This window comes from Phacochoerus africanus, chromosome 2 (genome assembly GCF_016906955.1).
Source record: "Phacochoerus africanus isolate WHEZ1 chromosome 2, ROS_Pafr_v1, whole genome shotgun sequence".
In the NCBI taxonomy this organism is placed as follows: domain Eukaryota; kingdom Metazoa; phylum Chordata; class Mammalia; order Artiodactyla; family Suidae; genus Phacochoerus; species Phacochoerus africanus.
Genome location: NC_062545.1, coordinates 76,897,484 through 77,119,323, shown reverse-complemented (window position 1 = coordinate 77,119,323; position 221,840 = coordinate 76,897,484). Strand labels below are relative to the sequence as shown.

Genomic DNA, 221,840 nt, shown 5'->3' with positions numbered 1-221,840 from the left:
TTTGAAATTAAGAACCCAGCAACCTAACCAATCCTGTACATGTATTGATTGCTATATCTAAATCTAATGGGAACAACTAACCAAAAAACTACAACAGACACACACATAAAAAAGAAAAAGCAAACCAAATACAATATTAAAGACAGTCATCAAATCCCAAGAGAGAAGAACAAAAAAGAAAAGGAAGAAAAAAGATCTAAAATAAGAAATCTAAAACAATTAAGAAAATGGTAATAAGGGAGTTCTCTTGTGGCTCAGCAGGTTTAAGGATCCCATGCTGTTACTGCAGCAGCTTGAGTCACTGCCATGGTAGGCTTTGATCCAAACCCAGGAACTGTCTTGTGTCATAGGCGCAACCCAAAAAAAAAAAAATTTAGTACAAATATATTAATAATTACAATGAATGTAAAGGGATTAAATGCCCCAACCAAAAGACACAGACTAGTTGAATGGATACAAAAACACGACCCATACATATGCTATCTATAAGAGATCCACTTCAGATCCAGGGACACAAACAGCCTGAAAGTGAGGGAACAGAAGACATTCCATGCAAATAAAAATCAAAAGAAAGCTGGGGTAGCAATACTCATATCAGACAAAATAGACCTTTTTTTTTTTTTTCCTTTTTAGGGCCACACCTGCAGCATATGGAGGCTCCCAGGCTAGGGGTCCAATTGGAGCTGTTGCCGCCAGCCTGCACCAGAGCCACAGCAATGCCAGATCTGAGCCGTGTCTGCGACCTACACCACAGCTCACAGCAATGCCGGATCCTTAACCCACTGAATGAGGCCAGGGATCAAACCTGCAACCTCATGGTTCCTAGTCAGATTCATTTCCACTGTGCCAAGACAGGAGGTCTCAAAATAGACTTTAAAATAAAGACGGTTAGGAGTTCCCATCATGGCTCAGTGGAAATGAACCTGACTAGCACCATGAGGATTCGGGTTCGATCCCTGGCCTTGCTCAGTGGGTTAAGGATCCAGCGTTGCTGTGAGCTGTGGTGTAGGTTGCAGACATGGCTCGGATCTTGCATTGCTGTGGCTGTAGTGTAGGCCAGCAGCTATATATAGCTCTGATTTGACCCCTAGCCTGGGAGCCTCCATACTGCCGTGGGTGTGGCCCTAAAAAGACAAAAATAAATAAATAAAATAAAATAAAGACTGTTAAAAGAGACAAAGACTTTATACAATGATCAAAGGATCAATCCAAGAAGATATAACAATTTTAAATATATATGCACCCAACATAGGAGCACCAAAATACATAAGACAAATGCTAACAGCCATAAAAGGAAAAATTAACAGTAACACAATAGTAGTGGGGAACTTTTAACACCCCACTTACAGCAATGGACAGATCATCCAGACAGAAAATCAATAAGGAAATATAGGCCTTAAATGACACACTAGACAAAATAGACTTAATTGCTATTTATAGAACATTCGATCCAGAACAGCAGAATACATTCTTCTCAATCACATATGGAACATTCTCTAGGATAGATCACATCTTGGGCCACAAATCAAACCTCAGTCGATTTTTAAAAAGTGAAATCATATCCAGCATTTTTTCCAACCATAACACTATAAGACTGGAAATCAACTATAAGAAAAAAAAAAAAAAACCAGCAAATACCACAAATACCTGGAGGCTAAACAATATGCTACTAAACCACTAATGGATCAGTGAAGAAATTAAAGAAGAAATCAAAACATACCTAGAGACAAAGGACAATGAAAACACGATGATCCAAAACCTATGGGATGAAGCAAAACAAGTTCTAAGAGGAAAGTTTATAGCAATACAAGCTTACCTCAGGACACAAGAAAAATCTCAAACAACCTAACCTTACACCTAAAGCAACTAGAGAAAGGAGAACAAACAAAACCCAAACTTAGTAGAAGGAAAGAAATCATAAAACTGAGAGCATCTATACAAATGAAATAGAGATGCAAAAAACAATAGAAGAGGTCAATGAAACCAAAAGTTGATTCTTTGAAAAGATCAATAATATTGATAAACATTTAGCCAAACTCATCGAAAAGGGGGGGGGGGGGCTCAAATCAACAAAATTAGAAATGAAAAAGGAGAAGTTACCACAGACACCACAAAAATACAAAGGATCATGAAAGACTACTACCAGCAACCATATGCCAATGAAATGGACAACCTAAAAGAATGGAAAATTCTTCAAAAGGTACAATCATCCAAGACTAAAGAAGAAACAGAAACTATGAACAGACCAAACACAAGTACTGAAATTGAAACTGTGATTTTAAAACTTCCAAAAAACAAAAATCCAGGACTGGATGACTTCACAGGTGAATTCTATATAACTTTCAGATGAGAGTAATAGAGTTTCTATTCTACTGAAACTCTTCCAAAAAAATTGCAGACGAAGGAATATTTCAAAGTCATTCTATGAGGCCACCAACACCCCAATACGAAAACCAAAGATACCAGAAAACAAGAAAATTACAGGCCAATATCATTCATGAACATAGACACAAAAATCTTCAACAAAATATCAGCAAACCAAACCCAATATTAAAAGGATCATACAGTATGATCAAATGGAATTTATGCCAGGGATGCAAGGATTCTTCAACATTTGCAAATCAATCCGTGTGATACACCGCATTAATAAACTGAAGAATAAAGAACATATGGTCATTCCAATAGATGCAAAAAAGCTTTTGACAAATTCAACACCCAATTATGATTAAAAACTCTCCAAATGGTAAAAAGCTGAAAGCATTTCTGCTAAAATCAGGAACAAGACAAGGATGTCCACTCTCACCACTATCATTCAATATAGCTTTGGAAGTCCTGGCCCAGCAATCAGAGAAGAAAAGGAAATAAAAGGAATCCATACTGGAAAAGAAGTAAAATCATCACTGATTGCAGATGACATGGTACTCCACATAGAAAATCCTAAAAACTAGAAATCAGAAAACTACTAGAGCTCATCAATGAATTCAGTAAAGTTGCAGGATACAAAATTAATACACAGTTATCTCTCGCATTTCTATACACAACAATGAAAGATCAGAAAGAAAAATTAAGGAAATCATGCCATTTACCCTCACATCAAAAAGAATAAAATACCCTGGAAGTTTGAGGTTAGTAGATGCAAACTATTGCATTTGGAGTGGATAAGCAATGAGACTGATGTATATAGCACAGGAAACTATATCCAATCACTTGTGATGGAACATGATGGAAGATATGAGAAAAAGAATATATATGTATGTATGTATATATATATGTGTATGTATGTATAACTGGGTCACTTTACAGTAGAAACTGAAGGAACACTGTAAATCAACTATAATAAAAAATTTAAATTGAAAAATCATGCAATTTAAAAAAAGAATAAAATAACTAGGAATAAACCTACCTAAAAAGACCTATACACTAAAAGACCTATACACTAAAAACTATAACGCTGCTCAAAGAAATCAAAGATGACTCAAAGAGATGGAAAGATATACCATGTTCTTAGATTGGAAGAATCAGTAATGTTAAATTGACTATACTACCTAAGGCAGTCTACAGATTCAATGCAATCCCTATCAAATTACCAACGGTATTTTTCACAGAAGTACAACAATATTTTTTATGGCCTCACTCTGCAGTGACCCAAGTCACTGCAATCAGGTTCTTAACCTACTGTACCACAGTGGGAACTCCCTAGAACAAAAAAAATTTTAATTTGTATGGAAACACAAAAGAACACAAATAACCAAAGTAATCTTTTTTTTGTCTTTTTGTCCTTTCTAGGGCCGCACTGGCGGCACATGGAGATTCCCAGGCTAGGGGTCGAATTGGAGCTGTAGTCACTGGCCTACACTGGAGCCACAGCAATGTGGGATCTGAGTCGTGTCTGTGACCTGCACCACAGCTCCCAGCAACGCCAGATCTTTAACCCACTGAGCAAGGCCAAGGATTGAACTCACAACTTCATGGTTCCTAGTCGGATTTGTTAACTGCTGAGCCATGACGGCAACTCTTTTTTTTTTTTTTCCCAAAGAAATCTTGAAAAAGAAAAATAGAACTGGTGGAATCCAGTTCCCAGACTTCAGACTATACTACAAGAATACAGTCATCAAAACAGTATGGTACTGGCACAAAAAACAGAAATATAGATCAGTGGAACAGGAGAGAAAGCCCAGAGATGTAAACCCATGCACCTACAGTCAACTAATCTATGTAACATACAATGTAGAAAAGATAGTCTCTTCAATCAGTGGTGCTGGGAATACTGGTCAGCTACATGTACAAGAAGGAAATTAGAATATTCTCAACACCATACACAAAAATAAACTGAAAATGGATTAAAGACCTAAATTTAAGACCAGATACTATAAAACTCCTTGAGGAAAACGTAGGCAGAAAACGACCTGAAATAAATTGCAGCAATAACTTTTTTGTTGTTGTTGTCTTTTTTGCCTTTTCTAGGCCACTCCTGCGGCATATGGAGATTCCCAGGCTAGGGGTCGAATTGGAGCTGTAGCCACCGGCCTACACCAGAGCCACAGCAACGCAGGATCCAAGCCACGTCTGCGACCTACACCACAGTGCACAGCAACGCCAGATCCTCAACCCACTGAGCAAGGGCAGGGACCGAACCTGCAACCTCACGGTTCCTAGTCGGATTCGTTAACCACTGCGCCACAATGGGAACCCCAGCAATAACTTTTTTGATCCTCCTCCTAGAGAAATAAAGACAAAAACAAAAATAAACAAATGGGACATAATTAAATGTAAAAGCTTTTGCACAGCAAAGGAAACGATAAACAAAATGAAAAGACAACCCACAGAATGGGAAAAAATACTTGCAAAGGAAGCGACCAACAAGGCATTAATCTTTCAAATACACAAACAACTCATCCAGCTCAATATCAAAACAAAACAACCCATTCAAAAATGGGCAGAAGCCCTAAACAGACATTTCTCCAAAGAAGACATACAGACAAAAAAACACATGAAAAGATATTTAATATCACTAATTATTGGGGAAATACAAATCAAAACCACAGTGAGGTATCACCTCATACTGGTGAGAATGGCCATCATCAAAAAGTCTACAAATAGGAGTTCCCATTGTGGCTCAGTGGAAAGGAATTTAACTAGCATCCATGAGGATGCAGGTTCAATCCCTGGCCTTGCTCAGTGGGTTAAGGATCCAGCATTGCCGTGAGTTGTGGTGTAGGTCACAGACGCAGCTGGAATCTGGTATTGCTGTGGCTGTGGTGTAGGCTGGCAGCTACAGCTACAATTCAACCCTTAGCCTGGGAACCTCCATATGCCATGGGTGCAGCCCTAAAAAGATCAAAAAAAAAAAAAAAGTCTACAAACAATAAATTCTGGAGAGGGTCCACTCACCTCTCACTGTTGGTGGGAATGTACTTTGGCACAACCACTATGGAGGTTCCTCAAAAAACTAAAAATAGAACTATTATATGATCTGACGATTCCACTCCTGAGCATCTATCTGAAGTAAACTACAGCTCAAAAAGATGCAAGTACCCCAGTGTTCATAGCAGCACTATTTACAATAGCCAAGACAAGGAAGCAACCTAAATGTCCATCAATAGAGGAATGGATAAAGAAGATGTGGTACAACTATACAATGGAATATTTCTCAGCCATAAAAAGAATGAAATAATGCCATTTGCAGCACCATGGATGGACCTTGAGATCGTCACACTAAGTGAAGTCAGAGAGAGAAGGACAAATATCATGTATCACTTATATGTGGAATCCAATAAAAAAAAATCATACAAAAGAACTCATTTATAAAATAGAAACAGGAGTTCCCATCGTGGCACAGTGGAAACAAATCCGACTAGGAACCAAGAAGTTGCAGGTTCAATCCCTGGCCTCACTCAGTGGGTTAGGGATCTGGCATTGCCATGAGCTGTGGTGTAGGCCAGCAGCTGTAGCTCCGATTAGACCCCTAGTATGGGAACCTCCATATGCCACAGGTATGGCCCTAAAAAGCAAAAAATAAAATAAAACAGAAACAAAGTCACAAATTTCAAAATCAAACTTATGGTTACCAAAGGGGAAACCATGGCAGCAAGGGATAAATTGGGAAGATGGAACTAACACCTCCACACTACTATATACAAAATAGATATATAACAAGGACCTACTGCATAGCACAGAGAGGTCTCTTCAATGTTCTACCACAACCTATATGGGAAAAAAGAATGGATAAATCTATATATATAACTGACTCACTTTGCCATACACCTGATACTAGTACAACACTGTAAATCTACTATGCTCTAATAAAAATTTTTTAAAAAGAATTGCATATAAAACCTGAAATCATAAAAGTCCTAGAAGAATACAGGTGTTAAGCATCCTGACGTCAGGTTTAGCTATGATTTTTTTGGATTTGACAGCAAAAGCAAAGGCAACAAAAGCAAAAACAAACAAATGAGACTGTATCAAGTTTTAAAATTTCTGCACAGCAAAAGAAATCAACAAAAGGGCAATGTAGCAAATGGGAAAAAAATATTTCCAAATCATGTATCTGGTAAGGGGTTAAAATCCAAAATATATAAAGAATTCACATAACCCAACAGCAAAAAAAAAAAAAAAAAATCTGATTAAGAAATGGGCAGGAGGGAGTTCCCGTCGTGGCACAATGGTTAACGAATCCGACTAGGAACCATGAGGTTGCGGGTTCGGTCCCTGCCCTTGCTCAGTGGGTTAACGATCTGGCGTTGCCGTGAGCTGTGGTGTAGGTCGCAGACGTGGCTCGGATCCTGCGTTGCTGTGGCTCTGGCTTAGGCTGGGGGCTACAGCTCCGATTCGACCCCTAGCCTGGGAATCTCCATATGCCGTGGGAGTGGCCCAAAGAAATAGCAAAACGACAAAAAAAAAAAAAAAAAATGGGAGGAGGAACTCCCCTTGTGGCTCAGCACTAATGAACCCAATTAGTATCCATGAAAACTCAGGTTCGATCCCTGGCCTCACTCAGTGGGTTAAGAATCCAGCATTGCCATGAACTGTGATGTAGGTCGCGGATGCGGCTCGGATCCCACGTGGCTGTGCAGGCCCTAAAAATCAATAAAATAAAATAAAATAAAAGGCCCCATCCCCAAGCATTCACAGTCTGGGAAAGTGGGGTTAGGTCTTCCACATACAAACTGGGGGGGCTGGAGGGGGGGGCGGGGGATGACACAATTTAGCCCATAACAGTATCTGAGACAATAATCTAGTGCTTTGCAAACAGTACCTCATTTAAGTCCCAATGCCTACACCATCAAAGAAAACCAAGGCATAGAGGAATTAAGTAATACCACCCAGGTACTAGGCAGCAGAGGCAGAAATCGAACCCAAGCTCCCAACACACTCCTAACCACCGTACTGCACAGTGGTTTTTTTCATGGGTTCTACTGGATCCATTAAAGTTCCCCCAAGGAGAGTGAGTGAAATGGCCACTGTAGTGAGCACATAGAAAAATTCCATTCCCCAAACTGTTCTCATTTTCAGTGGGAGGTAGCAGAGGAGCCCCTCCAGTCTGCAAGTCTGTCCTGTTCTGAACCACAGTCCTTCGCCCCATCCTCCCAGCCCAAGAAGCACCTAGGAGCGGGTGGTTGGGCCCTCAGTCCACTCTCATGCCTATAGCCAAGTCCACCGAGGATGAAGTGGGTGCGTGAGGATAATGCAAGCCCCTGCTTCCTCATGAAGAGCATGGGGGACCCTTGGACATCACAGTCAGTTACACTTGAAATCTGATCCTATCTGGCCCAACGCCAAGGCTTCTCAAGGTTTATATTTATGAGGAGCCAGAAAAGGCCGAGCTTCGCTCAGAGTCCTTGGCATGAGACAAAGGTACAAGAGGATCCCTGCCCAGAATGAAGTGCACAGCTGTAAACTAGGTCACTGAAAGCAGAGACAGCAGTAGTCACGTAAGACCATCCAGAATGTCACTTATAACTGCTCCGGTAACACGAGGGAGAATGTGGACATTTTGTTTCTCTCAGCTTAAACTGCCCATTTCAAAAAACATCCTTTACTGGAGTTCCTGTTGTGGCACAGCAGAGACAAATCCAGACTAGGAACCATGAGGTTGTGGGTTCGATCCCTGGCCTCACTCAGTGGGTTAAGGATCCGATGTTGCCATGAGCCGTGGTGTAGGTCGCAGACGCGGCTCAAATCTGGCATTGCTGTGGCTGTGGTATAGGCTGGTGGCTACAGCTCTGATTCAACCCCTAGCCTGGGAACCTCCATATGCCATGGGTGCAGACCTTAAAAAAAAAAAAAAAAAATCCTTTACCAAGACTCTAGTAAAATATGAAGAGCATGGGGAGGTCACTGTATACCTGAATCATGATCCAGGTTTGCGTATTTAACCAAATTATCACCACAGTTGTTTTAAGCAAGTATAAAAATAGGCAGTCTCTCAGCTGCTGGGCTCTGTATGGAAAGAAAGCAAAGTGAGGAAATCAGTTTCTGCTTGTTGTACAATTTTGAAAATCTCCTTTCCATTCTGAAACAGAGACCTATCTGTAATCCTCTTAATTAGGGAAGTATCATTCAAGCAAAATATTAACTGAAGGAGTTTCCATTGTGGCTCAGCAGTAACGAACCCGACTGGTATACATAAGGATGTAGGTTCGATACTTGGCCTCACTCAGTGAATTAAGGATCCTGCGTTGCTGTGGCTGTGTTGTAGGCCGGCAGCTGTAGCTCTGATTTGACCCCTAGCCTGGGAAACTCCATATGCTTCGGGTGTGGCCTTTAAAAAAATAAATAAATAACTGAAACATGCAGCTAGTAATAGCTTCTTTGGTGGACTTATAAGTTTAGAAATTAGGTCAAAAACTATTTTTTTTTTTTTTTTTTTGGCCACCCTGCAGCACATGGAGTTCCTGGGCCAGGGATCAGATCTGAGGAGCAGTCACAACCTACGCCACAGCTGCGGCAACACTGGATCCTTAACCCACTGTGCTGGGGATTGAACCTACATCCAGTGCTCCCAAGACTCCGCTGATCCCCTTGTGCCACAGTGAGAACTCCATAAACCTCTGTTTTTTTGTTTTTTTTGTTTTTTTTTTTAGGGCCGCACCTGTGGCATATGGAGGTTCCCAGGCCAGGGGTCAAGTAGGAGTTACAGCTGCCGGCCGACACCACAGCCACAGCAATGCAGGATCCTAGACGAGTCTGCAACTTACACCACAGCTCACAACAACATCAGATCCTTAACCCACTGAGGGAGGCCAGGGATCAAACCCGAAACCTCGGATCTGTTTCTGCTGCACCACGACAGCAATTCCATAAACTTCTCTTAAGAAGCTGAAGAGCTAAAAATGTTAGATGTTGCCCAAGATATTAGACGGCAATTCTAAAATATCCATGTGATATGAAAATACTATTCACATTTTAGGAACCCAATATACTATCAGATACATTTTGCAGCATTCACAATGTAAAATCTAGAAACATATATAAATACATATCTATAAATATAAAAAAATATATAATTTATATATATATAATTTATAGGTATATAGAATTTTTTTTGACCACCCTATGGCAATATGGAGTTTGGGTCAGGGATCAGATCTGCGCTGCACCATAGCTCTGCGCCGCACCACAGCTCTGCCAATGCTGGTTCCTTACCCTCCTGTGCTTGGGAGGGGTTGGAACCTGTGTCCCAGGGCTCCAGATACACCAACAATCCCACTGAGCCACAGCGGGAACTCCTAGAAATATTCTTGGCTAATTTCTATACAGACACCAAACTCATGAAATGAGACATGAATCTTACATTAAACCAGTGTTAAGTATTTATTCATATCAACATTTTACTCAAACAAGCTTTTATATTGTACAAAGTCATGTAAACAGTGAGTAGGTTTAAATCCAGATGTAATAAATGTGCAAGATCATCACCCCTACTCCATTAAGCCCCCCAAATCAAAACCCATCTAGAAGGGCAACCTCCAAAAGGTCCAGTTTGGTTTCATTTGGGGCAGGATTTCAAACAGTATTGATCACCCTCTTTAACGGACCAAGCAACAGCGGAGGTAACAGGAAATAGGAAAGTGCTTCCTCTCCATTTTTCCTTCAGAGAAAGTGCAGACAATTTCATGCATCTATAAAAGGAGCATGATGTAGTAACCAAGCTATAAAATAGCCTTTAAAAACCACCATTACCATCAGAAGTTTCAGTTCTCTGCATTGATAAAAGCAGTGGTTCTCCACCTCTACTGCATGTTCCACGCTAGGGATACTTTTCAAAACATTAATACTCAGGCTCCACTTCAGACCAATTAAATTCTAACGTAGGTGAAAATGCTGGCATTAGTAGTTTTTGAACACTCCTACGCTACTGGAGCAAAGGCTTATCACTTGACCAGGGGGCAATAATACAAGCTGCAATAACATTTTTCCCTCAGGCTGTTTTTTCCCTCCTGGAGCTTATGTGGTCTGGAGGGTGTAGAAGCAAAATGTCACTTTGTCCTGCTTCAGTATGACTAAGCTCTTCTCATATCATGGTCAGGCGACACTACCCCCTACCTCGCCAAGATACCAAAATTAAGAGTCATCTCACTGGCTCCCATCTCAAAAACAATAAAACCGTGACTATTTCCCATCAGCCTGGACTCTCCAACAAAATTTTATCCCTGGTTTTTGCTATGCTGAAGTCTGAAGATGTGTCACGACCTTTGTGAATATAACGATCATGTGGAAGAGTTACTGCTTTTCCATTGTGAACAGACTAATGCAAACCTGGAAACCTTGGTAGGTCGTGTTTTTTTCCCCTTAAACACTTGTGTTTTGACTTGCTAAGCCATTTCTTCTGCTCTTGCGTTTTTCCTTTCCTAAATGCATGTCTCTGTAAAGTCACAGAAAGAGAGTGGACTTAGAACTGGGTAGTCCCCTAAGGGCAGAAAGTTCTCTGCAAGTGATAAGAAAAGGGCTGAGGAATGAGCACCTGCTCAATTAACCCACAGGTGTTTGAAGGAGTAACCCAAGACCCAGTTCAACCGTAATGTGTCCTTTGGCGGTTGGTGGTACATTCCTCTGCTGTCGCCTTTTTCAGCAGGTTTTCACTCTATCGGACTCAACTGCACTGTGCTATATAATTTTCATAAAACTGTAAATCAAAAATGACTCCAAAGATTGCATGTAAAGGTCCTGGAGATGAACAGACACAAATATACACCAAGGAAACAAGAGCTTGGCTACTATACTGATTTTTCTGGAACTGGGTTTAACCTGTTAACAGTAAGCTTTGCTAATGCTTCAACTAACAGAAAGGTTGTCAGAACAAATCTTAGTTGAAATAGGGAAACATAAGCTTGATGAAGGCCAGGACCTCACCTGTCTTGTCCTCTTATAGTTTTGGAGCTGATTATTGAACCTGATAAATGCTCAGTAGATATGTTAAATGACTGAAATGTTTAGACTTGGAAGTCTTTCTGATTCAGAGAGATCAGAGCTGTAATAATATCTCTTGCAAAGTGGGAATCCTCTTGTACCTTATGCAAGCACAAATGCTACTCTATTAGGAAAGAGCTTTTTTCCTTGATGAAAATCAAACACGTCACTACTAACTTTGTCTAATAAGCCCTTCAAAAAAAAAATCTGCAATTTGGTGTGATTTCTTTAGTGTTTGTTTGTTTTCGGTCTTTTTAGGGCCACACTCACAGCATATGGAGGTTTCCAGGCTAGGGGTCGAAATGGAGCTACAGCTGCTGGCCTAAATCAGAACCACAGCAACATGGGATCCGAATTGCTTCTTCGACCTACACCACAGCTCACATCAACACCGGATCCTTAACCCACTGAGCAAAGCCAGGGATCGAACCTTCATCCTCATGGATATCAGTCAGATTCGTTTCTGCTGAGCCACAACAGGAACTCTGATTTCTTTCCAATTTTAATTCAAAACATTAAACCAGACCATCAGGCCCAGGGCCTGACAATTTGTATCCCATTCAGGCAATTATCCACGAAGCCCAGCACCACCCCAGGTACTGAGCAAACAGGGAAACTTCCTTTTTGGTTATAACAGCTCCTGCCTCAGAGCAGTGGGGAGAGGAATGCTGAGGTGGCTACTCCCTGGATGGGGGCCCCATTCACAGGCTGACCAGCTACTAATGAGGCCACACTCTGCCCAATAAGGGCAATGACAGCTAGTCAAGTTAGCCAGACAGGCTCCTTCTGGAATCTAGACTAGAGATATGCAGAAGAAGAGCCAAAAGGAAGGAGGACTGGGGAGAAGTCCCGCAGAGAGACAGAGCTGCTCTGAGAAACAGGTGGAGAGCAGCCTGGCCCCAGCACTGGGCCCAGCTTCTGAAGGCTGCAGGACCATGCCAGGCCCTGGTTTCCCGACTGCACACCATCTGGTTCCAGGGTGGCCAGAGGGGTTTCTGTATTTATCAACAAAGGAGAACATGACACAAGACTAACCATTTAGCAGAAAACTGGGATCAAAACCCGTGATAATGATCCTCAGGAGAAGAGAGAATGTTGATCAACACTTAGTCGGCGGAGCCCAGCACAAAGTAAGCTCTCAAACACTTGCTCCATGACTGAACAAAAACTGGAAGCAGAGATAACAAAGCTTCGAGGTAGATGCCTGACACATGTGTTCATTTACTCAGTATATGCATGACACTAAGCTAATGATAATGGGCCAGAAGTCTGCTCGGAGTTTGAAGCAATACTAACAAAAGTGTGTGTTTCTCCTCTTCCTATACCTGGCTTCTTCTGGAAAACCTGGATTAGGATAATATCCAAGCTGAATAATAAAAATGAAAAATAACTCTAAAAATTTGAAAATAGAATCATTGTATGACTCAGCAATTTCACTTGTGGGACCACACCTAAAAGAATTAAAAGCAGAGGTTCAAACAGATCTTGGTACATCAATGTTCAGAGGAATATTATGCACAAAACTTCTGAAAGGTGGAAGCCAAGCAAGTATCCACCAACGGATAAATGGATAAGCAAAACATACATACAATGGAATATTCTTTATTCTTACAAAGGAAATTCTGATACATGCTACACACAGATGAACCCTGAAGACATTAAGTAAAATAAACTAGTCATAAAAGGACAAATACTGCATGAATCCATTTATATGAGGTACTTATGAGTAGTCAGATTCATAGAGACAGAAAGTAGAATGATGGTTGTCAGGGGCTGAAATGAGTGTGAAATGGGAGTTACTGTTCAATGGATTGAGAGCTTCAGTTTTGCAAGATGAAAAAGGTTCTGTGGATGATGGCAGTGACTGTGGCACAATAATGGGAATGTACTAAATGCCACTGAACTGTACACTTAAAATGGTTCAAATGATAAATGTTATGTATTTTTATCATGATTCAAAAATAATTTTTTTGTGTCTTTTTGCCTTTTCTAGGGCTGCTCCCGAGGCATATAGAGGTTCCCAGGCTGGGGGTCTTATCGGAGCTGTAGCTGCCAGCCTGCACCAGAGCCACAGCAACTCGAGATCCGAGCCATGTCTTCGACCTACACCACAGCTCATGGCAACACCAGATCCTTAACCCACTGAGCAATGCCAGGGATCAAACCCGCAACCTCATGGTTCCTAGTTGGATTCATTAACCACTGAGCCACGACAGGAACTCCCAAAAATAATTTTTTAAAAGCACCTTATTAATCTCAACAAATTGTTCAGAAACCAGAAAGCCCAATCCCTTGGGCTACTCCTGTCATCCCACAACTTCAAAACATTTCTCCAGACCATCCATTAACTAAGTTAACCAAATGCATCAAAGGCAAGCTACAATAATTTAGAGACCAGACACTAAAGGCACTCTGCAAGCAAAAATATAAGGCAAAAGGAAGCCATGAAACACTATACAAGAAATAATAGCCACAGTGCAAGAACCTAAGGGATCTTCTCTGAAAGAATTAAAAGAAATAAACAGCACAGAAACAGAGGACAGGAGAAGACATAATTAAAATAACCACAGGAAAATGTTGGAAAATAAAGAACAATTCTCTTTGACTGTAAAAATTCAGTGTTATAAAATTTTACATCATTAAAGATGAGACTATTTAAACCTAAATAAAAATCCAACTCAAGTCTGACCGAGTTCAAATGCCAACTGGTCAAAGTGCATTAAAGAAAAGAGATTAAATCTTCCTTCTGACAACCAAGGTCACCTGCCTTGGTCTGCCTCTTTTTTAGATCACCAGGTCCTTCTTAAAGGCCATAATTTATATTATGCCATTTGACAAGGTATCTACAACAACCTTTCTGACCCCAGATAATAGGTAAGTAATCTCTAGTACATGAGGAAATAAATCCTTCTTGGAGATATCCTGTGTGATTACTTGTTCGATACCCCGCTTCTCCCACGAGGTCTGTGCTATCCAGTATGGCAGCCACCAGCCAATATGGACGGTACTACATTTAGAGGTAAGTTCCACGAAGCCAGGAAAGTTCTGCTCTTTTCACTTAGCATCTCCCACAGAAACTGCCAAATAGGAGGCATTCGATAAACACGTGAAATAAATACTCAACAGCTAATGCAGTAAATGAGAGGACTGAAGAAAAGTCAGTCGTAGAAGAATATAAGAGGAGGGGGTTCATGGGGACTGCAGACCCCCAAAGATTTAGGGTCAGACTTAGAAAAGCTGAAACAAAATAAATTCCCCAAAATAGCAAAGAATTTGACACTCCTGAAAAGCGGACCCTGCTACCTAAAGTGCGCTCAGTCCGTGGGTCAATTGCACCACATCACTAGCAATGTAGAGTCTCAGCCCCTACCCCAGCCCAGCTGAATTAGAAGCTGTTATTTTAACAAGCAATTCTAATGCACATTAAAGTATAAGAAGCACTAGTCTAGCTCTCTACCCTTCCGGACTGAGCAAGTATCCCTCAGTAAATTTGCAAAAGAACACTGTACAACTGCGTGTAAATCTACAATAATCTTCATAAAGATTTCAAGGAAGAAAAGAACATTTCTAACAAACTTTGAAGCATACAGTAAGCTTTTCTGTATCCCTTCCCTATCACCTTTACCCCCACTGCATCCCCACAGTATAGAAAAATATCAAACACACAACATCTGGGGGCTCACATGTACAAATATACACACACATTGACAACACTATGAATAAAACAAGGGCACTTAACAAACACAAAAATACAGAGCATCCCAGAAGAATATACCTATTTCCATTAAGCATTTTAAGCTCTATTTTAGTAGTAACTTTTAAGTGGCAGGACTGAATGACACACAGCTACGGCAACCCCAAAGTTCTGGTTATGAGAAAGCTATCCTGATTATTCAGTAAATCTATCTGGAACATTTTCATATGTAATCACACATATTTCAGGAGTGTGTTGCGACACTCTTTTTGGTTTTGTTTTTAATAAACTACAATTCTTCAAACTAAAAACCAGTCCACCAAACATAGTATCAGTGTACTCTGAACACAAAATTCAAGTTGTTTCTGATACCTTACCTGGTAGAAGGAAAAACCTTTTTTAACCCCTTTGCCTTTTATTTAGAAATCAAAGAACTTTCTAGGCATTTAGGATTATTACTTATATTTGTCCATTATATTTTCAGGTACCTCTCTGATCTTCTACCATAATCTTTTTTTTTTTAAATACCTTCATTACTTTTCTAATAAAAACTGACTTCTAAAAAAGATTCTTCTTTAAAAAATAAGAGTATTTGAAAAATGCTCTCAAAGTGTTCTTGGACTTTACTATGAAAAATATGATTAAACGATTGCCCTCCAATAAAGCTGCACCTGAACAGGGTAAAAAGCCCAGTGGTAAGGTACATAAGGGAAAATCTCAAGAGAAACAAAAAAGAAACAAACAAAGAGCTTAACTCTGAGTTAACCACTCCAGTGCCCCGCAAACAAAGAGTCTCCCTTACCAGGTTTGCTGGCCTAGTCCATGGGGAGCCTTCTACCCCGACAACTGGCACGTTCAATGGGTTTCTATGGTCACGTTCCGTGACCGCAGAAGGTTTCCTTCCCTCAGCTCAAACGTAGCTCTCCTGCGTTTGGCAGATTCTTGAGTGCAGCTGACATGCCCTAAGGTGACCCCCCATCACACACATCTCCTGCTTCTCCCCTTGCGTTTGGGCAGAATCTGCCACTTCCTTCCAGCAGACAGAATAGGGCAAAGATGACAGGATGTCACTCTGGGGATCACACTGTTAGTAAAGACTCCAGTTTAGCAGAATCTGGTGAAACAGTCTCTTGTGGCTTGGAAGAAACAAATTGCCATGCTGTGAGAGGATCTATGAGAGAGCCCCATGGCGGGGATCTGTGCGAGGGTCTAGCGATTGAGATTGCTGCCTGCAGACAGCCAGCAAAAAACGGAGACCTCGGGCCACCACAGCGCGAAACTGAATACTGTCAAAAACCTGACAGCCCTGGGAGGGAGGCCCAAGCTCCACAAAGAAGCAGAGCTCTATCCACCAGCCTGACTGTAGCCTGTGAGACCCTGAGCCGAGAACCCAGTGAGGTTGTGCCCAAATTCCTGATTCAAGGGAACTGTGAGGTTAAAAAAAAAAGTCTGCTGTTTTAAGCTGCTAAATTTGGAGTAATCTGTCAACAATAGAAAACTTTGGAAGTTCCCATTGTGGCTCAGTAGTAACAAGCCTGATTGTATGCATGGGGATGTGGGTTCGATCTCTGGCCTTGCTCAGTGGGTTGGGGATCTGGCGTTGCTGTGAGCTGTGGTGTAGGTCGCAGATGCGGCTCTGATTAGCTCCCTGGCCCAGTAACCTCCATATGCCATGGGTGCGGCCTTAAAAAAAAAATAGGAGACTCTGGTATTGGTTACTCTTATATCAGCAATCACTTAACTAAGAACTGATTATTAGAATGAATGTTAATTCTTGGAATACTACTCAGTCTTATCCTTCCAATATGGAAATACATTATTAAACTTTAATAATGCCTATATTCTCATATGGCCATTCACATTTTGGTTTGTGGGATTCTAACACATTTTTTGTAGATCTCCAAATTTTCTGCCATGTTTTTATTACCTTCTCTCCCTGAGTTGCATTTTTACCCCTTATATGTAGATGCTGCAGGTAGAATTCTATTCTAGCAAGCCGCCCAGATGCCAAGTCGCTGCTGCCGCCTAAATTCGAACAACCTGAGAAAAAGCAGTAAACAGAGCAGAGGTAATCTCTAAGCTCTAGCTAAATGAAAAGTATGGAATAAAAAGAGTAAGAAGAATAGGATTTTTACTGTTAATTTCTCTACCAGCCCTCTCCAAAACTGTCAGGTTATTACTATGAATCAATAATGGATGGTGGTCAAGAAAGGTGCTGTATTCCACGTAAGAAAAAAGAGAGGCAAATTTATAGAAATTAGGTAAGAAAAAGCAGACCTATTGCAAAACCAGGGAGAAATTAGGTGCGATTCAGCATCAGATGTGGTAAAAAGGAGTGAACAAAACCTGTTAGCAATGCCAGTCATTTTTCGAAGGACCAGCCCACACCAGATTTGTCACATTCATGATCCCGGACTCTTAGAAGGGATCTAATCATTACTTTGGTTTGCCAGGTGTTTCAAGCTCCGGAGGAGGCATGGATGAGCAATACAAGTACTCCAATCACTAGGAAAGACCGTGTCTCACTGTAAATTAAACTAGTGGCCTGGTTTACAGTACTTGCAACATGACTCCCAAGCAAACTGGTGGTGGAGCAATCCCTGGACCAGCAAGGCTCAGACCCAGACTCTGTCCTGGAGGTAGGCAAGGACCTCAAGAGACCCCATCCAGAGCCCTACTACTAACACCAACACTCTGAAACAGCTTTTTCAATCAAACACGGCATCCCCAAATCCCACTTGAACATGATGGGGGAGAATGAGCATATAAAAATAACTTCTTTTTAAAATGTCTGTAAAAATAGTATAATCTCTATAACTGAATGAATTACTGTATTTCATTGAAACTAAGACCGGATTGTAAAATGCAACATTGTATACAGATATGGAAATGTCAATTAAGTTTTGTCACAATGTTAAAGGATCATGGATTTTAACAAATATTCTGATTTCAGAGACATTAAAAACGTGAAACAAGGTGGCATCTGAGAATCGATGAAATACAGTACTAAAAATGTGTTTCTTCAGATAATTATTCAAATCAAGTATTAAACATTGAGTCTCTTCAACTGACTTGTATTCATAATCAGTAGCACATTCTTAAAGCCACCCTTCCCCCCCCTTCTCATTTGAAATGAAGAATTGGGTGGCACTTATGTTAATTTCTAGCAGACATCTTGCAGACTTTAAAAACCATGGAGTCCTACTTTGAAAGTCTTCTTATTTTCATCACAGATCAGGAGATGAGATAAATGAGGCTTACGTAAGTTAAATGACTGAGTACAGGGCCAGAAGACTTGTAAGCAGTAGTGAGGGCTTGAAGCCAGGTTTCTAGGGCTCCGTTCCATGTTCTCTTCATAGAAATCAGAATCATGAGTCATTAGCATTCTTTGGTCCAACACTACAAACAGGGTAAAACAATTAATAAAAGAAAAAAATCTGTCCATTTTTAAGATGCTCTTCTATGACATGATTCCCTCATCTTCCCTGGCACAATACTGATGGCTGGGAATTTGTTCAACCATCCAATTCAAAGACTTAACAGTTTTGTTCTACCAGAATGGCATCCAACTTCTCAAAAACAAATGCCTTCTTTGCACGCTCTGAGGGGCGAAGGCCATAAAATATTTATTTAGCCACATGCCAAACACAGGCCTCACAACAGGATCCTGCTATAAAAAAGACCACCACTTTTTTTTATGAAAGACTCTGGAAATTACACAACGTTTCAAAATGTTTTAGTGTCTGCTATACTCGAACCTAGAAATTTTGATCCCCAACGCACACTGAAAATCTGTTACACTTTGCTCTGACTGGCCTCTTTAGAAGTGGCAATTACTCAAAGAAGTCAGACAATTATCCATCTTCTCTAAGCATTAGTCCCTTTTGTCCTGGCTTCTTGCAAGGTGATTCACAGGGGGCTTGCCACTATTCACTGGGGAGGACTCAAACATTAACACATCTGAATAGGACTGACTGGAGACTTCTGCTGTGGGCTCCATCAAAATATTTCTAGATGTCTCGACTACAGAATTTCTCATTGTATCATTCACCTCAATCACTTCAAAGTCCATTTCATTCCATTTTTCTGCATCGTCGTCTTCATTCTCTTCCTCATAGTCATTGAGCCCAGAGCTAGACAGCAAAGCTTTCTGGTCCTCACTCTTCCTGCGTTCTTTTCGCTGACGATCGAGAGGTGAGGTGGCTAACTTATACATCACAGGAAATAAAACAGCCGTGGCTACTGATGACCCCAAGCAGGTGTACAAACCACAGGCAAATCCGGGTATCTCCCTTGAAGAATTCCAATTACTGCAGGAATAGCCATCTCTCCCAGGGCAGCACCAACTACAAAAAATGCTGCCGCTTTCCCGTGGATGGTCGTGTACTGCTCAATCCAAGACACACCACTGGGAAACGTGGTTGCCATGGAGGCCCCGTACACAGAAGTTGCTATCCAGAGACAAACTGGACTCTTGTTGAAAAGCACCAGAAATAAAGATGAAGCCAGGCTGCCAGTGTTGCTCAACACAATCATGGTCCCGGGTTGCAAACATGTGGCAAAAAAGATGGCCATGCCCCTGCACGCTGCAAAGGTCCCCCAGAAGATGGAGTTCAACCCAGCTGCTTCCCTTTCTTTCATGCCAGCATGGGTGGTTGCAAAGGAGAAGACGTAAGAGCCATATGTGACCTCGGCTCCAACATAAAAAAAGAAGAAAGGAAGAGGAGACAAAGAAGGGCGTTATGATATTTAGCTCTTCGAAACCTCTGAACAGACACTTCTGCTTTTTCCTGAGTCGAGCTTTTCTTGAAAAACAGAGTGAAAAAAAAGAGAGACACTACCAAGATGTAAGTACCGATCAGAGCATAAGCCCACAGTAAATTCATGTCGGCGGGTATTCCAAATAGAGATTCTGCGTCAGCTTCAGATGACTGGTTGAGGGCAGGATGATTTAAGTCAGCCTCTGTGTGGTTCTCAGCAGACACCATCATGCCCAATGCCAATTTAGCCAGCAGTGGAGCCAAAAAGGCACCCAGGGCAAACTGAAGTGTAAGGCCTGCATATGTGGGGCTCCTTGGTCCCCCCAGATAGCCAAGATTAGGACGTTACCACCTACCAATGAAAGATGGGGAGAAGGATTTACTCATAGGAACTTAGTTTAAAACAGTTTATTATTATCAGAAAGATAGTAAGTCTATTTTACAGGGCACAAGAATTAGAACATTCTAAGTTATCAAGTGCGGCAACTAAGTCAATTCTGTGATTAAGGAATTCCCACCACTGCCAGGGAACTCTAGACACTGGGACATCACACACTCCCAAATGGGATTCTACAAGCTGGAAAACCACTACCTCCTTGAGCCACATACACCAGCCCAAGGCTTAAAAAATACAGTTCAAAAACCAAGCTTAGCACAGGGATAAGGTAGGGAATATATATATATATATTTTTTGCTTTAGGGCGGCACCCTCCGCATATGGAAGTTCCCAGGCTAGGGACTGAATCAGAGCTGTAGCTGCTGGCCCACACCATGCCACAGCAGAGTGGGATCCAAGCTACATCTTCGACCTATACCACAGCTCACAGCAACGCTGGATCCCAGACCCAATGAGGGAGGCCAGGGATGGAAACCAAGTCCTCATGGATACTAGTAGGATTGTTTCTGCTGCACCACAATGGGAACTCTATAAATATTTTAAATATATATTATCATCAGATAGCGGCCAATTTACCGAATCTTTTTGTACTTCAGTTGGTAGCCACTTGAAGAAAATTATTTATGTATATAGCAGATGCCAAACACATGTTCGGAAACTTGAACATTACAAGGTTCCCTGCGCCCATTACAGCAAACAAAGCACGAGGATACCTTCAAACAACTGCAATTACACTGCCTAGGTACCCCACAAGGTGAAAGGCAAGAAGCATCAAGTCTTGTATTTTCTTTCTTTTACATTTGCAGACAAACATACCATTCCATCCTGCAATTTCACAACAAAATTAAGCTCAAAATAAAAAATGTTTCCTCAACCTATTGAATAATGATGGATTGGGGAATAGAACAAATGTCACATGTGTCACTTAGCAGGTTTTTAAAGCTACTCAGATAACATGGAGGGGATCTCCTGAAGGACAGCAGGAGTTTTTGAGAGAAAAGATAAAAAATAAACACAATTAAAACACAGGTGTCTGGAAGTTTCCCATCGTGGCGCAGTGGTTAATGAATCCGACTAGGAACCATGAAGTTGCGGGTTCGATCCCTGGCCTTGCTCAGTGGGTTAAGGATCCGGCGTTGCCGTGAGCTGTGGTGTAGGTCACAGACGTGGCTCGGATCCCGTGTTGCTGTGGCTCTGGCGTAGGCCAGCGGCTACAGCTCCAATTAGACCCCTAGCCTGGGAACCTCCATGTGCTGTGGGAAGCGGCCCTAGAAAAGACCAAAAAGCAAAAAACGAGAAAAAAAACACACAGGTTTCTCTTAGCTCAGTAGGCTGAATGTATTTCAAATTGGATGGCTGCTTCTATGTTTCCTTGGACAAATAATGGTTCCAAACTTCACTTAACCTCTTAACCCACCAATTCCTCCCAGATTACAATGATAAAGTTCTATCCCACGATGGAAGCCTTCTCATCTGCACTGTAAGTAGCCACACGGGGGGGGGGGCCTTCCTATGGATACGGTAAATCAACATTCTCTCGAAGAACCAAATTCTCTGAACTCACTCTGGTGGCTGTTGGAAAACAGGCCCTCTACTTAGCAAGGTGGTTAGAACCAGAGGGTGGTTCTAACTGGGAGAACCCCATGTCCAACTCAGCAGGCCAGTGTCATTTTAGGGGACACTGCAAGTAACAATTTCATCTGCTCTACTTTTTCTAATAGAAATCCCTACTCCCCAGAGGTGATACTGAAAGGCTCACTCACCTGTATCCAGAATGCCCATGGAAATGCCAAAGGTGGATATCATGAAATCAGCAAACACTGCAGTCTTACAAAATGGGAACAAGATAAGACCAACTGTGGTGGCGAACATGGACACCCCTGAGAAGAAAGGTCAAAGTCAGCTATAAAAAACAGCATTTATGGGAGTTCCCATCGTGGTGCAGAGGAAATGAATCCGACTAGGAACCACAAGGTTGCAGGTTCGATCGCTGGCCTTGCTCAGTGGGTTAAGGATCTGGTATTGCCATGAGCAGTGGTGGTAGGTCGCAGACGCGGCTCGGATCTGGTGTTGCTGTGGCTGTGGTGCAGGCCGGCCAGCAGCTGTAGCTCCGATTCGACCCCTAGCCTGGGAACTTCCATACGCCGCAGGTGCAGCTCTACAAAGACAAAAGACAAAAAACAAACAAAAAAGAGTATTTATGGAAAAAGACAACATCATAAAAACTCTCAAAATTCAAAACAGGTCAAATTAAAATTGAGTAATAATGAGTAGATGACAAGTTCAGCTTCTAGTGACAGTTATTTAAAAGCTTTTATCATCTTTGTGGACTATAAAATATAAGTTATTCTAATATAAATACATTTCTAGTACTGCTAATAGCCAAACCATAAATTACACCAGAAATTTTATAGCAAAACAGCTCAAAAATTATTTACTTAAATATTTCATATTTAACAACCTAAAGAGATTTTTAGATATGAGGTAAAGAATAAAAAAGACAAAAATTAAAGGCAATTACTACAGTAGTTTGTAGTAGCAATGTATTAAATAAATTTGTTTGGGGAATAGGGAGAGAAATATAAGAATATATTCTTCCAACCCACCAAGGAAATTAGAGGGATTATTAACTTATTATCAATGATAATAAAATAGTCTCTTTACTTCCAAAGCAGTTTTATAATATGAATCCAGATTTTCTTTCAATAGGTCAACGTATTCCAAAAAAAAAAAGAGTACATTTAAAGCTTTAACATCTATTTTTGAGAATGAGGTAGAGAGGTCTGGGGTCATCACTAACACAGGGTTGGGTAGCAGGGACAAAAATTCAGGCCTTCATCATCTCACCCCCCATCCCTTCCCACCCTCATTCTCAGTCCAGGGTCTAGGCTGGGCAGGTTTAAGGAGTTCGTTCTGATCTATGGCCCCAGGAGGTCTGCCCTATACTGTGACACGCAGAGCTCTTTGGACAACTAGTATGTGATCCTGCAGGGGTGCCTAAACCTCAGTGACGGTCAAGAAGCCTAAAGATCGCTAATAGGCTCGGGGGCTAATCTAAGTTCCCAGAGTGGACTATCCCAGATTCCCAGTAACCGCCAAGAAGAAAGCAGGCACCAGGAAAACCGGACTTCCACTGAGGATGCCCAAACACTACCCCTTTAAGTTGTCAACCACTCTTAAGTCAGTGCGTTTCAAACTTTTTGTGTGTGTATCTTTTTAGGGCTGCACCTGCAGTATACGGAGATTCCCAGGCTAGGGGTTGAATCAGAGCTGCAGCTGCCAGCCTACACCACAGCCACAGCAATGCAGGATCTGAGCCGAGTCTGCCACCTACACCACAGCTCATACCAATGCCAGAACCTTAACCCATGAGCAAGGCCAGGGATCGAACCTGCATCCTCATGGATGCTAGTCAGATTCATTTCTGCTGAGCCATGAAGGGAACTCCCTGTTTCAAACTTAAAAACAGACTGTAGGTGTTCCGTGGTGGCTCAGCAGGTTAGGGATCCAGTACTATCACTGCTGTGGCATGGGTTCTATTCCTGGCCCAGGAACTCCTGCATGCGGTGGCCAAAAAAACACTCCCCCACCCCCCAAAAAAAACCCCAAACTGCAAATTCCTTGAAAGTCACAAAGAAGCTAAAATTGATGTTTACTTACCCAAAAGAAGAAAATGATGATACTGTCAAAAAGAACTCCACCAAGCACAGAGCCACCCAAGTATCCAAACGCACGGCCCACAAAAATCAGAGAAAGGCTGCTGATGTTGCGGTTCACATTTGTTGCCAAATCTTGAAACGTGGGTCCCAGTATGGCAATACTGATTCCCTAAAATTTAAAAAGACAGAGGCTTTTATTTACCATCATTAAAAAGATGTCCGGAGTTCCCTTCGTGGCTCAGTGGTTAACGAATCCGACTAAGAACCATGAGGTTGTGCGTTTGATCCCTGCCCTTGCTCAGTGGGTTAACAATCCGGCATTGCTGTCAGGTGTGGTTGTAGGTTGCAGACACGGCTCGGATCCTGAGTTGCTGTGGCTCTGGCGCCAGCAGCTACAGCTCCGATTAGACCCCTAGCCTGGGAATCTCCATATGCTGCAGGTGCGGCCCTAGAAAAGGCAAAAAAAAAAAAATGATAAAAGATGTCTATCTACAGAGTAGCTTTTTTCAATATTAAGTAGGAAGGAGAAGGGGAGTTCCCACTGTGGAGCAGTGGGTTATGGATCCAGTATTGCCACAACTGTGGCTCTGATTCAATCCCTGGCACCAGAACTACTTCCATATACCACAGATGAGGCCATTAAAAAGAAGAAGAAGAAGAAGGAGGAGAGAGGAGTTCCTTTCATGGTTAAGTGGTTAAGGAACCCAATTGGGATCCATGAGGATTCAGGTTCCATCCCTGGCCTCAATCAGTTAAGGATCCAATGTTGCCATGAGCTGTGGTGTAGGTCGAAGATGTACCTCGGATTCCACGTTGCTGTGGTGTAAGCCAGCAGCTACAGCTCCAATTCTACCCCGAGCCTGGGAACCTACATATGCTGTGCAGGTGTGGCCCTAAAATAGCAAAAAAGAAAAGAAAAAGGAAGGAGGGGGATTTCAATGTAATGTAGAAGATTAAGTTCCACAATCGGGATAAATCACCATGCTTTCACCATGACAACAGTAGTACTACTAAAGCTGTAGATCCTATTTCTGGTGTGCCAAATCCTATTGTTTTTCTAGCTCTAAATTTTTAAAAAATTCTTTAATTCTTTTGACTTTATGGTCCAATGCTGTTTCCTTTTCGAACAATACTGTAAAAGACTACAGTATTTTGTATTTAGTAAAATGTAGCATTAACATTTTTTGAAATAGTTTTGTAGTCTGAAATATACTGCATGCATGCATAACACAAAAATTTTGATGTTAAAAATTTAAGCTATCAAACCATCAAAAGATGACCCCCATTTTCTGATGACCTTAAAACAGCAACATTTCTGGATGTACATGGGGTTCTTTCCTCTGAATTACACATACAAAACACCAGAGAAACAATTTGGTTCTAAATCTACACGTTTCTTCAAAGACTATCCAGGCCTCAGGTGTAGTCTATAAGGCTTTTTAAAAGAGTATTACACCTGTATGCAATGACGTTAAACATTTTACTCAGTCGATGTGATATTAGCCTTTTTTTCTTTTATTTTTAAGGGCCGCACCCTGCAGCATATGGAGGTTCCCAGGCTAGGGGTCTAATCAGAGCTGTAGCCATTGGCCTACACCACAGCCACAGCAACGCAGGATCTGAGCCGTGTCTGCAATCTACACCACAGCCCACCGCAAAAGCCGGATCCTTAAACCCTTGAGCAAGGCCAGGGATCGAACCCGAAACCTTATGGTTCCTAGTCAGATTCATTTCCCCTGTGTCACGACGAGAACTCCGAATATCAGAATTAGGGGTTACATCTGGCTTTTATAGGAAATTCGTTGCACCCACGCACACACAGAAAATGTTTCCAATTGGCCTACATTTCAAGACTAAGTGATTCTAGTTGCATGCTTTGCTGTATTCCCCCCCCCCCACCGCCCCCCCACAGCGGGCGCAGTCCTCAACTAAAGGCTGGCAGGGAGTGAAGGCTGAGTCCAGCTCTACTCAAATTAGTACCCGCCTGTAAAGCAGTTAACAGGACCTGGCACAGCGTCTGCAATGACTTTTCTTCAAATACAAACACTCTAAGAATCAAGTGTGGCTTAGAAAAAGGTACTATGTGACCAGGAGAGATGCTGCTCAGAGGACTCACCCCTCCCCAACTACCCAGGATATCAATATTTAGGACAGATGACCAAGGGAGGTTTCTGGGAGGTAAAAAGGTAATCGCGGGGTGGCCAAGGGGTTTGGCAAAAGACGCTTCTAGTCTTGCAATTCGTTCTAAGAAAAACACTGAAGGATCTGCAAATTTGTTTTAGGTAAAAATTGTAGGCAGGATAAGAGACGGCATTCCTGGCTCAACCACTTAACCAGCCGTATGGTCCGAAAAAGTCACTTTCCCGGGCCTGTTTCCCCAGGCTGCAAAAATAAGGGTTCAATTTGGTCAGCCGAGATGGAGGCAAAAGGAAAAGCAACTTTGTGAAATAATTTGGGGGTTGGTTTGGTGCGGGAGGGTTGAGGGCAGCGAATATAGACCAGCAACCCCTTTTGCATTGCCCCTAATCCCACGGAGGAGAGGTAGAAAGGTTTGCTGGAGTTGGAAAATATATTACGAAAATCGATTTCACACTTGACAATAAACCTCTATAATTCTGTGCCCATTTTTCAGATTCCAAAACTGAGGCTCGGGTAGATTAATGCACCCAAGGTCAAACAGTCTGCAAACGGCCAAGACACCGGCTCGGAAGGTCGCGTTCTCTGCAGGACACCTGCTCACGCTTCAGCCCGGGAAGGTTCCAGCCCCCGCTCTCACCAGCCCCAGGAAGGCAGCACACAAGAGGACGGTGATGAACCAGCGCAGCATGCTCCCGGCCCGGTCGCTCCGCCGGGAGCCCACCACCGCCTCCTGCTCATTCTCCGCCGCGGCCTCGGCTTGGAGGAGCCGCTGCCCAGCAGCCGGGGCCCCGGCCCCATGGGGTTCCAGTTCCAGCTCCAGTGTGGCTGTTCGTGAGCAGCGATCTTGCTGCCGCCCGGCTTCTCAGCGGAGCCTCGGGAACTCCGAGCCCTGTCCCAATCCGGCGCCTCCAGACCCAGCGGTCTGGGTTGGCGTCACCTCCCCGGGGGCGGCCCCAGTTAGGGCCCTGGCGTCCAGCTTCGGAACGCGCTGGGTGTCACAGGCTGCGGACTCAAGCTCTCTCTTGCGCAGGACGCTTGCGCAGGTCACGTGGCGAAATGTGGCCTCTAGCCAGCCGCGGCCTCACAGCAAACCGGAAGTTGATAGGGTTGCCCTGGAGACCGGACACAGCGCTCAGGGTTCAGCGTCTCTCTTGGCTGAGCCCGCAGAGGCCCTGCAGGCGGGCGCCCCGAGGCGGAGCGAGCTACAGCTGCAGCCTGGGACCAGAAGAATCAGGAGGTACAATACGGCCAAGCCGTTAGGAGGAAATAGGGGCCAAGAAATTCTAGTTTTGTCTTCGCGCCGGCTCTCCGGGGTCTCCTGGGAGTAGAGGGAATCCCAGGTCTGTCCCTTGTACGACTTTCTAAAATTGCTGCCCCAGTTCCTTTGAGATTTGTCGTTTATTAATTTGTCGTTTATCTGTCACCCCTCAACATTTGTTGAACCACGTATGTAAGCTTTCACGTGTATTATCTCAGTTGATCCTCACTCTAAATTACATGTTATCCTGGTGTTACAGATAGGACAATTGAGTCATAGAAAGTAGCAATTTGCCCAAGGTCAATCAGCGAATCTGTGGTTGTGCATAAACAGTGTTAACAGTAGCTCAGGATAGAAATTTGGAACCAAAATTGCAGTCACAAGCACACTCTCGCCCCAGTCCCTACAAATATTTCCATTGTTGTAAGGAAGTAGGGGCAGAGCTTCAATTTGCAGAATCCCTGAATAAGGTTATGCCAACGGAGAAGCTACAGCTTTGTCTTAGGTATTCTACCCCCAGCGTTTTGCTCTTTGACCAAATAGACCACAGCCTCACAATATGTAAATATTTTTCTTTATCATCTATCCAAAATGTTATTTTCCACCTGATTACTCAGCCTTTCATCCACTTAGGCTCCCAGATTATACACACCTGTGTCTCATCATCATTTCCCTTGCAAACCCATTTCTCCAGCCCCATCCATTTGGGCATTAAGCCCTTCCCAATTTACCTCAGAAAGCACAGATAGTATGATTTAAGAGAACCTGTCTTAGTGTTTCAGAGTCAGGGACTATCTCTTTGAGAAAAATTTAATGTGGTGGAGACAAAAGGTATATATGTATAGTAAAGAGAATAGAAGGTGATATGGAAGAAGCAGATTAGGTTCAAATTATTTAGGGCTTTATATGCCATACTAAGGAGTTTGAACTTGAGCAACACACTCTTACTGACATACGAATTTAATAAAACCAAAAATATGTTGTAGGAGTATCAAGCTTCACAGTATTTTATCTTTATGACCTAAAACTGAGCTTGTCATTTTCCTCAATAAATCTGTTCCTACTCTGTGACATTGCATGCTGGTACCACCATCCACCCACACATTTATGTGAGGAATCTGAGATCCTAACTTGATGCCTCCTTCTTTCTCTCTCTTCAGTTTATCACCAAGTCCTGCCTATTTTACTTCTACAGCTGTTTCTAAATTCAGGCCTCTATACCTATCATCACAGAGTGCTATTAAAACTTGGTCATCTCACCAACACTGTTGCCCCAACTTGTTTTTTCCCTCTAGTCTTCTGTTCTCCAAATTCATCTTTCTCCTTTAAGTATATAACTGAAATGAAAATCTGCTACATAAAAGGCTTCAACTCCTCCTAAAGAATAAAATCCAACTTTATCCACCCCACCCATCTCTCTAGCTTCACCTCTTCCTGTCTCCATCTCATTCTTTACATTCTAACAACATCAAAATCGCTACTAGTTCTTAACACATCACAGGTTGTTCCTCACTTCCTTACCTTTGATCATACTGCCCCTTCTGCCTAAAATGCCTCCTTTCTCTTCCACTGCTGTGACAGAGGCTGCTAGCTATTCTTCGGAATCCGTTTGCCCTTTTTTCTTAATAAAGTTCTAACCAGGACATGGCTGCCCAGCTTCACTGCATCTCCCAGCTGAGTGTGCAGTTTAGAGATGCCAATAGAAGGTGAGCAGAAAAGCCAGGGGCCTTAAGACAATTGATGTCTGTCTTTCCTCCATGCCATCTTTTTTCTTCCTCACCTGGATCCTGCGCGTGGCTGGACAGAGTTTCAACCTTAGAGATGATGACAAAGCCTCAGGGCACTGAAGACCCATAAAATGGAAGGAGCCTGGGTCCCTGAATGATAAAAGAAACAAGCTATGCACCTGTCAACCTGGTCTCCTCTGTGACTATTACATGAGAGAAAAATCTCTTTGTTTTTAAATCAGTGAATTTTTGTTACAGTATCCTAGTCCCCCCTAATAGTACATGCCTTATTCCTGTCTATCTTTTCAGTAATCCTACATATTTCGGAGTTTCCGTCGCGGCTCAGTGGTTAATGAATCAGACAAGTATCCATGAGGATCCGGATTCAATCCCTGGCCTTGCTCAGTGGGTTAAGGATCCAGTGTTGCTGTGAGCTGTGGTGTAGGTCACAGACACAGCTGGGATCTGGCATTGCTGTGCCTGTGGTGTAAGCTGGCAGCTACAGATCTGATTGGACCCCTAGCCTGGGGACCTCCATATGCCACAGGCACGGCCCTAAAAAGAAAAAGAAAAAAAAAAAAGAATTTAGGAGGAAAAAAAACCTTTTATATTCACCTATCCTTTTGTTGTTCTTCCTTTGTTCCTGACCATCCAGGTTTCCCTCTGGTATCTGTTTCCTTCATCCTAAAGAACTACTTTCAACATCTCTTTAGGGCAGATCTGCCGGCAGAAGCCTTCTAGGTTTTCCTTCATCTGAGGTTTTCCTTCACCTTCACACCTGAAAATATTTTCACTGGATATGGGCTTGGTGTGGTGGTTCATTTCCCTCTAGCTACTTTCAAAAATTTTTTCTTGGGGTTCCCATCGTGGCTCAGTGGTTAACGAATCTGACTAGCAACCATAGGTTGCGGGTTCGATCTCCGGCCTTGCTCAGTGGGTTAAGCATCTGGCGTTGCCGTGAGCTATGGTGTAGGTTGCAGATGCAGCTCGGATATGGCATTGCTGTGGCTGTGGTGAAGGCCGGTGGCTACAGCTCCGATTGGACCCCTAGCCTGGGAACCTCCATAGGCCTAGGGAGTGGCCCAAGAAATGGCAAAAAAGACAAAAAAAAAATATTTTTTTTTCTTCATCTTTGGTTTTCAGTGGTTTGAGTTTCATGTTTCTCTTTTTAGGCATGGTTTTCTTTGAATTTAATTGTTGGTGTTCATCAAGCTTCTGGAATCTGTAACTATGTCTTTTACGAAACCTGGGAGGTTTTCACACACTACTTTTTCAAATGGTTTTTCTGCCTCAATCTCTTTCTGGGACTCTAATGACTTGTATGTTAGACCTTTTGATATCATTGCAAAAGTCCTTGATGCTCATATGTTATATATTTTTTCCAATGTTTTTCCCCTTCTCATCTTTCTGTTGATTTATCTGTCTTCAAGTGCACTGCCTCTTTCTTTCCTCATCTCCCCATTCTGCTGTTGCACCCAGCCACTGAATTTGTTTTTTGTTTTGTTTAATTTTTATTTTTTTATTACTCAAATGAATTTATCACATCTGTAGTTGTATAATGATCATAACAATCTGATTTCACGGATTTCCATCCCACAGCCCAAGCACATACCTCCACCCCCCAAACTGTCTCCTCCAGAGACCCTAAGTTTTTCAATGTCTGTGAGTCAGCATCTGTTCTGCAAAGAAGTTCAGTCTGTCCTTTTTTTCAGATTCCACATGTCAGTGAAAGCATTTGATGTTGGTCTCATTGCATGGCTGACTTCACTTAGCGTGATAGTTTCTAGGTCCATCCATGTTGCAAAAAAATGCCGGTATTTCGTTCTTTTTAATGGCTGAGTAATATTCCATTGTGTATATGTACCACATCTTCTTGATCCACTCCTCTGTCAATGGACATTTAGGTTTTTTCCATATTTTGGCTGTTGTAAATAGTGCTACATGAATTTGTTTATTTCAGATATTGTACATTTCAGTTCAAATTTTCCACTTGTTTCTTTTTCATAGTTTCTTTTGAAAACATCTCTCTTGACATTTATCTTTACCTCTTGGAGCATATAATAGCTGTTTTAAAGTCTGTCTGAAAATTCCAACATCTGTGTTATCTCAGGGTTGGTGTCTCTTGCTTGTCAGTTCCTTTGGGATTTTGGTCACATTTTCCTGCTTCTTTGTTGAAAGGTAATTTTCTAATGTATCCTGGGCTTTGTGACAGTTACATTGTGCAGACTCTGGGTCTGTTAAAATCCTTCTCTGGAGAATGTTTAAGCAGACAATCAACCTGGTTAATTTCAGGCTGCAAATTTCTTTCTTTTTGTCTTTTTAGGGCCACACTGGTGGCATATGGAGGTTCCCAGGCTAGGGGTCAAATCAGAGCTGTAGCCACTGGCCTACGCCACAGCCACAGCAAATGCCAGATCTGAGCCATGTCTGTGACCTACACCATAGCTCACAGCAATGCTGGATCCTTAATCCACTGAGCAAGGCCAGGGATCCAACCAGCAACCTCCTGGTTCCTAGTCAGGTTTGTTACTACTGAACCATGACAGGAACACCCAGGCTGCAAATTTCTTATCCCCTCTGTGGATCATGGTTCCAAACAGTTCAGTTGTCAAACCTGGCGCTGTGCTGCTCAGGCCAGTCCTGAATACGCACCACTCAGGGCTTCATTTGAGACTTGGACAATGGTTTACCTCTTAGATCTGTCGTCAAAGCCATTGCTATGTTGCTTTGGGTATCTCACACTTGCCGGGGTAAACCCAAGGCTCATGTGGTTCATACATAAAATTTTATGGATCACCTTCTCTAACTCTTCCCTACCTCTCCTCCCCACTCACTTTTCAACAGCCAGTGTCTCCATTTCTCAGTTCCTTGGACCAGGAAGATGGGGTTTCTGGCAGAGTTTTGGTTACCCTCGACACCAAACAGTTCCCAAAGGGGCCTCTCCGCAGGACACAGCTGCAGGAAAGAGGGAGGGGAGGAAGCCAGGAAACTCATTGCCTTGCAGGTTTCTTTTTCTAAGCTTCGATTCCCCTCCTTTGTTTACTATTCCGAGTCCTTAGTACTTGCTCTTTGTTATTTTGTCATGAGTTTTTGGTTGTAATCAGTGGGAGAGATGGGCTGGAGTGGGTTTGATGCTAAAGCTGAACCAGGTCTCTTCCTACCTTTTAAGAGTCAGCTGAGTTGTTACTTCCTCTAGGAAGCCTCGTCTGACTCTGTCTTGAGACTGTTTTAGTTTCCCTGCTTTGTGCATAATTCTGATGGGCCACCTGCTACTTCATGTAGAATTTTCCAATTTATATGTCATCTTCCCGTTCATTCTGAGAGTGCCTCAAGGAAGGTACTGTGTCCTATTTATCCTTTAGCAAAGTGCCTGGCACACATTGGGTCTTTAGTAAATGTTTGTTGAAAGTAGTAGACTTTGCCTAAATACTCTAACCAAAAACCTGAATTCTTATGTAGCTATGCTACTCCTAATTTTTTCCTACATTCTAGCTTGTGTCACAGTTACTTCAGCACTTATCTTTTGTCCCCTAGTAGATTGTAAACTCCATGAGATGGAAACTGTGGATCTTATGTTCCTGTCTCCCTTGTAGCATTGTATTATATACTTAATAAATATTGTATAATTGATTGGCCAACAGGGAACTTCTCTATAGCACAGAGAACCCTACCCAATATTTTGTGATAATCTATGGGGGAGAAGAATCTGAAAGATATTGGGTGTGTGTATGGTATAACTGAAATCACTTTGTTGTACAGCAGAAATTATCACAACATTATAGGTCAACTATACTTGAGTAAAACTTCTTTTAAAAATGAAAAAAATGTTACATAATTGAATTGAGATTCAGTAAACTAATTCTAAAGTTAAACATTTTAATTCACTCTGATTAAACCTCAAAAAATTTTTTTCTCTAGATGAAAAGAAATCTGCTTTCTAATTCTCCCCATTTCATTCCTGAAAGCAGCATGATACTTTCCCCCACTTGCCTCCAGAGGTCACTCAACACCTTTTTTAAAAAGGATGAGTAACACCGCATTGCTTCATGCAGGCTTCTCTTTAGACCATTATTGAGAGTAAATTTTTTTTTTTTTTTCGTGAGACGATTCCAAAGAAATAAAATACATTTGTCAGAGTGTGATAAATCCTCTAAAAAAAAAAAAGTAGAAAAGGGGGATAAGAGTGACGGAAGGGGGTTATCTTAAGGTAGTGTTGGTGGAGGCTCTGTGAGTGATATTTGAATAGTACCCTAACTGAAGTGAGGGAGCTGCCCTGCAGGAAGAACAGGCCAGAGAGGAGGGTAGGTACGAGGGTCTGATAGCAGGCGTGAGCTTGGCTTGTTGGAGAAATTAAAAGGCCAGAGTGGCTAGAGCAGCATGCATGAATGAAGGGAAAGTTGATAGAAACCTGAGAGATCAAGCAGAGTTCTTGATTGTATATGCCTTGTGCTGAGGGCTTTCTGGGTTATGTTGGAAGATGACACTAGCCAAGGGCAGGATGAGGAGGAGAGAACACGCATATAAGTAGGGGCTGATTCCATTAGGTCAGATTCGTGTAGGTAGTGAGAGTGGTCAGATCTGGGAAATATATTGCATTGCTGTGGATGTGGTGTAGGCTGGAAGCTGTAGCTCCGATTAGACCCCTAGCCTGGGAACCTCCATATGCTGCAGGTGCAGCCCTAAAAAGCAAAAAAAAAAAAAAAAAATTTTCCCATTATAATTTATTACAAGATATTGAATATAGTTCCCTGTGCTATACAGTAAATCCTGTTGTTTATTCAGTGTATGGTGGTATGTATCTGTTAATCCCAGACTCCCAGTTTATGCCCCCTCCCCTTCCTTAGACCATTTTTAAAGCGTGCTATTCATTTTTTTCCACTATTGAGTTGGAGGAGTTCCTTATATATTTAGGGGATTAACTCTTTATGGTTTGCAAATATTTTCTCCCATTCCAAAAATACCTTTTCACTCTGTTGTTTCCTTTGATGTGCAAAAGCTTTTTAGTTTGATGTAGTTCCACTCATTATTTTTGTTCTTGTTGCCTGCACTTTTGGTGTCATATCCATGAGGTAATTGGCAAGACCAGTGTCATGAAGCTTACCACATTTTGCAATCATTTGTGCTATTCTGGAAGAAACAATAAAACCATCTTTCTGATGAGGAAACATTTGTTAAAACATTCCAGTAAATAGTAAGACAGTTTTCAAACTCCTCATAAGAATGCTATTATCTTTCCCAACTTTTCACCATGTTTCTTGTAAAGTGGTTGCTTAATCTTGGTGGTTTCATTGCTTCATTAGAGAAAAACATGTTAACAAAATGGGCATATGGTAACTGTTCAGTTGTGGGCAAAGATATAAAAGCCAACTTCAAGTATTCAACTGCAAATTTATACTTTTTTTATAATTAATGAAATAGGGACTAAATAGTCTATTTATATAGATCAAATCACTGGGAATGCCATACTACAAATACAGACTGTGACTACTCAGACACCATGAGCAGCATTGCCTTTGATGATTTTCCAAAATTGAGACCCACTCTTGGTACAGTTCTAACTAAAACAAAATTCAGTCTTCCCTTGAGCCACATGATAATTTATGCTCTTGGAAAATATGATGTTCATTAGAACTGTGGGGGAAAAAAATGTATGTATTGGCGTTCCTGTTGAGGCACAGAGGAAATGAATCCTACTAGGCACCATGAGATTTCGGGTTTGATCCCTGGCCTCGCTCAGTGGGTTAAGGATCTGGCCTTGCCATGAGCTGTGGGGTAGGTCACAGACACGGCTCAGATCCTGTGTTGCTGTGGCTGTGCTGTAGGCTGGCAGCTGTAGCTTTGATTCAACCCTTAGCCTGGAAACCTCCATATGCTGCAGGTGCAGCCCCCCCCCCCAAAAAAGTCTTTTTTACTTAATGAATATTTAGCAGGACATTCTAAAGTCAGACAGTGTGTGGGACCAAACCACACCTTGTAGAATGTCTAGCATCTCTGAGCCTTGCCCATTAAATGCTAGTGGCAACTCCTGGTTACTGTGACACTTTCACAGGTTTCCAAAGTGCCACCTGTGTACAATAAGACTTTGATTGAAAACCACTCATGTAAAATGTCTCCCTCAAATTTTGGCAAGTAGTACTCTCTCTAATGGCCTAGGGCAGCAGAGGAGACTGACATTTCACTTGTGTGCTGTAAGGATTCTAGATAAAGGTATTCTTTTCCAAGATGCTTCATAATAAAAGTTCAAATGTGGTAAGAAATTCAGAGGTACTGCCTTTGTTCTGAAGCCCCAAAGCTTTTAAGAATGTATAGGCATACAATGATAAAGCATGGTCATTGTCAGGTGGCAGAGCCACCCTTACCATGAAAGTTGCTTGCTGTCTAGTATCTGAAGAAACTAGTCTTTGTTTACATACTGTGATAATGTCACCTGGGACAGATTCCTTGAAAGAAATGCCATCCTCCTCCAAGCTCATGACAGCCATCCTCAGCTGCGCCATAACAAGGTTCAAATCTCTACATGATTCAGAAGGACAGGTACATACTCTGATGCAGGAGGAAATAGCTTTTACACCAAAAGATTGCTGTACTTCATTAATATATATTAGCAGAAACCTGATGAGTGTGTGGGTATTAGAGCAAGGAGAGAAGAGTATAATATTAAATCCTGCTTAATTCATTGATATGGGTACACTTTATTGGATATTATGGATTCAGAGGGTTAGATCATGCAGTTGGAGTTGGCTGTAACAGCTTACTTGGTTGGGTGACTAAATTTGGAGTCATTGGTGGTCTGCAGTTAATGAGGCTGAGATGCTAGAGCTTTCTTGGCATGATGTAGAGGAGGGAATCCAAAGATTGGCCTCAGTCTTCTCCCATAGCCAGCTTCACTCCCCAAAGATTTTGGAGCAATGCCTACAAGATCCCAGAGGAAAGAAAGCAGGAGCCAAACTCTCTTTGAGGTATAGAGGCAAATAGTGGAAACATGAAAGAACACAGGGGATATTATTTTCTCCACCCTGTTTGAGAAATCTCTTAGAAGATTCAGCCAACCAAGAGACGAGAACAACTGCAAAGGGATTGGCAATGACTATTGACATGAAATGTAAGACTGAGAGAAATGTGGCGATTATGGTGACAGAACAGAATGTAAGCGTTTTTAGCCCTGATAATGTAGAAGTTATATCACCAACAAAAAGTGGGAAGCAAAGGGGGGAGAAGGATAAATGTATACTGATTTCTTCATCCTCAATAACTAGGGTCAGTGCTAAAAGCTAATAAGCTTTTAAGCTAAAGCTAATAAATAAGTGGTAGAGTTATAAGCATTCTATTGAACAATACAGAGGTAAGCACGTAGACATTACCTACTAAAATCAGGTGATGGATCGGGTTCCGTGGTGTCTCACCAGGTTAAGGAACCAGCGTTGTCACTGCTGTGACTTGGGTTGCTGCTGTGGTGTGGGTTCAATCCCTGGCCTGGGAATTTCCACATGCCATGGCCACAGCCAAAAAAGAAAGAAAGAAAAATAGATAAAGATTAAGAATAGATAATACCCAAAGAGTAAGTGCAATGGCTGAGAAGCTTAGGAAAAAAAGTATTTACCCTAATGAGTTATAAAAATGCAAATGTAGGCAAATATTGTATGATTCCACTGAAGCATCTAGCATCGTCAGATTCATAGAGACAGAAAGTAGAATGGTGGTTATCAGGAACTAAGGGGCGGGAGAAATGGGGAAATAGTATTTAATGGGTACAGAGTTTCAGTCTGGGATGATGGAAACATTGAGGAGCTGGATGGTGGTGATGGTTGTACAACAGTGTGAACATACTTGATGCCACAGTACACTTAAAAATGATTCAGGGAGTTCCTGTCGTGGCGCAGGGGAAATGAATCTGACTAGGAACCATGAGGTTTCGGGTTCGATCCCTGGCCTCACTCGGTGGGTTAAGGAGCTGGCATTGCCATGAGCTGTGGTGTAGGTTGTAGACGCAGCTCGGATCCCGCGTCACTGTGGCTGTGGTGTAGGCCAGTGGCAACAGCTCCGATTAGACCTCTAGCCTAGGAACCTCCATATGCCGCAGGTGTGGCTCTAAAAAAAGACAAAAGACAAAAAAAAAAAAGATTCAAATGGTAAATTTTATGTTATATATATTTTACTCCAATTGGAAAAAACAAAATTTCAAACTTAAAATGAGAGGTTTTTTTTAACGTATAAGTTTTTCGGTTTTTAGAATTTAAAAATTAATAATATTGGATTTCCCATTGTGGCTCATGGGTTAAGGACCTGACATTGTCTCTGTGAAGATGCAGGTTCGATCCCTGACCTTGATCAGTGGGTTAAGGATCCAGTGTTGCCACAAGCTGCAGCATAGGTGGCAGATGCGGCTGGGATCCTGAGTTGCTGTGGCTGTGATGTAGGCCTCAGTTGTACCTTTAATTCACCCCCTGGCCTGGGAACTTCCATATGCTGCAAGTGTGGCTATAAAAAAACACAACACAACAACAACAACAAGCCCTAGTGTTATAAAGGTGTAGAGAAAATGTGATCACACAATTTGGTAAAACATAGTCAAAAAGTACTTGTCCTTCTACCTAGAAATCCCAGTACTAGGAATCCAGACTAAAGGAAATAAAGATAAACACAAAACTGTAGCTATTAGATTGTACATAGCAATAGTGTTTATCACTGGGGAATGTGAAACTCTCTAGATAGCTGATAATAGAGCAAATTAATGATTCACCTGTTTCATAGCATAACTGTACACCCATCCCAAAAAAAGATGTATAACTATATGATGTATTATATTATTATAAGTGGTAAACTTCTATTATTGTGCCTTCTCAGAAACCATCCACCCCTTTTTAGGCAACAGAATCCGAGTTTTCTTAGAAGGGACCACCCTTTATCCTCGTATTCCAAGAAGTGGGTTGACCATTGGCTAACTTCAGGTGGCATGAGGCTGAGGCCTGGTTGAACCAGCCTCTCCTATCCCCCAGCCCCACTAATGGGTTTAGAGATGGGCACCTGACCTGGGTTGGACCAATACGTTTCAATCGCAGAATTTGTCCAAAATGTTGGGAAAGAGAAGGTTTTGTTTTTGTTTTTGTTTTCTGCTGAAAGGATAACTTAGAGTTGTTGCCTGCCTGAACTAAGCCTATAGAAAAATAAGTAGAGTCAGGTAAGGACACAGATCCTGATGTGATCATTTGACCCTAGATCCTATTTCAGACTGTACCTGAACTTTGCACCCTTTGGCGTAAAAGCCAGTCTGATTTTGTCTTTGATCACCTAACAGTAACAACACAGAGTCAGGATGAATGTAACATGGAAAGATGTTTACAAGTATCAAGTGAAAAAAAGTATGCTTCAAAATAGTATGTGTATTTCCTCACTTGTATAGAATATTTTCATGGGTATAATCTTAGGGACACATTCTATAATGATAAAGGCGGTTATCTATGAATGAAAGGGTTATGAGTGGGTTTTCTTCTTCTTTAATGTCTCAAGACAAGCTTTCCTCCTCCTGTAAAATTAAAAGCTACTGTAGGATCTCAACAAGTGTCCCCTTCAGCTCCTTTTGGCTAGCATTATATTTTAGATATAAAATTTAGACAAGGGGCTTCTCCTAGCTGACTATCTATCATCTGAGGCCCTACTGTTGGAGGTGACCACTGAGGTACCTTCATTGCTGCTGGATGTCATTGCTTCTAGACCCTATCAGTGGATGGAGGTCAGAGACACAGATGAGAACACACATACATCCACATACACCTACATATATATGCATGTGCCTACACACACATCACATTTTCCAATTCCAGCCTTCCACCTTTCTGTATATGTACCTCTCTTACCCGTCAAGGGAAATCTGGCTCTTATTTTCTTCAATCTCTTATCTGCTCAAGCCCAGTATATAGAATCAAATCCCCCAGTTCTGTGGGCCTTCCCCTGGGCCCTGGAGCAGCCGTGCCAGCCAAGCTCTCCCAAGTCCTGATCTAGATACTGCTGTGTCACTCTGGCTGCCCTGGCCGAGTTCCCTGGTGAGGTGTTCCTAGCTGGAGAAAGGCAGTACACTGATGTTGAGAAGTTTGGAAACCATGATTTATTCAACAAATAATTACTGAGAGCCTTCTCTGTGCCAGGCACCTTTTCTTTTTTTCAGCAGGTGGGGAATAGTGAGAAGCGGGAAAAAATCCTGGATATATTTGGAAGTTGAGCTAGGAGGATTTGATGACAGACCCAGAAGTGGGTATCAAAGAAGAGAGTTAAGGGTAACTCCAAGGTTCTTCCTCTGAACAACTAGAAAAATGAAGTTGCCATTTACTGAAATGAGAAGAGCTGCAGAAGATGCAAGTTTAGGAGGATATTTCAGGAGCTCGTTTTTGACGGGTTACGTTGGGAGCTTCTTTTTGATCATCCAGTTAGAGGTTTTGGGTTGGCAGTTAGGTAAGAGTGAGCCCATACTGTCACCCGCCATCGGCATCGAGGTGGTAATTCACATCATGAGACAGGTTGAGATCACCTGGGCAGGGACCATAGAGAAGGAGTTCTGAAACTAAGCCACGATGTACCCCCAGTGTTGAGAGGTTTGTGAGCAGGACCCAGCAAAGTTGACTGAGGAGTGGCTAGAAATAGGAGGAAAGCCAGGAAGGCGTGTTAGACTGGAAGGCTGATTCAGAGATCAGAAACTGAGTCACTGGAACATGTGCCACCAGTGGGTCACTCAAATAAAATGACTGAAAAGTGACTGATTTTGTGACAGGAAGGTCAGTAATAACCTTGAGAAGGGCAGCTTCTGTGGAGTGGTAGGGCGAAATCCTGATGGAGATTCAAAAGATAAAATTGGAGAGAGTAGAAATTTTTTAAGAAAAAAAAAATTTTTTTTTGGTCTTTTGTAAATGAATGGAAAGAAATGCAGTAGCTGCAGGGGGTGTGTGGATTTAAAAGAGGTCTTTTGGAGTGCTCTTTTGGTGCCATGGGTTAGGGATCCGGTGTTGTCACTGCTGTGGCTTGGGTGGCTGCTATGGTGGGGTTTAAATCCCTGGCCCGGGAACTGCCACATGCCTCCTGGGCATGGCCAAAAATAAATAAAAGAGGCCTTTATTCCCTCAAGATGGGAAAAAGAGGAGTTCCCGCTGTGGCTCAGCGGAAATGAAATCGGGCTAGCATCCTCGCTCAGTGGGTTAAGGATCTGGCATTGCCGTGAGCTGTGGTGTAGGTCACAGATGTGGCTTGGATCCTGTGTTGCTGTGGCTGTGGTGTGGGCTGGCAGCTGTAGTTCTGATTCGACCCCTAGGCTGGGAACCTCTGTATGCCGTGGGTGTGGCCCTCAAAAAAAAAAAAAAAAGGTGGGAGAAAGAATAGCATATATATGTTAATGGAAATGATCCAAAGAGAGGGAAAAATTGATGATACGAGAGAGAAGCCACAGTTGAGGAAGGAAGCAGGAGATGTTAAGTTTAGGAGTGGGAGAGATGCAGGAGCAACTAGCGAACCGAACATTCAGAGTTGATTGGAGTTTTTCTGACCCCAGGGTTAAGGGTTAGGGAATGAAGTAAAGATTGAGGGGATCTGACAGGTTGAGAGAGAATGGGGATTGGGAAGAGATGGAGGTGGCAATGGGAAGATCATCTCCAAGTTGAAAAGCAGGCCAAGGGAAATAAGGGCCTAAGGGGATGAGTGATAAGCTATGATAAGAGAGCAGAATGTTGGTATTAAGATTTCAGAGATGAGCAATTTCCAGAGATGACAAGATTCCAAGTATCATCATTCAGTCTGAGTGGAAATAAAGTTGCTCCGCACGAACACTGAACATTGGGCCAAAAGCCATTTGCTGGAGTAGCTGATGGATGTGTGTAAAGTGAGGGGAGGCCCACAAGTGACTGAGCTGAGGGCAGGTAAAAGGTGGTAGGGCTGCATGGGTGAGCATGGCAGCAGAGGACCCAATTATGTTGGACACCACTATGGGTAGTGAGCTTCCTGTTTCTGGAAGGTTCAAGAAAACACTGGTGAGGAGTTCCTGTCATGACGCAGCAGAAATGAATCCAACCAGGAACCATGAGGTTTCAGGTTCGATCCCTGGCCTTGCTCAGTCGGTTAAAGATCTGGTGTTGCCGTGAGCTGTGGTGTAGGTCGCGGATGTGGCTTGGATCCTGCAATGCTGTGACTGTGGTGCAGGCCAGCAGCTGTAGCACTGATATGACTCTTAGCCTGAACCTCCATATGCTGCGAGTGTGGCCCTAAAAAGCAAAAAACAAAAACAAAAACAAAAAACCTTTGGTGACTCTTGAGTAGAGGATTTAAAAAAAAAACTTTCTCTAAGATTTTAAGTTCATCTATAGGAGACTCTGAGAACTTTAAACCCTATACATCTGATACTATGATAATTATTTGATTAAACCTCTATAAAATTGAGGTTTTTCTTTATGCATTAGAATTCTATTTTTTTCTATAAAAATTTTCTTGAGAGTGAATTTTATCCTGCTTAGGATCAGTAACAATTTGTCATATCCATTCCCTCTCATTTCCCTTAAATAGGTACCAGATGTATAGGCCCTCCAACGGCCCGTACATCTGGTACCTATTTGCAGACATATAAATAATTAATAGATTAAATGACATATCGCACATTTCATGTTCAGTGTATAAAATCTCTTGAGCATCAGTCAGCATCAATAGTGATTTGCTTTTAGTTAGGTCTCATCAAATAATAAACACCCTCTGACTGCAGTCAGTTTTTCTCCAAATTGGTAATCCACAATAGCAAGGGATTTTTAAAAAATTCCAGCCTAGCTCTTGAACAAATTCTAAAATTGTCAGTGAGTAGGAGTCAGTACTAGCTGAATTTAATATGTCTAATCAGTGTAAGTAAAAGAAGCAATAATATAAGTCAACGGCAAAAGAGTGCCAAACATTTTTGGACTATCCAGTTCTTTTGGTTTATTGCTATTCATGTTCCTCTCCCCAGTGAAATAACAATGCCCAAACACACACTTGAAAGACACATATGAAGCTTTAAAGGAAACAGCTTATTTCTCTTTTATTCAACACAGACTGTTTCCTTCACTTTAGTAATTTTACCTTGCTTCCTCTCTCCAGGGAATTCCATAAATACAATCACAAAGCCTTATAGAAATTTGCTAAAAATTTTTATTGTATTTACTGAGAATATCACGTTCCACAGTAAAATGATCTTATCCTCCAAGTAATTACAAAGTTCTTTGAATTAAAAAGATTTTGGTTAGCTATATTAAACCGCATATTATTTAAAAATCAGCTATAAATTATACTCTTTAAAAAGAAACAAAATTTTTAAGAAGGCAAGTAATAAAATATTGCATACTGATGAAACCCAGCATAATTATGTCACATAGTGATCTATATTTAACAACTACTGTGCCCAAAATGGCATCCTGTGTAGGTAGATCGAGAAGCAGTCACACTGTGATGTGCAGCGTGCTCTTGGAATAATTTGGTTTTGATGTCTAAGATAAACATGCTTTTCTAACTTTGAAAATATGCAAAATAATTTAAAAGTTGCTTTTCAGATAAACATTAAAATACAAGAAGCTGATATGAAAAATACAGGAGATACTTAAAATATCCAAGCTCTCTCTCGATAATATTGCAGGGTTCAGTTTGTCCTAGCTATAACCATCAGGCTAAAATAAACTTGTAGGAGAACAAAATGCCAAAATGCAAGCTGATCAACCACTGTGCAATGCCTTTATAATCTTACCATTTCTCAAACCATGATATTTTAACAGTTACATGAGAAATTGTTACCAAAGGGATATTTAATTTTACTTTCTATAACTTCTAACAAGTCCCATTCTCCCTTCCACATACAAGTCATGTTAACAGTGGGATGGAATTATCATTAATTAACAGAGAACCCCGTGTACTCTAGTAGATTCTAAATGTATGGATTTCCTAATTAGGAAAACCATAGTGTGTATTGTTTTCCTAATTTTTTTTTTTGTCTTTTTGCAATTTCTTGGGCCGCTCCCGCGGCATATGGAGGTTCCCCGGCTAGGGGTCAAATCGGAGCTGTAGCCACCGGCCTACGCCAGAGCCACAGCAACGCAGGATACGAGCCGCTCTGCAACCTACACCACAGCTCACGGAAACTCCGGATCGTTAACCCACTGAGCAGGGGCAGGGACTGAACCTGCAACCTCATGGTTCCTAGTCGGATTGGTTAACCACTGCACTACGACGGGAACTCCTGTTTTCCTAATTTATAAAGTCCTTATCAAATAGTGTTAAGGCAAAGTCTACAGAGACAGCCAAGTTAAATAAAAACCTGTGGTCCCTACTTCTTGTGCATCTTACTCACAGGTAGGGACTCAAGAGACCCACATGGAATTTGGGTTGAGCTTTAGGTGGGTGTTAGAGTCAGCCACAACCATGATGCTGAGAGCCCTTGATAATGGTAGTTCTGAGATGTGCTGACACTGACCTAAATGTAGTCCTTACTTATTTAACTTTTTGTGTTAAATCTGAAAGGTGAGCAATGATACTTTCAGGGTCCATTTTTTAAAAAAAATGTAACTCCTTATCCAGGTTCTAAGATTGATGGCTCCCCAAACTCCAATCCAAGTCTGAAGAATAGCTTAAAGTATCTATTTAAACAGGCTCAAATAGAAAGCTAGTTTGTGTATATATATTTATGTAAATATAAAATATACATAACATCTTTTCACATACCCTCAGAGTTACAGAATACTTTGAATAGCTAACTTGGTGCTAGAAACATTGATGGACTTTTTCTTTAAAGTCATTCCTTTGGGGGAATGCGTTCATCAAGTTTTCATTTGGTGATCTTTTTAAGTTTCACACTGCAACACCTTATGTACTGACACAAATTAGATACCTCTAAGTAGATAACTGAATTCAATAATTTGCTTTATGGAAGATTTTCTCCCTCAGATGTATGTACAAAAGGCAACATGCATTAAACTACTAGATCTACAGATTTCCTGTTGTGTTATAGATATCAAAGAAAAAATAGTTTTGCAAGGAATGTGAAATTTAGCTAGCACCAATTTTGGTCTAACCTTTCTCTGTAGGGGGAAAAAAAAAAAAAAAAGGCATCAGTCTGTTCACAGCCTGGGGTCAAAATACAACACTCTGATAACAAACCCTGGGTCCCTAAAATAATATTCCAATATAGGGTGAATTATGGAAGATAAGTTGACCCATTACTTTCTAGCATATTGGAACATACTATAGAAAATTGCATTTAGGGAAAATCACAATAAAAACAAAGGTTTATATGTTTACACACACATTTAACAAACTGACTCTTCTAACAACTGACAGATACTGAAAAGTATTATTCAGTGAAGAATAAATGTCATATATCAGAGGCTCCAAAATAGCATCACAGATATAATTTGATTTCTAAATGTTATTTTATATTGATAGTGACATCAACGCACATGCTTAGTGACATTCAACTTCAAAATACTCTTATTAAATCACCCTTAGGGAAAGGCTAGAAACATCTCAGAATAGACTGGGAATTTGTGGATTAACTCCTACATTACTGCCACACTTAACAACAGCATTTTCAAACACTCTAGCAAGACAGAAATTCACTGCCACAGTCCCTGTTCCATTAGGGAAAGGGTGCCTGTTACAGGAGTTGAACATGTAAGCTGTAAGGTTAAGGCACATGCAGACAATCTATTGTCAGTGATCATCCATCTTCCTGCTAAAGAATATACAAATGAAACAAGACCTCATCATCTAACTGCCAGGGTGATTTGAAAAGCCACTGGTGAAGCATATTAGTGAGTGTTCATTATTGTATATAGATGATAAATGTCTTCACAATTTTCCTTTTTCAGATCGTAGGCCACACATTAATTACATTAACTCTAATATTCCATCTTTGTTGCTTTCAAATCCATCTATCAGAACAAAGTACCAGGAGTTCCCGTTGTGGCGCAATGGTTAACGAATCCAACTAGGAACCATGAGGTTTCGGGTTCGATCCCTGGCCTTGCTCAGTGGGTTAAGGATCCGGCATTGCCGTGAGCTGTGGTGTATGTCGCGGATGTGGCTTGGATTCTGTGTTGCTGTGGCTGTGGTGTAGGCCAGTGGCTACAGCTCTGATTCGACCCCTAGCCTGGGAACCTCCATATGCCGCGGGAGCAGCCCTAAAAAAGGCAAAAAGGCAAAAAAAAAAAAAGAACAAAGTACCAAAGAATGGTTCCTGATATTTTGACCCCCTTAGCTTGTACTCCCCTTGTCTTTTAATCCCAGAAACACCGTTAATTCACTTGCGATTAAGCAAGAATGATTAACCTGGGCTTTTAGTTGGACACTGAAAGCCAGGTAGGTGGACTGCCGTGATCAAGTGAGCATCATGATCAAGCACTTAGAAAGGTTTTATTTCATTCTCAATATCTTTTCACGATACTAATAAAAAAATGGGAATCCTGTTTTATAAATGAGGTATTCTCCTCTATTATTTTATAGCGGTCAAAAAAAGTACCATAGCGGATTTTGTTGAATGTGTAGAGGCCAAGATGATTAATGTTTACTTTCAAAATATTCATAATTTTTGTTATTTTATTTTTGCCTTTTTTTTGGTCACACCCTCTGCATATGGAAGTTCCCAGCCTAGGGGTCAAATTAGAGCTACAGCTGCCGGCCTACACCACAGTCACAGCAACGCAGGATCCGAGCTGAATCTGGGACCGTCACCACAGCTCAGGGCAATACCGGATCGTTAACCCACTGAGGGAGGCCAGGGATTGAACCTGCATCCTTATGGATACTAGTTGGGTTCCTAACCTGCTGAGCCACAATGGGAACTTCATTAATAATTTATAAAAGGACAAGATAAACTGCTACGTCCCAAGTTTTGAGTGATTCAGAGATGTGGCAATGAATTATTTCATGGGTCTCTATTTGTCTGAGGAGTCAATAAAATCCATATGTGTGGTAGTTCAATAATTATAAGTTGTGTGCAGGTTTCACATTTAGCTGTGGGCATTTGGCCCTTTATTCTTGAAAACTGTAACCTATCACCTATAGAGTATTTATAAAATAAAGCATTAGTCTCTCTGCCAACAAATAAAGCAATAACCATGGCTCTGACTACCACATTACAGTGAACCCGGGAGCTGTGTGTTGCCTTTCTCCACCATGTAATTCTTTGCTCCTTAATGTTTATGCCGGCAACAACGATGTTTTCAGAGTTAGAAATTTTCCAAAGAGTTTTAAATACTTATTTAAATTACTCACATATTTAAAAATTGGAGCTAACTGGCTTTTACTTTCCACTTGTATCTCTAGACTCTGGGAAGTTACATACCATCTGCCATAAAGTATAATCCAGCCTAAGGCAGGTTCATTAGGAACCGCACCCCAGAGGCCCTCTGCATTCCAAAGCCTTCTCCAGGGTGTGCGCTCAGGACTAAGATTGAGCAAAACTCGAATGGAATAGGAAAACCAAAGTAAAAAAAAGAAAAATGCTCTCTGAAAATCCTTACACTAAGAACCGGACGGTCTCTTCTCTCTCAAAGCATTTACCTTAAACATTTAAATGAAATTTTAGATGTTAGCACAAAAGATGACATTTATATGAAACTTATTCCCCTCCCCCAATTTTAGGCACATAAGTAAAACTTTTTTTCTGTGTACCTTTAGAACTCCTAAGTTGAAAGCTGAGAGCAAACCATTCTCCAGGTTACACAAAATGGGATGGGGCTCCATCCTCTGAAACCACAGGGACCAGTAAGTAGTGCAGCTAAGCAACCAGAGGAACGAAGCAAGGATGTTAAGGACATAAAAACTCTCTAGAAGGTTTTGGAAGGACGTGGGGAAGTAACGGGGAAAAGAATGATAAAGACAATAGGAAAAGAGTAAGAAAAAAGAGGCATATGAAAGGGTATGAACGTGCACCACCAGAGGTCCTCAGAGCCACCCCTGCCATAGGTTGCCTACCCCGTATCTCGCATCACATTTTCTATTCGGTCTTCTATTGACTTAACATCAGAGTCATCTGGATGTGAGACAGCTTACAAATAACAGTGGCACAAAATAAAAGGTTAAGTGCAATTAAAAGGATTAGATTACCAGAAGTAAGCATATGTTTACCTTACAACTAAGTGTACATTGACTTTAAAAGTGTAGGAAGTTGAAGCTAATAGTATTAAAGGTTTTTCCATACTTGGGCAGAGCCCACGGGATCGACTGCGAACATGTATTAGCAGATAGCATATGTTCATGGAACGCAAATGAAGTCTTATTTCTGTTTATGAATTGAATTTGAAGCCTAATAGAAGCATTATACAATTTTCTGTGGAAATTACAAGTCTTATGGCAGAGCTATAAAGTATTGATGATTTATGAAGATTTATAAATTTTGAATATAGTATCAGTCATCTGGGTAGTTTATTGTTACTGAAATGGATGCATCCCAACAATATCCACTGCAATAAAAATATAACCAAGATGTTTCTGGAAAATCCCTGAGCATCTGTTCCAATAGTATCCAGTGCAGACTTTCTAGAAAGAGGAATAATTGCTCCTCTTCTTATGTTGGACTCAATGGCCAAACCTTTGGAGAATTTGATGAGTCCTATCAGAATTAGGATGATGAGATAAGAAAGCAGAATTCTCTGTTCTTTTCCTCTCAAAAAAATGTCTTCAATTGAATTAAAAAATGTAGGCCCATCAGGTCACTTAACTGCAATAATAATACTCTGTTCAGAAATTAGAAAGGGTTTACTTTGAAAGATTTGAGTAATACTTCTTGGTCTAAAACCTTTGTGAATGTTAGTTTTTTTGTATTTTCATCATTTGTACATTTTAGACTTTTAGAACTTGTACCACACATATTACTAAATATGCATTTTATGGGATTTAGCTTTGTACTTTTAAACCTTATATTATTATAGCACAGCCCTCTCCATAAGTCTATTTTAGTGAAGCTTTTTCAGTGCTATAGATCCTATTTCTTTCCATTAGACTGAAAACTGCATATATGTAGTATTATACAGAACACAATATTCTGAGATCTTTGTTTTATTATAAATACTTGTCACATTGCTCTTTTATGATGGGAAAATAACAAGGCAAGATCAAGTCTGAGTTTCATATTACTACTTTTTTTCCCCTCTAAAATCTGCCGCATTTTGAAAGAAAAAACATTTTGGAGGTCTTTACAGAATAAATTTTCTACTTTAGATCCAATTCCTCTGTAAAATTGGGGGGGGGGAGTGGAGAGTGAGAAGTTTGTGCTGAAACTGTAGAAGAAAATATAATAGCAGGTTTGATAATTGCTCTTAATTGTATATTCGTGCTAATCGCAAAAGCACTAATAATAATGAGGAAATAATGTTTTGTATAACTGGGCACGAATAAGTGAAGAAACTGATATCACATTATCATTTCTAAATCATTTTGTAGAAGCTTAAAATAAGAACATGAAAAGGCAGTATGATCAAAATGTATTTCTTTTTTAATGCAACAGAACTTAAAAAAAAAAAAAAACCACATTATCCAAGTCCCCTGAATATGAAATGTGGAAGTAATAAGTTGCACCTGTGTATATGGCAGAATAGGTTGCTGAATGTCTTCACCATCAAAATTATTTAATGAGTTCCCTGGTGGCCTAGTAGCAGCATTATCACTGCTGTGGTGCAGGTTCTGTCCCTGGCCCGGGAACTTCCTCCTGCCATTGGGGTGGGGGTGGAAATGCCTATTACAAATAAATTCCACATTTAGCATTTATATTTTGAACCTTTGAGGTTGTAGATAGCAAAGCTGATGCTGAAAGGAAAAGTTCTAGGTTTTCAGGCTGTTGGTTAACAGCCTCGTTTCCCTCTCCCTCTGCTTGCCCCCTCCCCCATCAACAGCTAGGAATCCATATGCTTTCCAGGCGTCTCTGTCCTCAGCCAGAGACAAGAAATGGAAGGACCCTGCTTTTCACAAAGGATCAAAGCTGAAATGAAAAGCAGGGAGACAACAGGTTACAGTTCTCTCTCTCTCGTACAGAGAATTTAGAAAAAGACAACATTTTTCTGAGGTAAACAAGCTACATTTGAGGAAGATTTGTTATACATCTATATTTAGGGTTTAAATATGCTTTGCATATATAGGCTGCACCCACAGCACATGGAGGTTCCCAGGCTAGGGGTCTAAATAGAGCTGAAGTCACCAGCCTATGCCACAGCCACAGCCTCGTCTGTGACCTACACCACAGCTCAAGGCAACGCCGGATCCTTAACCCACTGGGCGAGGCCAGGGATCGACCCCATGTCCTCATGGATGCTAGTCGGTTCGCTAACCACTGAGCCATGACAGGAACTCCAGCTTTGCATATTATTAACTTTTAAAGGCCTAAATAAGAAATAAAAATGTACTAGAATATAATTTGAGGGATGAGGGAAATGTTCATTTTGTTTTTTAGATGAGTATGGGTCATGGCATGACTTCAGTTTTAATTAAATCTTAAAACTCTAAGAGCTTTTGTACATTTGTCTTTGCATAAATAGGAAAAAATACAGGGAATGTTAGTGGCGGGGGACACACTAGGATAAATACATACAAGTAAGCTTTTGCCATGAAGTTTTGAAAATGCAGGAATTGTTTAGCTTTATACATGCTTTTAACCTTTTAAAACCCATTAATTTCATAAACCAATTAGAGTAATTCTTTCAGAAATTGATGTTTTCATCTAGAGCCATCACCATGAATGTGCCTGATCTCATCAGAAATAGATATTTTCTTCAGAGATGGTTTTTTCTTTTTCCCATTTGTGCCTAAAACTGCAACTTGGTAACATGTTTGGTAAGACTTTGTTTGTTTGTTTGTTTATTGTCTTTTTGCCTTTTCTAGGGCCGCTCCCTCGGCATATGGAGGTTCCCAGGCTAGGGGTCAAATTGGAGCTGTAGCCACCAGCCTACGCCAGAGCCACAGCAACTCAGGATCTGAGCCACGTCTGCGACCTACACCACAGCTCATGGCAACGCTGGATCCTTAACCCACTGAGCAAGGCCAGGGATCAAACCCACAATCTCATGGTTCCTACTCGGATTCGCTAACCACTGAGCCACGACAGGAACTCCCAAGACTTTGTTTAAATATCAGGTCCTAGCGCAACGAATTCAGAAGTCAGAAAAATTCTAAGTTAAAATTGCCAGACTATCTTTTAATTATTCTGTTTTACTTTATTGTTATAATTTAAACAAATTCAGAAATTTGGGGTGTTTCTGGTTACTTGAATAGAACACACTGCAAACCTGAAGGGGAAAAATTGTCACTGGGAGAAATGTCTGGTTTCTGACCTGATCTGCCCTTACAAACAGGATCCTGTTCATCTGCACATACTGATTCTGAATACACTGTTAGCACCTGTTCCAGGAAGGTCTCTTGACACTGGAGCAAGATGGAATAACTTAATAATTCCATAGCTTATTTAACATAGCAGTTTTAACATAGACTTGAGACGGAAGTAGATCTGCTATTATCTAGAATCCAAGCTTAAGAAGTTTCCAAATAGCAGAAGAAATTAAAACAAACACCAAAAATAAAAACACCATGTGAGATAACAAACAATATCCCCAGCCCTAATTGAACCACAACCCTTTTAATATAGCTTGAGGTATTTTAAATATTTGTACAAGCTAAATAGCGTTCACAGTTTCCAAAGTTGCTTTTACTGAGATAGCTTATATTCTTGCAATATTTGACTTTGAGACGTGTTTTCTTGTCCATGAAAACTGAGTCTCTGCCCTCAGACTCACGGAAATATGGGACAGCTATTCAGTAGCAGAAAATGGTTCTTGTAGTGAATAAGGGTTCCAGTTCCCAATTATTGTGCTATTCCTAGGATGTGATTAAAAAAATAAGAAATTTGCCATTCATATAAAAGGAAAACTTGCTTAAACTTCTGAAAGCAAGTCCAGTCTGGTGGAGGTATATAAGTCATTAAATAACAGAGTCAGATTCTTTCTTAAAGATTCCAGATGAGCTTGACAGCAGAGAATTCTGGTTCTCCAACATTTTCTCCATCTTTTCTTCTCCAGCGGTTTTACTGATCTCTCTTTGCTTCTTACTATGGATCCAAGGGATAAAACAAAGGACAACACCTCCAATAATGGGAGGGATCCCAGCGAGGTAGAATGCCACATCATAGGAGCCCAACTTGTCACGGAGTAACCCTGGGAAGGGAAAAAACTGTCACCAAGAGAGAACAAGTATGGCCCTTAGGGTTCTCACATTAGTCACACCGATGGCCTCACGGCAACCTAGTAACTTCATCTCAGCAGGACTAGTTCAAATATCTCAGCAGACTTTTTTTTTTTTTTTTTTGCCATTTCTTGGGCCACTCCCAAGGCATATGGAGGTTCTCAGGCTAGGGGTCGAATCGGAGCTGTAGCGGCTGACCTACACCACAGCCACGGCCACATTGGATCCAAGTCCCATCTGCGACCTACACCACAGCTCCCAGCAATGCTGGATCCTTAACCCACTAAGCAAGGCCAGGGATCGAATCCGAAACCTCATGGTTCCTAGTCAGATTCATTAACCACTGAGCCACGACGGGAACTCCTCAGCAGACATTTTTAAGGAAATGGGTCTGAAATATAAACCTTTTCTTGATATGAGGAAGAAAACAATGTCATTTCTTTCTTCTTGTTCTAAGTCTCTGACAGGCCTCTGGGCTTTCCTCCTAAGATATTACATGGAAAAAATATTTGCAACCAAACTTTGGCTTTCTCAGAACCCTTCAGAGGCCACCTGAGCTATTCTGACACATGGCCAAAGGCTCTACTTCAGCTGAAGGTGGATGGGACCACCAAGCTCAGACTTTTCTCAGACTTCAGAAGGTCTACATCAAATCTTTCTTGGGCCTGTTTATGAAATAACATGAAACTATTTAAAATTGGAACCCAGAGACGGGATTAAAATGGCAGAATAGAAGGACTGGAGCTCAACTTCTCTCCTAAAAACAACAAAATTCACAACTAAAGACTGAGCACTCTTCACCCAAATGGACCGGAAACCCATACCCTACTCCAGAAGAAAAAGAGGAGGCCACATCAAGAGGTAGGAGGGGTGATTTCGTGATATAAACAACTCCATACCTCCCGGGTGGGAAGCTCCACAGACTGAAAACTAACTGGCTCACAGAGACTCACCTACAGGAGTGAGAGTTCTGAGCCCCACATCAAACCCTCACATGCTGGGATCTGTCACGGGGAGAAAGAGCCCCTGGAGCATCTGGCATTGAAGGCCAGTGGGGCTTGTGCACAGGAGCTCCACTGGACTGGGGGAAACAGAGACCCCATTCTTAAAAGGGGCACACAGACTTTCACGTGCACTAGGTCCCAGGGCAGAGTGAGGTCTCCACAGGAACCTAGGTCAAACCTGACTGCAGTTCTTGGAGGATATCATGGGAAAACAGGGGTGAATGTGGTTTGTTGTGAGGGAAGGACATTGAAGGCAAAGCTCTCGGGAATATTCAGCAGCAGTGCCTTTCTCTGGAGGTGGCCATTTTGGGAAAATCTGGCCCCACCCGTCAGTCAGTGCTGAGAAGCCCCAGGGCAAACAACCCAGGAGGGATCACAGCCCCGCCCCTCAGTAAACAGGCTACTTAAAGACCCCTCAGGCACACAGCAGCCTCTAATCCCATCCAGAGACTAAGCCCCACCCACCAGAGGGATTAGAATTGGCTTCACCTACCAGTGGGCAGGCATCAGCCCCTCCCATCAGGAAGCCTACAGCAAGCCCCTCATACAGACTTCAGCCACAAGGGTGGCAGACACCAGAAGTAAGAGAGGCTACAACTCTATTATCTATAAAAAGGTCACCACATCAAAAACCTATAAAAATGAAAAGACAGAGAACTATAACTCTGATGAGGGAGAAAGGAAAAACCCCAGAAAGTCAGCTATGTGATGAGGAGATTCTCAACCTCCAGGAAAAAGACTTTAGACTGTCGATGCTGAAGATGATGCAAGACATTGGAAAGAAACTGGAGACAAAGATGGATAACTTACAGGAAACACTAACCAAAGAGATACAAGATATAAAACTTAAGAAGAGATGCAAAATACAATAACTGAAATAAAAAACTCAGCTAACAGCAGAATACAGGAGGCAGAAGAACGAGTAAGCGAGGTGGAGGACAGATTAGAAGAAATTACAGATGCAGAACAGAAAAGAGAAGAAAGATTGAAAAAAAATGAAGAGAGTCTCAGGGAACTCTGGGACAATGTTAAATGCACCAACGTCCGTATTATAGGGGTGCCAGAAGGAGGAGAGAGAGAGAAGGGGACAGAAAAAATATTCCAAGAGATAATAGCCGAAAATTTCCCTAACATGGGAAAGGAACCACTCACTCAAATCCAGGAGGCACAATGAGTACCATATAAAATAAACCCAAGGAGGAACACACCGAGACACATAATAATCCAGCTGACCAAAATTAAAGACAAAGAGAAAATCTTGAAAGCAGCTAGGGAAAAGAAACAAGTAACATACAAGGGAACCCCAATAAGGTTATTGAAAGATTTTTCAGCGGAAACTCTGCAGTCCAGAAGGGAGTGGCATGATATACTTAACGTGATGAAAGGAAAAAACCTCTAACCAAGAATACTTTACCCAGCAAGGCTCTCATTCAGATTTGAAGGAGAAATAAAAACCTTCTCAGATAAGCAAAAGCTGAGAGAATTCAGCAACAATAAACCAGCCTTACAACAAATACTAAAGGAACTTCTCTAGGCAGGAAAGAAAAGATCAGCAACAGGAAACAAAAATTCCACAAATGACAAGGCTCACCAGTAAAGGTATATATACAGTAAAGATATGAAATCATCTATGCGCAATTATACCATCAAAATCAGAAATCATGAGAAGAGGTGAGTACAAATGCAGGACACTAGAGATGAACTTGCAATTAAGAGAACAACAACTTAAAACAATCTCATATACATATAGACTCTTACATCAAAACTTCAGAATAACTGCAAGCCAAAAATCTACAATTGATACACAAACAAGGAATCTCTGGAGAAGAAATATATCTCATAGTAAATAAGTGCATAATCCACCATGAAGGGGGTCATTTGACATCATTCTTGGAATGCTGAAGTCTTCTTAGATCTGATTCTGATTTCCTCTCCATCAAAGAACTTATGATAATTATAATTAAATAATGCCACTGTACAATTAAATAATACAGTTCTACAATTGTATTATTAATAACCATTTCTATCCATGGTACAATGTAAAGTCTATAATGTCTTGTTTATCACATCACCTAGAATGGTGTAATGCCTTTATTGAAGAATCAATGAGATGGAACAAATTGTGAGGACATATTTATATAGTTACACTGTTTTTTAACCAACTTATGCATTGTATATTTTACTTATTTTCAGAGGGTGTATTATTTTTGTTATGCTTACCAGTTGTTATTCTTTTTACTATGCTATATAAAATACTTAATGGTATATAAGGCTTTCTTCTTTATAAATTTTAGTTGCATAATATAACAATTTAATATAATGCTAATTTTTAAAGAAAAATTGAAATGTAATAGATAAAACTAAGTAGTAAAGATGAAAGCCATAAAATTGGGATAAAGTATAGAATAAATTTCCTATTTGTCTCAGCATATTTTCCATTCCACTTCTCCAGTGGGAGTCACTTAATCTGTTTCTTAAGATCCACAATATAATAATCTGTGTGAATGTAATTGTGTGTAAATGTATGTATTTTATTCTGTAAAAAAATAAAAATAGAAATACTCCAGGTAGGTCGGCGGCTACAGCTCCGATTCGACCCCTAGCCTGGGAACCTCCATATGCCATGGGTGTGGCCCTAGAAAAGGTCAAAAAAGGAGGGGAAAAAAAAAAAAGACCTTAGGTTTTATTTGGTCTGCTTAGTCATGGCTCTGCTTGCTTGATTCATAACTAGGTTCCCAACTGGCAAAGTTGCAGATGTGTGCGATTCTGAATGTGAGAATGAACTGAAATGAGCCTCTCACATACCAGACACAGATAATAGTACATACATTTAAATTTTATAATTTTATCAAATCTTACGATAATTTACAGTGGTACCCAATTAATACTGAACATGAAACATCTTTGTACTATCGTTCAGAAGATTTTTTTTTTTTTTTTTGCTTTTTTAGGGCTGCACCCATGGCATATGGAGGTTCCCAGGCTAGGGGTCCAATCAGAGCTACAGCTGCCAGCCTACACCACAGCCACAGCAATGCCAGATCCTTAACCCCACTGAGTTAGGCCAGGGATCAAACCCTCAACCTCATGGTCTAAAGTAAAAAAAAAGAAAAATTGGAACCCAAAACATGAAAAATTCCTCTTTTATTCTTGGTCTGTCTGTCAGATTCACTTCTAGAAACAAACACCGTTCCTATGAAGTGCTGCTTGTAATCTGCTGGAGACTTGGAAACCTTGACAAACTAAGCAAGTTAGATGCAAAAATACTGTAGGTAATATGTGACACGGGGGAGAGGTGGGAAACTGGATGGTTCTACACGGACGGAGACTATCATCTTTAGAACTTAGGTTGGAGTTCCCGTCGTGGCTCAGTGGTTAACGAATCCGACTAGGAACCATGAGGTTGCGGGTTCGATCCCTGGCCTTGCTCAGTGGGTTAAGAATCTGGTGTTGCTGTGAGCTGTGATGTAGGTTGATCCACTGTGCCACAATGGGAACTCTCCTCATTCAGAAGATTTTTAAAGCTGAAATTCACGTAACATAAAATTCACCATTTTAGTGGCATTTTGCATATTCACAGTGTTGTACAACTACTGCCTTGATTTAGTTCCAAAATATTTTTATCACACCAGAAGGAAATTCTATACATATTATGCAGTTACTCCCTAATCCCCCTTCCCTCCACCGCACTGGCAACCATCAGTCTGTTCTCTGTCTCTTTGGATTTACCTATTCTGAATATGAGTCCATTTATGTGACCTTTTGTATTTGACTTATTTGACTTAGCATAATATTTGAAGTGCATCTACCTGGTAGCATGTATTAGTACAGTACTTGATTCCTTTTTATAGCTGATTAATACTCCATTGTATGGATATTTTGTTTATCCATTTATCTCCTGATGGATATTTGGGTGGTTCCTACCCTTATTTTTCATTATTTCTCAGAGGGATATGATCTCTTACACAAAGCATACACATTTAAAAACCTTTCAGAAAGAATCTTCACCTCTTCTAAAAAAGAAATCACATTCCTATTCCTTGAAAAGACATACTAAGTATATACAGGAACTATGAAAACTAAAGTACAGAAGCAAACTGCTCCACATTTTGTTGCGTATTTTACCAATAAGGATAAGAAGGGCTCCTCAGCAAAGTTTTCCAATGTGCCATCCACAGCTGGTCTTACTATGTTATAGATATGGCATATACAAAAGCAAGAGACTTGAGTAACCAATACACTGTAATATGTTTAACATATAAGTGAGACCTAAGGGAGAAAATGCTATAATTTAATATAATTTACCTGCAATGGGTGGGCCCACAGTCATGGGTATAGACATGAATCCGAGCAGAAATCCAATGGCTTGGGAGACATCCTGGGCACCAACTAACTCGAAGGCAATGGGCGCCATAATGGAAATGAAGCATCCATCGAAGAGACCCATGATGAGACAGACAGCAATGAGGGCCCCAAAGATGCTGCACAGCGGAATCATCATGGACATCAGACCAATGAAAAAAAAGGAGAGGACCTAGGACAGACACCAAAATGTCACCTCAGCTCTCTGGAAAAGGGAGCAGTGTCAGGATTACTGAGTGACATCCTTAGGACTTTTAAGTGGTTACCGGTTAGTCACCTCACCCACCCAGTTCACTCTGATTTTATATGCATAATCAACTCCCATAATCATCTCCTGTGACTTTCTTACACTTCGTCAGTATTTGCATTAAGGAACAAGAGGAAAGTCTATTTCTATATACTTTGTATATACTTTCTAGGCCGTAAGCTCTTTGAGGTCAGAATGTGTACAAAAGTCATCTTGGGACTACAGTATAAGGCTTAAGGATCTTGTACCTTGTCAGTGCTCAATAAGTATTTGCTCTTTGATTAACAGCTCTTTGAAATCAGCTCAAATGCACTCATCAAATATATGATTTACTTTTTGTTTTTTTTTAAAACATTTGATTTAAAACTTTTACCTCTGAAACTGTATGCACTTATCATTACTAGTCCTTTGCACAATGAAAATATGCCACCCAGATTTGTCCTTCACATAACAGAGCTTCCAGTTTGGGGAATACGGTGGTATAAGTTTTAGATATTTAGGAGTTTCCATGGTGGTGCAGTGGAAACCAACCTGACTAGTATCCATGAGGCTGTAGGTTCAATCCCTGGCCTCGCTCAGTGAGTTAAAGGATCCGGCATTGCCGTCAGCAGTGGTGTGGGTAGCAGACACGGCTCGGATCCCGAGTTGCTGTGGCTGTGGTGCAGGCTGGCAGCTGCAGCTCTGATTAGACCCCTAGTCTGAGAAGTTCCATATTCCATGGGTGCAGCCCTAAAGAAAATTAAAAAAAAAAAAAAAAAACCTGTTAAATTTTTAAAACAAGCATTATTGTTAGTTATTTAAAAGCAAAATTTCTTGTTTTTCCTTTAAGAATTGTATTTATAGAAATTTACACATTTATTCTTTAGCATTTCTCAGAAAATAGCTAGCCATTTTTACCTTATTTGTAGCTGTAACAGTGAGAAAGGCTGCTTTTTCCCAGCAGGTGAGATTATCTGGGATGTAGATATATTGGGAGGTGCGGGGGCCAAGCCGGCGAGGACATGCCTGTCTCCCACACAGGGACCCTCCAGCCACACGGAGCACAGGCTTACTGGCACATTGCACACAGGGGCTCCCCACTCCCCCAAATACCTGCTCATCTATAGATACTGGGCCCCAGTTTGAAAGGTGAATAAATTTGGTATTACATACAATCTTTTTCCTCCGAACACAGTAGCTCTGGTTAGATTTAAAGAAGGGATTCAAAGGTTCCTAATTCTCTTCTAGGCTCTGCCACTGACATTGGCATAGACTGGTGAAGTCTTGCTTGCTTTTGTTTCTTAAAAACATCCATACAAGGAGACATCTTTTGTCAATGTTATAGGCTCTACAGGAATAACCTCCTGCTTGAATTAGTTTATGTACCCAAGAATGAAAAAAAAAATATTTTTTTCCTATTACCTTTCCCATTTCTGTCATAAAGAGAGTGTTTTTGGAGAAATGTCAGTGGGTATTTTGCTCAGGAAAACATACGGCTGCAGAGGATAAATGAACTGCACCTGAATAAGCAGAAGGCACTTTCAGAGGCAGACGCACAACGGGCCACAGTTAGAATCAAGTGTTGCTCCTGTAAATATATTCAATATAAAGTTTCCAGATTTTCGGAGCTTCTGGCTAGGAACCCAGTAGCTGGCAGCAGAGGCCTGCAGGCCGGTCCATCACACTAAAGGGAAGTGTTGAGGCCACAGCCAAGTGGTTGGCTTCTTCTAAAGCACACCCATCCATTGCAAATGCTTCACAGGGAGTCTGTTCTGCTTGCCCCACTGTTTCTGCTGGAGGAGGAACTGGCCCCAGTGCCACAGCCTCAGTGAGAATAATCATTTCCTTATTCAGGCCAGGGAGTTGCTAAATATTTGGATACCATTTTGGAAATGCTTATGTTTGGTAAACCTCTATCCCAAAGTATCTTCAGAAAAACATAAAATGCTCAAATGAACAACAACAAAAAAGGAACAAAACGACCCCCCCCCAAAAAAAAACTGGGGAACACATAGCAGTTCTTTCCACTTCAATCAGAAGAGAAGCTTACATAGGAAGATAGATCTCAAAGTTTTTTGTTTTTTTTTTTAAGGACTGTACTTGTGACACATAGAAGTTCCCAGGCTAGGGGACAAATCAGAGCCACAACCACCAGCCTACACCACAGCCACAGCAATGCCAGATCCAAGCTGTGTCCACAGCTCATGGCAACACTGGATCCCCAACCCACTGAGTGGGCCAGGGATTGAACCTGAGTCCTCATGGATACTTGCTGGGTTTGTTACTGCTGAGCCACGATGGGAATTCCTGAAAGGAAGTAATTTTTCTAAATTATAAAAAAATTGTCTTAATTACAAAAGTTATTCAGGAATACATTCTTGAAAAAGTTCAAATCTTAGAAAAATAAACACAGTAATATCTTAGAAAAATGTAGGCAGTGATATATGAAAGTCTTCTTCCTTCAAGCCCCTCCACTCTCAACCCTGCCCACATTCCTTGTCAAGGATAACCTCTCAACAATTTGATGATCCTCCCAGACCATTCCTGTGCACACACGTTATTGGTTTGTCTACTCTATGTCCAGAGATGTGGTGTCCACACTTCAGTAGCTCCATGGCACAGAGAAATCTGACACAACGGGGAAGTGATCTAAATCCAGAATTTTCAATTCTTTCACTAGAGTTACAACTTCCTCACCTTTGAAAAACACTCTCACACTTTTGAAACAGTTACATATTAAAGACACAAATCTGCAGTAATTTAATGGTGACTAGAAAGACAGGCCTTTGAAGTTAAGAAAGATGGTTCAAAAGATACCAGGACACACCTTTCCTCTTCCAAGAAAGTACCCCGGAACCTCTTTGAAGATTTTCTTTAACTATTTTTTTTCTGTATAATATGGTTCAGTCATCTCCTCCCTCAGCACTTAGAATTGTTAGACTGAAAATACCAGGAACAGGACTTTGATAGATGTTTAAATACAGAACTCTTAAGCAAAAGTGTAAGATATATTTGTGACCTATAAACAAAGATGTCCAAACTAGGATAAGCAAAATTGCCTTACTCGAGACCTGATCCAGGATCTGCTTCAGTTAAAACATCATCTAAGCAAGGATTTATTTGTGATCCGCTCTAGTGGCACTTTACACAAGCTGTCACCATGCATCATCACACAGCTCTCTGTCCAATCTGGAGACCAGTCATATCTCAGCCCAGAGCCTGCGCTTTTCTGCTCTGCCGCCTCCCAAACCCAAGGTGACTGTGCTCCAGAGAAGGCCATGTGGCAGGTTGTGAAGTGTGTTCTGGGCCTGGCTGCTACTCAAAACCCAGTGTCACAGGGACTGGAGGGGATGAGAACTACCAAGACCCCACACGGCTGAGCTGTAACTGATGAAAGCAGGGGAGAGGCTTGTCTGAGGAGACACATGCCAATGAAGACCAGGCAAAGAAGGTGCGTTCCAACCCTTAAATGCTGGGCCAAAGGGCGGACGCCCACGCAGGGCGAGAAGGAGAGAAAAGGAATAAGCATGCAGGCAGCACTGGAGCTGGTCGAAGTGGAGAAGACAGAGCCGAGAATCAGAAACCTCACTGGGAGTTCCCGTGGTGGCTCAGCGGTTAACAAACCCAACTAGCATCAATGAGGACTCGGGTTCGATCCCTGACCTTGCTCAGTGGGTTAAGGATCCGGCGTTGCCGTGAGCTGTGGTGTAGGCCGCAGACTCAGCTCGGATCCCGTGTTGCCGTGACCATGGCGTAGATGGCGGCTACAGCTCCAATTGGACCCCTAGCCTGGGAACCTCCATATGTTGAGGGTGTGGCCCTAAAAGGACAAAGAAAAAAAAAACCTCACTGAAGTCTGATAGGGCAGCAGGAAAGAGGACAGGGCCATGGGGAGTGATGTGGAGGCGGGAGCCCAGCTGCCTATGGGGCGTGGCCTGTACTGGCTCCTGTGCTACCATGTCACAGCATGGAGCCGGCGCTGGCTCCCCGCAGCACAGGACACACTGGAGGCCTCTCTGGTCTGCAGGTGTCTCGCCTGTGACTCAGCATGTGCTGCCATATGTGCACCACACATGGTTGAAAAAAACCAGAGACAACCTAAAAGAAGCCAGGTTGTGGCGAGCCTTCCATCCCAAATGAAATTCCTGACTCCTAACTCACTGCTGTGTAACCACTAACCAGACGTGGGACGAGTTAGCAAAGGCTACATTTCTTCTTTAATTACATGAAACACTAACATATATGCCCCCAAAATGTTGTAAATGGCCTGACTACCCCACCTTTAGGGGGGAACTCGCTAGAGTTGTTTTGGAGTACAGTGTTGATTATAAATGTACCAGGACTTCATCTATCGTAGCCCCGTAGTCTGGGCCTCCATCATCTCTAACCTGGACACACTGATCTCCTAACTGGGCGCGCTCCCTGCTTACACTTTTGCTTCCCTCCCAGTAATCCATCCTCCACACGCAGAGCAGCCCCTGTGACTTTAAGATATAAAATCACTTCATTCTCCAACAAGACGTACTACACTTAAAGGGAAAACCCTTCATCTTGGATGTCAAGGCCCTGTTTAATGTGGCCCCTCCTCCTGCTGAGCCGTGCTCCCTCCAGCCTGGTCCAGGCCACTCTCCCTGTCTTCTCGAGTCCCCAGACACGCCCGGTTTTTTTCCCATGTCAAGTCTGGCTCCAGGAACTCAGGGACCATGTCTGTCTTGTTAGTATCACCCCACCAGCATCTAGGATGGTGCCTGGGGCACAGGAGGCACTCAATTTTGTGTGTGTGTGTGTCTTTTTAGGCCTGCAACCGAGGCACATGGAGGTTCCTAGGCTAGGGGTTGAATGGGAGCTGCATCACAGCCAGATCCAAGCTGCATCTGTGACCTACATCACAGTTCACAGCAACACCAAATCCTTAACCTACTGAGTGAGGCCAGAGATAGAATCGAGTTCTCATGGGATACTAGTTGGATTCATGAGCACTGAGCCACCTTGGGAATTCCAGAATTTTTTTAGTAAATCAAAGGAAACCAGAAGTCTGTAATACAACAGTTGTCCATTAGAAGGCGACCTTGATACTTGAGCCATGTTCACTAAATGTTGGACAGGGATATTCACAGTTAGGTATTAATAAAAGGGGGGGAGTTCCTGTCCTGGCGCAGTGGTTAACGAATCCGACTAGGAACCATGAGGTTGCGGGTTCGGTCCCTGGCCTTGCTCAGTGGGTTAAGGGTCTGGCGTTGCCGTGAGCTGTGGTGTAGGTCGCAGACGCGGCTCGGATCCCGCGTTGCTATGGCTCTGGTGTAGGCCAATGGCTACAGCTCTGATTCGACCCCTAGCCTGGGAACCTCCATATGCCGCGGGAGCGGCCCAAGAAATAGCAAAAAAAAAAAAAAAAAAGACAAAAAAAAAAGGGGGGGAATGATCATCGCACTCTAACTACTTTAAAAAGTGGCATTCTACCAGCTGTCTGAATTTCCTTCCAGCTGTGTGATGACAGGATTCTTCCTGTGGCTGACTCCCGGCCTGGACATAAACACAGGCACCCACAGTGAGGCAGCCTCTCTGATCCTCAGCATTCTCATCCCTAAGTGGAAGCAGCGCTGGTCCCCTCCTCAAAGGGCTGGACAGGAAGTAAAGGAGATGATGTATGTGGGGCACTTCGTTCCCTGTCCAGCATGCGGAGGGGTGGCTGTTACTTCAAATCAATCAGTGGCAATTTATCTGTAATCAATACCTCTTCCAATCTTTGTCTTGCGCCCAAGTCCCACCTTTCCTCCGAGGCCCTGCTCACATACCGCCTCTCATCTCTACAGTGAGCCGATGTGCCCTCCCCAGCCCCAAGTTCCCCTTTGGCTCCCTTTTACCTCCTTTCACAGCCAGGCTCTTGGACAAAGTTGCCTACATTTCCACTTAATCAGCTGGTCATGATCAGTCTTTTGCACCTGCCACCCCACTGAAACTTCTCTATCTTAAATCCAGTGAAAACCTTTCCATCTTTAACGGGACTGCCTTCGCACTACTGACCCTACTGACTACTCCTGCCCCCAGAACCACCACGTGCCCCGCTTTTTCCGATCAGTTTGGCCACGCCCTTCACGTCTCCCTTCCACCCTCTCCAGTCACCCCACACAAGCCCATGAATCCCACAGTCCCACAGATCTCTTAGCCACACTCTTTCATGAGCTCCATCCAAACTCAGCTTGGCTTCCCCACAAGCACTGCAAACTTAAAATGACAAAAACGAACTCATCATCTCCCTCTAAGTTACTGAATTATGGATCTTGATAAACGGCAAAACCCTCCACGGCTTCCTGAGTCACAAATCTCAGGCCCAGCTTAGGTGGCGCCACTGAATTCGCATTCCCTGTACCCATATTTTACTCTCTGTTTGATCCCAACATCTCTGCTCTGGTTCTTCCTGCCTACACTGTTTCAATCTTTTTCTTTACCTCCACATTCTTTTAGAATAAGAGATTTATTGAAATGTAATTTCAAATGCCATAGAATTCACCCATTTAAAGTGAACAATTCACAGTGGGGTTTAGTGCATTAATAAGGTTGTATAAACTTCACTACTGTCTAGTTTTATTTTTATTTTATTTTATTTATTTATTTTGTTTTTTTAGGACCACGCTCACGGCATATGGAAGTTCCCAGGCCAGGGGTCGAATCAGAGCTGTAGCTGCCGGCCTACACCACAGCCACAGCAACGTGGGATCCGAGCCAAGTCTACGACCTATACCCCAGCTCATGGCAACACCGGATCCTTAACCAACTGAGCAAGGTCAGGGATCAAACCCGCAACCTCATCGTTCCTAGTTGGATTCATTAACCACTGAGCCACAACAGGAACTCCTGAACTTTATAAAATATAATTCATGTCCTCTCACTCCCTTGCTTGAAATCCCTAATGGCTCCTGGTAGATCTCAGGACAGGCCTCAGCCTCTTTCATGTTCATAAAAGCCCTTCCGACTTGACCCCTGCCTAACCCCCAGCAGTCATTCTGCTATTCTCTCCTTAGTCCATTCAAACATTCCGCTTCCTGGACATAACAGACCATGTCACACTTCCATCTCTTTGCCATGTGGTTTCCTCCCTTTTTTTTTTTTTTTTTTTCGGTTTTTAGGGCCACCCCTGAGGCATATGGAGGTTCCCAGGCTAGAGGGTCAAATTGGAGCTACAGCTACTGGCCTACGCCAGAGCCACAGCAAGGTGGGATCCGACGCTCGTCTGTGACCTATAGCACAGCTCATGGCAATGCTGGTTCCTTAACCCACTGAGCAAGGCCAAGGATCAAACCTGTGTCCTCATGGATCCTAGTCAGGTTCATTGACAGCTGAGCCATGAAGGGAACTCCCACACCCTTCCCTACTTTTCCTAGCCATTTAAATCTATTTAACTATATTACTCGCCTCTTAATACTCCACCAACCCAGGAAGGCTGCTCAGACCTTTCCTGGGCTATGTTTCTCTGGCCCCCACCTAGCCGACCCAGTACGCCTCTGTGCTGCAGCACCACTTTGTCTGTCTTCCCGGGAGACCACTGGCTACTGAGCGCACAGACCAGGTTTCACCTGTAGCATCCAGCACAGTATCTGGCATGGAGGAGTCACTGAAATCTTTGTCAAGTGAATGTTAATATGATCTTGGAATAGCACGCCCTGCCACACCCAGAAGGCGATCTGCAGTAAAGAAACTCAAAAGACACCCCCCGCCCCCCAGATTTCATAAGGTATTGCAAAAGGCACATGACTATGAGAACTATGCCAAAAATAAACCATTCTTAGAAAAAGCAATGGGCAAAAAACATTTTGGTTGGGTGGATTTCCATGACAAAACATGGAAGATTGTAGTCTGTTCGCCAGTTTCTCATGTTGAAAACCCAACACTCATAACTAATTATGCCCTTGAAAAACTGCTTGTAAAAATAGCTAGGTTCTAGAAAATTCTCATTTTTACCGAAGAATTTAAGCAAATGAGTAAATATAGTGAGCCATTAGGTGACAAGGAAAAATGTCCTGGGGGTGGGGGGAAAGGCTTATTAAGCAAGTACCTGTAGATAAACTTTCTTCACGCCAGGCACGTAATCAGCAATCCGGCCGAAAAGCAGCCGTCCGACTCCGGAAGTGATACCAATGCACATGAGAACCACCTCTTTATTCTTCTCATCTTGAAACCTGTCATTCATATGTTTCATCTGCAGACCAGAGAGAAAGAAGCCACAGTGAACCTGGCAGGAAAACCTGATGAGCTTTGAAGCTTTCTGCAAATGCCTTGGGGTCTTGACCATGTTATGGACCCTTACCCACCTCCAAGTTCAAATATTTCTAAAATTTTTCCTGTGATAACTTCTCATGAGAACACATGAAGAAAAGATAACATGGTTTACCTTGTATAAATAAGATTTTTTTTTTTTTTGTCACATCCAGGACACACACAAGTTCCCAGGTCAGGGACTGAACCTGTGCCATAGCAGTGACAAGGCTGGATCCTTAACCCGCTGAGCCACCAGAGAACTCCATGAAATAAGAAGTTTTATAAGAGGGTTATTAAAAATTGCAAATAAATGGTAAACAGCACACCCTTTATTGGTTACCACTGGCCATAAGCTAAAGGAAGAAAAGAGACCTCTGGACACATCATGCTGCTGCCTTGTCCTCCCTCAAGGTCACCCAGGGACCCAGCCCACCATCTGCTCCCCTGAAAGGCAATTTAAGGCTCAATTCTGGGGTTTCATCTCTTCTAGGAGGACCTGAATCAAACTGAAATAAGTTATACTGGAGCTTCCAGGATAAATATATAAAGTTCTCTACCTGTGGGTTTGACTGTGTGGCATTAGAACAGATAAAAATAGAGTAGGTTTAACACAGTGGTTTTTAAAGAAAGGCCTCTAGAGTGTCCATCTTGGCACAGCAGAAACAAATCCGACTAGGAACCATGAGGTTGCGGGTTCGATCCCTGGCCTTGCTCAGTGGGTTAAGGATCCAGCATTGCCGTAAGCTGTGGTGTAGGTCACAGACACAGCTCAGATCCTGCATTGCTGTGGCTCTGGCATAGGCCAGCAGCTACAGCTCTGATTAGACCCCTAGCCTGGGAACCTCCATATGCCTCAAGTGCAGCCCTATAAAGACAAAAAAATAAAAATAAAAAAATAAAGGCCTCTGGAGAGACTGTTTAAGTCCTGGTTCCATCCCTTATTAGCCTTGTAACCTCGGGTAAGTTCTTAACCTCTAGGGCCTCAGCTTCCTTGTCTGTAGAATGGAGACAGTACTTTAAGAGGTTGCTTGTGAGGATTAAAATACCTATGCAAAGGAGTTCCCGTCGTGGCACAGTGGTTAACAAATCCGACTAGGAACCATGAGGTTGCGGGTTCAATCCCTGGCCTTGCTCAATGGGTTAAGGATCTGGTGTTGCCGTGAGCTGTGGTGTAGGTCGCAGATGCGGCTCAGCTCTTGTGTTGCTGTGGCTCTGGTGTAGGCCGGCGGCTACAGCTCCGATTTGACCTCTAGACCAGGGATCTCCATATGCCATAGGAGAGGCCCTAGAAAAGGCAAAAAGAGACCAAAAAAAAAAAATCTATGCAAAGAACTTAGGGCCTGACACACAGTTAATAGTGATAAAATGTTAATATAGTCATTTTTTTAAAAAAGGACCTTTCCTCTCAATTTACTGTCTACTTAGAGCAGTGACTGCAAATTCACAACCTGACAATGTTTTAAAAGGAGTGACTAGCAGGTGTTACAATGGGTGACAAAACCCTAGGATCAGCACCCCATAACAAAAACTTTGCTCCCACTTTCCACCCCTTGCTCATTGAGCCCCTGTCCGCGCTCACAGCAAGGACAGAACATGTCTGTACTCCCACTGCTTTCTCTGAAATCACACAGTTGTTTCAAACAATCAGACTCACTGTTCTACCCTGAACATCAGCCTGAATTCTGAAAGCCTGCAAAGCACATTTCCCAGAAGGCTCAGTGGTCCAGATGGTTTGCATGTGGCACTTGGAGCCTTTCTAGGTATCATCTCCTTAAAAGACCTCCATTTCACATTTTTTTTGGGGGGGGGTTCTTTTTAGGGCCTCACTCATGGCACATGGAAGTTCACAGGGTAGGGGGTGAATTGGAGCTGTAGCTGTCGGCTTATACCACAGCCACAGCAACGCCAGATCCAAGCCACATCTGCAACCTGCACCACAGCTCACGGCAACAATGGATCCTTAATCCACTTAGCGAGGTCAGGGATCAAACCTGTGTGCTCATGGATACTAGTCAGGTTTGTTACCACTAAGCCATAACAGGTACTCCTCTGTTTTGCATTTTTTAAGCCTACCTGGATATACCAACACCATCATATCTGTCTTTTCCTTTTCAAAACCAGCTCACTGTTCTCCCTAACTTCTGAATTTTCACACTGGTCCAGAATAATTCTCCTTCTTATAGCTTCAGTCTCATCAATCCCTTATTCATCAGTTGCCCATGGACTACATTTATACCCCTTAGTTTGATATTAAAAACCTTCCATATTGGAGTTCCCCCCAGTGGCTTAGCAGGTTAAGGATCTGGTGTTGTCACTGCTGTGGCTCTGGTTACTGCTTTGGTGCGGGTTTGATCCCTGGCTGGGGAACATCCATGTGCCATGGGTACTGCCCTCCCCCACCCTCAAAAGCCCTCTATAATCTGTCAGTAATCTATCTCTGTAACTTTATTACCCACCAGTCCTGGACTCAGAAAACTCAAATGTCTAGAGGACTCAGGCAAACAGCATAAAAGAGTGAAACATACATGGAACTAGAGACTCTCATACTAAGTGAATTAAGTCAGAAAGAGAAAGACAAATAACCATATGATATCACTTATATCTGGAAACTAATGTACAGCACAAATGAACCTTTCCACAGAAAAGAAGCTCACGGACTTGGAGAACAGACTTGTGGTTGCCAAGGGGGAGGAGGAGGGAGTGGGATGGACTGGGCGTTTGGGGTCAGTAGATGCAAACTATTGCATTTGGAATGGATAAGCAATGAGATCCTGCTGTATAGCACAGGGAACTACATCTAGTCACTTGTGATAGAACATGATGGAGGATAATGTGAGAAAAAGAATATGTGTGTATGACTGGGTCACTTTGCTGTACAGTAGAAATTGACAGAACACTGCAAACCAATCATAGTGGAAAAAATAAAACTCATATTAAAAAAAAAAGTGAAACAGACACGCTGGAGAGGGAGAGCATACACTCAGTCGACCACTACCATACAGGACCATCAGTGGCTTTCTGGTTTTTTTTTTGTTTGTTTTTTGCCTGCACCGATGGCATATGAAAGTTCTGGGGCCAGGGATCGAACACTTGCCACAGCAGCACCCCAAACCACTGCGCCACAAGGGAACTCCCTAGGACTGCTGTGCTGCCAAATCAACTTTACAGCCACCTTTTATTTTAAAGAGAAGTCAGAAACCTGGATTTCTGTGTGGAAATGCTGGCATCTAACTAAAACTCACAACACTGCATGACCAACCCCATGCATGCCAAACACAACAGGTCTACAAACTGCATTAGGCCAGCTTTGATCTCAGCCCTAATCCCATCTGGCCCAGCAGGAAGGGCTTACTTATGGTGTTGCTTAAACTTTACATCTGATAGCTTCTCGTCGACACATTTCTGCTGCCTCTTTTACTGACTTTTAAAGACTCTGCTTAAGCCCCACCTTTTCCATAGAGCTTTCTTGATTACCTGACCCTTCCATCCCTGTCCTTGTTACTGCCCCAGTTTTCGTTGGCACCTTAAGTTTTGAGTGTTCCTGCACAAACTTTCTGGCATCTAACTACACATAAGCAGACTCGTCTATGTGACCCAGACATCCCTACCAGCCTGTCCCAGATGCGCACCGAAGCCAGCATGCCCCCTGCTGCACCCACCTGCCCTCACAAGCTGCCTCCCTCCACTCCAGTTAACACGCCTGGTGGCCCAACTCCCCAGGTAGAAACTGGACAACCATCCTAGATGAGCCCGCCCTCCTGATCCAGCATCACCACTAAATTCGGATTATTTTACCTCTGGATCTCTCAGCCACACCTCCTGTGGTCCATGTTCCCTACAGTGTTTTACTTTGGGTTATCACTCCTTACCTGGACCATTACAATAGCCTTTAACACGCTTTCTTGAGTTCCCGTTGTGGCACAGTGGAAACGATGCAACTAGGATCCATGAGGATGAGGGTTCAATCCCTGCCTTCACTCAGTGGGTCGGGGATCTGGTGTTGCTGTGGCTGTGGTGTAGGCCTGCGGCAGTAGCTCTGACTTCACCCCTAGCCTGAGAACTTCCATATACTGCAGGTGCAGCCCTTAAAAGCAAAAAAAAAAAAGGCAAAAACGAACAAAGAAACAAAAAACCTTCCTGCTAGAACTCCCACTCCCAAATCTCTAGTCTGTATTCTCAGAGATCACCAGATCAAGTTCAACATTAAAAACAAATGCTCTGCTTAAGATCCTTTTATGGCCCCACAGCCTTCAGGGTGAAGCTCAAGCTCCTAGTTTGACCAATAAGTCCTCCCTGCTATGCCTCTGATCCTCTGTCCAGCTGCTGCCTCACCTGGCACATTACATTTGTGGGTTGTTGTTTTTTTTTTTTTAACTTTTAAAAACATGGCTACAAGACATGGTCTAAGATTCACTTGTGGCTCAAAGATAAAACAGCTATTGATAAAAGTTACCTCAGGAGTTCCCATTGTGGCTCAGTGGTTAACGAATCCGACTAGGAACTATGAGGTTGCAGGTTCGATCCCTGGCCTCGCTCAGTGGGTTAACGATCCAGCGTTGCCGTGAGCTGTGGTGTAGGTCGCAGACGAGGCTTGGATCTGGCGTTGCTGTGGCTCTGGCGTAGGCCAGCAGCTACAGCTCCGATTCAACCCCTAGCCTGGGAACCTCCATATGCCAAGGAAAGAGGCCCTAGAAAAAAGACAAAAAGACAAAAAAAAAAAAAGTTACCTCAAACTGCCTAATTCTTCTAGGTCCTTATCAGAGATGGATTCCAGTTCAATTCTGAAGAAAACGAATAACCTGATAGAAGGCAGGTGAGATGTATTTGTGTGTGTTCATCAACTTTATTTGGAATTTGAGTCCAGACTCTAATTATCAATCCATTCAGGAAACACCGAAAGGATCTAGTATAACTTTTAAAGAGACATTTTTTTTTTTCTTCCTTTTTAGGGCTGCACCTGCAGCATATGGAAATTCCCAGGCTAGGAGTCGAATCTGAACCGTAGCTGCCAGTCTACACCACAGCCACAGCAACACTGAATCCTAGCCACATCGGTGACTTACACCAAAGCTCACAGCAACGCTGGATCCTTAACCCACTGAGTGAGACTGGGAATCAAACCCATGTCCTCGTGGTTACTAGTCGGATTCATTTATGGGGTGGCACAATGGGAACTCCCCTTAAGAAGCATTCTTTAGTATTCAAAAGAGACTGAGTTTACCAGTCATTCTTTTGATAAAACTAAAAACACCCACCTGCCAAACTGCTGTTCTCCTTTCTTAGTGGTTTCTTTTTTCCCCTGCTTTCCTTTTTTTTTTTTTCCTGCTTTTTAGGGCCACACCCTAAAAAGGTTCCCAGGCTAGGGGTCGACTCGGAGCTGTAGATGCCAGCCTACACCACAGCCACAGCAACTCGGGATCTGTGACCTACACCACAGTGCATGGCAACAGTGGATCCTTAACCGACTGAGCAAGGCTAGGGATTGAACCCACATCCTCATGGATACTAGTTGGGTTTGTTACCACTGAGCCACATAGGAACTCCATCCCCTGCTCTACCTTTTTCTTTTGGGCGCACTCATGGCATGTAAAAGTTCCCAGGCCAGAGGTCAACCCCGAGACAAAGCAGTGACCTGAGCTGCTGCAGTGACAACACCAGATCCTTAACCTGCTGCACCGACAAGAGAACTCCTACCCCTGCTCTAGTTCGTAATCCTTAAAAGAAGTAATAAGGTGAAATGTTTTCAGTCTTTTGAAATAAAGAAAATTTGGTAAATTCAAATTATGCTTAAGTGGAAACTTAGTTCTTCAGCTATGAGAAGCATTATTTCATTGAATTTTGTTACTCTTGTCATGGTTGTTTAAATGAAGTGTGAACTTCAAGCTTCTAATACCTATTTCCCCACCCTCATCCAAAATTTGCAAAATAAAAACGTCGTGGGGGTTTTTGTTTTTGTCAGGAAGTGAGGGTATCTGGGGGACTAGAGAACAGAATCTGGAGGTGCTGCGTCCCTGGGCCTGAGAGACCCTTCCTCATGGAGGGGAGTGGTACTCAGGAGAGCTGGTGTGCTCTACGGGCAGCCTGGGCCTCCCATGATTGCTACCAACTAGTTCACAAATCTCTGCCCATACCTCATCCTCTGGAGCTTGGCACACATTTCAGTTTAGCAGAAGGCATGAATATTGGGTGAAACTGCTATTTCCAACAGAGTCACATGCATGTTGAAAAGATGTTTCCATATTTAATCTAACTTATTTAAACCAAGACAAAGCTCCATCAGAAGAAACTATCTACACAGGGGATAACATCTTGTCCAGTAAATGTTTAAAGTAAACTTTATCCAGGAGTTCCCATTGTGGCTCAGCGGGTTAAGAACCTGACCCATTTTCCTGAGGATGCATGTTTGATCCCTGGCCTCAATAAGTGGGTTAAGGATCCAGCATTGCCATGAGTTGCGGCATAAGTCGCAGACAAGGCTCGGATCCTGCGTTGTTGCTGTGGCTGTAGTGCAGGCTGGCAGCTGCAGCTCCAACTGGACCCCTAGCCTGGGAACGTCCGTATGCCGCAGGTGTGGCCCTAAAAATAAATAAATAAATAAATAAACTTTATCCAGATATGTAGGAATTAGTCTTTCATTTCTATTCTCAAACATCTATTTACTCCAGGGCTGCACACCTCTCAGGGATTGCCAGACTCTGCTGACTGACAGCTTGAAACTTCTGCCATCATTCAAACAACAACTCTCGCTAACCACAGAAGTCACTTTTGGATTGTGCGACACCCCTATTATTGTTTCGTTATCCAGAGATAACCAAGAACTTTGATCCCACAATATCTGCCCCTTCTTTATCCATGAGTGAAAAAGAAGGAAAAGAGACAAACAAGTTCATGGTTAACTCCCTTTCCTCCTAAGTACCTCCATTTTAATAAGTGCTGAGACAGCCTCTCTGTGGATGGCGTGCTGCTGACCAGCCAACTGAACGGGGAAGTTCTCCCCTCACCAGAGCCCTGAGGCAGATCCGCTTTTGAGAGGTCAGAGGTGGCAGCCTGAGAAAGTGACCGCCTCACTGGACTGGCCTCAGCACCAGCTTCTCCCCCCTGCACCTCTTCCCCACCGCAGAGCTGCAGGGCCAGACACTGAGACACAAGTATTCTCTTCCACTGAGGACCTAGGCCACGTCCTCTGGCTGAGTCAGCCATGAAGAGAGCTCCACGGGCAGCCACAGGACAAGACCAGCTCCAGCACAGCTGATGTGAGTGCACTAGAAACTCAAGCTTCTCTTCGACAGATGGTTTCACAATAGAAGATGGCCCAACAGATGGGAACCCCAAGCCCCTTTACTTACAAAAGCCCCAGAAATCCAGTGATGTAGGCATCTGCAAAACAAGGAGGCCACTGGTCCAGAAGTCCCATTATTACCTTAGAAAATGGTACTGTTGGAGTTCCTGTCATGGCTCAGCAATTAACAAACCCTGCTAGTATCCATGAGGACACGGGTTCAATCCCTGGCTTCTCTCAGTGGGTTAAAGGATCTGGCGTTGCCGTGAGCTGTGGTGTAGGTCGCAAATGCGGCTCAGATCCTATGTTGCTGTGGCTGTGGTGTAGGCCAGAGCTGTAGTTCCGATTAGACCCCTGGCCTGGAAACCTCCATATGCCACCAGTGCAGCCCTAAAAAAACAAAAAAACAAAAAAAGACAGAAAGAAAGACAGAAAGGAAGACAGAAAGGAAGGAAGGAAGGAAGGAAGAAAGAAAAAAGAAAAGAAAAGAGAAAAGAAAAAACCGTACTGTTTTCTAAGATTGTGTTATCTGGCTCTGCCATGACTGACGGCCACCAGCCTTACTGTCCTCCCTTGACCTTTTTAAGGGGATGGGTGGTTTCTGTTTAATGCCTTTTATGTAATATGCATGTAATCGTTTACATAAAAATACGATAAAACTTTGGTACATACAAGTTAAACTATATATCTTTGGGAAAGAGTAGTTAAGAGAGGAGAAAAAACCATAGGAAACATAAAACAGAGGTAACTAGCTTTATTTCTGACACTGGACTTGCAGTAACAGCTGAATGACTCAAGTATCAAGTGCTAACAAAGGCAGTATTTTAGCAATACCAGGAGAGCAGGGTCAAACCAGGCCCAACAGAGCAATGGGACCAAGAGAACGACAACTGCCTTTGCAGAAACCAAGAAGAAGAGCCCTAATACCACTATTTATCACCCAGGTTGTTGCAGTTACTGTGCCCTTTGGGAGATAAAGAGATTCCAGGCACAGAGTCATCATCTGTCCTGGTCTGTGAGCATTTGATTCCCTGACGCTCTGCCCTTCTCTTGAGATCCACACCACCAAGCTGAAGAGGGTGGACCACAGGTGGTCATGGGCACCCCTTTTGTCTCTAAGAGAATAAACTCTTGCTGGGGATAGGGGACCTGTATCATTTATGATTCCATGGTACACCCCCAAATGGGGTTCTGGCACTTAGGAGGACCTCTGCAGCTTCCCACCTACATACAGGGATGCTGGGCTCACAGCTCTTACTCGCGGCTCACTCTTGAGATGAGCAGTTTCAGTTGGGTGCCTTTTATCTGCATGCAGTTTAGAGTAATTTCTAAGAATACATCCTTTCACCATCCGAAAAGCTACTCTCTAACTCTAAAAGACCATTTGACTTAAAGCTACATGTATAAAGGTAAACACAAAGAAAAGAGCCTGGCCCCTTTAAAAATCAGATGTACATTTGCAAGGGAGTAGGAGGCCTGCGAGAGTGGTTAATGGATAATCTCAGATTTGGTTGCAAATCAAAACTTTACACTACCCTTTGACTTCAAAGGAAGATGAACAGCAATCTTCTGCATGGAATGACGGTTTGGTTTGGGTTCTTTTTCCTGCCTGTTTTCCCTATCTTCTGTTTTTGCTAAGAAAACAAAAGGAAATGAGACCAGTAGGGCATTCCCTGAGGACTTTTTTTACAGGGGCACCTCACACCAGCAAGCCCAGCAAGGTGACTGCAGATAGCAGAAAACCAAGTCCATAGAGTTGGCTACATACAATTAAACCCTTTCACATCTTAATATTGAAATAGAGCTGTATGGGCATTAGGATAATCATTGATTAGGCCAGCCTCAACTATGAACTGATCGACTATCCTTTGAAATACAACAGCTCTCAAATGTCCTTGAAAACATGGAATTTCCTTGCCTGCCAACATTTTGAAGGACTACCGTCTTGGCAGCCAAGTGTCCTTTTACTAATAAGATATTAGTCGTGACTAAACCTGTGGTGCAGGTACCCCTGCCGCCAAGGCAGCTGACCCAGTGGAGAGCAGACCTTTGGCCTGGCAGGACTCTAGGAGGCATGGGTAGTTGGCTTCTGTTTGCTTTTTGAAACAGCCAGTCTTTCCATGTCATTAAGACAGGTTTCCATGGTGCCAGAAATCACACATGGCATTAAGACACATGGAAGTCAGGACTGAGAAAAAAGAGGGACGAGCATACAGGAAGATCTATTTAACAGCCACCAAGGGGTAGAAAGAGAAGAGTTTGGAAGGAAGGAAGATGGCTGATGGTTTGAAAATCTTGGTCTGATTTTGAAAACATTTTCTTTTTTTTCTTTCTTTTCCCACTGTACAGCAAGGGGATCAAGTTATCCTTACATGTATACATTACAATTACATTTTTTTTCCCCATGAAAACATTTTCTAACTCTAAAAATTCTTTAAATCCTTTATTATTTTTCTTTTTGCTTCAAAAGTAATTTTCCTTAGATTAAAAAAATAAACGAAAAGGTCCATCTCTGACACGGCATTATTTAGAGCTGATAAAAATTTTAGCAAAATGTTTTAGAGGAACGATCAGTCAAAACCACTATAGATTTAGATGTCAGGTCAAATAATCCTGAATTTCAGAAATTCAGATAGACTTCATCTTAGAACAGAAAATAAGCCACTAGGATTTTTTAGGTAACTTAAATTTTCTTTTCTTTTCTTTTCTTTTTTTAGGGCCCCAACCACAGCATATCGAGTCTGCAACCTACACCACAGCTCACGGCAATGCCACATCCTTAACCCACTGAGCAAGGCCAGGGATCCTCATGGATACTAGTCAGATTTGTAATGGCTGAGCCACGATGGGAACTCCCTGTTGGTTTATTTAAATTTTTATTCACTCCACCTCAACCCAAGTTTGATTCTGAACAGTTTCTTTCTTGGAGTATCATTCTTGGCACACCAGGTTCACCACTCTCTCAGACCCTTGGTTCCTGGCTGGTCTGGATGAACCCAATGGGCTGGAAAGTGTTAAGATAGTAGCTATATGTGAAGGAGGAAAACTGCCTCTACTCTGGTCAGGATGCTGGTGGGGAGCTGGGCCATGACCCACAGCTTGGCTCCATGACGGACTGACTAACCCTCAGTGGAGCCCTCTGAAGACACTCAGTGGTGACGCATGGACTCCTGGTTCTGTGGCATCATGCGTCTCCATGTTTGCATTTGTTTAAAAAAAAAAAAAAAGCACGGGGTGGGGTGGGGGGATATGCTCTTTTAAACTTACTCCTAGATTTATCTGGTGATAAAAATCACCGATCAGCTAAACACAGATGCAGAGAGACAGGTGTGGTTTATGGAGTTTCTAATCAAGAGTTCAACTGTATGAATTTGGAAAAGTAGTCCAAAATGAGCAAATGCACCCAACAAAGGGCTAGTTCGATTGAGGTTAAATTTTATAAGTTTAAGAGAGTCTTAAAATAAGAAGGGGTAATTTCAGAAAGTATTTACATCACTAGGATTCTGGGTAATTTTATAACTTTATTTAATGACCCTGGCTAGAATGCTAATAAGCCATATATTCTGTAAATTACCAAAACTTAAACAGTTCTGTTTCTTCTTGAGCAAAGAAAGATGTGTAGACTCTTGGTAATTTATGTGAATGAAGATTAAAAATTGTTATGATTAGGCCCAGATCAGTTTTCCTTCCACTGTTATCATTCCACATACTTCTGAGATTGTCTACCCCAATTTTTTACCCTTTCTTAAGAATAAAAATTTTCAGAATTGAGGGGTAGTGATTAACATTATTTTATTTATTTATTTATTTATTTTGGCTTTTTAGGGCCACACCTGTGGCATATGAAAATTCCCAGGCTAGATGTCAAATCAGAGCTGTAGCCACTGGCCTACACCACAGCCACAGCAACGTCGGATCCTTAACCCACTGAGCGAGGCCAGGGATTGAACCCACGTCCTCATGGATACTAGTCAGGGTTCATTACCTCAAAGCCACAATGGGAACTCCTTAACATTACTTTAAACATGTTCGGTCCTATCTTGTGTGTGATCTTAAAATGTTCAGGAAGAAAAGGACCACACCCTGCAGGAGGATAGATAAGAAAATACAAAGCCTGAGTGGCCTGGATTGAGAGAGCTGGCAGAGCAGAGAGAAAAACATCTAATGGACTGAAAATTGAAAAGTCTACCCATACATAGTAGGGGGAGAGTCTCTGGAGTCAAATTAAGCTCTGCCTCGGAGTCTAAGAGCTTAGGGCTTCAGTTTCTGGGTTTCAAGCCCAATATTGCACACTGGTTCACAATGTGAACAGTACCACTCCTTGGGGGTGTTTTAGGAATCTGTGAAGGCTATTTTTATCTTTCTGATAGAGTTGTGCTCAAGCATTACCTTTTTGCCACAGTTCAGTGGCATTAAGTACTTTCACCTTCTTGTGCAATCAGCATCACCTATCCATCTTTAGAACTTTTTAATTTTCTTGGCGTTCCCATCGCGGCTCAGTGGTTAACAAATCCGACTAGGAACCGTGAGTTTGCAGGGTTGATCCCTCGCCTCACTCAGTGGGTTAAGGATCCGGTGTTGCTGTGAGCTGTGGTGTTTGGTCACAGACATAGCTCGGATCCCACGTGGTTGTGGCTAGCAGCTACAGCTCGGATTTGACCTCTAGCCTGGGAACCTCCACATGCCACAGGTGTGGCCTAAAAAGGAAAAAAAAAAATTTTTTTTTTTCATTTTCTTAAACTGAAGTTCTGTACCCATTAAATAACAACTACTCTAGATACCTCATCTGAATGGAATCATACAGTATGTGATCTTTTGTGACTGGCTTGTTTCATTTCTCATAGTGTCTTCAAGGTTTATCCATGTCATCGCATGTATCAAGCATTACCTTTTAAAATACACATTATTTTATTTGAAATTACCTTTTATTTCTCCTTATGATATACGGCATTATTGATTTTTCTTTTTTTTTATAAACTATGTGTATAGTTAGGTTTTATGAACTAGGGATTTTGTCTCAGGAGAGAAAACAAGGCTCTGGTTTGACACATTGCTCTAGATATGGGACATATCTAAGGTTGCTGCTAAGGGGAACATAATACAGAGCTTAGAAAGCACCTCAAAGGAAGTGTCAGGAGGGGGACCCCAGGGCTGGACAGTCCCAACAGGACTCATAGTGGCCCTGAGAGCTGATGGACAGGAGCCAGGAGACACTAGCAGGGAACTGTGAAAAGTCTCTGAGACAGCCTCAGTGCTTTGGAGGAAGAAGTGTATAAATGAAAACCATGTATCCACAGAAGCAGATACAATGAAGCAGGGACAGGAATACTTGATTTATGCTGAGGCTATTCTGATGCTTCATAACTTAAATAATCATGTGGCAACAGTTAAAATTCCAGATGTGTGCATGAGTCAAGAGGGGCGGGGCATCTGCTGGCTACTTGTTGAGCTATGGTCCCCTCAGGCACCTCATTTTCCTGGAAGCAGCTTGGGAGATATAACAATGCCTAAGAGGTGTTATTTCACCTCAGCACTGCTGACTACGTACCTCTTGCCTCCCAGTTTCCATATCTTTAAATCACTCCACATTGAAACTAGTCCAGATAAGCATATTTTTACTTCTATTATTTAAGTGTTAAACCACACCCTGACACAGAGAAAAGTCTCAAAACCAACAAATTCCTTTCCCTGTAGAACAGAGCTAAAACTGTTCTCACCTGCTGGGGTTATATATGGACGATCAAAGAAAAAAGAATTTGAAGAAGAACATACAGGACCATTAGAATGAAAAGTGGCCATAGAGTAGGGCGATTAGAAAACCTGGTATTCGAGCAATTCATCCAACTCATGAGCTCAACCTGCAACTGGGCAAAAAGTATTTGAGTGCCAAGCGCATGCCAGGTACTGGGAATGGAACAATGACAAGGAGGCTGTGTCCCTACTCTTGTCTAGTCTACCTTACCTGTTTCTTCTTTATCATTTCCCGAGGTGTTAGGACACTTCCCACACAAACCTCCCCAATGTATTTTGTAGATAAATCCACAGTCTTCACCAGCCGTTCCCATACTTACATTGAACTCATCATACAATATAAGGGCCCTAACAAAAGTATGCCTCTGCTGCTTTTTTTTTTCTTTTTTTTCTTTTTTTTTCTTTTTTTTTGTCTTTTTGCCTTTTTTCTAGGGCCGCTCCCATGGCATATGGAGATTCCTAAGCTAGGGGTCTAATTGGAGCTGTAGCCACTGAGCGAGGCCAGGGATTGAACCCACAACCTCATGGTTCCTAGTTGGATTCGTTAACCACTGCACCACGATGGGAACTCCTGCTGCTTTTCAACTAAAGTTAAAATCAGATATTCTTAAATACTTGTGGAGTTCTTTCTCCCCCACAAATTTTAACTCTTTCAGTAGTCTGGGGCCTACATGCTAGGGATGATTTTAATGCCTGAATAAACCATGCATCATTTATAAAAACTACTGTTGAAATATTTGTAAATACTTACGTTTGGCTAAATAAATATAATTTGGAACACAGGACAAACTTACTCTAACCTTCCTAAAAACAGCAGCTCTGTTTAGTTTATTTGTAACGACTGGTTTCCTAGATTTCTTACATATTCATTATGTATTGTCTTCCTATCATGTTCCTATGCTAGTGCATTACAATTTGAGAGAAAAAAATACTCGAAAATAAAAAAAACCCCAACTAGTCTGTTTTGATGCAAGTGTTCTGCAGATATTTAACTTCACCATTAATGAGTCACAAGTAGCCAGAAAAGTAAAGATCCTTATTCATCAAGTAGGAGAATGCTGGTGAACACTGCCTAAGGCACAAAACTGATAAATGGGTGAATTTTCACTAACCTGAGTAGTCAAATTGCAGCAGATGTTGAGATCTGCAGGGAAATAAATGCAAGGTTAGCAAAGCAAGAAAAGCATAGACACCATTAAAAAAAAAATCTGAAAAAAAAGTGGGGCTAAAGTGACAGAGAGATGTCTGCTCACTCACATAATACGCACACAAGAATGAGGAACTGTAGTGTTCTAGGGAAGATATAAGTAGTGAGTGGAAAATCTGGAGAAAAAGCACTGCTCGGGTCCTATGCAAGAATTTTAAATTTCCAACATGCAGATTTTAATATAATACATTAGATAAAAATGAGTCGGATTAAAAAAAATCGTCAGCTGTTGGCTGGTCTTAAAAATAGAGATTAGAGAAATTCCATGTCATAGGTTTCTTGAGGGCACTAGGGAACAATCTCCTTTTCGTATCTTCCAAAACCTAATGCTGCCGCCCCTCACCCAGAGAAGACACCTACTGTCACCTTCTCAAAGAAGCTGCCCCTGACTCTCCAAACTGAAGTTACAGCCCATTTTATTTTCCATCTCATTTTATTTCCTTCAAAGCCAATTATCACTATTTGAAAACTACCTTGTGTATTTATGTGTTTACTTATTTATTGAACTCCAGGAGAGCAGAGATTACATCTGTTCTCACCACTGCATCCCCACAACTAAAAGGCACCCAACAGGTGCTCAGTGACTATCTGTCAGGTATTCACTTGAATGCTTGAGTCTGCACGACGTGAATCTGTCTGACTGAGCTATAATCAGAGGAAGTCGAGTACATGTGAGATAATATAACAGTGACAGAATGGAGGACCCATTCTAGTTCTAGTACAATCCCTGCCACCATCAGAGCAAAATAAAACCTCTCTGATGGTTCAGGTTCTCATCTCTGGGTGGGAGAGAAACCAGTCTCAGTGCTGCTTTCCTCACAAAGGCTGCCGTGGGAGTTGAATCAGAAAATCTACGTATGAAGTAAACACCTTCATATTCTTTCTGGAAGTTTGCTGGGATGGGAATGAATGAATGAAATGAAATGGAAATAAAGGAACAAATAAAACATTTCCAGACCCAATAACAAGAAGAAAATGTAGGGGTGTGCATGTGTGGATATAACCAGCACACAGTGAATCTCAATGATTAATTCTCTTTTTTTTTTAAATGCATAGCTTGAATTTATTATTATTTTTTGCCTTTTCTAGGACCGCTCCCGTGGCATATGGAGGTTCCCAAGCTAGGGGTCTAATCAGAGCTATAGCCACCGGCCTACGCCAGAGCCACAGCAACAGCAGATCTGAGCCAAATCTGTGATCTACACCATAGCTCATGGCAACGCCGGATCCTTAACCCACTGAGCGAGGTCAGGGATCAAACCTGCAACCTCATGGTTCCTAGTCGGATTTGTTTCTGCTGAGCCACGAGGGGAACTCAATGGTTAATTCTGATATTAAAATGAATATACCACACAAATACTCTTATGTCAAAGACTATTATAAGCCTATTTTTGAATGAAAAACAAAAAAAATTACTTAAATAGGAAATCTTGATGAAAAAATATGATTACTTTTTATTTGGCAAAGCACCAAAACACTCTGCATGGCTAATGTCAAAGTAACAACAAAGATAATCAGAACAAGCCAAAATCAAGAACCAAAAGAAGAAAGGGAGTGGGGGGGGGAGGGGAAAAAACTGAAATCTTAGCCCCTAATATTTAGCCTCTGGTGTTTAGCCTCCAGGCTAGAAACAAAACTAAAATGTTGACTCTGCCTCTTTTATCTGCGATAGTGCCAAGAAGACTAAGATAGGGCAACTCTTCAGATCCTACAACTGCTTTGGAAACGGCTCTTTAAATGTTTCTAAAACTCTGCAACCATCATGCCCAAGGCTGAGGATACATAATGGGCCCCCAGGTGTTTCTCTGGCCAGAACTTTACAAGGAACAGAGATAAACACAACAGGAGAGGTCAGCTCAGCAGCCCAGTAACCTCTGCGTTACATGGACTCTGCCATGAGCCCTGAATGCTCAGGGCTCTGCCACCCAACAGCCATAGTCCTGAGCTCCAAATACACCTGTGAAAGACAACAAAGCCAGCACACCTGTCACTGGCAACTCTGAAGAACTGGACTGTTTGAAGTGGTGAAGCAACCTCCAGCCAGACTGGGAAATGAACCCTATAAACTGATTAGTTTTCTGCTGGGTGAGACCATTTCATTCCTCTAAGAATTCTTTATCTATTACATACACATTTACGTTTTATTTTACTTATTTATTTTTCCTGGTTTGGCTGTCCTGGGGCATGTGGAGTTCCCGGGCCAGGGATCAGATCTGAGCTACAGCTGCAACCAAAGCAACTCTGGATTCTTAACCCGCTGTGTCAGGGCAGGGATCAAACCTGCATCCCAGCGCTCCCAAGACCCCTCCAATCCCATTGTGCCACAGTAGGAACTCCCACATTTACATTGGAGGAGGTTGTATGATAAGCATCGATTCATTTTTCATGGATATCCCTGCATGTTATGTCAGGTTCTGCCACTTTTATAACCATGTGACTAAGCAACTGAACCTTTCTGTTCCTTTACTAATCTTAAAAAAAAAAAAAATGACCTGTAAAATCCCTTCAACTCTTAAATTACCGTTATACTTTTTTTTTTTTTGTCTTTTTGCCTTTTTCTAGGGCCACTCCTGCGGCATTTGGAGGTTCCCAGGCTAGGGGTCGAATTGGAGCTGTAGCTGCCAGCCTATGCCAGAGCCACAGCAACCCAGGATCCGAGCCGTGTCTGTGACCTACACCACAGCTCACGGCAACGCCGGATCGTTAACCCACTGAGCAAGGGCAGGGACCGAACCCGCAACCTCATGGTTCCTAGTCGGATTCGATAACCACTGCGCCATGACAGGAACTCCCTGTTATACTTTTTTTGTGAACATTTAAATATTTTACTTCAAAGTCACAATCTTAAGAAGACCAGGCTCAGGCCCCAGCTGTGCACCAGGCACCAGCCTTGCAACTCTGAGCAAGCTGTTCTAACAACCCAAGTCTGGTCCCTCCTGCTAAACAGAAACACTGATTCTGCCCGTCTCATAGGGCGGCCCTGAACCACTAATGAGAGAGAATATTTGTGGGAGCTCCTTATAAACTAAATTAGTTAATCCAAATGTGGGAAATCAATAAATACTATGTCTGTTTAAAACAAACTTGTAGTTGAAAACAAACCCTTGTATAGCTGTAAGGACTGGACATACAGATCCTCAAATCATACTCTGAAGCCTGAGCGCTGCTGCTGTTCTGGCCATGTGCCTCTGAGAGTAAATAAGCTCAATCTGACGTGGATGCAGATGCAGCTGGGTTGCATAACTGCACACCGTGTTTGTAATTCTGCCTCCAAATGGTAGGCACCACCTACCATTAAATGAGCGTTTCTCCAATTTGTTACAAGGGAATATAACCTTTCTAATTACAAGTGAGCTGCCAACAGGTGGAGGGGTGAAAAGGCTATAGAGATTAGCGACAGCAAGGGGGAACGCAAAGGGCAAACAAGCAGTGGCGTGGACATGTGGGGGTTAATACACAAGCAATGTGCAGCCCTCAAGCTGTCTGTGCAGCGAAAGACTCCTTCCCAGAGCATGACCTCATAGAAGGCATTTCCCCCGTTGCTCAGTAGTCCTCAGGGTTAGTGTCTGCGAGGGCTTTTCCACAGAGATGTCCCAGAACTTAGAGATAAGAGTAAACCAGCAGAAACGTGCTCTCGATGGATCAGACAATTCTCTCCACCCACCAAAGTCAGCTGGCAGGTGTGGGGTAAAAGCCAAGTATTGGCTCACAAAGGAAGAGTCTGCAAATTAAGCTATTTCTATGTATGTATGTATGTATGTATGTATGTATGTGTTTGCTTTTTAGGGCTGAACCTGCAGCATAGGGAGGTTCCCAGGCTAGGGGTCGAATTGGAGCTGCAGCTGCTGGCCTACGTCACAGCCACAGCAAATTGGGATCCAACCCATGTCTTCAACTTATGCCACAGCTCATGGCAACACCGGATCCTTAACCACCATCCTTAACACCGATTGAGGCCAGGGATCGAACCCAAACCTCATGGTTCCTAGTCAGATTCATTTCCACTGCACCACAACAGGAACTCCTCTCTCCTGTTAATGTATACATTTCATCAGGTCTTTTAACTGTCTCATGTTTTATTTGTTATATACTTTTGAGTAATCGCAAAATTTAACTGCAATGTGGATTTTTGTTTCCTTTCCATCAATTCCTTGGATTAAAATCAAATTAAAGTTTGTCCAAGTTTGAGAAACCTAAATTTAGCTAATAAGGGTCCTATCATGATTTCTGTATCAACTAGAAAGTCCATTGTTTTGATAGAGGATTAATAGAAATAGGAAGCTTAGGGAGTTCCCATTGTGGCTTAGCAGGTTAAGTGAGCTGTGGTGTAGGTGGCAGACATGGCTCAGATCTGGCATTGCTGTGGCTGTGGTGGAGGCTGGCAGCTACAGCTCCCATTCGACCCCTAGCCTGGGAACCTCCATATGCTGCAGGTGTGGCCCTAAAAAGACAAAAGACAAAAAAACAAACAAACAAAAAACCCAAGAGAGAAAGAGCTTCAGAGAACAAACTAGTGGTTACCAGTGGGGACAGGGAGGAGGGATGGGGCAAAATAGAGAGAAGAGCATTTATTTATGTATAAAATAAATAAGCTACAAGGATATATTATACAGCACAGGGAATATAGCCAGTATTTTATAATGACTTTAAATGTAGTATAATCTGTAAAAACCTTAAATCACTATGTTGTACACCTGAAACTAATATAATATTGTAAATCAACTATGTTGCAATTTAAAAAAAAAGAAAAACATTACAGATACAGCTGGGAGGTGGGGGGAAGAACCCAGGAGAGAAGGAACCGCTTTTCGGTACACAAACTCTTCAGGGTCTTCTGAGGACACTTAATGATCTACCTAAATTTAGAGTTTATATGTAAATTCAGAGAGTTTACATGTGACTCTAAAATTTAAGCCATTAGTTTTTTTTCCGTTTTCCTAAAATAGTCCTTATATTATTATTTTAATCCAGTGTAAGATAGCTCATGCTATAAATTAATACATTTTTCCATTTTTCCTTCTGCTATGCTTAATTCTCACTGTAGGAAACAAAACGGAACATAAAACTCTATTCCATGTTCTACTTGTCGTGGCTGTGAAAAGCAGTTCAGTTGGGTCATACTCACAATGCACTAGGGACAAAGGAGGCGATCTGGGGGCTGGAAGCAAGGTTCTGTGACACCCTGTCACTCCATCAGCCTGATTCCTCTCCGTGGCTGTGCAGCACCCTCTGAGTGCTGCAATGGTCCAGCACTGCCTGTCCTTAGTTCTGAGGGAACAGAGGGGAAACCCATCCAGGGAAGAAAACTTTGGTCCAGGCCCAGTGTGGCTGACAGCAGGCAGCACTTCACCTTGGAAGTGACCCAAAGAAGGCAGAACAAACTTTTATAAAAAGAGTAGGAGAGGAGTTCCCGTTGTGGCACAGTGGTTAACGAATCCGACTAAGAACGAGTGGCCTTGCTCAGTGGGGTAACGATCCGGCATTGCCGTGAGCTGTGGTGTAGGTCTCGCAGACGCGGCTCGGATCCCGAGTTGCTGTGGCTCTGATGTAGGCCAGTGGCTACAGCTCCGATTCGACCCCTAGCCTGGGAATCTCCACATGCCTCAGAAGTGGCCCTAGAAATGGCAAAAAGACCAAAAAAAAAAAAAAAAGAATAGGAGAGGGAGTCCCCGTGGTGGCTCAGTGGTTAACGAATCCGACTAGGAACCATGAGATTGCCGTTGGATTCCTGGCCTCACTCAGTGGGTTAAGGATCCGGTGTTGCCATGAGCTGCGGTGTAGGTTGCAGATGCAGCTGGGATCTGGCGTTGCTGTGGCTGTGATGTAGGCCGGTGGCTCCAGCTCCGATTAGACCCCTAGCCTGGGAACCTCCATATGCGCAGGTATGGTCCTAAAGAGCAAAAAACCCAAAACAGCCATGCAGAGGACATATTAATAGGATTCGGGGACCAGGGTGATCTTGTGTAATGACCACTAGAGGGCTTTATTTTTACCTCAGCTTTTTAGAATGAGTTTTGTTTTGAAAGCTATAAATTATGTTTTACAGTATGCACTGAAGAAACCATACGGCATCCTCTATAAAAACCAATTGACGATTTCTTTTACTTTGCTCATTAAATTATAATTGCTCCATTATAAAAGTAACCGGAGTTCCCGACATGGCACAGTGGAAACGAATCTGACTAGGAACCATGAGGTTGCGGGTTCGATCCCCCCGGCCTCGCTCAGTGGGTTAAGGATCCGGTGTTGCCGTGAGCTGTAGTGTAGGTTGCAGATGAGGCTCAGATCCCACATTGCTATGGCTGTGGTGTAGGCCGGCAGCTGCAACTCCGATTCGACCCCTAGCCTGGGAACCTCCATATACCACAGGTGCAGCCCTAAAAAGACAATTCCCATTGCAGCTCAATGGGTTACAAACGGGAACTCCCCAGAAACACAACATAGTTTTCCTCCTACCTCTCCATCACTCCTTCTTAGTTTCTTTTCTGGTTCCTTTTTCACCTGCACCCTGAATATCAGTGTGTCCTAGGGCTTGCCCCTTGGTATTTTTCTCTAATCCTTCCAGCTGATGGCTTCATTAAGTTTCATGAGTTCAGATATCATATCTATGCCGGGGGCTCAAAATTGGTATTTCTAGCCCAGACCTCCTTCCTGAATTCTCCACCAAACTTTTATAGCCAACTGTGTACTTAATATCTCCACTTGGGTGACTGCTAGATGTTTCAGATTTAACACGTCCAGCCCTCGAGTTCTGATCTTCACCCCTTGTCTCCAAAACCTGCTCTGCCCTCATCCATCCTTATCCCAGGAGAAGACAGTTCCATCAGGCCCAAGACCTTGCAGCTGTCCTTTGGCTCATCTTTCTTTCCCACCACACTCCTGATCCAAGCCAGAAATCCTGGTGGTTCTCCTCTCAACGTGCATCCACGATCTGTCCACCTCTCATCCTCATTACTACACCTCAGACCCAGCTGCTGTCACCCTTAGCCTATATCACAGCCACAGCTCCTACCTGGTCTCCCCCGCCTCCTTCCCTACAGTCTGTTCTCTCCAAGCCACAGGTGAGTCCCTCTGCTCAAAATCCTTCAGTGGCTCCCCACTGCTCTGAGAGTAAAAACTAACATCCTGGGAGTTCCCGTGGTGGCTCAGCAGAAACAAATCCGACTAGCATCCATGAGGAGGCAGGTTCGATCCCTGGCCTCACTCAGTGGGTCAGGGATCCAGCGTTGCTGTGAGCTGTGGTGTAGGTTGAAGACTTGGCTCAGATTCCGCGTTGCTGTGGCTGTGGTGTAGGCCAGCAGCTGCAGCTCCAATTCAACCCCTAGCTGGGGAACCTCCATATCCAGAGGGTGCAGCCCTAAAAAAAACAAAAAACTAATGTCCTTGTAGTGGCCTACAAGGTCCTCCAGGGCCTGTCTGTCTCCTATTTCTCTGATCTCATCCTCTGAGCCAGGCCCCCTTGCTCACTGCTCTCACCACCCTGGCCTCTGTGCTGTTCCCTTTATTTATTTATTTTTATTTTATAGTTGATTTACCATGTTGTGTCAATTTCTGCTGTACATCAAAGTGACCCAGTCATACACATATAGACATTCTTCCTCTTAACGATATCCTCTATCATGTTCTATCACCATGCTGTCACCTTTAAATGAGGCTCCTCTGACAACCTGGGTAAAGCTCCCATCTCCCCTCCACAGCACTCCCAAACCCCCTCACACTGCGATTTCTTTTTCCACACACGTGCTACCTTCTAACATGTTCATAATTTACTCGAAATGATCACCGTTTGTACACTCTGCTAGGATATAAACCTCATGAGGCTAATCAGCCTTCTCTGTCTTGTTCAGTGCATGACCCCAAACACCTAGCTCAGTGCCTAAAGTGCAGTGGCTGCTCAAATACGTGTCCAATGACTACATATCTTATGGTTAAGTCCAAAGTGACACTCTAGAAGCAGTATTCATTTTCTCATCATTTTGATCTTTAAAATTCTCTCCTTTGATACCAGAATGATGTTTCACATGTTATACCTATGGATGCATTGGTATTCATATCTACTCAGAACTGAACAAATAAGATTAAACTCAGCACACCTTAGACGAATGCTATTTGTTGGTGGAGAAAAGAGTTGACGTGTCTTGCTTTTGCTCCATAGCTTTATATGCATGTTGAAATGGAAACTTTATACATGGAGGGAATTTCTATGTCTCTTTCACTGTCGTAAGTGTATGGAAGGAGGAAGGAATGATGACTCTTGGTGGCCACCTCCATTAACAGGGAAAGCTAGACAGCTGGTGTCTGCTCCACTGTGTAGCAACTGAAAATCTCAAAGAGTGTTGGGTGGTGTGTGTGAGAAAAGGAGGAGGGTGAAGGAGCCAGGGCCTGACCTCAGGACCACATCAGTTAGATGACAGATGCATCTGACTGACAAGTGACAACCATGATGCAACTCTTCTCCGGGGCATAAAATGTTTCCTTCTCAGTATTAGAGGATGATGACTTAGTTTCCATTGCTTTCACGTCTCTCTACCACTACTCGCCTTGAAAAGCAACTCCTGTGTTCTCTGACTCAGGTAGGAACATAAGGCAGTCAAGTTTTAATAATAATAATATAACATAATATAATAATAAAATAATATAGTATTATTATTATTTTGTCTTTTTAGGGCCACACCCATGGCATTTGGAAATTCCCAGGCTAGGGGTCAAATCAGAGCCTATCCCACCGCCACAGCAATGCGGGATCTGAGCCGTGTCTTCAACCTACACTACAGCTCACGGCAACGCAGGATCCTTAACCCACTGAGCGAGGCCAGGGATCGAACCCATGTCCTCATGGATACTAGTCAGGTTGTTACCGCTGAACCATGATAGGAACTCCAACTTTTAATTTTTAAGCTTTGACCCACATAGTTCTCTGTCAGGGAGAAGATGACTGACTCATGTCTTGAAATCTGCACTCTATGTGTTTATGAGCCCATTTTATGAGCTCCTTTTCAAAAAACTTGGCAAAATGTAAAAGTGTCAGTCTCATAGCAGACAGTAATTGTTCTCAAAAGAAATGCTGACCTGGTAGAAAGATCCCATTTATCTGATACACCATCATTAGAGACACCATCATTTACCTGCTGACAGGGCAATTAAGGGGACACCAAGTCCAGTTGGGAACAAACAAGCTGTATTTTTAAACTAGATATGAGAATTTCCCCTCCCCTCTGCCCCTCCCTTTCTAGAAATGAAGTTTTGAGACAACAAACCAATAAATGGAGAATGTAATACTCAGAAGATAGCTTATGGCTTTGACTAATGCTCCTTCCAAGAGTTCCTGCTATGTTGCAATGGGATCGGTGGCATTTGGGGAGTGCTGGGACACAGGTTCGACCCCTGGCCCGGCACAATGGATTAAGGATCCAGCTTTGCCGCAGCTGTGGCTTAGGTCACAACTATGGCTCAGATCTGATCTCTGGCCCCAGAACTCCATATGCCTTGGAGTGGCCAAGAAAGGAAAAAAAAAAAAGGCTCTTTCCAAGGGCTCTGATGTGTCAGTATTGGAATGTAGCTGTTAGATCTCACTGGCCAGGGCCCCTCTGTCCATGCTGTCATAGTAGAATTATTGCCCAAAGCCAGGGATCAGGGCCCTGAGCCATGCAGATAGGAACAGCAGACATGCTTTCATCTCTTTATGACCTCCTAAGGGGAGATTCAGGTAACATCTGTGAAGAATCTGTCATGTGCCAAGCGTTTCCACAAAATGTCACATAGCCACCACCAGGCTAAGTGTAATAAGTGTAATAAATAACTATACTTGCAGCAAAGGAAATGACTCTGCTAAGGAAGCTATGCTTGGTCCACATCACTCACTGAGTTTGCTCTGAGCTGCGATTTGAGCTTAGGTCCCAAACTCCAAACTTGTAAATTTTTTTTTTTTTTCAGGGCCACACTTACAGCATATGGAGGTTCCCAGGCTAGGGGTCAAATCAGAGCTACAGCTGTCGCCCTACGCCACAGCCATAGCAGTGCAGGATCCAAGCCGAATCTGCGACCTACACCATAGCTCACGGCAATGCCAGATCCTTACCCACTGAGTGAGGCCAGGGATCAAACCCTCAACCTCATGGTTCCTAGTCAGATTCTTTTCCTCTGTGCCATGATGGGAACTCCCATGCTCTTCTAATTATAAGTGATTAGGCCTACTATAAGTGATTAGTGACTACTTCTAGAAAACAATATGATTCTTCATTTTAAAAGTCAACTTGTAAAAGAAAATTTACAAAGTTGAGAATGAAAATGCCTCAAAGCATACATACCCTCTCTCAAATCATCACATATAGTCTAATATAGTCTAACCAACAAGATCTCAGGATTTTTAACATAACCATGAGAGTACTTCACTGTGTTTCTGAATCCTCAGAGGAGACCTAGATAGATAAATTAGTTCCCTAGTTGATTAAGGATCCAGTTTTAACAACAAATCTTATGCTTAAGAACCAACTCCAATCCTGTGACGCTTTACTAACCACTTTTCCAAGTGGATATCATTTTGTCCTTTGGCCCTTCCATAGCCCTCACTGAAACCAGTCAATTTGCAATCACGTTGTCTTAAATAACTCTCATTTTTACGCCAGAACTGGATAGATGCCTTACATATATTTTCTCTAATCCTTACAACTCTACAAAATTGGATTTATCCCTATTTTATAGATGTGGAAACTGATGTTGGAGTGGTTACCCAAGGGTTAGGTCACACAACTAGTAAGGGACAAAACCAGCATTTAAACCCAGCTGTTTTACTTCAGAGCCTGTAGCTCCACCCACTATGCAGTACAGCTTCTGCACAGCAGCGCTCGCTCTGCTCTAACAATCACGTTGCTGCGTCCTGTGACCCTGGGTGCGCTTTTAACCCTCTCAGTGCCTCTGCTGTTTTATTTCACCATGGTTACTGCTTTATGGTAAAAATTTAAAAAGCTAATGTGGCCGAGCCTCCTTGCCTGCCTGCTTGCATCTCTCACAAGTGTCCTATCTTATCTATCTCTTGCCTATCACTTTGTCTCTTGCCGAATTCCATCTGCGTGGCGGCGTGAAGAACCTGAACCTCAGCGAGTCCAGAAACCGGGTTTGCATCGCCAGCTTCTATCTGTTATTCCCTTTTTTTTTTTTTTGATATTATCTTTTAAAACGTCAAGGCTATATGTATGCTGTGAGGGACCATGACATGTCTGCACATATAAAGTCACATCCAGAGGATTTTCCTGAAAAAGATAAGAAAATTTATGGTGAAATTCTTGAAGAGTTCCATCGAGTGCACTGAAATCTCCAAAAGGCTTGCTCTGGTTTCACTGATGCTGCTTATTTCTGAATTTTGTGGAACTGTTTCTATGATTATCTGAAGTTTATGTTAATATATATGTTAATGCCTTGTGATTAAAATGGTCTTCATGAGCAAAAAAAAAAAAAAAAAAGATAATGTATATCACGGTCCTTGTACTATAATGGTTTATATTATTACCTGCACTGGATTTTATGCTCCTTCAGGGCACGTTCTTATGCCTTATATGCAGCTTCCTTTCAGCACCCATTAAAGGGTTTAACAGCAATTAAAGCTACCAGTCTTTGGAAAGATTTGAGACACCTTTTCCCCTCTGAGGGGGAAAGTGGTGTCCTGTTCCATGCAGCTTGGATTAAGCATCCATAATCCAAACCTCGACTTACAACCCAGTGACAAACTCAGGGTACCTGTCACACATGAGATTTAAACAGACTGCGTGGCATTTAACCCTGGTATCTCCCCTCCAGCATGGCTTTAATGCCCTAACAGTTTGAAAGAGAGAAAACCCCAAATGAAAAATATCAATACATTGTGTAAGAAAAACATGCCTGGAAGAAGGGAGTGCAGAAGAAGGACTCGTTTGTTTTTGAGTTAACAGAGACCTCATTGTTCTGTAAACTGTCTGATTTACAGCTTCCCGATGACAGCAGGAAATACAACACTGTCTAAACTCATTCCTCACGATAAAATTTCCTCTACATCAAGAAAAAGACCAACAACACATTCATTAAGTTTCCTTAGGCATCCACACTGCCCCCTAGGTAAGATGGATGTATCTGATGGCACGTCCAGGGAAGGGTCCCATTATGGTCCAGAGTAAGACGGGTGCTGGATCTGCACCAGGAAAGCAGAGTGGAAGGGACCCAAGCCCTGCTCTGCGTTACATGCTTCTCGGGAAGCCACTTCATCTCTTTGTTAACAATGGATCTGTTTTCCGGTCTTTAAAACCCAGGGGACAGCATTATTTATTTTGCCTACTTCACAGGTTTACTGTGAAGGTAAACTGAAATAATATATGTGAAATTAATGTATAGATTATATTACAAGACATAACCAGATAATTACCTACCCCTTGTCCTTTGGTAAATGTCAAGATATTAGCAAAGCTGAGATACTGATTTCTTGGCATGTGTTCGCCTTATAATAACAAAGAGGACTTAACATCTATAGAAGCTATGGAAGAGATAACCGGTAAAATTGATCTTTCTACAATGGAACTATATACATATATATATTTATTATTATTATTATTATTATTTTGTCTTTTTGCCATTTCTTGGGCTGCTCCTGTGGCATATACAGGCTAGGGGGTCCAATCGGAGCTATAGCCACCGGCCTACGCCACAGCCACAGCAACGTGGGGATCCGAGCCGCGTCTGCAACCTACACCACAGCTCATGGCAATGCCAGATCCCTAACCCACTGAGCAAGGCCAGGGATTGAACCCACAACCTCATGGTTCCTAATCGGATTCGTTAACCACTGAGCCATGATGGGAACTTCGGAACTATATATATATATATATTTTTTTTTTTTTTAAAGCTTCAGATGGTTCAGCTATGCCTTCCAAAAAGTGTGAAAATGAACTTTCAGATGAAGATGTAGCCAGCGACTGCCTAGGTGACAGGCGCCACATAATGGGTCCTTTTACCTCAGTCTCTGCAAACGCCACATGGCTCAGAGGACTAAAAACTAGTCCTCTCTCTGTCTCCCCATTGGTCATCCCAGCCCCTTCCTCAATGCCTCTGGCAGAACGAAAATAAGGAGACACGAGAAATCAAAATTACCTTGGACCAGGACACGCCTACCATCACTCTTTGGGTTTCCTTGACCCAAGTGCAGGAACTCACAAAGGACTGATGATGGAGGTGACTCACTGACCCCTTGAGCCCAGTAATTCCTTGACCTATACTGACAACCTGCACCAGAACTTTAAGGAAAAAATGGCACAAATGTCCAGAAGTAGAGAGAAAGTCTCCAGATCACACACATAGTACACATACAAAAGAAAAAGTTATCCTCATGCCATTTGTGTTTATCATTTATCAACTATGTTTTTTTTTCTTTTTTCTTTTTTTTTGTCTATTTAGTGCCGCATCCACAGCATATGGAGGTTCCCAGGCTAGGGATCCAATCAGAGCTATAGCTGCCAGCCACACCACAGCCACAGCATCGCCAGATCTGAGCCTCATCTGCAACCTACACCACAGCTCACAGCAATGCTGGATCCTTGACCCACTGAGCGAGGCCAGGGATCGAACCCGAGTCGGCATGGATACTAGTCGGGTTCGTCAACTACTGAGCCATGACGGGAACTCCCATTTATCAACTATGTTGAACTGTAAACACATTTTCAGTCACAACAGTGAGAAAAAAGGAAGAAACATAACATGCACTTTTGAGCAAATTTTGCCAGAGGCAAATGCTTCAGATACCACTTCCTCTTGTTTCATTATGAAGAGGCTAAAATTTGCCTTGCATTAGAAATAAACAATATAAAAGTGCTTGAGCACTTGAAATCCTAACTTCCACTGAAACCCTTGCTCTCTCCCCTCATGAACTTGTTAACATTTCTCAAATACTCCTCCGAATAGAATTCCCATTTTCTCAGAAGTGTCCCACAAGCAGATACCATACTTCTGGGTGTCAAAGCCACTGGCTTTTATTATTTACCTAATTTTTGCACCCTTTGGTTGAAAAATTATTTATTTATGTTGACAAAATCATTGCACCATCTTTGTCCCTAATTATGATTGTAAGCTAATTAAAGAAAAAGTGACCTATCAAGTTTTTTGTATTGATGATATTTGTCCCGACATTTTAGGCTTTTTTTTTTTCTGTCTTTTTAGGGCCACACCAGCAGCATATGGAGGTTCCCAGGCTAGAGGCTGAATTGGAGCTGTAGCCGCCAGCCTACCCCACAGCCACAGCAACGTGGGATCTGAGCCTTGTCTGCGACCTACACCACAGCTCACAGCAACGCCAGATCCTTAACCCATTGAGCGAGGCCAGGGATCAGACCTGCATTCTCACAGGTATTGGTCAGGTTCATACCCCTGAGCCACAGCAGGAACTCCCTAGTCTTCCTTTAAAAAAAAAAAAAAAAATTGTTTCTGTTGGTGCAGGTTTAGCAATTTTTTAAATACCGAAGCACACTGTGAAACATATTCTCTGTTTAACAATCTGATGGATATGCTGACTTTGTCTTAGGAGATCTTGAATTTCAGGAGTCCCTAAATCACAACCAGGATAATGTTTAAGGCCAGCCTCAACGTCATCTTTCTTGCTCTTCTGAGAAGTTTTTCTGTGGGAACAACAGTATCCATTCCCAGCAAAGCCAGAGAAGCATACTCACCAAGTGAACGTAAGGCACGAAATATCCAAAAAGAGCAAGTGGTATTCCTATTGCCCACACGGCATATGCTGTCACCCTGAAGATGGCAAAGTTGAAAATTTTTTTTGGAGGGCTGAACTTTCTCCTGGAAAAGAGGGCAGCTCTGTTTCCTCCTTTGGTTCCCTCTTTTTCTTTGGTGCTGGAAGCCAGAGGTCGGTAGGTAAAGCCAGCCAGAAAGAGAACAAACATGAAGACGCAGAGGGCCCTCAGTGTGTGGAAGAGCCCCATGCTGTCAGTCAGGACCCGTAAAAGGAAAGGCAGCAAAATTGTGAAGATGCTGCTGCCAGCGGTGACGATGCCATTCACGAGCCCAAGGCGCTTCTTGAAATAGTGGCCCAGGATGACCAACGAAGGCTGGTAGGCAAAGGAGCAGCCGCAGGCAAATATAATGCCATAGGTAAGGTACAGAGGCTCTATGGAGCTGTGGAAAGATGGAAAGATGAAAGCAGCTTTTGTTACTTCTGTCACGTGCTTCATAGAATTTAAAACCTTAGAGCAAAAGTGGGCTTCAGTTAATCAACATATTTTCTACAAATAAAAAGTAACCAGGAGTTCCCATCGTGGCTCAGTGGTTAACGAATCCGACTAGGAACGATGACGTTTCGGGTTCGATTTCCTGGCCTCGCTCAGTGGGTTAAGGATCCAGCGTTGCATTGAGCTGTTGTGTAGGTCGTAGACTCGGCTCAGATCTGGTGTTGCTGTGGCTGTGGGTAGGCTGGTGCTACAGCTCTGATTCAACCCCTAACCTGGGAACCTCCATATGCTGCGGGTGCAGCCCTAGAAAAGACAAAAAAAAAAAAAAGTAACCAAAAACAGAAGTGAAAATCTTAATAAATCAAGACTACAACACTAGGAGTTCCTGTTGTGGCACAGCAGAAAAAAATGCGACTAGTATCCATGAGAATGCGGGTTCGATCCCTGGCCTTGCTCAGTGGGTTAAGGATCTGGCATTGCTGTGAGCTGTGTGGTGTAGGTGGCAGTGAGGCTCGGATCCCTCATTGCTGTGGCTGTGGTGTAGGCCAGCAGCTACAGCTCCAATTCAACCCCTAGCCTGAGAACTTCCATTTCCTGCAGGTGCAGCCCTAAAAAGCAAAAACAAATAAACAAAAAAAACCCCTAATGTTTTCATTTAATCTGAACGGGTAATTTTAAAAATGCCTCGAGTATGTGAAAAATGACTGTTAACGTCATTTGTGATTTGACTTCTCCTTCTCTTTCTGGGAACTTCAGGTGACCCACGCAGCACTGCGTAAAAACTGCTACGCACTCCACAATCCAGAAATAAAGGACGATGCCAAGCAGGGCCCCAGTAACTCTGGCAGCGATTAAACTAACAAATCAAAAACCTAGTCTCCGTAAGAAAAATTTCTAAAAATTACAATTTAACCATGAAAATCCATTAGTTGATGGAGTTTCCCCAGGCACTTACTAAGCAATCTAATCAAAGAAAAGGCTTCACTTGATGTTTTCTCCCCAAGGTTATGTTAGGACCGTTTGTGCAGAGGAGCGGTTGTGTCGCATTTTGCTGGCCTAAGGGCTGGACAACCTTCGCCCTGTACTGCACTGCTCTCGGTGTTGTGCAAGATAACGAGAGAAATCATATTCTGATTGCAGGAAGACTAAATGAAAGGCGTTCACGGGGGATCCGGCTGGGAAGCTTTAGGGCCATGTAGGTCTCGAAAGAATAATCAAGGATTAAGAACTCTATCCTTTAATCAAGCAATGACACACGTCTCATGAAAGTAAAGGAACATAGCATTACATTCTTTGACACAAAGCAAGGAGTAAAAACTAAAGGTTTTTTTCTTTTAAAAAGTTCAATTCAAAGGACTATTTACCAGTAGTAAAGGCAAGCTATTTATTAGAAACTAAGATAAAGTTGGTTAATAATTAAATTTTGGACAATAATTCTAGCCTAGCAGTATGCTGAGGTAATCACAAGGAACTCGAGAATCTAATAAAATTGAGCATGCCGACAATCCTCTCTCTCTGAGATGCCCTCCCTCCTCTCTTACTCCATAGGTAGCACCATCTTCAAATGGCTCTTGAGTCACTCCCAGATTCTCCCAGACTACCCTTGTCTCACTCTCATCACCCTTTATTGACTCTCCACTCTTTATTCAATAAACATATTTAACAGCCACTATGTTCCAGGTACGTAGTGGAAAAAAATATTAAAAATGTGGTTATGCCCTATTTCTAGTCTGCTTAGTGAAGCAAGACATCCATCCCCGGATAAGCAATAAGGTCCTGCTGTGTAGCACAAGGAACTCTATCTAGTCACTTGTGACGGAACATGATGGAGAATAATGTGAGAAAGAGAAAGTGTATATGCATGATTGGGTCACTTTGAAGTACAGCAGAAATTGACGGAACACTGTAAATCAACTATAATAGAAAAATAAAAATCTTGAAAAATAGAACAAAAAATAAATAAACAAAATTTAAAAAATAAAGTTTAGGAGTTCCCATCATGGCTCAGTGGTTAATGAACCCAACTAGTATTCATGAGGACTCGGGTTTGGTCCCTGGACTCGACCAGTGGGTTGAGGGTCCAGCATTGCTGTGAGCTGTGGTGTGGATCTTGGCCGCAGCTCAGATCCTGCGTTGCTGTGGCTGTGGTGTAGGCTGGCAGCTACAGCTCCGATTCGCACCCCCAGCCTGGGAACCTCCATATGGCATGAGTGCAGCTGTAAAAAGATAAAGAATTACTTAATTAATTAATTAAAAAAACAAAGTTTAGCTGATGAGTAAAAAAAAAGACCTCTACCCCCAAACAGTAAGAATATAGAGCAAAATATAAATATTACTAATACTTCATTCATTCTGCATCCATTCTTCCACAAAAGTAATTTTTCTAGATAATTGCAACTTACTGAAGGTGCTAATATATTTTTAGTTAACAATTTTTATTTTATTTTATTTTTATTTTTTTGTCTTTTAGGGCCACATCCTCGACATATGGAGGTTCCCAGGCTAGGGGTCAAATCGGAGCTACAGCTGCGGGCCTACATCACAGCCATAGCAATGCGGGATCCGAGCCTTGTCTGCGAACTACACCACGGCTCATGGCAATGCCAGATCCTTAACCCACTGAGTAAGGCCAGGGATCGAACCTGCGTCCTCATGGATACTAATCAGATTCGTTTCCACTGAGCCACAATGGGAACTCCCCTTTAGTTAATAATTTTTAAAGGAAAAATCTAAATACATTTACACCTAAATACATTTCTCTACCTTCTTCAAAGAGGATATTAAAAATAGTATTCACAGCACGGTATCACCATGAACATCAGTATCTATACAATTATACCACATTATTATAAAGCTGTCAGTTGGAAAACCAGAGAACCACAGGCGTAAATTGAAGACATTCTTTTGTATACCATTTAAATCCTGAGTTCTGGCTAAGATGAGCCTTTTGTCTCTCCTACAGAGTAAAGTACATAACCTTTGTAGTGGCATTTTCACTGCTGTTGGAAGCATTTTCACTTCTAAATTTTCGCCTTACTAACAGATGGTTCAAATTGTTAAAGTTTGACAACTGAAAAAGCATAGCGTAAATCAGTAAGATACCAATTACGTGCGCAAAAAAAGGATTCAAAGAAGAAACACTGATGTGATTCAGGGTTGCTAAAAAAGGTTTTCCTGAGAAGGCAGAACTTGAACTAGAGCAAAAGCGGGTTGGTCTACTGCTCAACACTTGGAGTTTATACACATGTCCCCTTGCTCTTGGGTGTTGCCCTTAAAGTTTGGTAACTCTTGATCACTGGGTGAAATAATGAATAGAAAATATGAGAACACTGCATGTAATAAGGTTAAGATGTACATACTGCTTGCTATACATGAAATAGATAACAAACAAGGACCTACTGTATAGCACAGAGAACTCTATTCAACCATATTCTGTAATAACCTGAATGGTAAGAGAATCTGAAAAACAATGAATATAAGTATATGTACAAACTGAGTCACTTTGCTGCACACCTGAAACTAACACAACATTGTAAAACAACTGTTTTCCAATGAAACTAAAAAAAGAAAAAAGGTAAAGATGGCTTCAAGACATTGTGTTTTAGGAGTTCCTACTGTGGTGCAATGGGTTAAGAACCCAACTGCAGCAGCTCAGATCAGAGCAGAAGTGCAGGTTTGATCCCCGGATGACACAGTGGGTTAAGGAGCCAGTATTGCTGCAGCTGTGGCTTGGACTCAATCCCTGGCCTGGGAACTTCCATATTCCTTAGATGTGGCTATTAAAAAGAGACACTTTGTTTTAGTTAGGGGAAGCAGGGGAAGGGAGCAAGAGAGAGAGAGAACTGGGTCATAATGTAAAATACATTTCATAATTTTTATTTCTCAATGGTCAAAAAGTTTAAGAAACACTGCTTGCTGTAAGTGGGTTTGTGTGTATGTGTTTGTCTGCCAAATCAGGTAATAAGTTACATTGGTTTTCTCTCTCTCAGTTCTCCCTCCACCAAAGCCTGGGTGTTAATAAGTTCAGCAAGCACTAAGGCCACTGGTACCTGGTGGCTTCCAGACCCAAACAGGTATCTGATGAGGCAGTGGTAACACCATGTTCTACTAGTGATAAAGAAGAACTAAAAGTAAATGACCTCACAGAATTACCTAAGCAGTATCTTTTACAAACAAAGCTGTTTCCTGTTTCTTTAAAAAAACAACCTAGGAGTTTCCATCGTGGTTCAGCAGCTTAAGGACCTGACCTTGTCTCTGTGAGGATGTTGGTTCAATCCCTGGCCTCACTCAGTGGGTTAAGGATCCAGTGCTGCTGTAAACTGCAGTGTAGGTTACAGATTAAGCTCGGATCTAGTGTCGCCATGGCTGTGGCACAGGCCGTAGCTGCAGCTCCAATTCCACCCCTGACCTGGGAATGTCCATATGCTACAGGTATGGCCATAAAAAGAAAGGGAAACAATAAATACAAAATAAAAGTATAAAAAAATACAGAAATTGATACAATGTTGTAAATCAACTGTAATTAGGCACTTTAAAGGTGGAATATTTATTTTCTAACAAGAAATAAAAATAATTATTTAGAATCCATATAAAATTTCTAAATTAGGTGAAAGAAAGTCTTATTGTGTATGTGTATGGATGGGGGGGAGTAAAATTAGTAAACCAAGGATTTTGTTGATTAAATCTTGAATATTTAAAAATAGAGTAAGAATTCTAAGTTTGATTTTTTCTTTCTAATGACCCCAATATCACGCTTTCAAGGAGAGAACAAAAAAAGCTACAGGAGGGATAGAGACAGGAATGAGATAAACTACTAGAGACAGATCGGAAATCATCTTAAGGGTTTTGTTGTTAATCACCTCCTATTAGCCAGAGCTACCTATTAAACTAGTATTTCTCTAACTGGGGATTATTCTGACAATAAAAGGGGATGTACTGGTAGAACTGGAGCTGGAGGGAGAGGTTCCTCCTATAGCAGAGTGCCTGCCAGCCCTTTACAGTTAGTTCCTCTGCAGCACACTACAGCTTTTAACGGACACATGGAAAGTATACTGACAGGAAGTTTTAAGCTGTATTTGAACGCTTCGTTTTATCATGATCTTTTTAAATTTCAACATGAGCTTTTTTTTTTTTTGTCACACTCAGGCCATATGGAAGTTCCTGGACCAGGGATTGAATTCAAGCCACAGCTGTGGCAATGCTAAAACCTTAACCCACTGTGCCGGGGCAGAAATCAAACCTACACAGCCAGAGACAATGCCAGGATCCTTAACCCAGTGCGCCACAGTGGTCCAAATACAGCAGCTTGGGTTGTGAGGTATGGGTTCCATCCCTGGCTTGGTGCAGTGGGTTAAAGTTGTCAGCATTGGGGCAGCTGTAGTGTAGGTCACAGCTGTGGCTCAGATTCGACCCCTGGCCCAGGAACTTTGATATGGTGTGGGTGGGGACATAATTTTTTTTTTTTTTTGGTCTTATTAGGGCTGCACTCGCATCATATGAAAGTTCCCAGGCCAGGGGTCTAATCAGAGCTGCAGATCCTGGCCTGTTCCACAGCCACAGCAATGCAGGATCTGAGCTGCATCTCGACCTACACCACAGCTCACAGCAATGCCAGATCCTTAACCTGATGGGCAAGGCCAGGGATCGAACCCAAGTCCTCATGGATACTAGTTGAGTTTGTTACCACTGAGCCATGACGGGAACCCCATAATTTTTTTTTTTAATTAAAAAAGAAAGAATTCTCTACCTGGGTTGAAACAAATAGCAAAGTCTGGATCTTGTTAATAGAAATATTTCATACCAAGCCTATGAACAACAGCTTCAAAATACTACTTCTCATACTCTTTGGGCCTCAGACAGAGCTGATCTTAAACTCAGACCATTGCTTTAGGCAACTTATTGTTATAACTCGAGTTAAGATTTTTCTGTGAATGGAAAAAACAACAGGAGAAACATTTTTTCTTGGCATCAGGGAACATGTGTATCCTGACTGACATTTAACTCTTAGGCTTTGTAAGCAAAAACATTCAAATTCACAAGCTCTGATTTGTTGCTGTGGACAACAGTGCACAAGGGCTATGGCTTAACATTTAAGCAGCAAAAAGGAGGATTTTCCCTTGTAAACAGCAAAGTTTCCAAAAGGAAATCTTTATTTTATTTGTATTTTTTGTCTTTTTAGGGCCACACCCACAGCCTATAGAGGTTCCCAGGCTAGGGGTCAAATTGGAGCTGCAGCTGCTGGCCTACACCACAGCCACAGCAACGCCGAATCCTTAACCCACTGAGCGAGGCCAGGGACTGAACCTAAGTCCTCGTGGATCCCAGTCAGGTTCGTTAACCACTGAGCCACAGCGGGAACTCCTCCAAAAGGAAATTTTTAAGGCATCTAACAGTTTTTGAAAAGTTACAAGGAGAAACCAAGTCCTTACCTTACAAAAGAACTTGACATGAGTCCAACAAATCCAACAGCAGCACCCACGACAGCTGTTTTCCGACAACCAACATGTCTGTGAAGACGCTGACTATTGGGCAGCAAAAGAAAATCATCCCCATGGAGAGGGAATTTACCCAAGCTGTAAAGAGAGAACAAAAGGGACATTATGACAAGTAAGTTCTATTTGTTCTTATCCTGTAGGATACAATACATAGTTAGAAAAGTATTGATGAATGGGGGTAAGTCAAACTAAATAACAGATGTGACTCATGGATCAAAGGATTGGCCAATACTATTTATAATTAGCAAAGGAAGTATTTGTGTTTAATCAAACTATTGAAAAGTTTGTACTTTTTTCTTTTCTTTTTTGTCTTTTCTAGGGCTGCACCCATGGCATACGGAGGTTCCGAGGCTAGGGGTCGAATCAGACCTGTTGCTGCCGGTCTACGCCACAGCCACGGCAACGCCAGATCCTTAACCCACTGAGCGAGGCCAGGGATCAAATCCGCAACCTCATGGTCTCTAGTCGGGTTTGTTAACCACTGAGCCACGGCGGGAACTCCAAAAAGTTTGTATTCTTAAATAAACATTCTCCCGTTGACCTAAACACTATTAATCTCTAGCCTTGTATCTATGGTTTTAAGCAACTTCTAATCTATGAAGAGAAATTTATTAAAAAAAAAAAATGATACATGGAGTTCCTGTCATGGCTCTGCGGAAACAAACCCGACTAGTATCTATGAGGATGCAGGTTCAATCCCTGGCCTCACTCAGCGGGTTAAGGATCCAGTGTTGGCGTGAGCTGCAGTGTTGGTCGAAGACAAGGCAAGGATCCTGCATTGCTGTGGCTGTGGTGTAGGCCAGTGCCTGCAGCTCTGATTCAACCCCTAGCCTGGGAACTTCCAAATGCTGTGGGTGCAGCCCTGAGGAAAAAAAAAAAAAAAAGATTCATTAGGAACACATGCCTAATCCAAAGAAATGATCAAAGTCCAAAGGAATGAAGATGACTGAAGTCAAGACAATGGGGAACTCTTGAGGAAGGAAAAGGAATATAGCCATTTGAATCCAGCAGTTATGAACTGAACATCCTGCCTTGAGTCTGTGCTTTTGTTAAGGGAATCAAGTCATATACAGGTAGTCTATTTGTTGACCTGGAAAATAGTTATTGCATATTCACTTTATAAAACCACTCAGCCCTCAGTCTAAATGAATCTGACTGGCATCCATGAGGACGCAAGTTCGATTCTTGGCCTCGTTCACTGGGTTAAGGATCCAGCATTGCTGTGAGCTGTGCACCACTCAGATTTGGAGCTGCTGTGGTTGTGGTGTAGGCCGGCGATTATAGCTCCAATTAGACCCCTAGCCTGGGAACCTCCACATGCTGTGGATGCAGCCCTAAAAAGACTAAAAAAAAAAAAAAAAAAAACCCAAAAAAACAAAAAGTATACATGCATTTTATCTTTTACAATAAAAAAGATTTAAGAATTGTAAGTCATAATTTCCCATTCTAATTCTGTAGATCGAAACAAACAAGAGGAAAGCAAAAAAGAAAAACATACCAAGTACAAATGATCACAAATTTATGCCAAAGAAAGGACTGATCTTACAGGATATCAAGTCTGTAAATTCTTAAAACATACAATAAACTACTGGGGCCCAAGTGAACATGAGCTATAACACAAAGAGATCAGGGTCCAAATCCCCCAGCTTTGTAACTACAATAGATCCTTCAGCAAGTAGGATACATCCTTCGTCAAGTCACTTCCACTGTTTCCCCTTCTTGAAAGAGGACCAAATACATACCTTTCCAGGATCACTAAGGATTAGAAAAGATATATCTAAACATCAGTATAGAAGGTTACGGGAGCTCTTTCACAGTTTTTTTGGGTTTTTTGTTTTTTGTTTTGTTTGTTTTGTTTTTTTTGCTTTTTAGGGCCTTGCCCACGGCATGTAGAGGTTCCCAGCTAGGTGTCTAATTGGAGCTACAGCCACAGCAACTGGGGATCCGAGCCACGTCTGTGATCTACACCACAGTTCACAGCAACGCTGGATCCTTAACCCACTGAGTGAGGCCAGGGATCAAACCCGCAACTTCATGGTTCCTAGTTGGATTCATTTCCGCTGTGCCACAATGGGAACTCCTCAGCAAGTAGGATACAACAAGTTGTCTTATAAAAAGAAACAGGTGATCTCGAGCACCCCATCCATCTTTGACAGGCTATTAGTCCATTACTCTATCTCCTGGCTGTACCCAGGCCATATGGAAGTTCCCAGGCCAGGGATCAAACCCAAGTCAGAGCTGCAACCTATACCACAGCTGTGGCAACGCCAGATCCTTTCAACCTACTACACCAGGCTGGGGCTAGAACACGCCACCACAGAGACAACAATGGATCTTTAACCTGCTGTACTACAGCGTGAACTCCTACCTTTTTTTTTTTTTTTTGGTCTTTTTAGGGCCACATCCACAGCATATGGAGGTTAATTTCCACTGAGCCATAAGGGGAACTCCAACCATTTCTTAATAATGAGATCCAAATGGAAATTTACCAGACTAACAATTTCACTTAATTCTTTCCCTAACAATTCCACTTAATTCTTTCCCTTCTTACATTTTAAACTGTATATTTTAATCAGCCATAATTATCTTTCTTTTCTTCCCTTTCCAATAGGAGACTGTGATCTTAAAACAAAACACAATAAAAAAGACTGTACAAAACAATGGGTCTGCTCAGGGAGAAGTAAGAATTCTTTAGTCTAAGTTATATAAAAATGCCACTGATTTATAACAATTTAATCTTATTCAAAAAACCTGAGTCATCTATCATGTTTACGAACAATGTTAACAATCTAGGCAGACTTGAAGAGCATCCTAACCTTTATTTTTTGGATAAAGGCACTTTTACAATTGAGTGAAATGCCAATTCTAAATAGGAGACCAATTTAAGAAATTCAAGAGTATATATTTATATTGCATGTAACACTCACATAAATCAAGGCACTTTAAAGAATCAGAACAAATCTTTCTGCTTTACGGTAGGCGTTGGTCCACTGCAATACCAAATGTGAAAATGTTTAGAGGAGAATTTTACATCCACTGAACAAGCACTAACTGCAGGATACAATCAAATACAACTTTACTTTTTTTTCTTTGTCCTTTTTAGGGCTGCGTGCGTGGCATCTGGAGGTTCCCAGGCTGGGGGGCAAATTGGAGCTACAGCTGCTGGCCTATACCACAACCATGGCCAACGCCAGATTCGAGCCATGTCCGCCACCTACACCACAGCTCACAGCAATGCCAGATCCTTAACCCACTGAGCGAGGCCCGGGATCGAACCTGCATCCTCATGAATACGAGTCGGATTTGTTTCCACGGAGCCATGACGGGAACTCCAAATACAACTGTATTTCTGTCTCAATTATCTTCTCAAAATGTATGGGGAGAAAATGTTCCCTTGCCTCTGGACCACTTCAGCAGGCCCACACAACTCTTCTGGTCTGGTCAGTGCTAAATAACAGAAAGGCCTACAGTCACTCTTAGGTTACAGACCAATCTTCTTCCGCAACCCCAACTGGAAAGAGAGGAAGATCAGCTGCGTCTCTTTTCCACAACCTTTCCTACCATCCTCAGCTGTCATCTTCTCCAAAGTGAGCATGAGACAGAGAGGTCCTGGGAGGAGGAAGGTGAGGAGATTTAATTTAAGAGGTTCTGCCAACAGGCCTGTCTGAAGCAGACCCTTGTTCCCCAAGGCATTTCTGTGTCTTCGATGTTTCACCTCAGAGGTCCTTCTGGCTGTAGCTCCAGTGACATAAACAGTTCATTCTCCTCCCAGCTGGCTGGCTGTCACTTAAAGGACTCACTGTTGTAGCCTCATTGCCCTTCCAGGAGGTTTATTTGGACAGGAATCCAAACGGCTCCAGGCTGCCCTTCTCCAGTGCTGGGCCTGCCTCTGCTGTGCAGGAAATAATTCAGATTTCCTTTGCCCTCACAAACGCTGGAGTGTAGGCCAATTCCAGCACAGCCCACCTCCTGCTGTGGGATCCATGGGCCACCTACACTTCTCTCCTTGTTGAGGTTTCTCAGGGGATTCAGACCTCAGCCCTCTGTCCCCCTCATGAAGGGAATTCTTTAAAATCTCTAAGTAATTCCTCTAAAGCTCCTCTCACTAGATATTGAGAGAGTGTGGACCCCCACTTTTCCCATGAAGCCGCCGTACCATTTTACAAAGGAATCCTCACACAATGTTCCTCCTCGACCCATGAGTATCCTTCTTAGGGGTTTTAGAGCCTCTAACTGGTTCTTGAACGTGAAATATAGCACTTTTTTTTTTTTATGGCCACGCCTACGGCACATGGAAGTTTCTAGGCCAGGGATCCAATTGGAGCTGCAGCCACTGGCCTACGTCACAGCCACAGCAACGAGGGATCCAAGCTGCATCTGTGACCTACACCACAGTTCACAGTAACACCGGATCCTTAACCCACTGGTCGAGGCCAGGGATCAAACCCGCATCCTCATAGAAACTACTGAAGTTCGTTACTGCTGAGCCACAATGGCAAGCCCATAGTTTTTTATAACATGGCATTTTAAACATGGCATGACAAAGCATCCAAGGCACTATAGGTTATGATATATACCATAAAAAAAAAATAGACTGTTGTTCCCTTTCACCCCTTCCATGATTGACATGATTATTATTAATAACAGAAACAGAAACAAAGCCATAGTCACTATATGCAACATTTTAAAAAATGCAAACTAGCCCTAATCTCTCTATGTAATTCAATCAATCAAAGGAAGAAGTAAAACTATCACTATTTGCAGATGACATGATACTATACCTAGAGAATCCTAAAGACTCTACCAGAAAACTGTTAGAGCTCATCCATGAATTTGGCAAAGTCGCAGGATACAAAATTAATACACAGAAATTGATGGCATTTCTATACACTGAAAGATCAGAAGGAGAAACTGGGGAAGCAATCCCATCCACCATCACATCCAAAAAAATAAAATACCTAGGAGTAAACCTACCTAAAGAGACAAAAGACTTGTACTCTGAAAACAATACGCTGATGAAAGAAATCAAAGAGGACACAAATAGATCGAAAGACATACCATGCTCTTGGATTGGAAGAGTTATATTATCAAAATGACCATACTACCTAAGGCAATCTACAGATTCAATGCAATTCCTATCAAAGTACCAAGGACATTTTTCACAGAACGTGAACAAAACATTTTAAAGTTTGTTTGGAAGCATAAAAGACCCAGAATAGCCAAAGACATCCTGAAAAAGGAAAATGGAGCTGGAGGAATCAGGCCCCCTGACTTCAGACTACACTACAAAGCAACAATCATCAAAGCCGTATGGTACTGGCACAAAGACAGAAATATAGATCAGTGGAACAGGATAGAAAGCCCAGAACTAAACCCATGCACCTACAGCCAACTAATCTATGACAAAGGAGGCAAGGATATACAATGGAGAACAGACAGCCTGTTCAATAAGTGGTGCTGGGAAAACTGGACAGCCACATGGAAAAGAATGAAATTAGAACACTCCCTAACACCATACACAAAAATAAACTCAAAATGATTAAAGACCTAGATATAAGGCCAGACACTATAAAACTCTTAGAGAAAAACATAGGCCAAACACTCTCTGACATAAACGACAGCAATATCTTCTCAGATCCACCTCTTAGAGTACTGACAATAAAAACAAAAATAAACAAATGGGACCTAATCAAACTGAAAAGTTTCTGCCCAGCAAAGGAAACCCTAAACAAAATGAAAAGACAACCCACAGAATGGGAGAAAATCTTTGGAAATGAAGTGACTGACAAGGGATTCATCTCCAAAATTTATAAACACCTTCTACAGCTCTATACCAAAACAAACAAACAAACAAACAACCCCATCAAAAAATGGGCAGAAGAACTAAACAGACAGTTCTCCAAAGAAGACATACAGATGGCCAAAAAAACACATGAAAAGATGTTCAACATCATTCATTATTAGAGAAATGTAAATCAAAACCACTCTGAGATACCCCCTTACACCAGCCAGAATGGCCACCATCAAAAAGTCTACAAACAGTAAGTGCTTGAGAGGGTGTGGAGAAAAAGAACCCTATTATACTGTTGGTGGGATTGTACATTGGTGCAACCACTGTGGAAAACAGTATGGAGATGCCTCAGAAAACTAAACATAGAACTACCATTTGATCCAGCAATCCCACTCCTGGGCATCTATCCAGAGAAAACCATGACTCACCAAGACACATGTACTCCGATGTTCACTGCAGCACTATTTTCAATAGCCAAGACATGGAAACAACCTAAATGTCCATCAACAGAGGAGTGGATCCAGAAGATGTGGTACATATACACCATGCAATATTACTCAGCCATTAAAAGGAATGAAATACCAGCATTTTTCGCAACATGGATGGACCTAGAAATTATCATGCTAAGTGAAGTCAGCCATACAATGAGACACCAACATCAAATGCTTTCACTGACATGTGGAATCTGAGAAAAGGACAGACTGAACTCCTTTGCAGAACAGATGCTGACTCACAGAGATTTTGAAAAACTTATGGTCTCCAGAGGAGACAGTTTGGGGGGTGGGGGGATGTGCTTGGGTTGTGGGATGGAAATCCTGTGAAATTGGATTGGGATGATCATTGTACAACTACAGGTGTGATAAATTCATTGAGTTAAAAAAAAATGCAAACTAGCCCTAACCTCTCTATGTAATTCAATTAATCACCCATACAGGATTTCCTATTACGGGGGAAAGTAAATCTTTTTCAGTGGAAGAGTTACAATTTACTTACTTATTTATTTTTAGGGTTGCACCTGCAGCATGTGGAAGTTCCCAGGCTAGGGGTGAAATCAGAGCTGCAGCTGCTGGCCTACACCACAGCCACAGCAATGCTGGATCTGAGCTGCATCTGTGACCTGTACCATAGCTCACAGCAAGGTCAGATCCCTAACCCACTGAGCAGTGCCAAGGATCAAACCTGCATTCTCATGGGTAGTAGTCAGGTTCATTACCACTGAGCGGCAACAGAGCTCCCTTGGTTGGGAAATCTTTAGTAAAAAATAAGAAGCTGGAGTTCCCAGGTGGTTCAGGGGGTTAAGGATCTAGCATTGTCACTATTGTAGCTCAGGTCACTGATGTAGTGTAAGTTCAATCCCTGGCCTTAGAAACTTCCACATACCATAGACACTGCCAAAGTATAAATAAAATAAAATAAAATAAAATTCACCAATTTTAAAAAACAACAGGGGAGTTTCAATTGTGGCTCGGCAAGTTAAGAACCCGACATAGTCTCTGTAAGGATGTGGGTTCAATCCCTGGTCTTGCTCAACAGGTTAAGGGTCCAGTATTGCCACAAGCTGCAGTGTAGGTCAAAGATGTGGTTCAGATCTGGCGTTGCTGTGGCTGTAACGGAGGCCTACAGCTGCAGCTTAGATTTAAACCCCTAGCCCAGAAATTTCCATATGCCACAGGTGCAGCCATTAAAAATAATAATAATAAATGAATAAATAAATCAGTAAGTAACAAGAAGCTTTCCAATTTCTCCATCCAGACTCCCTTTGTTTCCATACTGAGAACAAATCCTCAGTGCCCAGAATATGACCAAAGGAGAATGCAAATCATTCGGAGGAAAATCTTTTTTTTTTTTTTTTTTGCTTTTTTTGGGCCACACCAGTGACATATGGAGGTTCCCAGGCTAGGGGTTGAATCCGAGCTACAGCTGCCAGCCTATACCACACCACAGCAATGTGGGATCTGAGCTGCATCTGTGACCTACACCACAGTTCACGGCAACACTGGATTCTTAACCAGCTGAGCGAGGACAGGGATTGAACCCCAACCTCATGGTTCCCAGTTGGATTCATTTCTGCTGTGCCACAATGGGAACTCCAAGTTTAATATTCTTAAAGATTTTCCTGCATATTAAGAAAAACAAAGGTATTATAATAATGCAGATGTAAATTAAATGACTGAAAGGACAAAGTGTTTACAGTTGAAAACACTCAAAGGGAAGAGTTCTATAATTAAACATTTATAAGTACTCTTGTGCCCTGTTTTAATAGCTCTAACTCCCACTTCCACTTGATCTTGGCCTCTTTTAAGACAGCTTTGCTCTATAACATCTGAACATTCATCTGACAACCCTCAAATAAAATGAAACAATATATCAAAACTGAGATTAAAATGCAAAATATTATTTAACAAAGTCTCAATGACTTTTGGAGCATGGAGTTGCCTGGCGACTACACAAAAATTCAGGAATGAATAGATTGAACCTGACCATTTTACTGCCACCTAAAGGTTACCTTGGTAGTTATATTTCATTGGGGGGGTTTTAAATTTATTTGCTATTAACTTTTGTTAGTGGCATCAGAATGGTCAAGAAAACACTACTACAAATAATAATTATATAACTGGGGGGTAGGGGGCTTTTTTAAACACATTGGAAAACAAAACAAAACAAAAAACGCACAGAAACTGGAGGAGAGTTTATGCTTGAGGAGCTGAAACTGAAACAAGAATTACAAGTTTGTAGGTTTTCTTGAGAATCAACAAAATATGTAGGTGCTAGGAAGACTAGTAAGGGGCCAGCCCAAAGAAAAGCAGTAGCTGGATAAAAAGAGAAACAGGATATCAATATTTATTGACTCTGAATGGGCTCAGATGTTGATTTTGGAAGACAAAGGCTACAAAATGTCTACTATAAATGTTAGAAGTACTAAAGGATAATGTTTTCAAAGAATTAAAATATGGTCTTATTGAGTGAACAGATAGAGAATCTCAACAGTGAAGTGTAAACTAGAAGAAAATGGAACGGGAGTTCCCGTCGTGGCGCAGTGGTTAACGAATCCGACTAGGAACCATGAGGTTGCGGGTTCGGTCCCTGCCCTTGCTCAGTGGGTTAATGATCTGGCGTTGCCGTGAGCTGTGGTGTAGGTTGCAGACGCGGCTCGGATCCCGCGTTGCTGTGGCTCTGGCGTAGGCCGGTGGCTACAGCTCCGATTCAACCCCTAGCCTGGGAACCTCCATATGCCGCGGAGTGGCCCAAGAAATAGCAACAACAACAACAACAAAAAAAGACAAAAGACAAAAAAAAAAGAAAATGGAACGTCTAGGAGTGAAAAGTACAACTGAAAAAGTGCATTCGGTAGGCTTGCTAGCAACTTGTAAATAAAGCAAGAATCCAAGAACGTGAAGACAGAAAGTACCCAATCTAAGAAAAGAGAGAGAAATAATACTAAACACAAATGAACACAGTCTTAGAGATCTGTAGGACAAAAATAAAGAGGCCCAACACAAATATAATTGAAGTCCTAGAAAAGGGAGAAAGAAAAAGGAGCAGAAAGATATATGAATTATGCCTCCTTCCACCAAAAATCACAAATTTGGTGAAAAGCATTAACTTATAAATCTAAGAGGCTCAAAGAAACACCAGCAGTATAAATTATAAGCATACCATTCCTAAGCACATTATGATTAAACTTCCAAATACCAAAGATAAAGAGAAAATTTTGAAAGCATCCTGAGAAAGATGACATATCCAAGCAGAACAATATCATTATCACCTAGCTTCTCATAAGAAATAATGGAGGACAGACATTGGAACTGGAGCTGTCATACTAAAGAGCTGACAAGAAAATAAATTATAACCATGAATTCTATAACCAGCTAAACTGCCTTCAAAAAATAAAGGCAAAATAAAGATTTTTTCAGATAATAAAAACTGAGAGACTTTTGTCACTTGGAAATTTCCACTACAAGAAATCTTAAAGAAAGCTCTATAGACCGAAGGGAAATGATACCAGCTAGCCACTTGGGTCCAAGAAAGGACTGACACATACAAACACACACACACACACACACACACGTTGTTTTCTCATAATTTCTCTCTCTCTCTTTTTTTTTTTTTTTTGGTCTTTTTGCCTTTCCTAGGGCCGCTCCTGTGGCATGTGGAGGTTCCCAGGTTAGGGGGTCTAATCGGAGCTGTAGCCACCAGCCTACACCAGAGCCACAGCAATGCAGGATCCAAGCTGCGTCTGCGACCTACATCACAAGCTCATGGCAACGCCAGATCTCTAACCCACTGAGCAAGGCCAGGGATCGAACGTGCAACCTCATGGTTCCTAGTCGGATTCCTTAACCACTGTGCCACAATGGGAACTCCTCTCTCTCTTTTTTTTTTAATGGCCACACCCACAGCATATGGAAGTTTCCGGGCCAGGGAGTGAATCAGAGCCACAGCTGTGACCTACACCACAGCTGTTGCAATGCTGGATCCTTAAACCACTGTGCTGGGTTAAGAATCAAACACATGCCTCCACAGCAACCTGAGCTGCTGGATTCTTTACCTACTTTGCCACAGTGGGAACTCCTCTCATAATTTCTTCACAAGACATATGACCATTTTTAAATAGCAAAAACTATAACACTGTATATAGATTTATTGTATATATAATAATGATCTAACATTTAGATGGAGGTAAATAAAAACACACTGTCACAATATTCCTATATTTTATCAGAAGCAATTCCATATCAGTGTAAAGTACATGGAGACAGCTTAAAGATGCATGTTGTAATCCCTGCAGAAAGCACTAAAAAAAAAAAAAAAAAATGAGAGATATAGCTTGAAAGCCGAGAGAAATTAAAATTACTAAAAATTACTTTAAAAAAAGAAAGAGGAGAGAAATACGCAAGGAATGAAATTTGATCCCCACCTTATACCATATTTTTAAATTACCTCAAAATGGATCATAAAACTGAAATGTGAAATTGAAAAGTATAAAACTTTTAGAAAACACCAAAGAAAATCTTTGTGACCTTGGGTTAGGCAAAGATTTATTTTTTTATTTTTATTTTTTATTTATTTGTTTATTTTTATCTTTTTAGGCCCATACCCATGGCATATGGAGGTTCCCAGGCTAGGGATCGAATCAGAGCTGTAGCCGCTGGCCTACATCACAGCCACAGCAATGCTAGATCTAAGCCATGTCTTCAACTTGTACCACAGGTCACAGCAATGCTGGATCCTTAACTCAAGGAGCAACATCAGGGATTGAACCTGTGTCCTCATGGATACCAGTCAGATTAGTTTCTGCTGAGCCATGATAGGAACTCCAGGCAAAGATTACTTAGATACATCAAAAACATAATCCACGAGTTCCAGTCATGGCTCAGTGGTTAACGAATCCAACTAGGAACCATGAGGTTGAGGTTTGAGCCTTGGCCTCACTCAGTAGGTTAAGGATCCTGCATTGCGGTGAGATGTGGTGTACGGTCACAGATGCGGCTCAGATCCCGTGTTGCTGTGGCTGTGGTGTAGACTGGTGGCTATAGCTCCAATTAGACCCAGCCTGGAACCTCCAAATGCCTCAGGTGTGGCCCCAGAAAAGACAAAAAACAAAACAAAACAAAACAAACCAACCAATAATCCATAAGAAAAAACTTATTAACTTTATCAAAACCAAGAAAACACTGTTAAGACAATGAAAAATCAAGCCACAAATGGAAAGATGCCAAATTATATAACTTATTTTAAAAAACCCATAACCAGATTATATAAAGAATAGAGTTGCCATATGATCCTGCAATTCCACTCCTGGACATATATCTGGAAAATATGAAAACTCTAATTTGAAAAGATACCTGCATCCCAATGTTCATTGCACCAGTATTCACAACAGCCAAGACATGGAAGCCACCTAAGTGCCCATCAACAGATGAATGGATAAAGAAGATGTGGTATGTGTATATATATATATATATATATATATATATATATATATATATACACAATGGAGTATTACTCAGCCATTAAAAGAATGAAATGATGCCATTTGCAGCAACATGGATGGAACCAGAGATTATCATACTAAATGAAGTAAGTCAGACAAAGACAAATATCATATGATATCACTTACATGTGGAATCTAAAATGTGATACAAATGAACTTATTTACAAAACAGAAACAGACTCACAGGATGTAGAGAACAGACTTGCCGTACTTGCAGAGGGGAGGGATGGAGTGGGAGTTTAGGGTTAGCAGATGCAAAATATTACATATAAAATGGATAAACAACAAGGTCCTACTGTATAGCTCAGGGAATTATATTCAATATCCCATAATAACCATAATAGAAAAGAATATGAAAAAGTGTATATGTGTGTATATATGAATCGCTTTGCTGTACATCAGAAATGAATACAATATTGTAAATCAATACTTCAATAGAAAAATAAACAGAAATAAGTGAAAGAGAATAAGAAAAGATATACAAAACTAAGAGTTGGTTCTTTGGAATGATAAAATGACAAACCTTCAGCTAGCTAACCAGAAAAAAAAAAAAAAAAAAAGACAGGACTCAAATGAATAAAATTGTAAGTGTACAAGTGGAGCGTGGTGTCTATAGTTACCAGGACTATATTATGTACTTGAAAGTTGCTAAGATCCTAGAATGCTCACCACAAAAATAAAACTGTAACTACATGAGATGACAGATATTTTAACTAACCTATCTGTGGTAATCATTTTATACTATGTATGCATATAAAATAAACATATTGTACACCTTAAAAAAAAGTCCACCAGGCACCCACAGCCAGGTACCATGCTTGATATTGATGAAAAGCTACCCCTCCATGGAAAAGCTCACCACTTTCACTAAATTAAAATAAAATCTATAAACCTCAATCAAGATGACACAGAGAATTCACACTCTGTTCCAAACAAAAATTAACAATACACTTAGGGGAGTTCCTGTTGTGGCTCATTGGAAACAAATTCCACTGGTATCTGTGAGGACACAGGTTCGATCCCTGGCCTTGCTCAGTGTTGCTGCGAGCTGTGATGTAAGTGGAAGACGCAGCTCAGAATCCCACTTTGCTATGACTGTGGTGTAGGCCGGCAGCTGTAGCTCCAATTCGACCCCTAGCCTGGGAACATCAATATGCCACTAGCGTGGCCCTAAAAAGCAAAAACAAACAAAACAAACAAAAAACAAAACAAAAAAAAACCCTCCCCTACACTTGGATTTTTTTTTAAAGAACAGGACACTTTTTTTCTTTCTTTCTTTCTTTTTTTTTTGTCTTTTTGCCTTTTCCTGCGGCATAAGGAGGGTCCCAGGTTAGGGGTCCAATCAGAGCTGTAGCTGCTGGCCTACGCCAGGGCCACAGCAACTCAGGATCCGAGCCGCATCTGCAACCTAGACCACAGCGTGACGCCGGATCGTTAACCCACTGAGCAAGGGCAGGGATCGAACCCGCAACCTCATGGTTCCTAGTCAGATTCGTTAACCACTGAGCCATGACGGGAACTCCGAAAAGGTCACATTTTTTTAAAAGACCTAGCCATGAGCCACAGACTAGCTGCCGAAAGGGATGGGCTAGTGGGTTGAGCCTGCCTTCCAGGGTCCAGAAAAGGATAGCCAAGCTCACTGACTGAGGCCAGAGAGGGAATCCCCACCCCCACTCCCACCTCTCACCCGACACCCTGTGACAGGAGGTGAGAGATGAGAACTTAGTGATTCCTATACACATTAAAGATGTGGTACCCTACAAGCCTTTAGGGCAGGAGGAGGATACAGACTCAGCCTCATGACCAGGCCTGGAAACAAGGTCCCCACTGGCTCCCAGGATGAGTCTGTAAGATTTTCAGAGTTACTGTAGAACAAGAAACTTAAAAGGCCCAATTCTAACCTAAGAATTCAGGGACTCAGGTGGAAGTATAAACTGTTAGGTAGAGAGGATTAAAAAAGTTTAGATTCAAAACAAAACAATATACCTCCCACTCAGAATGATTCTGCAAACCCAAATTCTAAAAAACTGAAGCCAACCCAATGCTAAGAAAGACAGCCAGCAAAATCACCAATTAGCAAATACAGTCACTCCAGATGAAATGAATCCTGGAGACCAGTCTGACCACCACTCCAAAATGACTGTTAGAACTTTCAAGGAAAAAAACAAAGGAGTAATTTCCACTTAAGAAACTAATAAATAATGACACAAAAAAAGCATTAAAAAGAAATCCCTGGCCTTGCTCAGTGGGTTAAGGATCCGGCGTTGCCATGAGCTGTGGTGTAGGTTGCAGACACGGCTCGGATCCCCGCGTTGCTGTGGCTGTGGCTGTTGTGGCATAGGCCGGTGACTATAGCTCCAATTTGACTCCTAGTCTGGGAACCTCCAGATGCCTAGGGAGCAGGCCAAGAAATGGCAAAAAGACAAAAAATAAATAAATAAAAAAATAAAAATAAAAATAAATCCTGGATATGAAAAAATAGTCATTGAAATTTAAAAATTCAATAATGGAAAAAAAATTTATTCCAGATTACAAAGCTAAATATGAAAAAAAATTAAGGATTTTAAAATAAAAGAGCACACTGTGACCTCATGATAGGAGAATACTTCAAGGGATTTCTCTCATGGCACAGCAGGTTAAGGATCTGGTTTTGTCAGTGCTGTGGCATGGGTTCAGTCCTTGGCCCAGGAATTTCTGCATGCTATGGGTGCAGCCAAAAAAGGTTAAGTACTTCCAGACGTAAGCACAAATCATGAAGGAAAATATGGATAAAATCTGACCTCACTAATATTTCCAAATCCTATGCAACAAAGACACAAGAAACAAACCAAAAAGAGTTGAGTCACAGAATGGGAGATAATTGCAGTACACATCAACAGTAAATTATAATCATCTTGCATTTATAAAGAGAGCCAATAAATCAATAAGAAACTGATAGCCCAGAAAAAAATGGGCAAGGGAGTTCCCATTGTGGTGCAGCAGAAATGAATCTGACAAGTATCCAGGAGGATGCAAGTTCGATCCCTGGTCTCTCTCAGTTGGTCAGGGATCTGGCATTGCTGTGAACTGTGGCATAGGTCGCAGATGCAACTCGGTTCCCAAGTTGCTGTGGCTGTGGTATAGGCCGGCAGCTGTAGCTCAGATTTGACCCCTATCCTGGGAACTCCCATATGCCGTGGGTGTGGCCCTAAAAAGGAAAAAAAGGGGGGGGAGGGGCAAAAGAGTTGGAAGGAAATATACAAAAGAGAAAAATCAACGGCCAAGTAACATTTACAAAAACGCTCATTAGCAATCAGAAAAATGCAAATTAGAAGAATAATAAATCACCCTTTAATTTGACAAAAATTAAGACACTTGACCAAGTTTTAGTGAGACTGTTGGAAAATAAGAACTCATGTATACCAATGTAAAGTGAAACAGCCATTGTGAACAGCTATTTGGCAATATCTAGAAAAGCCAAAGATGTGCATACCTGAATTCCAGCAACATGCACTCCAGGGAAACTTCACACATGGGCACAAAGAGGCATGATTAAGAATGTTCACCAAAGCATTTTTTTAAGAATAAAAAAATGGAAAGAACCTAAATGACCATCAACATTAGAACAAATAAAACACTATGACTGAAGTTCCCGTCGTGGCACAGCAGAAACGAATCCCACTAGGAACCACGAGGTTGCGGGTTCAATCCCTGGCCTTGCTCAAGTGGGTTAAGTGGGTTAAGTGTTGCTGTGAGCTGCTACATACGTTACAGATGCAGCTCAGATCTGGTGTTGCTGTGTCTGTGGTGTAGGCCAGCAGCTGCAGCTCCAATATGACCCCTAGCCTGGAAACTTCCATATGCCACAAGTGCAGCCCTAAAAAGCCAAAAACAAAAGAAAACAAAACAGAGAGAGACAGTATTTCAGCAAAACTGAAATCTTCAAATCTCATAGGTTCCACCATTCTGGAATTAAAGCTTCTCTTCACATTATAATTATTAATAGCTCTTTTCAAACATCAAAGAAAAATACAACAGAAAACTCTATTATTCCCCCGCCCTGTGTCTATATACTGATAACACTTCATGATGCTTACAGATGAGAAAGGCAGCTCTGGGGCTAACAATTCACAAATGCTGGCAGTTAGGACCACAGGTCAACGATATAAGGCATAGAGTGCCTTAAAAAAAAACTATAGGGAGTTTGAGGTTATACTCTATGGTTTCACTGATACTGACTGCCTGACCAACTTGTTTCTACAATTCTCGGAAACCCCATTCTCAGATAAAAACACCCGTAAGATCAAAACTTGAGACTTTCCCGGAGTTCCCGTTGTGGCTCAGAAAGTAATGAACCTGACTAGTATCCATAAGGATGGGGGTTTGATCCCTAGCATTGCTCAGGGGGTTAAGGATCCTGCATCACTGTGACTGATGTAGGCTAGCAGTTGCAGCTCCGATTCGACCCCTAGCCTGGGACTTCCATGTGCTGTCAGGGGCGGCCCTAAAAGACCAAAAAAACAAAACAAACAAACAAAAAAAAACCAACCAAACAAAAAAAATTTTTTTGAGACTTTCCTGCTTTTCTAAAAATTACTTTTATTTTGGAATAGTTAGATTTATAGAAAAATTGTGAGGACAGTACTGAATGCCCACATACTCCACATCGTTTCCTTATTATTAACAGCTTACATTAGCATAGTACATTTGTCACAAGTAATGAAGCAGTATTGGTACATTACTCAACCTATACTAAAGTCTGCACTTGATTCAGATTTACTCAGTTTTAACCTCATGTCCTTCTTCTTCTTCTTCTTCTTTTTTCTTTTTTTTTTTTTTTTTAGGGCCCCACCCTCAGCATATGGAGGTTCCCAAGCTAGGGGTCTATTCAAAGCTACAGCTGCCGGCCTACATCACAGCCACAGCAATTCAGGATCCGAGCAGTGTCTGGGACCTACACCACAGGTCATGGCAACACCTGATCCTTAACTCACTTTGAACAAAGCCAGGGATGGAACCTGCAACCTCATGGTTCCTAGTCAGATTTGTTTCCACTGCGCCACGATGGCAACTCCTAACCTCATGTCCTTTTTCTGTCCCAGGATCCCATCAAGGATACCACGGTTTTTGTTTTGTTTTGTTTTTTGTCTCTTTTTTTTTTTTTGCCTTTTCTAGGGCTGCTCCTGCGGCATATGGCGGTTCCCAGGCTAGGGATCCAATTGGAGCTACAGCTGCCAGCCTACACCACAGCCACAGCAATGCAGGATTTGAGCCGAGTCTGCAACCTACACCACAGCTCATGGCAACCCCGGATCCTTAACCCACTGAGCAAGGCCAGGGATGGAACCCGCAACTTCATGGTTCCTAGACGGATTCGTTAACCACTGAGCCACGACAGGAACTCCAAGGATACCACCTTACATCTAAGTCATCATGGCTCCTTAGGCTCCTCCTGACCCTGACAGTTTGTCAGATTTTCCTTGTCTTCTTGACCTGGACAGTATTGAGGGGTACTGATCAGGTATTTTGTAAAACATTCCTCAGTTGGGATTTGTCTGAGGTTTATCTCATGAATAGTTTTTTGGAAGTTAGACCACAGAAGTAAAGGGCCATTTCATCACATCATACCAAGAGTCCAGAGCATCAACATGATTTATCAATTTTGACATGAACCTCGATCACTTGGCTGAGGTAGTATCTATCAGGTTTCCCCACTGCAAAGGTCACCTTCTATTCTGCCCCCACCCCTTTTTTTAATGGCTGCACCCACAGCATATGGACATTCCCAGGCCAGGGATCAAATCTCAGCCTTATCTGTGACCTACACCACAGCTGTGGCAATGCCAGATCCTTAACCTGCTGCACCGGGCTTAGGATCGAACCCTCACCACCACAGAGGCAATGCTGGATCATATCCACTGCACCACCACAGCAACACCTATTCCCCTTTTCCATACTGCGTTCTCACAAGGCACCACCACGAGGCCCCATGTAAGGATTAGGGAATTACACTCTACTTCTTTGGGCAAAGTGTCTACCTGCATAAATTAGTCGGAATTCTGCATGGAAGATTTGTCTACTCTCCTGAATTTACTTATTCAATTATTTAGTGGTATCAATATGGACTCACCAATACTTATTTTATACTTGGATTTATAATCCGATACTACTTTATTTATGTGGTTGGCCACTGGGAGCTCTTTCAGTTGGTTCCCATCACCTTTGACATACCCCATAGAAGAGGGTATTCTATGGATTTTTGTGAGGTTTAATTATTATTATTTTTTTTTTGAGCACTTCCTCCTGACTTTCTAGTATTATAAGGTGATCCAGGCTCATCCTGTATATCTTCTGCCCCAGTCCTAGAACCAGTCATTCCTCTAAAGAGCCCTGGCTCCTTTTATCAGATAATGGTGTTAGAAACCAAGATCTGGGTACTAGATGTGCTTGTTGCTACAGAGGTGGTGTTACTTCCAGGCCTGCTTTGCGGACAGAGCTGGAAATGCATGTATGTAACCTAACCCATGTATTTACTTACACATAGCTATAAATATGCTCTTTTTTTTTTTTTTTTTTTTTTAAGGGGCTGCACCTGCAACATATGAACGTTCCCTGGCTAGCGGTCAAATCAGAGCTGCAGCTGCCAGCTCACGCCACAGCCACAGCAATGCCATATCCTTAACCCACAGAATAGGACCAGGGATCAAACCCATGTTCTTATGGATACTAGTCAGGTTCATTACCACTGAGCCACAATGGGAACTCCTATAAGTATTTTCTATATGTAACTATCCATATTTATATTAAACTAAACATGAATTCATACTCCAACTCCAATCCATTATCACATGAATCGTTCTAAACTTCTCCCTTGCTTGTCTCTATCTTCCTTTCCTACATTGAAAAATCTAAGAGTCTCCTACTTTTCACCTCAGAAAAGTTACACGAGTAAAAGGAGAAGTGAACTTATGCTGAGAAAGGAAATTACTTCTCCAAATAAGTAAATTTTCCTGTCTTGTTCATAGTATCAAGACTTTATAGGGAGTTCCCATCGTGGCTCAGCAGAAAAGAATCTGACTAGCATCCATGAGGACACAGGTTTGATCCCTGGCCTCGATCAGTTGGTTAAGGATCCAGTGTTACCATAAGCTGTGCTGTAGGTCGCAGACTCGGCTTGGATCCTGCATTGCTGTGGCTGTGGTGTAGGCCAGCAGCTGTAGCTCCGATTCAACCCCCAGCCTGGGAATCTCCATATGCTGCAGGTGTGGCCCTAAAAAGACAAAAAAAAATAAAAGATTTTCTAATAAAGAACTTTAAAAACAATACTGTTCACCTAGATGTAAAGTGAACTAAAGCTTCTCTTTCCAGTATTTTCCAGGTCATGGCAATACATTGAAGATAATAACACTTGCACAGCCTACCGAAGCAAGACGGACAAGGCTGCTCAGGGCTGGAGGCACTGGCTCAGGGCCCTGGGACTCTGGAGTGCTGAGTGGGGACCAATAGAGACACTCGCCGGTAACAATTCATCTCGCCTGGGAAGCACTGAGCTCAATCAAGTACAATAGCTCTAACCCCACAGAGTTTTCTGGAGTTGCATATATACACTACTCTTAAAATATAAAAAGTAACATAATGTCTGAAGTTAAAACAAAACAAAACAAAATCACAGTACATTATACCCATATCAACTGCTGGGTCTCTAGGGTTCACCTTTAATCAACAGCTCTAAGAAGTTCAAAGCAGGAATTCCCATTGTGGCGCAGTGGTTAACGAATCCGACTAGAAACCATGAGGTTGCGGGTTCAGTCCCTGCCCTTGCTCAGTGGGTTAAGGATCCGGCGTTGCTGTGAGCTGTGGTGTAGGTCGCAGACAGGCTCAGATCCTGAGTTGCTGTGGCTCTGGTGGAGGCTGGAGACTACAGCTCCGATTCGACCCCTAGCCTGGGAACCTCCATATGCAGAGGGTGCAGTCCTAGAAAAGGCAAAAAGACAAAAAAAAAGAAAGAAATTCAAAGCAGTGTAGTTACAGTCTTGAGTTTGGTGGATTTTTTTATTTCACCCCTAACTTATATTCACAATTCTGGCCTCTATTACGAAGTTCCTCACTCTGTATTTATTAAAAAGTATACCAAGAGTAAAGAACACTTTCTAATCTTACCACTGTTCAAAGTGGATTATCAAACCGCCTGGCCCACATCCACAAGGCAGTGTGCTAGTCACAGGCCAAATGATGAGGCTTCTCAGGTGTCCTGAGAGGATGCCAAACTGAAAGTCTGCTGGTTTGATCTCTAAAGGAGATTAATCCAGTGTGATTCAACAATAAAATACCCACAGTACAGGTCCTAAACTACCACACGACTCTTATCAAAAGACCTATTAAAAGTGGAGTTCTCATTGTGGGCTCAGTGGTAACAGACTCAACGAGTATCCATGAGGATGCAGGTTCAATCCCTGGCCTCGCTCAGCGGGTTAAGGATCTGGCATTGCTGTGAGCTGTGGTTTTGGTCGAAGGCTCAGCTCTTAGCCAGCATTGCTGTGGCTGTGGTGTAGGCCAGCAACTACAGCTCTGATTCGACCCCTAGCCTGAGAACTTCCATGCGCTACAGGTGCGGCCCTTAAAAGCAAAAAAAAAAACAAAAAACAAACAAACAAACAAAAAGCAATGCATGTGAAGAAGCTGGGAAAATGGAACAGTGCACCCTCCACAACGTTATCTTGGACTAGGCCGGCCCTGGAAGCTGTGAGCTTAGATCAGACCACACTGACCTCAGTATAACTGCTCTCAGAGTTGTCTCTTGAAGTCACAGCCTAGGCTTTCATCAGAAGGAAAATGCCTGATGAAATCCGTTACTGCACCTCCTGTAAGGGTAATGGCAACATGCTTTCAATATTCAGGGCCTCCTAGAAAGTTAAGAGGAAACGCTGGCTTCCTTGAGTGCTAGGTTATCGCTCTCTTCTCTAACCACCTCCACCTTGCTTCTCTTTTCCTTTTGGTTGCCAGGAAGCTCAGAGTCAAATTTGTCATTGCATGATAACAACAAAGGCCCTGCGGTTTATTTTCCTCCTGGTCTCACCCACAAAACATATTTTCAACAGTTCCTGATTTCTTATTTTCTGTTCCTACCTTGCCACTTTATTTGTGTAGTGTTTTATACTTCTGAAAACCACCTCAAATCCTTTGCAGAATGTGGTAGTATAAATTAATATACATATAATCCTCTTTTACTATGGTGGTTTAAACTTTGCAGTAATAACAAGATGAATGGCTTATAATGGGAAACTTAATTAAGAGGAAGTTTTTTTTTTTTCACTAAATTCATACATAAGATATTGAAAATATTCTCAGAGATCCCATTGTGGCACAGCAGAAATGAATCCGACTAGTAACCATGAGGTTGCCAGTTCAATCCCTGGCCTTGCTCAGTGGGTTAAGGATCCGGCGTTGCCATGAGCTGTGGTATAGGTCACAGGCACAGCTTGGACCCTGTATTGCTGTGGTTGTGGCATAGACCAGTAGCTACAGCTCCTATTCAACCACTAGCCTGGGAATCTCTATATGCTGCTAGTGTGGCCCTAAAAAAAGCATTTAAAAAAAAAAAGATATTGAAACTTGCAAGGAAATAAGCTGTTTTCCACCTGACCATCATTTTCTTTTTCTTTTTTGTCTTTTTAGCGCCACACCTGCAGCATATGGAGATTCCCAGGCAAGGGGTTGAGTCTGAGCTGAAGCTGCTGGCCCATGCCACAGCCACAGCAACACCAGATTTGAGCCGCATCTTTGACCTACACCACAGATCACAGCCACGCCAGATCTTTAACCCACTAAGCGAGGCCAGGGATGGAACCTGTGTCCTCATGGATGCTAGTCAGGTTCGTTTCCACTAAGCCATGATGGGAAAGCCTGACCATCATTTTCTAATAAGACTCTATGACATAAATTCTGGATTATCGAGAAAAATACTTTCCTAACTAAATCCCCTTCAAGCATCCATTTTTCCTACACCCATTTCTGTGTTACCTCTTCTGTCTCACAGTGAACTTTTGCCTCTCTTTTTTTAATGGCCACACCTACGGCATATGGAAATTCCCCAGGTGAGGGGTCGAAATCACAGCTGCAGCTGCCGGCCTATACCACAGCCACAACAATGCCCGATCGGAGCTACATCTGTGACCTATGCTGCAGTTTACAGCAACACCAGATCCTTAACCCACTGAATGAGGCCAGGGATCGAACCTGCATCCTCAAAGACACTGTGTCAGATTCTTAACCCGCCAAGCCAGTACAGGAACTCCCTTGTCTCTTTTCTTAATTACAGGAACCATTTGAGTAGTGGCTATACCAAGAATTAAAATCCTAACTAATAAGGGTCAGTAGGAACACTAAAAATACATTCAGAGCAAAAAACTAGGGGACCAAAAAAAACAGGAAGAACAGTTGACATGTTGGTTGGCAAAAAGAAAAAAGAAAAACCTTAAAGCAACAAAATCAAATTTAACAGAGAAAAAATAAAACATTTTACATGTAGAGCCCAGGAAATTAAATGGACAAATACGAGTGGGAAATATAGCTTTATTCATGCAATAAATATGTACTGAGTCATAGACTTTTCTGAGCACTGGGGATCTCAAGTCCCTAATCTCAAGAAGTTCATAATCAAGAGAGTCAGACAAGGAGAGAACAGTATACAGTGTGACAACTGGCCCTGGTGTGAAATGTGTGCATGATAGGACCACTGAAGGGGGGGTACCCACCCCAGAGGGGGCAGGGAAAGAAAGATCTACTCTTTCCTCAGGGCTAACACCCAAACTATCTTGGAGGGTGAACAGGCCTTAATCAGGCAGGGACTGGAGGATTGGGGGAGGATGCAGAAGCATTCACATAGAAGGGAAAAGCCAAGTTAACATCTATAAGTGGTTGTCTAAGGGTACAGCCAGAATCACTGCACAGCCTTGCCTGCCAAATACAGGCTTTATCCTTTATATGTAAAGGAGTCATCGCTGGGTTTCAACCTGGGAACCACGTGATCAGACGGTATTTTAGAAACCTCACACTGCCAAGCTTGGCGAGTGGGCTCTTCCTAGGGGAGACTGGGAGGGAGGCATAAGGAAGGCTGCTCTGAGTGACAAATGGCCATGATCTGATCTCAGAAGCAGTAGGGTATCCGAAGGGACAGATCGAAGAGATTTGAGTCACAGAATCAACAGAACTTATGATTCTTTAGACATAAAGAGATGAAGAGAGTGGCAGTAAGGTTGACTCTTAAGAGAGTGACTAGGTGATAAAGTGGAGAGTGGCAGAGGCAGAGTCTAAGAATTAAGAAAAGGAAGGGGCTTGGCGAGTGGGGACAGGGGAAGATCTAGGGGGAAGATTCTGAAAATGAATAGATATGTATGTACAAATAACTGAATCCCTGGGCTGTACACCTGAAAACGACATCAACCATGCCTCAATAAACCAAAACAATTTCGAAGGTGAAGATGATGAGTTTGTTTCAAAATACCAGCAACTTATTCAATAGACTTGAATGTAAGGTAAGTTTCTTTTTCCCAAAGTACTCCTCAGGAAAGAAGGACTTGCTTTGTATTAAATTCTCTTTCAAAGGTTTCCATCTCATGGGGTGCTTTTTCAATTGCTAAATTTTGAATACTTATGGCCAGGGAAAACAAATAAGCCCCATCAACTGTTGCTGGTTTTTGATGCTACAGTTTTGATGGATGAAACTGGTTAAAAAGGAATAAAGAAATTTAACACAGTTATAAATTTGCCTGGGATAATACTTCATACATGCATGTTTAGATGTTACAAATTTCAAGAAGCAACATAGTGAGTAAACAGAGATGACAACTGTGTCCCCATACAACAAAAACATCTGTCCTAACATTGCTGGTAGAGACCTTCCCCAAGGAACCTTTTTTTGTTGTTGTTAGGGCTACACCTGCGGCATATGGAAGTTCCCAGGCTAGGTGTCGAATCCAAGCTGCAGCTGCCAACCTTTGCTGCAGCCACAGCAACGTGGGATCCAAGCCGCATGTGCCACCTACACCACAGCTCATGGCAACACGGCAGGATCCTTAACCCACTGAGCGGGGCCAGGGATTGAACCTGTGTCCTCATGGATACTAGGACATTTCCCCTGTTCATTTCCGCTGAGCCACAAAGGGAACTCTGCAAGGAACTCTGTCTTTATTCCCTAGTTTCCATTTAGCGACTTCCCAGGGGGTCAGCTCAAGGCCTGTGTCTACTTCTCAGTGCCTATTCCTAGCAAAGCCGACTATCTGCCTGGTGCCTTTGGCAGAAGGAACTGATCATGCTCAGTCAGCCCCCTTCTGGGCCTCTCCTCAGGAGGTCCAAATTCTCTGCTCATCCATGATACAGCTTCCAGGGCACAGCCTGCAGGAGAGATACACAACCGACCAAATCACTTGTAAATGCCTCACCAGCCCCACCCTTTACATGCAAAGGGAGCTACTAGATGGCCATAGATCATAATGACTTAGGATGATGAGGGCTGAACTGTATTTCAGACTCACTATGTGCCAAACACTCTGGATGCTTCATACTTAAGTTGTTTAATATCCACAGCAATCCTGTGAGGTAGGTTATTCTTGAGGAAATTAAGGAAGCAAGGTTAAAAGTTAAAAAAAAAAAAAGAAAAAAAAACAACTCTCAAAATCACACAAGTCTAGCGGGTAGTTCTGATGTTGGAATTCAAGCCCATCGTCCTCACTCTTAGCCACTATGCTATACTATCTTTGAAATGATTTAATCAAAACCTGTACTACCACCTACACTGAAAGGACGAGAAAAAGGAAGTTCCCATGTGGCAGAGCAGGTCAAGGAGCCAGCATTGCTGCAGCTGTGGCACAGGTGGCAACTGTAGCTCTTGTTCAACCTCTGGCCTGGGAACTTCCACCAGGCCATGGGTGCAGGAAAAAAAAACTAGAAGAAGAAGAAAAAGGATGAGAAAAGGGGGAGTATATAAGAGTTAAATCTTCATCTGCCATTGAAGGAAGTCTACAGATAAGTTTGAAAATTCAAAATACAGCTATACAGGAGTTCCTGTGTGGCTCAGCGATAACAAACCCAAGCAGTAGCTATGAGGATGCAGGTTAGATCCCTGGATTTGCTCAGTGGGTTAACTATCCGGTGTTGCCATGAGCTGTGGTGTAGGTCGTAGATGTGGCTCAGATCCTGCATTGCTGTGACTGTGGTGTAGGCTGGCAGCTGCAGCTCTGATTCGACCCCTAGCCTAGGAACCTCCATATGCAGCCGGTACACCCCTAAAAAGCAGGAAACAATACAAACAAAAACAAAACACAGCCATATAGGCGTTATGCTCAGAAATATGAAGATAATCTAAGAAACAGCTAAAAGAGTTGAAAGCAGGTGCCTCTGGAGCAGGATGTCCAGGGTGAGGGGGAACGCTACTTGCTAAATAAGCCTTATAGAAATTAGATCTTTTATACTATATACATATCTAACTTTATTAACCATAAAGATTAATTTTAGAAAGAAAACTGATACCACTTTGTTAGAATTAATCAGGTCATATGCCAATTCCCTGCTTTTAAAAATTCACGTGACCCCATTATGATGAAGTAATTTCATAAAACCCTAAGCTGAAAACAAACCATTGGGAATAGGAGAGTTGTGATGGTGATGTGGCCTGACTCAGGATTTGAGAATTCTGACCCAAGCTCCTAGAAACAGACTGGACCTGTAGGTCAGATATCAAAGAGAAAAGCAGATTTCCTAGCCGCAGTTGGAACACAGTTTTTCTTGAACAGGGAGCAGAATGGTGGGTAGTAAAAAGCAGCCTTTCGGTTATAACTAGTTTTGTCTAAGCTAGAAACTAGTTCCATTACTAACCTGCCAGAACATCTAACCTTGGAGCATAAAGACAACTATCCTTAACAAGGGAAATATCTGTGATGTGAAGGGAAAACAGAGGGTTAAAGAAATAGTGAGAGAGGAGTTCCCGTTGTGACTCAGGGATTAACGAATCCAACTAGGAACCATGAGGTTGCAGGTTCAATCCCTGGCCCTGCTCAGTGCGTTAAGGATCCGGCGTTGCCACGAGCTGTGGTGTAGGTCGCAGATGTGGCTCGGATCCCGTGATGCTGTGGCTGTGGTGTAGGCAGGCAGCTATAGCTCTGATTAGACCCCTAGCCTGGGAACCTCCATATGCCGTGGGAGCAGCCCTAGAAATGGCAAAAAGACAAAAAAAAAAAAAAGAAAGAAAAGAAAGAAAAGAAAAGAAATAGTGAGGGAGCAAAAACCAGGGAAGACAGGTCCTGACTATGAACAGGCTGCTTAGCCAAGCAATGTCTCAGCTCTGATGAGGAAGGTGGTATCAGGCCAGCACAAGTAGAGGAAGACAATTATTTTTTAAAAAAGGAGTTCCCATTGTGGCTCAGTGGTTAACGAACCCAACAAGTATCCATGAGGACGTGGATTCAATTCCTGGCCTTGCTCAGTGGGTTAAGGATCTGGTGTTGCCGTCAGCTGTGGTGTAGGTCACAGATCCCAAGTTGCTGTGTGGCTGTGGCGTAGGCCAGCAGCTGCAGCTCTGATTCAGTCCCTAGCCTGGGAACTTCCTTATGCTGCCAATGTGGCCCTAAAAAGCAAAAAAAAAAAATCATAAAGCTTTATGTTGCTATTTACTACGGAACCACAGCCAGAGTTGTTTTAAAAAGTAAAGAGAACTATTACATTTGCAGAGCTCAGAGTAATAAGGTCATTCTAAACAGCTACAGTCAGAGTTTCCATTGTGGCTCAGTGGTAATGAATCTGGCCAGTGTCCACGAGGTTGAGGGTTCCATTGCTGGCCTTGCTCAGTGGGTTAAGGATCCAGTGCTGCCGTGAGCTGTGGTGTAGGTCACAGACACAGCTTGGATCCCATGTGGCTGTGGTGTAGGTCAGCAGCTGTAGCTCAGATTCCACCCTTAGCCTGGGAACCTCCATACGCTGCAGGTACAGCCCTAAAAAACAAAGAAACAAAGAAACAGCTACAGTCCCTTCAAGAGGGAAGAATGAACTGCCTAATCCACTCAAAGGGGCTTATCTGAGTACAAGCAATTTAAGTAGACCTAGGATAAACTCCAAGGCAAAATTTCCAGCTAATCTCAAATCATCAACCCTTCTGCAGCCCAACACAGAACTCTGTATACATTTCCTATAGTTTTATGTTAAGTAACATTTATTAAGTGCTTATGAAGTTACGGTCATCGCTTAAGTGCTTTATATGCATTACCCATGAGCTCCTTGGAACAACCATAACTGAAGTACTCTTATTATCCTTGTACGGTGGAGGAAAGAAACTGAGGCAAAGAGTGGTTAAACAGTTTGCCCAAAGCTCAGAGAGAGAGTGGAGGGAGGGAACCCAACAGTGCTTCCCCACGCCACACTCCCCACCAAGAGCAGCCAGCTACTTTAAGAGCCATAGCAAAGCTTCAGAGACACCCTGGAGCACCTGCTTGTAAAACCATCACGTACAGGGAGTTCCTGTCGTAGCTCAGTGATTAACAAACCCAATTAGCATCTGCGAGGATGCAGGTTCAATCCCTGGCCTCGCTCAGTGGGTTGCTGTGAGCTGTGGTATAGGTCACAGACGCGGCTCGGATCCCGCATTGCTGTGGTTCTGACGCAAGCCAGCGACTACAGCTCTGATTCAACCCCTAGCCTGGGAACCTCCATATGCTGTGGGTGCGACTCTAAAAAGACAAAAAAGAAAAAGAAAAAGAAAACTATCACATACAAACCAAGTCTTGATTAGCTAAGAAAGCATCAACCCACACAGACAGAAAGCTCTCTCAGTAAATCAAATCCTTCTTGCCCTGTCCTAAGTACCAACTGGACAAAGATGCTGTGATAACAGGATTCCCAGCCACAATAATTCTCCCACAGTTACTTACTATCAAAGAATAGGATATTCAGACGTAGTATTTAAACCACCAAAATAACCATCAACTATATACAGGCTGGTTGTCTCATTTACATTCCTCCCTGACAGTAGAGGCTGGCCCCAGATCATCTTTTACATAAAAGGATTTATTAAGACAAGCTGAGTTGATGAATGACTGAGGGGAAAAAAAAAAAAAAACATTAAAAGAAAGATAGAAGAAAGGATACCAAAAACCATTCATCCTTTGCTCTGTACTACTATGTTCTAGCAATTCTGATCTTGCCCATAGCATGAAAGGTAAGAAAGATTTGTCTTCACTAAATTAAAATTATCTGCACCATTCTTCAGTGATTTCAATTTAATCTCAAAATCAAATTTAAATAACAGGCATCTATTGAAAGCCTAACAGTGAAGAGGTAGACCCATGGCCCGGTAAGGCCCGAAATGGTGCAATGTGATCAGCAGCGCTCCCCAGAGCCACACGAGAGGACCCCTGCCCTGCCCCTCTACAGATCACAGACACACACTCTCACGGGACTCCTATCAAATGCCATGTGGACTCTTGGCACTGACTCAATGAGACTTGAGACTCCACACACTTGGCCTTGTTCAGGCCTCAGAGAAGCACATCTCCACACCTGTTGTCCTATGTCCATAAAACAAAAGGGGATTTCATCTAAAAGTCATGAAGCTGTGGCTGTGTCACTGCTGAAGTCAGACTCTGGCAGCACAGAGCACTGAGCGCGTGCAGAAGACTTAAATAGTGAAAGATCTTAGATAAGAGAAAAGCAAAATCTAAGACCGCATGAATGCAATGAATTCTTATATAAAGAGGCATTACTTCTAAGTAGTGCTGAGTGTTCATTTCTTGTAGTTCTGGTGGTACTATGAAGCATGACAGCCACCCATTACTCTTTTTTTTTGTCTTTTTGCGTTTTTTAGGGTCACACTGCGGCATATGGAGGTTCCCAGGCCAGAGGTCTAATCGGAGCTGTAGCCGCTGGCCTACACCAGAGCCACAGCAACTCGGGATCCGAGCCGAGTCTGTGACCTACACCACACTCACGGCAACGCCGGATCCTTAACCCACTGAGCGAGGCCAGGGATCAAACCCCCAACCTTGTGGTTCCTAGTCAGATTCGTTAACCACTGTGCCACGATGGGAACTCCCACCCATTATTCTTAAATACATACACACGGTGGTGAATCTAATATGAGTGACACAGGATGTGACACTGACAGTTTCTGTTAGAAATTAATAGACACGATGGAGTTCCCGTCGTGGCGCAGTGGTTAACGAATCCGACTAGGAACCATGAGGTTGCGGGTTCGGTCCCTGCCCTTGCTCAGTGGGTTAACGATCCGGCGTTGCCGTGAGCTGTGGTGTAGGTTGCAGACTCGGCTCGGATCCTGCGTTGCTGTGGCTCTGGCCTAGGCCGGTGGCTACAGCTCCGATTCAACCCCTAGCCTGGGAACCTCCATATGCTGTGGGAGCGGCCCAAGAAATAGCAACAACAACAACAACAAAAACAAAAAAAAAAAAAAAGAAAAGAAATTAATAGACATGAATGCTAGAGCAGTTTTGACTTTATAAAACTATTTAATAAGACTTTAATAGATTTCAAAAATAAATTTAGTTATTCATAGCCTACATTTTAAAATTAAAATTCTTGATTTATATTCTGTATTTTGCCTTTCAATTTTTTCCTCATGTTAACTATTTTAATGAGACACAATTCATATACCATAAAATTTGATTTTTTAAAATATAAAAGTCAGTGGTGCTTAGTACAGTCACAAAGTTGTGCGACCATCACCATTATCTAGTTACAGACCATTTTCCTCATCCCAAACAGAAACACTGTGCCCATTAGGAACCACTCTCATTCCTTCTTTCCCACAGCCCCTGGCAGCCACTAATCTACTTTTTGTCTTTACAGTAAATGTGCTTCTTTCTTCTTTCTTTCTTTTTTTTTCCTAGGGCCACACCCATGGCATATGGAAGTTCCCAGGCTAGGGCTTGAATTGGAGCCTCAGCCTCCTCCTACACCATGGCCATGGCCACACCAGATCCAAGTCACATCTGCAACCTACACTGCAGCTTGAGGCAACGCCAGATCGTCAACCCACTGAGTGAGGCCAGGGATTGAAACCACACCCTCATGGATGCTCGTCAGGTTCTTAACCCACTGAGCCACAACAGGAACTCCCTATGCTTTCATTTTTGTCCAGCTTCTTTCAGTTAGTATAATGTTTTCATAGTTCATCCAATTTGTAGCATGTGATAGTACTTTGTTCCTTTTCGTGGCTGAGCAATATTCCACTTGTGAATATACCACATTTTATTTATCCATCCATTCACTCACAGACATCTAGTTTGCTTCCACTTTTTAGTTATTACTAATAATGCTACTATGAATGCCCATGTACAAGATTCTGCAGGCACATATCTTTTTAATTCTCTTGGGTAAAACTGCTGGCCACTTTTTGAGGAATCACCAGATTGTTTTCCCAAGTGGCTGCACCATTTTACATTCTCACCAGTAATGTATGAAGGTTCTACCTTTTCCACATTCTTGCCATCATTTGACATTCTTCATTCTTTTTTATTATATCCTCTCTTTTACAACTATCTTCCTGAGAGTAAAATGGTATTTCACTGGATTTCTTTATATATTTTTTTCTTATATTTCTTTCTTTCTTTCTTTTCTGGCTGTGCCCATGGCATGCAGAAGTTCCCAGGCCAAGGATCGAACCTGCGCCACAGCAGTGACAACACTAAATCCTCAATCTGCTGAGCTACCAGGGAACTCCTCATTGGATTTCTATTTGCATGTCTCTAATGACTACTGATGTTGAGCATCTTTTCACATGCTCATTGGCTGGCTGTACATCTTTTTTTGAGAAATGTGTATTGAAATCCTTCGCCCATTTCTAAATTGTGTACTTGTCTTTTCATTGCTGCATTATGAGAGTTCTTTATAAATTCTGGATACTAGTCCTTTAAGATACATGATTTGCAAAAAGTTTTCTCCCATTCTGTGGGTTCTCTTTCCTTTCTTCATAGTATCCTTTGAAACACAAAAGTTTTTAATTTTGATGAAGCTCAATTTATCTCTTCTATTGTTGCTTGTGCTTCTGATGTCATATCTAAGAAATCATTGCCTAATTCAAGGTCACGAAGATCTATGCCTATGCTTTCTCCTGAGAGCTTTATAGTTTTAGCTCTTATATTTAAGTCCTTATCTATTTTGAATTAATCTGTACATATGGTGTGAGAGTCCAACTTCATTCTTCATGTGGCTATCCATGTATCACAATGCTATTACTTAAAAAGACTATCCTTTCCCCCCACTTAATTGTTTTGGCTTGCTTTTTCATCTTAATAATTTCTAATATTTAGGGAGTTCCCGTCGTGGCGCAGTGGTTAACGAATCTGACTAGGAACCATGAGGTTGCGGGTTCGGTCCCTGCCCTTGCTCAGTGGGTTAACGATCCGGCGTTGCCATGAGCTGTGGTGTAGGTTGCTGATGAGGCTCGGATCCCAAGTTGCTGTGGCTCTGACGTAGGCCAGCAGCTACAGCTCTGATTAGACCCCTAGCCTGGGAACCTCCATGTGCTGCAGGAGTGGCCCTAGAAAAGGCAAAAAGACAAAAAAAAATTTCTAATATTTAGAATAAAAATCAGGCGTTCCCTGGTGGCCTAGCAGTTAAAGGATCCAGTGTTGTCATTGCTGTGGCTTGGGTTTGATCCATGGCCTGGGAACTTTAGTATGTTGCAGATGCAGCAAAAAAAAAAAAAAATACACATGTACAGAAATAAAAATCATAACATTTTGAAAATAAAATTTTCATTTTTTAAATAGTTTTACAGACATAATTGTTATGCAGTTAAGCTCACATAAGTACTCAATGAAAAACTCTGGCCTATGTATACACTCATGTAACCACTGCCACAACCAAGTCAGTATTTCTGTCACTCCAAAAGTTTCTTCAGGCCCCACTGTAATTCCTCCCTCCTGTCACTTCCCAGACAACTACTGATTCACCTTCTGTCCCTATAGATTTGTTTGCATATTTTAGGCTTTTCACAAATGGAATGATACAATACCTATTTTGGTTTTTACTTTTACATGTACTTTTATTTACATCTTTGTAGAAAAGTATTCAAATACTGTGGTTTGAAAACGAGTACATTATTTTTTAATCCTTAAATCATTACAAGACTGAATCTTGTCACAACTATACCAAGATATCCTGATTATTAGTAACACAGTGATTTTGCTGAAATAAAAGTAAATAATTAATTTTTGAATACATGTCTTTATTTTACTTTACTACTCATCCAGACTTCACAAGCCTATCCAAAGAATATTAAGTAGAGTTCCCGCTGTGGCACAATGGGATCGGCAGCATCTCTGTAGCACCAGGACACAGGTTCGATCCCCAGCCTGGTACAGTGCGTTAAAGGATCTGGCAATGCCGCAGCTGTGGTGTAGGTCGCAACTGTGGCCTGGGAACTCCATAGCCCCAGGATGGCCAAAAAAGAAAAATAATAATAATATGAATATTAAGTGAAAGAATAATTTAATTCAGTCATCTCTGATATTTTGCTAACTTTCAATTATTTAAAGCCATAACATTACATATTTCCTAATTTTGTTGCTATGAAGGTTATCAAGGTAGATAGCATGTTTTAACAATTGTGTGTGTGTGTGTGTGTGTGTGTGTGTGTGTGTGTGGTTTTTTAGGGCCACACTCTCAGCATATGGAAGTTCCCAGGACAGGGATCAAATCAGAGCTGCAGCTGCCGGCCTACACCACAGCCACAGCAAACACCAGATCCGAGCCGCATCTGTGACCTACACTGCAGCTCAGGGTAATGCTGGATCCTTAACCCACTAAGTGAGGCCAGGGATCAAACCCACATCCACACAGATACTAGTCAGGTTCATTACCGCTGAGCCACAGTGGGAACTCCTCCATTTGTACTTTAGAAGCTGGCTGGGCTGGCAACATTCTGTTTCTTCACAAAAGTTCTTATAATTATACTTCAAACTATAAGGTAAGTTTCCAAAGTTTTCTGTACATGGGTTCTATTTCACAGTAAAAGATGGAGGAAAGGAAACAGAAAAAGCATCTCGGAAGGTCACAACAGGTGACCCTGATGTACACTCTACATCTTCCAACTAAACTTGGTATAAAGAATGGGTCAAGTGGAGTCAGTACACTCACTGTAGTTATATATGAATTCAACTTTTGGAGGATTTGAGTCAAACATACAACTCTCCAGGACTGTCACTCCCTGAGGCAACCAGGGACCTTCTCTACAGATCGTCTCCAGCACTGTCAGAAGAGCTGGGAGGGAACCAAAGGAAAAGAACATCCAAGCAGGAGCCGGCAGGCCAGGCACAGAGCCAAGGGATTTCCTCATATGTACGTCATTTAATCCTGCAGCAATTCTGCCAGATAGCAAGGATGGGCCCCACCTCCCTGATAGTAAAGCTAAGGCTCACAAAGATTAAGTAATTCTGCAGAAGGCCATTGAGCTAGTTAACAGAGTGCGCTCGTTCAAGGTCAGCTTCAGCAACAATGGAAAAGACCTAGGAATTGGAAAAACTAAGCATCCAGATGAATAAGACACTAAGGCTGGGTTCTCTTCTCAGCAACTTGACATCACACACTTCGCCTGAAATGCACCCCTGCTGTCGTTTACCCTGTTTATTTATTCATTCCAACTCTTACTGGGTAATACAATTTTCTGAATTCTTCAAGTCTTCTACAGTGTTAGTATATTACTTCCATAATTGGAATTAAAAAAGTATTTGTTTCACTTTATGCTTACATAATGTGTACCACATGCCAGGCACAGTTCTGAGTGTTTTTTAAATGTTAACTCATTTAATCTTCACAACAACCCTATGAGGATGGTATTATTAGGATTCTCCTTTTACCTAAGGAATCCAAGGCACAGAGAGGTGAAGCCATTTGCCCAAGACTGTAGAGCTAGTAAATAACCCAGCCAGGATTCAAACACGAGCATTTGGATCGTGCTCTTAACTGCTATACATTGCTACCTGTCTATTAAAGAACAGATTATCCTGGAAAAGCAAAATAAAATAAAACAAAGCAAACAAATAAAAAAGATGAGCCTGGTGGGACAAAGCTCCTCTATTATCCTAGGGGACTCAGAACAGAGATGGGCAGGTGGGAGCATGGATGATGGGTAAATGGTACTCAATTCTGGGGCCTGGGGAGTGGGACCACTCACACAGAATGTTAACCTGGTCAAGAACAGCAGCAAACACCAGTGGCCTCTCTGCCTGGTAAGGCAGCAGCCTCCCTGAGGGCAGATGCAATGCCTACCAGATCACCAGGCAGCTCTATACACACACAATGGGGTGCCTGGTGCTGAGAGTCCTTCAACTGGAGTGCCCAAAAAAAGGTAGAGGCCACCCAAAAAAGAACAACTTAGGGAAAGATGCTTCTTTCCAGGCACTATTCCTACGTCAACGCAAAGGAAACGCCATACTTTAGTGACAGGCTCGGTGAAGACTGTCACATTAAGAAGTTTCCACAGTACACAAGAAAGCCTCTACGAACTGAACTCGAAGACCTGCTTCCCCAGAAATCTCACTGTGCTGACTCCGCATTTCATTTACAACGCAATCCTGCTGAACTACAGACATGCTCCAGTACCAATGTTTGTCTCACGTGTTTGTCAAGCCCAGAGTAGGGAAACAGGTCTTACAGCATACAAAAAAGGGCTTTAAAGCAAACTACAGAGTTCCTGTTGTGGCTCAGTGGGTTAACAACCTGACTAGTATCCCTGAGGATGTGGGCTGATCCCTGGCCTCACTCAGGGGGTCCAGGATCCAGCACTGCTGAAAGCTGTGGCAAAGGTCGCAGATGCGGCTGAGATCTGGCGTGGCTGTGGCTGTGGCTGTGGCTATGGCTGTGGTGAAGGCCTGCAGCTGCAGCTCTGCTTGCACCCCTGGCTCAGGAACTTCTATAGGCCCTGGGTGAAGCCCTGAAAGGACAAAAAAAAAAAAAAAAGTAAACTACATATTCTGCTGCAGTGTGATGGCCTGAACTTAAGATAAAACCTGATTCTTTTTTTTTTTTTTTGTCTTTTTTAAGGCTGCACTAGCAGCATATGGAGGATCCCAGGCTAGGGGTCTAATAAGAGCTATTGTTGCTGGCCTATGCCATAGCCACAGCCACGCCAGATCCAAGCCACATCTACGACCTATAGCACAGCTCACAGCAACTCCAGATCCTTAACCCACTGGGCGGTGCCAGGGATCAAACCCGCAACCTCATGGTTCCTAGTCGGATTTGTTTCCACTGAGCCACGACGGGAACTCCAAAACCTGATTCTTGAAGTCTAGTTTATGCCAATTATTTTCCCTTAACAAATGGAATTCAATGTGCCAAAGCCAAAAAAAAAGTAAAATTCAAAGGAATTATGAAGAGAAGGAGGAAACAAGTGCCTCCATCAAACATCTCAGGTCTTCTGCAAACAGGTTTAACAGGATTTTTACTTTGTCTCCCCCCCCCCCCCCCCCCCCGCCTTTCACTTACCTATTGTGACATCCAGAAGCCCAAGAGAAAAAGGGCAATCTGGATGGGGAGCTGTTAGTAAACATCCTGAATATGGGATTCCATCCTCAGGGTGTGTGGATTTACATCATGGGAGGACCTGAGTGCCAGATGGCTGGCTAGTCTATAGTTACATAAATTGGAAATTTATTTTATTTTTTTAAAGTATGCTTTTTTTTTTTTTTTTTTGGCTTTTTGCCTTTTCTAGGACCGATCCTGTGGCATACGGAGGTTCCCAGGCTAGGGGTCTAATTGGAGCTGTAGCCGCCAGCCTACGCCACAGCCATGGCAACTTAGGATCCAAGCTGCATCTGCGACCTACACCACAGCTCATGGCAACGCCGGATCCTTAACCCACTGAGCAAGGGCAGGGATCGAACCTGTAACCTCATGGTTCCTAGTCAGATTCGTTAACCACTGAGCCACGACAGGATCTCCCACAAATTGGAAATTTAAAAACCACTTTGAATCAAACCAAATTTAAATACAGAGTAACAGCTTTATCACTAAAATATTATTTATCAAGTATGTACTTTGTTCTTCCACTCTGATAAAACTGATTTTATAAACAATAACTATGAAAGCCACAGAAAAGAGCAAAACATTGATAATTATGGCAAACTCTATGATGCCATAATTACTAAAGCTTTACCCGCAGTTAAAGCACCATATCAGGTAGGGATTGTTTTTCCTCTTTTCCAACACTAAACTCAACCACACTTGTTCGTTTCACATGGTTCCAAACTGTTGTATTTTTCCACTTCCCTCTGGCTTTCTTGGAAGCCTGACAGGCAGCATGGAAAGATGAAGACTTTCCAAGGTCCGAACACACAGCTGCTCCTTCCAAGGCCAGCTCTAAAACTGACGTGGCCACCTGGTAGGCATCGCCCCATTCAATTATTAACGCCTTGTAGCCTTTCCTATTCCACTCTTCCTTTTCACGGAAGAGGCTTACTGCTTAACTTAAAAACCTGTTATAATGTTAAATGAAAAATGAATACTCTGTACAAATTATGCACAAATAAACACAAGAACTGGAAGTGAAGGTTAAAAGAAAAAAAAAAAGCAGTTTATTTGCTTGAGTAAAGAGTTCTCTTGGAGTTCCTGTTGTGGCAAAGGGGAGACAAATCAGACTGGGAACCATGAGGTTGTGGGTTCGATCCCTGGCCTCGCTCAGTGGGTTAAAAACAACGGCGTGGCTGTGAGTTGTGGTGTAGGTCAAAGACGTGGCTCAGATGTGGCGTTGCTGAGGCTGCGGTGTAGGCCAGCTGCTGTAGCTTCGATTAGACCCCGTGGCCTGGGAACCTCCATATGCCGCGGGTGCGGCCCCAAAAAGACAAAAAAGTTTCCTTGATTCTTTTTTTTTTTTTCCTTAATGGCCGCACCTACGGCATATGGAGGTCCCCAGATCAGGAATTGAATCAGCGCCTCCGCAGCTGCCTGGGCTGCTGCAGTCGGATTCTTAACCCACTGTGCCACAGCAGGAACTCTGATTTTTCTGCTACTACTTACTACAACTACTACTACATTGTGCAATAAAAAGCCACTAAGGAGTAATAATCACAATTTGTCATTGGTTAAGCCCCCTTTCTATAAGGAACCATACATCTTTTGAAGAAAGAGGTGTTAGTTCTCTCCTCAATAAATAGTCTTGGAGTTCCCGTCGTGGCGCAGTGGAAGCGAATCCTATCAGGAACCATGAGGTTGCGGGTTTTATCCCTGGCCTCCCTCAGTGGGTTAAGGATCCGGCGTTGCCGTGAGCTGTGGTGTAGGTCACAGATGCGGCTCAGATCTGAGGTTGCTGTGGCTCTGGCGTAGGTGGGCAGGTGTAGCTTCGATTAGACCCCTAGCCTGGGAAACCGGCCGCAGGTACGACCCTAAAAAGACAAAAAGACAAAAATAAATAGTCTTTTTTTTTTTTTGTCTTTTTAGGGCATATGGAGATTCCCAGAGTAGGGGTATAATCGGAGCTACAGCTGCCCACCTATGCCGGAGCCACAGCAACACCAGATCCGAGCCGAGTCTGAGACCCACACCACAGCTCACAGCAACACCCAATCCTTAACCCACTGAGCGAGGCCAGGGATGGAACCTGCAACCTCACGGTTCCTAGTTGGATTCATTTCCACTGGGCCATGATGGCAATTCCAACAAATAGCGTTTCTTTTTTTTTTTAGGGCCGCACCCACGGCATATGGAGATTCCCAGGCTGGGGATCAAATCAGAGCTGTAGCCGATGGCCTACACCAGAACCATAGCAACACGGGATCCGAGCCTCGTCTGCAACCTACACCATAGGTCCCAATGACACAGGATCCTTAACCCACTGAGCAAGGCCAGGGATTGAACCCACATTCTCATGGATCCTAGTCAGATTCGTTTGTTTGTTTTGTTTTTTGTCTTTTTGCCTTTTCTAGGGCCCTGCCCACAACATATGGAGGTTTCCATATAGGTCCCAGCAACGCCAGACCCTTAACCCACTGAGCAAGGCCAGGGATCGAACCCGCAACCTCATGATTCCTAGTCGGATTCGTTAACCACCGTGCCACAACGGGAACTCCTCGCTCACTGTGTTAAGGATCTGGTGTCACTGTGAGCTGTGGTGTAGGTCACAGACGCAGCTCGGATCCTGTGTTGCTGTGGTGTAGGCCGGCGGCTGCAGCTCAGATCAGACCCCTAGCCTGGGAATGTCCATGTGTCTTGGGTGTACCCCTAAAATGAAAAATATATATATATTTACTTTATTAATAAAATTTAAGATATTTTGATAAAATACTTCTCTAACTATATTTCATCTTCCCAGCATAGCAGTACTAAAATTAAAGTATGACTTTTTTTTTGGCTTTTTAGGGCCACACTCGTGGCTTATGGAGGTTCTCAGGCTATAGGTCAAATCGGAGCTATAGCCACTGGCCTACGCCACAGCCACAGCAACACCAGATCCTTAACCCACTGAGCCAGGGATCGAACCTGAGTCCTCATGGATGCTAGTCGGGTTTGTTAACTGCTGAGCCATGAATGGAACTCCTAAAGTATGACTATTTTCAATGAACTGTGCTATTTAGCCCTTATGAAAACAACCCCCCCAAAAGTGAATTCCCTTACCAAGTTTATGATTAATCTCTCTATCCAAAAGTTTATTCCCTTTCTTGTCCCCTCTAACCTCGATCCTATGTTAAATGAACATTAATCAACCAGAGTCAGAAGACTAAGACTGCTGTTGCTGGTAACATCGCTAATGTACTAAAACTGCTGCTGCAGACACCGTCCTTAACATACGAACTCAACTTGTCTTTCCAGGGCAAGATGAGCTCAAAGTCTTCTGAGCCATGGACCACCTGGCCAGAGAATCGTAAACCATGACTCCCGAATCCATGACTGAGAAATGTCACAGAAATGTCACAAGATGATGATTAACCCCGGCTTCTTTGTTCTTCCTCTTTAAAACATCCGTAATTCAAAGACCAAGATGAAGTAGACCTGAGGCTGGTCTCCTACCCCCTTGCTTGGCGCCCTGCAAGTAAACCCTCACTCTGCTGCAGACGCCGGCTGTTGGAGGTTGGCTTTCTGCACCTCGGGCACGTGAGGCCTGGCTCTGTTGCACCTATGATTCAAAGTCTTACTAATTTACAGTGAGGAAAATTTCCAGATACTGCACCATGAACTGAATTTGAACTCTGACAGTTATTAATGGATGAAATTGCAGAGGTAGGAAGGAAAGACAAACAGTTGATAAGCAGAATTTAGAAACATTTGTTTTTCCTATAGAAAGTCTGTAAAGAACATTTTCTACTTTGTGTTTTCAGAAATCTATTTTTGTATCATACTAAAGATCACAATAAAAATTATCATTCTGCCACTCTCCTCAATAACGTAAGCCAGGATAAAGTTTTAGGGATTCGGCAAAGGAGAAGCACTCTATTGGGGAAAATGAAAAATCTTTAAAGGTTTTCTTTCAAACTCTAAGTACAAAAGTCTATTTCTCAGCCATCAACCAACCCTGAATAAGCAGATAAAAGGCCCTAGTTGTTGAAAGCACAGGGTCCTGTGTATTTCTACAGTCAATCCCATCACCCAAAGTGTACTTACTTCCTGGCAACGAGGAAGCCCACAGCCAATCAGGAACCCCTCCACCTTACATGTGAAGATGAGCTCACGCTGCATCTAGAACAATTCTCTCTTGGGACCTCAGAGTGTTTGGTTTGCTCTAATGCTTCCTCACAATGTGTCCTGGACTAGGGCACGGGAGCCCCGGCTCTTTCTCACCTCTGACCGGCTAACTTTCCTGCTTTGTCTCATGCAGTCCTGACCCCCAACTCTGGGTCTTCTTGGGGACTGAAAAGGAAAAAGGAGGGGGGCGTGTGGGATTTAAGCCTGATGGTAACACAACACACAACACAAATGGTACTGCTCCTTTTCTGATGAATGAATACTGGCTCCTCCTTCAGAAGTGAGGGGTCACAAGTATGAGCGGAGGGTCACACAACTTAGGATGAAGAAGGACAAAAACAAACCCAGCAGCCCAGGAAACCATCTCGCATGAGGCATTCCAATTCAGACTCCTACATGCCCCTTAGATCTGCATCAAAATATTTAGGAACTTGTACTGGTTTTTAGTCTACTGGAACACAACAGAACCAAAGATACTGCTGCCTCCTGATTCTGGGATTCAGTGAACCAAACAACAGGGCCAATGAGTCCCATTCATTGGTACTCCCCTCATTTACTCCTCACTACATTAGGCACAGAGGAGCTCCCATTGTGGTGCAGCAGAAACAAATCCTGCATGAAGACACAAGTTCCATCCCTGACCCCCACTCAGTGGGTTAAGGATCCAGCCTTGCTGTGAGCTGTGGTGTGGGTCGCAGACATGGCTTGGATCCCACGTTGCTGTGGCTGTGGTGTAGGCCGGCAGCTGTTGCTCTGATTTGACCCCTAGCCTGGGAACTTCCATATGCCACCGGTGTGGCCCCCACAAAAATAAAGAAATAAAGAAGCAAAGAAATAAATAAATTTGGTACCAAGCAAAGGAGGCTGACGTCAGACATAGTCCTTCTCCAGAGGGAGCCGCAGTCTCAGAGCTACACTACCACATACCTGAACATGGACATGAATTACACAAGAGAATAAATAATTGATCCAGGGGCTGAAAGGGAAAGGATTCTTTTACACCGTCGTAATCTGAAGAGACTTCCTTGCAAGCATTAAAACATCCTGGGCCTTTACATTGGGATTATCAGGCACAGTTGTTCATGTAAGAATTATATCTGACAGAGAAGGCAGAGGATGTAAGGAGAAGAAATAAAAATCCAGAAGCCAAGTTATTATGGAACCCGGCGGTGATCAGCCTGCTAGGATGATGACAGGTGGGAAGAATGGGCTGATGGTAAAAACACACACATGGGGAGTAACAGGATCCAACTCACACCAGCTCCAAGATCATGCTGATCCTTTAGCCTAGTCTGCTTCTATGCAACGTGTGAGTGAAAAGCAAATGTGAAAACATTATGCCACGAACAGGTGAGGCAATGTTTATTTTCCAAATGAAATGATTCTCAGTAACGACGAACTGGTTGTAAATAAAATACCAACAGCAATATCTAGTTACTATGCTTAGCTCCCCTCTCCCAGGAGATGGGCAATGGTCAGCAACTGAGAGGGTGAACTCCAGCCCAGCGAACAGCACTCACTTCTCTCCAGGGAAGCAGGAAGCAGAAGCTGTGCTGAGTGTGCTAAGAACTTGATAAGAACCAGGCAACGAGAGAGCCCTCACCGCAACCAGGTGCTAAGTCTGCATGTTAGAGGTGCACCTGAAGGATCGATCTCAAACACACCCTGGAAGCTTTAAAGAGCACAGTGAGATAAAAGGCCAGAGTTCCTCCCCAGTTAGTCCAAAAAGCATTAGCTTCTCTTGCCTGGAAAATCCATGACCCAGTCCAGCCAGAATCAGAACTGCTTTCTGATAGTTTGCATGTTGGGTTCCCTCTTTAAAATCCCAAAGCATCACCTTGGTCACAACCAAGGTGACCAAGGGGCAGAGTCAAGTCCAGATTCAGAACATACAAGAGCAAGACACAGGAGGCTGTCACGGGTGAGAATGAATGAATGAATGAATGAAGGGCCATATCTATTGAGGGTGAGAGACTCAAACCTCCACAAGGGCAAGCCATGGTCAAAACGCCAGAGTCAGAAACCAGAAAGCACAGGGACAGGAAAGAAACTCAGTTTGGAGCAGAAATTACTCCTGGCATTATATGCTCATATAAAAACCACATGCTTAGTGCAGTAAAGACGTGTTCTGGCAGAATTTACTGTGTATGGGGGGAATACAGTAAATTTAGAGGGATTATTCTTCTAAAAGCTCCCAAGTCCATTTTATCACTCATAAGATTTCATGCATGTTTGTATGATCCAAGATGAAGACAGCTTACTTTTCCATTTGAAGCGAATCAACAGACACCATTGACACTGCCGTCACAGTAAAGAAAAAATTTTTTACCTATCAGCATGAATTTTATCGTTATGTTTATGCTGTGCAATGCCCGTCTTAAAATGCAGGTTTAAGAGGTTTAACTCATGTGCAGAAATTGCGAAATCACACAATTTACACTTCACAGCCCATCCCCAGAAGGCACTTGGAGCTAGCCAGAAGAGACAAATTCAAGCCAGACTCAAGAAGGCGGGAAGGAGAAAGAGAGGGTGGCCGGGCCATGGAGCCAAACCAAAAGGAGCACTCCTCAGGGCACAAGGTTACCCATAGGGAAAGTGTGGACTCCAGAGGCGGGCAGGGGAGGGCGGCAGTGCTGTAAGGAGATGCTCAGGCTGATGGCTGCTGGGTTCGGCCTTCTGACCAGACCTAGACTGTTGGGAAGTCGAGCAAAGCATCACCCCTGCCCACTGGCCAGCTGCAGCAAAGGACGCCCAAGGGCTTTTAAACCTCCACACCCAGACCCACTAGGCACCTGGACTGAGGGTGAGCCAGAGGCTGACTCACCACACTTGCCAGGGTGCTGCCAGCCTGGGCAGGATTGGCTGTCACCATTCCTCACACCACTGCAAGACACAGGCACCTGACTCCAAGCCTCCAGGAGCCTGTCCCCAGGCCCTGCAGGAGATGGAGGGTGACAGCTGGACATGGCTGGTGGCTGGGAAGGGGAAGTGAGGCAGGGCCTGGGGAGGTGGAAAGGCAGATCCTCTGAACCAAGGCCCCAAGCCCCCAGCACAGGTTCCACTGCCCCAGTGGACGCATTCACAAAACAAGAGCAAATGTAAAATTATTAAGAATTTCAAGATGCCTGGAGTTCCCGTCGTGGCGCAGTGGTTAACAAATCCGACTAGGAACCATGAGGTTGCGGGTTCGATCCCTGCCCTTGCTCAGTGGGTTAACGATCCAGCGTTGCCGTGAGCTGTGGTGTAGGTTGCAGACGCGGCTCGGATCCCGCGTTGCTGTGGCTCTGGCGTAGGCCGGTGGCTACAGCTCCGATTCAACCCCTAGCCTGGGAACCTCCATATGCCGCGGGAGCGGCCCAAGAAATGGCAAAAAGACAAAAAAAAAAAAAAGAATTTCAAGATGCCTAACCCAACACTGTAAATCAACTATTACTTCAATTGAAAAAGACAGAAAGAGGGGGTTCCCATCGTAGCTCAGTGGAAATGAATCTGACTAGTATCCATGAGGATGCAGGTTCAATCCCTGGCCTCGATCAGTGGGATAAGAATCCAGCGTTGCTGTGAGCTGTGTTATAGGCGGGCAGCTATAGCTCCAATTTGACCCCTAGCCTGGGAACCTTCCAATGCTGTAGATGCAGCCCTAAAAAGACAAAAAAAAAAAAAAAAGAAAGAAAGGGTGAACTTCAGGATACTGACAGCAAAGCATTAAACCAACCACAGAACCCTTCTGAGCCCAGAGCCCTGTGTGACTCCAGGAAATCAGCCCTGCCTGATTCTCTGCTACAACACAAAAATGTTTTAAAAAGGAGGTCAGTTTATAGCTTTCCATGAAGCTTCCTTAAACTATGCTTTTAATGGAAATGGAAAAAATAACACAGAATTTCTCTAAAAACTATGTTCTTCCAAATACAATGAAATCTCTTCTTCTTCTTTTTTTTTTTTTTTTTTTTTTTTTTTGCCTTATAAGGCTGCACCAGCAGCATATGGAGATTCCCAGGCTAGGGGCTGAATCAGAGCTACAGCTGCCAGCCTACACCACAGCCACAGCAACTCAGGATCCAAGCCACATCTGTGACCTACACCACAGCTCATGCAACGCCAGATCCTTAACCCACTGAGCAAGGCCAGGGATCAAACCTGCAATCTCATCATTCCTAGTCAGATTTGTTTCTGCTGCACCACAAAAGGAACACCAATACAGTGAAATCTTGATGATACTGGTGCCAAAGAATTAAACTAATTCAGGCCTATGGAAAGGACGGGAGCAGGACTGTGACCAGGCTGCTTCAACTCCTCCAACACTGTGGGAAGAGGCATTATATTTCACAGGTCATTATTTGACAGGCATTATATTTCACAGGTCATTTTGGCTCATTTAAACTGGAGTTTTAAGAAGATGGTCATATTATATATTCCAAAATCACGTGACAATAAACATTCCAAATACACTTTGAATGAATGAACAAATATAGAAACACTGACTAAATACTTAGTCACTTTATTTTTTTTTTTCCATTTAGGGAAATAAAATTCCTACTTACTTAATAGCCACACACAGACAATTTAAAAATTATTCCCCACAAAATGAGCTCTATTTCAGAGTAGATCAGATTATACCAGAAGTTCTAAAATAACCTTGAAACTTTAAGATAGATATTGTTAAATAAATTCTTTAAAAATAAATCATATTAAGGGAGTTCCCGTCGTGGCGCAGTGGTTAACGAATCCGACTGGAAACCATGAGGTTGCGGGTTCAATCCCTGGCCTTGCTCAGTGGGTTAAGGATCCGGCATTGCCGTGAGCTGTGGTGTAGGTCACAGACACAGCTCAGATCCTGCATTGCTGTGGCTCTGGCGCAGGCTGGTGGCTACGGCTCCGATTAGACCCCTAGCCTGGGAACCTCCATATGCCGCAAGAGTGGCCCTAGAAAAGACAAAAAAAAAAAAAATCATATTAACCATTCTGCAGTGGTTGAGACTACTCTAATATCTTGTTCAGATACTAATGATCAGCACTATGACATGAGGTTTACTATCTCTCTCTCTCTTTTTTGGGGGGCTGCACCCTCGACAGGTGGGAATCAATCCTTAACCTGCTGTGCTACACGGGGACTTCCATTCATCTGCTTTTTAAAAAGCTGTCAAGTAACCTAGAGTACCCTCTGGCTTACAGCATAAGTTACAGTCACCAAGACCAATGCTTATAATGGTCCATGGATGAGTGCTGGTCTGAACTACTTATCACCAGTTCACAACAAGATAACTAAAGACACTGAGGGTATTTAGAAATGTTTACAGCAAATTTGAAAGGGGAATTTTATGTCTGATAGATTTACAATATAAAATCACATGTCTGCTTCTTTTTTCCGTTTTTAGTAATTCTGGACTGGAGATACATACATGATAACAGATTCCTACTGGCATCTTACTTTACTTCCATTTAAGGTATGAAATTTACATTGTGTAGAAGCTCTTAACTACAGAAAAATCTATTGAAAAGGCTGCCAGAGTTATCTGTCCCTAAACCAGTGACAGGTAGGAAAATTGACATTTAACAACTCTACCCTCTGGTGCAGGGGCCCATTTTTGTATACTTATGTATATTTTTATTTTATTTTATTTTTCTCGTCTTTTTGTCTTTTTAGGGCTACACCCCAGGCACATGGAAGTTCCCAGGCTAGGGGTCCAACCAGAGCTGTAGCCACCAGCCTACAATAAACCACGGCCATAGCAACACATCTGTGACCTACACCACAGCTCACGGCAACACTGGATCTTTAACCCACTGAGCAATTGAACCCACATTCTCATGGATGCTAGTCGGGTTCGTTAACCGCTGAGCCACGACGGGAACACCCTTATAGATATTTTAAAACAGTGTTAACGAGCACTTTTCACACTGGTTTTATGCCAGTGATTCTAAATAGACCCAGATGAAAATGTCTTGGTTATTTTTACAAGAATTTGAGAAAGTATTACACAGACAAAAAGGAGAAATGGAAAAAAGTGCTTCATGAAACCCAAACTAGAAATGATGGAAGAACAACGTCAGTGTGTTACTCTCTCAGTGTGGTTCTGTGATGTGAAGATATGTGCGATCATATCTGTGTGGAAACAGATGCCAGCAATACAGTTATGACCACTTCTTAATGTTTCTAAATATTTTAAGTTAATTTCTATGATGGATGCCCCCATTAATACTACTTAATGGTTTAAAACCAATCACATATTTTAAAACTGCCCCTAATCAGCTCTAAAAGAAATTCCTTCATCATGGAAATTGTGAGTTTGGATACATAAAATATTTGAAGCATGACACCCAAAATAACATAATAAAGACCAGAAATTCTACCATGTTTTCCAAACCAGTAAAGTCACAGAGTCCTTTTGCAATGGTGTTTTAGTTGCCAAAACTCCAAGTCCTAGGTGAGGCCTGGATACGATCAAGTTTCACGCAACATTAACTATATCATCATAACAGTTTTTTTCTGAAGTCAGAGTTAACAACCCATGGCACAGTGGAGTTGAGAGGTGAAAATATACCTCTTCCTTTTTTTTTTTTTTTTTTTGGCCAGGGATCAAACCCATATCATACCAGCAACTCATGCCACAGCAGTGATAACATTGGATCCTTAACTCACTGAGCCACCAGGGAATTCCAACTCTTCATTTCTTATATTAGGATATAAATGGGCATCCTATGCCCATTTATGTTTTCAATTATAAAATCGAAATATAAAATATTCCAAGTGTATCCTGCTAGTACATCATGGATTTAAAATGTCCCAAATGTAAACAGCAACAATTTTTTTTAACAACAATTTAAAAAATACCACAAAGAGGAGTTCCCTTCTGACACAGGATCTGGCACTGCCACTGCAGTGGCACAAGTTGCTGTAGTGGTTGCAGGTAGATTCTTGGCCCAAGAATTTCCACATGCCACAGGCGTGGCCAAAAAAAAAGATAAAAAGCAAATGACAAACTAGGAGAAATATTTGCAACTCATATCACTGACAAATGGCTGAGTTTCTCAATAAATTAAGATTTCCTACAAATCGATAAAAAAGCCAACATCCCAGTAGAAAAGTAGACAAAGGATGTAACAGTTCACAAAAAGGAAATACAAATAAGTGACTTTTTGTACACAAAAGATCCTCGACCTTACCCATAATTGTTATTATAAGTTATCCATATATCATAATAATTATGCATTATAATTATCCAAAACATAATCTTACCCAGAATAAGAGAAACATGAAATACCATCCTTTCTCTAATATATTGTCAAAAAGCATTAACTAATTGTATTGGTGCAGTTAAGGGTAAACTGTACATTCTCACGTACTACTTTTAGGGATATAAAGTGGCACTGCCTCTACAGAGACAATATGGTAATTTCAATAAAATTAGAAATATATACCAAAAAAGTTATTATTGGGTCAAAAGAAACTGAATTTGGATGGCATACATTTGAGAAATGTACTTATTGTATACATGATCAATTTATTGAAGTTGATCATTTCTTATGGCTATATAACAGAATATCTTTATTTTGAGAAAATACCCTCTTACACTGTGGGTGGGAAAGTACACTGGTGCAACCACTATGGAAAATAGTATGGAGGTCCCTCAAAAAACTAAAAACAGAACAACCATACAATCCAGCAATCCCATTCCTGGGCATCTATCCACAGAAAACCATTCAAAAAGATAAACGCACCCCAATGTTCACTGCAAAACTATTTACAATAGCCAAGACATCAAAGCACACTAAATGTCCATCAACAGAGGATTGCATAAAGAAGATATGGTACATATATACAATGGAATATTACTCAGCCATAAAAAATGGAATGAAATAATGCTATGCTGCAGCAACATGGATGGACCTAAAAACTATCATACTAAATGAAGTTAGACAGTGAAAGACAAACATCATATGATATCACCTATATGTGGAATCTAAAAACAAAAACAAAAAAAGGATACAAATGAACTTATTTGCAGAACAGAAACAGACTCTCAAGACTTTGAACAACTTAAGGTTACCAAAGGGACAGGCAGGGGCCAGGGGGAGAGCTGGAATGAGGGTTTGGGATTGGCATATGCACACAGAAGTATATGGAATAATTGGCCAAGGGGGACCTGCTGTATAGCACAAAGAACTCTACCCAGTATTCTGTGATAACCTATGTGGGAAAGAATCTGAGAGAGAATGGATATGTGTATACATACAACTGGGTCACTTTCATGTACAGCAGAAATTATCACAGCCTTATAAATTAACTATTCCTCAATAAAACCTTTAAAAAGCATTTAAAGGAAAAGGGCTATAATATATTCAACTTACACTTAAATGGTTGAGAAAAATACGTTTTCTTAAATCCATGCATATACATGCATATGCACACACAGAGAACGAGAGAGAAAGAAGAGAGCAAATGATAAAGCAAATGAAGAAAAAAATGTTAGGTGATAAAGGGTTTACAGATATTCTTTATACTATTCTTACTCTTGTGACTTTTTTGCTAAATAAAGTTTTTAAAAGTGTGAAAAAGTACACATACTCTTTGCCCCAGAACCTTCCCTTTTAGGATGTATCTACAAGTCTACCAACATATGTTACTTATTTATATGGAGAAAAAAATATTAATTATAACATTATTTGAAAAAGAAAAGCAATGAAACCACCTATGGTCCATCAAAGGGGCCCAGTTAATAACTGGACATCCATACAGTGGAATGTTGTAGAAGACTGGCTACTCGTCTCCTGTGCTTACTGAGCACTTGAAAACTAAATTTACACCTGATAATGCAATTCGGTTACTAGAAAATCATTAAGTACGTTTGAAAGTCTTTATGTATGTGAATCTACTATTTCCAACTGGACATTTTAAGAAATCTAAGCATAAGATCAGTGGAGCACAGGGAACTAGATCCAGTCACTTGTGATGGAACATGATTGAGGATAACGTGAGAAAAAGATTATATATATTAATCTGTGGTCACTGTGCTGTATAGTGGAAATCAACAGAACACTGTAAATGAACTATAATGGAAAAAATAAAAATCATTTTTAAAAAATTAAAAATAGTAAAAAATAAACATTGAACCCCCCCAAAATAATAAATACAAGATCAGTACCAAGATAGCCTCCAAATTGAAATGTGTTATAAATGTAAAACATATGAATTTCAAAGACTTAATATGAAAAAAAGAATGCAAAATTTAAGTTTTTACACTGATTATATACTAAAATAACAGCATGGTGGTATACGAAGTTACATAAAACACAGTATTCAAATTAATTTAACCTGTTACTGTCTACTTTGTAAAACATGGCTACTACAAGATGATTTACATACATGGCTTATATTTCTATTGACAGTACTGCTATAGAAGAGCGGTCTACAACTGTCACCTGCAGATCAAATCTGCCCACTGTTTCTGTACAGCCCACAAACTAAACATAACTTCACATTTAAAAAAAAATTATTTTATTTTAGTAGAGTTGATTTACAATGCTGTGTTAGGCTTTCACATTTTTAAATAGCTAAAAAAAAAAACCAAAAGAATAGTACGTCATAAATGAAAATTATATGAAAGTCAAATGTCAGAGACCAACAGTTTTACAGAAACACAGTCACACCCATCATTTACATGTTATGTGTGGCTGCTTCTGTGCTACAGCGGCAGAACTGAGACGCTGTGGAGACCATGTGGCCTGCACTAAAATATTTACCACAAGGTCCTCTACTAAGACCATGTGCCACCTCTTGCTACAGATGGTGAAAAAAAATGAAACATCTCCATGTGGTCTGTCTGAGCCCATCTTTAAATACGAAATTTAGTTTGGGCACTGGGAACTATGACTGGTCACTTATGATGGAGCATGATAATGTACGAAAAAAGAATGTACACATGTATGTGTAACTGGGTCACCGTGCTGTACAGTAGAAAAAAAATTAAAAAAGAATATAAAAAAAGTAAATAAATATGAAATTTAGTTTGGAAAGCAACAATGAATATTTACAACTGCTACCCTATTTACTTTTAAATAGTATCCGAGGGGATCTATTTGTGTCTCAGGAATATTAAGTTCAACCCTCTTATCAGAACTCCTTGCTGATTTAGCCCAGATGATAAGGTCTGATAAGACGTGGCATGCCAAGGACAGTTAGCCCATTCAACCCCTTGATCCTGGCTACACTGAACTCACTTGGCTTCAGAGTCACAGCAAAGTCCCACTCCAGCCTCAGCAGGACTCACTTCAGTAACTGTGCTTGCCTTGGGTCCTGCTCCTGTTTTGATGATTCTCTTTCCTGGCCTTGTCTTCCTGGGCTCTACAGTTGTCTTCTGAATGGGGGTGAGGACACCACCTTGGTCAGACCTGAGCCCACCTCTCTCGTTGTGTCGGGCAGGAAAGGGAAGTAAAAAGGTGCTTAACTGCTTTGAGCCCTTCAGTTTCCTTCCTAGTGGTCCCTGGTTGGCAAACACCACCTGAGATGGTTCACCTCTGGGTGCCAGAAAGGACGGAGTGAATGAATGAAAAGGTGTAAAGCTACCACAAATTTCCTGAAATTCACTTTCCCAGATGTACTATGCCTTTTACTATTTGCATCAGCTCTTTGCATTATATTTCCTAAAAATCGAGTAGACTGTCAACAAGAAGCCCTACAAGGGCAATAGTCTGAGTAATAAAATTCATAGGTAAATGCTACATCTTGAGGCGGCAAGATGCATTCATGTTATTATTTACATCTCTTGAATGGTGTTGCATATTTTTTCGTGTTATTGCATTTCTTCTTTGGTGAATTGGCTGTTGATATCTTTCACCTATTTTTGTCTTTTGGGGGTGGTAGTCTTTGCAAAAGCTATAACTTAGGATGATAATGATATCATACCCAATGTTCTGTCCATCCTCAAAAAGTGGCCCCTAAAATGTCAATAATTTGGCTCTGCTCTCTTTCCTTTTCCTTCCTTCTCTCCCTGCAGTACAAGAGAAAGGGCACTAGATTTGGAGCTCTAACCATCGCTGAGTCCCTGGGACTTATCTACTTACCTATAAAGTGAAGGGCCTGGATTAAGTGATCAGCACAAGGCCTTCGATGTCTAAAAAGTCTCTTGGTCTGTTAGTCTTTTTCTATTCCCTCCTCAGTCATCACTAGCTTCATTCTACTCTGTGACAGTAAGATAAGATAGTTTAACTGTGAGCTAATTACAGGACTTTTTTTTTTTTTTTTTTGGTGGCCATAAATCAGTGGTGACGTAAAAAGCAAAAACAAGAAGGAGAGAGAAAAGAAATGGTCCTTCCTGTCCTGAGGAGTTTCGGTTTCTAATTTTAAATGATAAAATTAGTTAAGATTCTACCATCTCAGGGTCAGACTTTGGCTCTGTCAAGGATGTTAACGGCATTATTGCAAACAAATAGCTTCAAAGCAAATAACCAAATATTGACTAAAGCAGACACAGTCCAAAATTTTGGTTTATTTGGTCGTGCAAAAGAATACGCTGGTCACATCGACTTTGATCCTCCCACTTCTTGTACCAATCCTCTTATTCTGATTTCCTCACAACTGCCCTCAGCCAACTTACTTCTAAAAGACAAAATTTAAATAATCAATTTGGGCATTGCTAAAGCGATCTTGGTTTAGAATGTTTTATCATCAAGGGGGCCACTACTTTGCATTTTGTAGCATCCTCCATCCTAACATCTGCCATTTCCTTAGAGAGAAAGTTAAATCTTCCCTTAAAAGATCTAGCTTCCCCCAAAAATATAAGTACAATTTTTTTTAAATGGTGAGAGGAGAAATCCACTCAAAATTCTACCATTCCAATACAACGACAGCTTGTTTCTTCATACTCCCTACTCCCTTCATCTTTGTTCACGTTCATACACATTTTTAGAGTCATCATTATGTGATACATCCTGCTCTTTTCACCATCAAACACTTTCCATGTTGCTATATAGAAGTCATTATTACTATCAGTTGTGATATGATTCATAAAGTAGATAAAAGTAAATGATTTCAACATCTTCTCTATTTGAGGGTATGTGTCTCCAAAGTTTTTCTTTTTTACAGTAATGATGTAGTGAAGATCTTCATGCATAAAGCTTTTTCTTTCTAATGAATCATTAGGTGAGATCCTAGGGAATGAGATTCTGGGTCAAACAGTATGACTGCGTATATATATATATTTTGGGGGGGGTGGGGGGGTCACGCCTATGGCATACGCATGTTCCCGGGCCAGGGATCAAACCCGAGCCACAGCCATAACCAGAGCCACAGCAATACAATGCTAGATCCTTAACCCACTGAGCCAGAGGGAACTCCCCATATTTGGCATTTTCTTACAGATTTTGCCAAAATGGGTTTTTCAATCAAACAGTAAGGACTATTAAACACCTAAGTGTGACAGTAAAAATATTATGGATATGAAAAATATGCCTTTTTCATGATTGTAGGAGGTGATGGGTCTAAAGGTAGTGTGATCAGTATCTTCTTCAGCCCTTGATTCCTCAATGCTTGGGGCATAATAAGCAAACATCCTACTACAGTCCTTTCAACTGGTGATAGAAGGGCAAAACATTCTTTAGGTTTCGGTGAAAGCATCTTAAAGAGAGTCTGTAAGCTTCGTGACCTTATTTTATTTTTCTGTCTTTAACATGATTTATTTCATCATACATTTCTATAATTTATTTTGTAATAATGGCTATGTTTAGCAATCGGCTCACAAAATTCCTGAAAATTTAACAACCAGCTCCTGTGAGCTGGCATGAGACTGCTCCAGCACACCACTGAGTATAGCCATATGGGCACAGAGAAAATTGGATTCACTGTTTATAGTACATACCAGAATAAATTCCAAATGGATCAGAAACACAAATGTGAAAATAAGATAAAACTGTGCAAGTCCTAAGGAAGATATGGATGAATTCCTCTATAAAAGGGAGTGGGGAAAACTTTCACCACCTTATTTTAAAGGTGTCTCTTTTTGGATCTCTAAGTGGGATGATATTTATTTTTGTTCAACTTGTACAATAATTCTTTTTCTCAAGACCTGACTCTTCTCTAGACATATGACTAAAAAAGAAAGAATAAGGGAGCAAACAAAAAAATGGCTTCAAGGAGTTCCCGTCGTGGCGCAGTGGTTAATGAATCCGACTAGGGACCAGGAGGTTGCGGGTTTGATCCCTGCCCTTGCTCAGTGGGTTAAGGATCTGGCATTGCCTTGAGCTGTGGTGTAGGTCGCAGATGCGGCTCGGATGCCACATTGCTGTGGCTCTGGCGTAGGCCGGTGGCTACAGCTCCGATTGGACCCCTAGCCTAGGGAACCTCCATGTGCCATGGGAGTGGCCCAAGAAATGGCAAAAAGACAAAAAAAAAAGGCTTCAAAGAAACAAATAATGGAAACATTTTCTTACTACTAATAAACTGCAAGAAATAATGCCAGCTAATTCTATTCACCCTGTAACATCTTTGTCATTAACAACTTTCCCCTTTTATCATTACTAAGACAATATCTGATACATATTTTAGTTCATATACAAAAATGGAAATGTAGAAAGCTCTCTGCCTTCCAACAACAACCCAAAAAAACTGCTGTGTAATGAGAGCTACAGAGAAAAGTCTCAAAGAACACAAAATCAAATACAGTCATTTCTCAGTATCTGCAGGGCGACTGGTTCCAGGACCGCTTTTTTTGTTTGTTTTTTGGGGTTTTTTTTATCCTTTTAGGGATGCGCCTGTGGCATATGGAGGTTCCCAGGCTAGGGGTCCAATGGGAGCCAACAGCACAGCCATAGCAATGCAGGATCCAAGCCACGTCTGCGACCTACACCACAGCTCACGGCAACACCAGATCTTTAATCCACTGAGAGAGGCCAGGGATAAAACCCGAAACTTCATGGTTACTAGTTGGGTTCGTTAACCACTGAGCTACGATGGGAACTCCCAATCTTCCCATATACTTTAAATCATCTCTAGATAACTTATCTAATGCAACATAAATGCCATGTAAATAGTTGTAAATACTATGTAAATAATTGCCAGGCATGTGGAAATGCAAGCTTTGCCTTTTGGAAATTTCTGCAATTTTTTTTCCAAATATTTTGATCCACAGTTGGTTGAATCCATGAATGCAGAACCACCAATATGGAGGGCCAACTACACTATACTAGAAAACAAAATAGGACCCACTATATATAGGCTTTTGCAACTTGCTTTTTTTTGGTCTTTTGTCTTTTTACAGCCGCATTGCGGCATATGGAGGTTCCCAGGCTAGGGGTCCACTTGGAGCTTGTAGCTGCCGGTCTACACGGGATCCTTAACCCACTGAGTGAGGCCAGGCATGGAACCTGTGTCTTCATGGATGCTATTGGGTTCACTAATTATTGAGCTGTGACAGGAACTCTGCAATTTGCTTTTTTTTGTAGCTTCCAAACATATACTTTTTGGAGTTCCCGTCGTGGCTCAGCGGTTAAGGAACCCGACTAGCATCCATGAGAATGCGGGTTCGATGCCTGGCCTCCATCAGTGTGTTAAGGATCCAGCGTTGCCGTAAGCTGTGGTGTAGGTCGCAGACACGGCTCAGATCCTGAGTTGCTGTGGCTGTGGCCTAGGCTTATGGCTATAGCTCCGATTTGACCCCTAGCCTGGGAACCTTCATATGCCCTGGGTGTGGGCCCCAAAAAGACAAAAATAAATAAACATATACTTTTAATTATGAAATATTTACACCATACAGAAAATTATAGGAACTCACCAAACAGCTTTATCTAAACATAACTAAAATAAATTATAGCATTGAAACCCCTGTGTGTGCTGTGCCCTTGTGTGGCCCCATATCTATCCCCCTCTCTCCCTTCACAGAGGTAAACCATATCCTCAATTGGCTATATATAATTTCTATGCCTGCTTTTATGTTTTTATTACATAAGTATTTTTAATAAAATATATTTACCTTATTCAATCCTAAAATGCATACCTTTTTCCTTTTATAACATCTCTAAAATTGGAATGCATCTTACACTCCAAACTAAAGCATCACATCACAAATTAATCTGCATTACACATGCATGCTGTGGGTGCGGCCAAAAAATACAAAACAAGCAATACTGTTCATTATTGGGGTGTTTGGGGGAGGGGTTGTGCTGTGCCCACTGCAGGCAGAAGTTCTTAGGCTAGGGATCACGAATCCAAGTCACAGCAGGGACAACATCGAATCCTTAAACACTGGGCTAACTGGGAATTCCACATCAACAGTGTTTGAGATTTCTGTAAAATGCAATAATATTTTTTCCAAGTTTGTTTATTTTTGTCTTTTTTGGGCCGCACCCATGGCATATGGATGTTCCCAGGCTACGGGTCAAATTGGAGCTGTAGCCGCTGGCCTACATCACAGCCATAGCAATGAGGGATATGAGCCACCTCTGCAACCCACACCACAGCTCACGGCAATGCCAGATGCTTAACCCACTGAGCGAGGCCAGGGATCAAACCTCCATCCTCACGGATTCTAGTCAGATTTGTTTCCACTGCGCCACGATGGGGACTCCCCATGTTTTTTTTAAATGAAATGTAAACAGTATCATAAACACTCTACAATTTTGTGTTTCATCTAATACGATGTTCTTGAGATTTACAAATGTTGTTATATGTATGCAACATCTTTAAATGTTCTTAATTCACCATTACATATCACAGAATTAAGAGTTCTCTAGGTAAGGAGCAAGTCCTATGCTAGCTAATAGAAATACTGTTTCTATTAGCTGGTAACCATTACTGTTCAAATGTGTGTGTCTGGCTAACATAAAGAAAAAGAGTGACAAGGAAGGAAGGAAAGAAAGAAGATAAACAGAAGCAGCTTCCTTGAGATGTAAGCAGGAGGACAGCAGGCATCTGCATAATCAAACATGATTCAGGAATAAAAATGGTGACAGGAGGAACTGTTCCCTGGAAATCTGTGCTACTCCCGAGTCCAGCTGGAGATGCAGCCTGCTCCTGTCAGCCAAGCAGGCACTAAGACCCCAGACCCCATCTGTACATAGCCAACTCCTCTCACCCACTCCAAGGGGGTCTCCCACCAGATCAGGACCGGATAGCCACAGGGATGGCGGCATTTACAGAACATAGACTGCAGCCCCAGTCTGTTTCCTCTGCTTCTGCTCCTTCCTGCCCCTTCACCCCACCTCTTCTCCCTACTCCCCTCTCTGCTCATTCATGTTCCTCTTTCCTATTACTTTACTTGAGGAAGTCCAATGAACTATGTCCAAAGTCGTTTCTCTGCTCTGTCTCTGTCTCTCTCTTTCACACACACACACACACACACTCAGTGAAAAGCCATAGGCCATAATAATCACTCAGTACTAGATTGTGCTGATGGGACATAAGAAAATTTCCATTACAGATTCCTGAAGCCAAACTCCAGTTTAAGCTTATTGAGAATTTTTTTTTTATAATTTTTTTTATTTTCCCACTGTACAGCAAGAGGGTCAGGTTATCCTTACATGTATACATTACAATTACATTTTTCCCCCACCCTTTCTTCTGTTGCAACATGAGTATCTAGACAAAGTTCTCAATGCTATTCAGCAGGATCTCCTTGTAAATCTATTCTAAGTTGCGTCTGATAAGCCCAAACTCCCAATCCCTCCCACTCCCTCCCCCTCCCATCAGGCAGCCACAAGTCTCTTCTCCAAGTCCAGGATTTTCTTTTCTAAGGAGATGTTCAGTTTTAAAAAGGTAGGGAAATAACAGAACGAGAGTCCCTAATAGATTTTCTTTTCTCTTTCCATATAATACAAAAATACTTTGATGGCAGCAGATCATATTTCTAAAAAGAGCCTCAGGGAGTTCCTGTTGTGGCACAGTGGAAACGAACTGACTAGTATCCATGAGGATTCAGTTCTGATCCCTGGCCTTGTTTAGCGGGTTGGGGATCCAGCATTGCTGTGGCTGTTGTGTAGGAGGGCAGCTGTAGCTCTGATTCAACCCCTAGTCTGGGAACCTCCATATGCTGTGGGTGTGGCCCTAAAAAACAAACAAATACAAGAATGAAAGAGTCCAGTAGGGTTTCACACACACTCTTACCTTTCAGAATCAGAGGATATAATGTAATGACTCTTATAGGATGTATTACATTGCTAATTAACTCTTTTTTTTTTTTTTTCAGACGCACCTGAGGCACATGGGAGTTCCCAGGCCAGGGAACGAATGGGAGCCACAGCTGCAACCTATACCACAGCTGCGGCAACAACAGATCCTCAACTACTGTGCCACAGTGGAATCTCCACTAATTAACTCTTATACATGTATTATGCCCCTCTATTCCCTTTTAACCTAAGTATGTGATACTACTTTATTTAATGGCAGCTAACAGAGAAAGGCCCATTTTTATGCATATTTCTAAAATAAAAGTATTACTAAATTTATTAATGCATCTTTAAAAGAAAAACAGGGAGTTTCCGTTGTGGCACAGTGGAAACGAATCTGACTAGTATCCATGAGGACATGGGTTCGATCCGTGGTCTTGCTCAGTGGGTTAAGGATCTGGCATTGTCGTGAACTGTGGTATAGGTCACAGACAAGGCTCAGATCCGGCTGTGGCTGGGCTGTAGCCTTGCCAGCAACTGTAGCTCTGATTCGACCCCTAGCCTGGGAATCTCCATATGCTGCAAGTGCAGCCCTAAAAAGGAAAAAATAAAAAATAAAGAAAGAAAAATAGAATTCCTAAATTAATTAATAAGCTATATATTTTTATCTTTAACAAAGGTAATATTTTAAATTCTAGAGTATTTTATTTAACATAGGGTAATAGAACTAAATGCCCCAAACATTTTCCTGGTTTTCTTTCTTCAAAATATTCTACAAGCCATAAAATCTGCAGGTGTTCCGGTGTTTCAGAGCATTCTACAACTAAAGTTCTTGTTACCTACTGACATACTTGAAGTGTATTTCAACATAAATTATTGGAACATTCTTTCAACTTTCAAATTTGATTAATGTACTTTCTGTCAAGTTATCCTAATTAACCTACAGCCTTCAAGCTTTGGGACTATTGCTGCCAATTCTGTACAACCATTTGTTCAACGCACAGTCTGCTCTAATGCCCTCTGAGGTGAAATTATGCATATAAACTCTTTTGATTTTTACTCATTAACTAGACATCGGAATGTGCCATGCAGTATAATCTGTATTAATGTGTGAATACAAATTCTGCCTACTTCATATGAAGCATTCAGAAGCAACTTATTAAACAAATATACTTTCTGACTAAAGGACTTCCACTGGTTCAAAAAATTCACTGAACGTCAAGCAATGTGCCAAGCATGCTGCTGGGCAGTGCAGACGTACCATACATAAGGCATAGAGTCCCCACACTCATTGGCCTCTGCATCTAGGAAGGAAGACACACACTGACAAATAATTACAACTAAACAGTAGGAAATCTCATACCACAATGTGTGCCTTGCACAACACCTGCCCAAGTTAAGCTCAGTACCTATCTCATCAATACATCAATTTCAAAATCCAAAAAGTCTACCCAGTAAAGAACTCTGTTGAGGAGTTGCCGTCACGGCACAGTGGTTAACGAATCTGACTAGGAACCATGAGGTTGCTGGTTCAATCCCTGACCTTGCTCAGTGGGTTAAGGATCCGGCATTGCCATAAGCTGTGGTGTAGGTCGCAGATTCGGCTCAGATCCCGTGTTGCTGTGGCTCTGGTGTAGGCCGGTGGCTACAGCTCTGATTCAACCCCTAGCTTGGGAATCTCCATATGCTGCAGGAGCGGCCCTAGAAAAGGCAAAAAGACAAAAAAAAAAAAAGAACTCTGTTGAATTTATAAATCAGGAGTGATACAAAGGGTGGAAGAGATGACAAATCATGCTTCAAATTAAAATTGTGATTTAAGAGTTTCTGTCATGGCTCAGTGGTTAACGAGTCTGACTAGGAACCATGAGATTGCGAGTTCAATCCCTCCCTCAGTGGGTTAATGATCTGGCGTTGCCCTGAGTGATGGTGTAGGTCACAGATGTAGCTTGGATCCCATGTTGCTGTGGCTGTGGTGTAGGCCAGCAGCTACAGCTCCAATTGGACCCCTAGCCTGGGAACCTCCATATGATGCAGGTGCGGCCCTAGAAAAGACAAAAAAAAAATTGTGATATAGTGGTAATGGGCGCACAACACTGTGAATGTACTTAATTAAGGCCGCTGAAATGTATACACTCCAAAATGGTTAAAATGGTAGATTTTAAGTTCCATATATTTTACCACAATAAAAATTTGCATTAAGTTGTTAAATGTTTAAACAACTTCGCCAAAGACTTAAAGCACACGAATACTTCCACATTTCACAATGGTGCATCAAAGGCAGGGAGAAGAGGAAGCCACCAGCACACAGCTGAAAGCCGACAGAAAATGTGAAACTACTTTGCTGTTCCAACCTTACTGAATTGTGCAGTTCACCCTCCCTGCCCACACAGCCTGTAGAGTACAGCTGAGAAGGGGGAGGCAAATGCCACAACCTTAGAAACGGGTTTCACTACAAATTCACGGTTTCCAAGCTTGGGTCAGTTCTCAGAATTGCTCGCAATCATCTTCCTTATCAATTATCAGCTCCCAAACTTTTGCCACACTCTCAAATCTGCTACTCAATCCCGCATGCAACGCATAACACGAAACCTCTCCTCCTCGTCGTGGGAAGCAAAGGGCCCTTCAACGTCTTGATCCTCACTCACCAACCCTGCCTCCATCTGCTCTGGTCCTCATCTTCCCCTTTCCAGGTCCTCAACAGGTGACACCTCTGGCAAAAACCTCCTCCACCTCCACCACCACTACCACCAGCAGCTGAGCTCTGGATTCCCGACCTGCGACCTGCTCACGAACATTACTCTACCAATTAGCCACTCGGTAACTTGACCTTCTCCCTCTCCACAGGCTCCTTCTCCTCCAGCTAGACCCGTACTTTAAAAAATTAATTGTTGGAGTTCCCGTTGCAGCTCAGTGGTAATGAACCTGACTAGTATCCATGAGGACGCAGGTTCAATTTCTGGTCTCACTCAGTGGGTTAAGGATCCACTGCTGTGAACTGTGGTATAGGTCACAGATACGGCTCAGATCCTGTGTTGCTGTGGCTGTGGCATAAGACAGCAGCTGTAGCTCCAATTTGACCCCTAGCCTGGGAACTTCCATAGGCCGAGGGCGAGGCCCTAAAAAGGCAAAAAAATAAAATTAAATTAAAAAATTGCAAACCCCCCCAATCCTAAATCCTATTCTAGTGCCACTCTATTTCTCCCCTTCCTCACTTCTTAGCCTGCATCCCTGTCCCTACCCTCATCAATGCTCCACAGACTGTCAGGCCCCATTGCCTGCACACCAGGCCCCTGAGCACACTCTGGCTGAAGTCATCAGTGATTTCCTGCTGACTTATTTTAATGGACCCTCTTCAGTCTTTTTCAAAAATAGAAAAATCAGATTTAAAAAAAAACAAACAAACCAATGGAGTTCCCGTCATGGCTCAGTGGTTAACGAATCTGACTAGGAACCATGAGGTCGCGGGTTCGATCCCTGGCCTTGCTCAGTGGGTTAAGGATCCAGCATTGCGTGAGCTGTGCTGTAGATTGCAGACGAGGCTCGGATCCAGAGTTGACGTGGCTCTGGCATACGCTGGCAGCTACAGCTCTGATTCAACCCCTAGCCTGGGAACCTCCATATGCCAAGGGAGCGGCTCAAGAAATGGCAAAAAGACAAAAAAAGAAAGAAAGAAAGAAAAATCTCGGCCATATCTGACTCTCTTGACTGGCAGTATCACCATTCACCCCCCAAAAAAACCTGTCTTTCCAGAGTCCTCACACTATTTCACCTCCTCATTCAGTCACAACTTTTAACTAAGAAAAGAAATACATAGTATTAGTGTTCTTTTTTTTTTTTTTTTTTTTGGTCTTTTCTAGGGCCGCATCCGCGGCATTTGGAGGTCCCCATGCTAGGGGTCCAATCAGAGCTGTAGCTGCCAGCCTATGCCAGAGCCACAGCAACACAGGATCTGAGCCACGTCTGCAACCTGCACCACAGCTCTCGGCAACGCTGGATCCTTAACCCACTAATCGAGGCCAGGGATCGAATCCACAACCTCATGGTTCCTAGTCGGATTCGTTATCACTAAACCACAATGGGAACGCCTGTCCTGTTAAATTTTAAAATACAGATAAGCATATAAAATAAAATTAAAGTTAAAATAAGGCGCACAAGGAATGAAAACATACGTCCAAAGACTTGGGCACAAACGTTCATAGCAGCATCTCTCATAGCTGGCAAAAGCTGGAAACCTAAATGTCTATCAACAGGTGAATGGGTTTAAAAAAAAAAAAACTGTAGAACAGGCGTACAAAGGAATACTATTTTACAGTCGTCCCTCAGTACCTGAGAGGGGTTGGTTCTTGGATGCCAGTAGTTACCAAAATCTACAGATGCTCAAGTTCCTTACATAAAATGACATAATAAAATGCTATCACTTACATGTGGAATCTAATATATGGCACAATGAACCTATCTACAGAAAAGAAATAAACTCGTGGACTTGGAGAAGAGACTTGTGGTTGCCAAGAGAGAGGGAGTAGGACTGGGCATTTGGGGTTAGTAGATATAAACTATTGCATTTGGAGTGAATAAACAATGAGGTTTTGCTGTATAGCACAAGGAACTATATCCAATCACTTGTGATGGAAAATGATGGAAGATAATGTAAGAAAAAGAATGTGTATATATGTATAACTGGGTCACTCTGCCGTACAGCAGAAATTGACAGAACACTGTAAATCAACTATAATTTTTAAAAATTAAGAAGTTCCCATTGTGACTCAGCGGTAATGAACCTGACTAGCAGCCATGAGGACTCGGGTTTGATCCCTGCGCCTGAGCAGTAGGTTAAGGATCCATCGTTGCTGTGGCTGTGGTGTAGGCCAGCAGCTCCAGTTCCTAGGCTGGTAACTTCCATATGCCATGAGTACAGCCCTAAAAAAAAAAAAAAAAAAAAATTTACCTAATCCTAATAATCTGAATATACCTATACACAGGTTGCAAGCCTAAACCTGCTAAGGCAGCTTTGTTAATCCTTGGCTGGGGTAAGCCTATGAATGCCTACCTGACAACCACAAGATAGTGTATTAACAATGTATGTTCCCTGTGGTTCCACACAAAGCTTCCAGAGTTACAGGATGATCGTGCTATAATAATACAGAAGAGAAATGGTGGATGGCAACCAGTTTCCATTCACTTATTATTAGTCTTAGAAAAGCTAATTGATTTTGACAGTTCTACTAACTCACTGACTTGCTTTTCAAAAAATTAAGGATATTTCCAGCTAAATAGAGTAATTATCCAAAGATTAGTGACCAATGATTAATTTATCCTCTTAAGTGACCATAAATAATAAGGATTACATTGCCTTGACATTTTTCCATAACCCATTCTCAGTTGCCACCAGATACCTAAAGTCATCATGAGGAATTAGAGAAAAAAGACTGATTAATTGGATTAAGCATTACTTTTATCCAATTTTTTACCAAAAAGAATAACAGTTTCCCCCCCCCCCTTTTTGGCTTTAAGTGTCTCAATATTTGTTTTCTAACTGATTAAGCTACAAAAAATAATCACCTATACAAACTAATTATAATAGCATACACATAACAAATGAACACTAAATTACAGAAAACAGTGTATTTTGAAGACATTACCAAAAAAACCTACATTGTTCTTTTGTAATTCCTGACCTTTGTTATCAGCATCTGTCTGATGTGTTGGCATAAGATTTAAAAGACTATATGGCTTCTGTCTCTCAGTCTCTGAGGAAAAAGTGTTTTAGATAGACTTCCCTTTTCCTACCCTCCCCGTGATTATTGGACATCAAATTGACTTGTCAGCAGACCAGTACTTTGGCTCACCCCAGCAAGCACAAGAGCAGACAAACTCGGTCAAAATCCTGCATTAAACCCTGACATGTGCTCTTATACAGACCTTGTAAATGAAGCCAAATGGTATATTAGAAGGTGAAACAGTTACTAGAAGGGTAGGGGTGCCTTGGCTTACAAAATAAAGCAGATACCCTCTTTTTTATCTTTTTGCCTTTTTTTTTTAGGGCATCTGTGACATATGGAAGTTCCCAGGCTAGGGGTCGAATGGGAGCTTCAGCTGCCAGCCTATGCCACAGCCACAGCAATGTGGGATCTGAGCCACATCTGCAACCTATACCACAAGCTCAGATCCTTAAGCCACTAAGTGAGGCCAGAAACCAAACCTGTGTCCTCACGGATGCTAGTCGGGTTCATTACCGCTGAGCCACAACGGGAACTCCCTCTTGTTGCACAACCATCAATTCCCTTTCGCCCACCCCCTGCTTCTACTGCTTCTTCCTCCAGGGTCACTGCACTTCCAGCACCTGCAGCGGGGCTTCAATCACAAGAGAGCAATGCAGGATCTGAATTCTGAGCAATTACGGCAGAGCACATGAGTCAACACACACACCCACATACAGGCACCGTGCCAACCTACTCAACAACGAGAGTGTTCTACGTGTAGTGTTTTGCACGACCAAAGCACTTTGACATTCCATTAATTTACTTGAGTCCCATTGCTATGCTGTGCAAAAGGAAGCCAAGGTAAAACACACCTGCGTGTGGCCAGGCACTAAGTGTTCACCTGAATGGGGGCTGACTCCATTCCCGGCCAGTCAGCACCACAAAGCGACATCTCCTCCTCGCTATCAAATCTCAGATGGCACAGCCAAGTCCTGTTTCTTAAGAAGCTGTAAACTATTCAACCCTAGTCAACAGTGAACTTAAATTTCACTTATTTTGGTTTTCTAGTAGCTTTCCTAGACAATTTTTTAATAAAGAATGAGCCTGCACTTAAGAGTTAGCTGTTTTTGTTATGGATTGTGAGTGAAGTGGCTGACTCAGTTCCTAAACTCTGATCTACAAGATAACATCTTCCTGTTGAACGAGTTTTTACCACTGTCAATACATTACATTTAAATTAAAAATACATAAATTAATTGAAACAATTCTAAGCTATTCTCACAGGCTTAGTCCAGAACATCTTGAAAATAAGACTTACTGGCTTCATTAATTACATCATGAATGCAAGAAAGGGTAAATACCAATACTCTCAGAGGTCATGTAAAACTAAAGAGGGGATAAAAATTAAGTCTTAGGACTAAGTTTTGGAAATACTTAAGACAATGACAGTACAAAATACAATCTGACCTTTGGAAAGTTGCAAATCTGAATCAGAGAAATCTAAATTCTGGAAAGATTTTTTTTTTAAATGAAGTTTTGTTTTTTTTTTTTTTTTTGCTTTTTAGGGCCACACTTACGGCATATGTAAGTTCCCAGGCTAGGGGTCAAATCTGAGCTACAGCTGCTGGCCTATACCACAGCCACAGCAACTCGGGATCCGAGCTTGTCTGTGACCTACATCACAGCTCGTGACAATGCAGATCCCCGACCCACTGAGAGAGGCCAGGGATCGAACCCACAATCCTCATGGATCCTAGTCGGGTTTGCTACCACTGAGCCACAACAGGAACTCCCTGTTACTTTTAAATAAGATGATTTCAATGGAAACCAACCTAGGAGCAGCCCCTGGGGCTTCTTGAGACAGAAGTTCTATTATTACACCCCCTTCCTCTTAGAGACATGGGCTCTTTCCAAAGTTCTACCTCTGGCTTCAGCTTCTCTCTGAGGCTCCAGGTTGACATGTCTGGTTATCTCCTTGACATCATCCCCTGATGTCCTGCTGGCATTTAACACTCGTATGTCTGACATCTGAGTCAGCCTCTCCCCAGCAACTCCACCTCCATCACCCCTGTCAGCGGCACCATCCAGGACTAACCACATCACTTGGAGGGCCCAGTATACAACGAAAATGTGGGGTTCCTGGTCCAAAAATTATTCAGACTCGGTCTCCAGGCATGGGCACTGTCTCTGTTTCCATGTCACCGTCCACACTCATCACTCAGGCTTCCCTCAGTCTGTCCTTTGAAATGCCGTCCATCTACCCCTTCCTTCCCACTGCTGCACCTCAAACCCACCCCAGCTCTCAGTCAGACCTCCATGACTGGTATTCCTCCTCTTTCCCTCTACAACCCAGGCACAGGTTTTGAGGTGAAAAAAAAGTGTGACTTTTTTCCCAAAATCCTTGATATCTCCCGATTGCCTATTAAATCACATCCAGGCACTCAAACCTCCCATCCCCCATTCTGATTCAGCCTCATCTTCTGGGGACTTTTCTCTCCAAATTCTGGGCTCTAGCCAAACCAAACCCCTTGTCATTGACTTAATGAGCCCAGTATATAGTGGTGTATAAAGAACCTAGGTCCCGGAGTTCCCCTCATGGCTCAGTGGTTAACGAATCTGACTAGTGACCATGAGGTTACGGGTTCGATCCCTGGCCTTGCTCAGTGGATTAAGCATCCAGCATTGCCATGAGCTGCAGTGTGGGTTACAAACACGACTCAGATCCCGCGTTGCTGTGGCTGTGATATATATAGGCCGGCAGCTGCAGCTCCGATTAGACCCCTAGCCTGGGAACCTCCATATGCCGTGGGTGCGGCCCTAAAAAGCAAATAATAATAATTTTAGGGAGTTCCCGTCATGGCGCAGTGATTAACGAATCCGACTAGGAACCATGAGGTTGCGGGTTCAGTCCCTGCCCTTGCTCAGTGGGTTAAGGATCCGGCGTTGCCATGAGCTGTGGTGTAGGTCGCAGACGCGGCTCGGATCCTGCATTGCTGTGGCTCTGGCGTAGGTCAGTGACTACAGCTCCGATTCGACCCCTAGCCTGGGAACCTCCATATGCCGCGGGAGTGGCCCAAGAAATAGCAAAAAGACAAAAAAACAAATTTTTAAACACACAGACACCCAAAAGAATTAATTAAAGATATTTCAACAGAATTAGCTGGGTCTGAAGCAGGAAGAGGCAAGTTAAGATGTGGCAAGGTGAGACAGGGCTGCTCTTGCAGACTTGAACCTCTAAAGGACGAGACGTCACCTGAAGGGGTCCCTAGGTCCTCATGGCCAAGTCTCCAGAGGGTTAATTCCCACTCCTGCACCCAACACCTGGACTGAGAGAGCAGCGGAAAGGGAACGAAGGCATGCCCCACCTGCCAAGGTGTGTCAGGTGAGATTCCAAGGACGAGGTAAGCTCAGGCCTTTCTAGGCTTCCCATCTGTGGTAACGAAGTTTTACTCTAATGTATGCACTGGTATGTGTCCTTTTGTTTTCCAGATGTCATACATGATCTCCAAGCCATTTGCTGCTACTAAAGGACTCCAAGCCTGGGAAAACACACTCCCCAAGCAAGGAATTATGATTTAAATCTAATCTTTAAAAATAACATGGGCAATTATCAAATTAGCAAATATTATATAAAAATAAGATCTAATATTGGTAGGGTTTTCAGGAAGCCAGTATATTGCTGGAACGCAGTAAATGGACTTGAGTTCTCTAAAAAACACTCTGACAATGTGTAACAAGTGTTATAAAGTTGTTCATACCCTTTGAACCAGTAATTTCACTTTTGGACATATACCCCATGGAAGCAATCCAAAAGAGGAAAAAAAAATTGTTCAAATATGTACAGACATGGAGTTCCCGTGGTGGCTCAGTGGTTAATGAATCTCACTAGCATCCATGAGGACACAGGTTTGATCCCTGGCCTCACTCAGTGGGTTAAGGATCCAGCATTGCTGTGGACTGTGTAGATAGAAGCTACAGCTCCCATCTGACCTCCAGCCTGGGAACCTCCATATGCTGTGGGTGCAGCCCTAAAAAGACAATATATATAGACATGGAGTTCCCACTGTGGCACAGTGGTTAAAGGACCCAGCATTGCCAAAGCTGAAGCATAGGTTGCAGCTATGGCTGAAATTCAATTCCTGGCCCCGAAACTTCCATATGCTGTAACTGCAGCCATTAAAAAAAACCTTTTTTTGAGCTTCCATCACAATTCAGCGTTAAGCAACCTAACTACTATTCAGGAGGACATGGGTTCAATCCCTGGCCTCTCTTAGTGGGTTAAGGATCCAGCATTGCTGTGAGCTGTGGTGTAGGTTGAAGACATGGCTCGGATCTGGCTGTGGCTATGGTGTAGGGTAGTTGCTGTGGCTGTGGTATAGGCTGGCAGCAGCGGCTCTGATTCCCTAGCCTGGGAACTTCCATATGCTGCAAGTGTGGCACTAAAAAGACAAAATATATAAAGGAAAAGGGTTAGTACCATGTTGTAAATCAACTATACTCTAATAAAATTAAATTTAAAAAATACAGTAAAAGTTAAAGTTTGGTATTCCTTGGTTTTGCTGAAAAAGGGTGTTTGAAAGCAGTATATTCTTTCAGGAAGGCTTTTTTTTTTTTTTTTTTTGGTCTTTTTGTCTTTTTAGGGCCACATCTGCGGCACATGAGGTTCCCAGGCTAGGGGTTGAGTCAGAGCTATAGCTGCCAGCCTACACCACAGCCACAGCAACACCAGATCCAAGCCGCATCTTTTTTTTTTTTTTTTTTTTCTCCACTGTACAGCAAGGGGGTCAGGTTATCCTTACATGTATACATTACAATTACATTTTTCCCCCACCCTTTCTTCTGTTGCAACATGAGTATCTAGACAAAGTTCTCAATGCTATTCAGCAGGATCTCCTTGTAAATATATTCTAAGTTGTGTCTGATAAGCCCAAGCTCCCGATCCCTCCCACCCCCCCCCCTCCCATCAGGCAGCCACAAGTCTCTTCTCCAAGTCCATGATTTTCTCTTCTAAGGAGATGTTCATTTGTGCTGGATATTAGATTCCAGTTATAAGTGATATCATATGGTATTTGTCTTTGTCTTTCTGGCTCATTTCACTCAGTATGAGATTCTCTAGCTCCATCCATGTTGCTGCAAATGGCATGATGTCATTCTTTTTTATGGCTGAGTAGTATTCCATTGTGTATATATACCACATCTTCCGAATCCAATCATCTGTCGATGGACATTTGGGTTGTTTCCATGTCTTGCCGAGCCGCATCTTTGACCTACACCACAGCTCACAGCAACACCAGATCCTCGACCCACTGAGTGAGGCCAGGGATCGAACCCGAAACCTCATGGTTCCTAGTCAGATTCATTAACCACTGAGCAACGACGGGAACTCCATGTAGCCACTTTTTTTAATAGGCTTCTTTTTTTTTTTTTTTGGTCTTTTTAGGGCCACACCCAAGGCACATGGAGGTTCTCAGACTAGAGATCAAATCGGAGCTGTAGCCACAGGCATCCTTACGGATGCTAGTCAGATTCGTTTCCACTGAGCCACAACAGGAACTCCTGTAACCATTTTTTTATATATCCAGGCAAAGACTTTTTTTTCGGGTGGCAACACAGTATGCCTTCAAAATTTTTTTTCTGGTGGCCAGCAACAAAATGTGGGGAAATATTCTATTTGCCTTTGATCCCATACAAGGAGCCTGTGTATCAGAAACACGTAAGAACCACCAAACAAGAGGATTTTAGATTAGAAATCATTTATCACTCTGAGGTTAATGTTCCTCACACATCACACAAATGCAAATATTCATCTATTATTTCTTCTGACTCTTCTCTAGACCCCACAAAGAGAAATATCAATGAGAATTTAATGTGCATTGTCTGGCTAGGGCTCGGGTATAATTAGAATTGCATGATCTAGCTCTTAACTGTCAATTGGATGTTAAACATCTCCATTTTGATCCAAAACAAAATGTGGCCAAATAATCTCATTTAAAATCAGGACCAGGGAGTTCCCGTCATGGCTCAGTGGTTAAGAAGCCTGACCAGCATCCATGAGGACTCGGGTTCTTTAACCCCTTGCTCAGTGTGTTAAAGGGGGTTCTTCAACCCCTTGACAGTGGGTTAAAGATCCAGCGTTGCCATAAGCTGTGGTGCAGGTCGCAGACGCAGCTTGGATCCTGCATTGCTGTGCCTGTGGTGTAGGTCAACAGCTACAGCTCTGACTCGACCCCTAGCCTGGGAACCTCCATATGCCACCGGTGCGGCCCTAAATAAATAACAACAACAACAATGACAACAGCAACAACAACTGCAGTAAAATAAATAAATAAAGTAAAATAAAATAAAATGAGGACCATTGCAGGCAAAAAATAAAAAATAAAAATAAAATCAGGACCCTGGGAATTCCCTGGTGGCCTAGTGTTAAGGACTCAGTGTTGTCACTGCTAGGGGTTGGGTTATTACTGTTGCTCAAGTTTGATCCCTGGCCCAGGGAAAGTCTGCATGCTATGGGTGAGGCCAAATAAATAAATAAAATCAGGTCCCTTTACCAGGTCCAGCCCATTCCATAATGAATATTTTTCTCTGATAAGAAAGAGGAAAAAAAACCTAACACCTACAACAAAAACTCCATACATCTATCATTTATCCCTATAAAACTGCTTATTAGGGCAAGTTTACTATTACAGTCATTAAAGTTAATACTTCTAATGCTAACGGTTTTTGCTTTTTAGGGCTATACCTGTGGCATATGGAAGTTCCCAGGCTAGGGGTCCAATCGGAGCTGTAGCCACCGGCCTACACCACAGCCACAGCAATGCTGGATCAGAGCCGCATCTGCGACCCACACCACAGCTCACAGCAACGCCGGATCCTTAACCCACTGAGCAGGGCCAGAGATCAAACCCGCAACCTCATGGTTCCTAGTCGGATTCATTTCCGCTGAGCCGCAATGGGAACTCCTGCTAATGGTTATTTTTAATATTAATATTTTTACTATTAGAAATGCAACACTTGTTCAACATAGAAAAGCTAGAAGCTACAGAAAAACCAACAGAAATTAAGGAATCCAAAAAAACCTGGAAGGTAACTTTAGAGTTGGGGGTGTTGTGCAGCTGAAGTTCAAGTATTCCATTACCATAGGGCAACAATAGCAACTTTCTGCCTCCATTCGTGCTAAAACATCAATTAACTTTGTAGAATGTTGTTGTTTAAACAACCATTGACAAATGTGAATCCTTTGAGATGCTGCCATTTCAAACTGGAATGTGAAGTCAAAACAAGTAAAAAGGATAATTAAGCAAGATGAAAAGGTTTTCACTATTAACAACAGTCACCAGACTAACCCACTTGACTTGGCATTAGGATCTATCTACCCAGAAAAGTCAATAAATATCTCCATTTAATGAGTAGTGGTTTTCTACTTTTATGAAACGGATGTCAGAACTGGTTTTTGGATCCAATCTAAATCCATCACAAGACTAAATGTGACTGCACACAGGCAGAACACTGCTGGTGCAATTCACTCGTTAGCAAAAAATGGGTAATTAGCTAGACTACAGACCAATGCATCTTTCTGAGTTTTATCCACTAATTTAAACACTGACCTTTCCTTCAGATTTAACTATTTAATGGTAGAAAAGCATACTTTTTTTTGTTGTTGTTGTCTTTTCTAGGTCCACACCCACTGCATATGGAGATTCCCAGGCTAGGGGTCTACTCAGAACTGTAGCCGCTGGCCTATGCCACAGCCACAGCAACTCGTGATCTAAGCAGTGTCTGGGACCTATACCACAGCTCACAGCAACGCCAGATCCTTAACCCACTGAGCGAGGCCAAGGATCGAGCCCACAACCTCATGGTTCCTCTCATTAACCACTGAGCCACAATGGTAACTCCAGAAAAGAATACCCTGAATTGAATTTAAAATGCCAGGCAATGATTCTCAAGTGAGAGGGAGAAGGAAGGCAGCACGGGTTCCCCTAAGAGGATCATATCAGAAGTTCTAGAGAGGCACATTTAATTTTTAAAAGTATATTCAGGAATTCCCATCGTGATGCAACAGAGATGAATCTGACTAGGAACCATGAGGTTTCGGGTTCAATTCCTAGCCTCACTCAGTGGGTTAAGGATCTGGCGTTGCCATGAGCTGTGGTGTAGGTCCCAGACACAGCTCAGATCTGGCGTGGCTGTGCTGTGGTGTAGGCTGGCAGCTACAGATCTGATTGGACCCCTAGGCTGGGAACCTCCATATGCTATGGATGCGGCCCTGAAAAGACAAAACACCAAAAAATAAAGTACATTCAGTATTTTAATTTTGTAGTTTGTGAGGACTGCTAGGGGAGAGGCAGGTTTGGCTGCATTCACCCACACCATGTAAAATTTCCTAGGATTAAACCTGAGCCGTAGCAGTGATGCCAAATCCTTAACTGCTGGGCCACCAGGGAACTCCTACAATTTTGTATTTAAAATTTTTTTAAAAAGAGCTTAATTATTTCCATAATATCACTAAAAGTAAAGTGGCAAAATCTTAGCTGGTGGGTAAATACTGAAGCATGGCTTTATCTTTGGAGTATTAGGGACTCTCACTCAAAAGTTAAACTACCCTTGGAGATGTACATTAAATTTTCAAGGGCTATGAGAGTTTTATGTCCATTGAGAGGGAACAAAGAGGGTTAGAAACACGGCTTGGGTCCACATACATTTCAAGTCATTTCATACATATCCCCATAATTAAAAATTAGCGAAATGAAACTAATGCATTTGGAGTGGATAAGCAATGAGATCCTGCTGTACAGCACAGGGAAGTATATCTAATCACTTGTGATGGAATTTGATGGAGGATAATGTGAGAAAAAGAATGGAGATATATGTACAACTTTGCTGTACGGCAGAAATTGATAGAACATGGTAAATCAACTACAGTAAATATATTTTTTTCAAAATAAAATGAAAAATATAAATGTTAAAACGCAAAAAAAAAGAAAAAGTGAAATGAAGAGACTTCCAACTTGGGAATAAGACAAGTCACTGCCTCAGTCTCCGAGCTCTAGTTCCTCCAGGCAAGGTTGGGAGTTCTCTTGCTGTTAATGAAGATAACTTAGCTAAGAAGGTCTGATCACGAACATACAGGGATGACTAAGAGCCCCACTTTCCCCTATCACTCCAGCCCTGCTTCTGCGCAGCCCCCGAGGGTAGAGGGCTGGAGTCCTGGAATTGCTCCTTCTGAATCCTACCAATAAAAACATGCACAGTTTCTGTGTAGGTGGCACCAGGCTACACTGGTGCTCAGAGCCGTGGCGAACGGACTATTTGGCGTTTGGTTTGTTTTTCTTAAGGTTTATTTGTTACACTTCACTATGAGATCAGATCTCTAGTTGGGTTGTGCTAACTTTACTACATGGAATTCGATTCCAACAACGACTTTACAGGATTTCTGATAACTTGGGTAGGAGACACTGTTAAGGTTCTAGAGAACATGTAGGTAAATGTGCCAAAAATAATTTCAAGGGGGACGAAGGTAGGATTCTACATCTCAACCCAACTTTAGTAGCCCAGCTAAAAAGATGCTCTTAAATTCAACTTAAGGGATCAAAACACTGATATCATGTGGCCCAGCCCTTAACTGTGCAAGTTACAACTTCATTATCTATATAAATGGAGATAATTATACTACTCTAAAAAATAAAACTGAGTAATGTATATGAAAACTCTTTCTATAAGCCTACTCTAAAAAATAAAACTGAGTAATGTATATGAAAACTCTTTCTCTCATTTTTTTTTCTCCTTTTTTTTTTTTTCTTTTTAGGGCTGCACCCACGGCATATGGAAACTCCCAGGCTAGGGGTCAAATCGGAGCTGCAGCTGCTGGCCTAACACCACAGCCACAGCAAAGCTGATCTGAGCCACCACCCAAGCCGCGTCTGAGACCTACACCACAGATCACAGCAACTCCAGATCCTTAACCCCCTCTTTCTTTATGATAAACTGACTATGCAAATTATCACTTAAATACAGGTTATCTTAAAAGCGCCTTTCACAGAATGCTGGATTAGGGTGGGCTGAAATTAGGTTCTCTGTCTTCCATTCTAAACTTAATTCGTAACTCATTTGAATCATGCTACCCCCAAAACATTCCATGTGCATCAAAAAATGTAACAGTTGCATAAAAGCATTATTTATCCCACAGTTGTGTTAAAAGGAATAAAATGGCTAACCCTTTCATCAAGGGTTCCAAGGACCAAAAACCACAATGAAGAAAGGAGTGGCACAACTAAAGACACAGAGGCGGAGTTCCCGTCGTGGGTTAAGGATCCGGTGGTGCCATGAGCTGTGGTCTAAGTTGCAGATGCGGCTCGGATCCCGAGTTGCTGTGTGAGTTGCTGTGTCTCTGGCATAGGCCAGTGGCTACAGCTCCAATTCGACCCCTAGCCTGGGAACCTCCATGTGCTAAGGGAGAAAAGACAAATAGACAAAAAAAAAAAAAAAAAAGACACAGAGGCAAGGAGTTCGCTGCTGGCTTGGCCGGTTAAGGATGCAACATTGTCACTGGTATGGCATACCTGGCCCCAGAATTTTCTCATGTCACAATCACACCAAGAAAGGATGAAGGAAGAGAAAGAAAGAAAAGCAAGGAAGGGGAGTTCCCGTCGTGGCACAGTGGTTAACAAATCCGACTAGGAACCATGAGGTTGCGGATTCAGTCCCTGCCCTTGCTCAGTGGGTTAATGATCCGGCGTTGCCGTGAGCTCTGGTGTAGGTCGCAGATGCGGCTCAGATCCTGAGTTGCTGTGGCTCTGGCGTAGGCCAGCAGCTACAGCTCCGATTCGACCCCTAGCCTGGGACCCTCCATATGCCGCGGGAGCGGCCCAAGAAATGGCAAAAAGACAAAAAGAAAAAGAAAAAAAAAGAAAAGCAAGGAAGGGAGAGGACAGAGAGAGAGAAAGAAAGAGAGAAAGAGGCAAAAGACATCAGGACAGATTCAGGAAAGCGCAAGACCTTCAGCTAGGCTAGAGCATAAAGAGCAAGAAGGAGAGAAAAGTGAGATGCAAGGCTAGAGTGTCAGGCAAGGGTCAGGGCTCAAAAGCTTTTCGTTTTCCTAGAACTAAAGGGTATCACTGATGGCTTTGCAACAAAAAATGATACGGTCCAGTGTTTTAGAAAAATCACTCAGGTGTATAACTGAGGACAGGTAGACCGGTTAATGGGTTATGACAGTCACTGAGGCCAAAGGTAATGAAGCATGAATTTAGGCACAGCACTATAGGAAGAGAAGGGGACTGATTCATGAGGCATTAAGGAGGTAAACACAAAAGGACTTGGTCTGATTTAACAAAACAGGAAAGAAAAGGGGAGAAATAAATCAAGATGGATTCACAGTTTCTAATGTGAGCAACCTGAGACGTTATGCACTAAAAGAATTCAGAAGAAAGGCATGTCTGGTTTTGATGGCAGGTGAACACTAGATGAGATAGATAAGAAGTGAGTTCATTTTATTTTACGTTTATTTTTTGGCCGTGGCATGTGGAAGTTACCGTACCAGGGATCAAAACAGAGCCAGAGCAGTGACCTGAGCCACTGCAGTGACAAGACCGGATCCTTCACTCACCGCACCACAAGAGAACTCCAGAAATGAAGTCATTTTAGTGGAGTATGACATACCTGTGCATCCAAAGGGAACTCTTAATACAGGTCGTGAACACAAAAAAGAAATTTGTGAATAATAACCCTAAGATAGTGGCTGGAGCCACGAGGCCTATGAGACACACAGAGAAGTCAGGAAAAAGTAAAACAAGTACATGGCCCGGGATGAAGCCTCGAGGAATTAAAGGGGTTCAACGAGGACCCACATACAACGATCCGCAAATCAAGAGCACAGAGTACAGTTTATTACAAAAGATACTTCAAAACCACTCCTGAAATACAGACTTATTTTTGACTGATTTGGTTCTGTTAGCAGTTAATTTTATTGATAAAAATCCCACGAGAAAACACCACAGGAATACTCACATCACTGTATTCAATCAGAATTCAGTATACACATTTACAATGCTCTGAATTCAGAAACATTCTGGAAATGAAGTAGGAAATGCTCACACTTCACTAATTCTTTCTTTCTTTCTTTTTTTGGTCTTTTTAGGGCCATACCTGTGGCAAATGGAGGTTGCCAGGTTAGGGGTCCAATCGGAGCTGCACCCACCAGCCTACACCACAGCCACAGCAACTCAGGATCCAAGCTGCGTCTGTGACCTACACCACAGCTCATAGCAACACCAGATCCTTAACCCACAGATCAAGGCCAGGGATCAAACCCAAGTCCTCATGGATGCTAGTCAGGTTCCCTAACTGCTGAGCCACAATAGGAACTCCTCATTTCTTTATTATTCCAAAATCCTGGAACTATTTTTGTGGTCTAACGACTTTTTTTTTTTTTTTTTTTTTTGCTTTTCAGGGCCACACCTGTGGCATATGTAAGTTTCCAGGCTAGGGGTTGAATTGGAGCTGTAGCCATGTCTGTGACCCACACCACAGCTCATGGCAATGCAGGATCCTTAACCCACTGAGCGAGGCCAGGGATCAGACCTGTATCTTCATGGATCCTCGTCGGGTTTGTTACTGCTGAGCCATGATGAGAACTCCTAACACTTTATTTTAACCAACAGTTTAGGTGAATTCACATGGAGTATAAAGTTGGATGGTTTAAGATGGAAGATAGTGAAGGAAATTCAACATTCTAACAGCAGCCATAAGTGAGTTCTCTTAGCTTCTCAACCTCTTTTTGAGTGCAAATTAAGAGTCATGTATTTCTTGGGGAGTTCCCATTGTGGCTCAGTGGTTAAAGAGTCAGACCAGGAACCATGAGGTTGCAGGTTCGATCCCTGCCCTTGCTCAGTGGGTTAAGGATCCTGTGTTGCCGTGAGCTGTCATGTAGGTCACAGATGCAGCTCAGATCCCAAGTTGCCGTGGCTCTAGCGTGGGCCAGCAGCTACAGCTCCGATTAGACCTCTAGCCTGGGAACCTCCATATGCCATGGGTGTAGCCCTAAAAATGGTAAAAAGACAAAAAAAAAAGAGTCATGTATTTCTTCCTATAAAATTGGATTGTCATGATCATTGTACAACTATAAATGTAATAAATTCATCGAGTAATTAAAAAAATTAAAATGTGAAAAAAAAGTCATGTATTTCTTATGGTGAAAGATGTATAGTGGAGGACCATGAATCAGATAATTCATTCACTGTAACCATCTTTTTAATTTTTTTTAAACTTTTTAGGGCCGCACCCACAGCATATGGAAGTTTCCAGGCTAGGGGTCAAATTGGAGCTGCAGCTGCCAGCCTATACCACAGCCACAGCAACATGGAAGCCAAGCCAAGTCTAAGACCTACAACACAGCTCACCGCAATGCTGGATCCTTAAGCCACTGAGCAAGGCCAGGGATCGAACCCGCATCCTCATGGATCCTAGTCAGGTTCGTTTCCACTGCACCACAATGGGAACTCCCTATAATGATCTTAGCAAAGCACCATTACTAAAACCTTCCCTATGATATAGAAATGGTTAGTTATGCAGGCAGCTTTCCCCACCAAAAAGAAAGCCTTAGCTTAAAAGCCAGACATAGCAGTTCAGTTCTGAAATAGAGGCAAAACATCCTATAAGTTCAGGGGGAGCATACAACAGCCGTATGTAAATAAAAGCATAATGACATTATGCAAATACAAAAACTTAAAAAAAAAAAAAAAACTTCAGGAGGAACTAACTGACAAAGTTTTAGAGGGGCTGATAAAACTATATTGAGAGGTGCTGAAAGATGCATACATCCCTAAATGCCACTTGGTGATTATAATTATCTAACCAGCAATCCACCTCCATACAGAGAAGGCAGAGCTGCACTAGAGATTGTAACCAAAGAGTGTCCCTTTGGGGACCTTTTTGATAGCCCACTTTCCTTTGAAACTACTGAATTTTTAATACCTTGATTTGTACTTGAAATATCCAAAAGAGGAAGATAATATGCAGTGGATCCCAAATTTATTTAACCACAGGCCTCTACTTTCAAGAAATTCTGTTAAAGAGCACATTTTGGGAATTACTGGAAGAAGTAGGGGTCTTCTTGACCAAGCCTCTGGACCACAAAGACATAATTTCTTCAAAAGAACACCATGACCATAAATATTGATTCCGAAAACACACCTGTTTTAAATGAATATTTTTAAAATGTCAATATACCATTAAAACATCTGCTTTTCTTTTTCTAGGCAGAAAGCAGGTAAGTAAACTAGATTAATATCCTAGTACCATCCAAGAGAATGTTCACGGCACGGTATCAGGAAGCTAAAAAGAACCTTAGACTCTTTATCAGTTCCATGAAGAAACTAAAAATAGGTTTTCCTATATCCAGCAAAGTTAAAGTTGCCATTTCTAAGGGAAAACAATTTCCAGTTAATGGTAGTATCTGTTGAATTTTCTCCAAAGTATCTGACTTCCCTCTACCCAGGCAAGCAGAAGGCACCTATGAAAAGATAAAAGGTAACTGAAAAGAGACAGCTCAAGCTCAGCTTGCTCCCCATGACCAACCTTACTAACACAGCAGCACGTGCAAAGCTTATCTCTGAGTGCCCTGTCACTAGCAGCCAGGATAACCTAATGGGAGGTAATGCACGCAACATTTTTCATTGGTTCTAATGCCTAAATTCAGCTTGCTTCCCCTTTCCAAAGTCTTAATTTCACAAAGGGTGATCCGTGGCCACACAGAAAGAGGCCATCAAATGCCTTTCCCAGCCTCTACCATTCTCCAGAATTTCCTTAGAATTTCAACCTTTTAGAATAAAGACTGAGTCCCGGTATATTTCAAAGGGAAGTACTCTGTCTGTTTACTTGTACCCCACAGCAGACCAAAAGACCTTGTCTCTCTCAGTTTCCACCTCCGGTGCCCAGCACAGAGGGTGTCAGAGGTAAATATTTGCAGAATGAATGGGGAGTAACATTAAGATGTGTAAACTCACACATAGGTTCGTGTGAATGATTTCCTTCAGGCCCTTTCCTGAGAAACTGTGGGTGGATCACCAGTTACATAGGAAGAGGTAAGAGAGCCCTGAAGAGAAATAAGCCTGAGAAGGCTCCTCTTCAATTTTGCCTGGAAATATTTTCCTGCTGTGGATCAGTCTTAAGGAGCCTGGTTCTTCACCACACTTTTGCTTGAATGCCATATGAAATTATCTTGTTTCTCCACAAACATCTCCCTATACATCAAAAATCTATGTCAATGAAACATTAATAATTGGCCACTGTGTACTGACAGCAAATAAGACCAAGAAACAGGGACTGTAATCCTTCAGACCTCTTTTCTAACCCCCGAATTCCTGGTATAATACTTAATTTCTAACACCTGAATTAATAAAAGAACGTTTGATTCGCAGAATGTTATCTAGCCAATGCCAGAGAATCAAACATTAAAGACCTAGCTTCTGGAGTCAGATAAACCTGAGGTTGGGCTCAGGCTCCACTGCTTACTTAATCTCTGTAAGCCTGAATTTCCACATCTGAAAAGAAAGATTAAATAAAGCCTATCTCATGGAGTTGCAATTAAGATTTAAAATAGGAATGCAGTGTTCGCGGTGTGGCACAGCAGGTTAAGGAGTTGGTTGTTGTCTCTGCGGTGGCATCAGTTCAATGGTGCAGTGGGTTAAAGGATTCGGCATTGCTGCAGCTGCAACACAGGTTCCAGCTGTAGCTCGGATTCAGCCTCTAGCCTAGGAATTTCCATATGCTGTGGGTTCAGCCATTTAAAAAAGAAAAAAAAAAAAGGAATGCATGTAAAGTGCTTAGCACTGGGCCTGGCACATAGGAAGTTCCCAAGAAATGTGAACCATCATTTGGAAACCTAGGTTCCCGTTCCATCCCCACCTCCCTGTGTATCTTGGCTACAAACAAACAAATGGAGACAATTAACAGCCTTCTAATGCCAGGATTATCAGTCACAAACAAGGTAATAGAAAATGAACCTCGACTTTGAAAAATAAAGGTTTTAAAAATTCCAGATAGAGGAGTTCCCATTGTGGCTCAGTGGAAATGAATCTGACTAATATTCATGGGGACACAGGTTTGATTCCCGGCCTTGTTCAGTGGGTTAAGGATCTCGTGTTGCCATGAGTTGTGGTGTAAGTTACAGACGCGGCTCAGAACTGGCGTGGCTGTGGCGTAGGCCAGGAGCTACAGCTCAGATTCAACCCCTAGCCTGGGAACCCCCATATGCTGTGGGTGCAGCCGTAAAAAAAAAAAAAAAGACCAAAAAAAAATTCCAGATACTTTTTGCATTGTACTAGAAGTTTGCATACATCTAATCACAGATGACTCAGCATGAGAACAACAAAATAAAAAAGTCTGAAGTCAAACTTTAAAGCCGGTATTCTCAAATGCTTCAGTACCTGTTGTAGATGATGGACTTTATATGAAACATGGGGGGGTGGAGTGTGGAGGGAGTGTGGGTGTGCATGGCACAAAGAGAGAAAGAGATGGAGGGAGGGAAAGAGGCAGAAAGGAGAGGGAGAAATCTCAGCATTAACTGCCTTTATTGTGTTAGCATTTTTTTCACAGGTGGGGTTAAATCTGTTTTCTTCCTCAGACCTTACAACGTTTATGTTGTACATGTTTCACATATTGACCATGTACAAGCAAAGGCCTGTTGTCCCATCTAGCTGCTGCATTACAGGGCCACTCCAGGTGTGCAGAAATTAAAGAGCACCCAGAGCAGAGGCTGGTTTTCAGCTACTGCTGACCCGAGCTGTGCAGCTCTGTGCAAGGGCATAACCATACGTGGCAGTCGTGCAGACGAGCACAAAGATCTTGAGTATCTGACCGGCACACCTGTATGCCTGTTTACGTGACACACAGCCACACATACACAAACATGACTGAAAGCTGTCAAGGATTTGAGTAAACGGAGAAAGACATTTATCAAAACTGAAAATATGAAGTTTCAAAAAGTTCAAGAGAGGAGGGCCCCATGGCTTCCTCCCCTACAGCTACCCAGATTTGGGATACTGTAGTAGTGCAAACCTAGGGGATGGGAGAGAGGCAGAGGCTTCGAGACTGAGACACTCTGATGCCTGGCAAAGGTACGATCTCTCTCCAGCAGGTACTCACTCTCTCTCAAAAAGTTAGAAAGGAGGAAAAAAAAAAAAAAAAAGAACTCCACAGACACCAATGAAACTACTCACAAGAATTTGAAAAACCAGTGGTAAACAAAAGATTGTTGGAATTCCGGCCGTGGTGCAGCGGAATGGAATCTGACTAGGAACCATGAGGTTTCAGGTTTGATCCCTGGCCTCGCTCAGTGGGTTAAGGATTTAGTGTTGCCGTGAGTTGTGGTGTAGGTTGAAGACGCGGCTCGGATCTGCTGTGGCTGTGGTGTAGGCCGGCAGCTATAGCTGCAATTGGACCCCTAGCCTGGGAACCTCCACGTGCCGCGAGTTCGGCCCTAAAAAGCGAAAAAACAAACAAACAAAAAGATTGTTTTGTCTGGTGTTTTGACTGCATTAAAAGTCTGTATTCCAAGGCAAGAGTATGCTAAATGCTGAAGGAACTAGTCTTAAAATGTTGACTCTGTGAATTCTGACTCCTTGAGCTTTTCCCTCCCAGATACTACTCATAAAGACACAAAATTATTTTTGTTTACTACTGCATATGCAAATCTATCCAGCTAAACTTTACAATGGTTGTTACCTAGGCAAGTACATGATACTACATTTTGAGTACTTCTGTACCTAGCCCTGTGACCTGCATAACACGACAGCTTCAAAGCTATTTAAGGAACAGAAATTCTTGGAGTTCCTGTCATGGCTTATCAGGTTACGAACCCGATCAGTATCCCTGAGGATGCGGGTTCAATCCCTGCCCTCGATCAGTGAGTGAATGATCCGGTGTTGCCGTGAGCTGTGCTGTAGGTTGCAGACCCGGCTCGGATCCCACATTGCTGTGGCTGTGGCGAAGGCCAGCAGGTGAAGCTCCGATTCAATTCCTAACCTGGGAACTTCCATATGCCACAGGTGCAGCCCTAAAAGGAAAAAAAAAAAAGGGGGGGGGGGACAAAAATTCCAGATTAAATATCATACCTGATTCACATGCCAAGGAGACAATGTACAAGAATATGCATGGCAGCATTAGCTATAGCAAAATTTGGAATGCTTATTAAAGGAAGAATGCATAAATTATAATATATCCATGCAATGGAAAACTACAAGTTAAAATGTAAATTTAAGCTACCAGCTCAAACTGAGATATTACAGGGATAGATCACAAACACCATGTAGAAGAAAACTCTTGTAGAAGAAAACAAGCTGCATAATGATACATACAGTAAATTACTCAATATATAAGGCTTTAAAACTCCCAATATACCTCTCCCTTAGAATCTAACAGTCTTGCATCAATTTTTCTATGCACACCAAAGACTTAAGGAAAATTTACTCTAAAAACAATTGAAAATTAAAAAAAAAAAAGACTATTAACCATATAAAGATCCACAAATGGCAGGGAGGGAAGCCTGATATAGTAATGGAAATCATGTAGCCCTTTTAAGTCTCAAGATGTGTGTTTTATCTCCATTCTGGCCTAAGACACTATATTACACTAAGCTTCGCTTTTCTCACCTAAATGGGGTTGACAACGCCTGCCTTGCAGGGTGAAGTGAAATAATGAATGAGTTACACAGAAGGTCTTGGACTTCTTAGGTCAAGTAGTAACCCCCTACAAAGAAAAAAATGTTGAGTCTGTACCTTTTTCATCTAGCTTGGTATATGGCAACCCTTCACCTTCCTCTTCCCAGTCCCGGATCTGGCTGCCTCCCATGGTTTCTATATTTAGCAAAGTGACACCCCCCTTCCCCCAACCTCTACCTCCCTCCAAAAAAAGCCACCAAGAAACCGTGGTTCCTTCTGGGCTCCCTTCGGAACTCCAGTGACCTTGGAATACCTAATTCATCTCGCCAACCCTGCCTCCCCCAACACTCACAGCCCTCCGTAGTGCCGGGGGCAAATGAACGAAAACCCAACTGTCACGGTCACGAAGGAGACCGTGAAAATGACGGAGCGGTGTAATAGGGTTTGGAAGTGTACGTTTGTTTTCAAAAATTAAAGTCTACCGCAGACTCTTAACCCCTATTCTGCAGCGAGGAAAGCAGGAAGATCTAGGCAAGTAAGTTTTGCGACTTGTTTCCAAATATTGTCCCTCCATCTGGATTCAATACAAAGACCGGCGCACCGAGGCCCCTGGAGCTGCAGGCTGCTTTTGCTATTAGACAGACCCACCTCCCACACCCTCAGCACCCAGGGACCCACCGGGGCGCACACGGCGGCGCTGACGCTCACTCAGCACGCGGAATACGCGGGATGCGCAGGGGTCCCCGCGCTCGCCCCCACCCCGGGGCTGGCTGCGGCCGGCGCTGTGCCTCACCTGTCTTGAAGACCATCTTGTCATCGTCCTTGGACCCGAAGGTCTTCAGCATAGACACGAAGAGCACCCCGCAGGCGTTCTGGAAACCGAACACCGACCCGTTGCACCACATGGCTGCCAGCATCACCACCCAGCCCCAGCCGCCCTCAGGGGGTTCAGGGGGCTCGGCGCCCGCCGGCCCCACCAGCTCTACCTCCACCTTCTCCGCCGCCACTGCCTCCGGGCCGTCCAAGGGTCCCGGGCCAGGCAACGGAGCGGCCCCCAGGGGCGCGGGGGCCGGCCGGCTGTCCCTCGCTCGTTCCCCGCGCAGCGGCGGGCTCCTCCTGGGAGCGCACCATGGCCCGAAGCGGCCCCCTTGGGCGCCGGGGAAAGCGAGGGACACGAGTTCCCGGCGAACTCGCGGAGGAGCCGCCGACTTGGGCTGGCGGGCTAGTGAGGCCGAGGCAAGGGCAGTGGAGCCCCCGGTGGGCGGGCGGCGCAGGGCTCAGACTCAGGCCTCCCAGTCTACCGCCCGCACCCGGACTGAACAGGCAGCCCGGCCGCCGGCTCTTAAAGACGCCCCCCGCCCCGCCGCCTGGGGCGTGGCCGGCGGCGGGACCTGCCCCGGAATCTCCAGATGATTGGGCTTCCTGAGAGCGCAGGGGGCCCACCCCCCGCCCACCGCGCGCGGACCAGGTGCCTGCGGGTGGCTGAATCTGCGCGCGCGCCTGCGAGAGGTCCTCCTCCTAGACGGGGTCACAGATGTCTAGGTCACGCCGCCACAAAGTGTTAACGGAAGGGGCGAGTCTCCTCCTAGGTGCAGGTTGGGTGGGTCATGGGGACCACACTACCGAACTTCTTTAGCCTCAGCTCACTGACAGCCTCACGACCAAACATCGTCTCTTTGTTTTCTTTTTGTTTTGTTTCTTAGCATTAACCTCTTATTACTAATCATAATATATAAGATACGTCATGCCACCTGCTTACTTAAAAGAAGTCGGAAAGATCGGAGGCCTTATCTAATTTCTCCTGGATTCGTATATGATTTGCCGTGAATACTTGGCATGTTGAACGGGCTCATTTTGGAAGACAGACTGGTCTTCCAATAACAAATACCAAGTTCTTCAAATAACACACGTTTTTGACAGACAGCTAGAAAACATTAAACTGCAGCACAATTGTTTGCACTTTAAACAAAAGCTAACACCTGTATTCAACTCCTCTGTCTCCCTGAAGCATGGAGCAAAAACATATGTAAAAGAAAGAAGAGTAACTAGTTATGCGGTGTTGAGTACAATTCTTTCTCAGTTACTCAGATTCTTCACTTCAAAGTCAAAATATGCTAGTTACCATACTTTATGACGGAGTACACAAATGAGTGTGAGTGATCATATTTGTCTCTGCCCATTCAAAAAACTGGTAGGAATAAGTTCTGAGAAAGGAACATGTATTCCTTCAAAACAGTAAAGAAGAGTTTCTGCAGCAAATAGCTTTTGAGCTGAGTGCTGAATCATACAGGGAACTTCAGTGGACAAAGATAGGGGAAGAGCATTCTAGGTAGCGAAAATAGCACAAGCTAAGGGAAAGCAGTTTGCTTGAGGAACAGGGAGCAAAGCTCAAGAATAATATATCTAAGGGATGGGGTTAGAATGGTAAACTAAAGAACAGTCTTGTACGGAGTTCTCGTCATGGCTCAGTGGTTAACGAACCTGACTAGCATCCATGAGGACATGGGTTCGATCCCTGGCCTTGCTCAGCGGGTTAAGGATCTGGCGTTGCCGTGAGCTGTGGTGTAGGTCGCAGATTCAGCTCGGATCCCGCGTTGCTGTGGTTCTGGTGTAGGCCAGCAGCTCCAGCTCCGATTAGACCCCTAGCCTGGGAACCTCCATAGGCCGCAGGAGTGACCCTAGAAAAGACCAAAAAAAAAAAAAAAAACTTCCTGATTGCTCACAAAGCCACACATCTACCATGTTTCCTCCCAGTCTTTTTTTTTTCCCAAAAAAAAGGTTTTTTTTTTAAATAAAACAGAGTCACAGTGTTGTTGACTGAATTGTGTACCTTCCCCCAATAAAAACCTGTGTTGAAGCCCTGAGCCCTGGTACCTTAGAATGTGACTGTATTTGGAGAGAGGACCTATTAAAAAGGTAATTAAGTTAGAATGAGGCCATCAGAGTGGGCCCTCATCCAATCTGACTGGTGTCCTTACAGGAGGAGGTTAGGACACAGAGAGAGAGAGACCAGGAAAGGCTGGGTGAGGGCAAAAGAGGAAGGCAGCCATCTGCAAGCCAAGGAGAGAGGCCTCAGAAGAAACCAAACCAACCTGCTGGCATCTTGTTCTTGGACTTCCAGCCTCCAGAACTGTGAGAAATAAATTTCTACTATTCGAGCCACCTAGCCTGTGATATTTTGTTATGGCAGCCATAGCAACACATATACAGCTGAACATAATTTTGTATCCTGAATTTTTTTCATTTAACCCATCATATCATAAACAACTTCCCAGGTTATTAGTGTTCAAAAACATGTTTATTTGGTTTTTTTTGTTTTTAGGGCTGCACCTGCGGCCTATGGAGGTTCCCAGCCTAAGGGTCGGAGCTGGAGCTGCCAGCCTACACCAGAGCCACAGCAACTCGGGATCCGAGCTGCGTCTGCGACCTACACCACAGTTCATGGCAACACTGGATCCTTAACCCACTGAGCAAGGCCAGGGATCGAACCTGAAACCTCATGGTTCCTAGTCAGATTCATTAACCACTGCGCCACGACGGGAACTCCAAAAAAACATGTTTAGTGTCTATAAAGAATTCAGCTGTAGATTTCCTATCACTGCACATATAGTTTATTTCGGCTTTTTCACCATTGTATATAATAATACAAAAAACATCCTTACATAAAAATCTTTATCAGCATCTCCAATAATTTTTTAGGATAAATTTATTTATTTATTTATTTATTTATTTTGCCATTTTCTTGGGCCGCTCTCCCGGCATATGGAGGTTCCCAGGCTATGGGTTGAATCGGAGCTGTAGCCGCCAGCCTACACCACAGCCACAGCAATGCTGGATCAGAGCCGCATCTGCGACCTACACCACAGCTCACAGCAATGCCGGATCCTTAACCCACTGAGCGAGGCCAGGGATCTAACCCGCAACCTCACGGTTCCTAGTCGGATTCGTTAACCGCTGTGCCACAACGGGAACTCCTAGGATAAATTTCTAAATGTAAGTTTACTAACTAGAAGCCTATGATTATTTTAAGGCATTAAATACAATGATAAATTTTAAAGCAACTTTATCAGTTTTACTCCCACCAGCATTGTGTAAGAAGCCCCATATTGGAGTTTCCATCGTGGCGCAGTGGTTAACGAATCCGACTAGGAACCATGAGGTTGCGGGTTCAGTCCCTGCCCTTGCTCAGTGGGTTAAGGATCCGGCGTTGCCTTGAGCTGTGGTGTAGGTTGCAGACGCGGCTCGGATCCCGTGTTGCTGTGTCTCTGGTGTAGGCCAGTGGCTACAATTCCGATTAGACCCCTAGCCTGGGAACCTCCATATGCTGTGGGAGCGGCCCAAAGAAATAGCAAAAAGACAAAAAAAAAAAAAAAAAGCCCCATATTAGTGCATCTCAGCAAGTATGGAATAATATGTTTGAGGGAGGGGGTTGCATCCATGGCATGTATAAATTCCAGGCCAGGGATCAAACCTTCACCACAGCAGTGACAATGCCTAGTCCTTAACCCACTAGGCAACCAGGAAACCCCATAATAGGGTATAAATACTGCCGATTTAGGATTAAAATGAAAACTCATTGTTATTTTTGAAGCCTTTGGTTATAAGTGACAAAGATTGTATTCATCAGTCATCTGTATATCTTTTTTATAAATGGTCTCTTGGAGTTCCTACTGTGGCTCAACGGGTTAAGAAACCAACTAGTATCCATGAGGATTTGGGTTCAATCCCTGGCCTCACTCAGTGGGTTGAGGATCCAGTGTTGCCATGAGCTGTGGGAGTAAGTTGCAGACACTGCTTGGATCCCGAGTTGCTATGGCCGTGGTATAGGCCCGCAGCTACAGCTGCAGTTCAACCCCTAGCCCAGGAACTTCCATGAGCTGCAGGTGCAGCCCTAAAGAACAAAATAAAATAAAAGGTCTCATGATAGTCATTCTCTATGTTTTCCAACGATCTTATTGGTGTTTATTGAAGTTTCTCATATAGGTCCCATGCATTTCTCATTAGGATTATTTTCAGGCATTTCACTTTCATGCTGTTGCTGATGATTTGTTGCCACTGCTTCTGTGCATGATTTTTTTCTTCCATAAAAACTTCTAACTGGTTATTGCCAATACAGAAAAATAACAAAAACTCTTTTATGACTTTAGAGCTTATGTTAGATCTAATCCTACATCTTAAATGGATATGAGTTAACTGTGTGTACATATTTACCCCCTGTACATTTCTAATTGAACGTAATTTCAACATTTTCTTTCTTTCTTTTTGGAGTTTCTGATGTAGCAAAATGGGATGGGCAGCGACTCTGCAGTGCCAGGATGCAGGGTCAATCCACGGCTGGCACAGTGGGTTAAAGGATCCAGCGTTGCCGCAGCTGCAGCATGGGTCACAACTGCAGCTCAGATCTGATCCCTGGCCTGGGAACTTCATATGCCATGGGGATGGCCAAAAAAAAAAACAAAAACAAAACAAAACAGTGCCTGACATACAGAAAGCACTTGATAAATTTTAGTACCTATTAATAATTACTAATAAAAATGGAAACATCCAACATGTCCATTAATTGAAGAATAAATTGTGGTCCGACCCTTCACAAGCTGCTGACCCAGGGCCCTGAGACAGTTGAAAACATGAAGTAGGACAAGAACCAGAAGCTGCCTGTGACCTGTGCCTCCCTGTGGAGAGGCTGTGGCATTACTCATGCTGGGGAAAAAAAAATCCTTAGTTGTAAATATACCTTGGAATTACGTGATAGTACCTCTGGAGAAGGGATCTTATTATTTTGTTCAACAACTTGCTTAAAAGCCAGAGTCTCTTCTAAAGCATCACCACAAAACCAAGGGGTCTATGATGTATGAGAAATTGTGTCCATGTATAAAAAAGCCCATGATGTCACAGAATGCTCTGTTTAACAATGTCCCTCATGCTTATACCTCAGCCCCTCCTCACCTTATGAGGGGCTGTGCTCATCGTGGGTTCATTACAAAGACTGGCTGCTGGGGTTGAGGCTGTGGGATGGCATTATGAAAACATCTTCTCCCAAATCACCATGGAGGTGAATCCCTAAGGAGTGCCTTCTGCAGACACACAGAAACTAAAACACCAAGCATAAAGAACCACAGGGATGGAGTTCCTATCATGGCACAGTGGTTAACGAATCCGACTAGGAACCGTGAGGTTGCAGGTTCGATCCCTGGCCTTGCTCAGTGGGTTAAGAATCTGGTGTTGCCGTGAGCTGTGGTGTAGGTCGCAGACGTTGCTGTGGAGAAGGCCACGGGCTACAGCTCTGATTAGACCCCTAGCCTGGGAACCTCCATATGCCGAGGGAGCGGCCCTAGGAAAGGCAAAAAGACAAAACAAAAAACACGGGAATCTTGAGGTTTTTTAATATTTTTGCTATGACCCACAGTGTGAAACACATTGATGTCACAACCTGGTACATACACAATCTCACACACAAATTGGGACAAAATTTAACAAAGCAATGTTTTACAATACTAAGTACAACAGCACATTCTGATCTATTTAACTTCACTGAGGGGCGGGGAGAACCTACTGGTGAAAACTCTAAATGGATTTTGTAGATTTTACGACCTCCTAAGGAATTTTGATTTGAGGTTTGAAAAACGCTAATCTTGTCCAATGCTCCCGTCTTACAAATGAAGAAACAGATCCTGGGAAAAAGGAAATGGCTCTGTTTGGACTATTCCACGAAGACACATACATCTACATGACAGTGACGAGGCGCCAGGCCTCCTGGTCCTCATCGTAGCCTTTAGAGAGACATAATATTTCCTATCGTAATTTCAGGAGCAAGATTCCAGTCCTCTATCAAACAGGGGACGAAGGCCACCCCCCCTCACCTTTCCTGGATGCCCCCCATTTTTTGTGGCTGCAAGGATAGGGGGCCCCTGCAAGCTCTTCTCCTGAAGACCTAACATCCCAGTGACACCAGAGAGACCCTTCTGGGGTTATACAGATGTCTATTTCCCCTCTAGCCCCCCCCCCTTTTTTTTAAGGGCCACACCTGCACCATATGGACATTCCCAAGTAGAATCTGAGCTGCAGCTGCCGGCCACAGCCATAGCCTACGCCACAGCCACAGCCACAGCCGCGCAGGAGCTGAGCCACATCTACGACCTACACCACAGCTCAAGGCAACACCGGATCCTTAACTCACTGAGCGAGGCCAGGGATTGAACCTGTGTCCTCTGGGATCCTAGTCAGATTTGTTTCAGATGTGCCACAATGGGAACTCCCCTGCTTCCTTTGAATTAGATGACCCTGGGAAGGGTCATCTGAGAGCCTGGCCTCAGAAAGTTAAAATAAAGGATAGTTCCCTCTATGGGGAGAGCTAGGATATAGCAAGAATTCTGCAGAGAACTGGTCCATGACTAACTCTGGTTGATCAAGGTTTGTGTGGGACAATTTGGCACTGTTGATAGAGAAACTATACCCCAAAGCTAGTTGTGATGGACTTGAGAGAAGCACAGCAGCACCTATTCAGCCTCAGGCAATAGTCTTCTCTGCTCTCATGCCTTAAGGCCATTTCGTCTCCTGGCTCTATGCCTCTTTGCCTATCTCGCATAAGGGGTCTTTAAAGGGTGTATATTTTTCAATCAATAATTCCTGATGATATGGGCATGATTTATATACAGTATTTAAAGGAGTCAGGAAAAAAATACAGAAACAAAATCCAGAGTGGTTTTTTTGTTGTTGGTTTTTCCACAGGCCATACTTCTTTTTTTTTTTTTTTAATGGCCACACCCATGGCATATGGAAGTTCCTGGGCCAGGGATTGAATCTGAGCCACAGCTCCAGCAATGCCAGACCCTTTAACCCTCTGCACCGGGCCAGGGATTGAACCCTCACCTCCGAAGCGGCGCAAGGCTCTTCAGTCAGATTCTTAACCCACTGCAACACAGGAACTCCACAGGCCAAACTCCACAGGTTCAAACTTTTGAACAACAGGAGGAAGAAGGCTGTCAAGATATAAAGGAAGAGGAAATGGTTAAAGATAGGCAAGTTGATTACAGGCCAGGAAAAGCTAATAGATTGGGAGGATTTTACTTATCTCTTCCTAGAGCAAGAATGTACAAACTCCAGGAAGTTTAATCTCTTCTCCTGGTTTTTTTTTTTTTTGGTTTTTTTTGTTTGTTTGTTTTTTGTTTTGCTTTTGCCACCTACACCACAGGTCCCGGCAACACCAGGTCCTTAACCCTCTGAGAGAGGCCAGGGATCGAACCCACATCCTCATGGATCCTAGTCAGGTTTGTTAGCAACTGAGCCACAAAAGGAACTCCTCCACAATACTTCTCTTAGTTTTTCTCTCTTCTCCCCACCCATTTTCCCCGGCCCATCCCCATCCCACTCTCAAACAACTGGATTTAAGACCAAGGTATAGAATTTGAGATAAAGATTCAAGGACAGGAAGCAATACTGCAAAACTGGTAGGTTAGAGCTGAGACCAGTTAATGCTAGAGAAAGCACTGTCTTACTTACCTGTCTCTGCTCAGAACCCCAGTGCAGCTCCTTCCTGGCACTAGGTAGGTGTTTCACATATGCTTACAGAATAAATAATTGACAGATACAATGTGAGAACAAGCAGCAGGTATATAGAAAATCAGCTTTGACTGTGGATTCCACACTCCAGGAATCCATTCAAGAGACCAGGAAGTACAATCAGCAGAGAAGACTAAGCTAGACTCAGAATTCATAGATAGTTGCGAGTCAGAATCAAGAACGGCAGAGAGGGAGTTCCCATTGTGGCTCGGCGGAAATGAATCTGACTAGTATCCATGAGAACGAAGATTCGATCCCTGGCCTCGATCAGTGGGTTAAGGATCCCGCGTTGCAATGAGCTATGGTGTAGGTCGCAGATGCGGCTTGGATCCTGCATTGCTGTGGCTGTGGTTCAAGCCCTAGCCTGGGAACCTCCATATGCCTTGGGTGCTGCCCTAAAAAGACAAAAAAAAAAAAAAAAAAACCGGCAGAGAACAGGCTTTCCTTGGGTAACACAAAAATATGACCCATGACAGCAGATTGGCTCAGTATCAGTATTTAAAAAAAAATGCAAGTTTTCAGGGGGGAAAAAAAAAACCCTCAAGGAGTTCTGCTGTGGCGCAATGGGATTGCCAGCATCTTGGGAGGGCTGAGAGGCAGGTTCGATCCCTGGCCCAGCATAGCAGGTTAAGGATCCTGTGTTGCCACAGCTGCAGCATAGGTCAGATCTGATCCCTGGCCAGAGAACTCCGTATCAACTCTATAGGCCTCAGGGTGACCAAAAAGAAGGAAACAAAAAGCAAAAAACCTCCTTCCCCATCAGAGCTACCCAAAGGCAGAATGGATGGCCTCATTAAAGAATAAGCTCTTGGGAGTTCCTGTTGTGGTTCAGTGAGTTTCAAAACTGACTAGTATCCATGAGGGTGAGGGTTCAATCCCTGGCCTCCCTCAGTGGGTTAAGGATCTGGCATTGATGTGGCTGTGGTGTAAGCTGGCAGCTGCAGTTCCGATTTGATCCCTAGCTTGGGAACTTCCATATGCCTCAGCTTTGGCCCTAAAAAGAATATACATACATACATACATACATACATACATACATACATAAAATAACAGCTAAGGTATTCATTTTTTTAAAAAAGGAATAAGCTCTTCCTTATCTTGGGCGTATTCAAGCAGAGGCTGAGCACACGCTAAAAAACACACAGGTAGTTAACAACAAACAATGAGGTCCTACTCTATAGCACAGGAAACTATATCCAGTTTCTTGGGATAGACCATGATGGAAGATAATACGTAAAAGGGAAGGTAATACGTCGTGGAGCAGCAGAAATGAATCTGACTAGGAATCATGAGGTTGAGGGTTCGATCCCTGGACTCGCTCAGTGGATTAAGGATCTGGCATTGCCGTGAGCTGTGGTGTAGGCCACAGATGCAACTCAGATCTGGCTTTGCTGTGGCTGTGGTGTAGGCCTGCGGCTACAGCTCCAATTGGACCCCTAGCCTGGGAATCTCCATATGCTGTGTGTGTGGCCCTAAAAAGACAAAAATAACAAAATAACAAAATAACAAAATAAAATAAAATAAAAGGGGAAGAAAGGGACTGGATCACTAGGCTGTAGAGCAGAAATTGACACAACATTGGACTTGATGGTCTTTGAAACTCCTTCAAATTCTAAGGAACTCTGACCCCTCTGATTGGTTTTCAGCTACTGGGTGAGAAATTCTGGGGAGCTTGGGTGAAGTAGGAGAAGTATCTGCACCATTTTGAGCAAGATCGGCTGGAAACTCAAAAATGTGGCAGGATCAGCCATTCCTGTTGTGGTGCAGCAGAAAGGAATCTGACTAGGATCCATGAGGATGTGAGTTCCATCCCTGGCCTCGCTCAGTGGGTTAAGGATTCAGTGTTGCCTTGAGCTGCAGTATAGGCCAGCAGCGGTAGCTTCTATTGGCCCCCTAGCTTGGGAACCACCATATGCTGATAATTTGGTCCTAAAAAGCAAAAAAAAAAAAAATTACAAAGCTTTTGGAATACAAAAGTGGAAAAGATCTGATCACTCAGAGCAAAAAGAGTTTCTTCTTCTACCACCTATTCATCCACTACCCCCTCAAGAATCTAATAAAAATAATAGCACTTTTTTTTTTTTTTTGCTTTTTAAGGCCACACCTAAGGCATATGGAGGTTCCCAGGCTAGGGGTCAAATCAGACCTGCAGATACTGGCCTATGCCACAGTCACTGCAAGGTGGGATCCGAGGCTCATCTGTGACCTACACCACAGCTCACGGCAACACCAGATCCCAGACCCACTGACTGAGGCCAGGGATCGAACCTGCATCCTCATGGATACTGGTCAGGTTTGTTTACACTGCACCACAACAGGAACTCCCTAGAACTATTTTAAAATGAAGACGGTATTATTTTCCTGTTAGGTCCTATAACAAATTAACACAATTTTACTGGCCTAAAACTAACACAAACTGGAGTTCCCACCATGGCACAATGGGTTAAGAATCCAATAGCAGCAACTTGGGTTGCTGTGGAGGTGTAGGTTCAATCCCTCGCCCAGCACAGTGAGTTAAAAGATTTTCATTGCTAAAGCTGTACTGTAGGTTGCAGCTACAGTTTGGATTCAGTCCCTGGCCCAGGAATTTCCCTGGGCTGCAGGTGCAGCCATAAAATAAAAATAAATAAAATTAAATAAATAAAACAACACAAATTGGCTCTCATACAGTGCTGAAGTCAGAAGTCTGAAATGAGTCTTACTGGGCTAAAATTAAGATGTCACCAGGCTGGTTCCTTCTGGAGGCTTCAAGGGAAAAACCTGTTCCTTGTCCCTTCCAGTTTCTAGAGGCTACTTTCTTTAGCTCACAGCTACAGCGCTCCCATTTTTTGGCTGCTATGATCATCTCTTCTTTCCTGACTCTGACACCCCTGACTTCTCTTACAAGGACCCTTGTGACTACTTTCGGCCCATCCAGGTAATCCAGGAAAAGCTCCTCATCTCACATTTTCAAAGTCCTTTTTATAATGTAAGGTAACACATTTTCAGAGTCTGAAGATTGGGACATGGACTTCTTTGGAAAACTATTACTTTGGCTACCATAAGGATAGTAAGCCTTGGCTTTTTACAGTTAGAGATGTGATGTGGAGTTCCTGTTGTGGCGCAGTGGAAACAAATCCGATTAAGAACCATGAGGTTGCAGGTTCGATCCCTGGCCTTGTTCCGTGGGTTAAGGATCTGGAGCTGTTGTGAACTGTGGTGTAGGTTGCAGATGTGCTTCAGATCCTGTGTTGCTGTAGCTATGGTGTAGGCCTGCAGCGGTAGCTCCGATTTGACCTCTAGCTTGGGAACTTCCATATGCCACAAGTGTGGCCCTAAAAGCCAAAAAAACCCCACAAACACCCCTCTGAGAATTCCCTGGTAGCTCAGCAGGTGAAGGATCTGGAATTGTCACTGCTGTGGCTCAGGTTCAATCCCTAGTCCCAGGAATTTCTGTATGCTGCAGGACCCACCAAAAAATAAAAAGATAAAAATATAACATCTCTGAACTCATGTGCGTGCAACATCCTAGGCTTTTCTCTCAAATATTTGAAACTATGATTAAATTACATTCATTCATTTATTCAATAGATATTCACCAGGCTGATTCCTAGCAAACTTGATTTTTGATTCTAATAAAGACTATTCTGCAGGAGTTCCCATTGTGGCACAGCGGAAAGAAATCTGACAAGGGTCCATAAGAATGCAGGTTCGATCCCTGGCCTCACTCAGTGGGTTAAGGATCTGGTGTTGCTGTGAGCTGTGGTGTAGGTCGAAGATGTGGCTCAGATCCTGTGTTGCTATGGCTGTGGTCTAGGCTGGCAGCTATAGCTCGGATTCGACCCCTAACCTGGGAACCTCCATATGCCAGGTGTGAGGCCCTAAAAAAAAAAAAAAAAAAAGACTACTCTACAGATTAAGAGGAACACTTCAATATTTCTAGCCAGCAAATAATTCAATAAACATTTATGAGGACTAAACACAGGAAATAAAGAACTCAAGCTTTCTGACCTCAAGTAATACAATACAAATATAATGCATATGAAACATGACTTAACATCAGGGCTTTTTTTTTTTTTCAAAGTTTTCATCTTCCTTTGAATTTATAATTTATAAAATAATTGTCACCCTCCACCCTTATCCCTTTCTAGTGCTGCTTCTTCTAGTATAGGAATATGAAAGCAGAAGTTTTGATTTTAGGTTCTGAGTAATTTTCCTATTATAAATATTATAATCCCATTTTTTGAATTTTTATTTTTCATCGAAGTGTAGCTGATTTACAACGTTGTGTCTGTTTCAGGTGTACAGCAAAGTGAATCACTTATACGTATACATGTAACTATTCTTTTTCAGATTCTTTTCCCATATAGGTTAGTACAGAATATTGAATAGAGTTCCCTGTGCCATATAGAGTAGGTCCTTGTTGATTATCTATTTTATATATAGTAGTGTGTATGCTAATCCCAATACAATAACATTTTTTAATTTTAAAATGTATGTGATTTTTCCCTCTAGGATGGGCTTTTGAGTGGGTTTTTTTTTTCTCTTTTGCATTTTACATTTTCTAGTTTTTCACTAAGAAACATTTATTTATCATATAATGAAATATATGCAAATGTTTTGGTTGTTTCTTTTTTTTGTTAAGCCACACCTATGGCATGCAGCAGTCCCTGGGCCAGGGATGGAACCCGCATCCTCACAGAGACAATGTCTTTAGCCTACTCAGCCACAATGGGAACTCGTGTGAAAATGTTTTGATGTAAAATAGATCCTTACCACTTAGGATGAATCAACCTTCAGTATAATTTTTCCGTTGGAAAAGTTCGATGCATTCTACTCAGTTTCCACACTAGTAGTACATATCTGTACCACCTGATAGCTTCAAGTAATAATTATAGTCATAAAGCATTTATGAGATTGTAAGATTAAGTTTTGACTCCTCTTCAACTCATTCTGGAGCTTGGGGACTTGTTAAACTTCTCTGTACTGTGGTTTCTGGCCACATTTCACTCTGGGATTTCTTTCCCTGACCTGGCACAAATTAAGAGGGATAAGGGCCTTTAATGGTCAAATAACCTTTGAATACTTTCTATTCATTATATTTATATCCATTAATGGTCAGTTTAGGATATTAAAAAATGGAGGGAGTGAATTGGGCACAATTATTGTAAATCGAAACTAGCAAGTTTCAAAACCTGACAAGCTAATTGATTCCCAAATTAGATCCTAACTCCTCATTGTAGCTTCCTGAAGGTCAGCCGGGAAACACACAGCTAACGTAAGCACCCATGTAAGGTTATAATTTAACCAGTGGCTCCCATTTGAAATGACCACATTCCTACACAGGAAAGGAAATGTTTATTCAACAGTTTTATGTTTTCTTCCATGGGATTTGAAGGAATTTACAATGTATTATTCTAACTCCAGCTCCTTTCTTGAACAAACCTCAGGATGAGCCCCATTCACAAATAAAGCCTATCAAAGGTAGCGGTGTGACAATATGGTTATGCGCCTTTACTGAACCCCAGAGAGATTAAGTCACCCCAGTCACAGGGTTACTTGAAAAGAAGGCTTGAGAACATCAAGTTCCCTGTGTCTGGAATAATCAAGAAGCCCTGTTTAATGTTTACTGAATCACACAGATCTCCTCTTTAGTTTTCAGCCCTGACAGTCTCCAGTTTTCACATACGATAACTTGTTAGGTCAGACCCTCTCCTTATTCATTCATTCCACAGCCATCTTTGAACACCTGCTCCACACCAAGCACGGTATTAAGTGTTGGAAGAATAACGGACGTATTGCCATGCTAAGCCATCTGCAAGCCCTTTTCACCAACACTGTATCATTTGACCATGTGATGTGAGCTATTTTCAATGGGAACTGAGACTCAGTTATCCTTGCATCATCTCGGACTTCGTTTGGTGCCTGATATTTTTTTTTTTCCTTAAAAAAGTTTTTTTCCTCTCTCTCTCTCTTTTTTTTTTGTCCAAATCCACGGCATATGGAAGTTCCCAGGCTAGGGGTCAAAGAAGAGCTGCAGCTGCCAGCCTACACTACAGCTCACAGCAATGCTGGATCCCTAACCCACTGAGCGAGATCAGGGATCGAACCCAAGTCCTCACGGATACTAATCGGGCTTGTTACCACTGGACCACGACGGGAACTCCCTGGTGCCTGCTTAATGCACCAAATGTTTGTAGAACAAAGGCATAAATGTAGGAGACACTGAGTAAGGGACGTATAAAACTTCATATCCCTGGTTTATGAACTTTTTGTTTTCATGGGATTATCAGACATTCATTCACTTTTCTCAACTCTTTCTTCCCTTGAAAAAGCTTTCTGGTCTCCTCTCATTCCCTTCTCTCCTAATGATGCTCAGAGGCAGCACCTCAGATCCCCAGAAGTCTCTAAACCTTCTGCCTCTGTCCATTGGCTGGTGAACCTTGCCATTGGCTGCTAGCACTCTTTGGGTGAGGGGACACTGTGGGTCAGCCCCACTCTGGCCTCTTTTTGAATCTAACCAACTCTTTGTGAAGAGTGTAGCAATTGGATGAAGATGCAAACGTTGTGCTCTCATTACTGTTATAGAATCATTTTACCTGGGATAAAAGTCTGTGTAACTAGGTTTTCCTTGTTAGATTAGAAATCAAAAAAGCCACACATCAAGAAATCTGGAAAACAGTGGTGGAAACCATGGCTAAGCTGATGTGTACTGACTGCTCAGGGTGAGGGCAACAGGCAAAATCAGATGGTGTTCAGAGACTGCTGATTGATAACTAATTGATAATTCAAGCAGTTATCTACTCCCAAACAGAAAAATGCACTTTAAAAAAAAAAAAAAAAAAAGTGCCTTCCAGGAGTTCTCACTGTGGCTCAGTAGCAACAAACCCAACTAGTATTCATGAGGATGCAGGTTTGATCCCTGACATTGCTCAGCAAGTTAAGGATCTGGCATTGTCGTGAGCTGTGGTGTAGGTCAAAGATGAGACTTGGATCCCATGTTACTATGGCTGTGGTGTAGGCTGGCAGCTGCAGCTCTGATTCACCTCCTGGCCTGGGAACTTCCATATGCCACAAGTGAGGCCCTATTAAATAAATAAATAAATACCTTCCAGAACAACCAAAAAGTTTAAAACCTTTCAGAGCATCACTCTGAAAACAGTCCTGAGGAGATATAAGACTCCAAGAAAATTGGACCACCTTTCCTACCTGAAGTGACAGTGGTCCAGTTCCCTCCTGCACATAGTCAACAATTATTTATTGAACATCTATTTGTCAGGTACTCTTTAAGATACAGTGGTTTAAAAAAAAAAAAAGGCAAGACAAGGTGGAGTTCCTGTATGGCGCAGCAGGTTAAGGATCCAGGGTGGCTTGGATCCAATCCCTGGACTAGGAACTTCCATATGCCTTGGGTACGGCAAAAAAGAGAAAACAAACAAGCAGGGAGTTCCCTGGTGGTCTCATGGTCAGGATTCTGTGCTTTCACTGTTTCAGCCCAGGTTCAATCCCTGGTCTAGGAACTGAGATTCCACATCAACCTGCTTCACACTGTGCCCCACCCCTCCAAAAAAACAGACAGTGATACCGCTGGGTGGTTAGAGAAGGAGAAACACTTCAATTCAGCCAGCCCTGAGAGATGAGTGGGAATAGCACATACAGGGCTTCTACAACAAAGTGTTCTGGGCTGCTCCCACACCAGAGAGGGGGAGGGTTTGAAATGAGATCCTGAAGGCAGGAGGCAGAGGGAGAAGGGCCTGACCTCAGAGAAGGCAGTGGGGTTTATTTTGAGGACGCTGGAGAATCATGAGAGCAGGGGAGAGGCAGATTCTGATGGGTTTTCTCTCTGCCACATACGTGGCAAGAACAGTGTTAAGGGGGAAGTTCCCATAGTGGTGCAGCAGAAATGAATCCGACTAGGAACCATGAGGTTGCAGGTTCAATCCCTGGCCTCACTCAGTGGGTGAAGGATCCAGCATTGCCGTGAGCTGTGGTGTAGGTCGGAGATGCGGCTTGGATCCCACGTTGCTGAGGCTGTGGTGTAGGCTGGCAGCTGTAGCTCCGATTTGACCCCTAGACTGGGAACCTCCATATGCCGCAGGTGTGGCCCTAGAAAAGATGAAAAAAAAAAAAAAAAAAAAGAACAGTGTTAAGGTAAAACGGCACCTCAAGGGGGAACACAATATTTCCCGTCCACCCTGGGGCCTCATGTGTGTGGACGCCGCTGCAGAGGATGAGCTACGTCAGTCCATGTCTTGTTACTTTACTAAGCACTTCCCTTTTAAGAAAGATGGTGCCAAGTGTTACCTAAATCACCACATTATATCATCACGAAAATGTTAAGTCTAAACCAGCTGCAATCCTTTGACAAAAGACTTCAAAGGCCTCCCTGTCCCAGGCACCTGCAGGGCTGTGCCCTGCTGAGACCACCCTCCGATAACATGGCAGGAAGAGCGCCAGGATGAGGGTCTTTCACCACCAAGGCAAATCAATGGGTTTGTAGATGTGGATCAGGAGGAAACGTGTATTCCTCCTTTCAGCACAGATTTATGGCCATTAGAGATACGAAAGCAGAACATAGCACCTGTCCTTAGTCAAGCAGGAGGGAATGGAGTAAGAGCCCCTGTCTGTTGCTCTCCTTTTAACCCCTCACTCTCCAGCTCCACCCCTTCTGGATTTCTGTGGTGGATAATGCAAGAGAGCTGGGGGCAAGACACAGGGGAGGGTGTCCGAAACACACCCCAGAAGCATTAGGCATGAGATCAGGTACAAACTGAGATGGAGGCTGAGCTCTGGAGAGAAGAAGACTGGTGGCGGGTAGTGGCCGCAAGCATGGGCCCTGGCATCTTCCAGGCCAGGCTTTGGGGGCATATTCTGTCCCTGACCAGCAGTGTGACTCCAGGCAAGAGTCTTAACCACTTTTTTATTTTATTTTATTTTATTTTATTTTATTTTATTTTATTTTATTTTATTTTATTTTATTTTATTTTTGTCTTTTGTATTTTGTCTTTATAGGGCCGCACCCACAGCATATGGAAGTTTCCAGGCTAGGGGTCAAATCAGAGCTGTTGCTGCCAGCCTACGCCACAGCCACAGCAACTCAGGATCTGAGCTGCATCTTCGACCTACACCACAGCTCACGGCAACGCCGGATCCTTAACCCACTGAGCGAGGCCAGAGATCGAACCCGCAATCTCATGGTTCCTAGCCAGATTTGTTTCTGCTGCGCCAAGACAGGAACTCTGAGACTTAACCACTTTAAATCTTACTTTCTCATCTATAAAAGGAGGGGAAATAGTACCCACCTCATTGGGTTGCTATAAGGACTGGAGGAAGTGGTGTGCAAAGCGCCTGGCTCAGAGCCTGACACACTGGAAGTGTATATTTGTTTTTATTTTAATTTTTAGGGCCATACATGCAGCATATGGAAGTTCCCTGGCTAGGGGTCAAATCAGAGCTGAAGCTGCTGGCCTACACCACAGCCACAGCAACTGGGGATCCTTAACCCACTGAGCAAGGCCAGGGATCTAACCTGCATCCTCATGGATATTAGTCAGGTTCTTAACCCACTGAGCCAAAATGGGAACTTCTGACACGTTGTAAGTGTTAAGAAATTGGTGGCTTTTCTTGCCCTAGAGACTAACAGAGGAGGCTGGATGTGGAAGGGAGAGAGGTGGTCCCACCACTGTGCCGTAAAGGTACAAGAGCAGGGATGGGCTGGCAGAGCCTGGGCCCCCCCAGGCCACAAGTGAAAGTCAGGCCTCCTCTGCCATCCTGTGCACACATAAGCCTCAGGTCAGAAGGGAAGTAAGCAGGGTACCAGCACCATCACAAGAGCCAGCCTCCAGGTCCCCTCGCCTCCTGTCCCTGCCCAGACTGCCATTGGCTGCTGCTCGCTGAAAGGGGTGGCAGGGCTGCGTCCACAGGGAGGAGACCCTGGGAGACTGTTTACTGGTCCTGTTAAGGTGCTGTCTCCCTCAGCCCCGGTGGTCCACTCCATTCACCCAGCTGCACCAAGGAAAGCGGATGACTTTACTGGGCCTGGAGAAACCCAGTGTGGCCCAGAACCTCCTGATGTACAGTCTTCACACTGTGTTTACAGATCACAGCCAAGGCTGCTCCTGCTTCTCTGCTGGGTGAGGACCCACCCCTAATGCTGTGTTATGTTTGACTCTGACAGCAATTTGTTGTTGTTTTTCTTTATGATTTCTAAGTACAACCCCTCAGTCTACATTCCTGGCACAGAAACAAAGAGCTGGTTAAAGCTAATACCTTGTGCTAATGGAGCCTGGAGATCAAAGCCAGAGGATCAGGGTGGGCAACTCTTCCAAGAGCCTGAAAGTCGTTTTCCTTCCAGCACCATCTCCACGCTCTGGTTCCCTCCGTTTGCGCAGATGATTCTTAGATGTAACAGAATCTTCTGTCTCCACTTGCAGCCTGATGCCAAGTGAAAATTCATGCCTAGTTATCAACTCTTGACAAAGAATAGAGTTAAGTAGGATGAAAATTAAGAACAGAAGCAAATCAAAGCTTAGGTGTTTTATTATGCATACCGCCACCCACAGAGCCCAGCTCTGCTGATTGAGAGATTAGAGGGAAAAGGCTGGAGGGGAAGAACCAGCTTGGATCCGGTGTGGCTGTGGCTGTGGCTGTGGTGTAGGCTGGCAGCGGTCTGATTTGACCCCTAGTCTGGAAACTTCCATATGCTGCAAGTACAGGCTTTAAAAATAAAATAAGATAAAAAGTAAAAAATAGAAAGAAAGAAAAAAATCCACTCAATATTTTGAGGATCTACTGTGTACTTACTAGGCATTGAGCAGGAGAGCTCTGGGAATAAAAAACAAAACAAACAAACAAAAAAACTATATAACCTCTGTCTTGCTTAGTGTAAGGATTAAGGATTAGGACCTGTACTAAGAACAGAGAGGAGGGAGTTGCAGATACTGCCTTGGGGAAGTTGGGAAGGCTTCAGGGAGAAGGTGATAATTCAAGTAATCCTGCAGGACTAGGAGTAGGAAACTGCCAAGTATTAGAAATAGCATGCACTAAAGTACAGAGCCATAAAGAACATATTCTGTTCAAAGGACGTTAAGAAGCTGAAGTCTGGAGTTCCCGTCGTGGCTCAGTAGTTAATGAATCTGAGTAGGAACGATGAAGTTGCTGGTTTGAATCCTGGCCTCGCACAGTAGATGAAGGATCCAGCATTGCCATGAGCTGTGGTGTAGGTTACAGACGCGGCTCAGATCCTGCGTTGCTGTGGCTGTGGCATAGGCCAGCGGCTACAGCTCCAATTAGACCCCTAGCCTGGGAACCTCCATATGCAGAGGGTGCAGCCCTAGAAATGGCAAAAAGACAAAAAAAAAAAAAAAAAGAAGAAGAAGAAGCTGAAGTCTGGGGGTTCTTGTTGTGGCTCAGCGGGTTAAGAATCCAGCTAGCATCCATGAGGATATAGGTTTAATCCCTGGTCTCCCTCATGGGTTAAGGATCCAGTGTTGCTGCAAGCTGCATCATAGGTAGCAGTTGTGGCTTGGATCTGATGTTGCCTGTGGCTGTGGTGTTGTAGGCCAGCAGCTGCAGCTCTGATTTGACCTTTAGCCTGGGAACTTCCATATACCACAGGTGTGGCCCTAAAAATAAAAGAAGAAGCTAAAGTCTGGTGTAATTTAGGGAGTGGCAGGGGATGTAGTCAGAAAGGCAGGCTGGCAAAATACACTATGAAGAACCTTTCCAACCACACAAGAAATGTGGAGAAAATGGAATGGAACTCTGCTGGGAGTCTTCAAGTAGGAGAGCTGTTGGGTGCTAAAGGGTGGGAGACTAAGGATGGAGGGTGGTAGGTGAGGGTCTGGAGAGAAGGGGAGAACTGGCAGAAGAGAGGGAAGAAAGTCAGGGTGAGCTGCCAAGATCCCTGGCTGGGCGACTGGGTGGGTGGTAATGCTATTAACAGAGATGAGAAGTACAAGGTAGCCAGCCGGTTTGGCAGGGGAACCTCCCATCCACTCCAAACCTGTTTAATGCACCTTGGAGCGCTCCGCAAGAACCCCAGAGGCAGCTGAGAACACAAGCCTGTGGAACAGGAGGCAGGGGCTCTGGCACGAGCAGGGACAGGCCACTGGAGGAGATGCACCTACAGTGGGGCATCAAAATGGACACCAGTGGACAGTCTAGGAGTGAAGTGTGATATTAGGAGCCACCAACCAGAAAGAATCTAGAAGAGTCAGTGATGCAAGAGGTTGGAACATAGGAGACGGAGAGAGAGCGTCGAGGAACAGGTATATCCAGCCAGGGACACCCCGACTCTCCCACCCTCACACACATCTGTGATGAAAGAGAAGAAAATCTGTCAGGAGGAAGGCAGCTGAAATTCTTCCTTTCCTTTCTTTTTCTTTTTTTTTTTTTTTTTTTTTGGTCTTTTTAGGGCTGTACCTGTGGCATATGGGAGCTCCCAGGCTAGGGGTTGAATCAGAGCTGTAGCCACTGGCCTACCCCACAGCCACAGCAATGTCAAATCTGAGCTGTGTCTGTGGCCTACACCACAGCTCAAAGCAATGCCAGATCCTTAATCCACTGAGCGAGGCCAGGGATCAAACCCACATCCTCATGGATACTAGTCAGATTCGCCAACCACCGAGCCACGACAGGAACTCCTCCCTTTCCTTTCTTTCTTGGACTGTGCCCACTGCTTCTTGGCCTCGTCTCTAGTCCAAAGCTACCCTTGCAGCCAGAAGGGAAGTCAAGATCCCAAGTCAAGGGGAATAGACAGGTTAGTCTTTTCCTGGGAAGGAAAAGCAATGTATCCTCTTTGCTATAAGGTTTATTTTTTTCACCACTCTGAAATAAAAGATCCAATAAAAAAAAAATTTGGAGGAGTTCCCATTGTGGCTCAGCGGAAACGAATCTGACTGAGCACCAGGGTTGGATCCCTGGCCTTGCTCATTGGGTTAAGGATCCAGTGTTGCAGTGAACTGTGGTGTGGGTTGCAGATGTGGCTTGGATCCCACATTGCTGTGGTATAGGCTGGCAGCTGTACCTCTGGTTCAGTCCCTAGCCTGGGAACCTCCATATGCCGTGGGTGCAGACCTAAAAATAAATAAATAAATAAATAAAAATAAAATGAAATTATGGAGTTCCCGTCACGGCAAATGCAGAAACGAATCTGACTAGGAACCATGAGTTTGCAGGTTCGATCCCTGACCTTGCTCAGTAGGTTAAGGATCTGACATTGCCTTGAGCTTCAGTGTGGGTCATAGACATGGCTCGGATCTGGTGTTGCTGTGGCTGTGGTGTAGGCCAGCAACTGTAGCTCCATAGACCCCCAGCCTGGGAACCTCCATATGCCATGGGTGTGGCCCTAAAAAGAAAAGAAAAAGAAAAAAAAAGACATTATAAGCTATGTTATTATGCATGTTTCATAAATATCACTTTTGGTGGCTGCATAAATCACTTTGGAAATAATAATGTATTTGAATCAGTTATAACATGTACATGGTAGGTGGCTCAGTGGATTAGGGATCCAGCATTGTCACTGCTGTGGCACAGGTTTGATCCATGGCCTGGGAACTTTTGCATGCTACAGGTGTGGCAAAAAAAAAAGAACATGTACATGGTAAAAAATTCAAAATGTGGAGTTCCTGAGTGGCTCAGTGGAAATGAATCTGACTAGCATCCATGAGGACGCAGATTCCATCCCTGGCCTTGCTCAATGGGTTAAGGATCTGGCATTGCTGTGTCTGTGGCGCAGGCCAGCTGCTACAGCTCCCATTTAACCCCTAGCCTGGGTACCTCCATATGCCATGGGTATAGCCCTAAAAAAAGACAAACAAAAATTCAAAATGCAAGAAGGATATACATGAAACACAAGTCTCTCCTACCCTATCTCCCAACTACCCAGTTCTCCTTAAACATAATGCTGGTTCCAGGCTGTTATGTATTCTTCCAGAGATATTCTATGTATATGCCAATATGCATATAAATTACAATAATACATCTATATATTTGCATATAAATGCAAATAAATATTCTTCCTTCTTCTCCCTGCAAAGGTAGCATATTATACACACTGCCTGCACTTTGTTTTTTCACCTCTCAGTGTATCTTGGAGCCTGTTCCAGATTGCCAAATGAAAGCTGACTGGTTATTTTGATTGGAAAAGCAATTTCTTAGCAGGCAACAAATGGTGGCTCTCCCAGGAGCAGCAGGACCCTCCCTTGAGCCAAGGGGACAGGCAGAAAGTGGCCTGCCAGCCAGACCTACCCTGTGAGCCAAGAATGTCAAGTCTGATATCTCCATTTCCCGCCCACAGAGTGGGGACACTCAGAAGCCCAGGAAGCAGGAGAGTTTCTGGTAAATAAATGGAGGCAGGAAGCACATAGCAAACCAGACTGTAAGACTGAAGCTGGCTCCAGAACTAAGGTTGTCTTTTGTCTCCCATTCCCAGGCTTGTGCAGGTCCACATATTCTAGGAGACTCCCCCAGACCTCTCGAGCTTTCAGTCTCTCCTGTGCCTCAGACGCAGATGGGCTGCTCCATGGATGGTGAGACAACCTTGCCCACAAACATCCCTCTGTCTCCTGCAATGGCGCTTTTCTCTTAGTTTTCTTGAAATTTCCCAGTTTGAGGAGGAGCCTTCTGCCCCTAGCTCTAGCCTGCTAGAGGTTTAGGGAGACTAGCCTTACTAAACCAACTGGTCCATGCACTGACTATTCAGAAAGGCACCAAAAATCAGAGGTTTAATATGATAATAATAAAAGTCCTAAAAAAGAGGGAGATCTTGACAAGAAATGTGGACAGGGGCCTGAAGTATTGGTTAGAAACAAGATTTTCCTGGAGTTCCTGTCATGGTGCAGCGGAAACGAATCCTAATAGGAACCATGAAGTTGCAGGATCGATCCCTGGCCTTGCACAGTGGGTTAAGGATCTGGCGTTGCTGTGAGCTGTGGTGTAGGTTGCAGATGCAGCTTGGATCCTGTGTTGCTGTGGCTGTGGTATAAGCTGGTGGCTACAGCTCTGATTAGACCCCTCAATTGGGAACCTCCATATGCCATGACTGTGGCCCTAAAAGGACAAAAGAAAAAAAAAAAAGAAAAAAAAAAGATTTTCCTGTTTCCTGAGCTTTTTTTCTCTTTTTTCTTTTCTTTTTCTTTTCAAACTATGGTCCTTGACTCATCAGTGAATCATGAAAGCAAATTTAGTGACTGGTGGATGTGATCAGGAGCTTTTTTAAAACAGTGGAATAGAATGGAAAATACTGAAGTTTGTGCACATATTTCAAGGACTGCTTTGTGAAATTCCTTTTTCTGTTATATCTCAAGTGGCATGAGTTTCGGTGACGATATAAAATATATTTATTACTGTGGCTTAAGACACAAAGTTGGAAACAAATGACTTCACAGGAAGGAGTGATGAATGTACTCTTGAGGAGCCAGGGGGAAATACCTCAAAAGTACAGAACCTAGCCTGAGCAGTTTCTCTGAAAATGTTTACTGAGGCTGTGCATGCTCCAGGACTTTAAGGGAAGGCCAAATAAAGTAAACCAGGCTCAATGGCCCTAATAAGTGAGGGGAAATTCTTGGGATCAAGTGTGAGGGCTGCTCAGAAAATGTATGTTGTATCTGGTATCCATTCACTTTGCTCCAAGGCCTTTGCTGATGTTCTAAAGCAGGTCCTCATCATTTCTGGTCTGGACTCTGATAAAAGCCTCTAAGCTGGTATTCCTTCCTCTGTGCTAGCCCTCTATACCAGGCAATAGTGTATTCAGCTGTAATAGAAAATTCTACCTCAGTGGTTTAAATAAGTAGTGATTTATTGGAGTTCCCGTCGTGGCGCAGTGGTTAACGAATCCGACTAGGAACCATGAGGTTGCGGGTTCGGTCCCTGCCCTTGCTCAGTGGGTAAACGATCCGGCGTTGCCATGAGCTGTGGTGTAGGTTGCAGACGCGGCTCGGATCCCGCGTTGCTGTGGCTCTGGCGTAGGCCGGTGGCTGCAGCTCCGATTAGACCCCTAGCCTGGGAACCTCCATATGCCGCGGGAGCAGCCCAGGAAATAGCAACAACAACAACAACAACAAAAAAGACCAAAAAAAAAAAAGTAGTGATTTATTATTTTTATTTATTTATTTATTTATTTATTTCTTGGGCTGCTCCTGCGGCACATGGGAGGCTCCCAGGCTAGGGGTCCAACCTGAGCCACAGCCTCCAGCCCACGCCAGAGCCACAGCAACGCGGGATCTGAGCCACGTCCACGACCCACACCACAGCTCATGGCAACGTCAGATCATCAACCCACTGAGCAAGGCCAGGGATCAAACCTACAACCTCATGGTTCCCAGTCGGATTCGTTAACCACTGTGCCACAACGGGAACTCCCTAAGTAGTGATTTATTATCCACATGTAACAAAAGGCCTGGACACAGATGGACCAGAGCTTATATAGCATCTCAAGGGTATGATGTGAAAACCAACTCCTATCTACCTGCTCTGCATCCTTAGCATGAAAATGTCATCCTCATGGTTGCAAGATGGCTGCTGCAATTCCAGACATTGTATCCTTTTCCCAGATAAGAAAAAACGTAAAGGGTATAGGATGGAGGAACTTACCTTTTTATCAGTAAAACAATAACCTTCCTTATGATTACTGAAGTCTGTCCAGGCAGTAGATATCCAAATCTTATTAGAAACTTATACTGTCACATGGCCTCCCAAAGGGTTCCCTGTGCCAAAGGAACCAGTCGATTTGCCTTTGTGACTGAACTTATCTATGTCTGGAACAAAAAACAGGGTTTTGTTAGTAAAAATTTGATGTCTAGAAGCATTGGCTACATCTCCTTTAACACAGCCCTTGCTTCAGATCTTTCAATGGTTTTCTATTGCTCTCAAGAGTAAATCTGAAATCTGAAAATTTGTTGCTATGGACTGAATTGGGTCTCATGCCAAATGCATATATTCTCATGCCTAAGATATAAACTAAGGCATATAAAAAACTTTAAGGATTTCAGAGTTCCCACTGTGGCACAGTGGGTTAAGAACCTGGCTGCAGCAACTTGGATCACTGTGCAGATCAGGTTTGATCCCTGGCCTGGTGCAGTGGATTAAAGGATCCGGTGTTGCCATAGCTCTGTCATAGGTTGCAGCTCAGCTAGGATTTAATCTCTGGCCCAGGTACTTTCATATACCACTGGTGTGGCCCTAAAAAATGTTTCTTTTCTTTTCTCTCTTTATTTTCTTTGCTTTTTAGGGCTTCACCTGTGGCATATGGAGGTTCCCAGGCTAGGGGTCGAATCAGAGCTGTAACTTCTGGCCTACACCTCAGCCACAACAACTCAGGATCCGGGCTGCCTCTGTGACTGTGAGCTGCATTGCAACTCATGGCAATGCTGGATTCTTAACCCACTGAGCAAGGCCAGGGATCAAACCTGAGTCTTCATGGATGCTAGACAGATTCATTTCCGCTGCGCCATGATAGAAACTCCAAAAGTTTCTTTTAAATAAAAACTTTAACAATTTCCGTGGTGGCATAGCAGGTCAAGGATCAGGTGTTGTCGCTGCTGTGGCACAAGTTCAGTCCCTGGCCTGTGAACTTCCACATGCCCTGGTCTCAGCCAAAAAATAAAAAAATAAAAATAAATAAAAACTTTTAAGTTTCTTTAAGCACAAATCAATTAGAACTATGCAACTGCCAATCTAGCAGATGGAAAGGGACTCTGGGAGCTATGCAAAATTAAAGACTTTTATAGCCAGAGGGGAACAAGAACAAGGAAGTTACACTGGCAAAAAGCAGGCTTGTTGTGGCAAGGTCACTTTTCCTTAGGGGACGGCTGGGGTGTCTCAGGCAGAAGACATCACCAGTGGTGATCAGGTGATTCCTGATGGACTGGTTTAAGATTCTATTTCTGGAAGGGGCTGAAACTGTAATTAAGTCTCCATTTGGTGACATGGGGCTTAGTATAAACAAAGTATAAGCAACTCCATGCAGGGCCTGTTGTCTTATGTTTGGTTGGTTGGTTGGTTTTTATTTTATTTTTTTGCTTTTTAGGGCTGAACCTGGGGCATATGGGGATTCCTGGGCTAGGGGTCAAATCAGAGCTGTTGCTGCTGGCCTACACCACAGCCACAGCAATGCCAGATCTGAGCTGCATCTGTGACCTACACCACAGCTCACCGCAACACCAGATCCCTAACCCACTGAGTGAGGTGAGGGATCGAACCCGCAACCTCATGTTTCCTGGTTGGATTCATTTCCGCCGCGCCACAACAGGAACTCCCTTTTTTTTTTTAAACACCCCAATACTTCAGAACTGGGCCTTCAAAAAGGTAATTTGAGTTAAACTGCCTTTAGGGTGGGCCCAATCACACCTGACTAATGTCCTTATAAAAGGACATTAATCTTATAAGAGATTAGGACATAGGGACACCAGGGATGCTGGACACAGAGGAAAGCCCACATGAAGTCACAGTGAGAAGGCAGCCCCCTGCCAACAAAGGAGAGAGCCCTCAGGAGAAACCAAAGTGCCAGCATCTTCATCTTGGTCTTCCAGCCTCCATTTCTCCACTGTAGGAAGTTACTTTCTCTTATTTAAGCCACTTACTCTATGCCATTTTTTCTTGGTAACTTGAGATATTGTGATTTATAATAAGAAATATATATTGTTTTTCTTCCCCTTCCAGGCACAGAGCTCCTGAAACCTTTGGAATTTTCAAAGTGAGGAGAGCAATAAAGGTGGCTTTTGTTACGTTAATGAGGTGAATTTTGGAGAGCTCCTAGGTAACCTAAAGATCCAGGCTGGTTGCCAGGGGAACCAGCCATAGGGATTAGAAGATTGGAAATTTCAGTTCTCCAAAGAAGGGAGAGGGGCTGGAGATGAGTTCAGTCATCAGTGGCCAATGAGTTAATTAGTTTTGCCTATGGAATGAAGCCTCCACAAAAACCCAAAAGGACCAATTCAGTGAGCTTCTGGGTTGGTGAACACATGGAGATGCAGGGAGAGTGTTGCTCCCAGAGAGGATGGAAGCTCCTCACCCCTCCCACATGCCTTGCCCTGAGCCGCTCTTCCATCTGGCTATTCTTGAGTTATAAACTTTTCTAATAAAGCAGTGATCTAGTAAGTAAATGCTTTTTTTTTTTTTTTTTTTGTCTTTTCCATGGCTGCACCCATGGCATAGGAGGTTCCCAAGCTAGGGGTTGAATTGGAGCTGTAGCTGCCAGCCTACACCACAGCCACAGCAACATGGGATCCAAGCCATGTCTGTGACCTAGACCACAACTCACAGCAATGCCAGATCCTTAACCCACTGAGCAAGGCCAGGGATTGAACCTACAACCTCATGATTCCTAGTCGGATTCGTTAACCACTGCACCATGACGGGAACTCCAGTAAAATCTTTCTCAGTGTTCTGTGAGTTGTCCTAGCAAATTAAGTGAACCCAGGGGGATGGGGGAAGCATCTTGTGGGACTGAGCCCTTAACCTCTGGGATCTGACCCTCTCTCCAGGTAGACTGTGTCAGAATTGAGTTGAGTGTTTCATGGGAGAGAAAACAAATATATAGAAACAAACCCCAAATAACCTAGGCTCTAGCAAATTCACACAGTTGCTTAAAAGAGCTGAGCAGGATCTGGATCCCCACTAGCCCTGGGCACCCTCTGATGCCATGTCCCCTTGCTCACCGCCTTCCAGGCAGGCCGCCTTCTTTAGTTACTAGAACAGGTGAGCCCTGTTCCAGGCTCAGGACCTTCACATGCACTGTTCCTTCTCCTTAGAGCTCTGTTCCCCTGTTTTTTATTTTTTATTTTATTTTATTTTTTTATTGGTCTTTTTGCCTTTTCTAGGGCCATACCGGTGGCATATGGAGGTTCCCAAGCTAGGCGTCTAATCTGAGCTGTAGCCACCAGCCTACACCAGAGCCACAGCAGCTCAGGATCCAAGCCATGTCTGAAACCTACACCACAGCTCATGGCAATGCCAGATCCTTAACCCTCTGAGCAAGGCCAGGGATCGAACCCTCAACCTCATGGTTCCTAGTCAGATTCGTTAACCACTGTGCCACGACGGGAATTCCATCCTCTTGTTTTAAATGACCAACTCCATGTCCTACAGGTCACAGCTAACTTTTCTCTGCCCTGAACATCCCCTAAAACAGAGTTGGCTTCCTGATATTCTCTATCCCAGGCCATGGTGTGTTTTTTTCATAAATCTTATGAACGATTGTTGTGATTTGTAATACTTTTTTAAAAATAAATTTTATTAGAGCATAGTTGACTTAGAAAGCTGTGTTAGTTTCAGGTGTGATTTGTAATAATTTTTTTTTTTTTATTTTCCAGTAGAGGACCTAAAGCTCCAGCAGGGCTGGAAGATGTCTAGTTCCTAGTTGTGTCCCTAAGGCCTGGCCCATCCTCTACCGTCCATAAATCATTTCTGAAAGAGTGAATAGGTGTATGTTACCTGATACTTTCTGCTGGTTAAATTTATTTTTAATTGTGTGTGGAATGAGAAGAAGAAGAGCAAGCTTGGCCTTTCTGGACAGAGCTGGGTAGTGGTTGAATGCAATCCTCACCTGCAAACATGCTTCTGGGGTTTTGAGGAGAGTGACACTGTCCTGCTTCCTTTAAGCCACTGAACGCCTTTTAGTGACTTCGGTGGCAAGGAGTAAAGATGATCTGCCAAGGAATTTGCTTGTTAGTGGTTCTAGTAACAGCCTGGTGAAGGAGGAGATTAGATGTAATCCTGTGACCTAAAATTCGTCAGAATTTCATCAACTGCAGTGCATCCTTATCCAACCCTGCTCCAAACTCTACCAAGTTCATTAAATGAAGACATCCAAATGTATTCAAACCCTTATGCACTACCTTTGTAACAATCCAATAACAAAAACAAAACCCAAGCTGTTTTAAATGTCTTGTAGAGTTCCCTTCATGACTCGGCGGTTAATGAACCTGACTAGGATCCATGAGGATGCAATTTCGATCCCTAGCCTCACTCAGAGGGTTAAGGATCCGGCATTGCCATGAGCTGTGGTGTCGGTGGCAGATGCGGCCTGGATCCTGCGTTGCTGTGGCTGTAGCGTAGGGAGGCAGCTACAGCTCCAATGTGACCCCTAGCCTGGGAACTTCCATTAGCTGCAGGTACGCACCCCACCCCAAAAAAGTCTTGTTTATCCCAAGCATCCCATATCACAAAGGCTGAACCTTTTCACAAAGGACTACCAAATGGAAGTTGGAATCTACTCAAGTCTTAAACACTGAGCTAGAAGTAAAGAGTCTATTGTAGTCTCTGCATCTAAGGTGAAACTGTGAGATTCAGAGCAGTAACTGCCCTCCTTCAGCTGGCCATAAATGTCTCCTTGACTGAAAAATTCACACCTGCCAGATGGTTGGAACAATGTAATATTATTTCAAAACACCCAAGGTCATGCAAAAGCAGAAAGATCTAATAAAAAAATAATAATGTAAGAGTTATTGGAGTTCCATTAATAAAATCTATCTCAAAAAGTATTCTGTCCAGGAGTTCCCATCATGGCTCAGTGGTTAACAAATCTGACTAGGAACGATGAGGTTGCGGGTTCAATCCCTGGCCTCGCTCAGTGGGTTAAGAATCTGGCTTTGCCGTGAGTTGTGGTGTAGGTTGCAGACGCACTTTGGATCCCGAGTTGCTGTGGCTGTGGTATAGGCCTGCAGCTACAGCTCCAATTAGACCCCTAGCCTGGGAACCTCCATATGCCACAGGTGTGGCCCTAGAAAAGACAAAAGAAAAAAAATCCAAATAGTAGCTTTCCCTTTTTCTCATTTTATAATCATAGATGTGCTTATTTTAAAAGACATTGTGGGAGTTCCCATTGTGGTTCAGTGGTAATGAACTCATGGGCATGCACAATGACACAGGTTCTATTCAGTGCCCAGCTCAGTGGGTTAAGGATCTGGCATTGCCATGAGCTGTGGTACACAGCTCAGATTTGTCACTGCTGTGGTATAGGCTGGCAGCTACAGCTCTGATTCAACCCCTAGCCTGTCAACTTCCATATGCCCTGGGTTTGGCCCTAAAAAAGCAAAAAAAAAATAAAAAAATAAAAAAATGAAAGACATTGTGTTCCTGGCAGGATGTAATCAAACAATATTTTTAGAAGCTGAAATCATATAATATCTAAAGATGCCAACTATTTTAGGGTTCCTTACCCTGAATTTTAAAAATATTAATAAAATTTGCTTGTAATGAAAATATTCTAATTCTTCCATCTTTGTAAAAGCAGATTTTAGAAGCTCATATTTGTTTATCTTATACAGTACAAAAAGGATTACACCATGAAGAAACAGGATTGATCCCAGGAATGCAAGATTGGTTTAACATCCCAAGTCAATGTAATACACCACAGTAATAGAATAAAGACCAAACACCATAGGACAATCACAATAGATGCAAAAAAAGCATTTAACAAGATTCAAGACACATTTATGATAAAAAGAAACACTCAACAAAATAGGAATAGAAGGAAATTTCTTCAACCTGATATAAAACATCTACCAAAAACATACAGCTAACATCGTACTTAATGGTAAAGATTGGCAACTTTTCCAAGATGAGAAGCAAGACCAGGATGTCTGCTCTCCCCATTTCCATTCAGTATTGTTCAGGACATTCTAGCCAGGGCAATTAGGTAACAATAAGAAACAGAAGGTGGGAGTTCCCATCGTGGCTCTGCAGTAACGAACCTGACTAGGATCCATGAGGATGCAGGTTCGATCCCTGGCCTCGCTAAATGGGTTAAGAATCTGGCATCACCGTGAGTTGTGGTATAGGTTGCAGATGCAGCTTGGATCTTGCGTTGCTGTGGCTGTGGCTTAGGCCAGCAGCTGTAGCTGATTTGACCCCTAGCCTGGGAAATTTCATGTGCCGCGAGTGTGGTCCTAAAAAGACCAAAAAAAAAAAAAAACCCACACAGCTGACTTCTTTGCAGAAACTGGCAAGCTGATGATTTTAAAAGTCATGTAAAAATTTGAATATATATATACACACATATATATGTATATATATGAATGACTGGGTCACTTTGCTGTACAGTAGAAAATTAACAGAACAGGATAACCCAACATAATGGAAAAATAAAATCATTAATAAAAATTCAAGAGATCCAGAATAGCCAGACCAATCTTGAAAGAGAACAAAGTTTTAGGACTCACATTTCTCCATTTCAAAATTCACTACAAAGCTACAATAATCAAGGCAGTATAGTACTGGCATAAGGGCAGGCATATAGGTCAATGGAAGAGAATTAAGAGTTCAGAATTAAACCCTTATATTTACTGTAAATTGATTTTGACTAGGGTGCAAAACTTTTCCATTGGGAAAGAATGGTCTTTTCAATAAATTGTGCATGGGCACTGGATATCCACATACAAAAGAAGGAATTTGGGCCTCCCTCCCTCACATTATACAAAAAATAACTCAAAATCAAAAACCAAAAATTAACAGCTAAAACTATAAAACTCTTTGAAGAAAACATAGGAGGAAGTCTTGGTGACATTGGAAGAGACAATGGTTTCTCAGAATGACACCAAAACACAATCAACAAAAGAAAAAATTGATAAATTGGACTACATCAAAATTTAAAATTTTCATGCTTCGAAGGACATCACCAAAAAAGTGAAAAGACAATTCCCAGGACAGGAGAAAATATTTATAGGTCATAGATCTCATAGGAGACTTGTATCTAGAATATATAAAGACCCCATAAAACTCAGTAACAAAAGACAAATTATTCAATTGTAAAATAAAGGATCTGAATAGACATTTTTCCAAGGAAGAATTACAAATAGCCGATAAGCACATGAAAAGATGTTTAACATCACTGGTCATCAGGAAAAATGCAAATCAAACCACAATGAGAAGCAAATCTGCCCGGAAACAGTTTATGACATGTTATTTGCTGGAAAAGAAGTATTTCCTTTTGCTGACAGGCGAAATAAATTCAATAGCATGCAAAAAAACAAAAACACACAATGAGATACCATTTAACAGACATTAGGAAAGTGGAAAATAACAAGTGTTGGTGAGAATGCAGAGCAATTAGAACATAGAACTACCACATGATTCATTTATTCCACTCCTAATTATGTACCCAAAGAATTAAAAACAGGTATTCCTACAATCTGGGATGTAAACAGGAATGCAAAAACGAATACGTGTACATGAATATTCCTAGGGTCATTGTTCACAACAGCCAAATCATGAAAATAATCCTAATGTCCATCAACAGAAGAATGGGTAAATTGGAGTTCCCCTGTGACACAGCATTGTCATTGCACTTGGGTCACCACTGTGACATGGGTTCAATGCCTGGCCCAGGAAGTTCCACATGCTGCAGACATTGCCCCCCCCCCCAAAAAAAGCAAGTGAGTGAGAAAGAGAGAGAAGAATGGATAAATAAAATATGGAATTTCCATACAGTAGAATATTATTTGCCAATTTATTTATTATCTTTTTTCTTTTTTTTTTTTTTTGGCTTTTTGCCATTTCTTGGGCTGCTCTCATGGCATATGGAGGTTCCCAGTTTAGGGGTGGAACCGGAGCTGTAGCCACCGGCCTACACCAGAGCCACAGCAATGACAGATGCGAATCCGTTCTGCGACCTACACCACAGCTCATGGCAACGCCGGATCCTTAACCCACTGAGCAAGGCCAGGGATTTGAACCCGCAACCTCATGGTTTCTAGTCAGATTTGTTAACCACTGAGCCATGATGGGAACTCCCAATTTAAAAATTATTGAATTACTGATACATTGAACAAAATGCATGAATCTTGAAAACATCCTGCAAAGTGAAAAATGCTAGTCACAAAAGATTCCATATTGTATTGTTTCATTGTATGAATGTCCAATTTGGCAAATCCATGAGCATATAGATTAGTTGTCTTGGTTTGGGGAAGGAGAGTGGAATTGGAGGAAGATGGCTAAGGGGAGGAATGTTTCCTTTGAGATAATGAAAATGTTATACAATTGGGGAGTTCCCATCATGGCTCAGTGGAAACAAATCTGACTAGCATCCATGAGGACACAGGTTCGATACCAGGGCCTCACTCAGTAGGTTAAGGATCTGGCGTTGCCGTGAGCTGTGGTGTAGGTTGCAGATGTGGCTTGGATCCCATGTTGCTGGGGCTGTGGTGTAGGTTGGTGGCTACAGCTCCAACTCCACCCCTAGCCTCCATGTGCTACAAGTGTGGCCCTACAATGACAACAAAAATTTTTTAAATTTTTATATATATATATATATATATAATTTTATATATATATAAAATTGTAGTCATAGTTGCATAAGCCATTGAATCATACATTTGAAATGAATGAATTATACAGTTATATGATTTATAGCTGAACAAAGCCATTTAAAAAATTAACAGTGAGTATTTTTTAAAAAAGCAAACTACTTTCTTGGAAGAAACTACTATTTCTGGTATTGAGACTAAAGAGACTGAGACAGGTGTTCAGAGGATCATCCTATAAAATGTGGTAAATGGAAGTCCCAGTGATATTCTTCAAAAATGCAACAACCGGACTTCCCGTGTGGCTCACAACAAAAAATGTGACAACCTAAGGATGTTCTTAGAATACCCTTTAACACAAGTTAGTGCACTAAAGAAAATGTAATTCCCTGCCATCTGGCTTAATCCACGAAATTGCTCTGGAGAAAAGGACAGACTGCACATCTTTCAGGAGAATTGCCATAATCATTTCTTTAAGCCTGCTTTTTTCTTTTTTCTTTCCTTCCCTTCTTATAAATATAATGCATGGTTGTTGAGGAAACTAGACACAAATGAAAGAGAAAATCAAAATTTCCTATAATTTTATCATCTAGAAATGATTGCTGTTAGCTTTTGAAGTTGGAGATAAACAGTATTGGAAAAATTATTTAAAAGAAATCCACAGAGTTCCCATCGTGGCTCGGCAATTAACAGACCCAACTAGGGTAGAACAAGTGAGTCATACCACATTCCCTAGAGGGGACAGGATCACAGCTTATAGAGCCCCACTTAGGGAGTGTTATCTTACTCCTGGCCTTTAGGCAAAGAACTGCCAAGAAATCTCCCTCCTGATGACTCTAAATACACTGCTCATTCATATAAGAAATTGATGATTAACGATCTGATTTATTGGATTTATACGCCACAAAGTCATATAGTACTAAAAATATGCCTGCACTCTCACCTGACAATTACAGAGGCTGGACATGGAAGGATGATGGTGGTTTCTCACAGCAGTGGGATGATTTTCTTCTCTGTCCTCTTCCTTTCCCTCCTTCTTCTGTTCCTTTATTGTTCTTAAGTTTGCAAAATAATTATGATAAGTAATTATGTAATTTTGTCTTCTAATACATTTGCCAGTTATCTGGGTTAATACTTTGGCAGATAATTAATTTCAAATCACTATTATTGTGTTTTAATTTTATTTATTTAAAAAAAATTTGGAGTTTCTGTCATGGCACAGTGGTTGACGAATCCGACTAGGAGCCATGAGGCTGCGGGTTCGATCCCTGGCCTCGCTCAGTGGGTTAAGGTTCCGGTGTTGCCATGAGCTGTGGTGTAGGTCGCAGAACATGGCTCAGATCTTTCATTGCTGTGGCTCTGTTGTAGACTGGTGTCTACAGCTCTGATTGGACCCCTAGCCTGGGAACCTTCATATGCCACAGGAAGTGGCCCTAAAAAAGACAAAAAGACAAAATAAATAAATAAATAAATAAATAAATTTACGGCTGCACCCATGGCATATGGAAGTTCCTGGGCCAGGGATTGAATCTGAGCTACAGTTGGCATGGCATAGCTGCAGCAAGGCGAGATCATTTAACCCACTGTATCCGGTCACGGATGGACCCAAGATGCTGTAGCAGGGTTTTTAACTCACTGCTCCATAGTGGGAACTTCCACTACTATTATTTTTAAATGCACAGATGTAGTAGGTAAATGCTAAGAATGATCCCTATTGTTAATAACATGTTCTCACATCTCCTTGTACACTAACCAGAGATGTTGCCACTTAACTGAAAGGAGATGAAGCATCCTTCCTTTCCTGGCCTCTCCAGGAATACTTGAACCCCAGAATTAGTGCCTATTGTTAAGCCCGGAATTAGTAGAAAAACAAATTTTTTTAATCAATTGCTTTACAAATTAGTGTAAATTACTGCATTTGGTTTTTGAGCTGGATTTATATCTGCTCAATAATTCACTCTGAGAGAGCAAAGTCCAGGTCCATCTAGTTGTAGCTACAATTCAAATTAGTAAGGAGGAGTTCCCGTCGTGGTGCAGTGGTTAACGAATCTGACTGGGAAACATGAGGTTGCGGGTTTGATCCCTGGCCTTGCTCATTGGGTTAAGGATCCGGCGTTGCAATGAGCTGTGGTGTAGGTTGCAGACTCGGTTCAGATCCAGCGTTGCTGTGGCTCTGATGCAGGCTGGTGACTACAGCTCTGATTTGACCCCTAGCCTGGGAGCCTCCATATGCTGGGGGAAGTGGCCCTAGAAAAGGCAAAGACAAACAAACAAACAAAAAACAAATTAGTAAGGAAAGGTCTTAACAGCAACGAAAAGAAATAAAGGCGTTCCCATTGTGGCTCAGTGCTTAACTAATCCGACCAGGAACCATGAGGGTGCAGGTTCAATCCCTGGCTTCACTGAGTGGGTTAAGGATCTGGCGTTGCCGTGAGCTGTGGTGTAGGTCACAGATGTGGCTTGGATCTGACGTTGCTGTGCCATAGGCTGGCAGCTACACCTCCATATGCCAAGGGTTCGGCCCTAGAAAAGACAAAAAAAAAAAGAAAGAAATGAAAAAGAAACCAAACCCTAACCCTAACCCTATCCCTAACCCTAACCCCTAACCCTAAACCCTAACCTCAACAAAAACAAAGAACTTAAAACTTGGCTCTTTTCTTACCCTCAATTGTCCCTCTATGAAAAGTTTCGACTTAACTCAAATTGTTCTCCGTCTAATGTCCTCTCATTCACTGGTAATAGCTATCTATGCCTATAAAATGTCACAGGGGAGCTCCCTGGTGGTCTGGAGGTTCAGATTCAGGACTTTCATTGCTGTGGTCCAGGTTCAATCCCTGGTCTGGGAACTGAAATCTCACACCCAGCTGTTGCATTCCAAGCTAAAAAAATAAGTAAAATGAAACAAAATAATTCCATAGATTAAATGCAATCCCTTTTCCTCCTGATTGTTTTTTGAACATCTGGAGACAACTATTACGTCCCTCTTTTTTTTTCTTTTATGGCCATATCAAAGTTCCCAGGCTAGGGGTCAAATCAGAGCTGCAGCTGCTGGCCTACACCACAGCCACAGCCACACCAGATCTGAGCTATGTCTGTGACCTACACTGCAGCTTGCAGCAACACCAGATCCTTAACCCACTGAGCAAACCTGCATCCTCATGAACACTATTTTGGGTTCTTAACCTGCTGAACCACAATAAGAAAGAACTCCTATTATGTCCTTATTAGGTCAAACTCCTTTCTTTCTCAAGGACTTCACTCTTAAAAGTTCCCAATTCCTGGAATATACTTCCTCAAATCTTCATACACTGCCTCCTCCCATCATTCGGGACTTAGCTCAACTCCTATGTCACCTTACAGAGAGGTTTCCTTAGCATTCTAGTTAAGATAGACCCTTCTTAGTCATTCTCCATCAACTCTGATCATCCTTTTATCATTTATCACTTCCTAAACTCATCCATTCGTTTACATGCTTTCACAGTCTCTTTCCTTCCTACAACGTGAGTCTGGGAACCTGTCTCTCTCGTTCATACAGATCCTAGCAGAAATGAGTATTGAATAGGACCCAGCCATTCCATTCCTAGGTATTGACCCAAAAGAAATGAAAGCATTTGTCCACACAAAAAAATTGTAATATGAATGTACAACCTAGTAGCATTTTCCCTAATAGCCCCAAACTGGAAATAACCCAAATATCCATAGTCAGATGAAGAGATAAACAAAATGTGGTATATCCATTCAGTAACAAACTAAAGAGATGAAGCAAGATGTGCAAACCTCAGAAACTTCAGGCTGAATCCAAGAGGCCAGTCACAAGAGTTCTGCTCTTCTATTCCCTTTATATAAAACTCAAGAAAATATTAATTAATCTATAGTGACAAAGCAGATGAGTGGTTGCCTAGGGCTTGGGGTGGAGGGAGAATGGACTACAAAAAGGCATGAGGAATCTTTTTGGAGTAATCAAAATGTCCCCATCTCTATTGTGCCAGTGCTTTCATGAGTTTATTATGTCAACTCACCAAATCATACACTTTATTTTTGGCCAATCTTGCACCATGCTGAAGTTCCTGGGCCAGGGATCAAACCTAAGGCACAGCAGTGACAACACTGGATCCTTAACAGTAGGCCATTGGGGAACTCCCCCTTTTTTTCATATAATTTAAATGTATGTACTTTATTGTACATAAACTGTATTCCATTTAAGCTGGAAAAAACATTTTGTTCAGTGAATGCCTTTTTCCCTTAGTAAATCATCTCCACCTGGTCTGGCAAGGTTTGGAGATGTTTCAGCACCCTCATCACCATCTTTTGAATGCAGTCCAGATAGTTCAAGTTCCTCCAAGGGTGTGCCCAGACCTGGAAGCAATATTGCAGATGTGGTTTGAGCAGATTAGAGCACAATGGTTCTCTTTTACTCCACTTTTATTGCTGTGTATTTATACCAGGCTTTGCTGTTTTCAGACTTTGTCTACCTCATGTCTTCCGTTTCAGTCAGCCTGAATGTTCTGTCTGTGCAGCTTAAATTCCTGTGGACCTTTCTGGAGGTCTGCTCACAAGGATAATTGACATTGGTTTGGTATCCTGGGTCATTTCCCAGCTGTAGAACTACGTCTCCATTATCCTAAGTGTTCATATTTTCCCCTCCCGGTATTCATTTAAGTTTTTCCTTTTGGCTTCAGTCCACCTTCCAAGTCTGCCGAAGTATTTTACATCTATGTTTTCTAATGTTATCACTGCTTTGTGTCATCTACAAATTTAACAAAGTGTCCTGTCTTCATTCTAGTGGAAGGTAAAATAGTTTAAGGAAGAAAGCAGCACCCTGAGGCTTGCCAATAGATTCCCCTTGTCAAACACTATGGATTTATTCATCACTCATCAACACTCTTGGGGTACACTGGTTCTTCAAATTGCTTTGAATTGGCCTAGCTGCTTTTTTAGTTACATCACATTTCTCCATTTGATTCACAAGACTATCGAGAGACTCAGAAAGTCTTGTTGGGAATTCCTTAGAGTAGGAATTACAAGATAGGGGTTCTGGGTCCAACTTTACTTCTTTCAGCTGCGTATGATCAGACTGTTTTTCTTTTTTTAAAAATGGCTGCATCCATGGCATATGAAAGATCCTTGGCCAGGGACTGAGTCCAAGCAACAGCTGCAACCTCCACTGCACCTGTGGCAACACTGGGCCTTTTAACCCACTGCACCATGGCAGGAACTCCAGTATTTCTTTCTTGATCTTGGTGATTATAACAGCACATACACGTTGTAAAAATTCACTGCATTTAATCATTTGAACACTACCCTATTTGTGAGTATTAGTTTAAATTGTTTTATTTTAAAAAGTTTACTTTCCTTCAATCAGGACATCAAATAATATAAAAAGATCATATTCTTGTTTTAAGAACCTGTATGTTTTAAAGTGTCAAGAAATACAGCAGAACCATGAGGTTGCAGGTTCGACCCCTGGCCTTGCTCAGTGAGTTAAGGATCTGGCGTTGCCGTGAGCTGTGGTGTAGGTTACAGACACGGCTGGGATCCCGCGGCTTGGATCCCGCGTTGCTGTGGCTCTGGTGTAGGACGGTGGCTACAGCTCCAATTAGACCCCTAGCCTGGGAACCTCCATCTGCCACGGGAAGCGGCCCTAGAAAAGGCAAAAAGACAAAAAAAAAAAAAAGAAATACAGCAAAATGTAAGAGTGGTATTCTGGATGGTGAGATTACACATACTTATTTCCTTCTCTGCAACTTCTTCAATAATCAGAAAAATGACTTTGTTTTCTATAATTGGGAAAATATCAAAATTGTATTTTAAAGAAAATGCTTTCTAAACTGTAAACATATACAATGCAAGGTATTGTTCCAGTGCAATGGCTGAAACATAAGAATTCTTGATAAATGTGGAGTGAATGACTATTCCCATATCGACCAGGCAAGTACTTTCAAAAAAGCAATGGGATCAGACACTCTTGGCTCCCAGGGAACCCACGCTGGCTCCTAGCAACGACTACCTTCATTTCTAAAAGGTCACAAACCACCTACACAATGATTCTTCCCAAAATATTGCCAGGACAATATCTAGAAGATAACAATCTCTGCCTCACTCTGCTTCCTCACATCTCCTTCAAGATTAGCTGATGGA

At 42.6% G+C, this 221,840-nt stretch overlaps 2 protein-coding genes across 2 annotated transcripts; both read right to left on the bottom strand.

Annotated features, from left to right (window-relative positions):
- Positions 1-18,708: 18,708 nt before the first annotated feature.
- On the bottom strand, positions 18,709-29,356 carry MFSD4B (major facilitator superfamily domain containing 4B). Its single transcript, XM_047762859.1, is given in 8 exon segments — positions 18,709-19,009; positions 19,011-19,375; positions 19,378-19,824; positions 19,827-20,150; positions 20,153-20,218; positions 22,027-22,143; positions 23,920-24,091; positions 26,699-29,356. Coding segments are annotated over 8 exon segments (1,578 nt in total). The 5' UTR covers positions 26,750-29,356; the 3' UTR covers positions 18,709-18,973.
- A 20,856-nt stretch (positions 29,357-50,212) lies between these two features.
- On the bottom strand, positions 50,213-183,265 carry SLC16A10 (solute carrier family 16 member 10). The gene is given in 8 exon segments (XM_047762800.1): positions 50,213-51,230; positions 56,568-56,796; positions 64,904-65,047; positions 94,025-94,484; positions 100,966-101,038; positions 101,041-101,109; positions 182,717-182,990; positions 182,992-183,265. Coding segments are annotated over 8 exon segments (1,545 nt in total). The 5' UTR covers positions 183,055-183,265; the 3' UTR covers positions 50,213-50,997.
- Positions 183,266-221,840: the final 38,575 nt, after the last annotated feature.